The sequence below is a fragment of the Lissotriton vulgaris genome, unplaced genomic scaffold (genome assembly GCF_964263255.1).
Source record: "Lissotriton vulgaris unplaced genomic scaffold, aLisVul1.2 SCAFFOLD_1743, whole genome shotgun sequence".
Lineage (NCBI taxonomy): Eukaryota > Metazoa > Chordata > Amphibia > Caudata > Salamandridae > Lissotriton > Lissotriton vulgaris.
Window position 1 is genome coordinate 246,563 of NW_028245918.1, and position 288,358 is coordinate 534,920.

At 48.5% G+C, this 288,358-nt stretch overlaps 1 protein-coding gene and 1 long non-coding RNA gene across 4 annotated transcripts; one reads left to right on the top strand and one right to left on the bottom strand.

Moving 5' to 3' along the window:
* Positions 1–104,595: 104,595 nt before the first annotated feature.
* Positions 104,596–236,336, top strand: FAM221B (family with sequence similarity 221 member B). 3 transcript variants are annotated; one of them, XM_086949191.1, is made up of 6 exons: positions 104,596–105,091; positions 129,044–129,184; positions 135,861–135,971; positions 177,290–177,493; positions 208,122–208,241; positions 236,020–236,336. In XM_086949191.1, the coding sequence occupies exons 1-6, from the start codon at positions 104,755–104,757 to the stop codon at positions 236,145–236,147; spliced, it is 1,041 nt and encodes a 346-aa protein (XP_086805317.1). In that variant the 5' UTR covers positions 104,596–104,754; the 3' UTR covers positions 236,148–236,336. The 3 variants fall into 3 exon arrangements, with proteins under 3 accessions (XP_086805317.1, XP_086805318.1, XP_086805319.1); XM_086949192.1 differs by having other exon boundaries at positions 104,619–105,091; positions 177,290–177,510; positions 236,020–236,155; XM_086949193.1 differs by lacking the exon at positions 177,290–177,493 and having other exon boundaries at positions 104,619–105,091; positions 236,020–236,328.
* Positions 152,432–155,790, bottom strand: LOC147666254 (uncharacterized). Its single transcript, XR_015304856.1, has 3 exons — positions 155,732–155,790; positions 154,515–154,649; positions 152,432–152,733 (listed from the first exon to the last, which is right to left on the bottom strand). It is a non-coding gene; the product is annotated as an uncharacterized LOC147666254 (long non-coding RNA).
* Positions 236,337–288,358: the final 52,022 nt, after the last annotated feature.

A 288,358-nucleotide genomic window follows, 5' to 3' on the forward strand; every position in this document is an offset into this window, starting at 1 on the left:
CCGAGTGCCAGATCGGGTGTGCACCTGCATCCAGGACGAAGTCTTTAAAATGCTGGCCCTATGAGTGATCGAGCCATCCGACCGCCCCTGGGCCAGCCCAGTCGTACTGGTCCCCAAGGCTGCCGCCCCGGGCGTCGCCCCCGAGCTCCGGTTCTGTGTAGACTATCGGGGCCTGAACGCTGTTACCCGCACCGACGCTCACCCCATCACCCGGGCGGATGAGCTGGTTGACCGCATGGGGGCTGCCCGCTATCTGAGCATCTTCGATCTAACAGCAGGCTACTGGCAGATCGGCCTCACCCCCAGGGCCCAAGAACGATCCGCCTTTTCCACCCCGGATGGCCACTACCACTTCAAAGTGATGCCATTCGGCATGAAAAACGCTCCAGCGACCTTCCAACGCCTCGTGAACCAGGTACTGGCGGGCCTCGAAGAATTCAGCGCCGCCTACCTGGACGATATCGCTGTGTACAGTCGTCACTGGGCAGACCACCTTCACCACCTCCGAGAAGTCCTGCACGCCCTCCAGCAGGCCGGCCTCACCATCAAAGCCAGCAAATGTCAGGTTGGCCAGGGGTCCGTGACCTACCTCGGACACCAAGTGGGGAGCGTTCTGGTGGCACCCCTTCAGCTCAAGATTGCTGCCATCCAGTCCTGGCAACCTCTTGTCACCCAAACCGAGGTCCGAGCCTTCCTAGGGCTCACCGGATACTACCGGCGGTTTGTAAAGGACTATGGCAGCATTGTGGGGCCCCTCACAGAGCTCACATCCAAGAAAAACCCCAAAACCGTCAACTGGACTCCGGACTGTCAAGCGGCCTTCGAGAAGTTGAAGGCCGCCATGTGCACCGCCCCCGTGCTCCAGGCCCCCGACTACAGCCGAGAATTCATCGTCCAGACGGACGCCTCGGATCATGGCGTTGGGGCAGTACTCTCTCAACTCAACGCCGAGGGAGTCGATCAACCAGTGGCCTTCATCAGCCGACGCCTTATGGCCCGAGAGCAGTGCTGGAGCACCATCGAACGGGAGGCCTTCGCAGTGGTATGGGCCCACAAGAAACTCCGGCCCTTCCTCTTCGGTACCCATTTCAGGGTACAAACGGACCATAGACCCCTGCAATGGCTGATGCAGATGCGGGGGGAGAACCCAAAACTGTTGTGATGGTCCATCTCCTTGCAGGGGATGGACTTCACTGTGGAGCATCGCCCTGGCCAGGACCACGCCAACGCGGACGGCCTGTCACGCTTTTTCCGCCTCGGCGAAGAGAGTACCCAAGAAGATGGGTGACTCTCCCTGCCTTCAGCTGGGGAGGACGCATGTTGGACAGGCCTTGTGAAGGGGCCGCTCCCTCCCTGCATAATAAAGACCGAACACCGGCTCTCCCGGTGTCACCAGAAGAACCACCCCGGCAACCCACAGAAGCAACCCGCAACCCGTCCCCAACGGGACGCCTGCTCCCGAACACCCCGACATCGGCCGACCCGGGCCACCATCAGCAGCATTGCCCCGGCCCAGCCGCCATCTTGGACCCTGCACCACGAGGCCGCATGGCCTCAGCTCGACCCCAACCCTGGGCCTGGCCAGGTCCCGACATCGAGGCACCACCATCTACCTAGGAGGTGAAGAGACCACTTGGCAGGTCAATGGGAGAACGGAGTGTCGATGGCTCTCTCCCGCCAGGTGCCGATCGCCCCCAGCCTCGCAGGGCGCTGGCTCCACCCCCCTGCTGGGTGTCTGGACTCCCTCATCCCGGACCTCCCGACCTCCAAGCGTGAGGGTCCGGACATCAAAGGAGGCCAGACCTATAACTGGGGCAGCTCCAGAGCAGGAAGGCAGTTGTATCCTGGAGTCGAGAGACACCTTGAAGAACTCATCCTTGACGGACTGCTGGCGCTGCCGCAGCCCTGCCTTGTGAAATCATCGTTCCTGCCTGCTGGCGCTGCCGCGGCCCATCTTTGAGTGAACCATCACCTTGCCTGCTGGCGCTGCCGCGGCCCTTCTCAAACGAGACTTATCATCCTAGCCTGCCGGCGCTGCCGCGGCCCGAACTTCCAGAACTCCGAGCTCGAGGATTGTGAGCTACCCATCTTGCCACCCCCGTACCAGATCGGTACCAAGACTGTCCCGCTACCTTTTCCCCCTCAGAGACTAGAATTGAGAGGACCCTTGTGTCCCGACCTCACTGTACCGTTGATAACCTTGCTTCAAGAATCGTATATAAAGAGTGTTGACCTCATCCTTGTGTGGTGTCCATCTGTGGGGGGGAAGTTACTTGTCTGTACGATCGCTGGAGACGGCCCTCTCCGGAGGCCTCTCCCCCTGTCCTCGGCCGACCCTCCGGGTCCCCGTCTAACAGTCTGTATCTGGGGGCACCCCAGGCCACTCTAAATAAGCTGCAAATAATTCAGAACAGTTGAGCTAGAACCCTCCTCCAAATTCCCCGTCAAGTTTCAATCAAACCCAGACTGAATGACCTTCACTGGCTCCCTGTGAGGGCAAGGATCGAATTCAAGGCAATGTGCATTGCACATCGATCCTTCTGGAAAACAGGCACCATCGTTAATCGGCCCCTGATAACCGCCTACCATCCAACAAGACAGCTCTGATCTGGGTCCTCCTTCCTGGCTGTAATACCTAGGATCAAGAAAGCTAGGTGTGGAGGCCGCTCATTTTCCCATAATCTCGCCAGGCTCTGGAATTCCCTCCCTCTTCTACTCAGATGGGAGCCCATATTACCTACCTTCCATAAACTCCTAAAGACCCTGCTTTTTAATGAACCGGAGTAGCTTTCAACTGTTTTACAATAAGCGTGACTTCTGCAGCGCTGGGACGCCTAAGGGTAGCTATCGCGCTTTATAAATGGTCTTTTCATTTAATTTCATTTCAGACACTCCCAGTTCACCAGACACTAGAGGATCCCTCTCAACGGGCGGCCCATCAGGACAGCCTAGGTTCCCCACCTGGTGTTCCCTTAAAGAACCATCCAGACTCTGAGACTGGGTTTCGGGCACCTTGGGACACGCAGCCCCACACTCACTCCTTCTCCACTGAGATAGGATGTGAACCCCTACACCCCTCCCACTACAACAGGACTAGTCTGGGCTACTCTGCACAATGGATATATTAAACGGTCACAGGAGGCAAAACCACCACTTTTTTCTCAGTGGAGCGGGCTTATCCAGTGTCGGCCCAGACCCCCGCGCCCCCTATGGGGTGCCTCCGCCCCATAAGGCGGACGGGGTCCGGGCCGGCACTGGATAAGCAGGGAGCCTCTTTTTGTTCAGTGAAGCACAAACTCATGCAAACAGGGCTTAAGCATTCTTTGCTATTTCCAACCAAACTCAGGAGACAGGGCGTTCATTTTCAAGTCAGCACAGGAGGCCCAGGAGTGGCTAAAGTCCAATGGAGAAGATCCACCCTCAGAACAAACTGAGACTGATGGGAGAATGGAAGACAGTTAGAAATAGACACCAATCGGCCCGTAGAATCTGGACCCGTCCTTCCAAGAAACAAGTGGCCCACGAACTAACACAGGTTTTGGCTGAACTTGAAAGAGCGGGGTCCCCCAGTTCTGGCTCTGGTGGCCTGGAGGGATCTGGGGCACAGTCACTGTATGGCTCCCTCCTGGATGAGATCCCAGAAGCATTACTGAGCAGGCCCCCAGGTCATCACAATGACGGATGATCTGTGAAGACTCCGCTATCACTATATCATTTATGCTTATTCCAAGGGATGGTGGCACTGGCTGCTCTGCTGCTCTGAACTGCAACACTGAAGACTTATTATGGTGAGGTATCGGGGTGGGAAGGACCCCATATGGAAAGAGGCACCAGAGGGAACATGGCTCTCTTCAGTAGGCTCAACAGTCGCTGTGCACTAATCTCATACACAGGGTATTTATTTTCATTCATTATGTTTTGTAAGGTTTGTGGGCGGTTGCAGCACCATTGTGTGATGGCCTGGGGAAGAGATTTTAGGGAAATGTTTATATTTGCTCACATGTGTGTGTTATTTAGTGAGATGGTCATTCCACTTCTCCCCCCATCCTGGAGTGCAATGGGAGCTCAGGCAAATGGATTCTACATGATCCCACAAAACTATATCCTACTCATGTGGAATGTGAGAGGCATGAGTTCATATGTCAAGCGATACAGAGTTTATGTATTTGCGGAGACGTCAGGTACACTTAGCATGTCTACAGGAGACACAGCGGCAGAACTCACCAATTATCTAGGTCCTGGTAGGGCAGAGTTATTGGCACGACGCATGAAGGCACCATCATCCCATTTAGGGAGCTAGGTGGAACAAAGGAGGCACTTGGCCCACACAGCCTCTTGCTACTTAGGGGGATATGAGAATTGTTAGACATATGGACCGGGGATTGCCCATGGAGCACCGTCTGAATCACTGGACAAGTGAATATCCTGGTTCCAGATCGAGAAACTAGAGAGACATTGAAGGACATGAGGGGAGAGGAGGAGAAGGGCTGGATATACACATAGATGGTTCAGGTTGATGATTTCTTCTCTCTGTTGCATTGCATATAATGGAACATAATGGACGTCACAGGAGAATTTCCCCATTTTGTTTCTCTCAGCCCATAATTATCTACTAGTTGACTACAAAAAGGTGCCTTTCCTGTAGACCTGAGGGGAAGACCAACCTGGCATCATCACCCGTATACCAAAACTCTGACCTAGGCCTCGACATTGAAATAGGTCTCGGTCTGTGGATTGTGCACTAAAACTAAAAAAAGGACTACTATGAATAGAGGAGCAAGCCTCAACATACTTGGTGGCCATCTTGGAAAGGCTTTTTCCATTCATTCTGCCCACTGAAAGACATGATGCCTGTGATGTTTATAGGAAACTATTTAGTGATCATTCGCCCTTGACAAAGCTGGAGTGACCAGATTCCTCCCTTGCCATCACTGTTCTCCTCGGTTTATGCCCACCATGGATGCCAACACCAGCAGCCCGACTGAAGGATCACTCTCTAAAGAGGGCCTCAGTGCCTTTAAGATCACTTATCCACCTAACCTCACTAAGAATGCATCAAAAAAATTCAAACACAGCTTAATAAAAAAAAAGAAACACTTATATCAGATACATATTTCAGTATGTACAATGGCAACATCATGTCTGACCTAATCTTCTTCACGAACAAGAAAACCCAATGGAGAAAAAATCTCATATCATTTTTCCAGTGCAAACAGATAAGGAAAATACCCCATGGATTTAGTCTTTCTATCACTTCCTCTCCTATCCACAAAATAGATCTCACCATTACTGTCTATAACAATGGGATCGTTCTCATTCAAGCTTCTAATTGAAACCTAGAGCAGTTCGACAAACTCTTTTTGAAGATCAAAAGCTTTGTAGCTAACAATTCAACCCCAGTGCGACAAGATCCAACACTAACCACCTCAAGGTAACTTCAAATCGATGCTCCCATGTCCTCCTCAGATTTACCTCCCTCCTCACTCACCACTCTTCCCTTGCCCCCGCCGGTTCCAGAACTGTTCGAATTACATATTTTGCGCCCATTAACCCTTTCACCACTTCCAACCTCCTTATCAATGCTTCCTGGAACACCTCTAATACTCAGTGACTATCCCCCTCCTCTGGAATCTCCCATTACCACCTCTGACCCTTCTAACACACATCAGCACCCTACCCCCTCTCCAGTTCTCCACACTCAATCAACCTCCTGGTCAATGCATCCTGGAACACCGCTTATATTCAGGGACCTACCCTCTCCCAGGGTATCCCCCATTACTGCCTCTGACCCCTCTAACACACTTAGACACCCTCCCTCTCTCCAGATCTCCACACTCAATTTCCTCCCCTTTCCTAACACCCAGACTTGTTGGCATGCTTGGATGATATCTCCCTCCAGCTGCACATTCTCTCCCTCGAACTCCACGGTTTGAAAGCCCTCTCACTTGAATATCTCCCCTTGTTAAGCCCCCTCCTCTCTAGTTCGAACTGGCCCAGAGCCCCCACCAGCGCCATTGACACAGCTCCCGGGGACCATCCCTCTTCCCTTACCATCTCCAATTCCGTTCCCCTACCTAACGCAAGCCTCTTGCCCAAGAAGCATGTCCTGTCTCACGCCCAATGAAATTGACAGCCTTCTCAAGTCTTATTCGTCCAACACGGACATCAACATGAGTCCAAGGTGAATAGTTCAAACCATTCATTCTAACCCTAACAGAGAACCCTACCACAACCTCAGAGTCATAAACAACGATAACCTCAAAGGAGTGAACATCATTCAGACTACTCCCCCCCATACTCCGGCTCCACTCAAATGCATACTACTCAACTGTAGGTCTGCCAACAACCACGCCTCCAAGATCTTCGACCTCATACAACAGAATGAGATAGATATCATTATCGTCATCAGAAACTTGGCTCAACCCCTCGTCCACTCCAATTCTTGACCTCTTGGCGCCCCCCACCCACAACATAATTCGTCTTGACAGAGTAAAGAAGCTGGGAAGTGGGCTAGCTTGTATACATCGGAGCACACTTGCGGTCTCCCTCTGAGTCCTCTTCACCAGTTACTTGCGAATACCTTTGTCTCAACATCTCTAGTAACAATCATCTGGTTTGCAAACTACACACATTCTATCACCCCCCCAGGCGACAATCTCCCCTTCATTGAACAATTAATGGAAATCATCTCTGGCAATGAGGATTCAGTCCAGTCCTACATCTACCTTGGGGACTTTACCCTTCACTGGTCAAACACTAATGGCCAAGCAGTTTCATGCCTCAATTCCTTCTTGAATGATCACAAATTGATTCAAAATTGTGATCAGCCTACTCACATTAAAGGAGAAACTCTAGACCTCATCATCTTCAAAGGTCATACCATCTCATTGGACTCCATCATACCATGTGATTGGTCAGACCATCACATAATTTCCTTCCATATCAACTTGGAGGTTTATCAGAGTGAGGCACAAACAACCAAACCAAAGGTTTGGAAAAGGGACCTCAGAGATATCAATACAGCTGACCTAGCAACCCGCTGTAATCGTGCCCTCTCTCCCCAATTGGACATACATGAAGTCCATGCTCTCACAGACTTCTACAACTCTTCTATTTCCAGCATCATGGATTCTATGGCCCCACTGCAACAAAAAAATGCACCTACAAAAATATCTAAAACTTGGTTCAATGGCAACCTAAACTCGGAATGTCGCAATCTAAGGGCCATAGAACGTTCCCAGAGATCCACTCCAATAGGACCATCAGAAAAACGACTAGAGCAGCAAGAAGTTCTTATAACAAACAAATCAAGACAGCTAAGATAAAATATTTCAGAATCCAACTTAACCAAGCAGCTAATCGACCCAAGAAACTGTTTGAACTGGTTAAACAACAATCAGGGGTAGCCCCCAGCTGATCAGCCTCAGAAGTCACACCTCCCTCATTTTTTTTTTTTTTTTTTAAATATATTTTTATTGCAGGAATTAGTAGATCAGTACAATATCGACCAGCATTGTATCACAAGCAATATCAACAGAATAAGGCCCTCTGACCCCCCACCGTGAGTTTCGTACACAGCCATCCGGCCCACAACCCTGGGGTCGGGCGGCGAAATGCAATGGGGGATCAGTAGGATGCTGGAGCTGGTCCGGATGATTCACTGTCCGTCATCTGCTTTTCCAAATAATCCTATAAACCCAAAAGAAAACCCCCACCCTCAAAGGACTACTAACTAAAAGAAACCCCACCCACCCCCACCACCAGCGCCAGGGAGCTGCCAACACAGGATCTGCCATGGGACCCACGGGGAAAGCAATAAGACTGTCAGTACAAACGTTCACCGGGACTCGGGGCGAGTCGCTTCTTCACCTTCAGAGTCGCTGGGGGCACAATAATCCCTGAGGGCCTGCACCAACATTTCCCACTCCAACGCGGCCTCCTGCGCCTTCTCATTACGCTGCCTCCAAGCTAGTTGATACCTCAGCGCGCTCTCTCCCGCCGCCCACTTCAAAAGCTCACTGTGCCATCTGCTGCCTGTCGGACCAACTCGTGCCTTCCAGTTCCTGGTCACCTCTCGTTTAGCAAGGAGGAGCCCTAGGTCGATAAATTTACTAGAAATGTTATTCCTGGGGGTATGGGGGAACCAGTGTAGGAGCCCCACCGCCGCATCCAGCGATAAGGATCTCCCTGTCACCTCCTCCAGAGTCGTCGCTACCTCCTGCCAGTAGGACGACAGTCCTGGACAGGCCCATAACATATGTAGGAGGTCCGCTTCCTGAGCCGGGCACCTAGGGCATTCCGCCGAAGTCGTGGCAAAATATTGCCTGATTTTCACCGGGGTCAGGTACGCTCTACGGAGAACATAATAGTGGACTAGCTGGAAACGGGCGTTACGTGTGCCCTTCCAGGCTCGTCTCACCAACTGGGACCAGGTCGTCTCCGGGATCTCCCTACCAATGTCCTCCTCCCAGCGGTTTCTCAGAGTGGTGAGAGGAGCCAACCCTTCGTTAATCAACCTGCCGTAGAGGCAAGTGACCGCCTTCACCGTGCCCGCCGACATCATCACGTACTGGCACACCTGAGATAAGTGGGGTTCCTCCTGCCCGTTCCTCCAGTGTGCCTGGATTGCTCGCACAATGGCCGAGTGCAGCAGAAAGTCACCACGGGGGATCTCGAAGCGGTCAATAAGATCCTGGAAGGACAAGAGCGCTCCGTTCTCGTACAGATCCCCAACTAGCTGTAAACCGGTATCCTCCCAGGCCGCCAATCGTGACCAATCCCCTCCGTGGGGGAGGGCCGTCAGCATCCCCAACGGTATTTCAGGCGCATATGGTATTCTCAGTTGGCCTCGGGCGTGGGCCCGATTCCAACACAGGCGGACAGTCCGCTCCTCCATCGACAAATCCCGCAGGGCTAAACGTTGTTGCAGCGCTATAAAGGCGAGAACATGTCTGGCCATGCCCGTCCCCCTTCCGTCTTCCGGGCCCCGGAATTCCCTGGCGATCTCCTGGGTGAAGGTCTGGAGCTGCGCCGCCAGATAGTACTTTTCAAAGTCCGGCACCGCGAGCCCCCCCTCGTCTTTCGGCCTCATCAGGGTTTTGAGGGACACCCGCCGTCGGCCCGACCCCAGAGGAATCCTACCACCATAGAGCGTAACAGACGAAACGTGGCCGGTGGGACCCAGATCGGTAGAGTCCGGAAGTAATATAATAGCCGGGGAAGCGCCACCATTTTAAGCAGGGCGATCCGTCCAGCCACCGAAAGCGGCAGCGTGGCTCAAAAGTCCATGCAGCCTCGGAGTGCTCGAATGCAGCGGGCAATGTTCCCATCTAGGAGGTCGTGTTGGTCGTGATAAACAAATACCCCAAGGTACTTAAAGCAGTCGGGCTCCCACCTAATCTCCCTATGTAGGGCAGGGGCGGGAGTACCCCTGCGCACCGGAAATAGACAGGTCTTAGACCAATTCACTCGGAGGCCCGAGACCTCCCCGAACTCTGTGAGCGCCACCTCCGCTCCACGTAAAGCGTTGAGCGGATCCTCTAGGAAGAGCAAGAGGTCGTCCGCATATAGCGAAACATAATGCGGGCCCGCAGGCGTCCACAAGCCTGATAGTGGGTTCCCGATCGAAGGTGCAGCGCCAGTGGCTCCACCGCCAGCGCAAAAAGAAGTGGGGACAATGAACACCCTTGCCGCGTGCCTCGTTCTACCGGATACCGCGAGGAGATCAATGGGCCCGCCCGGACCCTAGCCGAAGCAGAGGCATAGAGAATTGCGGTCCACCTGACAAAGCCCTCCCCGAGGCCGAATCTCCGTAACACCGTGCAGAGGTAGTCCCACTCCAGGCTATCAAAAGCCTTCTCTAGGTCCACCGACAAGACGACCGGGGACGGGGCATCCACAAATGGTTCCCCTAGCAAACGGAACAACCTGCGAATATTCATAGTCGTGTTCCGCCGTGGGATGAAACCGGCTTGGTCCTCATGCACCAGGGAACTCATGTGTCCCAGCAGCCTCGAGGCTAAGATGCTGCTCAGTATTTTATAGTCCACCGTCAACATCGATAGGGGACGGTAAGATCCCGGGTCAGATGAGTCTCGGCCCGGTTTGAGGAGGGGAACCACCAATGCCTCACACATCGAGCTCGGGAGTCGCCCCAGCCTCCTCGCCTCCCTGTAGACCACCAATAATCGAGGGGCTAGGAGGTCGGCGTAAGCTGCATAAAACTCCACAGGTAGGCCATCCAGGCCCGGGGTCTTGTTTCTCGCCATCCGTTTAATGGCCCCGCGGATCTCCCCTAATTCAATGTCGGATCCCAGGGCTTTCGCCACTTCCTGCTCCACTGTGCGGAGTTCCAGTGGGCGAAGATAATTATCAAGTCGGTCAGGGTCTTGTGCGGAGCGACTGCGGTATAAACCTTCATAATAATGCCGGAAGCAACTAAGAATCTCCGGTTGAGTGTATACCTCGGTTCCGTCTGCCCCACGCATACTTGTCATCGAGTGGGACTGGCGCGTAGGGTTGGCCAACCACGCCAACAACGCGCTCGATCTGTCTCCCTCCGCGATGGACCGGACCGTATAGGCCTTATAATCAAAACAGCAGAGCCGTTCGACCTCTGCCGCTACCCTTTCCCTCGCCTCTGCCGTTTGTGTTTGCAATTCCGGGTGTCCGGGGCGGCGAATTTCAAGCTCGCGGAGTTCCCGGTCCGCTGTATCTAGGTCAGCCAGGATGACGCGCCTCATGCCCACCTTCTTAGAGATACAGTAACCCCTCACCACTACCTTAAAAGCGTCCCATTCTAACGCCCTAGTACTCGCGGAGCCGCCGTTGGACGCAAAATATTCCGATATCTTATCCCCCAGGTCCGCCCTGAAGACACTGTCCTCAAGAATCTCGGGTCGCAGTTTCTAGGTGGGCACCGCCGGCGTCCCGGGGAACCAGCGAAGGTCCAGCAGGAGGGGGTTATGGTCCGAAATGGTCCTGGACAAGTACTCAGATCGGACCGCTGCCGAAACCAGTTCGGGCGACCCAAGAAAGCCATCTAGTCTGACATGCAACTCATGAAGTCTCGAGAAATATGAATAATCCCTAGCCGCTGGGTGATGCGCCCTCCAAATGTCCGTCAAACCCCAGCGGGTCTGCCAATCCTGACGACCCTTAGCCGTACGCCGAACTGGGGAATCGGGAAGCGGCGGATGCGAGCGGTCTATGTCCACGTCCACTACGGAATTAAAGTCTCCCCCAAGCAGGAGGGGCCCGGAGAAGAAGTGGGCTAACAAGCCCGATAACCTGGAAAGGAAGGCAGTCTGGTCCACATTAGGAGCGTACACACAGCAAACGTTTAGGTCCCTCCCTCCTAGAGTGCCCGAGATGGCCACGTAACGCCCCTCTGGATCTAACACTGTCCTCGTGACTTGGAAGGGGACCCCTGCTCTGATCCATATTAGCGCCCCTCTGGCATAAGCGGAGTACGACGTGGAAAAGACCTGCCCCCGCCATCTACGCTGTAGCGCCGCCCCTTCCGCCTTGTTCAGATGAGTTTCCTGCAGCAGCGCCATTTGCACTCCCCTACGCACTAAATAAGCGTGGACCTTGTGGCGCCTGGACATAGTGTGAAGCCCCCTTACGTTCCAAGTGACACATTTCAAGTTAGCAACATCAGCCATTGTCCCATATTGTTCTCGCACAGTCTCCCCATCCGGGTCCCCACATAGAAAAGACATCATTCCTCCCAGCACTGATGGCGGCCATTTTCCCCAACCAAAACCAAACAACCCAGGAATGAACCAAACCCTCACCCACCCACCCCAGAACAGGACCCAAACTATACCATCTAGATCCCATCCAAACCTCGTCTTCCATCAACCCAAGAACCCCCACTAATCCTACGGTCGCCACCGTAGGAGGGCCTTAAGGGCCAGGTGCGGGCTGGGCGGAGGCAGTGGGCCCTCGTCGCTCAGGCCACCAGGACTATAACAAGCCCTAAACAGTGCCAAAAACCTCTCGGGGCAAAAACAGGGGCACCCCACCCCTCCCTCCCTCTTTGTCAGCAATAAAGGACGGCAACCGCCTCCCCCCTGCCGGGCCCCCTCCCAAAATAAGGCAGCATACCCCGTTACCCTTGTCCATCCAAAAGGTCCTCCACCGATTTCGGTGTGATCACCGGTGTATGGGCACTATCGGCCACCGAGTCCTCCGAGTCCGAGGGTGCCTCCTCTTCACCCGGGTTTTCTTCCTCCTCAATGGCTTCGTCCCGTGCACCCGACAACTCCGACAACACTTCCAACACTCCCCTCCGCTCCGACGACGTCTCTGCAGTTGAGGGCCCTCCCGTGCGGCCGCGGCGATTCCTGACTCTCTTGGATCGCCGCCTCTGTTCCGGCTCATCTGCCTGTTGGGACGAGGAGCCAAAGCCATCTTTCCCTGTCCTGTAAAGCTCGAGCCAGGCACAGACATCCTCCGGGGTGTCGAAGAACTGAGTTTTGTCATCGACAATGATGCGGAGCCTTGCAGGGTAGAGGAGCGAATACTGTATGCCCTCGCTCCTAAGCTCACGCTTAACCGCTAGGAAGGAGAACCGCTTGCGTTGCGTCTCGTAGGTGTAATCCGGAAAGATGTTCACCTGACTGTTCGCTACTTTGAATGGACCATTATGTCTGGCGGCATTAAGGATTAAGTCCCTGTCTCGAAAGTGCAACAACCGCGCCACCACCGGCCTCGGGGTGCGTCCCTGTTGCGGTGGCCGTGCTGGGACTCTGTGGGCACGCTCCAGAGTGTAGAAGGAGGACAGTCCCTCCGGGGCCACCGTGTCTCGGAGCCAGGTCTCCAAGTATGTCACCATGTCGCCATCCTCGATCTTTTCCGGCAGACCCACTACACGGATGTTGTTCCTCCTGTTGCGGCCTTCCGCGTCCTCCGCCCTCTGTTCCAGGGTCGCAATTCGGGATAGGGCGTCCTTCATCGTCGCAGCCAAGGTTCGCTGCGCCGGTTCCAAGGTTTTCACCGTGCTCTCCACCTCCTTGACCCGGTCCGAAAGTTTGCCGTGGTCCGCTCTAAGGAGACCCAGGCTCGTCGCTACCTGAGCAATGTCCTGTTGGAGGGCCGATCTCGTGGTCGCTATCGCCTCTAGGACGCGGTCGAACTGTTGCTGCATCGACGCGCCCCAGAACTCTTTGGGTCCCCATGCTCCTCTTTGTCCTGGGCTTCCGAGTCCGAGGCGGTCTGGGTAGTCCCCTTGGCTCCTCTAGGTTTCCCCATGCCTCCGGGGGCACTCCGTGAAGGTCCCGGAGTAGGCGCCTCCGCGCACAGGCGTCGACCACGACCCTCCCGGTTACTGGTCCTCAAATCGATTATGGGCGACCTCCTTCTCCAGGGCCTGTGGAGACTCCTCCGCTGCGGCTCACGCCACCGCCACGGCGACCGAGGGCACCGATGAGGGGGCGGAGACAACCGTCGCCGAGTCGGGCAGGCCCGCTCACCCGCTAGAGCCCCGGGGTGAGGGTCACCAACTCCATCGGATGATCTGTGGCGCCAGAGTGTCGCGCCTCCCATGGAAATGGACTGGCCAGGAAGACGTAGCTAGTTGCGGAGTCGTGAGGCGGGCCACCGCCTGGATCACAGGGCGCCCACTCCCGGGTCCTCCACGATGTGGGCATCCGCCCGGTCACCCAACCGAGTGCAAACTCGTTGTAAAAGTCCAATCCAATAGATATCCAATGCACAGAGCAGCCGGGGATGGCAAAACCGGGCATAAGTCGCTGCTCGCGGCACTTCTCCAAGTCAGTGGGTCCGACCAGGGGGACAAAGAAGTCCGGGCGCCATGTTGGGTCGCACTCCGCAACTCCGCAAACTTCGGTTTGACTCCGGAGCAACCCTCGTCCGAGCTCCACCAGGGGCCCCGGCAGGTCTTTGTCGGTATGCTCAGCAGAATGCGGGGTCTGGGGTGCCCCGCAGCCTCCGATTTACAGGATAATCCCGGGCTCAGTCCCGGAGCCGAGCTCTCAGGCGACCATCGCCATCGGCGCCCAAGCCACGCCCCCCTGTCACACCTCCCTCATGTGATGATCTGGCTGCATTTTTTACTGAGAAAACTAGACCGATTAACATTGATCTGGAAACCAGGAGGGCTCTATTGCTACCTAATGAACCTGCACCCCCCCTGGCCTTACTAGACACGGCAGCACCATGTAGCTGGGGTGTCAAGAACAACGCTTCCTGGGACACCTTTACCCCCTCAATGAAAATTATATCAAAAAGGTTCTTTGGAGTATCAACCCATCTAATCACTTCAGTGGCCCGTTACCACCTACCATCTTCAAAGTAATTAAGGATGAAATCTCCCCCTTCTGGACAAAGATCGTCAATGCACCTCTGTCACAAGGCACAATCCCAGAATGCCTAAAAGAGGCTCAGGTAACACCTATTTGAAAAAAAAACATAGCTGACAGTACAGATCTTAACAACTTCCGACCTATCTCCAGCATTCCCACTCTAGCCAAACTCCTTGAAAAATGCGTCAAGTCACAACTATGTGCGCACATCGAAAATGTCCATCTCCTGGACCAACACCAATCTGGCTTTCGTAGTGGGCACATCACTGAATCGGCTCTCACTCACGTGATGGATGACATCTTAATAATGCTTGATCTAAATGAATCCTGCCTTCTTATCCTACTTGACCTTTCTTCCGCATTTGACACTGTCAATCATGACAACCTCCTATTCATTTTGGAGCAAAGGATGGGCCTTTCTGGTCAGGTGCTGCATTGGTTCTCGTCCTTCCTGCAGCACAGGTCCCAAAGAGTTAAAGCGAACCACTCACTCTCCCAGCCAGCCCCAGTCAGCATGGGGGTTCCCCAAGGGTCCTCCTTATCTCCCATTCTCTTCAATTTGTTCCTGGAACCATTAGCTAATGTTCTCAAATCCTTGGACAATTGCTTCCATATGTATGCCGACGACACCCAACTCTACTTGAAAATTTCCTCCCCGGATGACATCACGTCACTCAACTCCACCCTACTGACTACCCAAAACTGGTTAACTGAGAACCACCTCCTGCTAAACACCTCCAAAACAGAATTCCTCCTCATTTCTCCCCCGAAAAATACTCCTAAAATCAACCTCTGGATGAACCAACTCAACGCCTTCAACTGCTCTCCCCGCATTATCGACTCAGCTAAAGCGCTAGGAATCACCCTGGACAAGTATCTGAATATGAAGTCTCATATTAACAATGTGTGCAAGGGAGCTAACCACCTTCTGAGAACTCTCAGGAATCTCAAACCTTTCCAACCTCAAGCAGATTTCATGCAAGTGGTCCAAGCGCTTGTTTTGCCGAGGTTTGACTATGGCAGTGCTACGCTATGTGGCCTCCCCAAATACAGGTTGTCCTCCCTAAAGGCTTCACTGAACGCGGCGGCCAGGCACCAAGCGAAATACCCACATCTCCCCGGTTTTAAAATCTCTAAACTGGCTGCCCTACGAAGCTAGAATTCAACTGAAGATTGCCTGCCAATCGCACAAAGCCTTCCACTTCAAAACCCCCATCTACCTCACACAAAAGGTAGAACTATCCGGAGGGGGTAGACCGTCAAGGAGTGCTAATTCCCTCGTCCTGAAACCTCAGATCTTCCGTAAAAAGAGAACATGCCAACGAACCTTCTCTGGCTCTGCTCCAAAAAAGTGGAACTCTCTTCCACCGGAAATTCGTAGAATACCTTCCAAGGTTGCTTTCAAACTGGAACTAAAAAGATTCCTCACGAATAAGTTCTTACCTTAACATGAGGGGCAATTGTTAGGTCTAATGGCATCAGACATACTATAGTATTGGTTATTATTCCTGTATATGATTATTGTATTTGCTGCCCTTATGTCATTATGCTCCATCGTCAAGCCCATTCTTCGTTCACCCAGGTTTATAAATGATCTGTTATGTGTGCACTATTTCATTCAATGCCTATTAGATTCCCCATTTGACTAATGTTTTTATCTGTTACCTTCCTTTCACTCAAAATGTAAAGCCGTCTGATATCCTTCCGGATCAAGTTCGCGCAATATACATCTTCATAAATAAATAAACATGAAAATTGTACCTGACTTTCCTTCTCCAACCAAGAGTATTGTCATTATATGTGATATGTAGATTTGCTATTCATACAAAACTCAATAAACACATTTTTTTTTTGAAAAGCAAAGGTTGGAGACACTGGACGTGAGATGTAGTAACTGACACATTCATTAATTTTTTTTTGCAGTAACCAGAAGCACATTGTTTAATGCCTCTGCTGTCAGCCAAACCTCTGTGAGCACATACAAAAATGAAACTGAGTGTCCAGTGAAGGCACAGTATCCTTCACAATCAGCTACTACCTCTCAAGCACCCGCCACCTGCAGAGCATTGTGTCCTACACCTTCAAATGATTTGTCCTGTCCGTCAGTGTCCACAGCGTCAACAGCTTTAAACATCCGAGTAGAATCTTCACCAAATCCTACATCAACAACCAGACTCCCAGCAAAGCCCTCTTCATCTATCCCCTCATCATCAACAACCAGACTCCAAGCAGAGTCCTCTGCGGTTATACCCTCAACATCATCAACAACCAGACTCCAAGCAGAGTCCTCTGCGGTTATACCCTCAACATCATCAACAACCAGACTCCAAGCAGAGTCCTCTGCGGTTATACCCTCAACATCATCAACAACCAGACTCCAAGCATCGTCCTCTCCGGTTATACCCTCAACAACAACTAGCTTCCAAGCGTCATCCTCTCCAACAAGCGTCAGCAGTGAGACAATCACAAGGATCAGCACTAAGTGGAAATTTACAGCTGACAGCACCAACATGAGATCAACTCGGAGTCAGACGTCATCCTCAACAGGTAAGCACATGCACTCACCCTAGGCATATCTCCAGTTGAACTGTTTGCTAAGAGTATTGGCAAATTACAAATCCTGGACATAGCCTTTGATAAAGTTGACAGGTTCTGGAAGAAACTGTGAACTTTAGGCATCCCTCTGAATTTACGGAGACTACTTATAGTGCTGCATTCCATTATGTGGTGTAGAGTAATATTAGGAGTAAGTAAGGCTTAACTCCAAAAATACAAACAGAGAATAGTCTAAAACAGGGTTGCCCGTTGGCCACGTCACTCTTCTCCCTATATATGAATATTAATGAGCCACTCGCAATTTACGACTCTATTGGGAATGGCTGGCCCTTCCAGGGATGGTGGCATGCTGCGCTCAGCAGACCTCCATGTCTGGGACGGCTTTTCAATAAAGCAGGTTTTTTAAAAATGCAGCCCATTTTTGTTAAAGGAAAACAGGATGCATTTAACAAAATAAAAGTTTTTGTTTCATTTTTTAAGGGCAGGTAGTGGTCCCTGGGACGACTGCCTGTCCTTAAAAAATACTTTTGGAGCCAGTCACAAAGGGGAAGGGGTCCCGTGGAGACCCCTTCCCATTTGAGACTTCATTACCAGCCTCTAGAAGAGGGTAGTAATTTGTGAGTGTTTTGTGCCTGCAATTGCGGTCGCAAAATATTGGTAAATGGCTTTGCGGTCGCTATTAGGAAGGGAATGCCCCTTCGTAATAGCGAGGTGTTAAACACTATTTTGTGAGTCCCAATTTAGTGCTGACTCCCAAAATACTGTTTGTACATTGCTCACAGGTTTGTAGCATGAACAAACAGGCCGCTAACCCGTTTGCGCATGCTGACCCTATATCTCTGTGATTTGCCAGTCCAAATTGTACATGTATGTAATTTTACCCCACAAGTTGCATCTGATGATTTATATATTTTAATGTATGCAGATGATGTGGTTTTATTTGATCTCACTCCTTTAGGTCTATAGCGTAATTTGGAGGTTCTGAATGAGTATGCAGGAAAAAAGCACTTAAAAATTATTATCTCAAAGACACAAATAATAGCTTTTTTGAATTTTTTTTTTTTTTAATTTATTTTTTTATTGTAGAAAAATATATATTTACATGGAGCATACAGTATACATGGATAAGAAAAGAGGAAGATTAGAAAGGGAGAGAGAGAAGAGAAAGGAAAAAGAAAAAACGCCCTGGGGGAGGGAGGGGGGAACATAACTGTTCGCTGCCAGTCTTATTTGACGTAAGTCCGATTTGCGGTCTTCCAGTTCCTGTTTCAGATGTCGTTCTCCACCCCTTCGTTATGCTTGGATTGCCTCTTTGGACCCTCACCCCAGGAGAGAGGAGATAGGGAAAGATCAAGGAGCAGCTGTAGAAAAATAATTGGGCAACCCTCAGATTTTTTCACAATTATTCTATTACAATGACAATGTTTAGACGTATTTGAACATTACAGTGAAGATCTGTTACCGTTTTAAAAATGCATTTTAATACATGATTGTCAAACATACTGTTCTGGTCAGGAAGGCCTTACTAATTTTTAAAAGTATCCACGGTGTGATTGATAGAAATGGGGGTGGAGGTTTTGAAGGATATTTGGAGTCCCTTCCCTTTTGACACCTTCTCCCAGCCAGGATATAAATGACAAGAGATGTCACTGATGGCCCATGACAGAGCAACTTTCTGCCCCTCATTTTTTTCTGCTTAAAACAAAGCACTGTTATCAGCATAATGCTTCTTTTAGCCAGAGCCTTGCGCCCTCTGCCCCCGGGACACTTGAGGCGCCCTTAGCGCCCCCCCCCCTAATTTGAAGACCCCTGCTCTAGAAGGAGCATGGCCAAAGAAGTGTGCCCAGAAAATCTACCAATGGGCATGGACAATTCAATTAAGGGCGGAGCTTTAAATAAGTAAACTAAAATCCTGTGCATCACACAGCTACAGCAGTTGGCTTTGCCAATGCTTGTTAGCTGTATTAGATACATAAACAATGATTTTGTTGTGAAGGATTAGAATTCGAATTGTTTCAATTCTGAAAATACAAGTCCCAGACTTAAAAATGTACTAAGCTGTATGGAAACAGGCGTGACTTACAGAGTGTTTCAATCTCTCAAGTTGTCACCACTTTGTTCAACAGTCTTTCACTCTGCTATGCTTAGGCCCTTTATCTCCCCACATTTTCTCAAATACTTCATCTGCGTATCTCACACTTTCCCAGCATTACAACTAGCACTTGTTGGACCATGGCTTTGTGCGATATGCAGAGAGGCCGAGCACTGGATTTGCATGGAGTTGAAACACTTTTATGAGCCCCTTATAGGAAGTGCAAGAAACTCACACTACAACGTCTATCTCAGCTGAAACTCTGCTTTACTGACATCCTGTTTGCTGAGCAGTTCAATGAAATCCAGTCAAGCAAAGGAAAGGCAGAGACAAGCTGACTCGCATGTTTTGGGAGAGGGAAACAACCTTTACAACGCAACTGTTACAACGCACTACCATTACAACGAAACTTTTACAACGCAACATAATTACAACACATGCCATTACAACGCAACCATTACAACGCATGACACTACAACGAATACCACTACAACGCATGTCATTACAACGCTGTCATTACAATGCATACCATTACAACGCATACCATTACATCGCATAGTACCCTTACACTATCCAACACTTACCCTACTGTTGCACCCCCTGGAGTTAGAATAGTAATTTTTACCCCTACACTATCCAACACTTACCCTACTGTTGCACCCCCCTGGAGTTAGAATAGTAATTTTTACCCCTACACTATCCAATACTAACCATACATGCAATGTAATGGTATGCGTTGTAATGGTATGCGTTGTAAAGGTAGTATGCGTTGTAATGGAATGCGTTGTAAAGGTAGTTTTAAAAAATTTGTTGTAATGGCATGCGTAGTAATGGAATGCGTTGTAATGGATGTTGCGTTGTAAAAAATGTGTTGTAAAGGTATGCGTTGTAAAAGTATGCGTTGTAACGTCATACATCCTTTAGGAGATACTGCCTGCCTCGTCAGAGAGTATTACAATTGAGTGTGCACAGTTAATGATGCAACCTGCTTCCCAAGGTGATCCAGAAAGTAATGGCAGATTAGGTTTAGATTCTGTTAGTGATTCCCTTTTCGGCCAGGAAAAATTGGTGCCCTTATTTGTTTCAATTGTCAGTAGCAGGCACACCATTTGCGGCATCCTCTGAAACCAATACCTCTGTTAGCACCGAACCCCGACAGAACGTCTCTGAAGAAGTTGTTCGAAGAATGTGTCTGTTGCGATTTAAGATTCTAGGCACCTGGCAACCTTAAAGGTTTATGCGAGGTATTGGATAACATTCTCTATAGCTATTTCTTATCACCTAGGATTTATGACCCGATAAAGGCTCTTAAATTCATAATAGATGGGCTTGCAATTTCAAAACTGCATAGCCAATGGGCGGCCATGAGAGCCTTTAGTAAGCCAGAAGCTGAGAAATTAGATCATTGGGTTTCAAGGCTAATCAGAGGGTATTTTCTTGAGCGCCCGGGGATTGATTGTCCTCTCCCTACTTTGAAACTTCCAAAGAGTTTAAGAGCTTTCAAATTGGCTCCTTTTGAGTGATTAAAGTCAGTGGAACTCCAGTTTCTCTCTTTTAAGGTTCTTTCCTGTGGCTATTTGTTCAGGGTGAAGAGGTGGCGAGTTAGAAGCTTTGTTTTGGTTTGTCTCTTCTCTTCGTCTCTTTACAGGCAAGGTTTCCTTGAAACCGAAGCGTTCCTTTGTGCCTTAGGTTTCAATGGACTTTTATGTATCTCAAGACCTGGTTCTTCCAGTTTATTCTCCTAACCCATCCACACCTGAAAAAGTGACCTTAAATACTCTTGATTTGCAGAGAGCATTATCAGTTTATGTAACAAGGACAGCATCTTTTAAAAAAGCGCTGTCTCATTTTGGCACCTTTGCTTTGTCTTGACACGGGTTGCAAGCTTCTATAGCTATGCTTGGTAGATGGCTGAAACAAATGATTAGCCTTGCATTTAAAATCTCTGACATGGCACTGCCAGGCCCAGTTCAAGAAAGGTTTTCAAGAGGCATGGAGGGTTCTTGGGCTATGGTAAACTGAGCTTCCATAAAAGATATTTGCAAGACAGCTCCTTTTTAGGTCGAGCATTCGAGACCTCTTATATATACTTTTTTAGAACATTGGAATGTTGGGAGCTCCATTCAAGACACCTCAGGCCTTTTAACGCGGGAGCAGGCCTCTAATAGCAGGTCTAGCCCACTATGCTGGGCTATAAGGCTATAGTATATACTTATATGTGTATCTACTTTTAGGGCTGTGGAGATCAGCCTTAGGACTTGTCTGCTATCACATAGGGACTTGTTTTTCTGTTAAACTGCCTCTATTTAACTTTCTTGATCGAAAATGACCAACAGAGATCAGTAAAATACCAGAATCACTATTGCATGCTCTAGATTCCAGTCCATAGAAATTGTCTTCCACGAGCACCCTTAGACAATAATCTTGTATTGTCTTGTATTGTCAGTGATATGACCAAGGAAGGTCCTGAATTTAATTAACAAAAGAGCTTTGGACTATACCATTTCCAGCTGAAAGACAATATTTCTTTCCATGTGTTCTAATACTAGTAGATATAGTTTGGTGCTTACTTTCCCTCCATGTTAAAGAACAGTAGATGTTTCAGCACCCAGGCTAATGTGCTGCATAGCTAAATACATATAAGGTCCCAGAGACTAGACCAATTGCATTGCAAATGTTTGTTAGTAGTAGTCTCCAGCTGAACACAAAAATGTAAACATGAGGAAGTCAGCTTAGCTTTTGATAGACTAAATTTATGAATGGGACATGTCTGCCTGAATCAGCAGTTTCAACTATTCATGATAATACTTTGCATTTACAGATTAAATATATGGGTGAAAATAATTTCATCAAAAAATATTTTGTTATTGCGAGAATGACTTGAACAAGGCCACTCCTATGTATATGTTGTTTTGGTTGGTTGGAAAACAAGTTTAAAGTTGGTTGACAAATTACACTATCCCCCCCCCCCAAATGCTATCAACAATCAGGAGGGTTTATATAGTGTGCTACTCACCCATGAGGGGTCTCAAGGTGCTGGGGGATGGGGGGAGCGGCTCCGGATCAGTCAGAGAGCCAGGTCTTGAGGTACTTCCTGAACGTGTGCAGGGTCGGGGATCATCTAATGTTCACGGGGAGCTCGTTCCAGGTCTTGGCTGTGATGTAGGAGAAGTCTCTCCCACCAGTTCTGTTTCTGCGGATGCGGGGTACCTCTGCCAGGGCGAAGTCGGCAGAGCCGAGTGTCCTCTTGGGTCCGTGGAAGAATACTCTCTCGTTGAGATATTTGGGTCTGAGGTTGTTGACGGATTTGTAGGCGTGGGTGTGGAATTTGAAAGTGACCCTCTTCTCAACGGGCAGCCAGTGGAGGGGTCATAGGTGTTGGGTAATGTGTTCATGACGCGGTATCCCAAGGATGAGTCTGGCTGCGGCGTTCTGGATGGTTTGGAGTTTGTGTAGAAGAATTCTGTTGATTCTGGCATAGAGGGCATTGATGTAGTCCAGCCTGCTGGTTACAAGCGCGTGGGTGACGGTCCTTCTGCAGTCGGGGGGGGATCCATTTGAAGGTCTTACGGATGAAGCACAGGCAGTTGAAACTAGTGGAGGTGATGGTGTTGATCTGGCGGTTCATGGAGAGAGAGGGGTTGTTGGACCCGGCCTAATGGCGTGGTCCCGCTCCTCCCACATGGTAGGCCCTGGACGACATCAACCCCTGTCCTCCGGCCTGAAGCTACCCCCTCCAACCTTCACGAGAGCCGCCGCTCCCGGCAACCCCCGGCTCTCCCGCTCCGGAACACGGCGACCCCTACTCGCCCCTCACTGCTGGTCCGACCCCTATCCCGGGCCACCAGCTCAGGCCCCGACTCCATCTTGGACCCTCCACGTCCGGCCCCGTGGCCTCGGCCCGACCCCGGCCGCGGCCCCAACGAAGCCCCGACATCGAGGCACCAAGACCTGACCAGGTGGTAAAACGGCCACTTGACAGATCAAGGAGGAGGAGAGTTTCGATGGCCCTCCAGCCGTCCTCGGACACCTGGTTTCGATCGCCCTCCGGCCTCCCTGGGCGCTGGCTCCACCCCCGCGGGGTGTCTGGACTCTATCATCCCGGCCCCTCTGACCCCAAGGCGCTAGGGTCCGGACATCAAAGGACTCCAGACGTATATCTCGGGCAGCTCTGGACTGGGTCAGCAGTTGTATTACAGAGTCGAGAGCCCTGCCGGTGGAATCGCGGCCGACCCTGAGAAGAACTCGCTACTTTTAACCCTGAAACCTCGGAGCCCTGCTGGCGCTGCCGCGGCCCGACCTCACTTAACCCATCTTTGGAGCCCTGCTGGCGCTGCCGCGGCCCGACCTCGCTAAACCATCTTCGGAGCCCTGCTGGCGCTGCCGCGGCCCGACCTCGCTAAACCATCTTCGGAGCCCTGCTGGCGCTGCCGCGGCCCGACCTCGCTAAACCTTCTTCGGAGCCCTGTTGGCGCTGCAGAGGCCCGACCTCACTAAACCATCTTCAAAACCCTGCTGGCACTGCCGCGGCCCGACCTCGCTGGACCACCTGCGGAGCCTGCTGGCGCTGCCGCGGCCCAACCCAGCTGAACCATCTCGGAGCCCTGCTGACGATGTCGCGGCTCGACCTTGCGGAACCCCCCAGCTCGAGGACCAAGAGCTGAGAGTAGGGTACCCCTGTGCCAGGCTGGTACTAAGACTGGCCCGCTACCCTATTCCCACAGTTACCGAGACATTAAGGATCCCTCGATCCGTTTGTACATATTGCTAAAAGAGCCTGCCTTGATTGCTGATAAAAACTCTAAGAATCTATCCTTGTGTGGTGTCCATTTGTAGTGGTGTGATTGCTTGGCTGTATGATTCTAGGAGAGGGACCTCGCCAGGAGGCCTCTCGACGGCGCTCCGCCAACTCCAGAAGGAGAGGTGGGTCTTGGGGTAGTCGGTCAGACAACTTCTGCCTCCCCCCTAGGATCGCCTTTCTAACAGGGGTCAAGGATGATCCTGAGGTTTCATGCGTGGTCTGTAGGGGCGGGTGGATTTCCGAGGGCGGAGGGCCACTAAGTGTTGTCCTAGGCAGAGGTGCAGGGTCCGAGGATGAGGACCTCAGTCTTCTCTGAGTTGAGCTTCAAGCAGCTGTCTTTCATCCATGTTGTCAGGTTCTTCATTTCTTTCTGGAAGTTGGGTCTGGTGTCTTCGGGATTCTCCATGAGTGAGAGGAGGAGCAGGGTGTTGTCGGCGTCGGATAAAATACTGAGCACATGCTATCTGATGATGGTGATGAGGGGGGCCATCTATATGTTGAAGAGCATAGGGCTGAGTGATGATCCTTGGAATACTGCGCAGTTGATATTGTTGGGTTTAGAGAGGAAGGGAGGGAATCTGATCCTCTGGGTTCTGCCGGAGAGGAAGGATTGGATTCAGTTGAGGGCAGTTCCTTGTGTCCCAACGTTGTGAAGGCTGGCTCCGAGACTGTTTTGTTAAACGGTGTCAAAGGCTGCGGAGAGGTCTAGAAGGATGAGGGCCGCAGTGTGTCCCTCGTCGAGTTGCCTGTAGATGTCGTCCGTGGCTGCAAGGAGGGCGGTCTTGGTTCTGTGGTTGCTGCGGAATCCAGACTGGGAGGTGACTAGGATGGAGTTCTCTTGCCACGAAGGGGAGGAGAGAGATGGGTCGTAGGTTTCTTGAGGAGGGGTTTGACCTCCGCCCACATCCAGTCATCTGGCCAGATGCCAGAAATGAAGTAGGAGTTGATGGTCTGTCTTAGTTTGGGTGCGATGGCGGCTCCGTGGAATATGTGTGGTGGGCAGAGGTCTGTTAGGGCTCCTGAGTGGGTTTTCTTCATGGTTGCGGTGATGTGTTCGACGGTGGCGGGATCCCAGGTCATGATGGGCGGCTTATCGGCGGCAGTGGGGGTGGTGGTGTCCGGCGTCGGTTCGCTGAAATTGTCATAGAGGGCCTTGATCTTGAGATAGAAGTAGGAGCTGAGCTTGTAACAGAGTTCCTGGGAAGGTGTGACATCCATCACTTCGCTGGTGGGTTTTGCAAACTGCTGTATTACGTTGAACAGTTCCTTGGCGTTGGTCGTGTTGGACTGGATTTTGTCTCTTATGAAGGTCCGTTTGGTGTCTCTTATGCACTGGTGGTATTCCTTGAGGGCGATCCTATAGTTGTGCTTCTGTGGCTTTCTGGCATCTCCAGGTTTTCTCTAGGTGTCTGCAGGAGCGTCTGGCTTCCTGTAGTTCTGTGGTGAACCTGGCGACATTTAGAGGTCGTTGTTTGGTGGGGTTGCGGATTGGTGCGAGCTTGTTGGCGCAGCACGAGATCTGGATGTTGTAGCTGTCGGGGATGGCAGTGGCAATGTCGGGGCCGGATGAGACATTGGTCCAGGTTTCCATGAAAAAGGTGACGTCGGGTTGGAAGATGTCGAGCAGGTCCAAAATCTCTATGGTGTGTCGGTGCAGGGAGCGCACGTTGAGGAGGATGATTGTCAGGGTTACGGTGGTGCGAGCATCAGGCGGGCCTTCAGCGGTAGTGGAAGCTTTGTTGATGGTAAAGGATCTGCGGCAGGGTCTGTAGGAGAACTGTCCATGGGAGGTGTAAGGCGAGGATCTTGCGCAGTCAGTGTGTCTTCCGGGATTGAGTGCCTGGAGGGTGGTTTAGTCGTAGCAGTGGGGCCTGCGAGAACCAGGGTCACTGGTGCTGGTTGCTGTCAGGTCATGGACGGGCGCAGGCTGGCTTGCCTTAGGCACACCTTTGGCACACCAGCGACCACCATTAAGTAGGGGAGGCGGGCAGGACTAGAAGTAGAGAGGCGAGAACGGGGGCTGTGATGGGGGGCAGCAGGGACAGCAGCGGCAGGAGGAAAAGCCAACACCTAAGATGGGAAAGATACACAAGAATCACAATGCACACAAGTATAAGGGCACAGCTATTAAATAACGCTTAGGAGACCAAGCGGGGCGCTCGATTGAAAAATATACCGCAGCGAGAGAGTGGAGAGCTGCAGTCGCGAGCACTGGTCGTAAGAGAGCTCTGGACGCGGTGCTAACATGCGGAGCTGCTGGGGAGAGTGCTGGCCTGGACCGGCGGTCTAGGTAGTCACATCATAATATCCTTCATATCTAAACTATAATATTCACAATATGTGGTAGGGGTTTATAGTGGGAAAACATCCTATTTTTTTAGGGTGTGCAAATTCGACCCGAAGGTATTGGAGCGCTTTACATGAGCACCTTTTGCAAAACAGACGGACATTCATTTTTAGGCTCCAAGAGATTAAGCGATCATACCCTATGCTTTAAAGTCAGCCGTTCTAACCTTTACAGCACAAAGAATGCTAGTGTCCAGAGCAGAAGCTAACATAACGAATAATACCCTGGAACCAAACTTGCCTATAGGCAAGCAAAATAGGCCCAGAGACTGAATTCCTGTCAAGCGGCACTTTGATGGCCGGCAGTGTAAAAATGCAATAAATTAAAGCTACCACATTTAGGTCTCATCTTAAGAACCTCTCGGGTCGGGCATTGGCTATCTTAAGGCTCTTTAGGCTATTTTGCAGAGCATTTTCATTCAGCTGCACTGCCATCCTTCATAAACAGACACTCACGTGTGAAGTGCTAAGGCTCTTGAGTGGAGTTGAGAATATCCGGTCCAAGGGGAAACACAAAGCTTATAAAATAGTTTCCGGCTTGAACAGAAGTTGGTGGTAGATCGATAGGACATCACTTTAAAATAAGGGACTGGAGGTACCCCAAATTGCTGTACTAATGATACAAGCATTCGCAAAGCCACCTAAGGGTACATCAAAACAAAGCTCTATGGCATGGCCAGCGTTGAATGCGCCATAGGGCTTTCTTTGGATTTACCTGTAAGCAATGTTGTATAGCGCACTGCTTTGCAATAGGACTTAAGACAGCGTGGGGGAAGGGGGGTTGGTAGTGGCAACAATAAGAGAGAGAAGCTTGGGAAACAAGTAATGTGGTGCGAGTGGTTCTAAGCCAACAACGACAGGTGGGCGTTGTTTTAAGAAGAATAGACAGCGGGAGGAGGGAGGGGTAAAAAGATCGGACAGCAAGGATGGGTGTGAGAGATTAACACCACGGAGAGCGGGATGAGGACAGACCCGCTTACAGGTGGGGCTGCACCATGCAGTGCAGTGGGCAATAGATGTCCGGCAGCCTGTCCCGGAGATGGGGCTGGGCGAGGTGGCGGACGGGTCTCAGGCTCTCCTTGCAAGGGTGCAGAGCTTACTGGGCGGCTGTCAGCGTACAATGCAAATGGGCAGGCTGTGGCGGGGTGGGTGGTGGCCAGGTGCACAGTGCCCATAGGACTTAAAGGGCTTGGCTAAAGCAGCATGAGGGAGCCAGAGGAGGGGCAGGGAGAGTGCATTAAACAGGCATTTGCAATGCACTAGGACTCGCAATTACGTGAAACCTATTGCATTGGAAACGGGATTGCAGGCAGTCAATAAGGCACAAACTGGAGTGGGGGAACAGGAGGGGGTCACGAGAAGTCACGGACTGCGGGAGGGGAGGGGACAAAATGGTGTTGAAGGTAAAGGGGCCAGTAGCCATAGAAGGATACAAATGACAGCATGCTCGTCATACGGAGGGACTAGCAAGCCTAGAACCAATTGGAAGGCAGCATTTAGGACATAAGCCAATAAAAAACATGGGCGGAGAGTGGGCGGAGCTTCCACGAAGCTCCCATGCTATATTGAATACTGCAAGCCTCGCAAACAGTCAGTGCATGCGCTGCAACGCTAGGCTCGACCTAAAAAGGAAGAGCTGGTTCCAACGAGGGAAATAATTGGAGCTGACATCTGCCAATAGATACCTGGTTGTATTATTCGATGATAGGGCGACATTACAATAGCACAAATAAAAATCTGAAAAGAAAAGCTACTACTTTGACCTTGGCTTCCAGTCTTTACGAAGAACTTAAGCAGGTCCAACCTGCACCCTTTTACTTAAAGTCATCTCAGCTAAATTGATGCCCAGTGTTACATATGGAAGTGAAGTTCTTCAAGGGAGAGATGCTGTCCTGATTACTACTGTACCTGCAAGAGTGTTCAGATCATTGTTTCGTCTTCCTCAAAATGCATCTCCAGCTCAAATAAGATTGGAATTCGGGCTAGTTAATCAAGGACTTGCAAGAAAAGGAGGACTACACAAAAACTTGGTACAGCACAAAGTAATCCTCGAAAAATCAACTATGCCAAGCGCTTGTGGCAGGAAATACAACAGAATGCGGATGCTCCCGCCTGTACTATCTTATTCAATCAATTGGAGACTTAGGAACTCGATCCCTATGGGAAAACTCGCATTCACAAGCAATCTTCCAAAAAGTGTTAAAGAAGTTATTGCTCATTAAAGATGGCTTCCAGATCCCATGCCTGGTCTTTGATCAATGGATATAAGACACAAACGTTTATAGAGACAGGTTAGTCACAGTCCATTAAAAAGATACACCCAGAGCAGATCTGCAGACTGTGTAAAGCAGGAGCAAACAATAATGTACATGTTGTGTGCCTGTGTCCGGCTATAGCAGAAGAACGACAACCAATGTTGAAAGTTCTGTTTAATTAACAGGGTGTACGAACTTGCAGCCAGTCAATGATATTGAGTCTAAATCCAGAGGACCCGACCCTGACCTGCCTCTGTACAATAACCAGACAGTTCATAGTCCGCCTATTTGTGCACATCCAGGTCTTACAAGAGCATGTAAACACAGCCGCGGACCGTGCAGGCAAACGCGGAGCACCAGGTGGGGAGGGGACTTCGGCAGACGACGACGAGAGAAAATGAATTATTTATTTAATTTTCCCTCGTGGTCGTCTATCGAATCCCCCCCCTCCCCAGCCCCAACGTTCATGCCTGCACTGGCCGTGGCTGTGTGAACCCAGGGAAGCACCAAAACCTTATGCCTCCTGAAGTGAGGCGTAAAAAGGAGAAATATCTTTATTCCTCCTCATTTTTTCCTCCTTCTCTTCAGAATGCAGCACATATAGAAGAGGAAACCACCTCATTGGATTTTTTCTGTGCAGGAAGATACCCGTTCTTGCACAAAAACAAATCTGCGGACAACACAGGCAGCCTTGACCCATGGTGCAAAGGTGCATGCGTTGGCGCTAGGTTGCCGAAATGACGCCAGCTCAGGGGGAAAGGACTGGAATGCACCTAATTGCACAAATACGGTGCATTCCTGCCCAGTTACTTTAGCGTAGGGCAGCTCAGCAAGGTGACTTGCTGCGCTGCCATATGCTGGGCTTCAGCACCATACGGCAATACCCCATAAATGAGGCCCCCGTTGTGTAAGCAATATGGGAAGAGGAGATTCTCTGTGTACTAACACAAAAGTAACATGTCTGTTGATGAAGAGATGTTAGGCATGACACAGATTTAAAGCAAGTTCCTCTTTCTTTTCCCAGGGTTGAAAGCACAGTTCTACCTAGTAGACAAGAACAAGACGTGGTGGGAGGCTTTGCACTACTGCAGAAATAACCACAGCGACCTCGTCAGCATTGCCGGTGCTGAAGACCAGAAGATGGCTGTGGAGCTTGCAAGCACGGCTCATGGAGAGGGAGTGTGGATCGGACTGCGCAGGCACCAGGTGTTTGGTAACTTTTACTGGACTGATGACAAGCCACAGATCTATTCCAATTGGGGGGATGGTGAGCCCAGCAACGCCTTGTCAGAGCTGTGTGTGCAAATATCTCTGGACTCAGGGAAGAACTTTAAGTGGAGAGACCACTGCTGCTCCTCAAGGCACAATTTTATATGTTCCACTGCTGCATAGCACCTGGTTTTGATACCACATAACCTGTATATTGATCCAGCATTTTACCTGGGCCCAATATTTGTGCTGTATTTTACAATCCTCTCTATTTGGTCCTCCGATGAATCTTGCTCATCGCATTGCTGGTAAAGGAAACTAGGTTGTCAACCATTGCCTACTCAACGAGGACCGGAAATTGGTAACCAACCTACAGGTTTGTGATCAGGTTCAGATACACCACCCGTATGACCATACTGTAAAGATATTGGGTGATAACTGGAAGTCTGAACGATGAAACATGTGTTGGCTGGAGCCTGAACAAGAGAAAGATATTAACTTATATGCTGTGACCGTATCTGTCGTAAAATTTGAAGTCATTCACTTGTTAAAATCTGTATATTGGTGTGCTAGGACTTGAGACAGAGTTATAGGGATCGGCTGATCTTAATGTGGGGGTGTTGGATGATTGCCTCCACCCTAATCACCCACAATTGAAAGATATCAGGATATTCAATACTAACCATACATAATTGGTGAGCGCCATCTAGGTCCAGGGTATAATCATCCCAATTCATTTACTTTATGAAGTCATTTGTGTTTAACAGTTTTTTACTTGTTCTTCTGACTGCAGATAATGTAGTGCGGGAGTGTTTGTTGTAGCACTTCTTTTCTTCTTTATCTAAAAATAACTGATGCCCTCTTATATTATCAAGAATGTGGGACAACACTTTTACAAACTATAGCAGAAAAAAGGAGAGGGTGGCCACGCTTAAGTGCTATTTTATGAAATTCAATTTTTATTTGTCACCCCTTTGATATATACAGCGTCAGTTTCTGAAGAAAGTTTATTTGTAATTGCTAAATAAAAACTGTTTGAAACCTAGACTGAAATTTTTGCTGCGCAACCACACCTCCCCATCAGAAAAGTAAGCACCGCATTATAAGTAAATAGTGCTCCTGGGATGTATCCCACCTACAAACTTGATAAAAAGAAGACCGCAAGACACTTATTTTTCTGCCACGATTTGCACACCCCACGGCAATTATATAAATGGTCCTTAAAATATATAAAAAACAATTTTTACCTTCACAATCCCTGTCCCCCACCTTGTGGCCACTGTACAGAGTTAATGGTGTTCCTACACTCCCCTCTACTACTTTGTTTTCCCGTACTCCTTTGGAAGTGTGTCACAAAATGGCTGACAACATTGAACCGTTCCTACCCAATAAGGAGCAAACTTGTACTCGGAACACTTTAGCCAATAAAATGTCCATGTTGTTCCGCAGAGGAGGAGGGAATGGCTGCCAACACTTCTACCTTTAATGCTTCACTGTCAATGAACATTAAGCTTGGGAAGGTCCCGCTTGGAACATGTTACCCAATGAGATGTCTCTAATACTCCACAGACGGGAAAGGAATCGCTGACAACACTTCTATTATCAATGGTTTACAGTCAATCAACATTAAGCTTGGGAAAGTCCTCATTGGAACACGTCAGTCAATTAGATGTCCCTCCTACTCCGCAGAGGAGAAGTGAATGGCTGGCAACACTTCTACTTTCAATAGTTCCCAACCAATCAACATTAAGCTCTGGAAGCTCCTCCTTAGAACACGTCAGCCAATCAGAAGTACCTCATACTCTGCGGAGGAGAAGGGAATACCTAGCAACACTTCTACTTTCAATAGTTTGCAACCAATCAACATTAAGCTCTGGAAGGTCCTCTGTACAACATGTGAGCCAATCAGATGTCCTTGCTACTCTACGTGGGGGAAGTGAATGGCAGGAAACACTTCTACTTTATATGGTTCGCAGCCAATGAACATTAAGTTTGTTGTTGGAACACCTCAGCCAATTAAACATTAATTTTGTTCTGCGCACAGATGCAGAACACGCCATCCCACATATTAATACATTTCCTGTAACAAAGTGACTCTATCCGTGATAAAAGTGAACACTGTATAATAAGTAAACATTATTCTGCATTATATGAAAGCAAGGCCGCAATATGGCACATTGTTGTTTTCCCGATATAATTTCCACAGCCTACTGCACCCCCCTCCCACCATGAGTGAAAGCAGGACTGCGGGGGCCCCAGCGGGCCCCCGCTAATATTTTTTAAGAAATGACCTCCAGAAAGAGAGCACGCCCTACCACATATTAATAAATTTCCTGTAACAAAGTGACTCAATCCGTGTTAAAAGTGATCACTGCATAATAAGTAAACATTATTCCGAATGATATTACAGAAGGCCGCAATACGGCACATTGTTGTGTTCCCAATATAATTCCCACAGCCTACTGAACCCCCCTCCCAACATAAGCGAAGCCCCAGGACTGCGGGGGCCCCAGCGAGCCCCCGCTATTGTTTTTTAAGAAATACCCCCGTGACCTAGCCCACCCAGGGGCCTCATTAAAATAAAACACGGGAACCCGCGACCTCAAAGCAAATTGCGTGAAAATTGTTTTTTTTTTTTAATGCTTTTTTTGGCCCTGGGGGTCCTTTTGGAACCCCCTAGGCAGGCCTAGTGGTCAGGGTGTTTCTACCCTGCCCTCTTCTCTTGCTTTATATTTTTGTTTCTCAGTTGTCTGGTGACTCGCTTCTCCCGAGTCATAAGATGGCTGCCAACTCTTCCTGGTTTGGAGTGTTGGCAGCCAATCACAGTGAAGCTCGTGCTCGGGACTTAGGCTCCGCCCAGATATTGAAACTTTTATTTTTCAATTTTCTCAGCAAATACTGAACGGATTTACACCATTTAAAAAAAGGTCGCTTTCTGACCCAGGCACTACCTTTGGGGTCCGTTCAGTAGTTTCGGCTGTAGCCTTGCACAAAGTTTCCTATGGGAAATTGATTTTTTGACTCTTATTTTTTGATTTTCTCAGAAACTACTGAACCGATTTACACAATGTTAAAAAAAGTTTGCTTTCTGAACCAAACTCTACCTTTTTGCTAAATTTGAGGTAATTCCGTTCAGCAGTTCGGGCTGGAGCTTATCGCAAAATTTCCTATGGAAATTAACATGGAGAAAACACGTTTTGGGACCCCCTTCTTTCTCAGTCCCTGATTGAAACAAACTATAACATCCCCCTGAAACCTATGTGTTTTTTCAGTGGATATATATATATATATATATTCACTGAAGAAACCTATGTTTTTTCCAGTGAATATATATATATATATATATATATATATATATATATATATATATATATATATATATATATATTCACTGAAAAAACCATAGGTTATAGACCATATATAGTTAGGAATTCACATTTACAAAACCTTATTTTACTCACACAAAACCATTGAAATTCCATATATAGTTAGTTGCACTAACTATATATCGCGCACCCGCAATCCACTGCTGATGATGTCCCATATTACATCATTCATGACATGGTCAGTGACATCACTGATGACATCACTGATGACATCTCAAATGACATCACTGATGACATCTCAAATGACATCACTGATGACATCACTGATGACATCTCATTTGACATTACTGATCACATCACTGATGATATCATTCATGTGATAATACGATGAACCTCTTCAGACTCTAATATAACCTTAGATACAATCAGTGTAAACAGACACTCACAGACTGTCACTCATCCATGGAGTTACTCACACACCTAGTCAGTCATGCAAAGAATCAATCACACCTCCATTTCCTCAACTATACAGTTATACAAACTTTACTTATTCAAACATATACTAACACATATTTACTCTCTTATACAATCCCTGATACAAGTTCACAATGATCCATACAGCCACTCACACATTCACTGGCTCTTATGCACAGTTATTTATATATGTCAACTCTCACATGTACTGTGTTTTACATATGTACTTACTTTGACATGTAGCACTGAGATATCCATTCACTCACCAATACACTCATGCACACAGTCAACCGCCCATACAGCTGTTTCCACATGCACTTTTGAAACCATACATCTAGTGAATCAACTGCTCACACATCTATGCACAGAGTCATACACCTCCCAGCCACCCACACACACACTCAGTCTCCCATACAAATACTTGGGCAACCAATCAATAACCCATATAGTTACTCATATAGCTACTTATCAACACATGCAACAGTTTACAGAACAACAGACATAATGATGCACAAATTAAGACAGTTTAGTCACTAACCCATGCACTCAGTGAGACACATTTAATCACTCACTCACGCAGTCAGTCATGCACCTACTAAATCCTTCATCCAGACACTTATACATCCACTCATTCTTCAATATGTAAGACATATTTTAACTTTACAGAAACATACAGTCTCTGGATGTTGTCATCAGTGATGTCATCAGTGATGTCATTTGCGATGTCATCAGTGATGTCATCAGTGATGTCACTGACCATGTCATGAATGATGTAATATGTGACATCATCAGCAGTGGATTGCGGGTGCGCGATATATAGTTAGTGCAATTAACTATATATGGAATTTCAATGGTTTTGTGTGAGTAAAATAAGGTTTTGTAAATGCGAATTCCTAACTATATATGGTCTATAACCTATGGTTTTTTCAGTGAATTTTCAAGGTTTTGTAAATGCTAATTCCTAACTATATATGGTCTATAACCTATGGTTTTTTCAGTGAATTTTCAAGGTTTTGTAAATGCTAATTCCTAACTATATATGGTCTATAGCCTATGGTTCTTTCAGTGAATATATATATATACATACATATATAAACATATGTCATCTGTATATCTATATAAATACAAACATAAATGCATGCATACATATACTTATATGCATACAGATGCATGTTATTTACATGAAAGTTGAAAAAACACTAATAAAAGCAAAGCTAAAAAGCCACCTCATTACAAACAGAATGGCTTTAACTTAAACGAGGGCGAGATCTATTGCATTTTCAATGCTTGTTTACTTTGGTTCCATCAAGAAGGCATTCAGATGTGTCACACATTTGCCATAAATTCTGAATGTTAGCACTCTAGTTGCACATTAGATCACTGTAGTAAAGCTACTGCTCACCAGGGACGTCTGCTGCTGGTATTCAAAGTGCATGTTTCAGTCTGCATGTCAGAATTTTTTTAATGAAATAGAAGAGGATTTGAGAAGTCACTCAAAATGATCCCTAATTTTTCTTTCTGAAGCACTAATCATACTTTCTATGGCAAAATTAACCCCCTCATGTTGTTCCTTTTTAAATTGAGTGTTTTTAGACTTACCACTTCATTCCAATCAAGATGGCTTCTGGTCTGCCATACTTTTGTCATAAGTAAGACTGTTAGCGCTCTAGTTGTTCTTTAGAACACTCTGGGACATTCTGTCATTGGGCTATACTTGGGGTACATCTGGGTGATATTTGGGCTACATTTAGGCTCTTTTGTCTCTGGTGGCCATCTTGGGAGACTGTATGTCAGAATGTTTTAATGAAATTGAAGAGGGTTTGAGAAGTCACTCAAAATGTGCCCTAATTTTTCATTCTGCAGCACTAATCATAATTCATATGGCAAAATATACCCCCTCATTTTGTTCTTTTTTAAATTAAATGTTTTAAGAGTTACCACTTTATTCCAATCAAGATGGCTTCAGGTGTGCCATACCTTTGTAATAAGTAGGACTGTTAGCGCTCTAGTTGTTCTTTAGAACACTCTGGGACATTCTGTCATTGGGGTATACTTGGGCTACATCTGGGTGATATTTGGGCTACATTTGGGCTCTTTTGTCTCTGGTGGCCATTTTGGGAGACTGCATGTCAGAATTTTTTAATGAAATAGAAGAGGATTTGAAAAGTCACTCAAAATGTGGCCTAATTTTTCTTTCTGCAGCACAAATAATACCTTCTATTGCATAATATACCCCCTCATTTTGTTCCTTTTTAAATTAAATGTTTTAAGAGTTACCACTTTATTCCCATCACGATGGCTCCAGGTGTGCTATACCTTTGTAATAAGTAGGACTGTTAGCGCTCTAGTTGTTCTTTAGAACACTCTGGGACATTCTGTCATTGGGCTATACTTGGGCTACATCTGGGTGATATTTGGGCTACATTTGGGCTCTTTTGTCTCTGGTGGCCATTTTGGGAGACTACATGTCAGAATGTTTTAATGAAATAGAAAAGGATTTGAGAAGTCACTCAAAATGTGCCCTAATTTTTCATTCTGCAGCACTAATCATACTTTCTATGGCAAAATATACCCCCTCATGTTGTTTCTTTTTAAATTAAATGTTTTAAGAGTTACCACTTTATTCCAATCAAGATAGCTTCAGGTGTGCCATACCTTTGTAATAAGTAGGACTGTTAGCGCTCTAGTTGTTCTTTAGAACACTCTGGGACATTCTGTCATTGGGCTATACTTGGGCTACATCTGGGTGATATTTGGGCTACATTTGGGCTCTTTTGTCTCTGGTGGCCATTTTGGGAGACTGCATGTCAGAATGTTTTAATGAAATAGAAAAGGATTTGAGAAGTCACTCAAAATGTGCCCTAATTTTTCATTCTGCAGCACTAATCATACTTTCTATGGCAAAATATACCCCCTCATGTTGTTTCTTTTTAAATTAAATGTTTTAAGAGTTACCACTTTATTCCAATCAAGATGGCTTCAGGTGTGCCATACCTTTGTAATAAGTAGGACTGTTAGCGCTCTAGTTGTTCTTTAGAACACTCTAGGAGGCTGCAGTAGAACACAAAGGAATCAACTGACAGTCTCTGTCCTTGTTGGATGTACATGTTTTACTGAGAATGTCAGACTTCATTTTCACATGACTGAGAAAGATAATGTGAATTTACAGAAAATATGCTTTCAGTTTAGCTTATAGATCCCCTTCCAAACCACTGTGGGAAAATCATGAGATATTAGTTTTCTTTCAAACAATATTCATGATATCACAGCAGAAGGTTTTTTCACATGGTAAAATCACCTTAGAACCCACCACAATTCCTAAAACGAGTATGGTACCATCAACAAATGATTTATAATGTAACTAAAGTCCTAAAACCCTCTATTAACTACAATGCTTTTTAATGAGGTGCTATCATGTATATTGGTCCCAAGATGGCTGCCAACACTTCTTGGATGAAGTGCTGACAGCCAATCAGATCAGATGTGTGGTTAGGCTCCGCCCAGATATATATCTTTTTTTGAACCTAAATTACTCAAAATCCACTGGAGCACATATATTGAGACCTAGCAAAGGCACATCGGGCTAACAGTCCCTACAATTTTGCCAAGTTTCGTGCAAATCCATTCAGCCGTTCGAGCTAAAAGTGAGGCCAACCGCCCTATGGAAATTAACATGGGAAAAACGTGTTTTGGGATCCCCCTTTTTTCTCGGCCCCCCCTTGATGAAACCCCCCCAAATTGTCAGGGGCTGCTCAGAAACAAAATGTTCCATTTTCCTGAAAATTTCAGCCGATTCCGTCCACAAACGCCAAAGTTATTAGACATAGAATTTTCAAAAATCCCATAGAGAAAAAATCCTAACTATATATACCTACTGGCGACCGCCAGTAGGTAATATATATATATATATATATATATATATATATATATATATATATATATATATATATACCTATATATATATAACTATATATATATATTTATTCACTGAAAAAAACATAGGTTTCACACCAGTTATAGTTAGCTGGAGATTTTACTGACATAAAACCACAGTGATGTCATGAGTGAAGTCACTGACCATGTCATGAGTGATGTAATATGTGACGTCATCAGCAGTGCATTGCAGGCGCGCAAATTATAGTGAGTCCAACTAACTATAACGTGGGAATTTCAATGGTTTTATGTCAGTAAAATTTCCAGCTAACTATAACTGGTGTGAAACCTATGGTTTTTTCAGTGAATTTAATAGGTTTTTTAAATGCTAATTCCTAACTATAACTGGTGTGAAACCTATGTTTCTTAAGTGAATTTCATAGGTTTTTTAAAAACTAATTCCTAACTAAAACTGGTGTGAAACCTTCGGTTTTTTCAGTGAAGTTTTTAATAGCAAATTTCTACAGCTATAAAATGTAATTTTTTTTATAATGAATCCTATATTGTATATTTATGTAATACTATTTTTTTATGTATATTGTTCATGGTTTTTTTTGTTGATTTTTTTTGCCCTGGAGCGCTCCCGGTGCGCGTCCCGGTGAGCGCACCGGTAAGCGCAGTCTTGCGGCACGCCCCAGGGTGAGTACCGGTGAGCGTCCCGTTAGCGCTTTTGCCGGGAACGAAAACATAATCGTGACGTATCGCGTAGCCGCGTCCGCGTGATACGCACGGCGTAAACATACCCGGAAGCACTCGAGCGCATACGATCGCGCAACGTAAGCATCCGACGCGCTTACGCGACGCGCCCAGGGGGCGCGTAGCGTAAACGCGTCGGGTCATGTGACCTAAAAATAACACTTTTTATTGGTTGAGGACAGTTTTGGTTTCCAAATGATGAAAGCCCTGGTCATGTGACCTGAAAATAACACGTTTCATTGGTTCAGGACGGATTCTTTTTTTCCTAATGATGAAAGCCCCCACCTTTTTTCCTCATTCTCACTTTGTACTTTGAGCGAAGAAGACCTGTTCAAAGACCTCTCTGTACCTTTTTGGACTGAAAAATGGCTTCAGTAGCAGCAGCAGGAGCATCTCAGCCACCACCACCAGCAAGAGGACCACCACAACACCACAGTGGTGGAGATGTTATGTTATGTTATGTAAGTGCTATTTGTATTGCGCACGGCTGCTCCAGCGAAGGAGCGTCCCGGCGCACCGACAAGGTGGCGAACACAACACAACAGGGAAACAGAAAATATTACTAAAAAATGGGGGAGTGAAGGATTTAACAAAGCTCAGAAAATAAATGGGTTTTAGCGGCCTTGCGGAAGGAAAGCAGGTCACCAAGGGTCCGGAGTTTCAAAGGGAGAGCGTTCCAGAGTGCGGCTGCCCGCACCTTAAAAGAGCGACCCCCCACCCGACTGAGTTTGAACCGAGGGGCTACCGCTAATTCTTGGTACAGCGAGCGCAAAGTGCGGCCCGGGATATAAGGGCACAAAAGTTGGCGCAGTAAGGGAGGCGATAGGCCCTTCAGAATCTTGAAGGAAAGGCACAAAACTTTAAAGTGGATCCGCTGCCTAACGGGTAACCAATGCAAGGCTCGCAAAGATGGACCGGCCAAGCAAAACCTAGGAAGACCTACGATTGCTCTGGCCGCAGCGTTCTGCACTCTTTGAAGTCGGGTTAACTCGGCCTGGTTTAATCCTATAAAAAAGGAGCTGGCATAGTCCAGCCGAGCCAAAACCGTTGCTTGCACCAACAATTGACGAGTTGCGGCATCAAAGTATTTAAGGGCAGGGCGCAGATTGCGCAAGATGCCGAAGCAGCACGCCGCCGTCCTTTTGGTGTGGCCAACGAAGTTGAGGGAAGGGTCCAGCCAAACACCAAGATTTTTGATCTCCGCAACCGGAGTGAGGGTCGGCCCCAGCTCAGAAGGCCACCAAGTATCTCCCCATAGGTCCGTCCACTTCCCAAAGATCATCACCTCCGTTTTTTTGGCGTTTAGTTGGAGACAGTTGGATGTCATCCAACCAGCCACCGCCCTGAGTCCTTCTCTGAATCTTGGGGCATCCACCCCAGAGTCCCCGCTGATCGTGACCGCTAGCTGGGTGTCATCTGCGTACGACACCATGGTCATACCACAGAGCTTCACAACCTCAGCCAGCGGCCTCACGTAGATGTTAAACAACGTGGGGCTCTGCGAGGAACCCTGTGGGACCCCAAGAGACAGAGGATGACATTTGGACTGGTAGGGCGGGGACGCCACACAGAAGGAACGAAGAAGAGGAGGAGGAGGAGGAGGAGGAGGAGGGGAGGAGGACATTCCTGCCAGAAGATAATAACACATATAGGCCAAAGCAGCACATTATATGGGAGTTTTTTCCATCCCAAAGGACCAAAAAAAAGTGAATGAGCCAAAGGTTACTCGCCAAATCTGTGGCACTCAACTTTCGAGGGGGAACCCTAACAAGAAATACTCATTTGGCAATAACACCATGATTCGCCACATGCAGTGCCTGCATCCTAACAACTATGCTGTGGCAGAGGTCCAAGAACTGGCCAGAAGCCCTCCCCAATCTTCACCCAGCACCTCCAAAACAAAGCAACCCACTCCATCGGGACCAGAAACAAGGGAGATGGACCCAAACATACAACCCCAGTTTGGGCAATACAAGATCACTTGTATTTTTTGTAGTAAAACAATCACCTAGGCATAAAGTTCATCAACCGTGCTGGTGACAACCACAATTACCCCCAAAAAACATATTTTTTTCCTGATTTTTTTTTGCTCCAGTTGAGCCATTTACAATTCCCTGTTTTTTATTTCTCCCCATAAAAATAAGAAAAAAAATATTAAATTGTTCATAAAAGCCAAAAAAAGTACAAAATGTTCAAAAAAACATAAAAAAAATATAAAACATCAAAAAGAAGAAAAAAAACAGTTCTTTTTAGAACTACCACCAATTTATAAAAAAAGGCAAAATTTTTAAAAAACTCTGTCATTCTTTTTCCCCCATGGTACGCTCCCCGGCGCGCGTACCGGGCGCTCCCCTCGCGCAAATCGAAAAAAAAAAAAAAATTTGCCCCGCGGGGCCCTTTTATGGCCCCCACATCAAACCTAGGAGGTCAGGGGGGGGTCTACACTGCCCCCTTTTGGTCATTTCCCCCTTCGTTTTTGCCACCTCTTGTGTCTCGATCCTACCGAGACACAAGATGGCGGCCGCTCCGGACTGTTTGGAATGTTGACAGACACCCGAGAGCCAATCAGCTTTCCGCGCGCAAACTCGCGTAGCGCGCTGGTTCGCACCCCGGTGCGCGTACCGGGGCGCGCTTATAGATATATATATTTTTTTTAACCTAAATTACTCAAAATCCTCTGGAGCACATATCTTGAGACATAGCAAAGGCACATCGGGCTACCAGTTCCTACAATTTTGGTCATTTCCTCCTTCGTTTTTGCCACCTCTTGTGTCTCGATCCTACCGAGACACAACATGGCGGCCGCTCCGGACTGTTTGGAATGTTGACAGACACCCGAGAGCCAATCAGCTTTCCGTGCGCGAACTCAAGTAGCGCTCTGGATCGCGCCCCGGTGCGCGTACCAGGGCGCGCTTATAGATATATATATTTTTTTGAACCTAAATTACTCAAAATCCACTGGAGCACATATCTTGAGACATAGCAAAGGCACATCGGGCTACCAATTCCTACAATTTTGCCAAGTTTGGTGGAAATCCATTCAGCCGTTCGGGCTAAAAGTGAGTTTGACCGCCCTATGGAAATTAACATGGGGAAAACACGTTTTGGGACCCCCCTTTTATCTCGGCCCCGCTTGACGAATCCCCCCCAAACTTTCAGGGAAGTAGAGGAGCGCCGCGAGGCAAATTTGAGGAAAATTTCAGGCAGATTCCTCAACCGGCGCCAAAGTTATTCCCAATAGAATGTTGCAAATTCTCTATACAAAATAATCCTAACTATAACTACCTACTGGCGACCGCCAGTAGGTAATATATATATATTAATACTGTTGCGTTCTAATCTAGGACCCTGATCAATATTGTGACCTTATGCCCCTATACGGCTATAATCCCTTTGTACCCCTATATTGGCATAAACGATCAAGAGTAATATTTCAGAAACTCGTCTCTGGCCTAACACGAACAGAGCCACATTTCAGAATCACTTCCTCTGCAGCTTCCTTTGCAGCTCATTAGTGCAAATGGCACAGCAGAAGCCACTATCTAAGATTCCTAGATTACACTCCGAGTTCTTCAACAAGATAAAACTCAGCAACATGGGAAATCCCCGCTTGCTATGTTTTGATTAGTAATAGAACTTTAATGAGCACTGAGAGGCGATCACGTCCTAGTGACATCTTTATTGACGTCTTATGTCCAAAAACTTACGTCAAACCAGGCACCTTACAGGTATAAATATTACCAACGTTGCCTTAAGCAAACGCTGCCTCGATACTATCACTGTCTCGCTGATACTGATGCTATTGCTGCCTCAACGACATCAGCGAACGATGGTGTGGTGCACATAGGAGCAGAACAGCTGTCCCCTTCAGAGCCCAGCAGATGCAAGCTGCCCACGGATGCTGCCCCTCCTCTTCCTTGACGTGCTGAGAGAGACGCTGTCTTTTCTCCTGCCGAGAAATCCAGGTCCGGCGTTTCCAGCCTACTCTTGCGAGTGACTGGGATATCGAGTCCCTGGAAGGAGATACCAGACCTCCAACATTCTATTTCAGAGGTATGGTGTTGACTAAACCCTTAGAGAGAATTCTTGAAGCAAACCTTGGCAAAACCAACTTAACTAAAACTGCTACTTACTTACTCCCTCCCAAGTATTAGGCTTAGGTCAGGTACACTGGGGTAGGCGTAGTTAGAGTACCAGTTGAGTACGTTAGCTAAATGTATATATGAATGTATATATGTTTTATTCATGTTAAACCATTGTATGGCTAAGAAACCATATCAATGCTTTTACAGTATTATTTTGCAATACTCATTTTACTGTACGCACTTTTTATAATAACTAGTCTTGCAATTGTGGCAATTCATTTCTCTTGCATGAGAAGAAAGACTGTTCAATAAATAATACCTTTTTATTGAAAACGCCCGTCTCTCTATTCTCTGCACTTTGGTGAAAGTAATCTGCACAAAACTGACTGAGTAAAATAACTGTCTATTGTTTCACACGACTCTAGAGATTGACTCTTATTCTAAGGAGCAAAGTTGTCATGTTTATGCGGTTGTTGGAAAACTGAATCCCTTCTTGTCTGTACCAGGGAAGCTGATCACTTCCTATTTAGTCAAGAAAGTTTCCAGTGACCTCTGAGCTAGTTGGTAACACACCCAATTAAGTTTAGCATAGTCAGTGGAGACCTGGAAGATCCGCACTTCTACGTCCATACTACTGTTTATGTTATTCCAATGCGCAGGGCCTATTGGGAAAATAGGAACTACACTACAATCCCTTGGCTAGCCTGCGTAGTGCGACTAACACTGACGAAGGCTTGATGCTGAAACGCATGTTGTCTCTGAAAATAAACAAACGATGGTGTGAGCATCCACTTGGTTTACGAGTGCGGTTCTTCTGAGCAGATTCTTGGGAGCTGAGCGTTGTGTTATTGCGCGAACCCACTACCGCAGACCGCACCCACCCGCGAGTGCCTCAGACCTTCATTGGGACCAGGAGCATTTATATATATATATATATATATATAAATGCTCCTGGTCCCACATTTGCCGCAGGGATAAAAAAACCCTATATCAGCAATTTTGCCTGTCCTGTGAGTTACTTTATCAAAATGACTCCTCACTAATGAATCTTTTAAAGATCTTGCCTTCCGGAACGTTACTAAAGGTTTAGATGGAATATCTTCTTTTAGTACCGGATCAGTTCTAAGGATATGCCAGTTTTTGTGCAGTATTCTCTTGAGAGTGTGGGATTCGGTAGTGTATGGTGTAATCATCCGAAATTTACCCTCATTGGTTAGTTGAGTATTTGCAGATTTCTGTTTAAGTATGTGGGCCCTTGGGATCTTTCTCACCTTTGCCAATGTTTTGGATAAAGAGGCAGAGTCATATCCTCTTTTACAAACTCTCTCTATGCAACCTTGGGCTGCTAGGTCGAAATCCTCATCCCTACTGCTGTTCCTTTTAAGTCTGAGGAGTTCCCCATAGGGGATGCCCTGTATCAATCTGGTGGGGTGGTTGCTATCAGCTCTCAGGATGGAGTTCCCTGCCGTCGGTTTGGGGTATAGTGAGGTATGTAGCCTGACTTGCTCCACAAATACCCTCAGGTCCAGATAGTCCGCTGCCACCGGACTAACTGTGCCCGAGAAGTGCAGGTTGCAGTTGTTATTGTTCAGGACCTCGATATACTGATGTGCCGTCTCCACCGTCCCCTGCCACACGATGAAGAGGTCATTTATGTATCAGTACCACCTCACTACCCTTCCTGCCTCACGCCCTCCGTTCTGGAGCGCCATGGGCACCCGCTCCTCCCACCAGCCCACGAACAAGTTCGCGTAGCTGGGGGCAAAGCATGTGCCCATCGCGGTCCCAGGCACCTGTGCATAGAGTTGCTCATCAAATAGGAAGATGTTGCTCGTAAGACAAAATTCGATAAATTAAAGCAACATACAGTTCTGTAAGGCAAACCTAGCAGGCCTTTTGTTCAAGAAATGCTCTATGGCAGTTATTCCCAATTCGTGCCTGATGTTGGTGTATAGGCTTGTTATATCCAACACCATTATTAAATACGTTGGATCCCATGCAATGTCTTCAATTTTTTCCAAGAAGTCTTTAGTGTCTCTCATGTGGGATTTAAGCTGGACAGCCAGAGGGAATAAGAAATTGTCTATGAACCTAGACATACACTTAGTCAACCCATTAATCGAAGAGACAATGGGCCTTCCAGGCGGTTCAGTAGCGTTTTTGTGTAGCTTGGGCAGATGATAGAAAGTGGGTATTACTGGATTGTTGCTGAGCAGATTCTTGGGAGCTGAGCGTTGTGTATATATATATACATATATATATATTCACTGAAAAAAACCATAGGTTTCAGGCACATTATAGTTAGAAATTAGCATTTAAAAAACCTTTGAAATTCACTGGAAAACCCATAGGCTTCAGGCACGTTATAGTTAGAAATTAGCATTTAAAAAAACCTTAGAAATTCACTGAAAAAAACATAGTTTCAGGGGTGTTATAGTTAGCTGGACATTTCACTCATACAAAACCATAGAAATTCCTCCTAACTCGCGCCCTTGCAATGCACTGCTGATGACGTCACATATTACATCACTCATGACATGGTCAGTGACATCACTGATGACATCTCAAATGACATCACTGATGACATCATCCACGTGACAATCAGATACACCTCATCATACACTACTATAATCTTTCATAACTCACTGTAAAATATAGAGTACCATATTTGAATCCATTGACACACTAATACAAGTATCTAAACCCCACTCAGTCATTCTTTGATCTACACAACCATGTAATTAATTATCTATAGATTCACTCATACATGCTGTCAATGATCAATAGAAAACTATGAAACATACGTATACACCTATATTGATATTACACACCAGCACACATCCTATTTACTTATGCAGTCATCCTGCTCACTTATGCAAACAATGGATCATACTTATATTTACTGAGCTACACACTTATACAAACACCACATCATTTAATCATATAGATAGTCACTCATACTTAGTGTGTTATAAAATCACTATTACAAGAATACAGTTATCCATACAGTCACTCATGCAATCACTGAGTCTTATGTATACTTATTTATATACAACAAATGTCACATACACTGCCTTTTAATATTCTAGCTTGTTGGACTGATAGATATATTTGCTCATCAGCACATCCATATACATATTCACTCACCCAAACAAGTATTATAACATGTAGTCTTAACATCATATACCTACTGAATCAACTATTGACACATCTTTGGGCAGTCACAAACCCCCCACCGAACCACATACAAAAACTGGAGTGCACTATGAACCAGCACATACTTGGACACACAACCAAGGCAAAAGGTGAGCTACGAGTATTTTCTCCACTATTAACTGCTCCATCTATAACTTTCACTCTCTCACAGTTTTAATGTTGTTTTCTCTCTCTTTCTCTCTCTCCCTCTCACATAATTTCTCTTTCTCTTTTAAAGTTATGGACGCTGTTGTCCACTCTGCCGTGACCAATCAAAGCTGAGTTCAATTTGTTTATTATACTGTTTTGTAAAAGTTATGTTTCTAGTTATTTATTGTATTGTTATCTTTAAGTTACGTTTCCAGTTATTGATTGTTTTAATAAAAGTTAATTAAAAAAAAGTATATTCGTCTTTTTTGGGGGGGGGGTAAGCGGTCCCCAATAGAAACGATATTTAGAATTTGAAGTATAATTCTGAGGCTAACTCTTTACCAGATCTTTACCAGAGTCTATACCTACGACCTTAGACATCTTAGATAAACTATGTTGTAAGGAAATGGAAATTATGATCTTCAGAACTACCCTCCCCAACAGAAAGACCAGCAAAGGCGCTCTTGTTTATAGACCACCTTTTCCATGTCCCAGCTTCTCTACATCTCTTTCAGAGATTTTAAGCCCTCATATACGGGCTAATGAAGATTTTCTTCTCCTCGGAGATTTTAATATTCATACTGACCAACCTGACTCCATTGGGACCAACGGTCTGTTTACTGATATGACAACCATTGGTCTCACACAAAGGAATCAGGACCCCACCCATGAAGGTGGACACTGTATCGATTTGATATACACCAATTTCGATAATATATTGTGTCATAAACCCACTAAAGTCAATTGGTCAGATCACTTTTTATTAAACTTTACTATTTTTAAAGTTAACAATGGTCCCCAGAAGAAATCTCTACCCTCTACTGTACGTAGACAGTGGCAGAAACTCACGCTAGAGGCGCTAGAAAAGGTGTGGGAAAAACCTGAGATTAGAGATACTGAGGATGTAGAACACAAGCTAACTACGCTTCAGCACTCTCTAACTGTGGCCATTGATAAAATTGCCCCCCTGAAAACTTTTAGACAACTACCTGTGGCCAAACAAGAAAAATGGTATACTGAGGCTCTCAGAAAAGAGAAACAGGAGTGTAGGAGGATAGAAAAGAGATGGCGGCGATCACACACGGAGGAGAACAACAAGGCACATCGAGCAGCTCAAACCAACTACTATAAACATATTAAAGCTGCCCGTAAAAATAACATTGCCCAACAGCTCATTGAAGCCGGAAATTCTCCCAAAGAACTGTATAAGATTTTGGAAACATTCGTAAAACCTATGGCTTGTATAAGTCCTGATGACTTCTCACAAAGCCTATGCGATGAAGTATCATTATACTTTGAAAACAAAATAGAGACCATCCATGAAGAAATTTTAGTATCCCAACTAAATAGCGACACTCTGAATGTCTCCTCTCCCAGCAGAAATACCAGCTTCACATTAATCACATTTCCTCCTATTAACACTGATGAGCTCCACACCATAATGACCCAAATAAAATCTGGATCGCCGGATGATCTCATTCCTGTTAAAATCTTAAACTCCCTCCCTACTCTGTTAGTTCCCTACATTCAGGATATAACTAATCAGTCTCTTAAAGAGGGAAAAGTACCAACTGATTGGAAAACTGCAGTGGTGAACCCTATTCGCAAGAATGCGGCCCTCCCGTGGACGGAACTTTCCAACCTCCGTCCCATCTCCCTTCTGCCATATTACAGCAAGCTGGTCGAGAAGCATGTAAATGCACACCTGTCGAATTACATCGAGGCAGCGGGCGGCCTGGACCACTCGCAATCTGGTTTTAGGCCCAACCATAGCACCGAATCGGCCCTCCTGTCAGTGACAGATAACATCAGAATGTCACTGGACAGGGGGAGCTCAGCGATTCTGGTGCTATTGGATTTGTCCGCTGCCTTCGACACGGTGTCACACAAAATTCCTCTCGACCGTATGAAGGGAGTGGGAGTAAGGGGGACCGCCCTTGCATGGCTTGAAAGCTTTCTTGAAGGCAGACAACAAGTTGTTAAATTAGGCTCCCACAAATCTGTCTGCAGGAAGCTTACCAAAGGTGTGCCACAGGGCTCATGTTTGAGCCCCACGTTATTTAACGTATATGTGGCCCCTCTGGCTGAGATCATTAGATCTTATGGGTTCTCACCAATTTCCTACGCTGACGATACCCAGCTGTTGTTTCCCTTTCAAACCATCACACCTGCAGTCATGCAATCTTTTCAAAACGGCATGAGAGCGGTGGCTGGTTGGATGGCCCAGAATTTCCTCCAGTGCAATGTGACCAAAACAGAGGTCATGTTGTTTGGAGGGGCCACCCTGCTGTGGTCGCCGGATTGGTGGCCATCTGAGTTAGGACCTGTCCCATCACCCAAACAGACCATCAAAAATTTGGGGGTACGCCTGGACCAAAATCTGATCATGAAAGATCATGTCAGCCAGGTCGCGGGAACGTGTTTCCGCACTATTGGTCTCCTACGGCGTATCTTCCCCTTCCTACCGAACATTCATAGGAAAACATTGGTTCAGGCCCTAATCCTTGGACGGATAGACTACTGCAATAGTCTACTGAGTTCCGCCAACCAAGAACAAATACGCAGACTGCAGGTGGTGCAGAACACCGCGGCAAGACTCATCCTGAATGTCCCTCCCCGTACCCCTTCTCGTCCCCTCCTTTGCCACCTTCACTGGCTCCCAGTGCAACAGAGGGTGAGTTTTAAACTTTGCTGCATCATGCATAAATGCATATATGGGTCTGGTCCCAAATATCTAAAAGATATTTTTTTCCTCTACTGCCCCGGACGCGCTCTGCGATCTAGCAACACTATGCTGCTACACATACCGAAAGTTACCAGAGCAAGGCAGGGTGGCCGAGCACCCTCCCTAAAAGGCCCCTTGCTGTGGAACTCTCTACCACCGCAGCTGAGACAAATCTCCAATCTTCTTTCCTTTAGGAAGCAACTAAAAACTTTCCTATTCATATCCGGTTAACCTGACTGTAGGAAGGTACATCCTGACTATGGTTGCCCCCAACTTTTTGCCCTGTGTTTTAGCTGGTTTTTGGACATAGTCGACCTGGGACCCTGCCAATCAGGACCCCAGGCCTACTGCTCTCTCTTTAAAATGGATTCTATGTACCCTAGGTGCATTTACCAATTGGTACTGGGCCACCTTATCAGACCCTGTAACTCAGGGCATAGGTGTACCCAGGGCCGCCAGGGGCTGCAGCATGTATTATGCCACCCCTGGCTGGCCTCTTAAATTTGACACAACTGGCTGCATGACAGCTGGGGCGAAGTCGTGTAATCACCCTTTGCTTTGGATATAGTAGCCTATATCTAACCATACAATGGACACCCGAGTTCCTATCAGTCACTCCTATGGCAGGCCTTGACAATCCTGAAGGCAGAGTGCATGGGGTCGTGTGAACTGTGTTCTGGCCCGAGCCGAGCCGGTTGCAGCTTGCGGTGAAAAGACCCAATGGCTGTTCCATGATAACGCGTACCACATCGGTAACTTCGGTGTCGCGTTATCAAGACATGTCGAGTAAGGTGTCATACGAATCGGGGTGCTGCCCTCTCACCAACCCTGGCGACGAGGTTAGCATCCCGCCCTTCTAGAGGGACACGACATGTACGTAACTGTGAACCCCGGTTAAAGTTAACGAAAGCCTCAGCTCCACAAAATGGAGGCTGCCACCACAGACACGAGTCTGACCTCCTGCTGCTGGGAGTCCTTCCAGCGAGGAGCACTTGGACAAAGGGTTTCCTGTCGAGGGCGGTGTTCGCACCGTCCCAGACAGGGTTTGTGTATTCTGGGTAGGTAGGGCTTTTGCGAGAAGGTGACTGCGGAGTGGCACCCCGGTGCTCACTACGCATCTGCCGGTTAGAACCAGTTCCAGGGGCGACAGCCCTGGCCTGGGGAAAGTCCGGCAGGGGAGAGGGGTGTAACTACCCCCCTTCCTGGTCCCACCCTTAGGGCAGGACCTAGTCATGTACCCACCCCTTTCTTTAGAATAAAGGCCGGAGCGGGACCCTTCCAAATTAGATCATCTTTGAATCAAGAATACTTTCTACGAAAGGACTTCAAGACTCTTCTCAAGATTTCTCCCTTGTGGCTAAGGAGTAGTCACCCTGCATCAGCGGGCACCATCTAAGAACTCTGCGGTTTGCTGTAAGTCCTTCCTCAAGGAATCCGACGGCCCAGCTCGACGAGAACCGGCTTCCCTGGCACCTCTGACCTCTACCCACGTCATCAGCTCAGCTGTGATCTGTGGGTGCGACGAGACCTCGAGGGACCGGCCATCATCAGAACCTGCACGCTCTTAAAACCAGCACGACCATCGAGGTAACTCTCTGGTGAGTGCTCTGGGGTCCGAGAAGCCCCGACCCTGAGCCGCTCCAGCACCGAAGTGCAGTCTCCCAGCATCTCCACGATCTGCGTGGGGCCCTTCTGCTCGCTGCTCAGCACGTTGTCTGGTCACTAGCCGCTGGCTCGTGCCCTTCTGTGACGACATCCGAGAATCATCACTGCTGGTCTGGTTGCTCCAGACTGGCCCTTGCTTCCATCTTTGCGAGAAGCACCCCGGACCCTCCTGGTCCACTCAAGACGCCATCTTAGGCCCACCACGTGGCCCTGAGACCTGCCAAGGCTTGTTGCCCCATCCTGGGCCCAGCGACGCCGACAGCATCATCCTTCGTGGGACAGCTCGCACCTCCGCCGTGGTCGCCGACAACGCCTCCTGGTCCGTGAGACTGCAGAGCCTAGCGTCGCCCACTCACCTGGTCGAGGTGACGGCCAACCGGTGCCTTCCTGGTACACTCTGACTACTGGCTAGTAGTACGAACTTGGTCCCCTCTGCTTTCAGGTTTCTTCAATCTCCGATCCAGGCTTGGATCTCTACGAACTATTCAGCACTGGTCGCCGGCCAGCAACTCCTTTTCTTCCGGCTCCTGGCTCGTCAGCGAAGACCCCGACGCCTGTAAGACTTGTGCAGCCGCAGCCCTCGTGGCTAGGTAACTCGGCATTTCGGTGCCTGCATAGCCTCCTTACTCTAGGGTCCCGAGTCCCTCGCTTCCGACTTGCCTTATCGGGTCCGCCCGAGACCTTAATCTTTCCGTGTCCCCGGACACTTGTTTTTAAACTGTGCACTTGAAGTATTTGCTAAAGAAATTTGGTTTGTGCTTAGTACCCTGTCCTCATAAAGAGTCCAGGGCTGTTGTGATTCTTAATAAATATACTGTTTATTTTCATAACACTTGTGTGGTGTCCTTTCACTGGGTGTTCAAGGGGTACATGTGTGGTAAACAGCTGGCTTAACGCGCCCTCTCGAGTCTTTAGCCTTAGACTGCTCGTATCCACGCTACTAGGATAGCTGGTCTATAGGTTGACTTACAACCAAACACCATAAGGGTCGTTGGTACGATACATAGCGGTCGCTAGAATAGCGAACGTTGCATATCGGGCCAACTTCTCACATTGGTGGCAGCGGTTGGGATTTGAGCTTGCTGTTGTTTTACCACACGTATCCTAAGAATATCTTGCTGAAAGATCGCACAAGTACTTTTAGTACATATAACTAAAAGCTTAGAATACTCTGAGTTCTACTGAACCAGCTGTTGTAGCTCCTCAAGGCTTAGCACACCTTGGCTACAACTCTTAGCAAGGGAACAATAGGAAAACACATAGTGTAGGTAGGTGCATCACTTACACCACACTAGAAACAGTATGTCGGGCCAGGGAGGAAACTCTGAGTCTCCCCTTGTGTCAGTTGACCCTCCACAGGTCATCCTCTCAGGATATACTGTGCTGAGCTTCAAGGAGTTAAGACGATTGTGTCACTCCCGGAAGATTCAGCAGGGGTCTAACCCCACAACGTCCTTTCTGATTGGTCTCTTGGAGACTTATGATGCCAGGAGAGCTGAGAAACTTCGTAGCTCTTCTAATCCAGAAGGAGATATGCCTCCCCTCGAGGGAACCCGGGACGATCCTGACCTCATACACCTCGCAACTGAGAACGAAGATGGCGAGGAGGATGAGGATGAGGATCTCTCTGGGGATGAGGCAGATAAGGGACAGGTAGAAGTCGTCAGACTAAGCAGGTCCAACTTAAGCAAACATGATAGCGGTACTGGGGAACCCCTGGGGCCACTATCAGGTCAGCTTAACATTGGGAATGGACGAGCCCGATCTCTGTCAAGAGACTCTGGCGGATCCCTTCGAACCAATGGCTCTCACAACTCTTCTCAAAGAGGGATGACATCCCCTCAGAGGAGAGTGTACGAAGCTAAGGAAAGGGCAGCCAATCTGAGGATCGAAAGGGAAGAACTTGCCCTGGCCAAAGAAAGGCTTGCCTTTGCTAGAGAGCAACAGTTAAGTGGGGTAGTCCCCACTGGTGGCAGCAATGTACCTAGTAACAGGGAAAAGAGTTTCGATACGAAACACCTTGGGAAGATAGTGCCCCCCTTTAAACAAGGGGACGACATCCACAAATGGATTACTGCTTTGGAGAGGGCCTGCACGGTGCAAGGCGTTCCCCAGAGTCAGTGGGCAGCTATCTTGTGGCTCTCCTTTGAAGGAAAAGGAAGAGACAAGCTCCTCACCACAAGGGTGGAGGATGCTAACGATTACCAAATCTTGAAAAATACACTCGTTGAAGGGTTCGGCCTAACCACTGAGCAGTACAGGGTGCTGTTCAGGGATACCCAGAAAACGCAGTCTCAAGATTGGTCTGACTTTGTTGATTGTGCCACTAAGGCTTTTGAAGGCTGGCTACTGGGTAGTAAGGTTACTGATTTTAAAGGATTGTATAATCTAATTATAAGGGAGCAAATCTTAAATAATTGTCAGAACCAGTTATTACACCAGCACCTGGTAGACTCTGATCTGACCTCTCCACAGGAATTGGGTAAGAGGGCAGACAAATGGGTCAGAACCAGGGTTAGGCCTAAAAACCAGGGTGGTGACCAGAAAAAGGAATCGACCAAGCCTCAAGAGAAGGGTGGGGATAAATCCACAGAGAAGACTTCCCAAGGGCCCCAAAACTCCAACAAGGGTGGTGGGTCCCAGAACACTCCTTCAGAACAGAAGAAAACTTATTGCCATACCTGTAAACAGGTGGGCCATTACAAAAGTGATGCCAAGTGCCCTAAAAATAGCAATAAGGAAAACATACCCCCAAGTAACACTCCCAGACCTCCTGTTACCACTAGTGGTAATCCCCCAGGTGGTGGGAGTGCCCCCAAGAATGTGGTGGGCATTACTTTGGGCAATCAGGAGGACTATGGCCTAGCCAGGTTCCCTGACCACACTCTTGTCTGTGAGACTGGCATGGGGTTTGCCAACTTCACTACTGGACCCCACATTCTGGGGAAGTATAGACAAGAAGTTTTAGTGAATGGTCAGAAAGTTGAGGCATTCAGAGACACAGGGGCCAGCCTCACCATGGTGAGTGACCATCTGGTCCCCTCTGCTCAACTGACCCCTGGTTTTACTTATCAGGTGACGGACATTCATGGAGTGAAGAGAAGGCATCCCATGGCAGTGGTCAAGCTCAGCTGGGGTAATGTCACAGGGCCCATGAGAGTGGCAGTGACAGATAACCTACCTGTAGATTGCTTACTGGGGAATGACCTGGAACTCTCAGCATGGGCTGAGGTGGAGCAAGAAACTCACTCCCGAATGATAGGCCTATCCAGACAGGTTAGTGGGGCAGTAATCGCTACAGCCCCAGTCCAAGCACCATTCCTCCCTGAAAAGGTTGGAAGGGCAGTGGTAGCCACTGCCCAGGCTCAGACAGACTTTCCAGAACAGGATAGGAGGGCTGTGCCAGTCACAGCCCAAACACAGACTGAGTGCCCTCCTGAAAAGGTTGGCAAGGTTGAAATGGTCTCAGCCTCTACTCAGACAGTTAGTGAGGTTGTGAAGCCTGAAACAATGGATCACTCCACTCAAACAGAGAGCATTGAGGAGGAAGAAGAGTCTTCCCCCTCCCAGACACTAGGTGAGAGCCAGCCTCCTCAGGGAACTGACTCTACCCCTGTTGAAGGAACTGTCCCAGAGGTAGTCAGGCCTAGCCTGGCAGAGCCCCTGATGGCTGTGGACCCTTCCCAGGTGGGACCCAGTCTGGAGCAGGTAACCTGCACCTCTCTACCCTGCCTCAGTCAGCCCAGGGCTGAAGAGATCAGGGAGGCCAGTGGTGGACCCAAAAGGGCCCCCTGTCCAAAAGAACCCCTTAATCAGCAGATTAGGATCACTGAAGCTGGTAAACCTAGCCAAGTGAAAATAGAACAGACTCCTGAGGGATCCCCCTTAAAAGTAGTTAGGGACCTCCCACAGCTGGACACTGTTGGGCACAGCCAAACATGGGGCCTAAAAACCCCAGACCTGACCTGTCCCTCCAGTAAGCCAAACAGAGGGACTCAGCCTCCAGCTTTAGGTAACCAGAAGCTGACCCTGAGAGCTCAGTGCATCTCAGCTAAAGAAAGAAAGGCACACATGATGAATGGTGATTGGAGGAAGTTGAGCCCAAAGGTAGAGGAGCCTCACTTCAGCACTCCATCCCAGCATCAGCCTTCTTCTTTCCCAAGACACACCAGAGACAGAGATTCCCTATGGTGGAGACCCTCAGATACCCTTAGGGTGAGGGGTTGCCTAGTGGACCATGACACAGGGGGAAACCAAGCCAGAGCTGGTCCTTCCTTATATGGCCACTTAGGTAATAGAGGCTTACCTGGACAAGGATAGCCTTATCTCCTTTCGTTTGGGGGGGGGTTGTGTAGGAAGGTACATCCTGACTATGGTTGCCCCCAACTTTTTGCCCTGTGTTTTAGCTGGTTTTTGGACATAGTCGACCTGGGACCCTGCCAATCAGGACCCCAGGCCTACTGCTCTCTCTTTAAAATGGATTCTATGTACCCTAGGTGCATTTACCAATTGGTACTGGGCCACCTTATCAGACCCTGTAACTCAGGGCATAGGTGTACCCAGGGCCGCCAGGGGCTGCAGCATGTATTATGCCACCCCTGGCTGGCCTCTTAAATTTGACACAACTGGCTGCATGACAGCTGGGGCGAAGTCGTGTAATCACCCTTTGCTTTGGATATAGTAGCCTATATCTAACCATACAATGGACACCCGAGTTCCTATCAGTCACTCCTATGGCAGGCCTTGACAATCCTGAAGGCAGAGTGCATGGGCTCGTGTGAACTGTGTTCTGGCCCGAGCCGAGCCGGTTGCAGCTTGCGGTGAAAAGACCCAATGGCTGTTCCATGATAACGCGTACCACATCGGTAACTTCGGTGTCGCGTTATCAAGACATGTCGAGTAAGGTGTCATACGAATCGGGGTGCTGCCCTCTCACCAACCCTGGCGACGAGGTTAGCATCCCACCCTTCTAGAGGGACACGACATGTACGTAACTGTGAACCCCGGTTAAAGTTAACGAAAGCCTCAGCTCCACAAAATGGAGGCTGCCACCACAGACACGAGTCTGACCTCCTGCTGCTGGGAGTCCTTCCAGCGAGGAGCACTTGGACAAAGGGTTTCCTGTCGAGGGCGGTGTTCGCACCGTCCCAGACAGGGTTTGTGTATTCTGGGTAGGTAGGGCTTTTGCGAGAAGGTGACTGCGGAGTGGCACCCCGGTGCTCACTACGCATCTGCCGGTTAGAACCAGTTCCAGGGGCGACAGCCCTGGCCTGGGGAAAGTCCGGCAGGGGAGAGGGGTGTAACTACCCCCCTTCCTGGTCCCACCCTTAGGGCAGGACCTAGTCATGTACCCACCCCTTTCTTTAGAATAAAGGCCGGAGCGGGGACCCTTCCAAATTAGATCATCTTTGAATCAAGAATACTTTCTACGAAAGGACTTCAAGACTCTTCTCAAGATTTCTCCCTTGTGGCTAAGGAGTAGTCACCCTGCATCAGCGGGCACCATCTAAGAACTCTGCGGTTTGCTGTAAGTCCTTCCTCAAGGAATCCGACGGCCCAGCTCGACGAGAACCGGCTTCCCTGGCACCTCTGACCTCTACCCACGTCATCAGCTCAGCTGTGATCTGTGGGTGCGACGAGACCTCGAGGGACCGGCCATCATCAGAACCTGCACGCTCTTAAAACCAGCACGACCATCGAGGTAACTCTCTGGTGAGTGCTCTGGGGTCCGAGAAGCCCCGACCCTGAGCCGCTCCAGCACCGAAGTGCAGTCTCCCAGCATCTCCACGATCTGCGTGGGGCCCTTCTGCTCGCTGCTCAGCACGTTGTCTGGTCACTAGCCGCTGGCTCGTGCCCTTCTGTGACGACATCCGAGAATCATCACTGCTGGTCTGGTTGCTCCAGACTGGCCCTTGCTTCCATCTTTGCGAGAAGCACCCCGGACCCTCCTGGTCCACTCAAGACGCCATCTTAGGCCCACCACGTGGCCCTGAGACCTGCCAAGGCTTGTTGCCCCATCCTGGGCCCAGCGACGCCGACAGCATCATCCTTCGTGGGACAGCTCGCACCTCCGCCGTGGTCGCCGACAACGCCTCCTGGTCCGTGAGACTGCAGAGCCTAGCGTCGCCCACTCACCTGGTCGAGGTGACGGCCAACCGGTGCCTTCCTGGTACACTCTGACTACTGGCTAGTAGTACGAACTTGGTCCCCTCTGCTTTCAGGTTTCTTCAATCTCCGATCCAGGCTTGGATCTCTACGAACTATTCAGCACTGGTCGCCGGCCAGCAACTCCTTTTCTTCCGGCTCCTGGCTCGTCAGCGAAGACCCCGACGCCTGTAAGACTTGTGCAGCCGCAGCCCTCGTGGCTAGGTAACTCGGCATTTCGGTGCCTGCATAGCCTCCTTACTCTAGGGTCCCGAGTCCCTCGCTTCCGACTTGCCTTATCGGGTCCGCCCGAGACCTTAATCTTTCCGTGTCCCCGGACACTTGTTTTTAAACTGTGCACTTGAAGTATTTGCTAAAGAAATTTGGTTTGTGCTTAGTACCCTGTCCTCATAAAGAGTCCAGGGCTGTTGTGATTCTTAATAAATATACTGTTTATTTTCATAACACTTGTGTGGTGTCCTTTCACTGGGTGTTCAAGGGGTACATGTGTGGTAAACAGCTGGCTTAACGCGCCCTCTCGAGTCTTTAGCCTTAGACTGCTCGTATCCACGCTACTAGGATAGCTGGTCTATAGGTTGACTTACAACCAAACACCATAAGGGTCGTTGGTACGATACATAGCGGTCGCTAGAATAGCGAACGTTGCATATCGGGCCAACTTCTCACATTGGTGGCAGCGGTTGGGATTTGAGCTTGCTGTTGTTTTACCACACGTATCCTAAGAATATCTTGCTGAAAGATCGCACAAGTACTGTTAGTACATATAACTAAAAGCTTAGAATACTCTGAGTTCTACTGAACCAGCTGTTGTAGCTCCTCAAGGCTTAGCACACCTTGGCTACAACTCTTAGCAAGGGAACAATAGGAAAACACATAGTGTAGGTAGGTGCATCACTTACACCACACTAGAAACAGTATGTCGGGCCAGGGAGGAAACTCTGAGTCTCCCCTTGTGTCAGTTGACCCTCCACAGGTCATCCCCTCAGGATATACTGTGCTGAGCTTCAAGGAGTTAAGACGATTGTGTCACTCCCGGAAGATTCAGCAGGGGTCTAACCCCACAACGTCCTTTCTGATTGGTCTCTTGGAGACTTATGATGCCAGGAGAGCTGAGAAACTTCGTAGCTCTTCTAATCCAGAAGGAGATATGCCTCCCCTCGAGGGAACCCGGGACGATCCTGACCTCATACACCTCGCAACTGAGAACGAAGATGGCGAGGAGGATGAGGATGAGGATCTCTCTGGGGATGAGGCAGATAAGGGACAGGTAGAAGTCGTCAGACTAAGCAGGTCCAACTTAAGCAAACATGATAGCGGTACTGGGGAACCCCTGGGGCCACTATCAGGTCAGCTTAACATTGGGAATGGACGAGCCCGATCTCTGTCAAGAGACTCTGGCGGATCCCTTCGAACCAATGGCTCTCACAACTCTTCTCAAAGAGGGATGACATCCCCTCAGAGGAGAGTGTACGAAGCTAAGGAAAGGGCAGCCAATCTGAGGATCGAAAGGGAAGAACTTGCCCTGGCCAAAGAAAGGCTTGCCTTTGCTAGAGAGCAACAGTTAAGTGGGGTAGTCCCCACTGGTGGCAGCAATGTACCTAGTAACAGGGAAAAGAGTTTCGATACGAAACACCTTGGGAAGATAGTGCCCCCCTTTAAACAAGGGGACGACATCCACAAATGGATTACTGCTTTGGAGAGGGCCTGCACGGTGCAAGGCGTTCCCCAGAGTCAGTGGGCAGCTATCTTGTGGCTCTCCTTTGAAGGAAAAGGAAGAGACAAGCTCCTCACCACAAGGGTGGAGGATGCTAACGATTACCAAATCTTGAAAAATACACTCGTTGAAGGGTTCGGCCTAACCACTGAGCAGTACAGGGTGCTGTTCAGGGATACCCAGAAAACGCAGTCTCAAGATTGGTCTGACTTTGTTGATTGTGCCACTAAGGCTTTTGAAGGCTGGCTACTGGGTAGTAAGGTTACTGATTTTAAAGGATTGTATAATCTAATTATAAGGGAGCAAATCTTAAATAATTGTCAGAACCAGTTATTACACCAGCACCTGGTAGACTCTGATCTGACCTCTCCACAGGAATTGGGTAAGAGGGCAGACAAATGGGTCAGAACCAGGGTTAGGCCTAAAAACCAGGGTGGTGACCAGAAAAAGGAATCGACCAAGCCTCAAGAGAAGGGTGGGGATAAATCCACAGAGAAGACTTCCCAAGGGCCCCAAAACTCCAACAAGGGTGGTGGGTCCCAGAACACTCCTTCAGAACAGAAGAAAACTTATTGCCATACCTGTAAACAGGTGGGCCATTACAAAAGTGATGCCAAGTGCCCTAAAAATAGCAATAAGGAAAACATACCCCCAAGTAACACTCCCAGACCTCCTGTTACCACTAGTGGTAATCCCCCAGGTGGTTGGAGTGCCCCCAAGAATGTGGTGGGCATTACTTTGGGCAATCAGGAGGACTATGGCCTAGCCAGGTTCCCTGACCACACTCTTGTCTGTGAGACTGGCATGGGGTTTGCCAACTTCACTACTGGACCCCACATTCTGGGGAAGTATAGACAAGAAGTTTTAGTGAATGGTCAGAAAGTTGAGGCATTCAGAGACACAGGGGCCAGCCTCACCATGGTGAGTGACCATCTGGTCCCCTCTGCTCAACTGACCCCTGGTTTTACTTATCAGGTGACGGACATTCATGGAGTGAAGAGAAGGCATCCCATGGCAGTGGTCAAGCTCAGCTGGGGTAATGTCACAGGGCCCATGAGAGTGGCAGTGACAGATAACCTACCTGTAGATTGCTTACTGGGGAATGACCTGGAACTCTCAGCATGGGCTGAGGTGGAGCAAGAAACTCACTCCCGAATGATAGGCCTATCCAGACAGGTTAGTGGGGCAGTAATCGCTACAGCCCCAGTCCAAGCACCATTCCTCCCTGAAAAGGTTGGAAGGGCAGTGGTAGCCACTGCCCAGGCTCAGACAGACTTTCCAGAACAGGATAGGAGGGCTGTGACAGTCACAGCCCAAACACAGACTGAGTGCCCTCCTGAAAAGGTTGGCAAGGTTGAAATGGTCTCAGCCTCTACTCAGACAGTTAGTGAGGTTGTGAAGCCTGAAACAATGGATCACTCCACTCAAACAGAGAGCATTGAGGAGGAAGAAGAGTCTTCCCCCTCCCAGACACTAGGTGAGAGCCAGCCTCCTCAGGGAACTGACTCTACCCCTGTTGAAGGAACTGTCCCAGAGGTAGTCAGGCCTAGCCTGGCAGAGCCCCTGATGGCTGTGGACCCTTCCCAGGTGGGACCCAGTCTGGAGCAGGTAACCTGCACCTCTCTACCCTGCCTCAGTCAGCCCAGGGCTGAAGAGATCAGGGAGGCCAGTGGTGGACCCAAAAGGGCCCCCTGTCCAAAAGAACCCCTTAATCAGCAGATTAGGATCACTGAAGCTGGTAAACCTAGCCAAGTGAAAATAGAACAGACTCCTGAGGGATCCCCCTTAAAAGTAGTTAGGGACCTCCCACAGCTGGACACTGTTGGGCACAGCCAAACATAGGGCCTAAAAACCCCAGACCTGACCTGTCCCTCCAGTAAGCCAAACAGAGGGACTCAGCCTCCAGCTTTAGGTAACCAGAAGCTGACCCTGAGAGCTCAGTGCATCTCAGCTAAAGAAAGAAAGGCACACATGATGAATGGTGATTGGAGGAAGTTGAGCCCAAAGGTAGAGGAGCCTCACTTCAGCACTCCATCCCAGCATCAGCCTTCTTCTTTCCCAAGACACACCAGAGACAGAGATTCCCTATGGTGGAGACCCTCAGATACCCTTAGGGTGAGGGGTTGCCTAGTGGACCATGACACAGGGGGAAACCAAGCCAGAGCTGGTCCTTCCTTATATGGCCACTTAGGTAATAGAGGCTTACCTGGACAAGGATAGCCTTATCTCCTTTCATTTGGGGGGGGGTTGTGTAGGAAGGTACATCCTGACTATGGTTGCCCCCAACTTTTTGCCCTGTGTTTTAGCTGGTTTTTGGACATAGTCGACCTGGGACCCTGCCAATCAGGACCCCAGGCCTACTGCTCTCTCTTTAAAATGGATTCTATGTACCCTAGGTGCATTTACCAATTGGTACTGGGCCACCTTATCAGACCCTGTAACTCAGGGCATAGGTGTACCCAGGGCCGCCAGGGGCTGCAGCATGTATTATGCCACCCCTGGCTGGCCTCTTAAATTTGACACAACTGGCTGCATGACAGCTGGGGCGAAGTCGTGTAATCACCCTTTGCTTTGGATATAGTAGCCTATATCTAACCATACAATGGACACCCGAGTTCCTATCAGTCACTCCTATGGCAGGCCTTGACAATCCTGAAGGCAGAGTGCATGGGCTCGTGTGAACTGTGTTCTGGCCCGAGCCGAGCCGGTTGCAGCTTGCGGTGAAAATGCCCAATGGCTGTTCCATGATAACGCGTACCACATCGGTAACTTCGGTGTCGCGTTATCAAGACATGTCGAGTAAGGTGTCATACGAATCGGGGTGCTGCCCTCTCACCAACCCTGGCGACGAGGTTAGCATCCCGCCCTTCTAGAGGGACACGACATGTACGTAACTGTGAACCCCGGTTAAAGTTAACGAAAGCCTCAGCTCCACAAAATGGAGGCTGCCACCACAGACACGAGTCTGACCTCCTGCTGCTGGGAGTCCTTCCAGCGAGGAGCACTTGGACAAAGGGTTTCCTGTCGAGGGCGGTGTTCGCACCGTCCCAGACAGGGTTTGTGTATTCTGGGTAGGTAGGGCTTTTGCGAGAAGGTGACTGCGGAGTGGCACCCCGGTGCTCACTACGCATCTGCCGGTTAGAACCAGTTCCAGGGGCGACAGCCCTGGCCTGGGGAAAGTCCGGCAGGGGAGAGGGGTGTAACTACCCCCCTTCCTGGTCCCACCCTTAGGGCAGGACCTAGTCATGTACCCACCCCTTTCTTTAGAATAAAGGCCGGAGCGGGGACCCTTCCAAATTAGATCATCTTTGAATCAAGAATACTTTCTACGAAAGGACTTCAAGACTCTTCTCAAGATTTCTCCCTTGTGGCTAAGGAGTAGTCACCCTGCATCAGCGGGCACCATCTAAGAACTCTGCGGTTTGCTGTAAGTCCTTCCTCAAGGAATCCGACGGCCCAGCTCGACGAGAACCGGCTTCCCTGGCACCTCTGACCTCTACCCACGTCATCAGCTCAGCTGTGATCTGTGGGTGCGACGAGACCTCGAGGGACCGGCCATCATCAGAACCTGCACGCTCTTAAAACCAGCACGACCATCGAGGTAACTCTCTGGTGAGTGCTCTGGGGTCCGAGAAGCCCCGACTCTGAGCCGCTCCAGCACCGAAGTGCAGTCTCCCAGCATCTCCACGATCTGCGTGGGGCCCTTCTGCTCGCTGCTCAGCACGTTGTCTGGTCACTAGCCGCTGGCTCGTGCCCTTCTGTGACGACATCCGAGAATCATCACTGCTGGTCTGGTTGCTCCAGACTGGCCCTTGCTTCCATCTTTGCGAGAAGCACCCCGGACCCTCCTGGTCCACTCAAGACGCCATCTTAGGCCCACCACGTGGCCCTGAGACCTGCCAAGGCTTGTTGCCCCATCCTGGGCCCAGCGACGCCGACAGCATCATCCTTCGTGGGACAGCTCGCACCTCCGTCGTGGTCGCCGACAACGCCTCCTGGTCCGTGAGACTGCAGAGCCTAGCGTCGCCCACTCACCTGGTCGAGGTGACGGCCAACCGGTGCCTTCCTGGTACACTCTGACTACTGGCTAGTAGTACGAACTTGGTCCCCTCTGCTTTCAGGTTTCTTCAATCTCCGATCCAGGCTTGGATCTCTACGAACTATTCAGCACTGGTCGCCGGCCAGCAACTCCTTTTCTTCCGGCTCCTGGCTCGTCAGCGAAGACCCCGACGCCTGTAAGACTTGTGCAGCCGCAGCCCTCGTGGCTAGGTAACTCGGCATTTCGGTGCCTGCATAGCCTCCTTACTCTAGGGTCCCGAGTCCCTCGCTTCCGACTTGCCTTATCGGGTCCGCCCGAGACCTTAATCTTTCCGTGTCCCCGGACACTTGTTTTTAAACTGTGCACTTGAAGTATTTGCTAAAGAAATTTGGTTTGTGCTTAGTACCCTGTCCTCATAAAGAGTCCAGGGCTGTTGTGATTCTTAATAAATATACTGTTTATTTTCATAACACTTGTGTGGTGTCCTTTCACTGGGTGTTCAAGGGGTACATGTGTGGTAAACAGCTGGCTTAACGCGCCCTCTCGAGTCTTTAGCCTTAGACTGCTCGTATCCACGCTACTAGGATAGCTGGTCTATAGGTTGACTTACAACCAAACACCATAAGGGTCGTTGGTACGATACATAGCGGTCGCTAGAATAGCGAACGTTGCATATCGGGCCAACTTCTCACATTGGTGGCAGCGGTTGGGATTTGAGCTTGCTGTTGTTTTACCACACGTATCCTAAGAATATCTTGCTGAAAGATCGCACAAGTACTGTTAGTACATATAACTAAAAGCTTAGAATACTCTGAGTTCTACTGAACCAGCTGTTGTAGCTCCTCAAGGCTTAGCACACCTTGGCTACAACTCTTAGCAAGGGAACAATAGGAAAACACATAGTGTAGGTAGGTGCATCACTTACACCACACTAGAAACAGTATGTCGGGCCAGGGAGGAAACTCTGAGTCTCCCCTTGTGTCAGTTGACCCTCCACAGGTCATCCCCTCAGGATATACTGTGCTGAGCTTCAAGGAGTTAAGACGATTGTGTCACTCCCGGAAGATTCAGCAGGGGTCTAACCCCACAACGTCCTTTCTGATTGGTCTCTTGGAGACTTATGATGCCAGGAGAGCTGAGAAACTTCGTAGCTCTTCTAATCCAGAAGGAGATATGCCTCCCCTCGAGGGAACCCGGGACGATCCTGACCTCATACACCTCGCAACTGAGAACGAAGATGGCGAGGAGGATGAGGATGAGGATCTCTCTGGGGATGAGGCAGATAAGGGACAGGTAGAAGTCGTCAGACTAAGCAGGTCCAACTTAAGCAAACATGATAGCGGTACTGGGGAACCCCTGGGGCCACTATCAGGTCAGCTTAACATTGGGAATGGACGAGCCCGATCTCTGTCAAGAGACTCTGGCGGATCCCTTCGAACCAATGGCTCTCACAACTCTTCTCAAAGAGGGATGACATCCCCTCAGAGGAGAGTGTACGAAGCTAAGGAAAGGGCAGCCAATCTGAGGATCGAAAGGGAAGAACTTGCCCTGGCCAAAGAAAGGCTTGCCTTTGCTAGAGAGCAACAGTTAAGTGGGGTAGTCCCCACTGGTGGCAGCAATGTACCTAGTAACAGGGAAAAGAGTTTCGATACGAAACACCTTGGGAAGATAGTGCCCCCCTTTAAACAAGGGGACGACATCCACAAATGGATTACTGCTTTGGAGAGGGCCTGCACGGTGCAAGGCGTTCCCCAGAGTCAGTGGGCAGCTATCTTGTGGCTCTCCTTTGAAGGAAAAGGAAGAGACAAGCTCCTCACCACAAGGGTGGAGGATGCTAACGATTACCAAATCTTGAAAAATACACTCGTTGAAGGGCCTAACCACTGAGCAGTACAGGGTGCTGTTCAGGGATACCCAGAAAACGCAGTCTCAAGATTGGTCTGACTTTGTTGATTGTGCCACTAAGGCTTTTGAAGGCTGGCTACTGGGTAGTAAGGTTACTGATTTTAAAGGATTGTATAATCTAATTATAAGGGAGCAAATCTTAAATAATTGTCAGAACCAGTTATTACACCAGCACCTGGTAGACTCTGATCTGACCTCTCCACAGGAATTGGGTAAGAGGGCAGACAAATGGGTCAGAACCAGGGTTAGGCCTAAAAACCAGGGTGGTGACCAGAAAAAGGAATCGACCAAGCCTCAAGAGAAGGGTGGGGATAAATCCACAGAGAAGACTTCCCAAGGGCCCCAAAACTCCAACAAGGGTGGTGGGTCCCAGAACACTCCTTCAGAACAGAAGAAACCTTATTGCCATACCTGTAAACAGGTGGGCCATTACAAAAGTGATGCCAAGTGCCCTAAAAATAGCAATAAGGAAAACATACCCCCAAGTAACACTCCCAGACCTCCTGTTACCACTAGTGGTAATCCCCCAGGTGGTGGGAGTGCCCCCAAGAATGTGGTGGGCATTACTTTGGGCAATCAGGAGGACTATGGCCTAGCCAGGTTCCCTGACCACACTCTTGTCTGTGAGACTGGCATGGGGTTTGCCAACTTCACTACTGGACCCCACATTCTGGGGAAGTATAGACAAGAAGTTTTAGTGAATGGTCAGAAAGTTGAGGCATTCAGAGACACAGGGGCCAGCCTCACCATGGTGAGTGACCATCTGGTCCCCTCTGCTCAACTGACCCCTGGTTTTACTTATCAGGTGACGGACATTCATGGAGTGAAGAGAAGGCATCCCATGGCAGTGGTCAAGCTCAGCTGGGGTAATGTCACAGGGCCCATGAGAGTGGCAGTGACAGATAACCTACCTGTAGATTGCTTACTGGGGAATGACCTGGAACTCTCAGCATGGGCTGAGGTGGAGCAAGAAACTCACTCCCGAATGATAGGCCTATCCAGACAGGTTAGTGGGGCAGTAATCGCTACAGCCCCAGTCCAAGCACCATTCCTCCCTGAAAAGGTTGGAAGGGCAGTGGTAGCCACTGCCCAGGCTCAGACAGACTTTCCAGAACAGGATAGGAGGGCTGTGACAGTCACAGCCCAAACACAGACTGAGTGCCCTCCTGAAAAGGTTGGCAAGGTTGAAATGGTCTCAGCCTCTACTCAGACAGTTAGTGAGGTTGTGAAGCCTGAAACAATGGATCACTCCACTCAAACAGAGAGCATTGAGGAGGAAGAAGAGTCTTCCCCCTCCCAGACACTAGGTGAGAGCCAGCCTCCTCAGGGAACTGACTCTACCCCTGTTGAAGGAACTGTCCCAGAGGTAGTCAGGCCTAGCCTGGCAGAGCCCCTGATGGCTGTGGACCCTTCCCAGGTGGGACCCAGTCTGGAGCAGGTAACCTGCACCTCTCTACCCTGCCTCAGTCAGCCCAGGGCTGAAGAGATCAGGGAGGCCAGTGGTGGACCCAAAAGGGCCCCCTGTCCAAAAGAACCCCTTAATCAGCAGATTAGGATCACTGAAGCTGGTAAACCTAGCCAAGTGAAAATAGAACAGACTCGTGAGGGATCCCCCTTAAAAGTAGTTAGGGACCTCCCACAGCTGGACACTGTTGGGCACAGCCAAACATGGGGCCTAAAAACCCCAGACTTGACCTGTCCCTCCAGTAAGCCAAACAGAGGGACTCAGCCTCCAGCTTTAGGTAACCAGAAGCTGACCCTGAGAGCTCAGTGCATCTCAGCTAAAGAAAGAAAGGCACACATGATGAATGGTGATTGGAGGAAGTTGAGCCCAAAGGTAGAGGAGCCTCACTTCAGCACTCCATCCCAGCATCAGCCTTCTTCTTTCCCAAGACACACCAGAGACAGAGATTCCCTATGGTGGAGACCCTCATATACCCTTAGGGTGAGGGGTTGCCTAGTGGACCATGACACAGGGGGAAACCAAGCCAGAGCTGGTCCTTCCTTATATGGCCACTTAGGTAATAGAGGCTTACCTGGACAAGGATAGCCTTATCTCCTTTCGTTTGGGGGGGGGGGGTTGTGTAGGAAGGTACATCCTGACTATGGTTGCCCCCAACTTTTTGCCCTGTGTTTTAGCTGGTTTTTGGACATAGTCGACCTGGGACCCTGCCAATCAGGACCCCAGGCCTACTGCTCTCTCTTTAAAATGGATTCTATGTACCCTAGGTGCATTTACCAATTGGTACTGGGCCACCTTATCAGACCCTGTAACTCAGGGCATAGGTGTACCCAGGGCCGCCAGGGGCTGCAGCATGTATTATGCCACCCCTGGCTGGCCTCTTAAATTTGACACAACTGGCTGCATGACAGCTGGGGCGAAGTCGTGTAATCACCCTTTGCTTTGGATATAGTAGCCTATATCTAACCATACAATGGACACCCGAGTTCCTATCAGTCACTCCTATGGCAGGCCTTGACAATCCTGAAGGCAGAGTGCATGGGCTCGTGTGAACTGTGTTCTGGCCCGAGCCGAGCCGGTTGCAGCTTGCGGTGAAAAGACCCAATGGCTGTTCCATGATAACGCGTACCACATCGGTAACTTCGGTGTCGCGTTATCAAGACATGTCGAGTAAGGTGTCATACGAATCGGGGTGCTGCCCTCTCACCAACCCTGGCGACGAGGTTAGCATCCCGCCCTTCTAGAGGGACACGACATGTACGTAACTGTGAACCCCGGTTAAAGTTAACGAAAGCCTCAGCTCCACAAAATGGAGGCTGCCACCACAGACACGAGTCTGACCTCCTGCTGCTGGGAGTCCTTCCAGCGAGGAGCACTTGGACAAAGGGTTTCCTGTCGAGGGCGGTGTTCGCACCGTCCCAGACAGGGTTTGTGTATTCTGGGTAGGTAGGGCTTTTGCGAGAAGGTGACTGCGGAGTGGCACCCCGGTGCTCACTACGCATCTGCCGGTTAGAACCAGTTCCAGGGGCGACAGCCCTGGCCTGGGGAAAGTCCGGCAGGGGAGAGGGGTGTAACTACCCCCCTTCCTGGTCCCACCCTTAGGGCAGGACCTAGTCATGTACCCACCCCTTTCTTTAGAATAAAGGCCGGAGCGGGGACCCTTCCAAATTAGATCATCTTTGAATCAAGAATACTTTCTACGAAAGGACTTCAAGACTCTTCTCAAGATTTCTCCCTTGTGGCTAAGGAGTAGTCACCCTGCATCAGCGGGCACCATCTAAGAACTCTGCGGTTTGCTGTAAGTCCTTCCTCAAGGAATCCGACGGCCCAGCTCGACGAGAACCGGCTTCCCTGGCACCTCTGACCTCTACCCACGTCATCAGCTCAGCTGTGATCTGTGGGTGCGACGAGACCTCGAGGGACCGGCCATCATCAGAACCTGCACGCTCTTAAAACCAGCACGACCATCGAGGTAACTCTCTGGTGAGTGCTCTGGGGTCCGAGAAGCCCCGACCCTGAGCCGCTCCAGCACCGAAGTGCAGTCTCCCAGCATCTCCACGATCTGCGTGGGGCCCTTCTGCTCGCTGCTCAGCACGTTGTCTGGTCACTAGCCGCTGGCTTGTGCCCTTCTGTGACGACATCCGAGAATCATCACTGCTGGTCTGGTTGCTCCAGACTGGCCCTTGCTTCCATCTTTGCGAGAAGCACCCCGGACCCTCCTGGTCCACTCAAGACGCCATCTTAGGCCCACCACGTGGCCCTGAGACCTGCCAAGGCTTGTTGCCCCATCCTGGGCCCAGCGACGCCGACAGCATCATCCTTCGTGGGACAGCTCGCACCTCCGCCGTGGTCGCCGACAACGCCTCCTGGTCCGTGAGACTGCAGAGCCTAGCGTCGCCCACTCACCTGGTCGAGGTGACGGCCAACCGGTGCCTTCCTGGTACACTCTGACTACTGGCTAGTAGTACGAACTTGGTCCCCTCTGCTTTCAGGTTTCTTCAATCTCCGATCCAGGCTTGGATCTCTACGAACTATTCAGCACTGGTCGCCGGCCAGCAACTCCTTTTCTTCCGGCTCCTGGCTCGTCAGCGAAGACCCCGACGCCTGTAAGACTTGTGCAGCCGCAGCCCTCGTGGCTAGGTAACTCGGCATTTCGGTGCCTGCATAGCCTCCTTACTCTAGGGTCCCGAGTCCCTCGCTTCCGACTTGCCTTATCGGGTCCGCCCGAGACCTTAATCTTTCCGTGTCCCCGGACACTTGTTTTTAAACTGTGCACTTGAAGTATTTGCTAAAGAAATTTGGTTTGTGCTTAGTACCCTGTCCTCATAAAGAGTCCAGGGCTGTTGTGATTCTTAATAAATATACTGTTTATTTTCATAACACTTGTGTGGTGTCCTTTCACTGGGTGTTCAAGGGGTACATGTGTGGTAAACAGCTGGCTTAACGCGCCCTCTCGAGTCTTTAGCCTTAGACTGCTCGTATCCACGCTACTAGGATAGCTGGTCTATAGGTTGACTTACAACCAAACACCATAAGGGTCGTTGGTACGATACATAGCGGTCGCTAGAATAGCGAACGTTGCATATCGGGCCAACTTCTCACACTGACCCTTTCTCTGTCATCCCCCTAATATGATTTACCCCTCTTTTTCAGGAGCCACGCGCGGAGATATCCCTTCGGGGCTGATTCAGGCGCGTTATAAGAATATAAATATATAAATAAATAAAATAAAGGTTCCTTGGAAAAGTTTAAAAACTTAAGAACACAGTAACTTTTTTCCATTACCAACATAGTGTGGTGAAATTCTAACCTCTGTGCTCATTTAGGTTTTCCATGAACTGTTAACTATGGTAACAGGCAGAAAGCAGTTTGGGGGTTGATTTGAAAGGTACCGGCTGTACACAACCGTTATATTAACCTTGGATCCTCTACAAGACCAAAAAGGAAAGCAAACTAAAACAAAACACTGTGTACCAGATTTACAATCCCCTTGCACCACTTTCGCGTCCAAGGCCCCCCCCCCTACAAAATTAGAAGTGTGTGGGCCTCAACGACCCCCCTCAAGCCCCGGGAACCACCACCCCCGGAAATTTGTGTTTTGTGCGAGACAGATTGCGTGACCCTATGCCTACAGCCCTCGAGAGCCCTGGAGACCGCAACGCCCGACGGCCGGCTCATGCAGTGTCCCAGGGTGCCTACACCGGGGACACTGATGTTTGCTTTGAGAGGGAGGGAGTCTCGTGGCTCCCGCCCTCCCATAGCAGACTTAGTTTGCATTTTGAAAGACAGAGCAGAGAAATCTGTTCTCACTTTCAAAAGAAAAAGCAGATTGCATTTCCACATACAAGTTAGAATCACCCGTTGCATCTTAGTCTCTTGTTGCATCCTCCTCAGGATGGACAATATCTTGGCCATGAGATATATCAACAAGTTGGGAGGTACGAGGTTGCCTCTGCTAGTGGAGATAGCAAAGGACTTTTGGCACTATTGACTGAGCCAACAGATATCGGTAATAGCGGAATACATTCCTGGACAAGCCAACACGGTGGCGGACTGGAATTCCAGGTATCTAAAAGACTACAGCGATTGGCAACTCCAACCTCAATTGTTCCTGTGGTTGCAGACAATATGAGGGCTATGTCAGATAGACCTTTTTGAGTCCAGACGAACCGTCAAAGATGTTTCTCAGCTGAAGACCGGACCCATTAGCAAAGGCGATGGACACTTTTCTTCAGGATTGGTCCGAGGGTCTGAATTCTGCCTTTCCCCCCTTCATACTGATTCCCAGGGTCCTAGACGTCCCAGATGGCCCGACAACAGGCAGAAGTGATTCTGGTAACCACCCCCTGGGGAAGTGGCAGCCATGGTTCCCGATATTATTGGAGATGAGCTGCTACTTCCCCAGGATGCCTCCTTGGTCTCAGACTCTACTCAATGGCCCTCAAGGAGAACGGCATCCGAAGGTGACATCGGGGCAGTTGTCCCTAATGGCATGGAGGCTTTACAGCAACAATGGGAAATGCCTGGACATTTGGACAAGGCTTCAGCCTTCATTAAATGGGGCTGGGCTCTTTCAACAAGGAAATATATATTCTTCAGCCTGCAAAGGATGGGTATGGTGGTGCCTGGAACAGCAGGTGAATCCGGTGGGGGCAGAGTTAGCCCATAATGTGAACTTCTTGTCGGAGAAGGCCTCTGAAAGTATAGCATACCGTTCAGTTAAACGCTTCAGATCGGCTATTTCAGCAGGCCACACACAGGTTGATGGTAAGCCTGTTGGAATGCATCCAAAAGTGTGCAAGTTGCTTAAAGGAATTAGAGTGGACAATCCCCCTAAACCTAAGTATTCCTGTTTATGGGATGTGACATTAGTCATCTCTCTTTTTGATGAATGACCAACCAATTACTTATTAACCAGGAAGCAGTTATCAGCTAAACTAGCTATGCTTTTGTGTTTATCGGCATGCAGATGGTCTTCTGATGTTCGTACCCTGGATCTTACAGGTAGAGTATTTACTCCTGAAGGAGTTTCATTTAACATTACTGGTAGGACAAAGACGTTGTCACGCAGTATCGAGTATAATGCTTTTCCAGGTAATGCTAAATTATGTGTGGTGCAGTGTCTGACGAAGACTGCACTTGGTCCTTATGGCCAGAAGGTTCTACTCAATTATTGATTGCTTTGCAAAAACAATTTAAGCCTGTGTCATGTGCTACTATAGCCAGATGGGTAAAGTTTGTCATGCAAGAAGCTGGCATTGATACTCAGATTTTTTGGGCACATTCTGTAAGTGGTGCCATGGCGTCAAAAACACTTATGTTGGGATCAACTATTCAAGACATTATGAGGTCAGCTGATTGATCACCTGAGTCGCCTTTTAAATAATTTTACTATAAACCGGTGGGTGGTATAACTTCATTGGTATTTGATAAGCGTTAAACGAGCAATAATCCGAAGCCTCCGGTCCTGTAACAGAATAAAAAATTTGCTAGTATTCGCGCCAAGAATTTGCAATTCTATTAAGGACACAGAGGCGAGGATTATCCTACAAGGTTGTATTTCAATATGTATTGTAATAAATACCCTATGTTATGTAATATGATTTTTGAACAACGGAAATTACGAGTTGATTTTATTTAATTTATTTCAGGTTCTGAAAAGAAACCCGAATAAGAAATTGTTTGAGTTGAAGAAGTTGGACTCCATTCTGGTTCTTGGTTCATTCTTCCACGTTACGGGATAATGTTTATGGATTTATTAGTTAAAATGTTTGCACTTGGACTTAAAGATCGAGCAAAGAAAGAGGCTCATGGGAAGGAGATGATAGTTCTTGTAGGGTCTGATGGGACATGATTTGTGCAAGAGCATCATGGAAAACGTAGTTTTATGTGATATAAAGAAAGAGAAAGCAATAATCCTCGCCTCTGTGTCCTTCATAGATTTGAAAATTCTTGCTGTGAATGCTAGCAAGTGTTTTACTCCGTCTCCTCTGAACACTTCTCAGCAGACAGTATCCTTTCCAGGTGCACCACACAGCATCCTAGACCATTCCACACAGTGGGAGTCAGCCAGTGACACTCACTGTGACTCCCGTCCGGGAAGAAGGGCTCAAGGAAGACGATGAACCCTGGCCTGGTCCCTCTCAACTTAGGGTCCATTCCTGAAGCATCACTGCGGAGCTTCCAGCTGCCACGCTCCTGAACTAGGCACTCACTATCCCGGGAGGACACTGACAGGGACCAACTCCCACTCTGGAGGGGATGGATCCTGACCTCATCTCACTGCCCCTCCACTGTCCCTCATGGCTTTGAAGTATGTCACATGAAATAGCACTCTCTGACAGGAGAGCTTCAGACTGCTGCACCTGAGCTGGACAGTCCTTGTCTCATGGGACAGTAAACACAGGCAGGGACAGTGACTCCAACCCTGAGGCTAACAGGGCAGTGACTCTAACTCTGAGGCTAGCATAGTAACTTCAGCCCTGAGGCTAGCAGGGACAGTGACTCCTGAACTAAGGCCAGCAGGGACAGTAAATGTAAAGGTTGTATTATTTGCATAGCGCCCAAATCACCCCACATGGGGTCTCTCGAGCGCTTGTACGTCACAAGGACGCTAGACCGGTACTTAAGACGAGCAAATTAGGCGGCCTGCTGCTTGGAAACACGCTTGGTCACATTTTAAGATAGAGCTCAGCACAGAGCGCATTGCGCTCATTAGGAGCCTTCGCAGCCTGAAATTTTAAAATTTTCGTTTTGTGTTCATGAATGCTCGATTTTGTGTACATTATTTTTAAAATTGATCCGCTTACTTGCACGCAATAACACACGCAATACCGCGTTGGGGCGGCTGCTCCTGATAATCGAGAAGCCTACAGCTTCATTTTACCTGTTCCTTCACTGAGTGCCATAGCGGCAGACATCTTGGGTGGGGGCTGAGGCTCGGCACGGTCTAGTCGTCACAAGGACGCTAGACCGGTACTTAAGACGACCATGCTCACGCGCAGCGGGTACGCGCTGCGGGATCGCCAGAACATCGCCGGAGTCACGCCAGAGTCCAGCCCGTCTGCGCCCGTCCGCGCACGGGCGGGCTCGGGGGCTCGATTTCCTGACCGTCGTTATATATATACGGTGGAAGAGCTTCGTTGTATAGATAACGGTCAGTTGCTACTCGATTTAGGTGCTATTGCTAGGCTAAAAAGTCATGCCATACTGCGGCCGTACAACAGAAGCTCTAGAACCCAATACCCGGTACTAAAGATAGCTAGTCTGAATACTAGGTCCCTTCACAGTCATCATGTAGAGATTTATAACCTACTCCAGGATAGAGAACTCGATGTCCTGACACTCTCAGAAACCTGGATGGGTGAAAACTCCATGCCGGATATTATTGCTGCCCTCCCTAATGGCTATGACGCAATTTGGCAGAACCGCGCAGGGTCGGCTCGGGGGGGGTGGGGTAGCGATTCTATTTAAAAAATCCTTATCTGTGGAAGAGATAATTTCTGAAACAGTGGACCTAGCTGATCTAGTAGGAATAAAGATTTCTTTCAACAATTCCTGCTGGGTGATTCTGTCAATCTACCGCCCACCCAACTCATCTCCACTTTTTAATGATTTATTTACACCTATTATATCAGATCTATGTACAAGGTACAAAAAAATTGTGATATTAGGAGATTTTAACTTGCATTGGGACAGCCCCCAATGGGACCTACCAACACGCCAATTGGACACTACCATGTCCGCTTTGAGTTTCAGTCAACTTGTGAAAGTACCCACACATATTAAGGGTCATACCCTTGACTTAGTATGGTCCACAGACCCAAATGTCCTTCTTAAGGATGTGGTTCCCTGCATCTGGACTGACCATTACCTAGTGATCTGTGAGGCAAACATAAAAGATCATTTAAAGCACCTACCCCGAGGTATTAGAAGGACCCGCAAATGGGCCGAGGTTGATTTAAAAAACCTGACCCCTGTGCTTCCGGAAATGACTTCTCTGACGAATTCTGATAGAAGCCTGGACGTAGAATATACAGTTCTAACTCAGAGCCTGAACACAGCTTTTGATCACATAGCACCGGAAAAAACTCAGTCAATTAAGGGTCCTGGTAAAGAGGCTCCATGGTTTACCCCATCACTAAGGGAACAAAAAAGGAAGCTCCGAGCTCGGGAGAGAATCTGGAGGAAAACCAAGCAGGATACTGCAAGGAACCAATATAAAGACTCACTCCACCTGTATAAAAAACTTATTTCACAAGCTAAGGCGGAGTACTATGAGTCTCGCCTACAGAAGGCTAGGAATATCCAGAAGGAGACTTTCCAAATCCTGTCGGAGCTGAGTAAAAAACAGGAGAACTCTGAGTCTCCCATAAACTCTAACACCTTTCAGGAATATTTTTTAGAAAAGGTAAAGACCATTATCCAGGACATCAAGAGTAGTGTGGTGAATGATGACACTATACAGCCTGAGGTTCAAAATCCTACTCACTGCTCTTTAGTACAGTTCCCTGAGTTGGACGAGCTGAGTCTAGAGCAGCTAATGGGGAAAACTAAATCTGGCTCCCCAGCGGACCCATGTCCTCCGAGTATCTTCCGTGTGGCACGCCCGCTACTGGAGGCTCGGATCATCTCTCTCCTAAATAGGTCCCTAGAAACAGGGTATTTACCCGGTGACCTTAAGGAGGCGAGAGTTAGACCTCTACTGAAGAAACCAGGCGCAGATCCGGCTGTCTTGAAGAACTATAGGCCGATCTCCCAGCTGCCTTTCCTTGCTAAGGTCCTAGAGCAACACGTGCTGAAGTCTCTATCACTGTACCTCGAATCCCATGGCTTACTGCATGAGCGACAGGCAGGGTTTCGAGCGCACCACAGCACCGAGCTAGTGATGCTCTCGTTGTTGGACGAACTGAGAGGCATGGCTGACGGCAAAAGGCCGAGCGCCCTGATTTTACTAGATCTGTCAGCGGCGTTCGATACCGTCAGTCATGACCTGCTCCTGGGAAGGCTGGAGGCCTTTGGGATCAAAGGCTTGGCCCTCAAGTGGCTGCGATCCTTCCTTCTGGGAAGGACTCAGAGGATACAACTTGGGGAGTCAATATCTGAAGTGGGCCTCTTAGAGTGCGGAGTCCCACAGGGCTCCGCACTGTCCCCACTTCTGTTCAATCTTTACCTGCAGCCTTTGATTGCATCCCTGGCTGAGTTGGGCTGCAGAGTCTACAACTATGCTGACGATACTCAGCTAGTGCTGAGTATCGATAACACAGGGACAGCACAAACCCAAGCCCAAAATATCCTGAGGTACACCGTAGGCTGGATGACGAAAAACCTACTAAAGATCAACCCGGATAAGACCGAGGTATTGGTAATTCCATCTACCACCTCACCGTGGAGTGATCTGTACTGGCCTGCTGAGCTTGGATCAGCCCCAAAGCCTAGTGCCAACGTAAAGAGTCTGGGGATTAAATTAGACTGCGACCTGTCAATGTGCAGTCAAGTTTCCGCTGTTGTTGGAACTTGCACGAACATCATCAGACAATTGAGAAAGATAGCCCCCTTCCTTTCTCATTCGATGATGCGTTCAATTGTAGCAGCAACTGTCATCTCCCGGATCGACTATGGGAATGCCCTGTACCTTGGCCTCCCAAAAATGTCGATAAACAGACTCCAGGTCGTAATGAACGACGCCGCACGGCTAATTTTCAGAGTGCCCAGACGAACAAAGGCCTCCCCTCTTCTTCAAAACCTTCACTGGCTCCCTGTTAAGGAGAGGGTTGAATTCAAGAGCCTCTGTATAGCGCATAAGGCAATTTACGGCCATGCGCCGGCCTATATCAAAGCCCGCCTGGAAGTGTACAACCCGACAAGAGCACTCAGATCATCAGACGCTCAGTTACTGGTCTGCCCCCGCTACAAATTAGTGACTAAGGGAGGGAGAGCCTTCTCTGTCCTGGCCCCCCAATTATGGAACAAGCTGCCTGAGGGGCTACGCAGGGAGATGAATCTCCTGCGGTTCAGGAAATCTCTGAAAACCTTGCTGTTTAGAAGAGCCTTGACCACAGTGTAGTCCTGTAGCTGCATCTCTCTCAGGAGTGAACCAAGTTATTGTATGACATCGATTTCCAAGCGCCTAGAGGCCTGCAGGTGATTGGGCGCGCTATAAATCGAAATTAACAATAACAATACCGCTGTGGAACCCATACTGGCTTTCCCTGTAAGGCGTCCACTCCTGGGCACCCCCAAGGTGCAGCCAGGCATCCTAGCGCTGTGGGGGCCGTTGTGGAGCTTAAGCAAGCTATTGCCCAGAGTTGCAGAGTGGGGCCCATGATTAGAATAGGCACCGAGGCGAGAATTATCAGGTCCGAGGAAATTGAGCCCAAGACCCGCCGAGGCGGAAATTGAACCCTGGTCCCGGGCCAGACCTCTGCGTCAGGGTATGCCACTCTAACCATTTAGCCACACTTCTCCACAGTGACTCCTGCCCTGATGCTAGCAGGGATAGTGACTCCTTCTCTCCTATGCGCACTCCTCCTCCGCTGTCGCCCTTGGCTCTGAAGTGTGTCACAGTACAGAGAACACTCTGACGGCAAATGTTCCGGCTGATGTTTACCTGGGCAGACATGGTCTCCGGGGACAGGAAACACTGGCAGGGACAGTGACTCCTACCCTGAGGTTAGCAGGGACAGTGATTCCTATTCTTAGACCAGCAGGAACAGTAACTCCTAGCCTGAGACTAGCAGGTACAGTGACTCCTAGCCTGAAGCTAGCAAGGATAGTGACTCCTACCTTGAGGCTAGCAGGGACAGTGACTCCTGCCCTGAGGCTAGCAGGGTCAGTGACTCCTACCCTGAGACAAGCAGGGAAAGTGACACCTACTCTGAAGCTAGCAGGAACAGTGACACCTACCCTAAGTTTAGCAGAGAGTGTGACTCCTGTCCTGAGGCTAGGAAGGACAATGACTCCTACCCTGAGGCTATCAGGGACAGTGACTCCTACCCTAGGGTTAGCAGGGACAGTGACTCCTGCCCTGAGGCTGGCAGGGACAGTGACTCCTACCATGAGGTTAGCAGGGACAGTGATTCCTATCCTTAGACCAGCAGGAACAGTAACTCCTAGCCTGAGACTAGCAGGTACAGTGACTCCTAGCCTGAAGCTAGCAAGGATAGTGACTCCTACCTTGAGGCTAGCAGGGACAGTGACTCCTGCCCTGAGGCTAGCAGGGACAGTCACTCCTACCCTGAGACAAGCAGGGAAAGTGACACCTACTCTGAAGCTAGCAGGAACAGTGACACCTACCCTGAGTTTAGCAGGGAGTGTGACTCCTGTCCTGAGGCTAGGAAGGACAATGACTCCTACCCTGAGGCTAGCAGGGACAGTGACTCCTACCCTAGGGCTAGCAGGGACAGTGACTCCTGCCCTGAGGCTAGCAGGGACTGTGACTCCTACCCTGAGTCTAGTAAGGACAGTGACTCCTACTCTGAAGCTAGCAGAACAGTGTTTCCCTTCTGAGGCTAGCAAGGACAGTAATGCCTGCCCTGTGGCTAACAGAGACTGTGACTCCTGCCCTGAGGCTAGCAGGGAAAATGACACCAACCTTGAGGCTAGCAAGGACATTTGACACCTACACCGAGGCTAGCAGGGACTGTGACTCCGGTCCAGAGGCTAACAGGGACAGTGACTACTACACTGAGGCTAGCAGGAACAGTGCTTCCTACCCTGGGGCTAGCATGGAGAGTGACTCCTGCCCTGAGGCTAGCAGGGACTGTGACTCCTTCCCTGAGGCTAGCAAGGACAGAGACTCCTGCCCTGAGGCTAGCAGGGACAGTGACTCCTACCCTGAGGCTAGCAAGGACAGTGACTCCTACCCTGAGGCTAGCAGGGACAGTGTTCCCTTCTGAGGCTAGCAGGGACAGTTACACCTACTCTGAGGCTAGCAGGGACTGCGACTCCTGTCCTGAGGCTATGAAGGACAGTGACTCATACCCTGAGGCTAGTAAGGACAGTGACTCCTACTATGAAGCTAGCAGGACAGTGTTTCCCTTCTAAGGCTAGAAAGGACAGTGATGCCTGCCCTGCAGCTAGCAGGGACTATGACTCCTGCCCTGAGGCTAACAAGGACAGTGCCTCCTACCCTGAGGCTAACAGGGAAAGTGACACCTACCTTGAGGCTAGCAAGGACATTTGACACCTACACCGAGGCTAGCAGGGACTGTGACTCCGGTCCAGAGGCTAACAGGGACAGTGACTACTACAGTGAGGCTAACAGGGACAGTGCTTCCTACCCTGGGGCTAGCATGGAGAGTGACTCCTGCCCTGAGGCTAGCAGGGACTTTGACTCCTTCCCTGAGGCTAGCAAGGACAGAGACTCCTGCCCTGAGGCTAGCAGGGACAGTGACTCCTACCCTGAGGCTAGAAAGGACAGTGACTCCTACTCTGTAGCAGGGACAGTGTTCCCTTCTGAGGCTAGCAGGGACAGTGACACCTACTCTGAGGCGAGCAGGGACTGTGACTCCTGTCCTGAGGCTAGGATGGACAGTGACTCATACCCTGAGGCTAGCAGGGGCAGTGACTCCTACCCTGGGGCTAACAGGGACAGTGAATACATCCCTGAGGCTAGCAGGGACAGTGACTCCTACCCTGAGGCTAGCAAGGACAGTGACGCCTACTCTGAGGCTAGCAGGGACAGTGATTCCATTCTGAGGCTAGCAGGGACTGTGACTCCCATCCTGAGGCTAGCAGGGACAGTGACTCATACCCTGAGGCTAGCAGGGAGAGTGACTCCTACCCTTAGACTAGCAGGGACAGTGATTCCCTTCTGAGGCTAGGAAGGACAGTAACTCTCGCCATGAGGCTAGCGGGATAGTGATTCCCTTCTGAGGCTAGAAAGGACAGTGACTCCTACCCTGAGGCTAGCAGGGACTGTGACTCCTACCCTGAGGCTAGCAGAGATAGAGACTCCTGCCCTGGGAATAGCAGGGACTATGACTCCTAACCAGAGGCTAGCAGGGACAGTGACTCCTGCCCTGAGGCTAGCAGGGACAGTGTCTCCTACCCTGAGACTAGCAAGGACAGTGACTCCTGCCCTGAGCCTAGCAGTTACAGTGACTCCTACCCTCAGACTAGCAGGAGCTGTGACTCCTACCCTGAGGCTAGCAGGGACAGTGACTCATGCCCTGAGGTAAGCAGGGATTGTGACTCCTGCCCTGAGGCTAGCAGGACAGTGACTCCGGCCCTGAGGCTAACAGGGACAGTGACTCCTACCCTGAGGCTAGCAAGGACAGTGACTCCTACCCTGAGACTAGCAGGGACAGTGACTCCCACCCTGAGGCTATCAGGGACAGCGAGTCCTACCCTCCTACCCTGAGACTAGCAGGGACAGTGATCCCCTTCTGAGGCTAGGAAGGACAGTAACTCCCGCCATGAGGCTAGCGGGATAGTGATTCCCTTCTGATGCTTGCAAGGACAGTGACTCCTACCCTGAGGCTAGCAGGGACTGTGACTCCTACCCTGAGGCTAGCAGGGACAGTGACACCTGCCCTGAGGCTAGCAGGGACTGTGACTCCTACCCAAGTTCAAGTCCAAGTTCCAAAATTTGTATAGCGCACTACTCACCCAGAGGGTCTCAAGGCGCTTGAGGGAGGGAGGTGATTTACTCATCGAATATCCAGGTTTTTAGTTGCTTTCTGAAAGAGAGGTGGTTCTGTGTGAGGCGGAGGTGGGTGGGGAGAGAATTCCAGGTTTTGGCCGCTAAGTAGGAGAAGGATCTTCCCCCCATGGTGGATCTGTGGATGCGCGGAATTGCGGTGAGGGCTTGATTGGACGATTGTAGTTGGAGGGAGGGGATGTAGAAGGATAGACGCGTGTTGAGGCATTCGGGTCCTTGGTCGTAGAGGGCTTTGTGTGCGTGGGTGAGGAAACGAAACATTATTCTCTTGTTGACAGGGAGCCAATGGAGGTCTTTCAGGTGGCCGGTAATGTGAGCATGCCGAGGGATGTCCAATATGAGTCTGGCTGAGGCGTTTTGGATGCGTTGGAGTTTTTTCTGTAGTTTGGCTGTGGTTCCGGCGTAAAGGGTGTTGCCGTAATCCAGTCGGCTTGTGACCAGTGCGTGGGTGACCGTCTTTCTTGTTTCGGTGGGGATCCAACAGAAGATTTTTTTGAGCATTCGTAGGATGTTGAAGCAAGATGATGAGACGGCGTTGACTTGTCTGGTCATCGAGAGGGAGGAGTCCAGGATGAAGCCCAGCTTACGTGCGTGGTCCGTAGGTATGGGTGCGGTTCCGAGGGCTGGTGGCCACCATGAGTCATCCCAGGCAGAGGGGGATGGCCCTAAGATGAGGACTTCTGTTTTGTCCGAGTTTAGTTTTAAACGGCTGTTCTTCATCCACTCGGCTACTTCTTTCATTCCTTCGTGTAAGTTGGTTTTGGCGGTGTTTGGGTCTTTGGTTAGGGAGAGGATCAGCTGGGTGCCGTCTGCGTAGGAGATGATGTTGAGGTTGTGTTGGTGTGCGATGGAAGCGAGGGGACTCATGTATACGTTGAAGAGGGTGGGACTGAGTGATGATCCTTGTGGTATGCCACAGATGACTTCGGTGGCCTCTGATTTGAAAGGGGGGAGGCGGACTCTCTGGGTTCTTCCGGTGAGGAACGATATGATCCAGTCCAATGCTTTTCCTTGTACTCTGATGTTGCTGAGGCGTTGTATGAGGGTGCTATGACAGACTGTGTCGAAGGCTAAGTAAGATGAGAGCAACTGTTTCTCCGTTGTCCAGTAGTGTTCGGATGTCGTCTGTTGCTGCGATGAGGGCGGTTTTGGTGCTGTGTTTGGCTCGGAAGCCGGATTGAGAAGAGTCAAGGGATTTGTTGGATTCGAGGAAGGCGGCGAGCTGACTGTTGACGGCTTTCTCGATGACTTTGGTAGGGAATGGGGGGAGCGAGATGGGGCGGTAGTTCTTAAGTTCGTTTGGGTCGGCCGTGGGTTTCTTCAGAAGGGCGCTGAGTTTGGCATGTTTCCAGTTTTTCGGGAAGGTAGCGGAGTTGAGGGAGCAGTTAATGACATCGCGGAGATGGGGTGCGATGATGGAGTCTGCTTTGTTGAAAATGTGGTGGGGACATGGGTCGGTTGGTGATCCTGAGTGGATGGAGTTCATCAGGCGGATTGTATCTTCGGTGGTGATTGGGTTCCAGGCGCAAAGGTTGTTAGAGGGTGGTTTTGGTTCGGAGGTGGGTGGAGTGGGCTGGTCTTCGGACTGGTTTTGAAAGCTGTTATGTATTTTGGCGATTTTGTTGTGGAAGAATGATGATAGAGAGTCGCAGAGGTCTTGGGAGGGGGTGATGTCGTTAGTGCCTGCGGAGGGGTTGGTGAATTCTTTGACGATGTTGAATAGTTCCTTGCTGTTTTGGGCATTGTTGTCAAGTCGATCCTTGAATACTGATTTCTTGGTGGATCGGATCAGTTGGTGGTGTTTGCGGGTGGCGTTCTTTGTAGGTGGCTAGGTTGTCAGTGGTAGGGTTTTTTCTCCAGGTTTTCTCAAGAGTCCAACAGAACTTCTTGGATTTCTTAAGGTCATCGTTGAACCAGGGGGCTTTTTTGTTACCTTGCTTGATTAGATGGTTTTTCAAGGGTGCTAGTTCGTCTGCGCTGTGGGTGATCCATTGTGTGAGGTTGGTGGCTGCTTGGTTTGGGTCCGATGAATTGGCAGGGGGGTTTTGTTGAAGCGACGTGAAGAGTTGGTCAGTGGTGATTTTGTTCCAGTTTCTTCGGGGAATAGGTTGTGGGGGGTTATGGGTCGTGGATTTTTAGTAGTAGAAGTGAACGCAGCTGTGGTCCGTCCAATGGAGAGCTGTGGTGTGATCGAAGGAGATGTGCTTGCTGGAGGTGAAGATAGGGTCAAGCGTGTGTCCGGCAGAGTGGGTGGAGGTGTCAACGAGTTGTTTGAGTCCGAGATTGGCCAGGTTGTCCAGAAGGGTGGTGGTGTTGTTGTTGTTTTTGTTATCCAGGTGGAAGTTGAGGTCTCCCAGTAGAATGTAGTTCTTGGATGGGAGGGCATGTGGGCTGATGAAGTCAGCGATGTCTTCACTGAATTGTGAGCGGGGTCCTGGGGGTTCGTGATGAGGGTGCCTTTGAGTGTGGTTTTGGGGTCGGTGTGGATCTGGAAGTGAAGGTGTTCGGCGGTAGCGAGGTTATCGTCAGAGCTGGTTGTGATGCGGCTGGTGTTCTTATGGACGATGGCAATGCCTCCTTCTGTTTGGTTGATGCGGTCCTTTCGGATGATCTTGTAGGTGTCCGGGATGGCTATGGCGATGTCGGGGGCTGATGAGGCGTTCATCCATGTTTCTGTAAGGAAGGCGACGTCCGGTGATGTAGTGTCAAGTAGGTTCCAGAGTTCGATGGAGTGTCTGTGGATTGAGCGGGTGTTGAGCAGGAGGCACTTTAGGTGGTTAGTGTTGGAGCTCTGTTTGGAGTTAGTGGATTTGGTGTGGGTTCTGATGCAGTCGAACTTGCAGGAGTGGCAGGTGAAGGGTCCATGGGTGTGGCCTGGGACGGCTTGGATGCAGTTAGGGAGCCGGCCGGGATTAAGCACAGAGAGGGTATGAACGTCGTATATTATTAGCCAGAGGCTAGCAGGGACAGTAACTCCTGCCCTGAGGCTAGCAGGGACAGTGACTTCTACCCAGAGACTAGCAAGGACAGTGACTCCTGCCCTGAGGCTAGCAGGGTCAGTGACACCTACCCTCAGACTAGCAGGAACTGTGACTCCTACCCTGAGGCTAACAGGGACAGTGACTCATGCCCTGAGTTAAGCAAGTATTGTGACTCCTGCCCTGAGGCTAGCAGGGACAGTGACTCCTGCCCTGGGGCTAGGAAGGACAGTAACGCCTACCCTGAGACTAGCAGGGACAGTGACTCCTGGCCTGAGGCTAGCAGGGACAGTGACTCCTGCCCTGAGGCTAGCAGGGACAGTGACTCCTACTCTGAGGCTAGCAAGGACAGTGACTCCTACCTTGAGGCTAGCAGGGATAGTGACTCCTGCCCTTAGGCTAGCGGGGACAGTGACTCCTAACCTGAGACTAGCAGGGAAAGTGACACCTACCCTGAGGCTAGCAGGGACAATGACACCTACCCTGAGTCTAGCAGGGACTGTGACTCCTGTCCTGAGGCTAGGAAGGACAATGACTCCTACCCTGAGGCTTGCTGAGACAGTGACTCCTACCCTGGGGCTTGCGGGGACAGTGACTCCTGCCCTGAGGCTAGCAGGGACTGTGACTCCTACCCTGAGGCTAGCAAGGACAGTGACTCCTACTCTGAGGCTAGCAGAACAGTGATTAGCGTCTTAGGCTAGCAAGGACAGTGATGCCTTCCCTGAGGCTAGCAGGGACTGTGACTCCTGCCCTGAGGCTAACAAGGACAGTGACTCCTACCCTGAGACTAGCAGGGACAGTGACTCCTACCATGAGGCTAGCAGGGACAGTGACTCCTGCCCTGAGGCTAGCAGGGACTGTGACTCCTACCCAGAGGCTAGCAGGGACAGTGATTACGACCCTGAGGCTAGCAGGGACAATGGCTCCTAGCCTGAGGCTAGCAGGGACAGTGACTCCTGCCCTGAGGCTAGGAAGGACCGTGACTCCTACCCTGAGGCTAGCAGGGACAGTGATCCTGCCCTGAGGCTAGCAAGGACAGTGACTCCTACTCTGAGGCTAGCAGAACAGTGATTAGCGTCTTAGGCTAGCAAGGACAGTGATGCCTGCCCTGAGGCTAGCAGGGACTGTGACTCCTGCCCTGAGGCTAACAAGGACAGTGACTCCTACCCTGAGACTAGCAGGGACAGTGACTCATACCATGAGGATAGCAGGGACAGTGACTCCTGCCCTGAGGCTAGCAGGGACTGTGACTCCTACCCAGAGGCTAGCAGGGACAGTGATTACGACCCTGAGGCTAGCAGGGACAATGGCTCCTAGCCTGAGGCTAGCAGGGACAGTGACTCCTGCCCTGAGGCTAGGAAGGACAGTGACTCCTACCCTGAGGCTAGCAGGGACAGTGATCCTGCCCTGAGGCTAGCAGGGACAGTGACTCCTACCCTGAGACTAGCAGGGAAAGTGACACCTACTCTGAGGCTAGCAGGAACAGTGACACCTACCCTGAGTCTAGCAGGGACTATGACTCCTGTCCTGAGGTTAGCAGGGACAGTGACTACTACCCTAGGGCTAGCAGGGACAGTGACTCCTGCCCTGAGGCTAGCAGGGACTGTGACTCCTACCCTGAGGCTAGTGAGGACAGTGACTCCTACTCTGAAGCTAGCAGGACAGTGTTTCCCTTCTGAGGCTAGGAAGGACAGTGATGCCTGCCCTGCGGCTAGCAGGGACTGTGACTCCTGCCCTGAGGCTAACAAGGACAGTGCCTCCTACCCTGAGGCTAGCAGGGAAAGTGACACCTGCCTTGAGGCTAGCAAGGACATTTGACACCTACACCGGGGCAGCAGGGACTGTGACTCCGGTCCAGAGGCTAACAGGGACAGTGAATACTACTCTGAGGCTAGCAGGGAATGTGCTTCCTACCCTGGGGCTAGCATGGAGAGTGACTCCTGCCCTGAGGCTAGGAGGGACTGTGACTCTTACCCTGAGGCTAGTAAGTACAGTGACTCCTACTCTGAGGCTAGCAAGGACAGTGTTCCCTTCTGAGGCTAGCAGGGACAGTGACACCTACTCTGAGGCTAGCAGGGAATGTGACCCTGGTCCAGAGGCTAACAGGGACAGTGACTACTACACTGAGGCTAGCAGGGACAGTGCTTCCTACCCTTGGGATAGCATGGAGAGTGACTCCTGCCCTGGGGCTAGCAGGGACTGTGGCTCCTTCCCCGAGGCTAGCAAGGACAGAGACTCCTGCCCTGAGGCTAGCAGGGAAGGTGACACCTACCCTGAGGCTAGCAAGGACAGTGACTCCTACTCTGAGGCTAGCAGGGACAGTGTTCCCTTCTGAGGCTAGCAGGGACAGTGACACCTACTCTGAGGCTAGCAGGGACTGTGACTCCTGTCCTGAGGCTAGGAAGGACATTGACTAATACCCTGAGGCTAGCAGGGGCAGTGACTCCTACCCTTGGGCTAGCAGGGACTGTGACTCCTACCCTGAGGCTAGCAAGGACAGTGACTCCTACTCTGAGGCTAGCAGGACAGTGATTAGCTAGTGAGTCTAGCAAGGACGAGGACGCCTGCCCTGAGGCTAGCAGGGACTGTGACTCCTAACCTGAGGCTAGCAAGGACAGTGACGCCTACTCTGAGGCTAGCAGGGACAGTGATTCCATTCTGAGGCTAGCAGGGACTGTGACTCCCGTCCGGAGGCTAGCAGGGACAGTGACTCATACCCTGAGGTTAGCAGGGACAGTGACTCCTACCCTGAGACTAGCAGGGACAGTGATTCCCTTCTGAGGCTAGGAAGGACAGTAACTCTCGCCATGAGGCTAGCGGGATAGTGATTACCTTCTGAGGCTAGCAAAGACAGTGACTCCTACCCTGAGGCTAGCAGGGACTGTGACTCCTACCCTGAGGCTAGCAGAGATAGAGACTCCTGCCCTGGGAATAGCAGGGACATGGACTCCTGCCCTGAGGCTAGCAGGGACAGTGACTCCTGCCCTGAGGCTAGCAGGGACAGTGACTCCTACCCTGAGGCTAGCAAGGACAGTGACTCCTACCCTGAGACTAGCAGGGTCAGTGACTCCGGCCCTGAGGCTAGCAGGGACAGTGACTCCTACCCTGAGACTAGCAGGGACAGTGATCCCCTTCTGAGGCTAGGAAGGACAGTAACTCCCGCCATGAGGCTAGCAGGGACAGTGTTCCCTTCTGAGGCTAGCAGGGACAGTGACACCTACTCTGAGGCTAGCAGGGACTGTGACTCCTGCCCTGAGGCTAGGAGGGACATTGACTAATACCCTGAGGCTAGCAGGGGCAGTGACTCCTACCCTGGGGCTAGCAGGGACTGTGACTCCTACCCTGAGGCTAGCAAGGACAGTGACTCCTACTCTGAGGCTAGCAGGACAGTGATTAGCTTGTGAGGCTAGCAAGGACGAGGAAGCCTGCCCTGAGGCTAGCAGGGACTGTGACTCCTAACCTGAGGCTAGCAAGGACAGTGACGCCTACTCTGAGGCTAGCAGCGACAGTGATTCCATTCTGAGGCTAGCAGGGACTGTGACTCCCGTCCTGGGGCTAGCAGGGACAGTGGCTCACACCCTGAGGCTAGCAGGGACAGTGACTCCTACCCTGAGACTAGCAGGGACAGTGATTCCCTTCTGAGGCTAGGAAGGACAGTAACTCTCGCTATGAGGCTAGCGGGATAGTGAATCCCTTCCGAGGCTAGCAAAGACAGTGACTCCTACCCTGAGGCTAGCAGGGACTGTGACTCCTACCCTGAGGCTGGCGGAGATAGAGACTCCTGCCCTGGGAATAGCAGGGACAGTGACTCCTGCCCTGAGGCTGGCAGGGACAGTGACTCCTACCCTGAGGCTAGCAAAGGCAGCGACTCCTACCCTGAGACTAGCAGGGACAGTGACTCCAGCCCTGAGGCTAGCAGGGACAGTGACTCCTACCCTGAGACTAGCAGGGACAGTGATCCCCTTCTGAGGCTAGGAAGGACAGTAACTCCCGCCATGAGGCTAGCGGGATAGAGTTTCCCTTTTGAGGCTAGCAAGGACAGTGACTCCTACCCTGAAATGAAATGAAATGAAATGAAATGAAATACATTTATACAGCGCGATTGCTGCCCTGGGGCGTCCAAGCGCTAGGGAACCAGAAGAGGGGGTGTAATGAGGCTGACAGAAACTGGGAGGAAGATGGGGGGCTGAATTGATTACGGGGATTTGAATAGATGGGTTTTAAGTTGCTTACGGAAGGAGGCAAGGTTAGGGTTAGATCTCAGGTGAGGGGGAAGGGTGTTCCAGGTTCTTGAGGCGTTGAGGGTGAACATTCTTCCACCTGCTCTAGACCTCTTGATTCTGGGGACTGTTGCCATAAAAGCCTGGCTAGAACGTAGTTCACGGCCTGGGTGGTATTGGCTGACTAGGCTGCGCAAGAGTTTTGGGCCCGAGTCCCAGAAGGCCTGATGGGCAATGCACATTGCCTTGAAGGTGACTCTTTTCCGTACTGGCAGCCAGTGAAGGCTGGTTAGTGCCTCTCTGACTGGAGTTCTTCGTGGAATTTGCAGTAGGGTGCGGGCCGCACAGTTCTGCACCAGTTGCAACCTATTTAATGTGTACTCTGGGGCTCCCAAGTAAAGGACGTTATTTGAGTCCAGGCGTGATTGTATTATACCCTGAATAGCTGTTTGTTTAGCCTCAATTGGGAGCAGGGGTAGGACCTTCTTCAATGTCCGAAGGAGTCCAAAGCAGGTGGCGGAGAGCTTTGTGGCCTGGGTGTTAAAAGTGAGGTTCTTGTCCAGCCATACCCCTAAGCTTTTGATGTTATCTTTCGGGGCCGGGGGGGGCCTAGACAGGTGGGCCATAGTGACTTGAAGAAGGTCGGGTCGGCCGGGCCTAGCAGCATGAGCTCCGTTTTGTCCCCATTCAGCTTCAGTGAGGACAGCGTCATCCAGGACTTCACCTCCTCCAGACATTTGGTTAGACCCCCCGATGGAGAATGTTGGGCTTCCTGCGCTAAGGAGACCACCAGCTGTGTGTCGTCCGCATAGGAAATGATATTAACTCCATACGGACGAACTACATTAGCCAGCGGCCTCATATAGATATTAAAAAGCGCAGGGCTTAAAGAGGAGCCCTGGGGGACTCCACACTTCATCGGTATGCTGGAGGAGACGGCTTGTCCGTCAAATACCTGGAACGACCTGTCACTCAGGAAGGATTTTATCCAGAGCCAGGCCTTGTCCACAATGCCGACGTTTGCTATACGGTTCAGTAAGGTGTTATGGCTGACCGTGTCAAACGCCGCACTGAGATCAAGGAGGACCACTGCCACTGATCCTCCTTGATCGATGATTTTTCTGGACTCGACGACCATAAGGAGGGCGGACTCTGTTCCATGCTTAGGCCTGAATCCTGTCTGTGTAGGGTCTAACAGCAGATTGCTTTCCAGGTAGTTGACCAATTGGAGATTGATGTATTTCTCCGCGATTTTACTTACCCAGGGGAGTAGTGAAATCGGGCGGTAATTGGCAAAGTCCGAGGGATCCAGATGAGGCTTTTTTATTAGTGCTCGAACCATTGCCTTTTTCCAGGCAGGAGGAACCGTGGCAGAGTCAATGGACGCATTCACTAGATTCTTGATGATGGGTAGAACCGTCTGGGATGCGAGTAACATTGTCTCTGGGGGGGCCGGGTCTGTTGGTGAGCCGGATTTCACTTTCCGAGCTATGTATTCGGCTGCTTCTAGGTCCATACAGGTGAAGTGGTCGAGTGTGGGGGGGGGGGGGGCAAGCTCTGGGTCTGACCCTCCGTTGTTGTTATGAGATGACGTGGACACAGTGCTGGTAGGGAAGGAAGAATATACCCTGAGGCTAGCAGGGACAGTGACACCTGCCCTGGGGCTAGCAGGGACTGTGACTCCTACCCAGAGGCTAGCAGGGACAGTGACTCCTGCCCTGAGGCTAGCAGGGACAGTGACTCCTACCCTGAGACTAGCAAGGACATTGACTCCTGCCCTGAGGCTAGCAGGGACAGTGACTCGTGCCCTGAAGTAAGCAGGGATTGTGACTCCTGCCCTGAGGCTAGCAGGGACAGTGACTCCTGCCCTGGGGCTAGGAAGGACAGTAACTCCTACCCTGAGACTAGCAGGGACAGTGACTCCTACCCTGTTGCTAGCAGGGACAGTGACTCCTGCCCTGAGGCTAGCAGGGACAGTGACTCCTAACCTGAGGCTAGCAAGGACAGTGACTCCTACCTTGAGGCTAGCAGGGACAGTGACCCCTGCCCTTAGGCTAGCAGGGACAGTGACTCCTACCCTGAGACTAGCAGGGAAAGTAACACCTACCCTGAGGCTAGCAGGGACAATGACACCTACCCTGAGTCTAGCAGGGACTGTGACTCCTGTCCTGAGCCTAGGAAGGACAATGACTCCTACCCTGAGGCTTGCTGAGACAGTGACTCCTACCCTGGGGCTTGCATGGACAGTGACTCCTGCCCTGAGGCTAGCAAGGACTGTGACTCCTACCCTGAGGCTAGCAAGGACAGTGACTCCTACTCTGAGGCTAGCAGGACAGTGATTAGCTTGTGAGGCTAGCAAGGACAAGGACCCCTGCCCTGAGGATAGCAGGAACTGTGACTCCTACCCTGAGGCTTACAAGGACAGTGACTCCTACCCTGAGACTAGCAGGGACAGTGACTCCTGCACTGAGGCTAGCAGGGACTGTGACTCCTACCCAGAGGCTAGCAGGGACAGTGACTCCGGCCCTGAGGCTAGCAGGGACAATGACTCCTACCCTGAGGCTAGCAGGGACAGTGACTCCTGCCCTGAGACTAGGAAGGGCAGTGACTCCTACCCTGAGGCTAGCAGGGACAGTGACTCCTACCCTCAGACTAGCATGGGCTGTAACTCCTACCCTGAGGCTAGCAGGGACAGTGACTCCTGCCCTGAGGCAAGCAGGGATTGTGACTCCTGCCCTGAGGCTAGCAGGGACAGTGACTCCTGCCCTGAGGCTAAGAAGGACAGTGACTCCTACCCTGAGGCTAGCAGGGACAGTGACTCCTACCCTGAGGCTAGCAGAGACAGTGACTCCTGTCCTGAGGCTAGCAGGGACAGTGACTCCTACCCTGAGGCTGGCAAGGACAGTGACACCTACCCTGAGGCTAGCAGGGACCTTGACACCTACCCTGAGTCTAGCAGAGACTGTGACTTCTATCTTGAAGCTAGGAAGGGCAATGACTCCTACCCTGAGGCTAGCGGGATAGTGATTCCCTTTTGAAGCTAGCAAGGACAGTGACTCTTACCCTGAGGCTAGCAGGGTCTGTGACTCCTACCCTGAGGCTAGCAGGGACAGTGACACCTGCCCTGGGGCTAGCAGGGACTGTGACTCCTACCCAGAGGCTAGCAGGGACAGTGACTCCTGCCCTGAGGCTAACAGGGACAGTGGCTCCTACCCTGAGACTAGCAAGGACAGTGACTCCTGCCCTGAGGCTAGCAGGGACAGTGACTCCTACCCTCGACTAACAGGAGCTGTGACTCCTACCCTGAGGCTAGCAGGGACAGTGACTCATGCCCTGAGGTAAGCAGGGATTGTGACTCCTGCCCTGAGGCTAGCAGGGACAGTGACTCCTGCCCTGGGGCTAGGAAGGACAGTAACTCCTACAATGAGGCTAGCAGGGACAGTGACTCCTACCCTGAGGCTAGCAGAGACAGTGACTCCTGTCCTGAGGCTAGCAGTGACAGTGACTCCTACCCTGAGGTTAGCAAGGACAGTGACTCCTACCTTGAGGCTAGCAGGGACAGTAACTCCTGCCCTGAGGCTAGCATGGACTGTGACTCCTACTTGAGGCTAGCAAGGACAGTGACTCCTACTCTGAGGTTAGCAGGACAGTGATTAGCTTCTTAGGCTAGCAAGGACAGTGCTGCCTGCCCTGAGGCTAGCAGGGACGGTGAGTCCAGCCCTGAGGCTAGCAGGGACTGTGACTCCTACCCTGAGACTAGCAAGGACAGTGACTCCTGCCCTGAGGCTAGCAGGGACAATGACTCCTACCCTCATATTAGCAGGGGCTGTGACTCCTACCCTGAGACTAGCAGGGACAGTGACCCCTGCCCTGAGGTAAGCAGGGATTGTGACTCTTGCCCTGAGGCTAGCAGGGACAGTGACTCCTGCCCTGGGGCTAAGAAGGACAGTGACTCCTACCCTGAGGCTATCAGGGACAGTGACTCCTGCCCTGAGGCTAACAAGGACAGTGACTCCTACCCTGAGACTAGCAGGGACAGTGACTCCTACCATGAGGCTAGCAGGGACAGTGACTCCTGCCCTGAGGCTAGCAGGGACTGTGACTCCTACCCAGAGGCTAGCAGGTACAGTGATTACGGCCCTGAGGCTAGCAGGGACAATGGCTCCTAGCCTGAGGCTAGCAGGGACAGTGACTCCTGCCCTGAGGCTAGGAAGGACAGTGACTCCTACCCTGAGGCTAGCAGGGACAGTGATCCTGCCCTGAGGCTAGCAGGGACAGTGGCTCCTATCCTGAGACTAGCAGGGAAAGTGACACCTACTCTGAGGCTAGCAGGAACAGTGACATCTAACCTGAGTCTAGCAGGGACTGTGACTCCTGCCCTGAGGCTAGCAGGGACTGTGACTCCTACCCTGAGGCTAGTGAGGACAGTGACTCCTACTCTGAAGCTAGCAGGACAGTGTTTCCCTTCTGAGGCTAGGAATGATGCCTGCCCTGCGGCTAGCAGGGACTGTGACTCCTGCCCTGAGGCTAACAAGGACAGTGCCTCCTACCCTGAGGCTAGCAGGGAAAGTGACACCTGCCTTGAGGCTAGCAAGGACATTTGACACCTACACCGAGGCTAGCAGGGACTGTGACTCCGGTCCAGAGGCTAACAGGGACAGTGAATACTACTCTGAGGCTAGCAGGGACAGTGCTTCCTACCCTGGGGATAGCATGGAGAGTGACTCCTGCCCTGAGGCTAGCAGGGACTGTGACTCCTTCCCTGAGCCCAGCAATGACAGTGACTCCTACTCTGAGGATAGCAGGGACAGTGTTCCCTTCTGAGGCTAGTAGGGACAGTGACACCTACTCTGAGGCTAGCAGGGACTGTGACTCCTGTCCTGAGGCTATAAAGGACAGTGACTCATACCCTGAGGCTAGCAGGGACTGTGACTCCTACCCTGAGGCTAGTAAGTACAGTGACTCCTACTCTGAGGCTAGCAGGGACAGTGTTCCCTTCTGAGGCTAGCAGGGACAGTGACACCTACTCCGAGGCTAGCAGGGAATGTGACTCCGGTCCAGAGGCTAACAGGGACAGTGACTACTACACTGAGGCTAGCAGGGACAGTGCTTCCTACCCTGGGGATAGCATGGAGAGTGACTCCTGCCCTGGGGCTAGCAGGGACTGTGGCTCCTTCCCCGAGGCTAGCAAGGACAGAGACTCCTGCCCTGGGGCTAGCAGGGAAGGTGACACCTACCCTGAGGCTAGCAAGGACAGTGACTCCTACTCTGAGGCTAGGAGGGACAGTGTTCCCTTCTGAGGCTAGCAGGGACAGTGACGCCTACTCTGAGGCTAGCAGGGACTGTGACTCCTGTCCTGAGGCTAGGAAGGACATTGACTAATACCCTGAGGCTAGCAGGGGCAGTGACTCCTACCCTGGGGCAAGCAGGGACTGTGATTCCTACCCTGAGGCTAGGAAGGACAGTGACACCTACTCTGAGGCTAGCAGGACAGTGATTAGCTTGTGAGTCTAGCAAGGACAAGGACGCCTGCCCTGAGGCTAGCAGGGACTGTGACTCCTAACCTGAGGCTAGCAAGGACAGTGACGCCTACTCTGAGGCTAGCAGGGACAGTGATTCCATTCTGAGGCTAGCAGGGACTGTGACTCCGGTCCTGAGGCTAGCAGGGACAGTGACTCATACCCTGAGGTTAGCAGGGACAGTGACTCCTACCCTGAGACTAGCAGGGACAGTGATTCCCTTCTGAGGCTAGGAAGGACAGTAACTCTCGCCATGAGGCTAGCGGGATAGTGATTCCCTTCTGAGGCTAGCAAAGACAGTGACTCCTACCCTGAGGCTAGCAGGGACTGTGACTCCTACCTTGAGGCTAGCATTGATAGAGACTCCTGCCCTGGGAATAGCAGGGACATGGACTCCTGCCCTGAGGCTAGCAGGGACAGTGACTCCTGCCCTGAGGCTAGAAGGGACAGTGACTCCTACCCTGAGGCTAGCAAGGACAGTGACTCCTACCCTGAGACTAGCAGGGACAGTGACTCCGGCCCTGAGGCTAGCAGGGACAGTGACTCCTACCCTGAGACTAGCAGGGACAGTGATCCCCTTCTGGGGCTAGGAAGGACAGTCCCTCCCACCATGAGGCTAGCAGGGACAGTGTTCCCTTCTGAGGCTAGCAGGGACAGTGACACCTACTCTGAGGCTAGCAGGGACTGTGACTCCTGTCCTGAGGCTAGGAAGGACATTGACTAATACTCTGAGGCTAGCAGGGGCAGTGACTCCTACCCTGGGGCTAGCAGGGACTGTGACGCCTACCCTGAGGCTAGCAAGGACAGTGACTCCTACTCTGAGGCTAGCAGGACAGTGATTAGCTTGTGAGGCTAGCAAGGACGAGGACGCCTGCCCTGAGGCTAGCAGGGACTGTGACTCCTAACCTGAGGCTAGCAAGGACAGTGACACCTACTCTGAGGCTAGCATGGACAGTGATTCCATTCTGAGGCTAGCAGGGACTGTGACTCCCGTCCTGAGGCTAGCAGGGACAGTGACTCATACCCTGAGGCTAGCAGGGACAGTGACTCCTACCCTGAGACTAGCAGGGACAGTGATTCCCTTCTGAGGCTAGGAAGAACAGTAACTCTTGCCATGAGGCTAGCGGGATAATGATTCCCTTCTGAGGCTAGCAAAGACAGTGACTCCTACCCTGAGGCTAGCAGGGACTGTGACTCCTACCCTGAGGGTAGCAGAGATAGAGACTCCTGCCCTGGGAATAGCAGGGACATGGACTCCTGCCCTTAGGCTAGCAGGGACTGTGACGCCTACCCTGAGGCTAGCAAGGACAGTGACTCCTACTCTGAGGCTAGCAGGACAGTGATTAGCTTGTGAGGCTAGCAAGGACGAGGACGCCTGCCCTGAGGCTAGCAGGGACTGTGACTCCTAACCTGAGGCTAGCAAGGACAGTGACACCTACTCTGAGGCTAGCATGGACAGTGATTCCATTCTGAGGCTAGCAGGGACTGTGACTCCCGTCCTGAGGCTAGCAGGGACAGTGACTCATACCCTGAGGCTAGCAGGGACAGTGACTCCTACCCTGAGACTAGCAGGGACAGTGATTCCCTTCTGAGGCTAGGAAGAACAGTAACTCTTGCCATGAGGCTAGCGGGATAATGATTCCCTTCTGAGGCTAGCAAAGACAGTGACTCCTACCCTGAGGCTAGCAGGGACTGTGACTCCTACCCTGAGGGTAGCAGAGATAGAGACTCCTGCCCTGGGAATAGCAGGGACATGGACTCCTGCCCTTAGGCTAGCAGGGACAGTGACTCCTGCCCTGAGGCTAGCAGGGACAGTGACTCCCACCCTGAGGCTAGCAAGGACAGTGACTCCTACCCCGAGACTAGCAGGGACAGTGGCTCTGGCCCTGAGGCTAGCAGGGATAGTGACTCCTACCCTGAGACTAGCAGGGACAGTGATCCCCTTCTGAGGCTAGGAAGGACAGTAACTCCTGCCATGAGGCTAGCGGGATAGAGATTCCCTTTTGAGGCTAGCAAGGACAGTGACTCCTACCCTGAGGCTAGCCGGGACATTGACACCTGCCCTGGGGCTAGCAGGGACTGTGACTCCTACCCAGAGGCTAGCAGGGACAGTGACTCCTGCCCTGAGGCTAGCAGGGACATTGACTCCTGCCCTGAGGCTAGCAGGGACAGTGACTCATGCCCTGAGATAAGCAGGGATTGTGACTCCTGCCCTGAGGCTAGCAGGGACAGTGACTCCTGCCCTGGGGCTAGGAAGGACAGTAACTCCTACCCTGAGACTAGCAGGGACAGTGACTCCTACCCTGTTGCTAGCAGGGACAGTGACTCCTGCCCTGAGGCTAGCAGGGACAGTGACTCCTAACCTGAGGCTAGCAAGGACAGTGACTCCTACCTTGAGGCTAGCAGGGACAGTGACTCATGCCCTGAGGTAAGCAGGGATTGTGACTCCTGCCCTGAGGCTAGCAGGGACAGTGACTCCTGCCCTGGGACTAGGAAGGACAGTAACTCCTACCCTGAGACTAGCAGGGACAGTGACTCCTACCCTGATGCTAGCAGGGACAGTGACTCCTGCCCTGAGGCTAGCAGGGACAGTGACTCCTACCCTGAGGCTAGCAAGGACAGTGACTCCTACCTTGAGGCTAGCAGGGACAGTGACCCCTGCCCTTAGGCTAGCAGGGACAGTGACTCCTACCCTGAGACTAGCAGGGAAAGTGACACCTACCCTGAGGCTAGCAGGGACAATGACACCTACCCTGAGTCTAGCAGGGACTGTGACTCCTGTCCTGAGCCTAGGAAGGACAATGACTCCTACCCTGAGGCTTGCTGAGACAGTGACTCCTACCCTGGGGCTTGCAGGGACAGTGACTCCTGCCCTGAGGCTAGCAGGGACTGTGACTCCTACCCTGAGGCTAGCAAGGACAGTGACTCCTACTCTGAGGCTAGCAGGACAGTGATTAGCTTGTGAGGCTAGCAAGGACGAGGATGCCTGCCCTGAGGCTAGCAGGGACTGTGACTCCTGCCCTGAGGCTTACAAGGACAGTGACTCCTACCCTGAGACTAGCAGGGACAGTGACTCCTACCATGAGGCTAGCAGGGACAGTGACTCCTGCACTGAGGCTAGCAGGGACTGTGACTCCTACCCAGAGGCTAGCAGGGACAGTGAATCCGGCCCTGAGGCTAGCAGGAACAATGACTCCTACCCTGAGGCTAGCAGGGACAGTGACTCCTGCCCTGAGACTAGGAAGGACAGTGACTCCTACCCTGAGGCTAGCAGGGACAGTGACTCCTACCCTCAGACTAGCATGGGCTGTGACTCCTACCCTGAGGCTAGCAGGGACAGTGACTCCTGCCCTGAGGCAAGCAGGGATTGTGACTCCTGCCCTGAGGCTAGCAGGGACAGTGACTCCTGCCCTGAGGCTAAGAAGGACAGTGACTCCTACCCTGAGGCTAGCAGGGACAGTGACTCCTACCCTGAGGCTAGCAGAGACAGTGACTCCTGTCCTGAGGCTAGCAGGGACAGTGACTCCTACCCTGAGGCTGGCAAGGACAGTGACTCCTACCTTGAGGCTAGCAGGGACAGTGACTCCTGCCCTGAGGCTAGCAGTGAAAGTGACACCTACCCTGAGGCTAGCAGGGACCTTGACTCCTACCCTGAGTCTAGCAGAGACTGTGACTTCTGTCCTGACGATAGCAAGGGCAATGACTCCTACCCTGAGGCTAGCGGGATAGTGATTCCCTTTTGAAGCTAGCAAGGACAGTGACTCTTACCCTGAGGCTAGCAGGGTCTGTGACACCTACCCTGAGGCTAGCAGGGACAGTGACAACTGCCCTGGGGCTAGCAGGGACTGTGACTCCTACCCAGGGGCTAGCAGGGACAGTGACTCCTGCCCTGAGGATAACAGGGACAGTGGCTCCTACCCTGAGACTAGCAAGGACAGTGACTCCTGCCCTGAGGCTAGCAGGGACAGTGACTCCCACCCTCAGACTAGCAGGATCTGTGACTCCTACCCTGAGGCTAGCAGGGACAGTGACTCATGCCCTGAGGTAAGCAGGGATTGTGACTCCTGCCCTGAGGCTAGCAGGGACAGTGACTCCTGCCCTGGGGCTAGGAAGGACAGTAACTCCTACAATGAGACTAGCAGGGACAGTGATTCCTACCCTGAGGCTAGCAGGGACAGTGACTCCTGCCCTGAGTCTAGCAGGGACTTTGACTCCTACCCTGAGGCTAGCAAGGACAGGGACTCCTACCTTGAGGCTAGCAGGGACAGTGACTCCTGCCCTTAGGCTAGCAGGGACAGTGACTCCTACCCTGAGACTAGCAGGGAAAGTGACACCTACCCTGAGGCTAGCAGGGACAATGACACCTACCCTGAGGCTTAGCAGGGACTGTGACTCCTGTCCTGAGGCTAGGAAGGACAATGACTCCTACCCTGAGGCTTGCTGAGACAGTGACTCCTACCATGGGGCTTGCAGGGACAGTGACTCCTGCCCCGAGGCTTACAAGGACAGTGACTCCTACCCTGAGACTATCAGGGACAGTGACTCCTACCATGAGGCTAGCAGGGACAGTGACTCCTGCCCTGAGGCTAGCAGGGACTGTGACTCCTACCCAGAGGCTAGCAGGGACAGTGAATCCGGCCCTGAGGCTAGCAGGGACAATGACTCCGGCCCTGAGGCTAGCAGGGACAATGACTCCTACCCTGAGGCTAGCAGGGACAGTGACTCCTGCCCTGAGGCTAGGAAGTACAGTGACTCCTACCCTGAGGCTAGCAGGGACAGTGATCCTGCCCTGGGGCTAGCAGGGACTGTGACTCCTACCCTGAGACTAGCAAGGAAAATGACTCCTGCCCTGAGGCTAGCAGGGACAGTGACTCCTACCCTCAGACTAGCATGGGCTGTGACTCCTACCCTTAGGCTAGCAGGGACAGTGACTCCTGCCCTGAGGCAAACAGGGATTGTGACTCCTGCCCTGAGGCTAGCAGGGACCGTGACTCCTGCTCTGAGGCTAAGAAGGACAGTAACTCCTACCCTGAGGCTAGCAGGGACAGTGACTCCTACCCTGAGGCTAGCAGAGACAGTGACTCCTGTCCCGAGGCTAGCAGGGACAGTGACTCCTACCCTGAGGTTAGCAAGGACAGTGACTCCTACCTTGAGGCTAGCAGGGACAGTAACTCCTGCCCTGAGGCTAGCAGTGAAAGTGACACCTACCCTGAGGCTAGCAGGGACCTTGACACCTACCCTGAGTCTAGCAGAGACTGTGACTTCTGTCCTGAGGCTAGGAAGGACAATGACTCCTACCCTGAGGCTAGCAGGGACAGTGACTCCTACCCTGAGGCTAGCAGGGACAGTGACTCCTGCCATGAGGCTAGCAGGGACAGTGACTCCTGCCCTGAGGCTAGCAAGGACAGTAGCTCCTGCCTTGAGGCTAGCAGGGAAAATGACTCCTACCCAGAGGCTAGCAGGGACAGTGACTCCTGTCCTGAGTCTAGCAGGGACAGTGACTCCTGCCCTGAAGCTAGCAGGGACAGTGACTCTTGCCCTTAGGCTAGGAAGGACAGTGACTCCCACCCTGAGGCTAGCAGGGACGGTGAGTCCAGCCCTGAGGCTAGCAGGGACTGTGACTCCTACCCTGAGACTAGCAAGGACAGTGACTCCTGCCCTGAGGCTAGCAGGGACAATGACTCCTACCCTCATATTAGCAGGGGCTGTGACTCCTACCCTGAGGCTAGCAGGGACAGTGACCCCTGTCCTGAGGTAAGTAGGGATTGTGACTCTTGCCCTGAGGCTAGCAGGGACAGTGACTCCTGCCCTGGGGCTAAGAAGGACAGTGACTCCTACCCTGAGGCTATCAGGGACAGTGACTCCTACCCTGAGGCTTACAAGGACAGTGACTCCTACCCTGAGACTATCAGGGACAGTGACTCCTACCATGAGGCTAGCAGGGACAGTGACTCCTGCCCTGAGGCTAGCAGGGACTGTGACTCCTACCCAGAGGCTAGCAGGGACAGTGAATCCGGCCCTGAGGCTAGCAGGGACAATGACTCCGGCCCTGAGGCTAGCAGGGACAATGACTCCTACCCTGAGGCTAGCAGGAACAGTGATCCTGCCCTGGGGCTAGCAGGGACTGTGACTCCTACCCTGAGACTAGCAAGGAAAATGACTCCTGCCCTGAGGCTAGCAGGGACAGTGACTCCTACCCTCAGACTAGCATGGGCTGTGACTCCTACCCTTAGGCTAGCAGGGACAGTGACTCCTGCCCTGAGGCAAGCAGGGATTGTGACTCCTGCCCTGAGGCTAGCAGGGACTGTGACTCCTGCTCTGAGGCTAAGAAGGACAGTAACTCCTACCCTGAGGCTAGCAGGGACAGTGGTCTCCTACCCTGAGGCTAGCAGAGACAGTGACTCCTGTCCTGAGGCTAGCAGGGACAGTGACTCCTACCCTGAGGTTAGCAAGGACAGTGACTCCTACCTTGAGGCTAGCAGGGACAGTAACTCCTGCCCTGAGGCTAGCAGTGAAAGTGACACCTACCCTGAGGCTAGCAGGGACCTTGACACCTAACTGAGTCTAGCAGAGACTGTGACTTCTGTCCTGAGGCTAGGAAGGACAATGACTCCTACCCTGAGGCTAGCAGGGACAGTGACTCCTACCCTGAGGCTAGCAGGGACAGTGACTTCTGCCATGAGGCTAGCAGGGACAGTGACTCCTGCCCTGAGGCTAGCAAGGACAGTAGCTCCTGCCCTGAGGCTAGCAGGGAAAATGACTCCTACCCAGAGGCTAGCAGGGACAGTGGCTCCTGTCCTGAGTCTAGCAGGGACAGTGACTCCTGCCCTGAGGCTAGCAGGGACAGTGACTCCTGCCCTTAGGCTAGGAAGGACAGTGACTCCCACCCTGAGGCTAGCAGGGACAGTGAGTCCAGCCCTGAGGCTAGCAGGGACTGTGACTCCTACCCTGAGACTAGCAAGGACAGTGACTCCTGCCCTGAGGCTAGCAGGGACAATGACTCCTACCCTCATATTAGCAGGGGCTGTGACTCCTACCCTGAGGCTAGCAGGGACAGTGACCCCTGCCCTGAGGTAAGCAGGGATTGTGACTCTTGCCCTGAGGCTAGCAGGGACAGTGACTCCTGCCCTGGGGCGAAGAAGGACAGTGACTCCTACCCTGAGGCTATCAGGGACAGTGAATCCTACCCTGAGGCTAGCAGGAATAGTGACTCCTGCCCTGAGGCTAGCAGGGACAGTGACTCCTACCCTGAGGCTAGGAAGGACAGTGACTCCTACCTTGAGGCTAGCAGTGACAGTGACTCCTGCCCTGACGCTAGCAGGGACAGTGATTCCTAACCTGAGACGAGCTGGGAAAGTGACACCTACCCTGAGGCTAGCAGGCACAATGACACCTACCTTGAGTCTAGCAGGGACTGTCACTCCTGTCCTAAGGCTAGGAAGGACAATGACTCCTACCCTGAGGCTTGCAGAGACAGTGACCCCTACCCTGGGGCTTGCAGGGACAGTGACTCCTGCCCTGAGGCTAACATGGACTGTGACTCCTACTCTGGGGCTAGCAAGGACAGTGACTCCTACTCTGAGGCTAGCAGGACAGTGATTCCCTTCTGAGGCTAGCAAGGACAGTGACGCCTGTCCTGAGGCTAGCAGGGACTGTGACTCCTGCCTTGAGGCTAACAAGGACAGTGACTCCTACCCCGAGACTAGCAAGGACAGTGACTCCTGCCCTGAGGCTAGCAGGAACTGTGACTCCTACCCAGAGGCTAGCAGGGACAGAGACTTCGGCCCTGAGGCTAGGAATGACAGTGACTCTCGCCCTGAGGCTAGCAGGGACAGTGATCCGGCCCTGAGGCTAGCAGGGACTGTGACTCCTTCCCCGAGACTAGCAAGGACAGTGACTCCTGCCCTGAGGCTAGCAGGGACAATGACTCCTACCCTCAGACTAGCAGGGGCTGTGACTCCTACCCTAAGGCTAGCAGGGACAGTGACTCCTGCCCTGAGGCAAGCAGGGATTGTGACTCCTGCCCTGAGGCTAAGAAGGACAGTGACTCCTACCCTGAGGCTAGCAGGAACAGTGACTCCTGTCCTGTGATGTGATGTGATTGGATACTTTTATAGTGCACCACCACTCCAAGGAGCATCTTGGCGCAGTGACTCCCTATGTCAAGCAGGTGTCCATAGCTAGACTTTCCTGGATGTAGAAAAGGATCAAATTAACACCTTGGGTGCTACAGGTAATTCCCGCTGGGTGCTGCTGTTTACAAAATCCCATTGTTCATGACAAGGTCAACTCGTCATAAGCACAGCACAGGTAAAACCCATGACGAGTTGACCTTGTCATGATCACTGAAGGGGTTAAAGTTTTGCATCCTGTGTCTGACAGTGAGTAGATCCATGTTTTCAGCATTTTTCCGAAAGTTTGCTCCGTAGTGGCTTCACGAAGATGTTGAGGTAGTTTATTCCATGCTTTTGCGCCGATTACAGCTAGGGATTTGCCTCCCTTAGTCGCCAGCCTAAATTTGGGCTCAATAAGCAGATTTGCTGTGGATGACCTGAGTTCACGTGTCGGGTGGTATTGCGTGAAATATCTCCGTAAATACACTGGGCCTTGGTGATGGAAGGCCCTGTAGGAGATTGTCAAAACCTTAAACAGAATGCGCTTTCGTACCGGAAGCCAATTCAGGGCGTCCAAAGCAGCAGAGGCCGAGGATGCTCTTCCATCTAAGAACTAGTCTGGCCGCTGCGTGCTGGACCATCTGGAGTCTATGCAGGGAAGATTTGTTAAGCCCTGCATACAGGCTATTGCAGTAGTCTAATCTTTATGTTATCAGTGCTACTACAACCGTCCGTCTGGCGCTCAGGGGAAGCAGGTCAAAGAATTTTCTGAGACCTCTAATGATATAAAAGCAATTTCCGGCCACTTCCCTTGCTTGCTGTTTGAAGGACAGTGTGTTATCAAATTTAATCCCCAGATTCCTTACTGCATTGATGGTATTCGGTGGGGCCTCTGCCTCCTTTGGCCACCAAGACTGAGGTGAGAAGCCGTTATTGGTTCCGAACGGCACAATTTCTGTTTTTGCGGAATTACATTTTAGGTGGTTGTTAGTCATCCATGAAAATGTTGCCGAAAGGCATTCTTTCAGGGTCAATTTACCATTGGTTATGTTTTTGTCAAGTATTAGTACCAGCTGGGAATCGTCGGCATATGCAATCGTACTAATACCGAAGGAAGAGATCAGTTTGATCAGGGGAACGATATAAAGGTTGAACAATGTGGGGCTCAGACTTGAGCCCTGCGGGACCCCTGTTTTCAACACTTTCTCCTCGGAGCAGAATTGGCCCAACACAGTGACCTGACACCTGTGTGCCAGGAAACTTCTGAACCATTCGAGAACGGTTCCCAATATGCCCGCATTAGCTAGGCGGTGTAAAAGGATAGCATGGGACACTGTATCGAATGCTGCAGAAAGATCTAACAGGATCAGGACCGCCTTCTTGCCCTGATCCAATGCAGCTCGAATGGTCTCAGTTGTGGACAGTAATGCAGATTTGGTTGAATGATGTGCCATAAAGCCAGCTTGACATGAATGGAGGATTTCATTCTCCTCCAAGAAAGCCATCAACTGTTTGTTGACACAGGATTCAGTCAGTTTACATAGGGCAGGTAGAAGCGAAATTGGGCGCAGATTTGTAAGTGTGGCCGGATCCTTCACGGCCTTCTTTTGCAGGGGCCTGACTGCTGCCACTTTCCATCGCAGGGGAATCTCACCTGATCGGAGGGATGAATTAATGATAGAATTTATTTCAGGATTGACCTCTCCTACTATTGCTTTCAGCAGAGTTGGGAGGGCAGGGGTCAAATGGACATCCTGACTTAATAGTGGATATCGCCTTATATGTGTCTTCCAAACTGATTGGGTTGAAAGTTTCCCAGCAGGGTTTGTGTCTGTTCATATTCGACTTGGCCTCTGACTCCTCTCTCTCAAACAGAGGAAAATCTTTCGTAATAGTATCTATTTTCTGTGTGAAATAATTGGCTATCTTATCACATAAGGTCTGTGAAGGTGGGATCTCTTGTGTCAGTACTTTAGGGTTTCTTGAACTATTTACAATTTTAAATATTTCTTTCTGTTTATTGCCTGTAGCTTCAATTTGGGACGTGTAATACTTGGCTTTTGCGCTTTTGATCGTGGCATGGTAGTGTCTCCTCCCCGTCTTGTATGCCCCTTTTTCTTTCTGCCCATAATAGCGTCGACACTTTCGCTCTAGGACTTTAACATTGCCCAACATTTCTTTCAGTACACTTGAGAACCAAGGTGCAGAATTCTTTTCTTTCCTAGGTTTGGATCTCGTCCCTGCAGTTGTTATCTTGTTACCTATCTCAGTCATCCAACCCTCAAATCTCTGATTATCAGTATGGATGTTCCCCGAAAGAGTGGGTTTACTCTCCTTTATCCAGTTGTGAAGGTCCGGTTGTTCTACAATTTCACCCCAGCAAGGTACGGGTTTGCCCTCTTGGTATTTCTCCTTTCTCTTTATCTCATTTCCCTCAGTCCTGAGGCTAAACTCAATGAATTTGTGGTCCATCCAGGTTTGTAAAACCGGCGATTCTATTTTCATCGCCTCTATATTGGAGCTGATGCAGTCGAGGATATGTCCTGCCGAGTGGGTAGGCTTTGAGATTTGCATCGTCAGCCCCAGAACCTGCAAGATTTCTTTAAAACTATAGACGTGTTGGTCATTTAGATCGTCCAAGTGCAGGTTTAGGTCTCCTAATATGGTGGAATTGGCGAACCCGAGAATCAGGTTGCCAAATACCTCCCCTATGCTTTCCAAGACTCCTGCCCTGAGGCTAGCAAGGACAGTGACTCCTGCCCTGAGGCTAGCAAGGACAGTGACTCCTGCCCTGAGGCTAGCAAGGACAGTGACTCCTGTCCTGAGGCTAACAAGGACAGTGACTCCTACCCTGAGGCTAGCAGGGACAGTGACTCCTACCCTGAGGCTAGCAGGGACAGTGACTCCGGCCCTAAGGCTAGCAAAGACAGTGAATTATACTCGGAGGCTAGCAGGGAATGTGACTCCTGCCCTGAGGCTAGCAAGGACAGTGACTCCTACTCTGTGACTAACAGGGACAGTGACTCCTGCCCTGAGGCTAGCAGGGACAGTGACTTCCGCCCTGAGGCTAGCAAGGACAGTGACTCCTGCCCTGAGGCTAGCAGGAACAGTGACTCCTGCCCTGAGCTGAGGCTAGCAAGGACAGTGGCTCCTGCCCTGAGGCTAGCAGGAACAGTGACTCCTGTCCTGAAGCTAGCAGGGACAGTGACTCCTACCCCGAGGCTAGCAGGGACAGTGCCTCCTGCCCTGAGGCTAGCAGGGGCAGTGGCAGGAACAGTGACTCCTGCCGCTAGCAAGGACAGTGACTCCTACTCTGAGGCTAGCAGGGAATGTAACTCCTGCCCTGGGGCTAGCTAGGACAGTGACTCCTGCCCTGAGGCTAGCAGGGAATGTGACTCCTGCCCTGAGGCTAGCAAGGACAGTGACTTCTGCCCTGAGGCTAGCAAGGACAGTGACTCCTGCCCTGAGGCTAGCAGGAACAGTAACTCCTGTCCTGAGGCTAACAGGGACAGTGACTTCGGCCCCGAGGCTAGCAGGGACAGTGACTCCTACCCTGAGGCTAACAGGGGCAGTGACACCTGCCCTGAGGCTAGCAGGGACAGTGACTTCTGCCCTGAGGCTAGCAAGGACAGTGACTCCTGCCCTGAGGCTAGCAGGAACAGTGACTCCTGTCCTGAGGCTAACATGGACAGTGACTTCTGCCCCGAGGCTAGCAGGGACAGTGACTCCTACCCTGAGGCTAGCAGGGACAGTGACTCCTGCCCCGAGGCTAGCAGGGACATTGACTCCTACCCTGAGGCTAGCAGGGACAGTGACTCTTGCCCTGAGGCTAGCAGGGACAGTGACTCCTAACTTGAGGCTAGCAGGGACAGTGACTCCTGCCCCGAGGCTAGCAGGGACAGTGACTCCTGTCCTGAGGCTAGCAGGGACAGTGACTCCTGCCCTGAGGCTAGCAGGGACAGTGACTCCTACCCTGAGGCTTGCAGGGACAGTGACTCCTGCCCCGAGGCTAGCAGGGACAGTAACTCCTGTCCTGAGGCTAGCAGGGACAGTGACTCCTACCCTGAGGCTAGCAGGGACAGTGACTCCTACCCCGAGGCTAGCAGGGACAGTGACTCCTGCCCTGAGGCTAGCAGGGGCAGTGGCCGGAACAGTGACTCCTGCCCCAAGGCTAGCAGGGACAGTGACTCCTGTCCTGACGCTAGCAGGGACAGTGAGTCCTTCCCTGAGGCTAGCAGGGACAGTGACTCCTGCCCTGGTGCTAGCAGGGACAGTGACTCCTGCTCTGAGGCTAGCAGGGACAGTAACTCCTGTCCTGAGGCTAGCAGGGTCAGTGACCCCTACCCTGAGGCTAGCAGGGACAGTGACTCCTGCCCCGAGGCTAGCAGGGACAGTGACTCCTGTCCTGAGGCTAACAGGGACAGTGACTCCTGCCCCGAGGCTAGCAGGGACAGTGACTCCTACCCTGAGGCTAGCAGGGATAGTGACTCCTGCCTTGAGGCTAGCAGGAACAGTGACTCCTGCCCTGAGGCTAGCAGGGAAAGTGACTCCTGCCCTGAGGCTAGCAGGGACAGTGACTCCTGCCCTGAGGCTAGCAGGGACTGTGACTCCTACCCTAAGGCTAGCAGGGACAGTGACTCCTGCCCCGAGGCTAGCAGAGACAGTGACTCCTGCCCTGAGGCTAACAGGGACAGTGACTCCTGCCCTGAGGCTAGCAGGGACAGTGACTCCTGGCTCGAGGCTAGCAGGGACTGTGATTCCTACCCTGAGGCTAGCAAAGAACAGTGACTCCTACCCTGAGGCTAGCAAGGACAGTGACTCTCGCCCTGAGGCTAGCAGGGACAGTGACTCCTGCCCTTCTCAGCTCACTGCTCTCCACTGTCCTTCCTGGCTCTGAATTGTGTCACAATACACAGAATCCTCTGACCTCAGCGCTTCCGGTTGCTGCTGCTCACCTGGGCAGGCCCGGTCTCCAGGTAACAACAAACATTGGCTCAGGATCAGCCTGCTGCAGCAGACCTCTCTCACACCAGGCTCTGTGCATGAGGCGCCTACCCCGGGATGCCGAGGAGACTCACCGCGCGCCTTGAGGCAGAGGTGAGGGGCGCTATACCTGGACCAGATCCGGGCAGGAAGGATGGACGCCCCAGAGGCCAAGGAGGCCTCGCCCCCTAAAACACAGGGATCCCAACAGCCACAGCCACAGCCAGAGCCGGCCTCCCACCCTCAGAAGCCCCCAAAGACCAAAATCAGCACCGAGCCCCCCACAGACTCCGAGGCTGGTGAGGACGAGACAGCATCCGAGGATACCGGAGAAGAGACAGGCGAGGAGACAGGAACGGAGACAGGAACGGAGACAGGAGGAGAGACAGGAACGGATACAGGAGCGGATACAGCAGGGGAGACAACACAGCAGTCAGCAGAGAAGCAGGCGGTAGAGGGAAAGAAAGATAGCTCAAAGAAACAAGTGGCAAGTAAGTATCCTGTACGTGTGTACTCACACGCGTGTGCAAATATACGTGTGTATGTGACGTGTCCACGACGTGTGCACAGTAGAAGACATATGTAATCTAAAGCCTTGAAACATCATAGTACATGTTACTGCCATGCACCGTTTACAGACCTAAGAAGTCACAAAGCTGAGGACACTAGTGGGAGCTATAAACAAGCACCGACAAAGCCAAATGTACACGATTGTTTTTAAAAAAATGAAAAAATATTTGTTGGTAATTGCAATATGTTTATCTGTGCGGCTTGGTGAGTTGGTGAATGTAAGAATGAGTAAAAGATTGAATGGACGGATAGATGGGTGGGTGTGGAGATGAATGAATGATTGGAGTGATGGATGAATGAGTGAACACATGGGTAAATGAATAGACGAACAAGCTCATGAATAAAAACTTAAGTGTGGGCATGATAAACATTTCATTCAGGCCTCAAGTCCTAAAAAAAAAGAAGTGGGGGGGACTCTCTAAGTGAGGCAGAAAGGGTGCGACATCACTGCGTGTGACATGACCGAAAGTGAAATTACAGCGTGTAATATCACAGGAAGTGACATCACGGCATGCAGGGGCGGATTGGCAAGGCGGGCATTCGGGCATGGGCCGAAGGGCCGGTGCCTCAGTGCACTCTGTGGGCCGGTTTTTTTCTCCCCTGTCCCAGTCCACAGAGAGTGGACTAGGAAAGGGGAGAAAAAAAACCGGCCCACAGAGTGCACGGAGACAGAGACAGAAAATGAAAGCAGCCTCGCTGTGCGGCCAGACAGCAATTGTCAGCTGTGGCCTCTCCTTCACCCCTACCCTGCCAAGCAATCAAGCTGAGGCTGGGCAGGGGTGATTGTTTGCAATAATCGGCCTCCCTGGGGGCCAGGTGTTTCTCAGGCCTTTGAGCCATTTGCACCTCGGCCCCCTGGCGCCCATGCAGCCCAGAAACGGTGTTAGTCTTAACACCTCGCCCACAGCCCTTCACATTCAGGGCAAAGTGGGCGAGGAAGAATGGGTCTTGCTGTGGGGGCCTGGTGATGTTTGGAATTTTTTTGTTTTATTTATTTATTTAGTTATGCGATTTTATATAGGGCGGACTTTACCCGAAGGTGTCAGAGCGCCTCACACAGCAATAATACATGAGGAGAAAATTATAAGTGGACAAATTACAAATGCAAACGTTAAGTTACATGAATCAAAAGTGACAATAGTGAGCAACCAAAATACAAGAGGAGCTAACGATGCATTACAGGAGGAAAAAGTGATATGTGTGCAGGTTACAAAAGCGTACAAAGTACAAGTAGAGGTATAATACTGCAATTAATGGCAGACACTCCAGCACAAGAACAAACGTTACATAGGCAATGGTGGCACGTGTGCAAGTATCTAAAGCAAACAAAAAGTGAGAGGTAGCGTACAGTGTGATGCCAGAGAAAAATGATGTGTGCAAGTTACAAAAGGGTACCATACACAGGTACAAGGGTAATACTACAGTAAATGGTAAATACTCAAACTGCCAGAACACACTGGGAAGGCACTTCCCATGCACCAGCTTCACCTCAGCCTCCCCCTTGGCTACCTGGCTACCGGGCTACCTTGGATGACCCAGAAAGCTGTGTTTTGTGCTCCCCTGCCAGGACATTTTCCCCAAGGCCTGAAGGGTTGATTAATTTACTAATTGCAGGGGCCTTACCTCGGTTCATGTGCTCCTGAGCTGAAGGTCTGGGGAGGGCTAAGTAGGTTGGTAATAGCAGGGGCTTTGCTGCTTTTCAGGTGCTCCTGTGCTGGAGGGCTGGAATAATTTTGTGACAAAAAGGGGCCTTGCTATTTTTTTTAGTTGCCCAGCATGTAGGCCATTGTCACCTGGCCCTGTGTCCTGTGCAAGAACAGTATCCTCCCACTTTCATTCCTTGTCTGTGCAAATGGTGTTTCCTGAAAGGACACGCCCCTTGAATGTGGGCCACGCCACTTAAATATGGGCCACGCCTCTTGAATGTGGGCCACTTTTTTCGTCAGTGCCCGGGCCGAATTGTGATCCCAATCCGACCCTGACGGCATGTGACATCGCATGTGGTGTCATAGGAAGTGACATTACAACCCATGACCTCATAGGAAGTGGCATCAGATCTTAAGACCTCACATTTGTTTAGCAGGTGTTAAGTAGGAGGAGTCGCACCACCAGTTACACGTCTTCTTGCTCCGGTCACCTCCCCACATCTGCTCCTTCAATCAAGGCACCGACCAAATGTTCTAGAATGGAAGATCATGATCGAGCCGTGAAGCAATGCATTTAAATATATAAAAAAAAAATAGCAAGAAAATGCATTTAAACATAAATACATAACACATCTTTCCCCTGGAATAAAAAAAAGATTTAAAAAAAACACAACAAAAAAAATCACTCTGCAAACTTGTCTATGGCAAAAGCAACCGAATCAGACAACCATCGGGGTTTTTAGGAGGACGCTCACTCGCTGACTCATTAGACTGACATTCAATAGGTTGATTGCGAACTTCGGGATCAAGTCCCTGTTTCTCCTTCCTCTAGGAAACCCTGCGAGGATCCATTTTTAGAATTCACTCCTCCGCGTTCATCACAGTCTCAACCACCACCACACTTCGCTTCATAAACGTTGTCTGCTTTAAGAACTGCTATTCTGGTTCGGTTCCACGCCCTGCCACCTGCAAGTCTTACTGCATTATTTAATACTTCTTTGACTTCAAAAGGACCCATATATTGGCTTTTCCCCATTCTTACCCCCCATTGTTTTTTCACCTTTACAAACATTCCAATATTGATCCTGTGTCACTTTTTGACCCCCTTTTTTGATCAAAATTCTGTTTGTTGATGATGTGTGTTCTAGCAATCCAATCCTTAACCACTTCTAAAACTATGGTAGAAGGCAGACTGGATTAGCCTAGCAGGATTACATTCATTCATGGGTAACCTACTTCTCATTCATTATTTCACAAGGGGAGCCCCCCTCATGTCATTTACTGTTATCCTGCACATCCAGACCGTTTGAGTGTGTGTGTCTCCCATCCGTTGCTGTCAACACCTGCAATTTGTATTGCACTTTTGAGCACCCTATTAAGTCTCTCGATAACACCATTGCCACTGGGATTATATGGAGAAGTGGTGCAATGAGTAACACCCACTCTTTTGAAATAACTCTTAGTTTTCCCAGAAAGGAACGGCGCCCCATTGTCTGTAATGAGACGCTCAGATCAACCTTCTTCTGTGAAAATGTCATCAAGACACATTAACACTGCATCAGTGTCCACCTCCTCTATCACTTGTATAGCAGCCACTGCCAAAAAAAGCATCAATGGCCGCAATGATGAACTTAGAATTGTGACCAACAGGGCCCATGATATCCATGGCAGTGGTGTCCCCAAGGATTCTCTGGAATGACATGGGGGATAGCACAACAATATATACTCAAACAAAATGCAATAAGAAAGAATGAGACAAAGATAACGACGGCCAATATTTTACAGATTGAGAAACAATTAGCTGATAATCTCAGAGCCGAGGTACTGAGTAGGTCAGACATTGCTCAACTGGAAAATAAACTTTTGACTTTGCGCTCAACTATTAAAAGTTCACTTAGGGAAAAAAATAGCTTTTAAGATACTTAAATATAAACTCTCTCAATATGAATGTGGAGATAGAGTAGGGAAGCTTTTGGCCTACAAAGCCGCTGACGATCGAGCATCAACGTTAATTAAATCTATAAAAGGCCCTAATGATATTTTATATTCGCAGCCTATACAAATTATGGAACAATTTGCTTCCTATTATGAAAAATTATACACTCCAGAGAGCAGGAATACAGAAGATCAGATCCAATCTTATATAAATGATAAACTTCCAGTAAAACAATATTTAGATCAGGAAAACCTTGATAAACTGGAAGAGAACTACCCTCTGGAAGAACTACGCTTAGCAGTGTTTTCTCTTCCTTCTAACAAGGCGGCGGGAGAAGATACACTCCCAGTTGAACTTTATAAAATTTGTGCAGACGAAATCTTACCCCTCTTTTGTTTAGTAGCCAATTCTATTAATGTTACAGGCAAGGGCCCGGAATCCTGGAAAACTGGTAAAATCATGTTCTTTCTGGAAGAAAAAAAAAACACCTACAGAATGCGGGTCGTACAGACCAATATCTTTAATAAATACCAATGCTAAGACTTACTCAAAGTTGCTATCAATACGACTGGCACCTCTTATGCCATATTTAGTAAATGAGAAACAACATGGTTTTGTAGTAGGGAGGGATACTACTACCCATGTTAACATGGCCATTACGGCTTTTGATGTGGCAGCAACTAATCTCACCCCACTCGGTATGATACTTCTAGACGCAGAAAAAGCGTTCGATCGAGTGGGGTGGGATTACTTGTGGAAGGTTTTGAAACAGTTCGGTATTAAAGAGCGGTTTCTTAGAAGCATACAGGCTTTATATAGGGATCCCAATGCTAAAATTAGTTATGCCGGGTCACTTTCACCAATATTTGCGATCTTAAGGGGGACTAGGCAGGGGTGTCCGCTTTCACCCCTGCTTTTCGCTCTCTCTATGGAACCCTTTATCAATGCCTTGCAAACCCAAGATAAGATAATACCAATACAACATGAACACAACATTCTTAAAATAACTGCATATGCAGATGATCTAGCTATTTATACTACAAATGTGGCAGATGCATCAATTGGAAATACAGAAGAAGAAAAAAACTTTGGAGTCATTTCAGGATACAAACTAAACCTTAATAAAACACAAATTATTATGAATTATCAAGCTAACTATGCAGTACCAGGACTTTGCAAATCAGCAGTGTATTTGGGGGTTAAAATTTCTTCTGACCAATGAAATAAATAGGTTAAATTATGACCCCTTACTAAAGGAAGTGACTACATTGCTCAAAAAATGGCATAAAATTCCACTTAATCTATTGGGCCGAATTAATCTGATTAAAATGAATATATTGCCTAAATTTTTATACCTTTTTCGTTCTATTCCATTGCGAGTTAACAATTTATTCTTTAGAAAACTAGACGGAATTTGTAGCAGTTTAATTTGGAGTTATAAAAAGGCTAGAAGGTCCATGGCTATACTAAAATTACCACCTGAAAGAGGAGGTTTGGACTTCCCGGACTTTAAAGCTTACTTTTTTGCATCATTTTTAGGCCGGCTTAGGAGTTTGCTAGACAAAAACCAACATTTCTTTTTCTATCAGTTTATGCTTGGCACTTATTCAAATCAATTCTTAGCAAGAGTGCAAGATCCTAACTATTTTAAGCGGGTAAAATGTAAGACCGCAAGAGATGCTGTACGTATTTGGAATTTGATTTTGACTTACTGTGACACTTCTTTTTTTCATACTGAACTACCACTTTGGGACAATCCTGGGCTTCCCGATATTTTTAGCGATAAGATGGGGAGGGACTGTGCTAATTACGGAATTAAGAAGCTAGGAGATCTGTATGGTTCAGAGGGCTTCTTACAGTTTTCAACTTTACAAATTTTGAATAACCTGCCCGTAGTAATGACATACAAATATATGCAAATTAAGGACTATTTGATACGGAAAATGAAGTTGAAAAAAATAAACAGTTCGGACATCTGGAGCTGTTTATACAGTACGAAAAAGAAGTCTCTAATTAGTGTGGGTTATAACTGTCTTAGTCAATACAAAGCGGATGACTGCCCAAGATTGTCGCTAAAATGGACTGCTGACTTAGGAATCAATGTGACATCACAGAATATTTCAAATGCTTTCGTTAATATTAATAAATTAGTCCATTCCTCTAGCTTGAAGCTACAACTATATAGGATGGTTAGCCAAATATACCATACTCCATTAAAAATATCTTAATGGTCACAAAATATTTTAAGCAGTGATCGTACAAAATGCCCTAAATGTGATCTGGGGCAGCAGATCTCACACATATGATCTATTCATGTCCCATACTTACTAAATACTGGCAAGAAATTGAAAATGTCTTACTTCAACAACAACTGATCAATACTCCAATCACTGCACCTATGGTATTATTATCTTTAAACCCTATGGGTATTAACAATAGGAGTTGGCTAAACATAGCTTTGTCCTGTGCGAGACTGGTTGTAGCCAGAGCCTGGATATCGCAGAATCCCCCTCATACGATCGAGTGGTGGAATCTGCTACATGAAATATACACTATGGAAAAGGCTCTTGCAAAGGGTAGAAGCTTAAAAGCTGTAGCTAAAATCGAAAAGATCTGGGTTAATTTTGTCTAATTTATAAAAGACCTAAGTTGTATTTTTTGCTTCATACTATACTATAGACTTATGTGGTTTTCTTCCTGATTTTTTAGAGAATGGCTTGCTTTTTATTTTTGATGTATACGCTGAATAATGATCTGTCCCTGTAATGATTGAAAACATTATTTCTTTACTTGTATGTTTAAGAATATTTATTGTATATTTGGACTTGCTTGTCAAATAAAAAATTTTAAAAGCAAAAAAAAAAAGGAATGACATGATCTCCCACGTTAGGCTTTAAGGTTTTAGGAGACATCAGAGTTTGCACAAACAACACAATTCCTGACTTGGCGTTCCACAAAAATGTCAACACCGGGCCACCAGAACCCTCTGTTTACAGATTGCTTAGTTCTGATAATACCACTGTGTCCTTCGTGACCACGTTGGACCCCACTTCGTCTTAAACCATTGGGAGGTATAACACTGTCGCTTCTTCTGACAACACCCTCAGTACAAGACAACGCATCACGTACTTCCCAGAAACACCTGAGTTCCAATCCGGTTCAATTCTTCTTGGGCCACCCACACATGATACATCTTTCTACATCCTGTAGTACTTTGTCCTTAGCGAATTCCTCACTCCAAACCTTTTTCTCAATAGGCATGGTCCCTTCATCATGCTCTAACGCTCATCCCATTCCTTACAAATGTCTTCTTTGATAGCTAAGGGCACCCTGGCCAAAAAATCAGCTGTGACATTGTCTTTTCCTGGCTACACTATGTTGTGGATAAAACCCTGTAATCTCATGAGCGAGCCTTCTAGCAATGCGTGAGACGCCTTGAATATACCTCCTGTGGTGGGCACGCGTACTAAGGGTTTATGGTCACTCCTTCTACTACATTCCTTGCCCCAAATGAAGACTCTGAAATGTTCTCGCGCCCACACCCACGCAGGGGTTTCCCTTTCAATAGTAGAGTTGTTCCCCCCGCAGCTGTGCGTTCCCTGGACGCTGGAGCTATAATGTCCTCTTTCACACATTCAGACCTTTGCGCCAATACAGCAACCACACCTTGGACCCCGCATCAGTGGTAGTGATGCGTGAGAGTAGAGGATCAGAACCACAGAGAGTTGTCGCTTCACAGATCGTTTTTCTCACATCTTGAAACTCTTTCTCACACTCATCACACCAAACAAACGTGTTCTTGTTCTTTGCCAATTGTCTAACGCTAAATGTTCTGCATGAGAAATGCTGCACATACCTGGAATAGAATTCACTTAGAACTCTATAAAGTGTGAATACTGCTTCCTCCTGATGGAGCAGTGGAGTATACTTATCAATACTTGGCGAGCTTGGTGGAGCTGTGGAAGAATGGTGGAAGGGAAAAGGGTGACACGAAGTAACAATGAGGGGGGCGGCATAAAGAACACCTCAAGGGTTGATCTTTCTGTAGGTGGAAAAGAAAGCTCATGACAAGGCAGGGGAAGAAATGACAGCTGGACCTGAAGAAGGAAGGAGAGCCATCATGGCACCCCGAGAGCCTGGCCACCGGGGCCAGTGCAAGCAGGCGGGAACAAGAAGGACTTGCAATATTGGAAAATTAACCTGATATTGTTAGTAAATCATTTTAAGGTGATAATATCATTTTGCAAAAGGGAGGAGGGACAGAGTGAGAGATGGGCATTGATAATGGGTGATGGAGAGGGGTCTGCAAGTTATTCTAAGAATAGATGTTAGAATGCATAGAGGGTGCAGCTGAGCCCAGGTTATAACAATAAGATCTCTGCTTGCTTCCAACAAGGCAGCCTTTCCCCCCCAAGCACAGGAGTGTAGCTTGTGGTCCGTCCAGCACAGGGGGCAGAGCTCACTCACAGGGAAGGGAGGAGCCATCAGCCTGAGGCACAGGGGGAGGGGCGGGTATATTAGTGCAAAACACTAAGGGCCTCATTTATGAAGGCCTTCCGCCACTGGTACGTCTCTTTTTCCCATTTTAAAAGTGACGCACCGGCAGCGCAAGACCTTCATAAATAAGGCCCTAAGTGGCAGCAGATGGTCTGTGGATGACAAAGGTATGACAATGATCTGGAAAGGTGGTGTTTGTTCTGATGTGGATGAAATGTTCTGAAGGCGCTCGGCACACAAGCACCCCTCAGATGCATCCCTTCGCAGAGGCCCAAAAATAATATCGGGAAGAGCAATGCGGTAGCTGTGTCTGGGGAGGAGCCGGGTCATCACAAAAGAAGAAAGAGGACTACTTTGTGGCAGATGTGGACATTGTGCACTGATCAATGCTGTCACTCATCGTTCAGTGGAACCAATGCCTGAAGTGGGCGGGCCTTCTATCCGAAGCTGTAGACTGGTGTCAGCAGAAGCAAAATGTGAGTGACACTGCAACTGGCCAATGGATGAAGAGGGCTGAGAGAAAGCCCCTAAATTAATGTATGTATATATATCATTATTACAAATATTTTTCCAAGAGCAAAAGAGCTTGGATAATGTGTAATAAACGGAGACCTAATAAAAAGAAGCACTTTCATACTTGAACCAAATCTATGCCTTAGACTATGTTTTTAGGTCTCGTCTGAGACAGTGCATGCGCTGTCTCTTCGAGACATTTAGTAAGTGGCTTTTAAAAGTGCCCCCAGAGGCTTTTACTGGACTCCAGCTTGCATTCACGAGCGTGTGCACGTGCACAGCTACCATCTGTCTTTTTATTGCTGTAATCATGCTCCTCTGCTCGCACTCCCCCATCCCTTCTCCCCCTCCCTCTTCCTCAGTTTCATTTGGTGTCTTCTATTGCTGTGAATGCTCCCCTGCTCGAACTCCCCCCTCCCTTCTCCCCCTCCCTCTTTGTCAGTTTCATTTGTGTCTTCTAAGCTGTGAATACTCCTGCTTCGACCAGGCACACACACCATCAGTCATCAGTGCACGCTTTTATCAGGCACACACATCACCAGCCGTCAGTGCACGCTTTCATCAGGCACACACACCCCCAGCCGTCAGTGCAAGCTTCCACCTGGCACACACACCACCAGCCGTCAGTGCACGCTTCCACCAGGCACACACACCACCAGCCATCGGTGCACGCTTCCACCAGGCACACACACCACGAGCCGTCATTGCACGCTTCCACCAGGCACACACACCACCAGCCGTCAGTGCACGCTTCCACCAGGCACACACACCATCAGCCGTCAGTGCAAGCTTCCACCAGGCACACACACCACCAGCCATCGGTGCACGCTTCCACCAGGTACACACACCACCAGCCGTCAGTGCACGCTTCTACCAGGCACACACACCACCAGCCATCGGTGCATGCTTCCACCAGGTACACACACCACCAGCCGTCGGTGCACGCTTCCACCAGGCACACACACCACCAGTCATCGGTGCAAGCTTCCACCAGGCACACACACCACCAGCCGTCAGTGCATGCTTCCACCAGGCACACACACCACCAGCCGTCAATGCACGCTTCCACCAGGCACACACACCACCAACCATCGGTGCACGCTTCCACCAGGTACACACACCACCAGCCGTCGGTGCACGCTTCCACCAGGCACACACACCACCAGTCATCGGTGCAAGCTTCCACCAGGCACACACACCACCAGCCGTCAGTGCACGCTTCCACCAGGCACACACACCACCAGTCATCGGTGCAAGCTTCCACCAGGCACACACCACCAGCCGTCAGTGCACGCTTCCACCAGGCACACACACCACCAGCCATCGGTGCACGCTTCCACCAGGCACACACACCACCAGCCATCGGTGCACGCTTCCACCAGGCACACACACCACCAGCCATCATTGCACGCTTCCACCAGGCACACACACCACCAGCCGTCATAGCACGCTTCCACTAGGCACATACACCACCAGCCATCGGTGCATGCTTCCACCAGGCACACACACCATTAGCCATCGGTGCACGCTTTCACCAGGAACACACACGACCAGCCGTCGGTGCATGCTTCCACCAGGCACACACCACCAGCCGTCGGTGCATGCTTCCACCAGGCACACACCACCAGCCGTCTGTGCACGCTTCCACCAGGCACACACACCACCAGTCATCGGTGCAAGCTTCCACCAGGCACACACCACCAGCCGTCAGTGCACGCTTCCACCAGGCACACACACCACCAGCCATCGGTGCATGCTTCTACCAGGTACACACACCACCAGCCGTCGGTGCACGCTTCCACCAGGCACACACACCACCAGTCATCGGTGCAAGCTTCCACCAGGCACACACATCACCAGCCGTCAGTGCATGCTTCCACCAGGCACACACACCACCAGCCGTCAATGCACGCTTCCACCAGGCACACACACCACCAGCCATCGATGCACGCTTCCACCAGGTACACACACCACCAGCCGTCGGTGCACGCTTCCACCAGGCACACACACCACCAGTCATCGGTGCAAGCTTCCACCAGGCACACACCACCAGCCGTCAGTGCACGCTTCCACCAGGCACACACACCACCAGCCATCGGTGCACGCTTCTACCAGGCACACACACCACCAGCCATCGGTGCACGCTTCCACCAGGCACACACACCACCAGCCATCATTGCACGCTTCCACCAGGCACACACACCACCAGCCGTCATAGCACGCTTCCACTAGGCACATACACCACCAGCCATCGGTGCATGCTTCCACCAGGCACACACACCATTAGCCATCGGTGCATGCTTCCACCAGGCACACACCACCAGCCGTCTGTGCACGCTTCCACCAGGCACACACACCACCAGCCATCAGTGCAGCAGGCAGGCTCTTCTCAGAGTTTCTTTGTAAATATGTGTTCGAGGCCTGGGAGGGAGTGGGACGAGTTTCCTTAAACCATGCTGAGTATGCAGGTGCAGTGCATGAACTCCTGTGTGAGTCATGCTGCCTGGGGCTCACTCACTCCACACTTGTAAATTGCGCCTGCACCAGGCTTTCTCTCATTTGCAAAGTGCGGCGCATGCACACAGCTAGGCAGCCCCCACACCCCCAGGAATGACTGCTTCCTACAACCAAAACGGAAACAACATTCAGAGCAATGAAAACAAGTTCATTTGATGCAAAGAACTGTTAACAAAAAAAATGTGCAGCTATTTTAGATCTGGCAACTTAAACAAAACAGCAACAAAAAAACAAACAAGCATTGTCATAGCCAATAGGTCTCGCTTTCTGGACCCTATAAGTATTTAGTTATGCAGCAGAATATCCTTGGTGCAACAACACCAACTGTTGCATGGCTAAACACTTATAAGGTCCCAAATGCAAGACCTATTGGCTATGCCAAAGCTTGTTTCCAGGTGCAATTGTAAATTCTGTACGGATTGGACTGTTGAGTAAAATAAACATTAATAGAATGCATGAATTTGCCAGTGTTTAGGAGTGCAGGGCACAGGAATTGGCTCAAACTGCTTTTATTGCTCTCCCTGTCTCTTGGCTGGAGTAGCTTAGGCAGAGACGAGCGTATCTGGCATTCCAATAATTTGGTAGAGTTGGTCTTTTTTAAAGGCCATAAGTCTGTCTGCTGAGCAGTGATGATGCATGGTTTGCTGCTGGTGCCAGAAACGCTGTATCTTACAGCCTGATTCATCATAGACCCGTTTTGCGAGTCTATAATAGCGATTCATAAGGAATCGCTATTACAGACTCGCAAAACGGGATTCATGTAGGAATCGCAAAAAGATTTGCGATTCCTACACAATCCTTATTTGCGACTAGCAAATTGCTTATCGCAAATAAGGAATACTCCGCATTCATTCCTATGGGCAAAAGGCCCATAGGAATGAATGGGGAGTATTCCTTATTTGCGATTAGCAATTTGCTAATCGCAAAATAAGATAGTGATTTAAAGGGTGCCAGGGGTGTCCAAAGGACACCCTGTAGCACCCCTTAAATGCAAATTGAAACAGGTGTTGCGCACACACATGACCAAAGGACATGTGTGTGTGCAACATGCAACTTTGAAAAATGCTTTTAAAAGCATTTTTCTAAGTTTTCGCTATTTACCACGAGGTTTGACCGCGCGGTAAATAGCGGGCCGAAATTGCGAATTCGCAATTTTTTAATGGATGATGAATTGCATTTAAGGAATCTCAAATAGAGATTCTTTAAATGTCATTCCTCGCAAAATTGCGACATCGCTATTACCGATTTTTGCATTTGGGATGATGAATCCCAAATGCAAAAATAGAGCTTTGCGAGCCGATTTCGGCTTGATGAATCAGGCTGTTAGTAACACCTCTTCATGGCTCCTCCCATTGCCTAGCTCCAACTCTTAGTGTGCGCTAGCTGAAAAGCAGTGCCCGCCAACCGGAAAGCGACGCCTACCACGTCACCACCATCACCTCACTTCATTATTATTAAAGTGCAACGAAAACAAGAGCGACCCTAATGTCCATGTGAACAAGAGTAGCAAGTTAATTTGGAACAAGTATTCAAATGGAACTCATTTAAATATTTTCTTTTTAGTGACACAGAGTTCTCTGTGTGGACGTAATCTTTATCAGCATTTAAATTCAAATGTTTGTGACAGAATTTTCCTGTCAATACGAACAGCCAGTAACTTGTGGTATAATCCAATTCAGCCTAACCAAATTATATTTTGTAAGAAAAATACATTATGCAGCCGTAACATTCATAATGATGTGAGTGATCGAAGGGTTTTGAAAAAGAAGAGCAAACCCCAAGTGAGAATGACCTGAGCAGACTTTACATCTGCTCCCCACGTCTGCCTTTACTCTGCCCCCAGGCCATTTGGGGCTGGTTTAGGGTTTGATGGACAGAGTAGCAGTAGACAGGGTGGGGTAGGACTTTCTGTCCCCACCCGGTCTCTACTCTGCCCACCCGATTTAGAGATGCCCACCAGCCCGCGGACATGTCTGTACATTTAGCAGACACCACCATGCACAATTCACAGCATTTCAAGGTACGGTTACATATGTAGGAAAAGTAATTCAATGCATACAACGTCTAGAGGCGTGGGTTAATGTACAGATGGGGGGGTTAGGACGGATGCTGGAGGATGACTACATTTACTCCACAGACATAGTTGAGGTAACAGATTTGTATGAAGAAGTGGTGAGTTAGGACAATTCTTGAAAAATGAGGCATTCTTGGATGGGGAAGCAGATGGGGTGAGCGAGACGCCAGAAGAGTTGACTTATTCAACCTGCCATCATCCCTGGTAGAGAACAAGGCCTCAGGGGAGAGGTGGCCTGTGTAAATGAAAAGAGAAGGACCTGAATGGTGCAAGTGGGGGGTTGGGCTGTAGCTAGGAGGTTTTCACTGGCTGAGCATCGGTAGTGATGTGGCACGTAATGAGGGAGATTAAAGAGATTTTAGTTTGGAGATGTGCTGTTTTTGGCTCTGAAAACTAGGACCAGAAGCTTGCATAAAGCTGTTTTTAGACAACAACTATCATGGGTGGTATTGTGAGATAGAAGAATGTCTGCAATATAAATAATTCTTGTTGCAAAGTTGGGAACTTTATCCAGTGGTGTCAAGAAATTTCGTGGATATCTACAGGCACCAGCTTACACAGGCTGCATTGGCAGGCTTGTAGTTCCATTTTGCATGCCCTCTCATGGGTGGCATCATACATGTTGCAGCCCATGGGAGGCCTCTGGGGTACCTATGCCCTAGGTACATGTGTACCATACACTAGGGACTGACAAAGGTACCCCAGTATCCAATCTGGAGTGTACCTAAGTATATGCATAACATTTTAAGGAGAAAACAGATAGACTGGAGTCCTGATTAGCAAGATCCCAGTCAGACCAGTCAAAAACAGTATAACATCAAGCAAAAAGTGGGGGTAACCTTAAGAAGCAGATCCTACTTTCCTACAGTCCTACACTGACTCAACTCCTTGTTACCTAGCACCTCCCTTCCAGTGACCTCATCGGGGATCTATCACATACCAATGCACTGCATCTCCTACTATCTCCTGATGAAATTGTATCTTCACCAAATATAACCTAAAACACCTCAGCAAACAAACTGCTCAAATCAAACACTGAAACACTGTTCCTAGATTCCTACTTCTGCTGCAGTAATCTATACTACTATTATAAAGAGAGAACTTGCACCTTTGGGCAAGGTAAACTCGAAAACTACACCACCAATCTGAACACCCAAGACATCTTAGAAAACCTCAGGGCAAGCAGAAGGACATAGGCTACATAAAAATAAAAAAAAACGTTCTTTAAAATATTTACAAATAAAAATAAAGTAGTCCCTTGCAAGTAGCGCCTGCCGCGACGTATGCGTGAGGGGAGTAGCGTCACAGCAACAGGAAGAGCGAGGACATGAGTAGCGTCTGCGTGAGGGGAGGAGCGGAGTGCAACAGCAATACAGAGCGGTGAAAGCGGAGGAGCAGTGGCAGCGTGGGGAGGTAAGTCGGGACCTGGGGGGTAGGGTTTACAATGCCGAGGCGGGAGACTCGAGGCGCGAGGCGGAAGGCGCTATGCTCATTGCAAAATGCAAAATGCTCAATGTCGGGTCCGGTCGGGCGGGGGGCGGCAGGCGGCGGGCTCAAAGCGGGAGGCGGGAGGCGGTATAGCGGGTCAGCATTTCATCTTTCCGACATCGATGCATTAATTTTGAGCATCATTAAATTTTGTGGAATGTAAGTCAAAACACAACATATTCAATACCAAACATCCTTCCTAGCAAGACGGCTCTGTGACGACTCCGAATCCCGATGTGGCCAACTCAGCCTTAAATCTTTTCAGGGTCGATATATTTCAGGACCGTTGAATTTGTGACATTAACACCTGTTATTTGCGGTGTTGAAACCCAACGATTACGCTATTAAATGCGATCAAAATGCAGTTATTGTTATTGCAAACACAGCCTCCTGCCTGGGAATGGCTGCCCCGCTCAGCCAGGGCCTGCGGGACCTGCCCCTGGAAGGGGATATTTAGAGCTGTCTGGTGCCCTCTGACTCCGAGGCGGTGTAAATCGTCTGCACTGTGTTGTGCACACAATGGGCCCCGCGCTCTGATTAATCGCCCCTTCCTCTTCATGTGGAAGCTAGGAAAGCAGGGACTCGCATCCTCACACAGGCTGCTAATGATATGGGGCCCCACCCAGGGAACCAGGGCATCCGAGGCCCTGCCACCTCATCCTCCGCCCATGGCATTAACCCTTCGCTCGCCATGTCAGTGCCCCGAACACCTAAGGGCACGGGAGGGGGCCAGGAAAGGGAGAGGCGGGCATTCTTGGAAAGCTGCGAAGGGACTTGCATTCTCAACATGATGCCCGCTGTCTGTCTGTCTGTATGCCCCTGGACAGAAAAGTTCGTAATGGGATGCTCCTGGTAGTGCTCTGCGTAAAGTGGGAGCAATGTGTAGAGAAACTCCACATCGGAGGTTCAACCTTCTGCGAGAGAACTAAGATTTCTGCCCCAGGCAACGCTGGGGCGGGCTGCTAGTGGTTAGATAATCAACAATGTAATATTTTTACCAACCGTTGCGCTCAATGGAGGAAAGCCTTACCCGCCGTACTTAAAGTCACCTCTACCAAGAAGATTCCCAATGGCTTCAAACTTACTGTGATAGTGATGCCGGTCACAACCTCTACTATTCACGATTCCCCCACCTCCTTAGATGTGACAAGTCCCCTCCATAACAGTGCCCTCCCCACAGAGCATTTAGACAAGATTTACCAACCATCTTCCGATCCCCAAACCCTCCTCCCACCTAACGCACAAACAATATAGCGCCACACAGTAACTGCCCAAAAGCCCATCTCCAAGTCCCAGAGCTTCCCCAAACCTCTAGTATTCCCCCTCACCCCTCTCACTTATCCCCCTAATCAACTCAACAATACCTCCACTCTCCAATCAACACTCAATGACATAAAAAACATAATTACACCTCATGAGGGCTGACATACAGAACCAACATCATATTACTTCTAAGTTAGAAAATAAGGTTTTGTACCACAAAAGCAGAACAGGACCGAGAACAGCCAACAGTCTACTACCCGATCAGTCGACTCCATTGCACATACCAGGTTCGCTCCACTTAAATCGAGCTGTAAACCGCAGTGTATTGGTTAAATGAAAGAAGAACCACACAATAGTTATAAAAATATGTATTTATTATTATAACACACCTTAAATACCTTACTGTATCTGCTACACACAGATAAACACAAAGCACACAATACTGTAGCACAGAAACAAACGCAAGTAGCACTAGTACACAGTGTGCTTCAGGGGGAGACCAAACCATATACTAAATTAGTGGTATAAAAACCAAGACTAGAGTCAAGACAGTGTGTAGAGGTTGTACAATCGCTGGGACACCATGGAACCACCCAAGGTGAGTAAGGAGGGACTCCGCAGAGGATGAGTGATGGTGAGAACATGACTGCATGCTACATACAAACTAAAAGATGCCACATAACTATGAGTGAAAGTAGCGGCAAGAATAAGGCACATCCACATCAAAAGAACAGTCAAGTTCAAGTTCCCGAATTTATATAGCGCACTACTCACCCAGAGGGTCTCAAGGCGCTTGGGGATGGGGTTCATTATTTATCGAATAGCCAGGTTTTAAGTTCTTTTCTGAAGGAGATGTGGTTCTGTGTAAGGCGGAGGTGGGTGGGGAGTGAGTTCCAGGTCTTGGCCGCCAAGTAGGAGAAGGATCTACCTCCCATGGTGGATCTTTGGATGTGCGGGATTGCGGCGAGGCCTTGATCGGAGGATCTTTATTGGCGGGTGGGTGTGTAGAGGGCTAGTCGAGTGTTGAGGCATTCGGGCCCTAGCTTGTAGAGGGCCTTGTGTGCGTGGGTGAGGAGAGGGAATGTTATTCTCTTGTTGACGGGGAGCCAGTGGAGGTCTTTCAGGTGGCCGGTAATGTGATTTTGGCGAGGGATGTCCAAAATGAGTCTCGCTGATGCGTTTTGGATACGTTGGAGTTTTTTCAGTAATTTGGCTGTAATTCCGGCGTAGAGGGTGTTTCCGTAGTCCAGTCAACTCGTGACTAGTGCGTGGGTGACAGTTTTTCTTGTCTGGGAGGGGATCCAACGGAAGATTTTTTTGAGCATACGAAGTACGTTGAAGCAGGAGGATGAGACGGCGTTGACTTGTCTGGTCATCGAGAGTGAGGAATCTAGGATGAAGCCCAGGTTGCATGCGTGATCTGTGGGTGTGGGTGCTGTGCCCAGAGCCGAAGGCCACCATGAGTCGTCCCAGGCAGAGGGGGATGATCCTAGGATGAGCACCTCCGTTTTGTCTGAGTTGAGTTTTACGCGGCTGGTTTTCATCCATTCGGCAAATTCTTTCATACCTTCGTGAAGATTGGTTTTGGCGGAGTTAGGGTCTTTGGTGAGGGAAAGGATCAGCTGGGTATCGTCAGCGTAGGGGATGATGTTAAGGTTGTGTTGACGCACGATGGATGCGAGTGGACTCATGTAAACGTTGAAGAGGGTGGGACTGAGTGATGATCCTTGTGGTACACCGCAAATGACTTCGGTAGCCTCTGATTTGAATGGGGGAAGTCGTACTCTCTGGGTTCTTCCGGCGAGGAAGGAGACGATCCAGTCCAACGCTTTTCCTTGTATTCCGATATTGTTGAGGCGTTGTATGAGGGTGCTATGACAGACTGTGTCGAAGGCGGAGGAGAGCTCGAGTAGAATGAGGGCCACTGTTTCTCCGTTGTCCAGTAGTGTTCGGATGTCGTCTGTGGCTGCGATGAGGGCGGTTTCGGTGCTGTGTTTGGCTCGAAAGCCGTTCTGTGAGGGATCGAGGGAGTTGTTGGCTTCGAGGAAGGCCGCGAGTTGGCTATTGACGGCTTTCTCGATGACTTTTGCCGGGAAAGGGAGGAGGGATATTGGGCGGTAGTTTTTGAGTTCAAAGGGGTCTGTTGTGGGTTTCTTCAGGAGGGCGCTGACTTCGGCATGTTTCCAGCTTTCTGGGAAGGCAGCAGAGTTGAAGGAACAGTTGATAACATCACGGAGGTGGGGTGCGATGATGGAGTCTGCTTTGTTGAAGATGTAGTGGGTACATGGGTCGGTTGGCGAGCCAGAGTGGATGGAATTCATAAGGCGGATGGTGTCTTCGGTGGTGATTGGGTTCCAGGCGTTGAGATTGTTGGAGGGCGGTATAGGTTCTGAGGGGGGTGGGTAGGATTGTTCGTTGGTATTGTTTTCGAAGCTGTTATGTATGTCGGCAATTTTGTTGTAGAAGAAGGAGGATAACGAGTCGCATAGGTCTTGGGAGGGGGTGATGTCGTTTGAGGCTGCGGTGGGGTTGGTAAATTCTTTGACGATATTGAATAGTTCCTTGCTGTTATGGGCATTGTTGTCGAGTCGATTCTTGAAAGCTGATTTCTTGGTGGATCGAATCAGCTGGTGGTGTTTGCGGGTGGCTGCCTTGAAGGTGGTCATGTTGTCGGTGGTTGGGTTTTTTCTCCATGTTTTCTCGAGAGTACGGCAAAGTTTCTTGGATTTTTTAAGGTCATCGTTGAACCAGGGGGCCTTTTTGCTGTCTTGTTTGGTGTGATGGTTTTTCAAGGGTGCTAATTCGTCAGCGCTGTGAGTGATCCATTGTTTGAATTTGATGGCAGCTTGGTTAGGGTCAGATGAGAGGGCGGGTGGGTTTTGGTTGAGCGATGTGAGGAGTTGGTCGGTGGTGATTTTGTTCCATTTTCTTCGGGGAATAGGTTGTGGGGGGTTGTGGGTCGAGGTGGTTTTGTAGCTGAAGTGAACACAACTGTGGTCCGTCCAATGGAGAGCTGTGGTGCGATCGAAGGAGATGTGTTTGCTGGAAGTGAAGATTGGGTCTAGCGTATGTCCGGCTATGTGGGTGGTGGTGTCAACAAGTTGTTTGAGTCCGAGATTGGCTAGGTTATCCAGTAGGGTGGTGGTGTTGCTGTCGTTATTCTTTTCCATGTGGAAGTTGAGGTCTCCTAGTAGGATGTAGTTCACGGAGGCGAGGGCATGTGGACTGATGAAGTCAGTGATTTCCTCGCTGAATTGTTTACGTGTTCCTGGAGACCTGTAGATGAGGGTGCCTCTGAGTGTGGTTCTGGGGTCAGTGTGGACCTGGAAGTGGAGGTGTTCGGCGGTGGAAAGGTTAGCGTCGGAGCTGGTCGTGATTTTGACGGTGTTTTTATGGACGATGGCGATGCCTCCTCCTGTTTGGTTGGTACGGTCTTTTCGGATGATCTTGTAAGCGTCCGGGATGGCTATGGCGATGTCGGGTGTTGATGATGCATTCATCCATGTTTCAGTGAGGAATGCGACGTCTGGTGATATAACGTCAAGCAGATCCCAGAGTTCGGTGGCGTGTCTGTGGACCGAGCAGGTGTTCAGCAGGATGCACTTCAGGTGGTTAGGGTCGGACCTGTGTTTGGGGTTAGTGGTTGTGGTAAGGGTCTTGACGCTGGTGAATTTGCAGGAGTGGCATGCGAAGGGCCCATGAGTACGTCCTGGGGCAGCTTCGAAGTATTGGGGAGTACGTCCGGGGTTAAGGACTAGGAGGGTGGCTGCATTATACTTGATGCGGCCAGAGTGCGGTTTGCGGGGGCCAGGGGGTCTGGCGCTAGGCGCGGTCCAGGCGTGGACGGGCGTAGACGGGCTTACCTTTGGCGCACCTTCAGCGCGATTGGGGCGCGACCGCTGCGCGTGAAGGCTGCGCGCAGATGCATCTGTCATATGTGGATGGTGGAAGGGGAGGGGCGAGGGGGGGTCAGCTGTGAGGCGGGAGCGTGGTGGGGGACGGGCTGGGATACACAACAACAAAATGGCCGCAAGCCAAAAGGTAAACAGGACGCACTGAGTAACTAGCCACAAAGCGCTATGGCAAACAATGCTGGCAGCAGAGCGCTATAACAATTACTGCAATTCTGATGTAAGAAATTACTTCAGGCACCAAAACGCTGCTTGGCAACAAAGCGCTATGATCATATAGAGTCAAATTACTTCAGGCACCAAAACGCTGCTTGTCAACAAAGCGCTATGATCATATAGAGTCAAATTACTTCAGGCACCAAAACGCTGCTTGTCAACAAAGCGCTATGTCTAATAAATGCAAGGCACGCTCAGCAGATCGCTACGATACCAGTCGGTAGGGCGGGAGGGGAGCGACCGTCTCCGATGGAGTTAGGAATGGTCACAGCGTAGGGGCGGTCAGGTCAGCTCCTATCTTCCAGTGGGAGGGGGGGTCAGCTGGGAGGCGGGAGCGTGGTGGGGGGATGGGCTGGGATACACAACAACAAAATGGCCGCGAGCCAAAAGGTAAACAGGACGCACTGAGTAACTAGCGACAAAGCGTTATGGCATACAATGCTGGCAGCAGAGCGCTATAACAATTACTGCAATTCTGATGTAAGAAATTACTTCAGGCACCAAAACGCTGCTTGGCAACAAAGCGCTATGATCATATAGAGTCAAATTACTTCAGGCACCAAAACGCTGCTTGTCAACAAAGCGCTATGATCATATAAAGTCAAATTACCTCAGGCACCAAAACGCTGCTTGTCAACAAAGCGCTATGTCTAATAAATGCAAGGCACGCTCAGCAGATCGCTACGATACCAGTCGGTAGGGCGGGAGGGGAGCGACCATCTCCGATGGAGTTAGGAATGGTCACAACGTAGGGGCGGTCAGGTCAGCTCCTATCTTCCAGTGGGAGGGGGGGTCAGTTGGGAGGCGGGAGCGTGGTGGGGGGACGGGCTGGGATACACAACAACAAAATGGCCGCGAGCCAAAAGGTAAACAGGACGCACTGAGTAACTAGCCACAAAGCGCTATGGCAAACAATGCTGGCAGCAGAGCGCTATAACAATTACTGCAATTCTGATGTAAGAAATTACTTCAGGCACCAAAACGCTGCTTGGCAACAAAGCGCTATGATCATATAGAGTCAAATTACTTCAGGCACCAAAATGCTGCTTGTCAACAAAGCGCTATGATCATATAGAGTCAAATTACTTCAGGCACCAAAACGCTGCTTGTCAACAAAGCGCTATGTCTAATAAATGCAAGGCACGCTCAGCAGATCGCTACGATACCAGTCGGTAGGGCGGGAGGGGAGCGACCGTCTCCGATGGAGTTAGGAATGGTCACAGCTTAGGGGTGGTCAGGTCAGCTCCTATCTTCCAGTGGGAGGGGGGGTCAGCTGGGAGGCGGGAGCATGGTGGGGGGACGGGCTGGGATACACAACAACAAAATGGCCACGAGCCAAAAGGTAAACAGGACGCACTGAGTAACTAGCCACAAAGCGCTATGGCAAACAATGCTGGCAGCAGAGCGCTATAACAATTACTGCAATTCTGATGTAAGAAATTACTTCAGGCACCAAAACGCTGCTTGGCAACAAAGCGCTATGATCATATAGAGTCAAATTACTTCAGGCACCAAAACGCTGCTTGTCAACAAAGCGCTATGATCATATAGAGTCAAATTACTTCAGGCACCAAAACACTGCTTGTCAACAAAGCGCTATGTCTAATAAATGCAAGGCACGCTCAGCAGATCGCTACGATACCAGTCGGTAGGGCGGGAGGGGAGCGACCCTCTCCGATCGTCTCCGATCACCCAGCGCCCTGTCCATACCCTCCCTCCAAGTACTTACTCCAAGGGAAGGCTCCAAGTATGAGGGTGGTATGTAGAACTGTAGAGTGCACTGATACCCAGGAGAAATGGAAAAGAGGCTGTTGGGGGGAACACTTGAGTCAGGGGGGGTTCTGTATAGTGTCCCACAATTAATTCAAATTGAAAGCAGTGGAACAGGCTGTGATGAGTCAAGAAAAAATAAGAAAAGATGATTGGAAGTGCTTTAGGTGGACAGGTATTGCCCAGTACTGAGTATTTTCAATTCTTTGGAAGGACGGGTACTTGCACTTCCCAGCACTACTGCTAAACATTTAAAAGTAAACTAAAACAAATGAAAGGGTCCTAATGCGACAGGAGTGCTGTGTTCCCAACATATCACACACATTGTTGTGACGAATGTTACATTTTGCTCCAGATAAAGCAGTATTTTGAGCCATATTTATCAAGGGGTTGTGTGACTTTTCCTCCACACAACGGATGCAAAAGCAAAGCCGCCCTCAAGATCTGATTTATCAAAGCCCCCGTGCATGGCCCTGGGGGTCTTGATGAATCCAGAGTAAAGCAATGCAGCACACATTGCGGCATTACGTTACTCTGTCCCGGGGAGGCATTTCGGGGGGGGAAGTGTGGGTGTTCCCATGCAGCTCCCATGGATTTTGATGTGTCCCAGATTTACCATTACAGGTAGACCTGGGAATTTTCCAAAATGCTGCGCCTTCCCAGAGGAAGCGTAACAGCGAGAAATATCTTTATTTCTCCTTGTTTTTCCTTCATTCGGTGTGTGCTGTCTTGTGCAGCACACGAAACGGCTCATTTACAAGCCCTTTGCGCCGTTGTAATGTCACCTTTTATGATGTTCCAGTGGTGCACAGGGCTTAGGCATGTCTACAAGTCCACGTAAAGCCACATTGATGGCTTTTCATGAAATTGCAGATATGGAGTGAGGCAAAGCAGCGCAAGACGCTGCGTTGCCTCGCATTACGATGGGGAGGCGCGCCATGGGCATTACGGTGGGTGTTCCTATGTAACATCAATGGCATTGGACACATTCCCAGATTTACAAAAAGCTGTAAAACTAGGAATGTACCAAAAGCCTAGGCCTCCCCAGGGGAGACATAAGGAAGGCGCAACGAGGAGAAATAACATAATTTCTCCTACTGTTTTCCTCTTTCTATGTTTGCTGCATTCTGCAGCACACATAGAGAGAGGAAATTGCCTCCTTCGATTGTTTTTGTGCAGAAAAGTGTCCATTCCTGCTCAAAAACAATCATCCCTCCAACGCAGGCACCCTTGCACCATGGGTGCCTGCATTGGAGCATGGCAGACAATTGAGTGCCTACGCAGAGAAAGAGAGCGGGAATGCACTGTATCTGATACTGTCCTTTTCATTTGCCATAGAGCAGTGCTGCAGCAGGAAGGCTTGCAGTGCGGCCCTATTGCAAATAGTGTAAATGAGGCCATAGGGAAGAGGAAACTGCCTCAGGGGATTGTTTGTATGCAGGAAGGTGTCCCTTCCTCTATGAAAACTATCCAGGGTGCAAGAATGCCTTCATTGACACTTGGCAGCACAGACGAGGTTCCAATCTGGCCCTGATGCTCATTTCACAGAAGTTAAACCTCAACAGGAAGCACTGACAAATATAAACATAACTGGTGCCCCAATTTATGGACAAATCCTCCTAAATTCTTGTGCTTGTCCAAATCAAAGCAAGTGTATTTCCTCTACGAACACATATTGAATAACAACCTGAAATCCTTGAGAGAGGTGAATGCATTGTTAATTTATGTGTCTATCTGTAACGGAACTGGTGCTCATGTAAGGCGCTCTGATGTCTTGGGCCTAGTTCGCGCTATATAAAACACTAAAAATAAGTAAAGAAATAAGTTGTGCGCCAGGCCTGGAAAAGGCAGGAGAGCGCCATATTGTGTTACGTACAGCGCATTGCTGCCCTTTCCCATTCACACAGTGCAGCAGGTTGGCTTGGTGTGCTGCGTGACATATTGATAAATATGCCCCTGTATGTCTTAATCAACCTGACTCATGTTTTTGACAACTTACAAACACCACTGACCTTTTTTCCTCTTCTCTCCACCTCTGCCAGAAACCAAGACTACCCACACCCCAGCAGCCACCCCAAAACCTGTGCCCAGTGCGATGTCCAGGATGGGTCCCAACTTACGGATCAAAGTGAAAGAGATATTCCAAGCAGAAGCATATGCAGCAGCCAAGGCTGTTAAGAAAGGTAAAGGGTCACTGTGCTTAATTTGAGCCAGCGGTTTACGGTGCTCAGCGCTAGCACTTAATTGTCAATAGCAGCACTTATGACAGTCTGCTACATGGTGCTCTCTGTCTAATTTACAGTGGAGCACAATGACAGTTGTTTAATGGCTAATACTTGCCGACCAAGCCATTTTTTATAGCTTTGGGGGCCTGGAAAAGTTTGATTTGTCACACCTGATGGAACGTGATGCTTAGTAGTTGTGTTGGTAGTGTCACTGGCAGAAATGACTGTTGCAGTTGGTAGTGCAAGTTGCAGAGAGCTCCTGAGGAGAGCCCTGGAACTTATGTTTTTACAAATTAAGCACTGGGGTCACCTGTCTACTGTGGGGAGAAACGATTATGAAAAGAGGGGTCTAGGTAATGGTGGGGTGACTGCGCCCCAAAAAGAAACATCTCATTGTGCTTCACTGTAAACATCTGTGTACACTAGCAACACCATCTCCACATACAGAGGCTACCCTCAGAAACATTCATGTGGGTCTGGATGAGAAGTGAGCGCCTCTGCTTCTTCGCCCATGAAGGTGAGTACTGCCTTTCAGCTTCCCGCCATGTTTTCCATGTTTTTGTATGTTCAGTCCAACTCTCCTGTCTCCATCCCTCCTTGTCTTACTCACCCAGTTCTGTGTCTCCTCTCGTCCTCCTGGTTCTGCACCCAGAACTATGAGAGATGTGTTTCAGGGCATGTTTTACTACTAACTTGATGGCACCTTAACTAGTGCTTCAACTGCAGCCTTCAGGAGGAGTAGATGAAGGAGGCCCACCTGGGTTCTGGCTAGAAGGGATTGATGAGGTACACACCTCCTGGAGAAAATTCTTTTTGGGTGTTGTCCTGAAGGACATGGTGTAGAGGGCGCCTGAGAACCTAAAATTCACCTAACCACTGAAGGGCAAATCCTGATCCAAGGCAAGGTTTCTACTTCTAAGCACTCTGGGTTGCAGCCTGGTGCTTCTGGATCTTCATATTGTTTTGACACATTCAGGAAGTCATAAGAGTGCAAAGGGGATAAGACTCACTTCCTGCACAGAAGAAGCACTTGCAATCCTGGCTGCAGACCAAAATTCCAAAAGAGCCACTAAAGTTCAGGACTTTATTGCACTCACCCTTTCTCCACATGAGTGTTCCCTGTGATGCCCAGATGTTACAGAAAATTCATCTGTCTTAAAAATAATGTCCTAAATATTGTTCCCAAAAAGGATGTTCCATTTGATTTAAAAAGATGGTCAACTATTAATGTCAAAGGGACAACATTTTTCAAGGCAGATCATCTGTGCATTTGATTCAACTATCGACTCTGGACATATACGGCACGAAGTGGGTCATGGTGGTACTCCCCTTCTTCTCCAGATATCAGAATCCAGTGGCAGAAGGAGTGGACACATTTATGACTACATCATCACTACTACCTCTGTATGCTCCCTGCAAATCCACCTGATTCTTAGGGTCCTTCTCAGAATGTGTCAGGAGCAGGCATTGATTCTACAATCCTTCCTTACTGGCCACACAGGGGTTGGTTGTGTCTACTTTCATCAATAGTTGTAGTTCTGGCTTGGGACTTTTTTGTGGTTCCTAGTTCTGGATAGCAGTGGGGATGTCTCCTCTCTTCTTGTCCAGCATGAGGTTGGAAGTTTTAAATCTGAAAGGCCACAAATATCACAACTGGCCTTTCTGCTGAGGCTGTGGTTGCGGTTCAACAGTCCAAACATCTTTGCAAAATGAGAGTGCAAACACAGTCTTACATTTCGTCCCCTTGAGGTGTTAGTCTAAGGGAATTCAGCCTTTACCTTGTCCTACTGTGAGCATCGTCGGTTTCCTCTAGGAGTGTTTCCGCTTGGGTTCAGATGTAGCTACAACCATCCTTCTGAATTATTTAGTCTCAAGACTCCTGAACGTAATAGCAGCAGTATGTGTCTGCTTACTGTTGAACAGTAATGGTTTTTCTGGTTGGGAAAAAATAGTGTGTGGTACGGCTCTTCAGTATAAAAAACACAAAAGGAGACTACCGGTCAATGCTACGTGAACTATTCTGGAAAGAAGAGAACACCCAACAATCACAAGTTAAGTCGCACCTTGCTGAGAAGAAAATCCCATCAGCCCACCCCACTGACGAAGCATCATCATCTGGGAGGTAGTGGTAACAAATCTGTGCAGTTGACCCAAGAGTCGGGAGACTATACTACACTGAATTTGTAACCAATGTTTAACTCAGCCGAGTGTAATCTCAAACAAGAGGTACTGGGAATGTGCAGTGCAAAGTGAAATGTGAAAATTAAAAATGGCTACAAGGACAAAAGTTATGTTTAATTGGGATTGTCCTGGTGTCAAGATTAAAAACAAAACCTAATAGTTTGAAAATATAACTATATTTATGGCAATAGAAAGGTCAACATGTTTCAGCCGTGTTGGTAATAGTACCCGGCCTTTGTCAGGACCAAATGTGTGTTATGCTACTGCAATAGTAATACAATAAATGTGAAAAAATTCCCCAAAAACATTCTAGGAATAAGAAATTTGTACAGTAGTGGTTATAAACCACCCTACCAGAACCTGGTCTACACCAAAGTGAGATCCATTCCAAGTGGGTACAAGTACAGTCTTTTTTCCTGAAATGATAAAATCAATTATTACATGTTGCTCAATGGTGAACCTTAATCTTCTGTTAGACCGTATAGTTTACTTCCGAACATGATTGATGTATAGCAACGCATGACGTGGGCATTTGTCCACATCTAAAGGAAGGTGGTTGGTCTAATGAGCAATAACAGACAGGGGGGTATTGCACTTCAGTGCCATTGTGTGTGGTACTGCACTTCAGTGTCATGGTGTGTGGTACTGCACTCCAGTGCCATGGTGTGTGGTACTGCACTTCAGTAATTGTAACAGAAGGGGGGAGAGAGAGAGTCAGTGGATTCAGTCTCCCTATACGTATAAATAAACAAAGTGGAATCCACTCAAGGTGGTGGTGATCCCTAAAGTGATGGGGAGACACACAGTGTTGTTTAAATGCCCCTCACACACCAACAGGCCCCTTGGTGTCATGCTTCATCATCGGGGCCTTCGCACCCCTCTACAGGATGCGGCGTGCTACGACTCGCGGGTACGCAGGAGCACTTTGAAGTGAACTATGTGTGGGGGTGTGTGTGTATATAACCAAGGTGTGAGTGAGGTGAGGTGAAAAAAGTGAAAAGTTAAAAAATACCTGGCACGTGGGAGAAAACAGGATTTTATTAATCCCCGGCTGGTATTGTTAAAAAGAAGTGCAGAGCGTGGTTAAGTAGATACGAGTTAAGGTATCGAAAACCACTGTGAAAGTGTCAACATGTTTCGGAGGTCACAGCCTCCTTCTTCAGGACAAGGGTTATGCACTTACCCTCCCCTTACTCACATGCAGAATGTAAAAGTGTTTCATTAAAAAAATGCTAAATTACCACAATGTGTAATATTCCTAACAATGTTATTTAGTGTTAGTGAATGTCGTTGCGCCCAGTTGGCGAGAGAACTTAGAGTTCTAAAATGTAAAACCTCATGAGCCTAAGCGTATATTGGGGATCCCTCCTTCATGCTCAGAAAGACGGTTACTGCACTGGCCATTCGCCTGCCTTCCCTCAACGCGGCTCCGACGTGCCAGGTATTTTTTAACTTTTCACTTTTTTCACCTCACCTCACTCACACCTTGGTTATATACACACACACCCCCACACATAGTTCACTTCAAAGTGCTCCTGCGTACCCGCGAGTCGTAGCACGCCGCATCCCGTAGAGGGGTGCGAAGGCCCCGATGATGAAGCATGACACCAAGGGGCCTGTTGGTGTGTGAGGGGCATTTAAACAACACTGTGTGTCTCCCCATCACTTTAGGGATCACCACCACCTTGAGTGGATTCCACTTTGTTTATTTGTACTGCACTTCAGTGCCATGGTGTGTCATACTGCACATCAGTGCCATGGTGTGTAGTACTGCACTTCATTGTCATGTTTTGTGGTATTGCACTTCAGTGCCATGGTGTGTGATACTGCACTTCAGTTCCATGGTATATGGGACTGCACTTCAGTGCCAGGTTGTGTGGTACTGCACTTCAGAGCCATATTGTGTGGCACTGCACTTCAGAGCATGGTATATGGTACTGCGCTTCAGTGTCATGTTGTGTGGTACTACACTCCTGAGCCATGTTGTGTGTTACTGCATTACAGAGTCACTTTGTGTGGTATTGCACTTCTGAGCCAGGTTGTGTGGTACTGCACTTCAGTGCCATGTTTTGTGGGACTGCACTTCAGTACAATGTTGTCTGGTACTGCACTTTAGTGCCATGTTGTGTGGTACCGCACTTCACTGCCATGTTGTGTGGTACTGCTCTTCAGTAACCTTGCTGTGTGGTACGGCTCTTCATAGCCATTTTGTGTGCTACCGCTCTTCAGTAACCTTTTTGTGTGGTACCGCGCTACTGTGTCCTGTTGTCTGGTAACACAATTCAGAGCCATGGTATGTGGTATGCATTTCAGTGCCATGTTGTGCGCTTCTGTACTTCGGAGCAATGCTATGTGGTATTGCACTCCAGAGCTATGTTGTGTGGTATTGCACTCAGTGCCATGTTGTGTGGTACTTCACTGCAGTGCCATGTTATGTGGTACTGCTCCTCAGTAACCTTGTTGTGTGGTACTTCACTACATTGCCATGCTCTGTGGTACTACACTTCAGAGCCATCGTATGTGGTATTGCACATCAGAGCCATGTTGTGCACTACTGCCCTTCAGTGCCATTTTGTGTGGTACTACTCTTTAGTGCCATGTTGTGTAGTACTACACTACAGTGCCATGTTGTGTGGTACCCCACTTCAGTGCCATGTTGTGTGGTACTGCACTTCTGAGCCATGTTGTGTGGTACTGCACTTTAGAGCATGGTATGTGGTATTGCATTTCAGTGCCATGTTGTGTGATACTGTACTTCTGATGCGTGTTGTGTGGTAAAGCACTCCAGTGTCATGTTGTGTTGCACTGCACTTCAGAGTCATGTTGTATGGTACAGAGACTACTATTGATCCCCTCACCATTTCCATTTTCAATGTGTCCATACATGCCCTAACCAACCCCCAACTATCACTCTTGAGTAAGTACTTCTCATATGTCCCTAAAACCCACTCCAACTCCCTGGAGCTACAAACAGAACTTCTCCAGTTTTTCCGTGGAAAACAGGGGACGTTCACACCTACTTCCTACTCAACCCCTATCCTACTAGCATAACTAACACTCCCCTTCGCCTTTCCACTACCTTCTCTCCTGTTGCCAATATGATCCCTGGAGAGGTACTTACCTTTGAAAAAATGGTGATGAAGGAGGTCTCTATTCTTGAAACTACCAGGCGCTACATTCTGTAAAATATATCACTCGAGGAAAAGAGGGCGAGGAAAAGTCCCTTATGGACTTTAAAAATACTGTAATGAATTCTTGTTCATAAAACCTGCCGATAATGGTGGGGGAATTGTCCTACAGGAGAAAGATCTATAAAAATCAGAAATCCTAAGACAACTAATCAATATGGACATTTATTGTAGACTACCTACTGACCCTATCAAAGATCTACAGAAACTCATTCTTCAAATCACCAATGATGGCAAAACCCAAGTTTTCCTTAGCCAAAATGTGTTTCTCTTCCTCAATACCAAATCACCTTGCACTCCTATTATATAAACACGCCCCAAAATTCACAAACATCTCACAAATCCACCTAGATGCCCCTGCGGGTCAATTCTCAAACCACTTGGACAATACGTGGATTTCTTCATCAAAGAATTTGCCCCGCAGACAGAGTGCTATATAAGAGATAGTATGGCGATGATTAACCTTGTGGAACACTACCTATTCAACTGTGACTCAGAGATCCTATGTACCATGGACGTCAAGTCCCTTTACCAATATTCCTGAAATAGATGCATTACTTGCCATCGAATGCGTTCTTAACACCAGACCACTTCCTCATGTACTTCCTACTCTTTTCATTCTACAATTACTCAAAATATGTCCCACTAGGAACATCTTCAACTTCAATGACCAATCCTACCAACAGGTTAAGGGTAATGCCATGGGGGCTGTCTTCGCCCCCAACCTGGCCAAACTGTTCATGGATTCCTTTGAAACAACCTGTATCCTCTCCACAAGGAATCCTTTCTACGCAGGCATAGGCTTGTGGAGACGATACATTGGCGATATCTTTGTTAACTGGCATGACACAGGAGAGACCCTCAAACAATTTCTGCATTGACTTAACAACAATTGCCAGGGCCTGAATTTCACGCTATCCTGTGACAAAAATACAATTTCTTTCCTTGATCTAACCATTCAGCAACTCAATGGTGAACTCATTACTACCCTCTACAGGAAACCTACTGAACGGAATACACTTCTCAGGTATGAGAGTAACCATCCTTGAACTCCTTGTACTTCAGAGTCATGCTGTGTGGTACTGCACTTCAGAGCCATGTTGTGTGGTACTGAGCTTCAGAACTATGTTGTGCGGTACTGCTCTTCATTCTGCGGGGGTTATACTTTTGCGTTATGCCACAGGGTGCTGGAATAACCTAGCTATGCTCTCCTCTGACTTTTCCTCATCATGACCCCACCATGTTCTCCTCTTCTGACCCGGCAGGGATCTATGTGGGATGGAGATGTCCAGACTACAACTGGGACTGCTTCCGGCTTGGGGATGAGTCCAAGTGCTTTTGTGGCCACCTTTTGAAAGAGCATCAGAGCTATACAGGTATAGTATGACATTTGAAAACCCTCCTCTGACTCCCTCGCTCTCTGTGAACCACAGGTACACGTGTATGGTATGACATGTGTACACCTTCCACTTCCTCTCTCACCCTCTGATGGAGCGCCAGAGCTACACGTGAGTGGTATGACGTGTAAGCCCTTCTCTCATTCTCTCACTCTCTGTGACTCACAAGTACAATTGTTGTATGACGTGTAAACCTTTCTCTTACTCTCTCACGCTCTGCATATCACAGGTACACTTGTGTGGTATGACATGTGTAAACCCTTCTCTTACTCTCTCACTCCCTGCGAATCACAGGTACACTTATGTGGTATGACATGGCATGGCGTGTATGCACCCTCCCTCTCATCACTTTCTCTATCCTCCTTCTGAATGGGCATCAGAGTTACATGTTATGTGTGGTATGACAAATGTGGAACCTCCTTTTCTTTTCCCACACTCTGATGGAGTATCACAGATGCACACATGTGGTATGATGTGTCCCTCTTCCTTTCACACTCTGTGGCCAACTTTTGAAGCAACATCAGAGAAGTATGTGTTGTATATCAAGTGTCGACCCTTGTATCCCTCTCTCTCTGTGATGAAGCATCACATCTATATGTGTGTGGTATGGCATGTTTGTGCCCTCCTCATCCACCTTCTGAAGTGGGCATAGATACGCAGGTATAATATAACACACCTGGAGAAAGTAGTTTTGCAAGAGATTACATTGACAATTCTAATCCCCCAGAATTGTGTGCTCACATCCCCAGCATTGCCAACAGCAGTTAAAGCGCTGCAGACACAAACCAATTCATCTTAGACATGTGTGTCTTGACATGCCAGACATCAAATCATCCACAGTCAGCGCCATAGGAGTAATGCGGCAGCAGGGGTCCAAATTATGCGGCAGGGTTGAGTAAATTATGTGACAAGAGCAGCCAAAGTATAAGTCATAATGCATCCCTTTCTTGGTAGTATTACTACATTATTTTGTACTTTATACACTTCTTTACACTACCTGGGCATTGGGTGCACCTCATTAGTACCAGTTTAACACCCAAATATAGCAATAAACAACAGAAAGGTGGACAGTGAATCTTTCCAAAGGGCCCTCCACTGCGCAGTAACACATTGTTGCACTTTTAGTAACTTTTGCACCGTCTTTTTGTTAAAATCTGTAGATTATGCAGCAGATGATGAATTATGTGGCAAATGTGACAAATGTATAATTATGCCAAAATCGCCTCACATTCACATAATTCCAGTGGCCCTGCCCATAGTCAAAGACATTGTTAGTGTTAGATTGTTCTAACTGTATAACCTCACTGCATTTGGTGTTAACCTTCAGTATGCGCGTGACCCAAGTATGAGGGTGTCATGTCTTGTCAGAAGGTCACTCAAGTTGGAAAGAGAGCTCTCTGTTGTTTGTTACAGAAATGTTGGTTCTAGACAACACCTTATAACACAGCTCACCTATGCAAACCATTCTACTCACAACAGAAGCCAGAGGTTCGTTCAACATAAAGAACGGACAAGTCTCAGGCGTGAATGGTAAAGGTCATGGAGAGAATCTATTACAATTGCTTTTTTTATTTTACATGGTTGATATGGAAAGGTGGGACAGAAAGATAACATTTATTAACGATCTCCGAACATAACTTTCTGATCCAAAAGTTATCCATTGATCTCAGCTTACCCTGGACAATGAACTCCGCTCCGCTCCCAGAGTTTGCGGGGATTTGTTAACTACTCATTCCATTAAAACCATGGAATCAGCTACTAAACTGCACCAACAAATGCTCTGATAAAGCAACTTTACATGCTAAAACGCATATAACCAATTCACAAAAGTGAAATGAAAAGTATCAGGCAATGAGAGGTGATCATTTTGGGGTCCCCCCTAACCACCCCTCCAGCCCATAGCTGAGCGCCGTGTCCAACCGCAACGCTGCATTGCTGTATTGTGATTGGTCAGAGGAACCTGGGTGCTTCCTGCTTCCAGCCCTAGCAGAGGGAAGTCAAGGAGGAAAGACACAGCAATCAGGTTAGTTTATCTTTCTATTTGTAACACCCCTCACCCCATTAACCTCACTCAACCCCCACCCAGCCACCAACCATCCGTGCCATCCGTTACTGGGCCATGGTGGAATCATGTGTTTGTGTGTGTATGTGTGATGCTTCAATTCTTTACTGAGATTTTCCATTACTGTAACAAGAGTGGTACATTAAAAAGAATACAGTCAAATCGCGCCAACCACAGCTTAGTATAAAAGTGCAAGAGCAGAGACTGGAAGTGGGCAATTATGCAACAAATACTACTTCACAAAGTAAAGGGGTGAAAAAGAAGAGGGGAGAGGGAGAAAGGAAAAATGCTGGATGGGGCAGGAGGGGAGGTGGTGTTAATAGATGGCTCTCCACTGCCCAAGGTGGGCTTAAGGGGAAATTCTGCGACTCTGGAAATCGACTCTTACTTCCGCGTTACAGACCTGGTTGGAAAACATGTGACATGGCAAGGTTTGAGTGCCTTATATATCAGCTAAATGACAAACTGCAAACATTTGAAGAGTTTGGGGCTCTTTTCTTGAAGATCGAACAGTCAAACACACCCATACACTTGAGGTGTCCACTATGTCCCTCACCCTGCGTCATGCTCCATGCAGACCACTGGGTTCCATCGCCGGGTCCCTTCCTCGTGCATGTGTTTGTTTATGAGTAGGTTTGTTCCTGTATGCATAGGCATGTACACATAAGATAGGTGTAAGTCTGACGGGAGATGCCAGCATGGTTTAGAACAGAGATCTTCAAACTTTTGTAGGTTGAGCCCCCCCAGCTGAATTTTTTTAGACGTTGGCCCCGACCCTCCCTCACTCCCCCCACCACCTGACAGAAATTTCTGAACTCGACCGCCATGCGCACATTCCGGGCTTACTCAGGGAATAACATTCAATCCAATAAGAGTGTTTAGTAAACTTCAGGTGGTTTGTGAGTGGGTGGGTGAAATGACAGAGGCTTATTACATAACTCAAAACACCACTTTCCAAGATAAAATGTGTGCAAATTGTTTTTACTAGGATGCTTTGTTTTACACATGACATGGATTGATAATAACACCACCAACATAAATGTGACAGGTGTGCCTGTTTCTCAGAGACGGTCAATCTGTAGAAGCTGGAGGGTGGCTGTGCAAGAGCTTCAAGGCTCTATTGCCAGAGGAACAGCGTGGCTGAGAGGAACAACTTTGCCAGATTCAGTGAGGACAGAAAATGGCATAGATGTAATTGGGGAAACCCACCTGCTGAGAATTTCCTTGCACTCCACCCTTTGTTCCCCAGGAAATAGAAGGGAACCATAAGCTTTGCCTCTGCCTTGGGGGCCCCGAGCCATCAATCTTCAAAATGGGTGAGAACTTGAAGCAGGACTTGAACTATCAGGATTTTAGGGGAATCCTAAATTCTCTGTACCTCCAGAGGGCAAGTAAAGGATTGAGAGACAAATAGAAAATTTAGAACTGACGTAAGCGAAGTAGTGAATGCACCTTTTCGGAGAAGTTGAGGCAAGTGGCTGTGAGTCTAACCCCATGGCCGGCTTTTACTTTAAGTCGGTTTCCCCAGGAGGGCTTCGGGTGCTCCATAGATGCCTTCCCTTGGTTCACTGTGTCTGCAGGTGACTTCCGGGGTTTTCACTGTTTACACGACTCACTCTATGGAGGTGTTAAGGATGCTAGAGAAGTTGGGGTTTTTAGGATGAGGATGTGTAAGGTGATGGCGTTTGAGGAGTGAGCCTGACAGTAAAGAGATTAATCTAACAAAGGACACGCATGGACAATCCAAGGGAGACAAGAGAGGTATACCAGACCACAGATACATGGCCATGCTTGCAATCTGGGCAGGACTTGTTCACATTTTCAGAGAGTACAGGGGACATATTGAACCTCAAAGATGAGGAACACAGTGGTACCTTTGTATTGCATTAAAATGGAAGGTAAATACATTTCCGTCAGAATATTTAAATGAGGTGTTCAGCATTAATATATGTATGTATGCATGTATGTATGTATGGATGGATGTATGTATGGATGGGTGGATGGAATTACATAGCACAAACCTAGCTGAAAGGCAGTGGAGCAGGGTACAGTATCAGACAAATGCACGTGTGAAAGAAGATGAACCGGTTTGTGAAGCGTTACTGGTCCATAATGTAGTGCCCTTTAAAGAGGTGTTACAAAAGGGGGTGGTGATGGACGGAGCATCTGAACCAATCAAACACTCACACCCAGTCAACAGATCTGGGTTTAATCCATCACTGTTATTTAGCCCACTCTGCCACTCCAGTTCAGACATGGCCATATGCAAATCAATCTGACTCTGCGCCACATGGGTGTGAGTGTTTGATTGGTTCAGATGCTCCGTCCATCACCACCCCCTTTTGTACCGCTTTGTTTGCCATAAGTTGGCAAGGTATGCTCAGACGTGAGTCCCTTGCTCACTTTGCCACTGGATTCAAGCAAGCCGGGCTGAAGATGGCTGAAATGCCAGAAACCGGTCCTCAGAAGCTTGTTTCCGGTCCAGGGAAGGCATGGCTTTGCAGTTCGGGCTTGACTGTTCTTATGAGGCACAGGGTCAAACTGATTTGCATATGGCCATGTCTGAACTGGGGTGGCAGAGTGGGCTAAAGAACGGTGATGGATTAAACCCAGATCTGTTGACTGGGTGTGAGTGTTTGATTGGTTCAGATGCTCCGTCCACCACCACCCCCTTTTGTACTGCTTTAAAGAGGTGTGTCTTCATCTCTTTCCTTATTTGTAGCAATGTTGGGGCAGTCCTGATGGATTTGCGGATATTGTTCTAGGTCCAAGGTGCATAGATGGAGAAGGTCTATAGCCTTGCTTTTTAATTTTTCGCACCTCTTCGCCTCCACTCTCATGATGGCCTGGCTGTAGATGTGCCATCTTCAGATAAAACCTCTTCCATGTTCCACTGTGTTGCTTACACCCAGCATGGGATGAAGAGTTGATGAACCAATCTAATGCCTGAAAAGGTCTGCTGTGCTGTAAAGCACCTGGTGAAGTTTCTTACAAGAGGAACCCGTGGGTCTTGTGCACTCTGTGCCACTGGAGACAAGCTAAACCAGGCTGATGAGCCCTATAAAGAGCGAAACCAGTCCTGGGTTGCTTGTGTTCTGGTTCAGGGAGTAGCTGACCTTGCCGTTTGGTCTGGACTGTTCCCATTGGAGCAAGGCCTAGACTGATTAGCATATGGCTGGGTTCATAAAGAGGTGTTATTGTGTGCAAAAAAAAGATGGACTTGGATGCAGCCTGAATAATTATCAGTAGCTGAGAATAATTCAAGTAGTTCATCCATTATTTTTTTTATACTTCAATGTGACACCCTAAGTGGTACTGGTATGCCCAGACATGGGACCCATGCATAAGTATGGGCGTAAAATCCGTTCCGCTTGCGGGTTTTTGCGGATTTTCGGTAAATTCGCAATCCGCGAGATTTGCGGATTTCCCGCAAAATCCGCAAATTCGCACGCAGCGGATTTTTTTTTTCTTGGTGATACAATTTTGCGGTACGCGGCGTTTACTTCCGGTATTCATCGTTTGCCGAGTTATTTTTCTTGATGTTTTGCGAGTGCTGCGCCATTTTGGATCTTGCTGCGGGATCCCGCGGGAATTTGGCAAGCGCGATTACGTAATCGCGGCTTGCCAACTTTTACAGCGAGAGTTTGTCAACGTGAGTACGCCGTGATCACGTATCGCGGTACTTCGCAATTGCGAGCTTTGAGATGCGGCGAGCAGCAACAATCTCGCACTCGTGAAAATATAAAATTTGCAATTCTGCACAAGAAATCCACCAGCAAGCAGCATAAACCTTCTGGAAATGATGATTTTTATCTGAATAACTCCTCAGGTTGACATTTGCCTGCACTTTTTTTGCGAGGAGTCCATTTTGGGGAGGGGGGGTGGGTGGGAGGAAGGAAGTGCCCCACAGTCTTCAACTTCCTGTTCCTGTCCAGAAGGCTCCTCCCAGTGCTTTGTCCATCTCCTGGTCACTTTTCATTTGGATCTGGAGCTGGAAGGATTACTTTTTGTGGATGCTGCTGGATATTTGGATTTGAGGCCTTTTTGACTTTCTTTGGATCACTTTTGTATTAGAAATTTCACAAGTAAGTTTGTTTGGGGCATTACAGTTGCTGCAACTACAATTTTGGAATTTTCGATTTTTGGGCTGTTTTGGGGGCTTTTGCCCAGGGGTACTCAGTGGTGGGTGCACTGAGTCTTTCTGTGGGGTGTTTTGAATTTAAACATCATGGAGGGGCTGGATGGCTTGGGATTGTGCTGATTTTTCTGTGATTTTCGTTTTTTTGGCCTGCTGTGGCCTTTTCACCCGGGGTAGTGAGTGGTGCATGTGCCTAGTCTTTCTGTGGGTTGTCTTGAATTTAAACATCATGGAGGGGCTGGATGGCATGGGATTGTGCTGATTTTTCTCTGATTTTCGTTTTTTTGGCCTGTTGTGGACAGGCCATGTGGTTGGGGGCCATTTTGAGTGCTGCTACGGGCCCTGGGCAGGTGCTGTGATGGAGGGGGCCATTTTGAATGCAGGCAGTGTTCTCAGGCCTGCACCCATTTTGCCTAGCTTTCATCCATTATGCCCAGGGGTAGTGAGTGGTGCATGGGCCTAGTCTTTCTGTGGGTTGTCTTGAATTTAAACATCATGGAGGGGCTGGATGGCATGGGATTGTGCTGATTTTTCTGTGATTTTCGTTTTTTGGGCCTGTTGTGGACAGGCCATGTGGTTGGGGGCCATTTTGAGTGCTGCTACAGGCCCTGGCCATGTGCTTTGATGGAGGGGGCCATTTTGAATGCAGGCAGTGTTCTCAGGCCTGCACCCATTTTGCCTAGCTTTCATCCATTATGCCCAGGCGTTTTTTTGGCCTGTTGTGGCCTTTTCACCAGGGGGTAGTGAGTGGTGCATGTGCCTAGTCTTTCTGTGGGTTGTCTTGAATTTAAACATCATGGAGGGGCTGGATGGCTTGGGATTGCGCTGATTTTTCTGTGATTTTCGTTTTTTTGGCCTGTTGTTGTGGCCTTTTCACCAGGGGTAGTGACTAGTGAGTGTTGCATGTGCCTAGTCTTTCTGTGGGGTGTCTTGAATTTAAGCATCATGCAGGGCATGGGATTGTGCTGATTTTTCTGGGTTTTTTCGATTTTTTTGGGGTGTATAACTGAACTGATGTTCCTCTGTCTTCCATTGCTTCTAGGTGCACAAAACTCAAGAGAACCACCAGTGCCAGGAAGAAGTCCTGCAGCGGTGTGTGTGTGCAGCATAACGTCACACGACGTCACGTCTGGCCTCAGACAACTCTACAATTCGTGCAACTGCGGCCTGCTGTCTGACCTGCTCTGAAGAAGATGGCCCCAAAAAAAGGTCTCCGTAGCTCCTCTAGCAAGAAAGTTGCTAGTAAGGAGCAGAAGAAGCAAGTTACCAAGGAGGCTGGTGTGCCGGCCGCCGCGTTTTTTGGGAGCAAAAAAAAAAGTACGCCTGCAGCAGCAGCAGGATCTGCTGGGGACCAAGCTGGGAGCAGCACCCCCGCTCCATTGGGTTCAGTGCCTCCACCACCACGCCAACTTAAGTCAAAGCCCTTGAGTGCTTCAGAGGCAGTCAGTGTACTTCTCCAATCACCATCGACCAGTGATGTTGGCTCATCGCAAGAAAGTAGCAGCAATGTCCCTGAATCAACACAGGTTGTTGTAACTCATCTGACAAGTGTTGAACAACCACAGCCGCAACAACAACACCATGTGCAAGTACAAGCCCAAGTACATGTGGAAGGAGAGGCAGCGCAAGGAGATGCGCAAGCAGAGGTGCATGGAGGGTCACAAGTGCCCACAATAGTTGTTCCTCCCGAAGTAGGTGCACATCAGGAAATCGACAATCAAGCCGAGGTATCATTGGAAGCCACTCCTCCTGATGATCATTCATTGTCTTCCACATCCCTAGCAAGGAAAAGATCAAGGTTGGTGTCTACATCTTCTTCAAGCCCACCTCCTTAAGTTTAAGTTTAAAATATTTGTTAAGCGCAACGTACACCTGGGCGGTTTCTTGGCGCTAAAGTAGCAGGCAGCCAACTGGGCAAGAGCAGTTGCTAAGGCGTCAACTGGAAAGGCAAGCAGGGCTTACGGTAGAAAGGCCTGAGAAAATAAAAAGGTCTTCAGGGCTTTGCGGAAACTAGAATACTGGGTAAGGGACCTAAGATGAAAAGGGAGAGAGTTCCAAAACATGGGGGCAAGAGTGGAAAATTTCGAGCCGCCCTGTTTTTTTTTCCGGTAGCGAGGGACTGATAAAAGAAGGAGTGCCGAGGAGCGGAGGTCTCTGCCAGGGACATAGGCCTTAATGGCAGAGGATATAAAGAGGGGGGCCAGGCCAGTCCTGGCCTGAAACGCCATGCAGCCTAATTTGAACAGGGCGCGTTCCCGCACAGGGAGCCAGTGGAGGGTTTTCAAGAGGGGGGAGGTATGGTGGAATTTGGGAAGACCGAAGGCAAGGCGAGCAGCCTGGTTCTGCACTAGTTGCAGTTTACGCAGGCTGTACTGAGGGATGCCATTGAACAAGATGTTCCCGTAGTCCAGGCGAGACAGGACCAGTGCGGACATAATTAGTTTAAGTGCAGAGAAAGAAAAAAAACGTGAAATAGAGCGGATAGTGCGGAGAGTAAGAAAGCAAGAAGAAACCACCGAACCAATCTGGGAGTGCATAGTGAGTTTATCGTTTAGCTTGATGCCAAGGGTCTTAACAGAGGGAACAGGGGTAGGAGGAGAACCAAAGGAGGGGGGCCAAAAGAGAGAATTCCAGGGACTGGAGCAACCACCCGTCACCACAAGTTCCGTTTTATCGGGATTGAGTTTAAGGTGGTTGAAATTCATCCAGTCCCTGATGAAAGATAGGATAGATTGGAAGTTAGAGATAGAGTCAGGGGTAGAAGACAGATTGAAGATGAGCTGGAGGTGGTCGGCATAATTATATACCGTGACCTCCAGCTGCTGTAAGGCAAAGATAAGAGGAGCGATGTAAAGATTAAATAGTAAAGGAGAGAGAGAAGAGCCCTGAGGAACACCGCACTGGACCTGACAGGGGGTAGCAGAGAACTCCCCAAGGTGAACCGCCTGGGTCCGGTCCCTCAAAAAGGATGAGAGCCAGATGAGGGCTGAGCCTCCTATGCCCGCCGCCTTGACACGGGAAAGCAAGATGGAGTGATCCACCGTGTCAAAAGCGGCGGACAAGTCAAGGAGGACCAGCGCCTGAGAACTGCCCATGTCCAAGCCCTCTCTGAGGGTGTCTGATACTGACACCACCACTGACTCTGTCGAGTGCTTGGGCCGAAACCCAGCCTGGCACGGAGCCAGCCTCCCATTCTCCTCGGCAAAGGAGCTGAGCGCAGATGTAACATGTCGCTCAAGCACCTTCGCCAGAAACGGGAGAAGGGAGATGGGGCGATAGTTGGCCATCCTTCTGATGATATGGATCCCAATTGGGAACCAGCACCACTGCCGTCTGAGAGTGAGGCACACCATGATCTGACAAAGGTACCTAAGCGTAAAAGGAAGGTCGTCGAAAAACTCATAGCTATGGAGTGTGATGAGGCTCAACAAGAAGTGACGGATACTGCTGCTGATGAAGCCTCTCACGATGACGACGAGCCAGTCATCATAAAGGTCACTGCAGCCCCAGCGGGCATGCAGCAAAGAGACATTTTGACCCTATCCCGAGAAGCTGCTGAGCGTGATGATGATGTCGACGAGGAGGCAATGGAAATACAACAATCATTCGATTTGGAGTTAACTAGTACACCAACACCTACCGCTTCCATATTTCTTCCTCGCAAGAAGGGACATCCATCCACCTCACCCTCAATTAGTGGTGGTGAAAGTGCAAAACGTACTGAAGTTCGGCAATCCACATCCTCCACTTCATCTGGCATTAGCAGCAGGACCACCACCACCAGTATCGCCGCCTCCTCCGGCCCCCAAAGACATTTCAAGTCTCCAGTTTGGGACTTCTTTAGTGTTTGCCCAAAAAAGGAAAACGTAGCCATTTGTAGCATTTGTAAGCTTCGAGTTAGTCGTGGTAAGTTTGGTACCAACTATGGTACCGGAGGCCAGAGAGGTCATCTTAGGAGAACGCACACTGTCCAATGGTTTGCGCACCTAGAGGCGATCAAGGAAGCCCGAATTGCACGTAATGAAAACGTTGATTTTTCATCTGATGATGACGAGGAGGAAGAAGACGATTCAAACACTTCACTTACACCCAGTACCCCTGTCAGCAGCACACCCCATGTGAGCCACACTAAGAGTGTGGGAGAGAGTGAGACACCAATGCGAAAAAGTTCATCAGCGAGCGTAACTGGGTCAAAGATATCATCATCATCATTCCGTAAATCCTTGGTCCAGGGCAACATTAAAAAGATGTTGTTTACAGAAGCGCAATATGAACGCAACCACCCACTGACGCGTCTGTATAACACTAAGCTGGCTAAAATGCTAGCTCTGGACCTTCTCCCTTTTTCTTTTGTAGAAGGGGTTGGTTTTCTAGAATTAGTGGCAGCGCTCTGCCCTAAATGGAAGGTTCCTATCCGGTTCTATTTTGCCCGAGTTGCGGTTCCAGCACTACATGAAGATGTTCTGGAGGTGATTGGGGCAGCTTTGCAGAAGAGTGCTGTTCACACTATACATCTGACAACAGACATGTGGACCAGTGGCGCAGGCGCTGATTACATGTGCATCACTGCACACTGGGTCTCTTTTTCAGGGGCTAAAGCAAAGCTAAACGCAGGTGTTGTCCCGGACATTGTTTTTAAAGCTGCTCGGAAACATGCAACACTAGCCATGTTTGGTTTGGAGAAACGTCACACAGCACAAAACATTTTGGATGTCTTTAACACAAAGGTCCTTGACTGGCTGTCCCCAAAAAAACGCCAGGTTGGTTATGTTTCCACGGACAATGGCGCCAATCTAGTTAAGGCCATGCAGCTGGGTGACTATTTCAGAGTGCCGTGTTTGGCGCACTGTATAAACCTGGTTGTCAAAAAATTCTTGGGTGATAAAGACAGTGCAGCGTACAGAGTAGTGGACACCTGTCGAAAAATGTGCAACCATTTCAGCCATTCTTTTAAGGCCCGGAAGCATCTGAGGAGCCTGCTATATGAACGTCAAATGCCAGTGAAAGCACTCATCCAGGAGGTGATAACACGTTGGAACTCAACCTTCTACATGCTTGAGCGTCTGTATGAGCAGTATACGGTACTCGATCACTATTTCTTAACACAGGGTACAGCTCAGAAGGAGGGCCTGAGGATGGGTGCGGCGCAATGGAACATAGTTAAAAGCCTGACACGCATGCTTCGTCCTTTTGAGTTCTTCATGCGTGCAGTCAGCAAGGAGGACTGTAATTTGGGAAAAGCTATCCCATTGTTGTACATGCTGGAGCACCAACTGAAGGAGGTGTGTTCTGTGTTTGAAAAAGATGAAAAAAACCAAGACCCTTTTGTTCTGGCTGAGAAATTATTAGAGCACCTACAAGGTGATGAACGTCTTAAAATGATCCACTCAAACCAGCATTACATTTGTGCTACTATTCTGGATCCACGCTACAAAAAGGCGCTGGCAGGCCAAGCATTCTTTCCTTTTGCTGATGGAGATGTTACAAAGTACAAACAGTGGATAGCCTCCTCAGCCAAGAGGTTTGAAAGAGAACTGCAGCAAATTGAAGGAAAAGGCAGTACATCAGCATCAGCAGGCCATCCCCAGTCACAACAATCCACTTCTGCACCTGTGGCTGCGGCACAAGCGACCTCTCAGCCGTTAAAGAGACCGGCAACCGGATCATCTGCACCACCAGACACAACAGTAACATTGGAGGCTGAAGAGGATTGGCTAGCTCGGCTTGGGTTTGGTTCTCAAAAGGTCACAGCAACAGCTAAGCAAAGTGGAGGAACCTTGGAGGAGAACCTTGATTCGATGGTGAAGGACTATCTGAATGACTCAACAGAGGTCTATGTTAATGCTGACCAATTGGCGTATTGGCATGGGAAAAAAGAATTGTGGCCACAGCTCTCCAACCTGGCTTTAAACTACTTGTCTTGCCCACTCGCAAGCGTGTCTTCTGAACGTGTTTTCAGTGCTGCTGGTGGCGTTGTAACTCCCAAACGGAGCCGCCTCTCGCCCAAAAATGTGGAGAGGTTAACAATGATCAAGATGAATCAGCACCTCATACCACCAGATTACAGAGTATGAGAAAGCGAGCCGGATGAAGACGAGGTGGACAGCAACATAGATGAGGGAATTTCTTCTCTGTCAGGTGACACTGAGCTCACCCTGCCTGAATTCGCAGAGTATGATGACGAAGCCTTATTCTTATTCATGGACCGTGATACCGAGCCCTGAAAATGAGACAATGAATCAATAACTTTCTTGTTCGTCCTTATTCACTTTTATTCCTGTGTGTCTGTCTTTCTTTGTTGTGCACAGTTAATATAATTCAAACTTTAATCACCTAATCACAAAAACAAGCCCATCAGCAGAACTGTCTTCACTTGTTTGCTTATTAATTTGAAGGTGCCGCAGTCTGCATTCCTCAGGTTCACAAGTTCAGAAGAACATGCTCCTCTACCCTCCTCCTCCAGACTCCTATTTCCATCAAAGCAGAGGGCTGGTTTACGCCCAATGAAGAAAGACTCAGCACTTATGGGGGTGTTGTTCTACCTCTTTGCGGGTGAGTTGACGGCTCTGGGGCCATTGCTGGAAAGTTCTAATACCGGATAAAAGTGGTTTGGACCAAATCCGAGGCGGGAATTTTTTGGTGTTTTTGCTGACTTGCTTGCCTTTGAGGTGCTCTTTGGGGGGGGGTTCCGTCTGTTTGTGGGTGAGTTTCGGGGTCTGTGAGCACTGCTGGGACACTCTAATCTTGATTGCATTTGCTTTTCAGGAAATCCGTGGTGGCAAACCGGACTTATGGCCTAGCTACACACAGCGCGTTTGGACCGAAGGCCGAGAAATATTGTAAGTAGGAGATGTTGCTTTTGGCCTGTTTGGGGGTGTTATGCTTTTTGGCGGGTGGGTTGGCGGGTCTTGGGGCATTCCTGGGAAGGTCTAATACCGGGTAGAAGTGGTTGGGACAAAATCCACGCCAATTTTTTTTTTGCTATTTCTGACATTTTGCTCAATGTAGCGTTTTCGGGGGCCTGTTTGGGGGGCTTCCTGGCGTTTGTGGGTGGGTTTCGGGGTCTGGGAGCACTGCTGGCTATGGATACTTTACTTTGCAAGAGGTTTGAAGCAAATCCATGGTGGCAGAGGGGAGTTAGGGCCTAGCTGCAGAGCGCGCGCTGAGTGATTTGGGAAATTTGGAAAAAAATGACTAAGTCCCCATTTTTGTACTTTTGCGCTTTGGCTGTTTGGGGGTCTTCTACTTGTTTTCTCCTGGGTTGACGGCTCTGGGGCCATTGCTGGGAAGCTCTAATACTGGATAAAAGTGGTTTGGACCAAATCCGAGGCGGAATTTTTTTTGTGTTTTTGCTGACTTGCTTGCCTTTGAGGTGCTTTTAGGGGGGGTTCCGTCTGTTTGTGGGTGAGTTTCGGGGTCTGTGAGCACTGCTGGGACACTCCAATCTTGATTGCATTTGCTTTTCAGGAAATCCGTGGTGGCAAACCGGACTTATGGCCTAGCTACACAGCGCGTTTGGACCGAAGGCCGAGAAATATTGTAAGTAGGAGATGTTGCTTTTGGCCTGTTTGGGGGTGTTATGCTTTTTGGCGGGTGGGTTGGCGGGTCTTGGGGCATTCCTGGGAAGGTCTAATACCGGGTAGAAGTGGTTGGGACAAAATCCACGCCGAAAAGCCTTATGGCACTTTTTGTAACTCAGGGTTCGTTAGGGTTAGCCCTAGCAGCAGGATTGCATGTGTTTCGGGGTGTTCTAGATTTTTGCAACTGAGTTCTGGGGTCTTAGAGCACTCGTGAGAATGTGTAATTTTGGTTGCAAGTCATTTGAAGAAAATCCATGGTGGGAAAGGGGGGATTTGGCATAGTTAAAGACAGCCTTTGCCACTATTCTTAACTTAGGGTTCGTTAGGGTTAGCAGTATTTCTATCGCATGTGTTTGGGTGGGGGGGTTTTCGAGTCTTGGAGCGATGCTGGCTATGGATACTTTTGCTTGGTTGCTTGCAAGTGGTTTGAATGCAATCCACGGTGGGTAAGAGGGTATTTGGGCCTACTTTTACTTTCAAAGTACGTTTTGTCACCAGTTTTCTGCTAGGCCTCGTTTTTTGCGATTTGATTGGGGGTCTTCTACATTTTTGCGACTGGCTTTAGTAAGGGTCTGGGTGGGAGCACTGCTGGGAAGATCTAATTTTGTTCTAAAACACAGTTTACAGTACACCTAGCTTGAGGGGAAAGATCCGCTACATTAATTTGCCCATACTTATTTATCCTTCAAAAGGTGGCTCAGACAGAGTACGCACTGTCAAAAATATTGTACTGTCTACTAGGAAAATCAAAGTGTGACTTTTTGCACTCCACAGCCTACATACCTTATATTTATTTATCAGTGGTGTTGTAATATTATATCACTTCCTGTTTTTCGTTGAATAATTACAGGCCGGGTTTCAGTCTGTGCAATGGGGAAAAAAGGATGGAGTCAGGCTTCACATTAGCGAGCCGCAATTCAGCATCCGCCAGGCAGACAGTGGACAGGGTGTCTTCTGGTCACCAACATTGATGGACGAAGCGTCAGATGGAATGGAGGAGTGCCGCTAATAAGAGGAATTTTTTTCTGCATGCAACTTACTTACCAAATTCAACAGGACAACTACAACAACATACAGATACAGTATCCATTGTGTTTTTCTATGACTGTGACTGCATTTCTTGGATCTCTCTCTGCTTCTAAATTGATCCCTTAACACATCACTTAGTCCACTCCACTATCACATCTGCACCACACATAGTCATTTGTAAGTGCTCCTACGTAATTCGCAAGTCGCAGCACGCCCCAGCCCGTAGAGGACTGGGATGGCCCCAATGATGAAGCATGTCACCAAGGGGCAACCCTGGTGAGTGAGGGGACACCTAGAAAAAGAGCAATTTCTCCTTTTCTATCTACTAGACCAACCCCATTGAGTGTTGTGAATGGATTTATAGTGACCAGCAAGGCTCTCAGGTATCTGGCAACAGAGACCTTATGTTGAATATAGTTATCAATATTTCCACACACGCCCTGTACTGTCGCATTCTTTCTTCCACAGTTGTCGAAAGTACTACTTACTTTTCACTGACATGCATGCAGTAGTGCATGCACTTTCAAAGATTGATGGATAGGTTTGTACCCAAAGATTTGTTTATGTTCACATTTGTTTGTCCATGCTGTGCTATTTTTTCTTGTCTCCCAAAACCTTTCCCAAAAACCCCTGTACCCATCCATTTTTCAAACCCTAACCCTCTTCCCCCGGGCTGTGTGGTTTTGATTGATGTGTGACTAAATTACAGCAATAAATCCACACACTTGCTGGGGAGGATAAGGTGATAGCAACAGGCTGGTGAAGAAATCCAAGGATATATTCTTACTCTGCTTGACAAAGACCCATGGCTAATGTCAAAGAACTTCAACCGAATTAGTAGTTATACTTTCCCATTTGTTAGGCTACAATGTGGCACTGTTCTAGTGTACTGTCACCTGCTATATTCTCTATTGTACCGTTGTATTGCTCAGGAGGACAAACCAGATTTCATTTTCTTTTTTTTCATAGGCATGCAACTGCCACTCTGTCACACCACTAGTACCACCGCTGTGAGGAAATTTTATCCGCCCAGGATCGCCAACCTTATTCGCTGTTTCCCGTGGAGCCAGCCCTGGGTCTAGCCCTACTTTCAAACACAAATTACAGGTAAGATAAGCGTTTGGTGGGAGGGAGTATAATGGAGTATTAGGAGAGACGAGAGACTGACGGTAGTACTACTAAAGTCCTAGGACTCTTGAATTCACTTCACTTACTCTGTGAGAGGCACTTAGTGTTGAAAACATTTGGGCATTTACACTTAAAGGAAGAAAATGGAACTAAACTTTCAGGAAAACAAAGTTACTGTTAAACCCCCACCCACCAGGCAAGCAGTAAAAAACAGGTATGCTCAGATAAAGTTTGAAAAAGTATATTTATATCCCTTACAAAATAATCTCCCGCAAGACCCTCCCTAACCCCAACGGTTGTCCTTTAAAAGTCCCAAACCCAACTCCCGATTCCCACCCCCCAAAAGTCTCTAAAAAAGGGGCAAGGGACACTATGGGTGGATGCTGTTTACTTTTTGGGCCAGGGCATCATACTCCTGGCGGAGCAAGGCGCGCTCTACGCGGAGCCCCTCCAACACGTTTGTAAAGTGGTGGAGCTCCTGCTGAAGGCGGGACACCCTCAGGGTACTGCGGCGCAGGCGTGCCTTGCAGTTACAATGGCTGTGAGAGGCAGCTGTTGTCCTTGCTGCTCGGCGGTGGCGTTTGGCTTTGGCAGCCCGGCTCAGTCTGGCTGGAGCACTGTGCTGGGTGGCAGCCCGTGGGGGCACGGAGGCCGATGCAGACGACGTTGTTGTTGTGGTCGACTGCACACTTTTGTCGTCCTCCAGGGCCACCAGCCGCCGATATTCTGCAACAGTGGCAGCGATCCTCCGTTGCCGGGCCGCTCTAGCCAGCTCCTTCCTCCTTGTTTGTTTGGAAGGAGCATCTATATGAAGAAAGAAAGACATAGTCTGTAACCAATTCTCTTTAAGATTAACTCATCATTCAGCAGAAATTTGTGTTGCAGTACAACTAGCAACTTGCAAGCGCATTACATAACTATTGAGGCCAGTATCTATCTAACCTCCCACTTCTTCATCCTTGCTCTAACATTAGTGGGAGTTTAAGGAACAAATTCTACGAGCACTATGGACTTCCATTGGAGTCGACTATGAAAGTACACCAGTCTTATTCTTCTTCTTGTCTCTTGTTTAGGAAAATTGGTACGTTATCTTCTGCAAGCCGGCATAATGCCAGCGCAGTGAACTTGCACCCGAGAAAAAAAGACGCACGCCATGATGAGTGACCTAGACTTGCGTTACTGTACCGGTCCAGTACATGCAGGTGGTGAAGTTCTTACTTTTCTATTACGGGTGGCACTGAGAATACTCTGTTACAAGGGCTACTGCTTAATTAATTTAACTTTCACCCTACAGTGCAAATGAGTACTAGAAATGGAAAAATGAAGAAGATAAATAATCTGATTATCTATCACTTCACATGGGATGTTTTTGCTTACATATGGGATGACTTTAGGTGCTTTGCTTTTTATTGAGTGACCAGTGATACATCCACACATGAATGACTGAGTACTACTAAACTTATTAAGAGAGGTAGGGAGTGGCCACCGTAATAACCGGATCTATGCTGTGCTTGCAATACAAACTACTGCTACTATTGATGGTAGTATTTGGACAAAATTACAACTTCTTTTCCTTGCCTTTCCTACACTGGAACGGACGTGCGGGTGCTGTGTTACATGCTCTTCAAAGTTACACTTAGTTCATCCACTGACCGTCTACTCTCTCTAGATCATGGGTACTCACAAACTTTCTCTCAGGGGCTAAATTTACAGTGTAGTTTGTGGCCGAGGGCCGCACTGGTGGGGGCGGAGTCAGAGGGGGCGGGGCTAAAGCAAAACGAAAACTTGTGACCATGAGGTTGCACACAGGTCCCTGCAGCAGATGCCTTCATCCACTGAGCCACCAGACCCAGCATTTACATACATCTCTCTCCCTCCTGCTCTCCCTCCTGCCCTCCCTCTCCATCTCTCTCTCCCTCCTGCCCTCCCTCTCCCTCCCCCTCTGTCATCTCACTGTGTGTGTGTCTGTCTGTGTCAGCCTTCAGCCCGGGCTGAGACAGCTTCCTCAACGCGCACAGACAGACATCCACACCAAAGTACTTAACAGGTCTTTAAAAGACCATTAACATATTATTGAGGCTTTGTTTGTTGTAGCGCCCCTGCATCTCCACCCTGACAATCACTGCTTGCCCGGCCCCACAGAGCAGAGGCTTTGTTCTATTTCACCTCTTTGTGGCCCTGCATCTCCACTCTGCTCTGTGGGGGCCAGGGGAGCAGTGATTGTCAGAGTGGAGATGCAGGGGCGCTAACAGGTGAAATACAACAAAGCCTCTGCTCTGTGGGGGCCGGGGGAGCAGTGATTGTCTGCAAGGTCTGCGCACCGCCAAGGAAGGCTTGCCGGGCCGCCACCGGCCCGCGGGCCGTACTATGAGTACCCCTGCTCTAGATACACATATGCTATCTAAGAGTCAGATAGTAGCATGATCCAGGTATATTATGGACACATACAGTTTCTGTGTCACCCACCCAGGCTGTTGTCCTTCCACCAATCATTGCTTCATCATTCACCCAGCCATGCATCTCATATTCTTTCCTTCCCAGCCACGTCTTCAATCTCAATAAGTAAGGAATATATAAGGGCTTACCTCTGCCCGCCACCACCACCGTCTGAACTCTCACAGCCGGCACTGGAACCGCCGCCTCCTCCCCTGAGGAATTGCCCTCCGCCTCCGTGTCGAGCACCACCACCTCCGCGTTGGCCCCGCCACCAGATGTTCCACCTACAAAGTACATTTAAGAATGTTAGAATAAACCACTCACTAGTATTTGGTCTAGGAATGAAGACATGTGAAAACAATGTAATTTGTGACTGTGTACTCTAAAGTAAAAAAAAAAATGTCCCTTTTTCCAGGGAAGGGTGTTGTCTTGCTGCACTTTTTGGCACAACTGATGAAGGCTGGCTTTTTAACACGCACCATTTTTCTCCACACAGACAGAAGATGGACTTCTAACAACAAGATCAAGTTGAAACAAGGTGAGAGCTCGGCTCGACCACAAGAAATGTCTTCAATTAATCGTCAGCACTAACCACTTTTCCATTCTCAGTTAAACGTTTAGTTTTTTTATTATGACTTTTAATAAAGCTTTTAAACTTAAATAGACTCTGTGTTTTTTGGTCCAGACTAGAGTGACTGAGCGAAAGGTTTTGCAATTTTTGCAAGCATGAGTCCGTGCCTCTGACACTTCTTGACTCTGACTCAGTACTCTTGAGCTACGTTGGATAATCATCATTGGGGATCAATCATCGATGAATTCAGGAGGTAAATGACTGTGCCACACTATGTAGTCAGTCAGTAAGGACATTGGGGGTTCAAAGTCTGTTATCACAGAGGTATGTGGAAACTCTAACAGCGCCTATTATAATTGATAAGCAATGCACTATTTATTGCCCATAGTTGTTTCTGCAGAAGAATTGTCCCCTCAACAGTAGTGGTATGGATTGTCCTCCTATCCAAACCAAAAGGTAGTATCTTATTCTTTCTTGGTGGTCATTCACATTTTATAGTTGGGAATTTTCAAAGCAGATAGAACACTTCAAAAGACATTATGGACAATCCCAGAGGACTGCACTGCACTAAGTTGATAGAGCTATTGCTGACTAGAATGGGAGTTTCGCCAACCGTGCAATCTTAGTTAGCTACACAGACAGACTAATAAGAATAATCTAGTAATACCACAGGGAGTCATAGTAGAGGCAGGATAAGAATTTAGATACAGTCTACAAGAAGATCAAAGACGATTTTGAAAAAATCAAATGAGGAACGCTAGGAAAAATAGGTACTAGTCTAAAATGAAAACTTACTGGGGCCAGCAAAGGAGCCCTCGCCTGCCCGATCCTGGCCCTGTTCAACAGCATCCGCCGCCTGCTGCTCCTGTGTCCCCTCGCCCCTGGGGGGAGCTGACGTACAACATGAAAGAAAGAACAGAAAACATGGATGATTGTTGCTTGTCAATGTCAACCAAATCAAACATTTCAAAACAACAATAACAAAATATTTCCGCGAAATTATATTGATTAGGGTTAGTTTTCATTGATTTGCGGACCTGCGACTTCGAAAGTCACGTAACTCACTAAACAAAGTACTGAAAGGTTCACCTAGGACTGGCAGGCAGCAGTCCGCAGGCAAGACGCAAAGTGACAGACAAACTCCATTGTGATTTCAGTCAGATCAGTGACAACACTAACAGTTGCCTGCTACATAACCAGTCATTTAAATAGTCAAACTATCAATCCACCGCCACTATTTTTCTTATTGTCAGGGGTACAAAGGAAGGGGCAGATTTAAGCCACTTGCGGCTCTTTTGCTCCGTTCTTGCATGACTTTTGTGACGCAGCAGCTAAACAAAAGAGGCGCCATGGTGCGGCGTATAATATTATAACAACGTGACGCATTTGGGAGATGCATCCCGTTATAAAGCCCTGCGCCATCAGGGGGCGTTCCGGCGCAAGGGAGGGCATTCCTGCGCTGAAACACATCCTAAAAGTGGCTGAGGGAAATCTACAAAATTTCAATCAGTCACCTTTAGGACAATGATGCGTCACACAAACCCTGCACCTGCTTGGAGCAGACGTACGGCTTGACCCAGCATTGGGGAGATAGGGTACCCCAGAGCATTGCTGGAGCTGCGCCATCGTTGCGACGCAACTCCAGCAGTAAAGCTTCGGTGACGTTTTAGGCCCATGGTGCGCCGCATTGCAAATACGGCGCACCATGTTTGGTGGTGGTAGCGGGCCGCACAATTACTGGTGCATCCCTGTTACTTTGCAGGGATGCAACGGTAATTGCAATTCTGCCCCTTAGGGGCATACTTACTTACGCGTTCTGGCGCATCTCCAGAGATGCGCCAGATCAAATGCGTCACGCAAAACTACCCTTGCGACACGGCAGATGCGCCTCATTTACAATGCGGCACGCCCTGGCACAAGGGTAGGCCCTTGCGTGACGCATCTCGTCACGTAAGAGCGGCGCATCGCTGGAGTCACGTCGACAACGCAATGCAACTCCAGTAATGCTCAGGGCCACCCAATACTTAACATGCTGTGTCAGTCCTTACGCCTGCTTCAAGCAGGCATAAGGAATTGAATTGACCTAGCAGCGTCGCAGAAGTGCCTGCGTTAAATCTTGTAGATTTCACGCAGGCACTTTTGCGAGGCGCACAGCCGCAGGACTGCCCACCCTGCATACTAGGAACGCACCCATTGTGGCGCAGGCCCATGGCTTTATAACGTGACGCATCTCCCTAGATGCGTCACGCTGTAAATGACTCGCAGGGATGCGCCACGTTTACGCCGCTGTTGCGTCACGCAAGGCAACGTAAACGTGGCGCAAGGGGCTTGTAAATGTAATCTGCCCCCTAGTGTCTAGCATTACGCAGTTCTGTAAAGTACACTCATACATAGTTGTTAGTCAGGCCAATGAGACCACAAAATAGAAAACAAATAAGCATAGTAGCAACGCCACTGAGAAGGAGAGCAGTGCACCTGAAATGCATAGAAGATTTTGAAATATAATTTAACTACAATGTAATCGTCAGCAGCATTATTGGCTTGCTCCATGTAAAAAACAAATATTTGCAATACAACCACACAGAGCAGGAGAAAACATAGTAGTGAGTGATGAAATAGCTACTACTACTCACCAAGCCCGGGGATCTCCAAGCCGAGCTGGTCCAGCAGGTCGCGCTCCCTGTCCAGGACGTCTGTCCAGCAGTGGGTGACCTGGCTGTAGGTGCGCTGGACCCCGGAGAGTTGGGACATGGCCCAGCACACCTTCTGCCACCGCTTCCGGCGCTCCCGGATGTTGTAGCCGGCCGCGATCCTGCCGCCTCCCGCGATGGTCCTGGGCAGGCGGCGCTGGACGAAGTAGACCAGCGCGCCCACTTCCTCCGGGCTGAAGATCTCCCATCGGGTCACCTGCTCCCCCCTCAATCGCCCGCATGCTGTCCTGGCACGGGGTCCAGGACTCCTCCTCCCCGCCGCCGCTGCGTCCCTCAAGTGCCTGGGCAGCTTCACGGCGCCTGGCTTCACCATGGTCTGGGCAGGTAAGGTAGGAAGTAGAAAATTAAGAAGGAATAGGATAGGGAAGAAGAAAAGAAAAGAGTTTAAAAAGTAGTTTAAAAGTAAACAAAAATAGCAGAAAAGACAAAATATACAGCTAGGAAAAGAGAGGGATAGATAAGAAGCAAAATCGTTGGAAAAAAAACTGAAAACAAGCAAAGGATGGCAAAGATAGCAAGAGGATAAACACCATGCCCAGACACAGGAAATGAATGAAAAACAAGATGGCCGCCCGTTCACGAGCGCGAAAGTAAGTTCGCACGCAATTTTCCTCGCGATCTCGTGCGAACTTGTACTCGCAATGCGCTTACCTCGCGAGATTATACATAGCGGGCGGAAACGGAAATACGTCACGCAAACAAAATGGTTGCGCCCGTACTCGACCTTGGGGTAAATTCGTGTGTTGCGCTGCAAGCGGCTCGCGAATACTGCAAAAAAACTCGCGAAATAACACGCTGCAAAAAAATATAAAGCTCATTCGCACGAATTGGCGTCTTCCGCGGTCGGTTTCGCACGACGCCGAGCCTCGCAAATAGCGCGAAATTACCGAAAAATGATTTTTGCAAAAGCAAAACAAATGAGCAGGTGCAAAAGGTCAATCTCATGATTTGTAACGATTCCCTGTTGTGCTTCCTGAGGGGGCCCTCCAGAATTCGGTTGCCTGCTTGCAACAATTGTGTGACCCTGCTATGACCTTAACTGTATGCCACAAAGGACCTGATTTACAGCTAAGGGAGCAGACAAGCAGGTGCCAGGCTGGAACTTCAAATTCAGTGACACATTAATTAGCCCCTAATTCATTATTGTCAGTTGGGGCAGGGCAGGTGTTGTTAATAAACTAACCCCAAATTAATTCATGTCAGTTGAAGCAGGGCAGGTGTGCTTGCTTTTCCCCCCCATCTTCTACAGTGATGATGAACCAGAGGGTAGCATTGATGTAACAGAGGGTGGCATGGGTCAAAGAGAGGGTGGCAGTGGTGAAACAGAGGGTGCTGGGAGGCTGTGATGATGAACCAGACGTAGAAACAACATAGTCACGACCGTTGCGAGCCGATAAGTAAGTTCGCAATTGCAAACTACTACCAAATCCTCGCGAACTGGCAGAAACACTTGCGAACACAAAAAAAAACCCGCAAATTTGCGGGAATTCGCGGATTTTGCGGATTGCGAGTTCGCAAATTCGCTAAATTCGCGAATGCCAGATTCGCAAAATTCGCCCATGCTTACCCATGCACTCTGTCACTGGAACCAAGCTATACTTGGCTGATGAGCCCTCATAAGGGCAACTCTGGTCCTAGGTTGCTGAGATCAATTCACACATTCCATCAATCACTTTTTTTGTATACTGCAGCACTTTCAAAAGAAGCACGTCCACACGCAATCTAGTTCTCTTCAGTGCAAGGTGCTACTTTGGTAAGTGTACTTTTTTTATAGACCAAATAATATTTTTGTCTTCAGCCAAATTTGTTTTTAAATAAATTTGTTAGAAATGGCGATTTCTGGTTGCAAAAGGCTTGTGCCAAAGCCAGGCAGAAGCCACCACTCTAGTCAGGGCAAGGAAGTCACCGGCCAAAGATAACCCCTGCTCACCCCCTTGGTAGCTTGGCACGAGCAGTCAGGCTTATCCCGGAGTGATGTGTAAAGCGTTTGCGCGCACACCCAGCAACAACACCCAAGGCCCACATTAGATAATAAACACACCATTTACACTGTGCCACTGGCACGGGCAGAATTTACAGGGGATTATATACATGGGACAGGGCCACATGGACCACTGTCAGGAATTAGCACTTTTAGAACTAGCACTTGGTAGAATTAGCACTTTGTAGGAATAATGCATAGCACATAGCACATATAATAACTGTAGCACCAAATAGCAAATGTAGCATACAACCAGTAATCACTGGTAAACTGTAAGTACACACTACGCAACCTGTTGGACTTGGCCCTTCTGGCAGGTTCACCCCTGAACTTTTTGCATTGAACTCTGAGATAAGTATAGTGATTTCTGGTCTTTTCACACTTTAGCGCTGTGGCGCAGTGTAAAGTGCGTGTGCTCTCTGAGTGCGTGTGTGAGATTGGCCTGCCCTCCCATAGGAATGCATAGGGGATATGTGTATCCATGGTAATTCCTGATGCGTGAGGAGTGCAAGGTTGAGTTTGGTATGTGCGAACTCGTGAGGTTGAATGCTGCGCGATGATGTGTGCGGCGTTAATGTGTCTAGTGTGGAAGTGCCACTTCTAGAAGTTGGCATGTCTGTGTAATAATGGTGAAATGACTGTCTGGCTTGTGATTGGCTGGAGCTGGCCGGTGTGCCTGGCTCCAAGAGTCAGGATGGATCTGCCCTGGTGGTGAGTGGAGAGATCTGCATATTGATGTGAGGGAGGGGTCTACCTGGGACCTGAATAGGGCTGGGCTTTCCCTCCACAATGCTGGCTCCACCCCTTGTGGTGTGTCTGATGTCCCTGACCCACCCTGTGAATAGGCAGAGGGGCTGAGCAAAACAAAGTGCTCAGGAACCAGTTACGTCTGGTTCGCCCCTTGCCTGCACCTTTGACAACAAAGGATTTTTGTGTATAAAAAGAGGCTGTGACCTCATGTTAAATGTTCTTGTGTCCTGTTACTTGAATCTACCAGGGACGTGCTGCTGCTGGGACCCAGGGGAAGGCTTGCCTCCCTGGGCCCTGCCCAGCCCCAAGATGCCCTGGATGACAGGGGGACTTTTTCCTTGCCCTGGACACCTTTTTGGACTTTTGCCCTTAATAACTTTCCAGGACCTTTGACAACACAGGAGCACTGTACTTTACGTTTAATGCTGGCCTGGGAGTGCTTTTATCTTGGTTTGCTCCTTATCTGGGGGGGGGGCCTGCCCCTCACGGCTGCATTCCTTAGCGGCAGCGTGGGTGCCTGCCCCGCTTATTTTGTTGTTTCCAGGCAGGAGCCCATCCTGCCTTATGCCCGCATTTATTTATTTTTATTTATGGGTGCCACCCCGTTTATATGCACCGTAGCAGGTGCCCACCCCGCCTCTACGTTTATTTTAGGCACCGAGGGTGCCCACCCCTCATCTGTACCCCTAGTTCACTGCCGCGGCCTTGGAGAAGCACCGGAAGCTAGAGTCCGGCCAGCCGCCTGGTTGTGGGCGGGGCCGGGAGGATGTTGTTTCCGCTTCCCCCTGCTTGGGGGAAGCCGTGCCGTGCCGTGCCGCGTTGGGCCCTGGGGAAGGGCCGATGACACCACAGGGCTCCGGGAGGTAAAGGGAAGCCCCGCACCACAGGAGTAGCAGCCGCTACTAGTGGGCCTCTCAGAAGGGAGAGAGAGCCCCGCCCGCCGCCTCAATGAAGCCGCTAGGGCTCCCGTGAGTGAGGGAAAGCCCCGGCAGACCATAAAGAAGAGACTGCGTCCCCCCTGCCGCATGGTGAGAGGAGCCACGGTGAAGGAGGAGCCCCCCGCGAAAAGCCCGGTAAGTCAGAACAGGGCTGGGGGACTCCATGGGCGTTTCTGTGCGTGCCGACTGAGGCACTTAGGGGGCATACCTCATTTCTAAAGCCCGTGACGAGGGGGGTAGGTATTGGTGGAGCCCCGTGGCTCCAATGAAGCCCCCATTATTCTTCAGAGCCTAGGTGGCTCCAACGGGGGTCATGTCTATTTTAGAGGCCCATGTCCTCCCCCCACAGTTCTAGGGGACACACGTGTTGGTTCTAGAGCCTAGAGGGCTCCCACATATTGTGCATTCTTTATCTCAGAGCCAGATGGCTCCCACAGTTGGTGCAGTCTTTGTCCTAGGGCCAGTGAGAGCCCATGTTGCAGTTTTAACCTTCAGCTGCCCGTCAAGTAGTGGGCAGCTGCACCGTTTAGGTTTTCCTTCTTAGGGACATGTCTCTGGACTCAGGAGTGAGTTGCACTCTGTAAGAACTGGGGGCACCAGCTCTCAAGGGGGTAGCATGGCTCGAGCAGGAAGGCAGCCAGGGGCTTGCGTGTAAAGCAGCTACTTAACACACTCATCCAATGAAACACACAGTGGCGCAATAATGGAGACCACACCAGTAGTTGTATTTGAAAAATCAAGATCTTTTATATAGGCTTTCAAATAGAGCGATGCATTATTAATTCATTGGCATTTCAGGTAAGCATTTCATTAAGACATTTCATGAATCACGTTCAGGTTGCATTTCCTAGGAATGGGTGAACATTTCATTAAAACAATACACCGCTCATCTAGCAGTGAAACACTAACTAACCCCGCCTGTCGCATCAGACTCTCTGACAGGCAAAGGGGTATTTGTATTAACCTGGAGGATCCTACAAGAAGCAACTATAGTAATGCGTTTAAGTAACACATCAAACCTCTCATGGACGCTTTTCCTTAAAGGTAATACAACATATCGGCAAGTACTTATCAGTCTAACAAGGAACTCCAAAGAACACACCCTTTAGTCATTTGTGACAAGCCTTTCTTCTTGTGAATACCAGTCGGCTTGCGACCTAGATCAGATCATCAGAATACTATGGAAGCCCACCTCTGCAAGAAAATTCAGTACAGTGAAGTGAAGCTCCCTCTCATTTCAGGCTTGTAAATATGGTGCACTATGAACATTTCAGGCTTGTAAATATCGTGCACTATGAACATTTCAGGCTTATAAATATGGTGTACTATGAACATTTCAGGCTTGTAAATATGGTGCACTATGAACATTTCAGGCTTGTAAATATGGTGCACTATGAACATTTCAGGCTTGTAAATATGGTGCACTATGAACAGTGTTTAATCCTCCAACTTCCAAACTCTTAAGGCACATTAGAAGGGGCCAACAGGGCCCAGTCTCAGTTAACCCCGGGGGAGGGGTGACGTTGGGCCTCTCCCGGCCTACCGCCTTCCTCCCCAGGGGGGTTACCTCACTTCTTCGGCCCTACGGGGCCCTTGCGGTGGCTTGAGGTGGAGGGAGGAGCTTTCTTCCAACCGGGCTCGCACGCTGCCCGGCGCAGTGCAGGGACTGTCGCACAGCACCGGCCCGGGGCAAGGTGACACAATGCGGGGCAGAGCGGAGGGGGCACCAAGGCTTCTCCACCACCCCTCCGCGGCGAATCCAGCTCTTCTCCGGGTGCTGGCGCTGATGAGGGGCTCGTTTGCAGCCTCCAATAGCTGCGCGGCTCTGGTGGGGGCGTGGCCGGTGGCGCAGTCGCGCTCCCCGTCACGTGAGAGGGAACAGCTTGCCTTCAGGCCTATGCGGCCTGGTCCACGCGATGCGGCGGCCCTCTCCTGGCACACGGGGGACGCCGAGGGGGGAAGCAAATGACGGAGACCCGGCGCAAGGGCAGGCAGCAGCGCTGGTGGCCGGAAGCCCCCCCGGGCATCGAAGGAGCAGCGCCAATGCCGCGCTCGTCACAGGATTCCCTCAGGCGCCTCAGAGGAGCGCAAGGTACAGCGCTTCGGAGATGCTTCACAGCGCTAGGCGTGGCCGGGCAAGGAAGGCCATTTCAATAGTTTCCGATGAACAGGCAGTCTCTGGCCATAGCGCTTGAGGACGGGACCATTTATAGCGCTTTTCAAGTGAGACAGTGAGCAATGCAGGGGGAATGGAGGGCAGAGAGTCAGTCAGGGGGGAGACAGGTGGGGCGGTTAGACCCCAATGCAGGCAGGGGTTGCGCAGGGCCGCACAAGTCCAGTACCTGGTCGATCCCCCAACGATCTCTGGTCAGAGGAAAGTAGACTTCTTGGCGCTTGGAGGGTTCTGCGCCCTTAGTTGCTGGTTACTTGAAGTTGCTGAGAGGGGGGGGGGTTCTGAGTTGAAGGCTTGATGAGTTTTTCCTCAGTCACTGAAGATGGACCCTGGGGTTCCCTACCACTTGGCCAGATCAGGGGGCTAGCTTAGGACACCTCACCCAGCTTAAGAGGCAGCACCTAAATCCTGTCACTCCCAGTAGCATAGGTTCCTCACTAGGCCCTCCCGCCTAAAAGTCCTGCGTGGGTTCCCCAGGTCAGTGATGCCCCAACTGACTAGAAGGTTTCCCTCCCTTTCCTTATATAGTGTCAGTTGGCAGTTGGCAGTGGCAGTTGGTGCCTCCTCTATTCTGGAAGGTTCCAGGAGCTTCCCTCATTCTAGCTATGGGCAGGCTGGCAGGCTGGTATGGCAACATTGTTTAAGGGTTCCAGCCAGCTCCTGGCTACTAGAGTGTGCCTATACAGACCACGCTGCAGTAGCAGGGGTCAGTGGCAGCCATGTTGGGGGAAGAGAGCACCTGCACCCTGGCATTGATTAGCAATGGGAGGGTGCCCAGAGTCCTAAAGCCAACAAAAAGTAGGTGGGAAAAATGAGGCAAGGGCAAAAAATCACAGGGAAAGATCACCCTAGGGCTGACAGGTCTAACACACTCCTTCACCCCTACCTTGACCTTCCACAGATGCGCAGCACTTAGTGCCAGCTGCAGCTATTAGGCCCTGTTCTTGTCCTCAGCTGCCCAGCAAGTAGTGGGCAGCTGCTACTTTTAGGTTCGGGCGCAGTGGCGCAACCTGGACCCTAATGTGATTTATGTGATATTATGATTTATGTGCTGTTCTGATTCATGTGCTATTGCTTTTTGGGTGTTAGGAATTGTACTGTGTGTAGTATGTTTTGAGCACCCTGTGTTCTGATACCTCTAGACATATGTTTCTGCTTAGGAGGTTGTTTTATCTAGTATGGGTTATACTAGTGAGTTCATGGTTCCCTGCGTGATATATGCCTAAGGTGGTTAGGATTGCGTAGGAGGTACTTACCTTTTACTAGTGGTTACTGGTTGTGTGCTACATTTGCTATTTGGTGCTACAAGTATTGTATGTTCTAAAAGTGCTACTTCTAAAAGTGCTTATTCCTGACAGTGGTCCAGGTGGCCCTGTCCTGTGTATATAATCCCCTGTAAATTCTGCCCGTGCCAGTTGGGACAGTGTAAATTGTGTGTTTATTATCTAATGTGTTTGGTATAATACAAAGGCTTTTTTAATATATAACCTTGTGTGGAGTTTTTTTTGTGGTGGGCCTTGGGTGTTGTTGATCGGTGCGCGCGCAAACGCTTTACACATTGCCTCCGGGATAAGCCTGACTGCTCGTGCCAAGCTGCCAAGGGGCTGAGCAGGGGTTATCTTTGGAGGGTAACTTCCTTGCCCTGACGTAGAATGGTGGTTTCTGCCTGGCTTTGGTGCAAGCCTCAGCCAACCAGAAATCGCCATTTCTAACACAACCCTAGGATCACTGACTAAATATCGAGGGACAAAATATAGACTACCCAAAATATAGATTCCAAAATATCGACAGACAAAATATCGGATTCCTATCTACAAACAGGTAAGTACCAAAATATCGACCCCAAAATATCGTTTATATATATATTTATTTATATATACATTATAAAAATATCGAATTTCTTAACATTTATGTAAAATTAAAAAAATATTAAAAATAAATAGCTAAAATATACTTAAACATACTTAAATTTCCTTAAAATTATTAAATAACTAATTTAACTTATAAAAAAATACAATCATATCTGTTAAAACATATATATATATTAACATAATATTAATAAAAAATACACAATATTATTACCGTAGGATAGTGGAGGTGTAAAAATTACTATTCCCACTCCTAGAAGTGCAACAGTAGGGAAAGCATTGGATAGAGTAGGGGTAAAAATTACTATTTCCACTCCAAAGAGTGCAACAGTAGGGAAAGCATTGGATAGCGTAGGGGTAAAATTACTATTCCCACTCCAGGGAGTGCAACAGTAGGGAAAGCGTTGGATAGCGTAGGGGTAAAAATTACTATTCTCACTACAAAGAGTACAACAGTAGGGAAAGCGTTGGATAGCGTAGGGGTAAAAATTACTATTACCACTCCAGAGAGTGCAACAGTAGGGAAAGCGTTGGATAGCGTAGGGGTAAAAATTACTGTTCCCACTCCAGAGTGTGCAACAGTAGGGAAAGCGTTGGATAGCGTAGAAGTAAAAATTACTATTCCCACTCCAGAGAATGCAACAGTAGGGAAAGCGCTGGATAGCGGAGGGGTAAAAATTACTATTCCCACTCCAGAGAGGGCAACAGTAGGGAAAGCGTTGGATAGCGTAGGGGTAAAATGTACTATTCCCACTCCAGAGAGTGCAACAGTAGGGAAAGCGTTGGATAGCGTAGAGGTAAAAATTACTATTCCCACAACAGAGAGTGTAACAGTAGGGAAAGCGTTGGATAGCGTAGGGGTAAAAATGACTAATCCCACTCCAGAGAGTGCAACAGTAGGGAAAGCGTTGGATAGCGTAGGGGTAAAAATTACTATTCCCACTCCAGAAAGTGCAACAGTAGGGAAAGCGTTGGATAGCGTAGGGGTAAAAATTACTATTCCCACTCCAGAGAGTGCAACAGTAGGGAAAGCGTTGGATAGCGTAGGGGTAACATTTACTAGTCCCACTCCAGAGAGTGCAACAGTAGGGAAAGCGTTGGATAGGGTAGGGGTAAAAATTAATATTTCCACTCCAGAGAGTGCAACAGTAGGGAAAGTGTTGGATAGCGTAGGGGTAAAAATTCCTATTCCTACTCCAGAGAGTGCAACAGTAGGGAAAGCGTTGGACAGCATAGGGATACATTTTACTATTCTCACTCTAGTGAAAATAATTTATTATAATTCACATAATTATCAATTAATCAATTAATAAAAAATTAATTATCAATTAAGAAATAATTAATTATCAATTAAAAAGTAGTTAACAATTTGTTCAAAATAAATACCAATAAATTAATTGACATATTTAATTGATTATAATTAAATTCCTTCCCACCCTATTCCCTTATAAACCTACAACCCGTTACAGAAAATAAACTAATATTATTCACATAATCATCAATTAATCAATTAATAAAAAATAATCATTTAAGAATTAATTAATCACCAATTAGAAATGAATTAACAATTTAATCATAAAGAATACCAATTAATTTATTAACATATGTAATTAATTATAATTAAATTACTTCCCACCCTATTCCCCTATAAACCCACAACCCGCAACAGAAAATAAAATAATATTATTCACATAATTATCAATTAATCAATTAATAAACAATTATCATTTAAGAATTAATTAATTACCAATTAAAAATTAATTAACAATTTAATCAAAATAAATACCAATTAATTATTTAACATATTTAATTAATTATAATTAAATTGCTTCCCACCCTATTCCCTTATAAACCCACAAAGCGCTACAGAAAATAAATTAATTTATTTCACATAATTATCAATTAATCAATTAATAAAAAATAATTATCAATTAAGAATTAATTAATTACCAATTAAAAGTTAATTAACAATTTATTCTAAATAAATACCAATTAATTAATTAACATATTTAATTAATTATAATTAAATTACTTCCCACCCTATTCCCCTATAAACCCACAACCCACTACAGAATTAAATTACACAATAATTAAATAACATAAAATTAATTACTTAAAATAAATTATAAAAATATATACACTTTTCACACATATACTAACATAAAAAACACTTTAAAAAAATTGATATTATTAAAAATTCGATATTTTTAATAAACTATATTATGTACTTCGATATTTTGACTGTCTATATATTTAAAATCTATATTACATCACTTACCTTCAAAACGATATTTTTGATGTCTATATTCTGTCCATTCGATATTTTGTCCATTCTATATTTTGGACTCGATATTTTGATTTGTCTATATTTTGCCCATTTACTACAACCCTAGCCACCTTAGGCATGTATCCCGCAGGGAACCATGAAATCACTAGCAGAACCTATATTAGGGAAAACAACCTCCTAAGCATACAAATACATTTAGAGGTATGGCATAAAGTATTGCATGAATCACATGAGGCAAAAACATGCACCCCACGCAAGGGCACAACACATGAACTGTCCCCAGGCCAACTTGGCCTCTCAGGGGCTTACAGGCCCAATGTCCAGAATGTCTGGGCTGGCTGCGCGGGCAGCCAAAGAAGAATGCGCAAGGGTTCTCAGCCTAAATGTAGCAGCTACCCATTAAGTGCTGGACAGCTGTAGGACCTGAGCCTGGCACCAGCGTGCGTCCTGGTTCTTCTTCTGCGCTCTAATTAACAACTGTGCCTGTGGTTGGACCCATGTGGGCTCTTAATGAAACTGTGCCCCAAATTACGCTAGAGCCTCGTGGGCTCTGGAGGAAAAATGCTGCCACACTGGGGGGAGCGGCCTGATGCCAGCTGGGGCCGCTCTACCACCCGAAATGCCCCTTCCGCTCTGGACAACTATGGCCAAACCACGCGTTGGAGCCACGGGGCTCGGAATGCCTAATGCCGCCTGGACCCTCGTGGGCCCGAAACAAATGCTCCCGGGACTCTTGGGCCCTGAAAAAGTAATGCTGCACAACAACGTTGGAGTCCCACTCTGGGGGACTCAGAGACAATGGCCCCCCTCCTTACCGGTCCGCTCCTGGGCGGGGTTCTCATCGGGATTCCTTCTCTGCTGGTCACCACGGGCCTCTCCCTCACTCTCGGGAGCCCCGTGGGAGGCACGGGCTGCTGACTTCTTCTCTGGGCAGCGCGGGGCTCTCTTCCAACGCCGGAGCCCCGCCTGCACCTTCTGCGGCCCTATTTTCCTCGCGCCGCGCTGCAGGGGTGGGACTTCTGGCCTCTTCTCCTCGGGACAGGAGCAAGGGTGGGCTCCCATCCACTTCCTGTCAGCGCGGAAGCACTTCTGGGTCGTCGCAGGCAGTGCGGCGGCCCGGAGGGTGAAGCGGCTCACGGCAGTAATCCCGGGTAGGCTCCCTGTACAACACAAACCCTGGCGGGGTGGGCACCTGCTAGGGTTTACAGTGGCACAAGGTTCCTAGCGGGGTGGGCACCCGCTAGGAATTGTTAGGAAAATAGCAAGTATGCGGGGTGGGGTCCCGCTCGATAAGGGCACAATCCCCGGGGGGATCCCCACGCCGGGGAATCCTTCGGGGTAGGGATTGCTACTCTGACGGCACAACAGCGCTAGTTAGCAAGATGGGAATCAGAAGTGTGGTCCCTCAAGACAGCACACTCATCTTCAGACACCATAAAATAAAGCGCCCCCCTGGAAATGAGGATTCAGCGCTTCCCAGGCGCTGGGAGACCAAAAAGTCCCAGAAAGTCTCAAGTCCAGGAAAAAAAGTCTTTTAGAAAGGTAGGCGGGGGCAAAGGCTGGGCCCGGGGTCCAGCTCACAGGGCCCTCCAGGCAGGGAGGCAGTCCCTACTGGTGGTATCCTCCTGGTGCCCAGCAGCAGCAGGCCCCCCTCTTCAGGTCAGGAACAAGAGAACATTTTGTATGGTGTCACAGCCCCTTTTTATATACACATTTCCTTTTTCTGTGGGTGCAGGGTGGGGGAAAAATCAGACGCAGCTGGTTTTGGAGCACTCTGTTGTGCTCAGCCCCTCTCCCCATTCACTGGCCAGGCTAGGGACATCAGACGCACCACAGGGGGCGGATCCAGTATTGTGTAGGGAAGGCCCAGACCTATTCAGGGCCCAGGTGCACTCCACCGACCCATCTAGCTGTCAATCTCTCTATTCACCACCGGGGCAGACCCATGCTGACTCCTGGAGCCAGGCTCACCAGCTAGCTCCAGCCAATCACAAGCCAGACAGTCACTGCACCTTTATTACACAGACATGCCAACTTCTAGAAGTGGCACTTCCACACCAGACACATTAACGCCGCACACATCATCGCACAGCATTTAATCACACGAGTCCGCACATACCAAACTCGAGCCTGCACTCCCCACACATCAGGAACTACCATGGACACATACATTCCCCAAGCATTCCTATGGGAGGGTAGGTCAATCTCACCACACGCACGCACTTTGCACTGGGACACAGTGTTAAAGTGCACAGAAGCCAGAAATAACTAACACCAGGTCACATATCAAAGCAAAAAGTTCAGGGTTGAACCTGCCAGAAGGGCCAAGTCCAACAAGATTGATAAGGGCTTGGCCCCTTCCCAAAATAACATTTTTACAAAAACCATGATAGAACAAAATAAGAATTATCAAAAGGCTGGCGGACAAAGACAGACCTATTAGATTTGAAAGTGCTTGTTTTCTTAGACTACTGGGACTTCATAAACGAAGTATAAAACCTGTTTTTTTTAATTCTTGGAACTTTGTTAACCCAGTGTAAAACTAGTTTTTTCTTAGAATTCTCAGACCTGTAGGCGTAGTTAACCCAGTATAAAAAACCAGGACCACAAGTCCCAGAATTCTGAGAAAGAACTGGGATTGGACTAATAAGTCCGAATGACCAACCTAGCAGCTATAGCTGTGGGAAGCACATGAATTTTGCTTGCTTACTTGTTTTAAGCTACACCCTTAACTACATAGGTCTCCCCATCTTTGTCATCCTACTTGAAGCACTGATTGTCACTATGTACACATCATCCCCTGTGGTTGCGTAATCATTAAAACAATCTGTTCAATGCCTTAAGCAGATCCCACCTCAGCTTGGATGCATGCTTCCTCCTGCCCGACCTTGCACTTCCAGTCCGTGCTTGGGCAAACGGTCTACAGGAAGCGAAGTGTATGCTCAAGCACGACTTTGACACCAATGAAAACATAATTTTTATTCCAAGACTATGGCCACCAGAGGGAAGAACTAGTCTACTCCATGGAGTTGACATTGTTCCTTCATATTTGCTTCTATTCTTTCAGATGTGAACAAAGAACTGGGTGGCTTCGGAGCAGTCCCGCCATTAGGATGGTGCGACCGGTGCTGTCACACTGGGTGCAAAGGTCAAGGTGGCACCCTCTGCATGACAGGCTGAACCAAGATTAGAGAAACCTGCAGAAATCTTTGTGTGCCTGGAAATTTCAGGAGATAATTACAATGGCATGGTTAATGCACTTGAGAGAGAGATCTGCCATTTGTCTAGTCGCTGTGTTGACTCATTATGTAGTAGCATAGCGCTTTAATGTTTCTGCTGCAAAACATATGTGATATGCAGGTCACACATTATTTTATGAAAAAAGCTCAGTGGATTCTTGCTCTTGTCACAGACATCCTTTTTAGGTCCAGCATTCGAGACCTCTTGTATATACTTTAGTATATAATGTTTCGTGGGCTTACAGTCCGTCCACTGCTTTTCATTTGTTTTGTTTAAGTGTCATTTAAAAATCCTTGCTTGCTAGTGGTCAGTCCTTCTCATTGTTCCCCCTTTTTGTCTGTTTCCTTCCACCGAGCAGGGACCAAGTACTGTATTATAACGCTTTGGTTTTTTATCTGGTCTTTGGGGGCTTTGTTTTTGTTAGTTTCCTGCTCATTTTTGGCAACACTTCTCTTTCCATTAGAAGAGCATTCTTGCTCTGAGCTTACCTTTACTCCAATGCTGTTTCTGTAAACAGGGCTGTAAATCGTGCTGTTATTTCAGTCACATTTGCTAAGCATTCAAAGACTGAGATCAAATACCATATGGCGCCTCTTCACGCCCCAACACCCTCATTGCTGCTTGCCCCTCCGACAGATCAAACTCTTCGTCCATTTTTATTTTTTTCATAACAATCACACTATGTCGAGCATCCCCTGAGTTTTTAACCTGGTCCCCCAGTTTAAAAGTAGGCCGCTCTAGCCAAAATTCCATATCCACATTATTGGGACTGATCTAGAAGCCATCTAAATGGTTTGACGCTATCTCCATGCTGTGACATCAGAGCGTCCACCAAGACACCGTGTCCATAGAAATGCAGCATGAAAACCAGAGAGCAAAGAGCCTGGCACCCCCGTAGACAATGAAGATGGCTTAGCAGTTCCAACACTACTGCTTCAAGTGGTGATTGCATCTGAAGACAGTAGGTACTCGCACCTTTTGAAGGCTTGCAGGCCCTAGCTTGACGAGGCCTCCGCTTCTTCAAGACAATAATTAGTTTTGGCGAAAAACTGATTCTAATGATTTCTCTTAAGTCACTAAGCGCTATGAGCGGTCTGTAGTGCTTTCACAGTGTTGCATGTTACAGTGCTAATTTATGATTTATCTATGAATGGGAGGCTGTAGCATTTAAACTCCAGCTTCCCTGTCCTTGCCTTGATTTGATTAAAAAGTTAAAAAGTGCTTTTGAATATTGTGCAGTCTGGAATAACACCGAGGACCACAGTGGAAACCGGAATAGGTGCCACGGGCGGGTGTTCTATCTGGACGAAAGTGTGACTATAGATGGGGGCTTCTCCCAGGTCATGATAAAGCTACCAGCAGCATGTAGTCAGAGTTTTTATCAGTGGGTCGGTAAGTATTCAGACACCACCCACACCCCATGTCACATTGACATCCTGTTTCACCCCTGAATAGTGCATAGGTGCACATGTGGCACACATACATGCCCTAAGGGCATGTATGTCTGCCACATGGCACTGCATAAAAAGCAAACAATTGCTTTTTAAAAGGGATTCGTTATTTACCACCAACTAATAGTTGGTGGTGAATAACGAATCCTTAAATGTAAGAAGCACTCACTTGAGTGCTCCCTACATTACAGATTCGGTAATTTACCAAATCGGTACTTTAAGAATTCGGTAATTTACCGATTTCATAAATTACGGATTCGGTAAATTACCGAATCCTGAAATGTGGCCTCCTACATCTGAAAAGCCTAATATCGGTCGGTAGCAGCCGAAAATCAGTAATTTCGGCTGTTACTGACCAGTATTAGGCTTCCTACATCTGGCCCATAGTCCCTTAGTGAGCGTCTCACTAGGGAGCTCACACCAATCACGACACTGCTCTCATGCTGGGTGATCCCAGCATGAGACCAGCATCTGGATTGGCATAGGAGAGCCTGTGGCCTGCCAGGAGTCGAGAAGCAGAGGACAGAAGAGCACCAACCCTGGAGATGGCATGTAAGCATGTTTTACATTCTTTTCCCCGCACTGGCCATGCATGCTTCTCCACCACGGCACTGCCTCTCCCACTGCGCTGCATCCCTCTGCTGCCCCACCCCTTTAATGCCCCAGCAGCCACCACTGATAATATGAACATTGCATTTCTGATGCGGTGAAATTAAAGAGGCATTTTATTTGTTAAAGCAGAGTTACAAAATGTTGCTATGCAGGCAGTGATTCAATGGGGTTATTTATTTTAGTTTGTCACTCATTCTTCCACAGGAGCGGCTGGTATGCTGGACGAGTGGTGAGGCAGGCGGGTGGATGGTCAGGCAGGCAGGAGGAAAAGGCAAACGGGTTGCGAGAGGGAGATTAAAAAAAAAACCTTACCATCAGCTGTCCCGTCACGCTCTTCTGCTCCTATTCACTACGGGAAGGCAAAGACTCCCAGTATGCCCTGCGGCCAAGACTGAAACTGCTCTCATGCATGAGAGCAGCATCAGGATAGGCCTGAGCGCCCTTGATTTGCGCTACAGGACAGACTGTGGTTGAAGAGAGCTTTTCAGTGCGCATGACGGTTTGGCCGGCTTGAGACTGCTAGCCAAGTCGTCATGCGCATTGATCGGAGTGCACTACCACTCTCGTGATGGGAGTGCACTACCACTCTCCTCAGTGCCTGTCACTACTAGGCCCCGCCCCCAAGACTCGGCAGGAAAGGAAAAATTAAACTAGTGATGTTATATTTTTCCTTTTTTGCTGTTTCTTTGGAGGCGACGCTCTTCCGCCATAGCAGAGGAGCCGCGGCTGTTCTTCTAGCCATGAAGTGTTTACCGTTGTTTTGTCAGTAGTTTTTAGGGGTTAGATATGGAATTCCGTTTTTGCAGTTTAATCGCTCACCAGACCCATTTCTTCTGGTTTGATACCCTGCTTCTGGGGTGATTAAATGCAGTGTCGGGAGCTGCTGGGTGTCCACTGGGCTCCGCTCTTGTCCTGGATCAACGATTCTACGTGAGCTTGTGTTCTGGGTGACCGGAAGTGCTCTGAAAAAGGCCTGTCAGCTAGGGGTGCTAATTCCCCCACCCAGGAGTCTGGCTGCTTCTTGTGTCTTTGCCAGTACATATTACTTACACCTGCAACACACACTAGTGCACTGCTACAAGAGCTTGCAGGCATACAGTAGTTTGTCAGCACTGCAGCAAGAGTGTGTTATGTACACAGTCTAAGGCAGGGGTCACCAAACCGGTCCTGGAGGGCCGGATCCATGCCAGATTTTTGGGATATCCCCATTGAGATACATGTAGTAATTTTAAAAATCACTTGACGCTACATTTTCACGTTCATCTGGGAGAGTGGAATTTGTCAAGAGAGATTTCAAAGTTGGCAGTGAATTAATCTAGAAATGGAGAAGCTGTCTAAATTAATTTGAATTGTTGTTTTTAGTGCTGAGATGAATCCGGGGTTGAAGTGGTTAACTTGAAGCCCCTATGCCTTAATCAAGTTAGTAAAAGCAGTAGATAAAGTACACTTTGAAAATGTCAGTTTTCCCGAAGGGCATAAATAAATATTCAATATTGTTTAATGTCCTAAAACAAAGATACATTAGCTTCTTTATTACTGCATGGGGGCAATAACATGTTTGTGATGGCTTTCTGTAAGTATGAGCATTTCTCGGATCGTTTTCTGTGTGTACTACTGCCTTGTATATGAGTTAAAACAGAGCCAGGAAGATGTCTCCAGTAAATCACTCTCTTAGCAGCTACACTACCAACCTTCAGAATCCCACACTTCCTCGAAAATACTCAAGACGCCCTTTTGCTGTTTTTCAAAAGCACTCACCCGCACTGTTTTTATACACAAAAAAACTATTCACTCTTTCTTTCACACCCAGTGTGTAGTAACTGTATAGCTCTTCAATCCCTGGTACAGCACCAATGATAACCTGCTGCCCAGCTACACACTTACAAGGTCCTAAAGACAAGACCTATTGACTATGCCAATGCTTCTTTTACATGTTGATTATTAGTAATAGCACATTGATCTGTGAAATGGAATCAAAGCGCTGCACGGAAATTGAAAAGCATTGGTTCAGAACCTTATTGTTTTTTTCTGCTCAACCTTTTGCTACTCTAAGGTTAATAAAAGAGGTTTCTTTGGGTAGCAATACAATTTTATTACTGAAACACCCCAATCATTGTGTTTCATTTATGGGGTGGATTTACAAACTCTTTGCACCTTGTTTGCGATACAAAAGCTAACTAAACCTTGTGCAAAGTGCGGTTTTGATGCTTACTTTCTAGCACACATTCTGAAGTAGTCCTAAAGTAACACAAAGGGGCCGATTCTGATCTGGGTCGGAAAGCTCTCTGACCGAGCCGGATCCGGAGTGTTTTCCGACCGAGCCAGAGTCCTGCAGTTGACTGAGCGAGTATCATGCGGCCACATGCTATCGGACTCGGTTCGGTCGGACTCTCATAGAAGTCAATGGGAGCCGGTCATACGACGCGTACATGGGCTCCCATTGACTGAATTGGTACATCTCTCACAAGGACGCCCCCTACAGTGGGTACGAGTCGTTGCCATCCGCACTGTATATGCCTGTGTTGGGGAGACCCTTAGGTCTCCCACTGTGTCCAAGTCGTAAGGCTGCGGGTGACAGGGGGTCCCAAGCGGACCCCCAAAGACAACTTCCCAGATGTTTTGCGAGCAGGAAACTTTGGCTCTCACTGGCTGTCCGACGCATGCATCGTACTGGCTCCTTCGTAAATCGCATCCTCTTACGGAGCGGTTCGGACACGGAAACAACTTGGTCGGTGAATTTCACATTGCTCGCATCGTACTTGCTCACTCGTACAGCTGTACGAGTCGGGCAGAAAACACGCGTACAGCTCGTACTTTTTCCGGTCGGATCGCGTTTGGTGCCCTTCCGAGCGAGATCGGAATCGGACCCAAAGCGTTTCTACACACCAAGTGACAGTCCAATGCACTAACCCATGGTCTTTTTATGCTAATTCCTCCTGACTTTGGTAGTAAGGGGTTGGCATAAAAAATCTCACCTTCTATTTTCTCTGAACCTTTCCAACTTTGCTTGCTAGCTGCAATATGTAGCACACATGCAAGAAGGTAAAGTGTTACACTTTGTCAAAGCTTAGAATTTTGTGCCGGAAGTGGACCATTCCAGTGTAAAACCTATCATTGACCTCATGCAAACAGCCTTGCACTATAGTGCAACGATGTGTACATTGGTGCATGGCAGGCTGAGGTACGCCAGCACTAGAGGAGAGAGCAACAGCATGATAGCGAGGTGTAGGGCTGTCGGGCTCTCTCCTTTTCAGAAAACGAGGTGCAGCAACTTTGGTTACAGCACATCATAAAAACGTTATCTGCCCTTTTGTTTCTCCAGACCAAGCACTCTTAATGCATAATGCCTACCAGTATGGATGACATGTGACTCTTACAATGTATAGTTCTCACTGTGTTAAGTAACATTTCCTATATACATTGATGTACATATTGGTATGACTCATTGTCTCCTTATAATATGTTTGTGATGGGAAGCGCTCTTGCACAGTCCACTGGACTAGGTGGCGCTATAAAATAAATAAAATTGAGAGAGGCATTTTGAAAGAAGAGGGGCACCACTGCAAGGTGGTAGTGAGGAAATTCGTGAGGGAGGTCATTGCAGGGCGCCAAGAAAGACTTTCGGACTAGAGCCCGCTAGCGCTTAAGCTGTGCCTGTGTCGATGCTGCATTAATGCAGGGCCGGCGCTAGGCATGGGCAGCGTGGGCGGCTGCACAGGGCCTCGCACTCAGCCCACCAGCATGGGGCCACGCACTGGTGATGTGTCCTGTTGTTTCCCTGGCGATCTATTACAAAGAAAGGTGTCGCCTGCAATTAAGGTCCATTGGCGGGGGCCCCCTCCCTGGGCCTCTCATGGATGGTGTCCGGAGGCATAGGGGAGGGAGACGGAGACGCTCCCTCAATTGTAAGGAGAACATTCACAGACACTGTGGGGGGCCCATTGTCCAGCATTTTGGCTCCCCCACAGTTTTAACTTTTAGACCACAATCAATTCTCACACCTATCGGACTGAAGGTGTGAGAAATGCTTGTGGAGTAAAAGTTAAAACTGTGGGGGCGCCAAAATGCTGGACAATGGGCCCCCCACAGTGTCTGTGAATGGTCTCCTTGCAAGGTGCCACTTATCTAAATCAGAGGGGGCCTCGCACGGTCCCTTTCAGCCCAGGGCCTCACAAATCCTAGAACCGGCCCTGCATTAATGTATATGTATCTCTGCAATACAACATAGCCTGATATGGAGACGCAGCCCGTGACTGAAAATGAAGTCTACTTACCTGCTTAAATGTGTACACCTGGAGTTCCCTAGCTCTAACTCTCATGCCACCCTCTTCCTATGCCCCAGGAACCAGTGTCAAGGTGCCCTGTGCCTTCAAAGGGTGCCGCTGCCCGGCCTACAGCTTCATCCCTTCGCGCCCTGAGGAGGTTGGGGAGTACTGGCTGAGGAGGAGGAAGAACTTTGATGCCAGCGCCTGGAGGGCGAAGTGCCGCTGCAGCCACACCCACGAGGAGCACCGGCCCATGGGCGGCCACGCCTGTCGTGCCAAAGGTGGGTCACTCCTAGCGGTGAGTGGGCAGAGTGCATACATTCCAACATTTTAGAAGAGGAAAGTAGGAGAGTTACAAAAATACATTGGGTGAAAATATTTCTCCCATTGACTTTTATTGAGGCAGAGGCAATTTCAAGCGAGAGAAAGCCTGAGTGGGGTCTATTGGTATGCATGAGTGTCATGTGGTGCCCCGCCCCATCCACGCGGCTGAGGAAAGATGGCACGCGGCTGAGCACTGTGACACATACCCTTGGGGCTGAAGGGGCTGTGGGCCAACACACGGTGGCGCCAGTCAGTCAGAGGAGAACATCTGTGGGAGATACCGGAGGCCCAGTTCACCAGGGGGGGCCTCACACCTGGTTTCGCCCCTATGTTTCTGTGCACAGATTCCTCCTGCTGACCCCGTAAGTATGAGAACACGACCTTGAGACACAGTAATGTGGCAAAATAAGGGTGTAAAATGATACTCAAGGAAAGTAGTTTAAATAAATATACTGCATTAATAAAAAAAAATGTGTGGTACAGGCACAGGGACAAAACATAGCGAGTAGGCATGCATGAACTTGTGGGAGGAATCATGTCTTCGTGTTGAGGGTTGGCATCGAATGCAGAGAGCCTATGGACCCACCAGACTTCACAGCCTTCAGATTCTTTGTATGGATCTGATACAGTGGAAACAATACTATGCATTTAATGGACACAGAAACCGAATTCACACTCTTGAGTGAAAGATATGGTGAACGTGCACCAAATACACATTTGAGATAAGTGAGATGAAGCTCAAGAAAACTTAGGGGGTAATTACGATGCCGCCATCGATGTGGGGGCTGGGACCGCCCACACATCGGATTACAATGCGACCACCACTGTGGCGGTCGCATCATGCATTTTTAATGGCTGCAGCACCTGTCGCAATGCTAACAAGGTATGTTATGCGTTTCCCTGCACTACATTGCAGGCAACACGTGCTGCCTGCCACCTGGTGCAGGGAAATGTAGGGGGGTACCATAGGTACCTCCCCAATGCACACCCATCTCCCCCAACAAAAGGAGGGCCCACAAAGGGCCCCCAAATGCAATCGCCGCCAGACTTTCCATGGCGGTTTCACTGATATGTAAAGGCTGGTGGTGCTCCAGAATCGTAATTTGGCGGACGGTGCCTGCTAGGCACAGCCTCCATTCGACAGATGCATGGTGGGTCTGCCAGGCAATGGCGGGCGGACTTTGCGTCCGCCAGCACACTGCCCGCCATCGTAATATGAAGGCCGGAGAAGTACTTTGCAATGGAAACAGCCGCTGGCAAGCTGCCAGTGGCAGTTTCTCCACCATTGTAATCAGCCCCATAGTTACTACATCGTAAAAGCATACATAAGAGTGTAGAGTAGAAAAAATAAGTCATTGAATAACATAGGTTCGTGTTTTACTAAATTGCATTGGTGAATTCTTTAACGTGTAATAGAAAATGGGAACGTGATGACTCATTTATTATAGCAATTTCATTAACCATCCTTACAGGTACATGCATCATTGTACTCATTCGCGATTTCTTAATTGCAATTTTTAAGGAATCGCAATTAAGAAATCGCAAATGCCTATGTAGAAATCGCAGAAAAATTTGCGATTTCTAAACATTCCTTAATTGCGACTCGCAAATTGTGAGTCGCAATTAAGGAATCCCTCCCCATTCATTCCTTTGGGCCTGGAGGCCCATAGGAATGAATGGGAAGACATTCTCATTTTGCGAATCGCAATTAGCGATTCGCAAATGGAGAATGCGATTTCAAGGGTGCAGGGGTGTCCAAAGGACACCCTGTTGCACCCCTGAAATTGATATGTGCACCCATGTTACGCACACACATGCACTTTTTCAAGAAAATCGCATTTTACCATCACCTTAGATGTGATGGTAAATTGCGATTCTTAATTGCAAAATCGCAAATCTTTTTACTTTCTTGCATTGCATTTAAGGAATCGCAAATTGCGATTCCTTAAATGCAATTGCAATTTAAGAAATCGCAAATTTTGCGATTTCTCAATTTCCAAGGGGCTTCTTGTTTCATGCATTCCAAAAGCAATTTTTGCGATCGCAAACGGCCGATTTTTGCGATTCGCACCGTTTGCAATCGCAAAATGCTTTGATGCATGTTCCTGTAAGTAAATAATCATATATGCAAAGGATTGATCAAGACTAAGGCAGTCTAGATAATGTTTATATTAAATGGAGAGTTTTTTTTTGAACCCCATCTTTGCATGTGAAAAAGTGTATTAAGTGAAGAAAGAGAAAACAAGTTCAAGTTTGGCATTTATATAGCGCACTGCTCACCCATAGGGTCTCAAGGCGCTTGGGAAGGTGGGAAGATTACTTATCAAATATCCAGGTTTTTAGTTGTTTTCTGAAAGAGAGGTGGTTTTGAGTAAGGCGTAGGTGGGTGGGGAGGGAGTTCCAGGTTTTGGCCGCTAGGTAAGAGAAGGATCTTCCCCCCATGGTGGACTTGTGGATGCGTGGTATTGTGGCGAGGGCTTGATTAGACGATCGAAGTTTGCGGGTGGGGGTGTAAAAGGAAAGACGCGTGTTGAGGCATTCCGGTCCTAGATCGTAAAGGGCTTTGTGTGCGTGGGTGAGGAGACGGAACGTTATTCTCTTGTTGACGGGAAGCCAGTGGAGGTCTTTCAGGTGATTTGAAATGTGAGCTCTGCGGGGGACGTCTAGAATGAGTCTGGCTGAGGCGTTTTGGATACGTTGGAGTTTTTTCTGTAGTTTGGCTGTGGTACCGGCATACAGGGTATTTCCGTAGTCTACTCGGCTTGTGACCAGTGCGTGGGTGGCCGTCTTTCTAGTTTTGGTAGGGATCCAACGGAAGATTTTTTGAGCATACGTAGGATGTTGAAGCATGAGGAAGAGACGGCGTTGACTTGTTTGGTCATTGATAGGGAGGAGTCTAGGATGAAGCCCAGATTACGTGCGTGGTCCGTAGGTGTGGGGGCGTTTCCCAGGGCCGGAGGCAACCATGAGTTATCCCAAGCGGAGGGGGATGATCCTAATATGAGGACTTCCATTATATCCAAGTTGAGTTTTAGGCGGCTGTTCCTCATCCATTCGGCCACTTCTTTCATACCTTTGTATAGATTTGTTTTGGCGGTGTTTGGGTCTTTGGTGAGGGAGAGGATCAGCTGGGTGTCGTCTGCGTAGGAGATGATGTTGAGGTTGTGTTGTCGAGCGATGGATGCGAGGGGACTCATATAGACGTTGAAGAGGGTGGGACTGAGTGAAGAACCTTGTGGTACGCCGCAGATGACTTTGGTGGCCACTGATCTGAAAGGGGGGAGGCGGACTCTTTGGGTTCTTCCGGTGAGGAACGAGATGATCCAGTCCAGTGCTTTTCCTTGTATTCCAATGTTGCTGAGACGATGTATAAGGGTGCTATGACAGACTGTCGAAAGCTGAGGAGAGGTCAAGAAGGATGAGGGCAACTGTTTCTCCATTGTCTAGTAGTTTTCGGATGTCGTCTGTAGCTGCGATGAGGGCGGTCTCGGTGCTGTTTTTGTCTCGGAATCCGGATTGAGATGGGTCGAGAGATTTGTTGGATTCGAGGAAGGCGGATAGTTGACTGTTGACAGCTTTCTCAATGACTTTGGCAGGGAAAGGGAGGAGCGAGATAGGGCGGTAATTTTTAAGTTCTGTGGGGTCTGCTGTGGGTTTTTTCAAGAGGGCGCTGAGTTCGGCGTGTTTCCAGCTTTCTGGGAAGGTTGCGGAGTTGAAGGAGCAGTTGATGACGTCTCGGAGGTGGGGAGCGATGATGGAGTCCGCTTTGTTGAAGATGTGGTGGGGACAAGGATCGGTTGGCGATCCTGAGTGGATGGAGTTCATCAGGCGGGTGGTGTCTTCCGTAGTGACTGGGTTCCAGTTGCATAGGATGTTAGGAGGGGTATTTAGTTCGGGGGTGAGTGGGGTGGGCTGGTCACTGGACTGGTTTACGAAGCTGTTGTGTATGTCGGCGATTTTGTTGTGGAAGAATGAGGCTAGGGAGTCGCAGAGGTCTTGGGAAGGGGTGATGTCGTTGGTGCCCGCTGAGGGGTTGGTGAATTCTTTAACGATGTTGAATAGTTCTTTGCTGCTGTGGGCGTTATTGTCGAGTCGGTCCTTGAATGCTGATTTTTTAGTGGAACAGATTAGTTGATGGTGTTTGCGGGTGGCGTTTTTGAACGAGGCTAGGTTTTCGGTTGTAGGGTTTCTTTTCCAGGCTTTCTCGAGGGATCGGCATGTCTTCTTGATTTCTTAAGTTCATCATTGAACCAGGGGGCTTTTTTTGTGATTTTGCTTGGTAGGGTTGTTTTTCAGGGGTGCTAATTCGTCAGCGCTGCGGGTAATCCATTGTGCAAGGATGGTGGCTGCTTGGTTTGGGTCTGATGAATGGGCAGGGGGGTGTAGGTGGAGCGATGTGAAGAGTTGGTCGGTGGTGATTTTGTTCCAGTTTCTGTGGGGAATTTGTTGTGGGTCGTAGTCTTATTGTAGTTGAAGTGCACACAGCTGTGGTCTGTCCAATGGAGAGCTGTAGTGTGATTGAAGGAGATGTATTTGCTAGATGTGAAGATAGGGTCGAGTGTGTGTCCTGCACTATGTGTGGGGGTGTCCACAAGTTGTTTGAATCCGAGATTGGCGAGGTTGTCCAGAAGGGTGGTAGTGTTGTTGTCGTTGTTCTTTTCCAGGTGGAAGTTGAGGTCGCCTAGTAGAATGTAGTCCTCAGAGGGGAGGGCGTGTGGGCTAATGAAGTCAGTGATGTCTTCGTTAAATTGTGTGCGTGGTCCTGGTGGTCTGTAGATGAGTGTGCCTCTGAGTGTGGTTTTGGGGTCGATGTGAATTTGGAAGTGGAGATGTTCGGCGGTTGCGAGGGTGTCGTCGGAGCTGGTAGTGATGTTGATGGTGTTCTTATGAACAATGGCGATGCCTCCTCCTATTTGGTTGGTGCGGTCCTTACGGATAATCTTGTAGTCGTCAGGGATGGCTATGGCGATGTCAGGCGTAGATGAGGCGTTCATCCAGGTTTCAGTGAGAAAGGCGACGTCCGGTGATGTGGTGTCGAGTAGATTCCAAAGTTGAATGGCGTGACTGTGGACTGATCGGGTGTTCAGAAGGATGCATTTCAGGTGGTTGTTGTCGGGATTCTGTTTAGTATTTGTAGATTTGATGGTGGTCTTGAAGCAGCTATACTTGCAGGAATTGCAGGTGAATGGCCCATGGGTGTGTCCTGGGGCGGCTAGGACGCAGTTAGGGAGTCGGCCGGAGTTAAGTGCTGAGAGGGTAGCAGAGTCGTATGTTATGCGGGTGGAGTGGTGTTTGCAGGGGCCAGGGGGTATGGCACTGGGCGCGGGCCAGGCGCGGATGGGCGTAGACGGGCTTACCTTTGGCGCACCTTCGGCGCGACCGCTGCACGTGGACGCTGCACGTTGGTTCATCTGTCTTAAATGGAGAGTGGAGGGGGGAGGAGCGTGGGAGGGTCAGCTGGGAGGCGGTAGCGGGGAGGAGAGGCGGGCCAGGGGAAGGCACAACAACAAGATGGTGGGCAGAATAGAAAGCGAAACAGGGCACAGGTAACAACAGTGCAGTAAACACAGACAATGCACCAACAGTATCAGCAGGCGATTTCTATAATTATGACCGGGTGAAAGCGCAAATGAATGATGCTACGATACCAGTGGCTTTTTAAACAACAAAACAATGACCGGACAGTATTCATTTAGTGACAAAGTACACAACCCTAATGTAATGAATCACTAGGTTGAACAACCATTTGTATTGATTGACTTATTTTTTTATAAAATGTTTTTGCAGAAATATTTTTGGCATCAAAAGTTACATCACAACATTACATTAATTTACAAACAACACATTCTGTGAACTAAACACAAGATCAAGACATTACAAGAAACAAAGAAAATTGTCATCATTAATAACAAAGACAACTGTGAAAAGGCCTCAAATTAATCGCTTTACAGAGGCTTCCAATCCTGAATTTCTAATGGACAAGGGGAAGAAAATCTTAGAAATAAACCTCCTTGTTGCAACCCTCACGAGACAGATAGAAAAAATACCACATTTGGTGCTCAAGCTAGGAGAAACATAGGAACAGTAAAACAATTCCAAAGTAAGTTTTTTAGTTAAATCCTAGCAAGCCCTGATAGTTTTGTGTCTCGGAGGTGAAAACGTCGACGCGTTTCGAACCCAATATCATTCACGGGTTCTCCTCAGGACAGGGACTGGGGGGTCGTTGTCACTTATTTGTGAAACGGGGAACCTTTCCCTTGATAGTGGACGAATTCGCCGCTATGCAAGAACGTGGTGCCGGCCTTGAGTTGATTATCTCCGTGTTAATCTTAGAGTGTAGCAGATAGATCGAATTAGGCGCGTGAGATGCGGCGGCCCCCACACGGGCTGGTGTGTTGACAGCGCTGGCTGCTGGCTGTGACGGTCCGGCACACAGTAACTTCCAAAAGACTGTTTGTTTGCCAGTGGCAGCAGCTTAATGAGAACGCTTCAGCTGTGGGAGCAGGCAACAACAGAGTAGTAAACACAAACAAAGCACCAAAAGTATCAGCAGGCGATTTCTATAATTATGACCGGGTGAAAGCGCAAATGAATGACGCTACGATACCAGTGGCAGCAGGTTAATGAGAACGCTTCAGCTGTGGGCGCTAGAGTGAGGAGCACGATCTGGAGTCAGGGAGTGTGGGGGAGCGACCGCTTTGGTGCTGCATATCCATAATTAATCCGATTTGATTGAAACTTTCATAGAATGATCTTCATATATGTACTGATGTAAAGCACCCGAATCAATATTAGATATTTAGAATTTGAAATAAATGTACACGTTGGTACTTGGAGAACGCAGTAATACATCATAGTTACACATGCTATTTACAATGTATTTAACTTGCTTCCTAAGTGTGACTGTGCAGAATGCGATATTTGAATGTTATATTCCTCAAGGAAAGCGTTTATCTGAATATTTTATATTTTACTTTAATGAGCCTGAATCCAATGAAGGCCTGCCTGCTTTCACATATTTTTCCTTGCTTTACTCGCGTTCGTTCTCATGAGAAAGTTTTCTACTGCTGCAAGTGAATTGAAACTATGAGAAAGTGGTATTCTGCTAAACTCCGGACTGAAAAAAGCCATTGCAAAAAACTAGAATGCCTCTGGCCCTCCTCCCATGACCTTCAAGGGAGGAGCTAGCAAAAAGGGAGTGGGAAGATGCCTACTGGTCAACTCTCAAAGAAGCTAGCTCTAAAAAAGACTTGAAATGGTTCTGGGATACCATAAGAGCCCGTAATAGACCAGATAGTGATCTGATAACCTGTAATATCCCAAGCCAGGCGTGGGTCGATCATTTTTCAAAACTTTATACCTGTCATGGCGATCTTGATGAGGGTGGGGTGGTTCTACCATTGTTCACTCCAAATTATGTAATCCGGCCTACTGACTTTGATTTTACGATCAAGGAATTGGAATATGCAATAAGCACTATTATTCCACAAAAAGCGGCTGGTCCCGATGGCATTCCTGGTGACCTCCTAAAGTCTGACAGCGCAAAATGGGGTAAATTGATCCACTCCCTCCTTGCTGCCATTTGTAAAGGTGCCCCTATTCCCTCATCGTGGAAAGGGGCCGAGGTGGTCCCTATTTACAAAAAAGGATCGAGGGATGATCCATCCAACTATAGGCCGATCAGCTTGTTAGACATTGGCCAAAAAGTAGTCGGCAAAGTCCTGTTAGTCAGAATTTTAAACTGGGTAGAAGAAAACAAAATTCTTTCTGACTATCAGGCAGGCTTCAGAGTGGGCACTGGGACGATCGAGCAAGCCTTCAGACTCATGATGGTGTACTGGAAGGTGGTGGTCATAGGCAAAGGCAGTCTTTATCTCGCGTTTATCGATTTAAAGACTGCCTTTGACCTTGTACCTAGGGAATCACTGTGGAAAGTACTCGCTGACATGGGGCTGCCCCATTATTTGCTGTCCCTATTAGTTAGGTTGCACCAAGATAGCTTTGCCCAAGTCAGGTGGGGCCCTGGAGGGGAGAAAACGGGTAGTATCCCGGTTGAGAGAGGTGTCCGCCAGGGATGTGTCCTAGCTCCCACCCTTTTCTCTCTTTACATCAATGGGGTGGTCGAGCATCTCCAGAAACATCCTTCTGACGAACCATCCCTGGCAGGCGAACGCATACCGACCCTCCTCTTCGCGGATGATACGCTTTTAATCTCTAAATCCCCAATGGGTCTCCAGAGACTTTTGGACAATTTTCAATCCTTTTGCACCAAACGAGGTCTGGTAATAAATACAAATAAAACTAAGTACCTTGTGCTGAATCCTCCTAAACAACAAGTTCGCTCTCCCACTCTGAATGCCGAGCTTCTGGAAAGGGTAGAGGTCTTTGACTATCTTGGGATACGCCTATCGCACAAAATGGATTGGACCCCACACTTGGATAAAATGTTGATGAGCCACAAGAGGATTACAGGAGCCCTTTTGAAAGAGCAACGATCCTGCACAACAAGGCCTATAGCTACAGTCCTCGAGATTTATTCAGCTAAAGGTGTTAGCTCTGCCCTCTACGGGGCCGAACTTTGGGGTTCATCCATCACTGGTGCTCTGCAGAGATCCGAAAACAAATTTTGTAGAGCAATTATGTCCCTCCCGCAAGTCACCCCTACACTTCCTCTTATGCTGGACTTAGGCTGTTCCCAGATTGATGATGTTGCAAAATTTCGCCCATTACTGTTATGGGCACGCATCTGGCGGGTGGAAGAATTAAGTGGATATGCCAGAGGTCTAGCAGAAATCATGTCATCGCCAAGCTGGCATAAAATCAAATGGCTGAGAGACATGAAGATCTTGCTATCAAAGTTGGGCCAAATTGAATTATGGTCGAATAGAACTTCACCCCCGAAGCTAGTCCTTAAAAAGCTCTACTGGGACTGGATCCGCTCACAAAGGAATACTAGTACCACCTTGGGCAGGCTGACAGAGGACTTCCTGAGGTTTAAAGATCGTCCTAGACGGGAATTGTACCTTGATGTAATTGGAAAACCTTTTGATAGGGCCTTGTATTTCAGATTCAGAGCAGGAACCCTTCCTCTTAACTCTCTCATCGCAAGGTGGAAATCCCATGTGGAAGTGTCTGAGTTATGCCCAGTTTGTCTCGCCAAACCGGAGTCATTGGCACATTTTATGTTCGAGTGCAGCGAGTACGCAACTCCAAGGAGGGTCTGGCTTAAAAACTTATGTCGCCAGTTGGGCACTAGGAGCCACGAGGCGGCAATTAGGATACTTATATCTGATAGTAGTGTGTCCTATGCTTGTGCCTTGGCCAAGTTTTTATCATGGGCTTGGTCCATTCGAGCCAAAAGGCTAAAATTAACTGTTTAATTCTATTTTAAAAATGTCTTAACTCAATGAATTGCCACTTTTTCTTGATTTACCAATCTGAAAAAAACTCAATCAATTAATTGGCTAGCTTTACTTGTGCAAACAACAATCACTGAAACTATTGTCCTTTTTATTGTTAAGCACACAGACAAAAGAGTCTTTTTTAAACCTATTACTGTTCTTAATTGTACCATATGATTTATTGAGTTGCTTTTATGATAATTGTTTTATCGAAATAAAGCTTTTTGACTTGACTTGACATGACCTTCAAGATGAAGAAAGATTTAAACTAGCACAGACCCAATATCACAAACATCTAAAATCCGCCCATAAAATGTTTATTGCGTCGTAACTTGAGCAGGCAGGAAACACCCCTAGAACACTTTTCCAGATTTTAAAAACCTTTACCAACCCCAAGGCCTGCTATACCGAAGAAGCCCCAACCCAAGCTCTATGCGATAATATAGCTATTTATTTCATGCAAAAAGTCGAAACAATATACAGCAAAATAACCTCAGCTAGGAATTTTCAGGAAAGTACTAATAGAGATTACCCTCATTCTATTCCAAAATTCACAACACCGGAGAATTTTCCGACACTCACGCCGGAAAAGGTTGAATCTCTTTTAAAAATAGTTAAATCAGGGTACCCTTTGGACCTCATACCTGCAAAAATCACCTCCCAGCTATCTAAGCAGCTTGCGGTTCCCAACTTCTCAATTCTGAGCAGTTCCATGAAGGATAGCAGTCTCCCCCTAGAGTGGAAAGCGGCACAGATTATCCCCATCAGAAAAAATCCTAAAGCTCCATTGGACGATTCAGCTAAATCTCGTCCTATCTCTCTCCTCCCTTTGCAGAGCAAACTTCTAGAAAAACATATCAATAACATCTATCTGAATTTGCAGAATCTTCTTACTGCCTAGATCCTTCTCAGTCGGGGTTCCTTCCCAGCCATAGTACAGAGTCTGCACTTGTGGCGGTCACCGACCACATCAGAATGTCCCTAGATAATGGTCAAGCAGTGCTCCTGGTGTTGCTTGACCTATCCACTGCCTTCGATACCATTTCTCACCAGATCCTTCTGAAAGACTGAGGGATAGTGGTATCCAAGTAAATGCCCAAAAATGGCTGTCCAATTTACTAACAGACAGAAACCAGACCATCAATTTGGGCCCTTTTCTCTCCCAGACCACTAAAGTAACCAAGGGCGTACCACAGGGCTCCTGTTTGAGCCCCACTTTATTTAGCATATATGTGGCTCCCTTAGCAAGTTTACTGAGGAAACTAGGATTCTGTCCTATCTCCTACGCCAATGACACCCAGCTTCTACTATCCTTTGACAAAACCAACCGTAACACTCAGGCCAACTTCATGGAGGGTATGAAGGTCATCGCTGACTGGATGAGAGACATCTATCTACAGCTTAACACTGAAAAATCAGAGATAATGTTGTTCGGAGACGAGGCAACAAGATGGTCCCCTGAATGGTGGCCCGAGGAACTAGGCTCTGCCCCAACCCTCAAACTAGTGGCAAATAATCTGGGCATTCGATGGATCAAAAACGTACCCTAGAGGAGCACGCCACTTCTACGGCCGGGGCTTGCTTTCACACACTGAGCCTTCTACGAAGAGTGTTTCCCTTTTTGCCATCTTACACGCGAAAGACTCTAATCCAGGCATTGGTGCTTAGCCGCCTGGACTACTGCAAAACTTTGCTTATTTCAGCTAAGGAGAGTTCCATGAACAAATTGCAGGTGGTCCAGAACACTGCGGCCTGCCTGGTTGCCAATGCCCCGCCCAGAACAGCTTCTCTTCCCTTACTTCAAAAACTACATTGGCTCCTAATTCAAAAAAAGGATACAATTTAAAATCTGATGCATGGCCTACAAATCCTTACGTGACCTAGGTCCCAGCTATCTAGCTGGTAAATTTGTCAGATAACAACCATCCAAGTAATTCCGGTCAGAGTCCAATGCATTGCTGCACTTCCCACACTTCAAAAAAAGCTTGCATGGGAGGCAAAGCTTTTTCCCATCTAGCTCCCCTATACTGGAACCAACTCCCTATCCAACTACGCCAATGCACTGATTTCCTGGTATTCAGAAAGTTGCTGAAAACCCTACTGCTCCCTGGTTGGCTATTGCAGTCTTAGCGCGGAGATACCCCGGTTGGGGTGATTCGGGCGCTTTATAAATCAAAACAAATCAAATGTACTTATCTTTAAAGCCATATCAAACTAATTTAAACACTCTCGGTCTAATCATGGTTAATTTCCATTTGATTGTGCATTTCAATTGATTATTGATGACTGAAAGTGAGCAAACTAAAGAGATCTCTAAATATTGAGTACTAATGTTGTTTATTTGCACAGCTTTAACAGAAGTATTATTCTGTATGATATTAGCCTGACTAAGGGCCCGATCCCAATCTGGGGTAAAAGGACAGTGAATCGGATTCGGCTTTACCTAAACTGATCTGGATTCCTTGTTCCTGCCCAAATCGTTCCCCAGTTCCGAACGACCATGTACGATGCCTGGAAACCCTTAGCGCTGACTGAATCCCCTCCAAAAGGCATTAAACAGGTTGATCCTTTCTGGAGCCGATGCGTACGGCTCTATGGATTTGAATTTGAATTTGAATTTAAAAACATTTGTATAGCGCACTTCTACCACGCGGTTTCTTGGCGCTTTTGGATTTGCGAGGAGACAGCAGGAGCGGAGGGAGTCTAGACATTGTAGGCACAGGAGAAGAGCAGAGTTTTAAGGCCTTTACGGAACTCGATGTAAGAGGATGTCATGCGGAGTTCCGTCGGAAGGGAGTTCCAGAACGCAGGAGCGAGAACTGCAAATTTTGTTCCGCCCGCCTTTTTCTTTCTAAAACGGGGGGTAGTTAGCAGGGCCTGATGGGTGGATCGAAGCTCTCTACCCGGCGTGTAGGGCCTGATGGCGGAGCAAATGAACTCCGGGGCGGTGCCCATTTTGGCCTGAAAGGTGGTACAGCCCAGCTTGAACAAGGCTCGCTCTTTCACCTGCAGCCAGTGTAGGGCCTGCAGTAAGGGAGCGGCTCGGTGGAATTTGGGCAGGCCGTGAATCAGGCGGGCGGCCTGGTTCTGCACGAGCTGCAGACGGTGAATGGCGTAGGCTGGGGCGCCATTGTAAATGATGTTGCCATAGTCAAGGCGCGAGAGCACCATAGCCATCACTATGATCTTGAGGGCAGGTAGAGAGAAAAAGCGAGAGATCTTCCTGATGGTTCTAAGGGGAAAAAAGCAGGAGGAAACAACCGAATTGACCTGTGAGTGAACAGAGAGTGAAGGGTTAAGAAAAATGCCAAGGGTTTTGACCTTGGGTACAGGGAGCGGGGGGACACCAAGTGAGAGGGGCCAGTGGGAAGGGGACCAGGGACTGCAACCACCTCCGGTCAAGACTAACTCCGTCTTGTCCGGGTTGAGTTTGAGGTGGTTGCAGTTCATCCAATCCTGGATGAACAACATGACGGATTGGACATTCAGGGAAGATGAGGAAGAGTGGGAAAGGTTAAAGATTAGCTGGAGGTCATCGGCGTAATTGAACACTATGGACTTGGTTTCCGAGCAAGCAAGTACGATTCGGACAGTCTTTCCAATTTGGTTTGCTTGGAGCAAAAAGGCTGCCGGAATCAGTCTTTGGGGGGCCCATAGCAGGCCCCCCTTCAGCCATGGTCCTCCGGATCGGGGACGTGAGTGTGCCCACAGGACCCCCCCTTGCCAACCATGCATAATGTGGCAGGCACCATGGTGTCCCCTCCACAGTGTGCAGGGTTTTCCCCAGCCACCCCTTTCTGCAATGGGAGCCTGTGTTCTCATCCGGACCACAGGTTCCCATTGAAGCCAACGGGAGCCCGACTAAATCATATCCAGCTGCATACAAATGCATTGTACTCGTTCGGTCGGACTCCCCCGATCTGAGTCGTACGGAAACCATTCCGGAACTGAGTCGTTCGGTATGCTTTCTGAACATGATCGGAATAGGGCCCTAAATTTCTTAAGGGCATTTGGCTTGCCGTCCTAATAATATATTTGTGTAGTGTTGTTTTAAGGATCATATGTATGAATTTGATTATCAGTCTGTAGAGCAGCTTTCTAATTCCTGGCCCTCATTGGAGGCTGAGTGAACTCCCTCTTGCCCGACCCTTCTCGGCACGAAGCAAGGTCGGTCGGAGGACCAACAGATTGTTTAATAACCAGAAGATAGGAAAGGGCCTGTAACACTGCAATAGATCTAAAAAAAGATGGGATGGCTCTGTCCTAGTGCCCACATGTCGTCCGGCTCCTCAACTCAATATTCCGAACTGATACGGAAATATATTCTGGTGCAAAAATGCAATAAGTACATAATATAAACACTGCTTTAAGCGCTGATCTATATAGTGCAGTTTAAATAGCAACATTTTCCAAATCTTTAATTTCATCAAAACAGATCTTACCGATCACTAGCTTTCAATCTATTAGTCCAACAATGCACCTGTTCACAGAGATCTCATTTAGACAGGCCTAGAAAAGAAGAAGATGGTATGGTATTTCCCTTCTGTCAGAGGCTATTCAGGGGACCACAAGACAGAATGGGCTACCGTACCCCAACTGTGGTGGTAGAGGTCACTTGCCATAGGTGTCCTGGGGAAAATCCTCATATTGCTCTGCAAAGTGGGCAGGGACCACCCTTCCCATAATAAACTATCAGGATAACAAGGATGAGCAGTGAACAGCTTCTCAGGGAGGTAGTGCAGGGACAAGAGCTCAGAACTCAACAGTGAACAAATAGACACAGTAACCTATTGTCCAGCCCAGTACTTATTGTTTAGTTAAAAGAAAGTACTTACATCACAGAGCAAAATAAAATACTACACAACGCAATTATGATTCTTATTTACCAGGTTGTTTTTCTGCATGTTATATTCTGTGGCATGCTACACCCCTTTCAAATCATCAATCATTTCTACAATCCTTGTATGCAGTGGCAATCGTTACGCCATCTTAATGAGCCCCTAAGTTTGGAGTTGGAATAGTAATTTTTTATGTTTTACTATCCAACACTCTACCTGAATTTACGCAGTTTGGAGTTGGAATAGTTTTTTTGATGGGATATTGTGATATATTATTTGTTATTGGTTTATTTGGGTTTTTGATTACTCAATGTTTTAGGGTATGCAATTTCTAATACTTTCGTAGTTTAATATTTGGAATGTGTAATATTGTTTGCAGGTTTTTATATTTGATTGGGGTTAATTATTTGTTGTTAGTTACGTATATTTATTACAATGTTATATAATAATGATTTTACGGATTTTGTTATATAAATTTAATATAAAACATAGGACATGAATAATTTTGTCATATAATTATTTTGGCTCACGTTTTACCATCCATTTATTGTAAATAGCGAAAATCATTGTTTGCAATTTGGATGCAAATAATACATTATTAATTAACACATATGTTCTGTATACATATTTAAATTATTACAATTCTAATGTGTAATACATTTATGCATTTTCAAAACATTCAGGTAACAGAAATATAAATATATTGTTGACAGTTTTATAAATTAATATACTTTTTTTGCTTAATCTTTTCAATTTTATTTACAAAAAGTAATATATTTGAGTACATTCATTTTTACATATATTTATAATACATTTTAAATAATTGTATTGTTGTCAAAAAATTATTTTAAATATATGTAACAATGTTATGTTTTTTTCACATTTTTGGGTTAGTTATATGATATATTAAATATTATTTATTACTAATATTTAATAAAATAATTAATTTACATATATGTTGGAATGTAATATATTTTTTCATAAACCACATTTACATGTTTAAACATTGTCACATTGTTTGCATGTTAATAATATTTATTTTGGTAATTTTATATGTTGTAAATTATATATATCACAAAACATATATTTTTTAATATATATTACATTTTACATATTAAATGTTGTGTTCCTGTAATATTAAATATATATTTACAGTTTTATTCTGTATATATTTTCTATATTATATTTGTAAAATATAAAAATATATATTAAGGTATTTGAATTACTTTTTGTAAATCTCCATTCTTGTCTATGGGTAAACAGTCTTTTTTTTTCTTTTTATTGCGTGGCCTTTTATTTCTGATTTTCTCGCTTTTCTTTCTATTTTGTTTTTAGGTCATTTTGGAAGGCGAATCCTCACGGTTGGGAGCTGCGTTTAGTCTCTTAGTTTGTTTTATATAATTTTAAGGTAATTGTAGGGTAAGGGGAGCTAGTAGGCATATAGTTAGAGTAAGTAGAGTGTTAAATGTAGCTTTGTTGTGTAGGATGTTGTAGTTTTAGTAGTTTAGTGTTTAGTTTGTTTGTCGTTGTTTTTAAGAGTAGTGTAGTGTTATAGAGTGTTAGTTATGTGGTTTTTAAGTGTGGTATGTTATACTGCATGTTATAATTAATGTATGTGGGGTTGTGGAAGGGTGTTGTTTTTCTAGTTTTGCAGGTGTCCGGTTTCCATGTACCGTGGAGTTGAAGAGATGTTTTTTATGAAAAATGAAATTGTATTTAGTATTATTGAAACAATCTATTTTTTTACATTTCCTTTTATTTTTCAGGTTTGTTGAAGCTTTTGTTTTTTAACTATTGATTGTTTTTTTTTAGGGCTTCGCTATTGAGAGGATTGTGTTGCTGGATATTTTCTACAGCTGTATTTTTACATTTTCTGGGGGCTTTCCTATTTTGTCGGATTGATTTTTGGTTGGAGATCAGATGGATTTCGACGTTTTTGAGGATGATCTACTGCTGCAAAACTGTACGTAATTTTGAATTATTATGGGTAGGAGATGTTTTTGGTTTCAATTTGTTTGCTGGTTTATTTTTTATTTTAATAATGATGTCATATTTTGGTGTAAATCTCTAAGGTAAAATGACATAGTAATAATTATAAATGTAAAAAGGAGTAGTAATATATTTTCTTTCCGCTTTGGTTACTTTTTTTATAGTTTATGGTGCTTGGATTTTTGAGATCTTTAAAGTATAGATTTGGCTATTGTTTCTAGATATTCTAATCCTTTGGTGTTTTGGTAGAGTCTAGGTCCGCATGCAGGTCTCTCCCCACGCTGCTGCACAACTCTGCCTGCATTGTTTTTGCCTAATCTTGTATTTTTCCCCTGTGCCTGCCTTGCTTTCTTGCCCAGACTTGTTTTTATTCCCCTGTGCCTGTACTTGCTTTCTTAACCATACTTGTTTGTATTCCCCTGTGCCTGTACTTACTTTCTTGCCCAGACTTGTTTTTATTCCTCTGTGCCTGTACTTGTTTTCTTGCCTAAACTTGTTTTTCCTTCCTGTGCCCAGTTCTCCCGCGGTCTGCACCCATTTTTTCCGCTGCTGCATCCCTGCGGCCCTGCCCCCCTGCAATCAAATTCCCCGTCTCGCTCCCACCTCCCAGCTGCTACTCCCTCCCACATCCCCTCATATGGAGGCTGCGCAAATGTGCGCCTAAGGCAAGCCCATCTGCGCCCATCCATGCCTGGACCGCGCCCAGCGCCAGGAACCCTGGACCCCGCAAAAGCCATAACGCCTGACACCGCTACGATGCCAGAACCCTCCATGCACTCAACACCGGACGATCACACACCTGCATCCTGGTCGCCCTGAAAAGCACCCAAGGAGCTTTCACCTGCCATAACTGCAGCTTCACAAGCATCCGCTCCACCATGCTGCAATCCAGGAAAGAACCCAACCACCTCAGATGCATCCTTCTCAACACCCGCTCCCCCCACAAACACGCCGTTGAACTCTGGGACCTACTCAACTCAACCTCCCCACACGTTGTCTTCCTGACGGAGACCTGGCTGAACTCCGCCTCGGCACCTGACAAAGCCATAGCCGTCCCGGAAGGCTACAAGGTCACCCGCAGGGACTGCACCAACGGAGCAGGAGGAGGAATCGCCATTGTCCACAGGAACACTCTCAGAGTCTCAACCAACACCGATGACACCCTCAACACCGCCAACCACCTGCACTTCCAGATCCACACCTATCCCAACACCACCCTTAGAGGATCCCTCATCTACTGACCCCCCCAGACCCTGACCACAGTTCATAGACTCCATCGCCAACTTCATCAGCACACATGCCCTCGCCTCCACGGACTACATACATCCTGCTCGGGGATCTGAACTTCCAACTTGAGAACAACAACGACACCAACTCCACCACCCTGATCAACAACCTAACCAACCTCGGACTTAGACAACTCATTACAACACCCACCCACTCTGCGGGTCACACGCTTGACCCCATCTTCTCCGCAAGCCCCCACGTCTCCTTCAACCACACCACCAAACTCCACTGGACAGACCATCGCTGCATCCACTTCACCTGCAAGAAACCCACCACGCACTACCGCACCCAACAGATGCCTCACTGCTGCTGGAGCAAAGTCACCAAAGACCAGCTAACCACTAGCCTCGCCCAGAGCCCACCTGCCGACCCCACTGACCCCGACACCGCCCCCGCAACCTCAGACAGTGGATCAACGACTGCGCCACCACCCTCGCCCCGATCAGGAAACCCTCCAACAGTCACACCAACAAGAAAGCCAGATTGTTCCGTGAAGACCTCCGGGCCTCCAAGCAAACCTGCCAAAAGCTGGAGAAGATCTTGCTCCGTGAACTAACACTGAACAGCCACGCAGCCCACAAGAACGCCACCCGCAGACACTATGACCTCATCAGATCTGCCAAAAGAGCCTCCTTCAAAAACTGCCTAGACAACAACTCGCACAACAGCAAAGAGCTCTTCAACATAGTTAAGGAACTCTCCAACCCCAGCTCCAACACCAACGACGTTCCACCCTCGCAAGACCTGTGCGACTCGCTGGCCATCTTCTTCCACCGCAAGATAGCAGACATCCACGACAGCTTCAACGCCATAACCGCCCGACAACCACTGAGACCTCCGCCCCATGACCACCATCCGCACCAACCTTCTGCTCTCCTGGACCAACATCAACGACTACAACACCATCAAGATCATGAACACCATCCACTCCGGATCTCCGTCAGACCCATGCCCACACCACATCTTCAACAAAGCCAGCACATCCATCGCACCCCATCTCCGTAAGGTCATAAGCACCTCCTTCGAGACAGCAACCTTCTCGGAGAGCTGGAAGCACGTTGAGATCAGCGCCTTACTCAAGAAACCCAAGCCATAACCCAAGGACTTCAAGAACTTCTGGCCCATCCCCCTGCTCCGGTTCCCGCCAAAGGTCAGCGAGAAGACTGTCAAGAAACAACTGACCCAATACCTCGAGGAGAACAACATTCTGGACCCTTCCCAGACCGGGTTCCACAGCAACCACAGCACAGAGACTGCCCTCATTGCTGCCACTGATGACATCAAGTCCCTGCTGGACAACTGAGAAACACATCCTATACCTGTCAGCCGCCTTCGACACGGTCTGCGACCACACACTATGAACACCTCCACAACGCTGGGATCCAAGAGAAGGCCCTGGACTGGACCACCTCCTTCCTCTCCGGCAGAACACAGAGCGTCTGCCTTCCCCCCTTCCGCTCCGAAGCCACCGAGATCATCTGCGGGGTACCCCAGGGCTCATCCCTCAGCCCAACTCTTTTTAACATCTACATGGCACCGCTCACCCACGTCGCTCGTCGGCACGACCTCAACATCATCATTTCCTACGCCGGTGACACCCAGCTGATCCTCTCCCTCACCAAGGACCCCCCACACTGCCAAAACCAACCTTCACGAAGGAATGAAGGCCGTCGCTGAATGGATGAGGAACAGCCGACTGAAGCTGAACTCGGACAAGACGGAGGTCTTAAACCTTGGATCCACCTCTTCGGCTTGAGGCGACTCCTGGTGGCCGACTGCACTGGGAACCGCTCCAACACCCACCGACCACGCACGCAACCCAGGGGTCATCCTCAATTCCACCCTCTCCATGACTAAACAGATCAACACCTTCTCCTCCTTCTGCCTCAACACCCTTCACAGGATCTACAAGTGGATCCCCACTGAAACGAGAAGAACGGTCACCCAGGCCCTCGTCGGCAGCAGGTTGGACTACGGAAATGCCCTCTATGCAGGAGCCTCGGCCAAACTCCAGGCTCCAATGCATCCAGAACGCCTCTGAACACTTGATCCTCGACATCCCTTGCTGCAGCCACATCACACCCCACCTGAGAGCCCAGCACTGGCTCCTGGTCAACAAGAGGATAACGTTCAAGCTCCTCAGCCAAGCACACAAGGCACTCCACAACACAGGACCAATGTACCTCAACAGATGACTCAGCTTCTACACCACTACACACCAGCTCTGCTTCGCAAACCTAGACCTCGCCACAGTCCCCTGCTTCCGAAGAGCGACCTCCGGCATCAGTTCGTTCTCCGACCTCGCCGCCAAGACCTGGAGCACCCTCCCCATCCACCTACGGCAGACCCAAGAACTGCTGACCTTCAGAAAACTCCTCAAGACCTGGTTTTTCGAGCAATAGCAGCATTCCTCACCCCAGCGCCTTGAGACCCTCACGGGTGAGTAGTGTGCTTTACAAATGATATGATTGATTGATTGATTGACTGTAGGTATTTGTACATTGTTTTTGTTTGCTTACTAATTTTAGGACCTATTTTAGTTAGGGATTGTTCTAGCCTTAGTTCTTGGTAACTTTGAGGCTTATTATTATGGCGGGAAGACATCAGTCCACCCGCCATCATCACAGTGATGGGACTGACTGCCAGATGTGCAGTGGTCCCACCGGCCCAATTAGGATGCACCCGCCATACTGGCAGGCGCATCCTGGCCTTTTACCATTGCGGACAGTGCTGCTGGCTGTAGCACCGTACGCAATGGTAAACGGGCATGACAGCATTTCCCTTCACCCCGTGGCAGGCACTACACTGTGCCTGCCACTTGGTGCAGGGAACTGCCATGGTACCCCACCAGTTCACCCCCCCCACCAAGGGGCCAGCAATGGGCCCCCAAAACCAATCCCCGCCAGCCTTTCCATGGCAGCACCGCCGACATGGAAAGGCCCATCAATCACCCACATCCTAATATGGTGGGCGGTCCCTGCTGGGCACCGGCCGGCAATGTAACGATTGCCTACTGGCGGAAAAGCGGAGGACTGACTTTGCGTCCGCCGCGATACCCACCGCCATCGTAATATGGTGGGGTATTTCTCATTATGATGGCGTAACTATTGCATCCTTTGTTCTTTTTTTATGTAATGTAATGTGAAAAGCACTTGTAAAGCGCACGTTCAACAGGCAGTTTCATGGCGCTTTCATAGACATTCAACCAGGGGATGTGGAATTCGGGTTGTCTTTGGTGTCCTGATCCTACCCATGTATCCATAAAATAGTCAAGTAAGGGTGTTAGTTTAGCTTCATTAGCTTGGTAAATGGGACTTTCTATCAGTAAACTATAGTGGTTTGCTACTTCTGCTCTGTGTACATAGGCAAGGGCTATTAGCTTTTTTATTTGGTATACAAAGTTGCTGTTCGTTGCATATTCTATGTTAAGGGCCGATTATGATCTCACTAGGAAAGCCCTCCGTTCGGCTCGGATCCGGAGGGCTTTCAGAGAGAAACGTGCTCCGGGAGTCCGAACAAGCAAGTATGATGCATCCATATGCTTACGGACTCGGTTTGCTCGGACTCCCATTGAACTCTATGGGAGCCTGTGTACCAATGCATACACAGGCTCCCATAGTAAAAAGGGGTGGGTGGGGAAAAGCGTACACCTGTGGCAGGCACCCAATGGTGCCCGCCACACTGTGTATGATTGTGGGCACCCCGACAATGACCGATTAAAGGGTCCCGGGTAAAGGGGGGCCTGCTACGGCCCCCGAAGTACAATTTCGACAGCCATTTTGTCTTGCTGAGACACGAGTCAATGCGGCTGTCCAAATCGTGCATCCTACTTGCTCGGTTAGATTCTGGCTCCCTTGTGCAGCACGATTCGGCTACGAAGAAGTTGTACATACAGGATCGGGTTCCAGAAACTATTCGGTTGACGCATATGCGATCTTCGTATCGTGCTTGGTTGTTCAGACCTGTGCATGATTCTGTTCGAAACAACAACTACGAATCAGATCCGGTAAAGCCAAATCCTATTCAGAGGCCTTCCGAACGACATCGTAATCACGTCCTTAGTGTTGAATTTTAGAGATGTTTCCACATACTTTCCTTTAAATGGTAATAGCATCCTTGTATTGCAGAATGTGAATATATTATAAAAACTGCTTGGATCATTGCATGCTCAAAATCTATTATTATTTTTTGAGAAAAGACATTTTCTGTTCCTTGTTTAATTACTGTTAGTAAGTCTATATAGGTTGTACTTTGTTTGTTGGGAAGTAGGGTGCATATGAAAGGGATTTTGTAAAGTTGATGGAATGGTTTAGGACAAACATTAAATGTGCCATCCATCATCCGTGTTTCACATTGCTTTAATTTTGCATGTTGGTGGCAAAGATGATAATTCTTTTTTCATGACTGTTGTTGTCAAAAAAGAATAAATTTTTCGTCTTTGTGTGTGACTGTGTATTCTGATAGTATTTCTATATCTGAGAAAGTTTTGGGAGGGGTGGTGTTTGATTAATTAATCTTTTTGTTCTAGTTTGGGATGGAAGGTAACTGCCCAGGAACATGCCCCGGAACACGTGTGAGAACATGTTTTAAAATGTCTGTGCTTTGATGTTTTCTAGAGCGTCCCTAACCTCTATTTCTGTGACAATGGGTCAGTGGTTGTGTTCTTTAACATTAATTATGGTTGTTTCCCTGGTGATTGCTCTCCCATAGCAAGAATTGGAGTTAATTGTTAATAAGTGAAAAGTAAACATTTTGGTATACATTTTCAATTTTTAATCATACTTACATATGTGTTGTTTTTTTTCTTTATGATGCTTTCTCAAAGTTTGTTGGTGGTCTACTGCTTGAATTTTTTTCTGTTGGTTGAAAAAAGTGTTAGCTTTATTAAAGTGTAACATTTTCTTTGTTAGTTTTGTTTCGTTAGTGTCCATTTTTATTTCGTCATTTTTATGTTCTAAAAAATACTTACTCTTTTTCGCTTATGTACTTTATTTCTTAGATCTTGTTTTTGAATTTGTCATTCTATAGCCTGTTAAAGGGAAATGAGATAAAGGTTTTTATTAATTATATTTTGTTTGTTAAGATTGTCTTTAGGTCTATTATTTTAAGTTTTACAAATTGTTAGGACATATACTTACTTGATTGTATGTATTTTGTTAGTGTTGATTGTGTTCCTTCTTTTTGTAGGAAATGGTGGAGTAGAAATGTGTATGTACTGTAGAGTTTTGGTGAAGTTTAGTCTATAAAACATGACCAGGAAAAAACAATGGTTTTGTTTAGTAGGTTTATATGTTTCATTTTTTTTAGTTAAGGTTATTTATTTATTTTAAATGTTTTATGCTTACCTTTAACAATACTTTTTGATTGTAGTAGTATATGTAGATCTTTTTCGTTGTGTTGTCTATCTGGCAAAGATGTGTCCTTCACCAATGTTTGTCAGTTTTGAGGTAATTTTAATGTTAATTAATTGGTTACTTTTATAGTGTTAGTTTAATTAGTTGAAGCTTACTATTGGGTTCTGAGGTTGTAGTTGAATTTGATTGGTTGGAATAGCATCTTTGGGATAATTTTGGCAGTAATAATTTAATTTGTTTAATGTGTTTGGTATTTATTTAAAAGCTCTTTTTTATTTTATGTTATAATATAATTAGAATATATGTTTTAATATAAGTTATATTTTATTATATGTTGTATATTTGCTTATTAATATGTAATAGTGGTAATTATTAATTTGAGCTTTTGTGTTGGTGGATTTATTTTAATTGGATTTTTTACGTTTATTAGTTTGTTTTTTGTAGATGTTTGATAATTTTTTTGATGTACATTTAAATGTTAGAAAAGTGTGTTTTTTAAAAACGTTAAAATTAGTTTTTACTATGTTTAAATGTTATTTTTATGTTAAGATGTATTTTAGCAATGTTTGTGTTGTCGGTATTATATATGTCAATATTTTTTGGGATTATTTGTTAATTAGAATTTTCCAATATTTTTGTGTACGATTATTTTGTAGTCAATATTTGTTTCTCGATATTTTTGTAATTTCAATTGTGTGTATTGCTAGTCGATATGTGTGAGTATTCCACTTCCATTAAGGATAACTTTCCAAATAAAAGGGTTGATTCTTTAGTGCTATCAAAAATTTGGAGTCCTGTTTTGTAAAAAAAGTGGGGATCAACACACAGTTTGCTGTGCTCCAATAGTCACAGTATCCTTTTTTGTGATTGGTCTGTTTTTGACACAGCTTTGCTCTCCTACCTGTTAATAAATATTACCAGAGCTTCCTACCAGATTTTCTTTTTCAGCCCATGTTGAGTTAAACTGGATGCAGATGGGCAGGGCATGAGAAGGTCTAAGGCAAATAACTCTATTGCCCCCATTATGATGGTGGGCAGAAGGCCCCCGCTGGGCCGGCGGTGACGATCCGTCCGCCATATGTCCCTGGATTCCCCCGCCATATTAGTATGGCAGGGCACCGCAGCGGATGAAAAGACCGTCTGGCGCTTTTCCGCCGGTTGAATTCTAGACCGGGCTGAAAAAAGGGACACAATATGGTGGCGGTGTCTGCAAGACAATGCCATTCATATTACGATGTAGTCGGAACATTAACTTTTCATGGCTGCGATGCCGCCATGGAAAGCCAGGCGGTTCTTGCTGTTGGGAGCCTGTTGCGGGCCCCCAGGGTGCTGGTGGGGTGTGGGGTGCACATGGGGAGTATCTATGGCACCCCCGCAACATTTGCATGTACAAGGTGGCAGGCACCTCGCGGTGCCTGTCACGTTGTGCATGCAAATGCACAACATGCATTTTTTATATTGCGGCAGGTGCTGCTTACAGTACAGCCCGCCGCAATGTAAAAAATGTGGGATGTGACCGCCATGGTGTCGGTCACATACTGATTGACATGGCGGGATCGCTGCACCCATGGCGGGCAGTCCGTTTGCCGTTGCGTTGGCGGGCGGACATCGTAATGAACACCTTTGTGTCCTGCATCAATCCTGACAAGCCATTTCTGTGCAGCCCTTGTTCATGAAACTTTCAACATGAACAATATTCCAAAGAGCGATAATTCCAACCTGAATAATGAGTTACACAGTGAAACATTTTTCCTCAAGAATGTTTATTTGAAGGAACATAGACATCTCTTCCACTGTGTTGTTTTTTTCCATCAGAGTATCTCCCCATATAGCAATTCTTTTGGGTCCAGTTCATAAAACGGCCCTTTTGAAAGGTCACACCTATATTTTGTGTACATCCTTACTGTCAAAAACTGCACAAAGAATTCCAGGCCCACTCTTATGAATCTAGAACTGTCACAGAAACCTAATGGAATGTACACATGCAGTAATGTACAGATGTATACTTTTACATCCAGAAATGGACAAGTGGAGTTGCTCAATTTTTTCCCAATAGAGCAAATATTTTTCCTTTAATAGAGACCAGTTATCCTACTTTTCTGTCAGTTTTTGACGTGCTAGCTTCCAATTCCAGCTTGGAAACTCATGAACTCCTGCATTGAGATCAACAAATCTACAATCCTTTCCAGGATGGGGAACTGCCTGCAAAAGAGCCCCAAACTTGGTGGACCCTTCAAGGAACACCCACAAGCCACCTCTGCAAGCAGATTTCAACACACAATTCCACAGTTCTGCTCTGTAATCAGTGAATCAGGATTGATGTTTGTCTTCTTAAAAGCTCTTCTTCTGCACCTAAGTTTGAACAAATAGTTTGTGATTCAGTGCCTTTGTGTCTACACCTTCTGCCCCAGGGGGGGACATTCCAGAGCCTCTCATCCTTCCACCGTGGGCCTCTCCCCACTCTTGTTCTTCCTCCAACAACTCAGTTTGCTTTAACTCCTAATTAGTTTTCACTCATTTTTATTGATTTAAAAGATAATTTCATTTTTTTTAAAGGACACATTAATGGTTTTTCCCCAGTTTCATGAGTTAACATAAGATAACCTGGTCTGTTGGCTTAGTGATCTAACAAATGCGTCCACTGTAGGGGCCTGTGTTTGACCTCATGATCACAGGTCCAAATCTCAGGCGGTCCACTCAGCCTTTCATCCTTCCAAGGTTGATAAAATGAGTTCCAATGAGTTGTGTAAAAGTAATCATCTGTTATTCAGCGCCAAAATACTTGCATTGGTGAACGTGCGCTTTACAAATACACATGCTATATTATAACCAGAAGTGTGGAACAAAAACAAGTTAACAAGTACCCCCTCAACCCCCTTACCTCCCACATTCTTCCCCCATTCCCTCACCATCCACCATTTTACAACAACCTGCTCAAAGCACTTTGGGGGTGATTAAGATGGCAGAAGGCCCGCCACTGCCAGTCATGCGGTGGCTTGCCCTCCGCCATCTGACAGCAATTCCGTCCCCATATTACGATGGCGTGGGGAATCGCTGTCGGACCACAGCAGTTGTAAAGACTGCCCGCCATGCTTCCACCTCAGGCAATTGTCAGCATCTGTAAAAAGGTGGCGGTGCCTAGCCGCCACGGTCTGCCAAATTACAATGCTGCCTGTAGCCAGCCTTTCCAGAAAGGCTGGTGTGGATTAGTTTCTGTGGCCCGTTGCGGTCCCCTTGTGTTGGGGGAGGTGGTGCTGCACTGGGGGAGTACCCTCCTACATTTCCCTGCACTACATGGCAGACACCGCTTGGTGCCTGCCATGTAGCGCAGGGAAACGCACAACATGCTCTTTTAGCATTACAACGGGTGATGCAGCCAGTGGTAAGAATACTGCTAGCTACACGTGATATTCTTTTAACTCACTGAATTTGCTATTTTAAAAATACATCACTTGTTTAGAACTTTTAATTATTGAATAGAGGAAGCTTGACTTACTTGTAGGCTTGCCCCCTGCACCCTGGTCCGCCGCGACAAGTGACGTTTGAACGGAGGGTGGACCTAGGGCAGTTTTCAGTTCCCTCCCTTCTGGCCCCCGTGGTTCCGGCGGGTTGAGCAGTCTAGTCGGTTTGTACCACAGGGTACTTAAACCCATGACAGACCGAGCGCGCAGCGGACGCTGTAAGAATACTGCTAGCTACGCGTGATATTCTTTTAACTCACTGAATTTGCTATTTTAAAAATACATCACTTGTTCAGAACTTTTAATTATTGAATAGAGGAAGCTTGACTTGTAGGCTTGCCCAGCTGCGGTCAGTAGTAGGAGTTCCTGCAGGGCGGTGACGTGGGGAGGGGGAGGGGCAGGGTGGGGGGGTAGTAATGTATGGATTACGGAGTTTAACAGGTAAGTAAACATATAAATGAATAAAACGAATTTCGTTGCGCGCACTGCATCGCTTTTGGTGATGCAGTGCACGAAACAAAAGAGGGCTGATTTATCCCCAATATTTAAGGTCAATGGGCTTCTGGACCCCCTGATGAAATCAATGGAACAAAACTATGCGGCCTTCTGCGAACATATCACCGAAACTCTTGACCAGATTGCCCCGGCTAAGAAAATCAGGAAGTTGGGGAGACCCTCCACCCCCTGGTACAATGATACATTAAGGACAAAAAAAGGGAATCCAAATTGGCAGAGCGGCAATGGAGGAAAGCATATGCAGAGATAGACAAAGCCCTCTGGAAGGAAGAGTTAGCCATTTATAAAAAGGAAATTGGGAATACTGAGGCAGACTACTATGCCAAAACTATCCTGAAGGCGCCTAACAGCACTAGGGCTATTTTTAAAATCATGAAGGACATTGCTAGTCACGAATTCACTAGTAGCAGCATCCCACCTAGTCAAGAGCTATGTAATAGCTTAGCTACATTCTTTGACGACAAAATATGAAAAATGATAGAAGGGCTGGAAATTGAAGAAGTGGGTATATCCGGCGAGGTAGATGGACAACCGTCTACGGGTAAGCAAAAGAGCTGGGAAAGAGGGGTTGAGCCGGAGGACCAGGCAATCTATTCGGATCCCTTTGAGCTTCCCTCTAAGGAGTTTCTTCAGGCCCCCCTTTGGACCTCCACCCTCCTGAAATTTGGAAGGAGCTGGGAAGTGAGTTGCTTCCTATACTCCGACAGCTGTGCAATCTATCACTAAGCAGTGGACACAAGTAATCATTACACCATTGCTGAACAATCCGACACTTGATCCAGCATGCCCAAAAAACTACAGGCCGATATCCCTCCTCCTATATCCAGTAAAGATCATAGAACGTTTGGTCAGTGGGGCACTCTCCCAGTTTTTGGAGCGTAACAACTAGCTGGAGGATGTGCAGTTTGGGTTTCGCCCAGATCATGGGACTGAGACAGCTTTAGTTACCTTTTTGGAAGACCTTCGAAAGCAAGCAGACAGAGGACAACCAGCAATTTCGATCTTACTAGACCCGTCTGCCGCGTTCGATACGGTTAACCACACAGCTCTTATGACCAGGCTGTAAACTGTAGGGGTGTAGCACTAGATTTGTTTCGATCATACCTGACAAACAGACGTCAGGCGGTCACCCTTCCCCCTTATCGTTCGTACTTTACGGAGATTAGGCATGGGATCCCCCAGGGCTCTGCAATCAGCCCATTACTATTTAACACCTATATGAGCCCCTGATCTCGATAATTAAGTCCAATGGGGTTAGGTTGGTAAACTACGCTGATGATACACAGCTTATTGTCTCATTGAGAGAAACCTGCAGTCTCACTGGAACAATTCCACGCCTTTATGCTAGAAATGATGCACTGGCTAAAAAACAACTCTTTACAATTCAACTGTGAAAAAACTGAGATAATCTGCTGTGCAGCAGGTAAAGTCTCCTGTTCTCTCCCTTTGGGTTTTTGGCCCATTTCCAAGGAGAGACCTTTGCTACCCGTCACAACAGTACGCAATCTTGGGGTCAGTTTTAACGATAAATTGAACCTTGAAACCCACATCAATAAAATTGTGGGAAGCTGTTTTTCGCTTATAAGAGCTCTCCCGAAGAACTTGCCGTTACTCCCATACGAGGTGCGAGCACATATAGTAAGGAGCGTTATTCTGAGTCGACTTGACTATGGAAATGCGCTACTGCTGGAAACACCTGGGTACCTAATTGGGAGACTCCAGAAAGTACAGACGGTGGCGGCTAAACCGGCCCTGTCTAGTCCACGACGGTCATCCACTTCCTTGGCATTGTCGAATCTGCATTGGCTTCAGATACTCCAGAGGATTCAATTCAAGTCATTGTGCATTGTCTTTAAGGCACTGCACGGGATGGGACCAATACCGCTACAGTTTAAGTTTAATTGGTATAATCCCACACGGAGCCTTGTTCTTCCGCCACTAATCTGGTGAATATACCCAAGATCAAGAAAGTTAAATCCAGCGGAAGAGCTTTTAGCTATGCAGCAGCACGCCTCTGGAATAGCCAGTTGAGTTAAGACAGATGCAGGATCTGGTGAAGTTCAGGGGCAAAGTCAAAACTTGGCTTTTCCCTAGAGTACAGGCCGAGATTAGCAACCAGTGAGACTGGAATCGTGGGGATGGAGTATTTTTACCGCAGCGCCAGGATGCCCGTTGAGTTACAGTGCGCTTTATAAATCCAAAATACAACACAATACAATACAACCTAGCATGATGGAACCGCTTTGGTGGCGGTTGCATCATAATACGTGGTGCGGGACTGACGCTGTACAGGCAGGCGGTCCCAGGCACCGCTACCATGGCGAGTGGACTTGAGTCCGCCCACCATCGTAATCACCCCCCTTGTCTTTTATCTTTCCATTGAGGTACTTAACCATCACCTAACACCAGTTACGTCTCTTCTACCTTCTGAAATCCATAAACCTCTTAATCTTGTCGGGCGACTGAGAGCCCCATGATCTTTGTCCACACAAGTCAGGTTCCTACACTCACTGTTGTTTTTGTTCTATTTAAATGCTCTTGTCTCACCCAGCGGCCACATAACCCCACTCATATTTCTCCATTTATTTTCCCCTCCAGTGCACGCCATCCACTTCATGTTATTGTTTAGATTTCTAAAGATATCCCCTTCCTCTTCCTTTCTCTAATTCCCTTTCTTTCCAGTCCTCTACACCAATTTTCATCATTGTCTTTCTTCTGTTATCTGACCTTCCTGTTCACATATGCTCCTTCCACTTTTAGTCTTCTTTTCAAGTTTGGAAAAGTTTAACAAACCTAGCTTTTTTGCAGCTCGAGTTCCATTTCCCACTTTAAAAAAAAATAATTTAAGAATAAAATTTCGCTTTTCAGGAATTTTTTTTTTGTTGCTTGACAAACAATTTTGTTTCCGTTTGGAATTCAAGTGGCAGTTTTGTCTGTCTAGCTGTCAGATGGCAAGCATCCAATGTGTATTGTCACATAATGATTCAGATACCTTCAACCCCTTTTGAAAAGAGCCAGGTCCGGTGGCTTTGAAGACTAATGGATCCACTCCAGAAATCTGCGTTTGCCCTCATAGCAACCGGTTCTGATCACAATTAGTCCACTCATCCATTCACTCTTTCATGGTCAATTAAAATGAGTACTGTGAGCTGGGTAACTATAAACATCTGTGTAGAGTTACACAGCAAAGGCTGCACCAGGAAGGGTGAAAAATGAAAGACTACTACTGAAATAAGTGTTATCATGCACTGCATTTACCATGATGCATTGGGGGCAAATTGAGTGCTATGATGAGAGGCAGTGTGCTTCCAACCTCCCTCTGTTTGTGTTGAGTGGTACAGAGACCAGAGAAGACTTTGGGCACTATCTCTTGAACCCAATGTTTGTGAGGCCAGCATTGTATTTTGTGTCCGCTGTAGGGATGAAAAGTCATGAGACAGCCTTAGGAATAGGTCAGTTGAGAGTGTGAGTCATACCTTCAAAGATTATGCTACACCAGAAACACACTCATTTTACTCACTTATCTGCTCTCATCTCTCAGGTTCCTCAACAACTTCCCCAATGTCTGAATTGCCCTTCTGCGTCAATGCTACTGAAGGTCTTCTGTATTTAGCATGCATCCACAAATCCTATGTTCTACAATCTTTTCCATCCATGACTGGCGTAAGCCGGCTTCGAAGCATCTTAGCTTTTAAAGAACTATTCAAGTGTAGACAATTTTGCTTTCTTTTTTTTGCAGATTGCCGCTGTCAGTTCTTTGAATCAGCCTTTCTCTGTGCAGCTTGTGACAGGAAGTGGGAGAAACACCAAACCTACTTTGAGACAACCGAGATGAGAAGGAAGTCAAATCTTCCATTTGGTAAGGTTCCACTGGGAGTGTTGACTCAATCTTTAACCACATGAAGTTAGGAATTCCGCTAATCAGGTGTTTTGACATAGTCGGAGTGACTCGATCCAGGTACTCTGGAGTAAACTCAAGACTCAAAGAACTTCAGCAGTATCTTTACCCATGTGTGCCTCCACAAAAGTACACCTTTTCAGTCAACTCCATGAACTACAAAATGTCTAGGAATATATTCGCGATGGTAAACTTACACATGAGTAAATCTACATGTTTACATTTATTCCTACACTTTGTAGTAAATATTCTTCAAAGAACAGATGTGAAAAATAGTGCAAATTGGCTATTCATCATTGACAAGTGTAAATTTACAATAACGTTCAGGCTTACCTGTCTTCACCCGCTGAATTGAAAAGGTGGAGCCTCAGTGAGTGTAAAGTTACTATTTGTAACTTGTCACGTATAGCAGATCTCTGCCACCAGGGAGGAGATCTCTCTTTGATAAACTATAGGGAATTGGTAAAACATTTATGACACTTTAAAAAAAAGTTTTAAATGTTTTAGAATAAACATTAGTGTAAATTAATTGCATACATTTATTTTATATATAAAACAAAAACAACAGGTTGCATCCTATTAATTTAATTTAAAATTAAATATTAATTAATTTAAATCAATTAAAATAAATTAAAAAATTGTGTAAAGTTTTTTTTTAATCCCACCTAAAGTAAAATGTTTATATTAATTTGGTGTTGAAAAGAATTATAAGTTCTGTATAGAATTAATTTAAAATAACTTCATACGCTTTTTTTAAATATACCATTTACTTTTGAATTTAAAAAAGGATATTAAAGTATTTTAAAATGAAATAGTAATTATTTGGTACTATATATACTTCTTTAAACATTTAATTAAATGTATATATTTTTAAGAAGTTGAAATGAATAAATGTCTTTTAACAGTAATTCTAATGTGGTGCTATGATAAGCCCTTGCCTCCTTTACTTTCCAAGTAGTAATTTAGTTAGTGAATAGCAATGTGCTTACTGTTTTGCAGGTGGTGTCCCTCTCTTAACCCCCCTTTCCTCCTCCCAAAACCTCTCCTAATTTGTAGTAAGTATTCAAATTTTCCAGCCACTCTCCCAGTCCCTCCCACATTTACTACAAAGGGGTCGATTCTGAGCTCAGTCGGAAAGACTCTGAATCGAATTTAGAATTGGCTAAACCTATCCAGAGTCCTTGTTTCCGACCGAATCATTCACTGTTCCGAACTACCAAGTACGATGCCTAGAAAACTTTAGCGCTGACCGAATCGGTTCCTGAAGTCATTCGGAGTGATAAAGCTTTCTGGAGCTGATTAGTACAGTTCTATGGATTAGGTTTTCCAAGCGAACAAGTACGGTGAACGATTCTGTCAGCCTTTCGATCTGGTTTGCCCAGATCTAAAAGGCTTCTGGAATCGTTCTTTAGGGGCCCAAAGTAGGCCTCATTCACACAGGCCCTTCTATTCTGGCCAATGGGGGGACCAATGGGTCCCCCTTTTAGACCATCCATGGAGTGGCAGGCACAAAGGGGTGCCCACCACAGGATGCATGCTTATCCCCAACCACCCCTTTTATCAATGCGAGCCTGGGTATGCGTTCAGTACACAGGCTCCCATTGAAGTCAATAGGAGACCAATCAAATCGTATCCGGATGCATTCAAATGCATCATACTCGTTCAGTCGGAATCCCACAATTGGGAGAGGAGTTGGCCTAACGGCTAGGGTGCTCAACTTCGGACCTTGGGATCTTGGTTCGAGTCTCGGTAACAACACCAAACATCCTGTGATTCTGGGTGTAGGAAGGGGGAGGCTCTAGTTGGCGCAGTGTAGCACTAGCGACAAGCAGGGACTCTCTCTTCCTCGTCAGGGCTGAGGGCTACCTTCCAGACAACCTCTGCTTACCCTCTAGGTAGTGTGGCTTAAGCAGTCTTAGGCTAATCTTTGGGGCACATAGGGTTAAACATTTGCAATCTCACACCGTCACAACCAACCCACCACACAATGACACCAAACTGTATTCGTAAAAATATATATCTTTATATAAATTTCAAGCAGGCTTGTAAATACAGTTGTCAAACTTTCAATAGCGGTTCCAGTTTACTGAAGTTCAGGTTGCCACAGTTCTCTTTTAGCAATAAGCAGTCTTTTGGGCCTTCTGCCCAGGTTTGACAAGGTTCAGTGTCTCGTAGCGCCTCAATGCGCTCTCTGCGTGGGCCTCGAGGGCCAGGAGCTGTGCGAGCCTCGGTTTCAGAGGCGGCTCGCGTTGGGAGCAGATAGCGCGGTGCGAGCTCGAGTTGCAGGACACTCGCACCGTGATGATACAACACAGTACCTTTCAAATTCTTGTGGAGCGGGCGGCTTCCAGGGGAGCTGTCCCACGTCGCGTTGCTTCTCCGGGGTCGCTGTTCGCTGCGGCTCTCAGCCGGGCAGGTCACGGGTCATCCGGGGCGGCGGTGCTCTGTGGCGGCAGGGTCCTTTCCTCGTCGTACGCTCCGACCCTGGAGGCGGCGGCTGTGTGGTGACGGCCAGTGGCAGTACGGTCCCCAAGTGCAGGACGTACCCAGCCAAAGTACCGGTTGCAGCTGTGCGCTCACAGCTGGGCTGTCGGGCAGGCTACCGACCAGAGGGGGTTATCACAGGGCAGCTGTCCGTCTTCGCAGGTGGATTGACGGCTCGAAGCGCAGTCAATTCGGGAGCTTGGACCGGACGGGTCCTCCTTCACTTTGCTCTCGGGCTCCCGGTGCAGTTGCGGTCGCGGTGCTCGGGCCAGCGGCGGCTGGACCTCACGTTGTTCTCGCTGTTGCTTTGGGCCCCGGTCACGGTGCTCAGGGGGGATGTCGATGCCTTGGTTACGGGGAGCGTGGCAGGCTTGCCCAGCGCTCCCAGACCCCTCTGTCAGTACTGCAGCGATAAGCAGCACACACAGTCGCTTTCTTCAGGATGTAGCGCCCACTGGTCCTGGGGCGCTGGTCAGGGGGCAAGTTCAACAGCAAGCCCTTGGAGATCTCTCAGCAGAGTTTGGCACAAAGTTTCTCAAAGCAAAAGTCTTCTTGTAGTCTTTCCTTTTCCTCTCCTTCTGCAGCAAGGCACCAGACACAGGCAAGAGCCAGCACTCTTCCTTGTCCTTCCCGGTCCTTCTCGTCGGGTAGAGTTCCTTCTGTAGCCCAAACAGGATCTAATTTACAAGGAGCAAGGCTCCTTCTTTTATACTGCATTTCTTTTGTTCTCGCAGGCCAGGGGGGCCTTTGCATAGCCACTTTCAGTCCTTGAGTACTCTGGTGGGTGTACTCCGGCTTCTGCTTTCAGTGTGAGGGGCAGGCGCATCAGACGCCCCACAGGAGGTGGAGCCAGCATTGTGCGGACAGGGGCAGCTAGAGTACCTTGTTGATGGGGCTTCGCCCTTCCTGGGCCAGGTGTCGGCTGAGTCATCAGTCGCTCCCCAGGAGGGTGGAGCCAGCATTGTGGTGGCAGAGCACAGCAAGATTCTGAGTCAAGAGCCACTCCTACCTCCCACTAAGGTGTAATCTGCGCATTCACCACCTGTCATTCCCCCAGCCCTGTCACTCACACGTCCGAGACAGTCGGATACACATACCAGCAGAGGCGGGCTGAAATGGTTAGGCAAGCAAATGCTAACTTTCTAAAAGTAGCATTTGCAAACACAGGATATTAAAATAAACTTTACTAAAAGAAATATTTTATCATCCTGAGTTCAAGCATACTAAACATGACTCTCTACCATGCTCCTTGGGCCTGCTGGGATTATAGGGTGTAATAATTCCAGCAGCCCATCCTGGCCTAAAGGAAGCAGGTAGCCTTCAATAGTGAAATACGAATTTAGTTGTAAGTCACTACTAGGGCAGGCCACACACATCAGGGCTTGTCCTACCTTACACCTACAATGCACCCTGCCCGCAGGCCTACCATAGGGGTGACTAATATGCAGTCAAGGGAAGGTTCAGGGGCTGGCGAGTGGGTGCACTCGCCCAGCCGGCATGACAGTACGAGACTGCACGCGGGTTCTGCGGTGGCAGTCCCCAGACACATCTTACGGCTGCTTCTGTGGGTGGCGCAACCAGCGCTGCAGGCCCACTAGCAGTATTGGCATCTACAAGCCCTGGCACTCCTAGTGCACTTTACTAGGGACTAACAGTAAATCCAATGAACCAATCATGGATACCAATCACATGTACAATTTACAGTAGGGAGCACTTGCACTGCGGCACGGGTCGGCCGTGGCGCAGTGCCCTGAGTATCGGAAAACCAGCAAAACATCGGAGGCACATCAGCAAAAAGTGGAAGGGAAACTCACGCCAAGGTGCCAGGTCTAACATGTGTCCCCTCCAGCTGAAATGTGGGAGGAACTACCCTTCCCTAGGGAGTTCCACATCACTAAGGCGGAAAAATCTGGACAGACCATCAGCGTTGGCGTGATCTGTGCCAGGGCAGTGTTCCACCGTAAAGTCCATACTCTGTAGAGAAATGGACCACCTCAACAGTTTCGGGTTCTCACCCCTCATTTGCATCAACCATCTGAGGGGCCTGTGGTCCGTCTGAACTCGGAAGTGAGACCCAAACAAGTAGGGTCTTAGCTTCTTCAGCGCCCAGACCACTGCGAATGCTTCACGCTCTATTGCACTCCACCTACTTTCCCGTGGAAGTAACCTCCTACTTATGAAGGCTACGGGTTGGTCAAAGCCCTCCTCAGTCATCTGTGAAAGAACAGCCCCTACACCATGCTCTGAAGCGTCTGTTTGCACTATGAATTCCTTGGAGAAATCAGGAGCCAGGAGCACGGGCGCCGTGCACATGGCAGTCTTCAGGGTGTCAAAAGCCTTCTGACAGGTGTCAGTCCAAATCACATTCCTGGGCTGCTTCTTCGAAGTCAGCTCTGTCAAGGGGGTCACAATCGTGCCATAGCCCTTGACAAACCTCCTGTAATACCCAGTGAGCCCCAGGAAGGCTCTCACTGCAGTCTGGGTCTTGGGGGGTTCCCAAGCCAGGATGGTCTCGATTTTGGGTTGCAAGGGTGCTACCTTGCCACTCCCCACTTGGTGTCCCAAGTACACCAAGGAAACCTTCCTAATCTGGCACTTGCTTGCCTTGATTGTGAGGCCTGCTCTGCGCAGGGCCATCAATACTTCCCAGAGGTGTCGCAGGTGTTCTGGCCAGGTGCCACTGAACACCGCGATGTCATCCAGGTAGGCGGCACTGAACTCATCCAGTCCAGCCAACACCTGGTTGACCAATCTCTGAAAGGTGGCAGGGGCATTCTTCATTCCAAATGGCATAACCCGGAACTGGAAATGCCCATCTGGTGTAGAGAATGCTGACCTCTCCTTTGCCCCATCGGTCAAGGCGATCTGCCAGTACCCAGACGTTAAATCAAACGTGCTGAGGAACCGGGCAGCCCCTAGCCGATCAATGAGCTCATCAGCTCTGGGGATGGGGTGCACGTCAGTCTTCGTGACTGAATTGAGTCCTCTGTAGTCCACACAGAACCGGAGTTCGGGTGCGGCTCCCGGCGCAGCAGCCTTCGGGACCAAGACCACGGGGCTGGACCAAGGACTGCTGGAAGACTCAACCACCCCAAGGGCAAGCATCTTGGAGACCTCCTCCTTGATGCAGGCCCGGACCCTGTCAGTCACTCTGTAAGCCTTATGCTTCACAGGCAAGCTGTCTACAGTGTCCACATCATGGACGCACCAATCTGTGACACTCGGAACCAGGGAGAACAGATCTGGAAACTGCCCCAGCAACTGGCGGCAGTCTTCCTGTTGTTCGGGGGTCAGGGTGGGTGAGAGGTTAACTCCATCCACTGACCCGTCTTTCTCACAGGCCACTAAGAGGTCAGGAAGAGGCTCCGACTCCTCCTCCATTCCATCATCAGTTGCCAACAACATGCCCACTTCGGACCTTCTTAAGTGGGGCTTGAGGCGGTTGACATGTAGGACCCTCAAAGGGTTCCTGGGCGTCTTCATGTCCACCAAGTATGTCACTGGGCTCTTGCGCTCCACAACCTCAAATAGACCTGTCCACTTATCCTGAAGGGCACAGGGTTCCACTGGGGCCAGGACATACACCTCTTGTCCAGGCTGAAGCTCGACCAGAGTGGCATTCTGGTCGTACCACCGCTTCATCTCCTCCTGGCTTGCTTCCAGATTTGCCTCGGCAAGTTGTCTGAAGCGCCTGGTTTGGTTTCTGAAGGCCAGCATGTAGCTATATACATTCTGGGGAGGTTTCCTGGGAGATTGCTCCCAGCCTTCCTTTACCAAACTCAGTGGTCCTCTCACGGGGTGACCGTACAGCAGTTCAAAGGGGCTGAACCCTAGGGACTTCTGTGGTACCTCGCGATACGCAAAGAGCAGGCATGGTAAGAGGACGTCCCACTTACGCCTCATCGGACCTTCTAGGCCCATGATCATGCCTTTCAGGGTTCGGTTGAATCTCTCAACCAACCCGTTACCTTGGGGATGGTAAGGCGTGGTGAACTTATACGTTACACCACACTCTTGCCAAAGGGACTTCATATACTTGGATATGAAGTTGGTCCCCCTATCGCTCACCACCTCTAGAGGGAATCCTACTCGTGAGAAAATTCCCATCAGTGCACGTCCCACCACGGGGGCCGTCACTGTCCTCAGAGGGATGGCTTCAGGGTACCGGGTGGCATGGTCCACCAAGACCAGGATGAACCTGTTGCCCATGGCTGTCTTGGGGTCCAGAGGCCCAACAATATCAATACCCACTCGCTGGAATGGCGTACCGACCACAGGGAAGGGTTGGAGAGGAGCCTTGTTCCTTCCTCCGCTCTTCCCACTTGCCTGGCAAGTCGGACAGGTCCTACAATGAGTGTCTGAGCTCTTGTGCATTTGGGGCCAGTAAAAGTGGGTGACAAGCCTGTCATAGGTCTTGTCCATCCCCAAATGTCCTGCTAAAGGCACATCGTGAGCCAGACCCAGTAGGAAGGCTCTGAACTTCTGGGGTACCACCAGCACACGGGCTGACCCAGGTTCAGCAGCCTTAGGCTCTGAATACAGGAGGTCGTTCTCCCAGTACACATAATGTGTTTTGGCCTGAACACCATTGGCCTGGTCTGCAGCCTGCTGCCGCATACCCACGAGAGAAGGGCATTCTTTCTGCTCCTTGCAGAATTCCTCCCTGGAGGGTCCTCCTTCTTGCAGCCAATGGGTCAGCTCAGGCAGGTCCCCCAGTTCGGCAATCTGTTCCCCTGTAGGCTCCAGGGCATCCCCCTCAAGGTCTGCTTCCTCCTGGACCGTGGGAACTTCAGGGGCCGGTTTCCCGCGCCCCCGGCGTCTTCTCCCTAAGGCCGGTTCCTGGGCCTCTCCTTCAGGCCCCAGGACCTCTTGATCACCCCTACTGGCTGCCATTGACCGGGTGGTCACGCACGCCCAGTCAGGCAGACCCACCATCCGCAGGTGAGTCGTCTTCTCCACCTTTTCCCAAGGGGAGTGCTCCAAGTCATTCCCTAGCAAACAGTCAACAGGCATGGTTTTCCTCACACAGACCTGCAGAGTACCAGAGACCCCCCCCCACTCGAAGGGAACTTGAGCCATCGGACACTGACTCTCTGAATTATCAACATTGATAACCCTACAGTAGGCATGGGGTACAACCTGCTCTTGAGACACCAGGTGCTGCCTCACTGCAGTCACACTGGCTCCTGTGTCCCTAAGAGCTTCAGCTTCCTTACCATTGATGATCACCACCTGCCCATATTTCTTAGTGTTAGAGGGCAGGTAGTTTGTAGGGATCATCTCACTGTCTCCTAGTGAGACTAGGGTCATGTGAACGGGATCTCCACCCCCCGGGACCATCACTTCTTCTCCTAAGTGAACACTAGTCACTTGACGGAGCGGAGCACCAGTGGGTGCGGGTTTTCCAAACAGGCGACACTTGGGGTCACTGGATATGTGCCCAGGCTCGCCACATTTGAAACAATTGAAGGGCCCCTTTGGAACAGGTTTACCTGTCGGGGCCCCATTCTGCTTTGGGGGTGGGGGAGGCTGAGAACCTTTCTGCTGGTCCCCTTGGGGATTACTTTGGGGGCCTTTTTGGAGCCCTTTCTGTTTTCCCTTGTCCCCCCCACTCTTCTGCTGGGGACCCTGCCCACTCTTGGCGGAGTCTACCACTGGACCCTTGTGGACCCTGGTGCTGAGCCAGCGGTCCGCCTCCTCAGCAAGCTTCCTCGGGTTGGACAGCTTGCTATCGATCAGGTGTTGGCATAACTCAGGAAAACAGTGATCAGACAAGTGCTCCCATGCAATTAAATCAAAGAGACCTTGAAAATCATTCACTTTGCTACCCTTCACCCAACCATCCAGTGCTCTGCAAAAATAAGCCACATACTCCACATACGTATTCCCAGGCCGCTTAGTACATCCCCTAAACTTCTGTCTATACATTTCAGGGGTAAGCCCGTACCTGTTCATTAAAGCTTCTTTCATGTGGGAATAGGATCTCTGATTTTCTACGGGCAAATCTAGCAAGGTATCTCGCCCTTCGCTAAGGAACCTTCCCCACAACCCCGCTCCCCAATCCTTGTCAGGGACCCGGTGGGAGGACATGGCTACCTCGTATGCCCTAAACCACTGTCCTATGTCATCCCCCTTAAAGAACTCTTTAACTACGTCTTTAGGAATGTGCACTCTTGCCTCTACCTGCACCGGCGTTGTGCTGCCACCAGAGGGAGGATGATCCAAGTTTCTCTCCTTTAGACTCATCTCCCTCATTTTCAATTCGTAATCCATTTGGTGCTTTCGCTCTTCCAGCGCCATTCTTTTGGTTTCAAGCTCCAGTTGGATTTTTAATTCCGCCAGTTTCCTTTCATGATCCCTCGTTTCCTTACTGTCCGCCAGCTCCTCTGGCGACAGGCCTTTACCAAAGCTGTGCACGCTGTCTTGCCTTTCGAGATCCACCAGATCCATAGGTGCATTCTGCTCCTCAGTTGCATCTTGCTCCGCGAGGGCATCTTGATCCTCCGGGGCCTTTCTGGACTCTATCCAGGCTTTCAGGGCCTTGTAGAGCTCTGGCTTGTTCTTGCAACCGGCGTGCGGAACCTTGAGTTTCTTACAGAAAAACTTCAGTTCACTCTTTGAGTATTTGTCCAGCTTTGCGGCGTCCCACTCCACCTCCAACATCTCAGAGGTCGTGGACTCTGCTCCATCCAGGCTCTTCGTGCCCGGCATGGTTTCTTCGCTAGGGATCTTCTCTCGGCAAAATTACAACAAAACCTGTGGCCAAGTAACTGGACTGAAATCACTGTGCAATGGTCAGAAGTTAAGGTATAGACACTGCAAATGTAAATTCGAAAATCCCACCGCTGCCACCAATGTAGGAAGGGGGAGGCTCTAGTTGGCGCAGTGTAGCACTAGCGACAAGCAGGGACTCTCTCTTCCTCGTCAGGGCTGAGGGCTACCTTCCAGACAACCTCTGCTTACCCTCTAGGTAGTGTGGCTTAAGCAGTCTTAGGCTAATCTTTGGGGCACATAGGGTTAAACATTTGCAATCTCACACCGTCACAGCCAAACCCACCACACAATGACACCAAACTGTATTCGTAAAAATATATATCTTTATATAAATTTCAAGCAGGCTTGTAAATACAGTTGTCAAACTTTCAATAGCGGTTCCAGTTTACTTAAGTTCAGGTTGCCACAGTTCTCTTTTAGCAATAAGCAGTCTTTTGGGCCTTCTGCCCAGGTTTGACAAGGTTCAGTGTCTCGTAGCGCCTCAATGCGCTCTCTGCGTGGGCCTCGAGGGCCAGGAGCTGTGCGAGCCTCGGTTTCAGAGGCGGCTCGCGTTGGGAGCAGATAGCGCGGTGCGAGCTCGAGTTGCAGGACGCTCGCACCGTGAGGATACAACACAGTACCTTTCAAATTCTTGTGGAGCGGGCGGCTTCCAGGGGAGCTGTCCCACGTCGCGTTGCTTCTCCGGGGTCGCTGTTCGCTGCGGCTCTCAGCCGGGCAGGTCACGGGTCATCCGGGGCGGCGGTGCTCTGTGGCGGCAGGGTCCTTTCCTCGTCGTACGCTCCGACCCTGGAGGCGGCGGCTGTGTGGTGACGGCCAGTGGCAGTACGGTCCCCAAGTGCAGGACGTACCCAGCCAAAGTACCGGTTGCAGCTGTGCGCTCACAGCTGGGCTGTCGGGCAGGCTACCGACCAGAGGGGGTTATCACAGGGCAGCTGTCCGTCTTCGCAGGTGGATTGACGGCTCGAAGCGCAGTCAATTCGGGAGCTTGGACCGGACGGGTCCTCCTTCACTTTGCTCTCGGGCTCCCGATGCAGTTGCGGTCGCGGTGCTCGGGCCAGCGGCGGCTGGACCTCACGTTGTTCTCGCTGTTGCTTTGGGCCCCGGTCACGGTGCTCAGGGGGATGTTGATGCCTTGGTTACGGGGAGCGTGGCAGGATTGCCCAGCGCTCCCAAACCCCTCTGTCAGTACTGCAGCGATAAGCAGCACACACAGTCGCTTTCTTCAGGATGTAGCGCCCACTGGTCCTGGGGCGCTGGTCAGGGGGCAAGTTCAACAGCAAGCCCTTGGAGATCTCTCAGCAGAGTTTGGCACAAAGTTTCTCAAAGCAAAAGTCTTCTTGTAGTCTTTCCTTTTCCTCTCCTTCTGCAGCAAGGCACCAGACACAGGCAAGAGCCAGCACTCTTCCTTGTCCTTCCCGGTCCTTCTCGTCGGGTAGAGTTCCTTCTGTAGCCCAAACAGGATCTAATTTACAAGGAGCAAGGCTCCTTCTTTTATACTGCATTTCTTTTGTTCTCGCAGGCCAGGGGGGCCTTTGCATAGCCACTTTCAGTCCTTGAGTACTCTGGTGGGTGTACTCCGGCTTCTGCTTTCAGTGTGAGGGGCAGGCGCATCAGACGCCCCACAGGAGGTGGAGCCAGCATTGTGCGGACAGGGGCAGCCAGAGTACCTTGTTGATGGGGCTTCGCCCTTCCTGGGCCAGGTGTCGGCTGAGTCATCAGTCGCTCCCCAGGAGGGTGGAGCCAGCATTGTGGTGGCAGAGCACAGCAAGATTCTGAGTCAAGAGCCACTCCTACCTCCCACTAAGGTGTAATCTGCGCATTCACCACCTGTCATTCCCCCAGCCCTGTCACTCACACGTCCCAGACAGTCAGATACACATACCAGCAGAGGCGGGCTGAAATGGTTAGGCAAGCAAATGCTAACTTTCTAAAAGTAGCATTTGCAAACACAGGATATTAAAATAAACTTTACTAAAAGAAATATTTTATCATCCTGAGTTCAAGCATACTAAACATGACTCTCTACCATGCTCCTTGGGCCTGCTGGGATTATAGGGTGTAATAATTCCAGCAGCCCATCCTGGCCTAAAGGAAGCAGGTAGCCTTCAATAGTGAAATACGAATTTAGTTGTAAGTCACTACTAGGGCAGGCCACACACATCAGGGCTTGTCCTACCTTACACCTACAATGCACCCTGCCCGCAGGCCTACCATAGGGGTGACTAATATGCAGTCAAGGGAAGGTTCAGGGGCTGGCGAGTGGGTGCACTCGCCCAGCCGGCATGACAGTACGAGACTGCACGCGGGTTCTGCGGTGGCAGTCCCCAGACACATCTTACGGCTGCTTCTGTGGGTGGCGCAACCAGCGCTGCAGGCCCACTAGCAGTATTGGCATCTACAAGCCCTGGCACTCCTAGTGCACTTTACTAGGGACTAACAGTAAATCCAATGAACCAATCATGGATACCAATCACATGTACAATTTACAGTAGGGAGCACTTGCACTGCGGCACGGGTCGGCCGTGGCGCAGTGCCCTGAGTATCGGAAAACCAGCAAAACATCGGAGGCACATCAGCAAAAAGTGGAAGGGAAACTCACGCCAAGGTGCCAGGTCTAACACTGGGCAAATCACTTAATCTCCCCGTGCCTAACAAAAATGAATGTGTGTCCTCATGTAACGTAACTGGTGCTATGTAAAGCGCTCTGATACCCGATTCGGGTCAATTTTGCGCTATATAAAACTCTGCAAAAAAAAAATCGGAGTTGTATGGAAAGCATTCCGAATCCAAGTCGTTCAGTATGCTTTCCGAGCGAGATCGGAATCGGTCCCTAAAACTTTGGCATACATGTATAGAGGTACTCACACAGAAAAGACTGGTGAGGCAGAGACCTTTGCACGTAGTTTAGTGAATAACATTTGTTGTATGTGAGTGGTACTATGGAAGTACTACATAAGGCAGGTTGTGATTAGGCCCCATAGTATGTAATCATGTAACCAGAAGAGTGAAATGTCACCTTCTGTAACATAGACTTCAACCCCATGACCACATGAATCTTTATAAATCGGTAGTAAACATGGACTTTAACACCATACCCTGAAGTATCACTCCTACCAGGTATTGTATTTTAGCCATTAACGGTTCAGAAATCTTACAAACAGGTACTTTGACAGAGTAATTATCTAGCATGAAAGAGCCCTTGAACCAATTCCCTGTTATATATATATATATATACTTTACCCTGCTAACATTAAGGAATCCGCTGTGAATGGACTTAGATCTAGCCCATAACAACAACATGACGAAAACATCTTTCTAACCAAATTATTTCACACAGCCTTTAAACCAGGACCTGATGAATCCTTCCGATCAAATATTTTATAAAGCATTTATACCTGTGCCCTTCAGAATCCTTGAACATTTCTTTTAATTTATGCAGCCTTTAACCCCATAACATTACATGCCTGAGATCTAGGTACCCTGATACATCCATTAATCTGCACACCACAAGAATTTTTCCAGTTAGGGACTTTAACATAGACATTTACTCGAAGTCCTGATAAGTCTTTCCAGGCAAGCCATTCTACAAATGAGTCATCTCAGAATCCTTCTATATGGGTAGTTTGATGTACGTAGCCTTCAACTTCATCACATCAGAAACCCATTCATCCATTCATCCAGGCCTAGATTTTTATCCTGGGAAATTATAAATCCTTCAGACAAGAAGTCTTGAAAGAGCTTCAGACCCTTTGACCAGAGACTTTTGTTGTGGTGCGTCCCATGACATTATAGATGACTTACAACCAGCTCTGTTGTAGACTTTGACGTTTTTGTAGACTTTTCAGTTTAAAGCACCCTCCAGTGTACAAAGCAATATGAACATCCTTGGCTGGTCCATATTGGCAGACGGGAGCGTTAGCAAACCTGCCTTAGACATGTTAGCCCATCTGAGGAGATAACGAGCCGTACTGCCCTCTGATAGCGTGTGACTGGAAAGTCAAGCTAGTTATTTCACTGACATGTTCTCATTCATGCCTGCAGGCTGCAACACTCTTAGAGTCTGCTTTCCAGAGCAGTGCAGCCTGCTGGTGCTTTTAACCTCTCAATATCAAGTTTGGAGTATGAGAGAAATTGGTGGTGTGAATTTTGGAGCTCAACGATCTCAATCAATTCATCTCCCTGCAGGTGTTTGCGATGCCACCTGTCGTCCAAATCATTGAGGTGGCAGTGGTCCAAGGAACCAGTGGCTCTGCTTTGTGAATCTACATGATTCTATTTCCATGTGCCTGTTGTGCAGAAACACAGGAAATTAGTGTTAAATTAGCACTTCTAGGACAGGGGCACTGCCTTTTGGTCTCAGTGCTGCTGCACACGGCTTTACCAAGGTCTTGGCCCTTTAAACAGCCATTCTAAGGAATCACCAGATCCACTCTATCCCTACCTGTACAACTATCTATACAAGCAGCATCAAGGGAGGAGGCATATTCCAGCCTAGCCCTGACTCTGAACCCTACACAAACTTGTGTTAAAGATAAGCTACCCCGGTCCTTCTTGGTTCCCTTCAAGAGGATCCAGCTCATCAGACAATTCTTGACTCTAGCCCCACAAAGCCCTTTTCCCCTCCAGAGAAGGTAATGGCCCTTGTGCAGATAGTAGGTCACTTCTTCTGTGCGAGTCCATGGCAGACTGATGAAACATGAGCTCTGGGACTGCATGTGTCTCTACTTAGGGGTATCACAAGCCAAGCTCCACCTGCATTCCTTGCCACCCATTTAATTGAACACTGGTACCAGCTGCTGCACAATCGTCTAGACCTTTCCCAGTTCTTCTATCCCTGTATCAGTCATGCATAGATGCTACTTCTGCTTGAAGTGTTGCACTGGGATGCTGCCCCCAGTAATTACCAGCACTGAGACTAATTCAAGAATTCCATCCATCAACGCTTTGTATTCATCTTCTGTCTGAACTATCACAAGTTCAAAGTGACCGCTTACTTATTAGCATTTGTCTTGGGGATCATTGAAGAGTGCTCTTCATCAGGGCTTTGTGGCACACATCATGTTACACAAACATGGTAGAACTATAACAATACTTTCTATTGTTGACATTCTATCTTTCACTGGTGCATCTTGAGTGGTGATGAATCTGATGAGTTACAACAATACTAAATCCCTCTTCCATGCAAGAAATTCAATGGGCACCCACTCCCCGATGCCGTGCCAGCTGATAGCAGATATGTGGGATAGGATTTTACAGCACAGCATGCTCCTAATATTCTCTCACAGATTACTGAGATCAGAAAATCCAAAGGGAAGAGTCTAAGCAAATGGCTTCACTTCCCCATTTGAGTAGGAAATTCTCCATGAAGCCTTGACCCCAACTTCAAGCCCAGATGCAAGCAGTTTGCCTCCTGTATTGGGAGAGCGTGCGGGTACCTACGGGGTGGCCTAGTGCTAGACTGAGCCTGAGCTTTCTGCAGGCATTCGAATCAACTCATGTGTTCCCAAAGGCGCTACAGAGCATTAAGGGCAGCCCAGGATATTCCCTCATGCTACGGCTCCTGCTCGGCCTCACTAAAATTGTTTTTTGGCCATGGTAATGGTACAGCTATTACAGAAGGACCATACATACTGTCCACTGAAGGAGGACGTTTCCCACCATCGATCAACTTGAGTGCTTAGTTCCTGAGCAGCTAACTTTTGTACACCTAGACCTCTCTTCAGAATACCTGGAAATGCTCAACCAGATCTGGTTACAAGAATTAATAGATGCTATTCTGCATTAAGAACACAAATCAATTCTCTGGCTCAGTGGACAATGTCATGTTCTTTTCTCATCACTTGGCTGGAACAGTTGGGTGTGGAATTCCTGCAAGCTTTACTCAGCAGCCATTGGAACCTACAGAACAGGTTTGTTTGTTAAATATCCAGAGCTACTGGGTCCAACAAGCCATATGTAACAGGCCTAATGCATCTCTTCCCTCCAGTTAGGTTCCTCACTGTCTCTTGGGTCTAAAACATGGTCCTGACCAATCTGATGCATGAACCTGGCTTTATGTCGCAGATCACTCTTTCAAAGAAGAATTACTAGCAGCCAGCTCCATACATAAGCTGCCAGCCTGTTATTCCTAAAAACCATTCACCATATTTGATTGGAACACAATAGGCCAACTTGGTTTCAAAAGTACTGTTGGCATTCAATCTGTGTTAGACCCGGCCTCGTGGCGGGGTCCTCCCTGACCCGTAGCAACACCCTTCCGAGCTTTTCACCACAACAGACCCCTGAGTCCCCCGGCCTAGCCAACCCTTCCCTCCATGTTACCCATGACCATCCCCGGACTTTCCCGTCCGTGCCTCCTTCTTCCCGGCCCATAGGCCCTGTGTGCCCACTTTCCGGCACCTAAGATGGCCGCCAGGACCAGCGCGGCCTAGGCCGAGAGGCGCCACCCTGGCTGGAGGACAGAGCGCTCCCCTTGAGTGAGAGAGGGAGGAGCAGTACCTTTCACACCTCAGACCTCTCCTCGAGAAGTGGGTTTCGATCGCCCCTCCGGCCACCCGGAGGGCTGGCTCCACGCCTGCTGTGTGTCTGGGTCTCCTCCCGATTCTGACATGAATGGATCAAAGGGCCGCGTGGCAGGAAACCCCAACAAGCGACCCCGAGGTGCTAAGACTCCTGCAGACCAGAAGTCCGGAGATCAAAGAGGAGCAGTCCTATAACTGGGGATGCTCCGGGACGATCGGCAGATTCGATTCTGGAACAACAAGAGCCCTGCTGACGTGGTTGCGGCTCGCTTGGCAGAGAAGGACTTCTGCTGGAACCACCTGAGCCCTGCTGAGTGACTCGCGGCTCCCTTGCAACCTTGAAACACTTGAGCCCTGCGGGGTGACTCGCGGCTCCCCTGAAGATCGTAGACCTCCGACCCCGTGCTTGAGCCCTGCTGAGTGACTCGCGGCTCCCTTGCAACTTTGGAACTCCTGAACCCTGCTGAGAGACTCGCGGCTCCCCTGAAATTCGTAAGACCTCCGACATCTTGCATGAGCCCTGCTGAGTGACTCGCGGCTCCCTGACTCTCCTAGTCTGGCTGGACCCCAAAGATCGTATCGTATCCCCCGGCTCGAGGATTGAGAGCTGTGTGCCGGATACGCACCGATATTGACACTGATCCCGAAAGACTGTCCCGCTACCCCTACCCTAACCGAGACTCTTTGAACCTTACTCTATTTTGTAACCACTTGCCGTTGCCGGTCATAAAGATCCCTTGAATCCTGATATAAAGAAACGTTCTTAAGAAACTACGGTGTAGTGTCTCCTTGTCGTGTGGTGCTTGTGCAGTGTGTACGATCCTAGGGTCGAGACTCTCCCCCTGAGAAGTCTCCCGCCAGCGCTCGTCTTGGTGACTAGGGAGGTGGCTCCCAGGGTGGTCAGGTACACCTCCTGCCCTCCCCTGAGGTCACCTTCTAACATTCTGTGTTAAGAGATTGCACTTCTAGGCCTTCTTTTCACATACGGATGTTACCTCTCCTGAGACACTAACATAAGGCGCATCTTGCTTTGCACCCTTGATGCCTCCAGCAAGCGATACTCTAACAACCTACAGCAAGAAAATGTTGGAGGTAGTGAAGGTGCGGGCAACCAGGAAGCCCCCCATTCAGAGTCCATATGATTAATCTCATATTATACTCTGGATGGAGGCCAGTCTCCTCCCTAAGGTTCATCTCTCTTCTCCATTTCTATGGCATTCTGCCTACATAGGCTACTGAATGCTCATTCTGCGGACTCCACCTTTCGTCCCAAAGCGATGCAACATTTGCCACAGTAATTCTGAGCAACCTCATTGTCAAGGCCTAATCCTTCTGGTTCTACCATCTCCCACTTCCTGCTTCCCCTTCTCTGCATTCTGGAACTCACCTCTAAGGTTGAGAGTAGATAAGAGCCAGGGCATAGGAGTGGGATGAAGTTACCTTTGTAGTTAGTTTTAATCCGTAGGCTTTTTCTCATTATCTCAGACCCCCACCTCAATCACCCGCTCTGCCATCAGCCAGAAACACACACTGACCACTGATTGACTCCTGTTTTTCAGGATGGGATCTGGCGAGGGTGTACACAGGGATGGGGAAGACATGCCGTGCATGAAGCTTCTTCCAGAGCAGACCCTCAGTGCCAGGGTACCTACAAAGTTGATAATGCCAACAAACTAAGAGTAACAGAGTCACCATTAAGGTAACTTTCCCATTATGATTATTGTTTCTCCTAAATATTAGATTGTCACATAATATACTGATTAAAATACTATCCACCATTTATAAGTACATATGTATCACAAATAATGCATGTAAATACTGTGTCCATGTTCGAAGGAGGATTATTAGTAGGGAGAAGTGTACATCGAACACTAGCAATAAGGTGACCAATGCAATATATGGTCCAGACATGGTCTTAATAAATTATTCCCTTGCTCAACCCCTGGTAGCTAGCAACAACAGGCAGGCTTAACCTAGGGGAGAGGTGGGTTAAGCATTTAAAAACACCCATACATTTAATGGGCGAGACACAACACACAATAAAAATCCAATACAATCCAACAGGAGAGCGTTGTGCCGAGGGACGAATCGTACCATGTTAAAGTGAGGGAACGTTTTTAAAAATGACGCTATTGTTTGAATGTGAAAGTTCTATAAATGCTGCTGTCTGCATTGTAGCCTAAAATTAAATGCCGACAAAACTGAGTTGGTGATTCGGGGAAATAATCACAGGCCCAGGACTATTATTAACGGGCCAGAAGATTGGGGAAAACCTCCCGTCGCCAAACCATCCATAAAGAATCAGGGAATGTGGCTGGATAACAGACTTTCCATGGAAATCCAAACTAAAACACTTGCCGCAACTTGCTTTGGTATACTCTGAATGAACCGTAAGATCATATGGCTTATCCCAGATCAGGCACGAAGAACGGTGATCCAGGCCCTCATGGATTCATGTCTTCACTATGGCAACTCCCAGTATCTGGGTTCACGGAAATATATTATTAACAGATTGCAGGTGGTGCAGAATGCGGCGGCCAGGCTACTCTTAAAAATGACAAGACAGGAATCAGTAAAGACTTCCCTGAAACAGCTTCACTGGCTGCCCATTGAAGCCAGGATTACATTTAAATCCCTCTTCCTGGCTCATAAAGCAATAAATGGCAGGGTCCAGCCATACTCAGGGAACTCATTTCACCATATGTACCAAAGAGGTACCCCAGGTCCTCCCAAGACCGCCTCATAAAGACGCTGGGGATCAAGAGATCAAGATGGGGAGCTAAGTCTTTTTCTTTCTTGGGCACGAAGTTGGGAAATTCCATGACCAGGGAACTGAGGTTGCTGGAAGAAGAACTCAGCTTCAGGAAAAACTCAACTTCGGAGCTTTCACCGGGACAAACCCGAAATCCAGGCCAGGTCGCAATGCGAGATGGTCAGCTTGACTCTCGAAATCGGGTCTGTTACTTAATGGAGCTTTTTCTAAAAAATTCTCCAAACTTCAGGATGTGCTTCCTGAAGATCCTTATGGGGGCTCAACTTGTTCACAAACAATATCCAAGGTTCCAGAGTGTCTGAGTTGCTCCTTGGAAATTGGGACTACAGTTCCCACAATGCACTTTCAAGTCCAGCTGAAGGCAGCCAGCTGGGTTCTTTTTCTGGAGATGATGCAGGTTGACCTCTTTTAACCTGTTGCCCTCCTGAAGTCCACTACTTTTTATTTTGGAAGCAAGGCAAAAACCTTGGGGCTGTAGTTCCTTAGTGTGCAGTAGGCGTTGTCTTTCCAATTACAGTACTGTTGGTGCAGGCCAGGGCTGCAGCAGGGCACTCCTTGTTGTAGTTTCAGGCAGTAGATCTGAGTTTCTATGCAGCTCTTATATATTTATCCAATGTGCAGAGGCAACAGGTAGGGGTGAGTCCCCGTCCACTAGGGTGCAGGTTGCCCCCCAAAAGCATGATAGCCTCCTCCAAAGTGTGGCATATTCTTGTCCCACAAAGCACTGCACTCTAAAATTCAAAATGGAGAATCTTGCTCTTTGGAGTTAAGACGGGGCTACTGGTGTGGCTCATTTCCCTTGACACTCCCCATTCCAGACCCCTTGCAATTTCAATTGCTGGGGGTTCCATCTGACTGGGGGCACAGGACGTGGGGGTAGACCTGGGTTGCATTCTTACTGTTTGCTCTCTTTAGAGAGGGGTTTGATTTACCCAACCTCCTTCCTATCCTTTTCTCTGCAGCTGTAGATTTCCCCCAAACAGATAACCTCTGTCTCTATACAGACCACTTATCACTTCATCAAAGCAGTTTGACTAAGCCTGTTAACAGCTGACCAAGAAGAGTGGAATGAGAATAATCTCTATGACTTGAGTGATTAGAATTGTTTATTATCAATATTCATTGGGGGCTTGCATTGGACAATTATCTTGGGTTTAGTGTCTGTGTTGACACTAGGCTGCACTCGGTGCGCCAGCATAGTGAGCGAGCAGGAATGCACAATACCTTGATAGATACGGCTCAGCCCTGCCCTCTCCATTTGACGTACAGCAGCACGTTGTCTTGCTTCGTTGCTCTGCATCAATTGATGATAAATCTGCCTCTTGGGGTTGCTAGAGCAGGAATCAGTTTAAATAAACTTGGTTTACCATCACACACAGGGCTGATCCCCACCGTGCTGCACCCATACGGTCAACGGACCTTGGCCGCTGAAGTTGAGAAGATCAGAAGCATATCGGAACACATGTACGACTGTCAGGTTTTGTGACACGCAAATTATGATTTTTAGCAACTCGCAATTTGCGAGTCGCAAAACCTGATGTACAACAGTGTCTCAGACACTGTTTGTGATTCCCAAATGGCGCGCAGGGGCCCTGTCTCCTTAATACTCATATGGCAGGTTGCAATTTGCGACCCATTGGGAATGGCCGACACTTTCAGGGATGGTGGCCTGCTGGGGTCAGCAGACCACCACGTCTGTGACTGTATTTTAATTAAAGCTGTTTTTTTTTAATGCAGCCTATTTTCCTCAAAGGAAAAGGGATGCATTTCAAAAATAAAAATGAAACCTTTTCTTTGCATGTTTTTACAGTGGGCAGTGGTCCCTGGGACCACTGTCAACCCTGACAAAAAGTTGGTGCCCCATTCAGAAAGGGGAAGGGGTATTTGGGGAGCCCTTCCTATTTGCGAACAGCTGACCACCAATTTGAAATTGGTGGTACTCTATGAATGTTTTACGACTGTATTCCCAGTCGCAAAACATTTGTACATACCAGTGCAACTCGCTATTAGGATGTGACACCCTTTACAAGCCCCTTCCTAATAGTGACTCACAAACCCTATTTTGGGAGTAGGTAATAGGTTGCCGGCTCGCAAAATAGGGTTGGTACATAGGAAAATGCATTTTTCTGGTCGCCAAAAGTCCGATGGGCCATTTGTGACCCGTAAAATGCATCCTACATCTGGCCCTCAATTACATAAATAATATTCACAAATTCTATCTAATGTTTAGACTATAGCGAGAGTTATATAAATGTTTTTAAAGGTTTTATTCATCAAGGTTAAGTAAATTATATTAATTCAGAATCATAAGTTTATTCATACTAGTTTAAAAAACAGTCAATCTTTTATAGAATTGATAAAAAATAATGGTTAATTCAATTCAAATACAATGCATTAAGTGTGTTCTGTAAAGGAAGAAAATCCCTATTTTAAGAATGGATGAAAGGTGTCAGTAGGAACAGTAAAAGTTCAAATTCGAAAGCGTGTGAGATCAAGCAGCATAAAGCTCAAAATATCCAAAGGTCAATAATCAATCAAAGCCGAACTTTCCATAAAGAGATGTTCATAAAACTCAGTAGCATCTCAAAGCACTAAGGAACAAGCATTTACAATGCAATGGTCTCGGCATTATCCAAGGTAGAGCTATTGGCATTGCTCATGACATTTTTTTTTTTTAAAACATAAATAAATGGTATTGTCATTTACAATGGCAATAGGTGAGCATTAGAGAGTAGTAGAGAGTATTCGCAGACACAGAACCACACACACACAGAGCTGTGCACACACACACACACAGACAGAGCCGCACACAGAGACAGAGCCGCACACGCACCACACCCACAGACACACACACAGCTACACACACACACAGACAGAGCTACACACACAGACAGAGCCACACACACACACACACACACACACACAGCCACGCACACAGACAGAGCCTCGCGCACACACACAGAGCCACGCGCACACACACAGAGCCACGCGCACACACAGACAGAGCCACGCGCACACACAGAGCCACACACAGAGCCACCCATACAGTCATTCACATAGAGCCCTTTGTCTTACATGCCCTCGTGATGTACTACAATTACCAGATTCATACATCAGATCACGTCTCAAACTGTCTACCACTTTATTAAGTATGTACAGTACTTACAGGTGAAGGAAATAACAGGTTATACATAAAAATACAAAGACAATGTTCCGACCTACAACATCCTGAGCAAGTGCCAGATGTGACAATAGTAAGGTGCTCTTGAATCAAAGACTTCAGCTTATTTCACCTGTTTCACGAGTCACAGGAACACCTTGCACATGGTACATATTGTGTGTGTTTGTACCAAGCACGTTTGTGAATGGGTCACTATTGCAAACCATGAAAGTAAGTTAATTATTCAAGGAATGATTTTGCAGCGTTGGTTCTTGTTGAAACATAACATTTTGGAAGAGAATACAGAATGTGGCACTGAAAATGCAGTTTTGAAACTGAATGTAGAGCAGTGTTGCTCAGCAGAGCATGCAGTATCTACTGGGGGCCAGGCCAGAAAAGAGTGAATCAATGATACACGCAAGTGCGAGTCTGCTGTGGAATATAAATTGGTTTCTACAAAGATCGAAGGCAGAAAAGGCTGCTTTAGTGGCTGAAATCTCATATTTTACATTACTCCAGTCAAAGATAAATGCCCTGGGGCCATTGCTGCCTGTCCCTGGTAACTACAATGATTCCAACTATTAATGCCCCATCAACAGAGCAGAAGAATGGGCGGGGGACTTAAGGAAGCTGCCTCACACCAGGCACAGGGCAGGCGGCATTGAGGGGCAGATATTGAGGGCAGACTGGAGTGCAGTGTGCAGATATTGAGGGCAGGCAAATATAGCTTCTTCGTGGTTTGAGAATCCAGAATTCAAAACATTTTGGGTGCTATACGGTTTTACTGTGCAAATACTGTTAAGATGATAAATGAGTTATGTGAAATGGGAAGATTACATTTTTTAAAAAGTCGTTTTTATGTAGCTTTCAAACAATTTGTTTTGGTTATGAAGTGCAAAAGAACAACAGCAATATGGCCTTTTTTCATTATCATACACTGTTATATTTTGGCAACACCTGCTTATGCAGCTTTTACCACTGCAAGGTGTAGTTCACAAGTGTTTCTTTTGCACAACACAATGATGCTTAATTTGTCCACATCAGAAGGAGGAAGGACACTGCCAGCACATCTGAGCCTCAAATGTGTATGTTGCAGAGGACTCAATATCTTGAGACTAGGCACTATGTTGCTGGTATTTTACCGGTCACATTAAGCATTATAGCACCCAACAACACCCTCTCCCCTCACCCAATTTCATCCCCCAACTTTGTTGGTGCATGAGTGTTCTTTTCGAATCACAGTTTCTTCACCAATCCACCCTATTCTGACTCGGGTTATAAGGTCATATAGTTCTTGCCTGGTTTGCATTGCACCTGGTTTGTCACTCTTTTGTTGTTTAAAAAAGTTTACTTGAGGGGTATATGAGTGACTGTCTGACCCTTTCTCTCTTGTTGTTTGACTATCCCCCAAAAGTAGACAGTATGTCGCGTTAAAGAAAAATATTTAACTGGAAAAAAAAAACAAACACAGATGTTCACTTGTGAGTGATTCGTGGCAGACATTCTGCATTAGACAACCGATTCCTCCAAACATCCAGAGTGGGATCAGCCAAAACTGAAGATAGTGGCACTTTTTTCCAAAGTTGTGCATTTTTAATATATTTTGGGTGAAGGTTGTTTTTTTCATTCAGTTTATAATTTTCCGTAGACTGTAGTCCTTTATATGAAAAGGTTTTTCCTTACAAAGCACGCAGTTGACGTTATTATTGGGACTTTCAGTTACAATACAATTGCCCCTTTTTCACACCACAGACTATGAGAGAGTTACTGGAGTCTGTAAAAAAAATTGGTATCACATTTTTCCTAAAAAATCCAAATAAGGAGTGTATGTTTGTACACTGGTCCACTGGAGGGAAAGTGAAATACTGAGATGTGCAGGGACTGCTGTCAGCTCTGCTGCTGTTTTTGGGTTACAATAAGTCCAGTGTCACAGGGATGCGCCTTATCCAGCCTCAAGCATTCCTACACCATGTCACTGGGTCCAGCATTGTGTGATCTTGGTTGAGCACAACCCCCTGAGCTATCAGACACTAAAGGATGGTTTATAAAAAAGAACATCCAGGGCTGGAAACTTAGTTAGACCTCGTGAGATGGGGTCCTACACTAGCATTACTTTAAGGGGCGCCTACCTCGGGGTGACAGGGTAGCGCGAGGAGCCTGTTAAAGCATGCATCCTACCAGCCTCGTGGGCTCCCGGGGGGGGGGGGGGGGGGGGGGAGGAGGAGGGCAGAGGAAGAACTGATTAATGCTGTATATTATCCCCCTTCCAGGAGTTAGTAGGCTCAGTTTCTTAATTTGCTCTAGGGCCCTTATTTTTGCACACTATGGTAAAGTAATTTAAAGAGGCACAGTACTTGTTAAAACTCGGAACGTATGTCCCATTAAACCAAACCCACCCCACAGTATCCTGTCAGGCATACTGCTTGCTTATGCCCTGCTCCAGCCGGTGGTTGTATCTTATTTGAGAATAAATAATATTCGAAAGCCTAATTTGCGTAGCATACTTCTTAACAATCAGGTTTACCCAAATGTAATGGGAGGCGCCAATCTCACATTCACCGTTTAATTTCTCTAAGACAACGTCCCAGAGGTAAAAGTTAATTGCTGCACCCGATACGCAGACCGCTGGTTGGGAGCAGACAGCGTCCGACTGTAATTGTACATAGTGTTTAGAAAGTATGAAAAGGAATGGTGAGGGAGAGGCGGAAAGAATAAGAAGTTACTTACCTGAAACCGGTCCCCCGTCGGCTGCCTCTCATTGCCCGAAGCTCAAAGTCGAAAGAAGAGAGGGCCACAAACATTACAGAGAATGGATTTTTGTTTTTTAATAAAAGCAGGGTGGAGGAGAGTGAAAAGGCGGATGAGAGTGATTGACCTGACCAAGGAGTCAAAGGATAAATGCAAACTGTAGCGGGGACTCCTCTGCGGCGGCTCCCTTCACTGGCTGTGGGACCTCGTGGTTCTTGTGGCCGGACTCCTCTCTCTGGATGCGGAGTTCACGGGATCACGGAGGCGATGCAGCCTCTCAGTGCGCCTCCAGCGAACTCGGCGTCCTCGAGGCACTTTGGAGACCTGGAGTGCGAGGTGAACTGGGCAGGCGATTGCAAGGGGGAACGTCTCGTAGGGTGTACCGAGGCAAGTGCGGAACTCCTGCCCAATCCTTGACACCATGATACGGGTGTCATATCCAAACTAGAAAAAGCAAGAGCAGACTACCGGAGAGCTGCGGTCGGTCGGAGGGAGGGAGGGGGGAGCGGGACTGAGAGCTGCGGTCGGGCGGAGGGAGGGGGGAGCGGGACTGAGAGATGCGGGCGGGCGGAGGGAGGGAGGGGGGAGCGGGACTGAGAGCTGCGGAGGGAGGGGGGAGCGGGACTGAGAGCTGCGGAGGGAGGGGAGTGAGGGAGGGGGAGCGGGACTGAGAGCTGCGGGCGGGCGGAGGGAGGGGGGAGCGGGACAGAGCTGCGGGCGGGCGGAGGGAGGGGGGAGCGGGACTGAGAGCTGCGGGAGGGGGAGCGGGACTGAGAGCTGCGGGCGGAGGGAGGGGGAGCGGGACTGAGAGCTGCGGAGGGAGCGAGACTGAGAGCTGCGGGCGGGCGGAGGGAGGGGGAGCGGGACTGAGAGCTGCGGGCGGGCGGAGGGAGGGGGAGCGGGACTGAGAGCTGCAGGCGGGCGGAGCGGGACTACACCTCCTGCGCACATCCATGAGAAGATTAATACCAAGCGGAGAGCAAGCTAAATCTGCTGGTGCGTTCCTGCAATTTCTCTGTAGCGGGCTCGCTCTTTACAGAACACCCTACCTCCGCGTTGTGTCCTTTCTTTTTGTCTATGCTCTGCTCCAGACTCAGCAAAGGCGGGCGAAACCATAACAGTCTGCGTGCCTCAAGCCAGCCTATGGTAAACAGAGCGCAAAGTGGGAGTCCAGGAGGGAGAGAGCAACGTGGGAACACGGGTACAAGGCCAGCACAGGCGAGGAGGAAGGGAGTCCTGCAGCTCGTCGAAGGAAGAAAAAAAAATGGCGCCCGCCTGCTTCAGTCTTTCTCGGATTTGGGGCGTGGTTTTGCTGTTCTGAGTGACGGATGACATCACTGTCTAAAGAACAGCAAAAATGACGCCCCCAAATCCGAGAAAGACGGGGCTAAATCGGAGTGACGGCTCTCTCCTCCAATGGCTGGCCTCCTTTTAGGAAGCCAGCCAATCGGAGAGAGCCGAAATTAGAGGCGGGATCAAGAGCCCCTCTAAGAAACATAAGATCTCTCTACTTCCGGTTCTCACGAACCGGATAGTACCGAGACCTAAAAAGGAACAGAAAATGTGCACTAGCGGAAGCAGATGCAATCCATGTTGAGGGTAGTAGGGTGCAGGAGAGTCGGGAAAGGGCATGGAAAAGGCATTCAGACAGATTCATCAAGCGAAATGCGCTCGCAAAAGGGCCAGATTCTGAGAATCTGGCCCTTTGCAAGTGCAATTTTTGCATTTGGGATTCATCATCCCAAATGGAAAAATCGCTAATAAAGAATTTGCAAATTTGCGAGGATTAGCATTTAAGGAATCTCTATTAGAGATTCCTTAAATGCTATTCATGAAACATTTTAAAATTGTGAATTCGCAATTTAGGAGCGCTATTTACCACGAAGTCAAACCTCGTGGTAAATAGCGAAAATTTAGAAAAATGCATTTAAATGCATTTTTCAAAGTTGCATGTTACACACACACACATGTCCTTTGGACATGTGTGTGCGCAACACCAATGTAGATTACATTTCATGGGTGCTACAGGGTGTCCTTTGGACACCCCTGGCACCCTTGAAATTGCATCCTTATTTGCGATTAGCAAATTGCTAATCGCAAATAAGAAATAACTCCCCATTCATTGGCCCATAGGAATGAATGGGGAGTTATTCCTTATTTGCGATTAGCAATTTGCTAATCGCAAATAAGGAATGTGTAGGAATCGCAATTTATTTAGCGATTCCTACATGAATCCCGTTTTGCAAGTCCTTAATAGCGATTCCTTAATAATCGCTATTAAGGACTCGCAAAACGGCACTATGATGAATCTAGCTGATTGAGCGTGGCGTTTACCCACTCTAAGAACCTGCACTATTGTAAACTATCACAAATGGGGCTACATTTCAAATCTTATAATGAAGAGGATGAGATGTTAGCTAACAATGCCCTATGTGAACATTGAAGCATCTTCATCCTTTGGGAATAAAACAAGCATGGTGAAAGAGGTCAGGTTCAGTTTATGCGCTGCATTCTATGTGATTATTATTCATAATTTTACTAAATAATACATTCTGAACAGGCATTGCAACTTCTTTGAATCAGAAGAAGTATCTCACAGAGCTATGTGAAACATTTATTTAATTAAAAACACATGATCATGGAAAGGTCAGAAATATAACATGTGATGGGTGTAGCAGCACATTTTAATCATACTCCTTTCTAAGCACTGCTGCTTTAAACGAGGTTGAGGCCTAGTACGTGTATGTGGGTAGTTACTACATTTATGCATTTATAGCAAGTGTAAACAGTGCACTTGCCCCTGCGTGCACTGATTCAGGTGCAAACAACTTTGCGCTTTATATACAACAATAAACAATACAATTTTAACTGTTTTCATACATTACACTGTACATGGAATCCACCAAATGGGGCAAAGTGCCCTTTTAACACTTGCTATAGATGCATGGTTTGAACCTGAGGCAGGCTCCCTCATTCCTACCCAGCACACTCTGCCACTGAATACAGGTTACAGTGGATCAATTAGTTTATGCACAAATAGGAGTGCGCGACACACCACAATTCAGTAGTAGTACCACAATTCAGTTACTACATTTGGCACATTTTTTAAACACGCTTTATTCATGTAAGTCTGCACGTTAATATCACACAAATATTTGAATCAATATTATTTTGCATTTTGCTAAAAACTCTTCAGGGTGTACACGCTACATTGCTCTCCACTAGGAGACAACAGTACTATTTTGTCTTCTTTCTTCTACATATGATGTTTTCTTTTAGGTCAAGACTACTTCCCCTTTGCTGAGCTCCCCGAGCTGCGAGATATCGTGATGTCAGGCAACGAAGTGGGCGGCAGCGGGTACAAGACTTTGGAGGAGGAAATAGCAGCCACGTCCACCAGCTCATGAGCTTTGCCTTTTCCTTCTTCAGGTGCCTGGAACTCATCTGCACGTTAGGTCAATGGGAAGAGAACAACATAGATACACGACAGCCGGAGAGGTGACGGTGTAGGAGGAGTAGTATAGCAAGACTCTGGCCAAGAACTCACCAATGTAAGCAGAGACCAGATGCAAATAAATAAAACCTTGTTTGTGGTGAACTTGTGGTGGTGTCTTTCTGAAGAATGACAAAAAACAAATGAAGTACTATTTTCCAAAGCCGCAAAGCAATCAAAGCGATGTACGCCTTGCCGGATAAAGGGCACTCGCAAACCAGAAGCCAGACCCCAACAAACAGCAATCCAGAGAAACCAGAAAACTGCAAAAGAAGCTCATGGGTGAGTGCTTCAAAGTGGAGAAAGCTTTCACTGCTCAGAGGTGTGGCGTAGTGATTGCAAGGACAAATTTCCTTCCAGGGCCAGGCAATGAATGACAACAATATGTAGAGACTGATCAGAACCACACTTCTTGCCCAACATAAATCCACAGGTGTAAGTAAGTTTTTCCGCACTTTGGGCCCGATTCACAGAACTAACTTAAGACAAAATCCTAAACTTACTACCATTTACTCATTTTGGTGTTCACAGAAGGCACTTACTCATCGATAAGTAAGTGCCTTCTGTGAATACCAAAATGAGTCAGTGCCTTCTGTGAATACCAAAATGAGTAAGTGCCTTCTGTGAATACCAAAATGAGTAAGTGCCTTCTGTGAATACCAAAATGGTAGTAAGTTTAGGATTTTGTCTTGTTAGTTCTGTGAATCGGGCCCTCTTTGTTCCCCCCCTTGTGTTGAGCCTTACTCCTCAGATATCTCTGACTGTAACTCACTGCCTGTGCACACAAATTCTCTGACATGACAAAGTGGGAACTGCCAGACAAACAATTTCCATGTATAGTTCCAGCCTGCTTCTACCCTGTGCCCTTCCAACCCACCAATGAAACATGCCGGAACTTTCAAAGTGATGCTGGCTGGACTTACATGGGGTGGCTTGGTGACTTTTGACTCCATTGATTATGAGGGAATCTTTAGCTCACTGGGAACCCCCAGAAGCATTTGGAATAAGGTCCTTGACGTGTATCTTCATTAATGAATTGTGCATCAGCTGGTCAGAAAGAGGGACTCAGCTTTGGATCTGTAAGATTCACAGTGGATTTATCCAGGGACATAGCTTAGTCAGAGAGATTGGGTAAGTGAGGAAATATAAATTTTATGGTCAAGTAATGTTCCCTACCGTGTACCCCACCGTCTCCATGTACCAGCCTAAAGTGCATGTAACTTCCCTCCTGTGCCAGCTATGAAGACGCAAATACATTTGCGTCCAACGTTAACATGTCCTCTTTCAGATCCGCCATGAATGGATCGATAATTCAGTTCCTAAGTATGCCATGCCAACGTCTTTATATGGTGCATGTATGGTCAAATTGCACCCGTTTCTAAGGCTCCGCAAGGCCCAGATGCAAGTCCAGGCCCCAAGCCTCCTGAAACGCTCCGAAGTTGCAGCCCCCACCTGCATCTCTGAACTCTGCCTTACTCCCTGCGCGGCTAACGGCGCGTAGCTCAGCCTGCTGCCTGCCAAGACTGTATTCAACCTTCGAATTATCTGTTCCGCTCCTTAACATACATTCCTGCCTACTAGTTCAAGTAAACATCTTTCCAACTGTAGAGCAAAGGGCCCGGCCTCACTGTCTTCATGCAAGTAATTCATAGCCTCTGTTACCATGGTAGGCCCATGCCCCCTCGCATCTCATGCAGACACGTAGACGCCTATACACGCACTCACAGTCAGTATAGAGTAGCCTCTGCCCAAGAGACCTTTCCCTCTAGATAATATGGTTCCCAAACATCAGATATCAGATATGATCTAGGTACGAGTTGATCTGACATGCCAGACTTCTGTCTCTTTCCGCTAGTGTAAATGTCAAGACCCCTGCACCTTCCAGTTCCACGTCAATCACACGTCATGCAGCTGCGTGCGCATCCAGGCCTCCGATTTCTGCTGACATTACAAGTTTCTGCCAAGTACCCACCTACTTGTGACACTTACCTATGACGTTTTCTATGTTCACGCCTAGTTCACGCCTCTGATTACGTATTGCTAACACGTATATGTTCTTATCTTGTTTCTCTCAGCTGTTACGCCCACTGTATTGGTTTCCAGTATATGTTTTAAGTATAAAAGTTATGTCTTGTCAATAAAGTATGCTCTATCCCTTCCTGCACCCCAGTGGTGGCAGGAACAAGATATCCGATCTGGTACCATGACCATTCCTTTTTAAGGAATAAAACCCCTAAGAACTCTAACACCACGGACTCTGCCTCTTTCTTTCCGATTGAGTTATTTTTGTTTAAGTACTTACCTGCATAGAAATTAAGACGGTAAATCAAATATTTACCACATTATTTTGGCGCCCGAACAGGGACCCCTCCCCCACCCCACGCGCCGGTTGGTGCGTTGCAAGCTCTGTCCCCTGCCATCAGTTAGACGGAACTACGCGTACTGGCAGGATTTCCTGTATCTCCCTCTGGCCCACGGAGGTGACGAAGACTGCGATCAGCACCCAGACGAGGCGGTGTGGAGTGCGGAGGATCCCGACCAGAGCCTAGCCGAAAGAAGCAAGGTCCGAGGTGTCAAGAGGCCCACCAGTTTTCCGAAGTATCCACGTGTCGAGTCGAGTCCAGTCCGGTCCAGTCCAGTCGAGTTTCCCGAGGCCTTCCGTTCCGTGCTTCCCGGTGAGTACCATTGCTGGGTCGTATCTAGACGGGTGCATTATTATGTATCCAGTAAAGACGTGTTTGGGTACACAAACGCGGTCTGCACTGTTTTAGACAGTGTATCTGTACTGTTTAGCAGTACATCAGTTATTCAAGTTCCTGCACTGTTTTTAGACAGTGTATCTGTGCTGTTTAGCAGTACATCCGTTATTCCAGTTCTTGCACTGTCTTCGACAGTGTATCTGTGCTGTTTAGCAGTACATCAGTATCTAGGGTAGAGATATATGTTCCAAATGTTTTTTATGTGATTAATGTCGTGGTATGAGTGACTGCTTGATGTACATTATTGTGTTTTTGTGTAACTAGCTGTGTTCCGTATCAAGTATTCAGTACTAAGTAACAAGATGCCGTTCATAAATAAGTTAAGACAGATAGGAACTAGGAAAGGGATACTAGAGGAAGAAATTCCTATCCCCCCTAGGGACACTCCTGGAAATTTTATGTACCATAAGCATGGCTTAGATGCCATATTGTATCTAGATTTATGGGCTGACTATACCAAGCACTTAGACGAGAGACACAGATGGCCAGTTACAGGAACATGGGATGCCGAGTGCATCATGAAGGTAGAAGAAGCGCTATGGAAAAAGAAAGCCAGACAATCTCAGAAGGACGCCATAGAATTTTGGCGTAAAGAATCACATAAACGTGCTGAAAAAGCACTCCGTAGAGAAGACAGACATAGAGAAGAGTCAGATAGAGCCCGAGAGAATGAATTAGTTAATGAAGGAATCCGAGTAAAAGCAGAACAAGTAGACCGCGCGCGAAACAATCTTGTAAATGGCATGTATCTTGTGGCCGAGGGCTCGCCTGAGGCCACTTCAGAAATACCGAAAAACCTGCCGCCACCATTAGTTCCGACTAAAGTAAATCACAAGACCACCAAAGATATATTCCTTGCCGCCTATCTAGACGATGTAGCACCCGCTTACACCAATCCACGTGCCCGCGTCCCGCCTACTGACGGTGACGGAGGTGGCAACCCGCCTCCAAACCATATCCCGCCATTACCACAAAGTTCCCCCGTTCGACTGCCTGTTCCACCTGTTCCTCCACCTCCACCACTTCCCGTACTCAAGATTAATATACCGAATCCGTTTGTGCCCGATCCTAGTAAGAGACAAGTTCAGGCACAGATACAGACTCCACGGAGAAGTAATGCTCAAGCCTCCGCCTCAGGAGGTGCGACAGGGGGTCTCCAGACCCCGCCGACAACACACAGATTACACCTTGGAGACCTGCTGAAGCACCCTACACTGCAATCACCCCGTCTCGACATACTAAAAGAACGTCTCCCAGTTTGCAGATACGATCCCGTACCCGGTAAAGAAGATAGAATGTTGATAGCATCATTACGCTTGCGACAAGCCGCAGATTACCTAGTGTTATTCCCAGGGATGTCTGATCACCTAGACAGTATATATCATTTTGTCCAGACTGGGGAAAATCCCGAAAGTATTACGGAGGCCCTGGCACATCAAAAAGTTGACACTCAAGCATATATATTGCGTTTTTTTATAAATTGCTTAATAAGAGACCGAGACAGGCCTGGGGTAGACCAGGATGAAATGGAAGCACTAAACAAGTGGGGTCAAAATATAGCCGATGGAAAGCATGATAAAATGAATTGTATATCGAGCATGTATAAGAAAATCAGAAAGGCAGTAATAGAAATACACGAAACAGAAAAAGAAAGAGCCCGGAATGATTCTTCCGAGGAAGAAGGACTTGAAGAACCAGAAACGATTACAGATACGATAGCATATGTGGGTAAGGGAAATTACCTTAGGAAAGGCATTCGTCCAGAAAGTAAGAGAGTTTTTCTCTCTGGCATATCAAAACCGAGTTCTCCTGAACATCTGTTTCAAGTTACCGATAAAATGCTTCAAGAACAAATGGGGTACCATGTACTCAATTCTATGGATGAACAAGAACTAGCCCGGTCAGCAGTGCTGTGGGCTGACAATATTAACACATATAATGATGATACAGTAGCACAGACTTTTCTGAACCTTTCCCCAGACGAGCAGAAATTAGCTGGTATATACATGATTCAGCATCTCATCACGTTATACAGACAGCAACATTCTGATCCAGGGCCCTTACCTAATACATTAGAAGCACTACTTATGAATAGATGGAGAGGCCTAAGTACCAAGTTAATTCAAATAATTCTAGAACAACGACACAGATATAACGCTTTCTTAGGCCCACAATATGTTCCCGCTCCGCCCCCAGAAAGGAAAATGTATCATATGGAACGTTTAGAAAGACAGAACCCTTTACGAGAAGTACACCCAGTTATGGGCACTAATAATACCTTGGAACGTGTGTATGTTTACACACCTTTAACGAAGTTAGAATTGTTAGAAATGAAGAAACTAGTACCCTGTCATGATAAAGACCCTACAGGTTTTCACAGAGAACTTAAAGATATGTTACTCATGGGAGATTACACATATACAGATATTATGAAATTGTTAAAGGTACTGCTGCCCACCGGCATCTACGAGAAACTCAAGGAAAAAGAATGGGAGGTGGGAGATAAAAAGATTATATGGACTGAAATAGAAGACGAGGAAAAAGGTCGTACCCCAGGGGTAGGCCTTGGGGAAAAAGCAAAAGCATTACCAGGTCTAATAGTACAGGTCTTACCAAGATTATTAACAACTAAAAAGGAAGACTGGGACGCAATCTCAGCCTGTAAACAGAAACACGATGAAGATACCAGCGACTTCTATTCAAGATTTGAGAAATGTTTTATTATTAATAGTGACCTAAAACCAGGTAGCGAGTCGTACCCGCATCTTTTTGTATCAAAGTTAGTCGAGAATTCCTTGACCGCAGTCAAGAATCGTGTATATAAAGTTGAAAGTACATGGCAAGCAAATACGCCATCACAGATGTTACAAATGTTACAATACCACCAGAACAGAATTAGAGAAGAACAGGATCACGAACAGAGACGTATGAAGGCCACAAAAATGAAAATGTTAGTGGCACAGTCGGTTCCAGCCGACGGCCAGAGAAAGGGTACGACCCAGACAGGAAATTCAGCAGCTCCCGTTAAAGGGACATGCAACTATTGCAAGAAGCCAGGTCACTACGTACATGAATGTCCAGTCCTGCAACACAATATAGCAACAGGTAAAACTAAGGAAAGACCGCATCCGCCTAGACAAGACCAGGTTCAGCAACAGACTTCACAGAACTCCCAACCTATGCATGCTCCACATACAGCACAGACCGCAGCGGTATCACAATCACAGCCACAGCCCATAGCCGCAACGCAGCAAGTTTCACGGCAGATGTGCCAGTATGCCCAATCTGATTATCCCGATTATCAGCGATACACATGAAACAGCCTAGAGAGGGAAGTTGGCTTGCCTCTTATTGAGATTCCTGTAGATCAAGAGGGTCCTTATGTACACAGTCAAGTATTGGGAAAAGACAGAAAGTTTTTAATTGACACAGGGGCAAGTCGCACAACAATTAGCCATAATGAAGTACCAGGGGCACCCCTCTCAGGCTCACAGAACGTTTCCCTTGGTTTTTCAGGACAGCCTATTGTAAATGAGGTATCGAAACCAGTCCCCCTGGCTGTGGGTCCATTATCACGTGTTACAGACTTGTTACTGACGAAATCATGTCCAGAAAATCTGTTAGGTATCAAAACCTTGAAGGCTCTAGGAGCTGTGATATGTTGTTCTCCGGAAGGAGTTAGACTCTTTTTGCGTGACTTTAAGGGTCACTATGTATTACGAGAGTTCGATGTCAGATTGAAAAATGTACCGAAACACTTGTGGGCACAAGGCCCAACAGATGTAGGTTGCATGCACATTACACCATACCGTGTTACACTCAGACCAGGAGTTGTTTTGCCGCGTATCAGACAATACAAGTTACCACCCGATGCTGTAGTGGCTTTACTGGAAATCATTGAAGAGCTCATTGCCCAAGGAGTGGTCGTAGAGACCGACTCCAATATCTGTAATTCCCCTATCATTCCGATTCTTAAACGTACTGACCCCAATGCACCGCCAGTATATCGGCTGGTGATTGATTTACGAGAACTGAATAAATGCATCGTTCCACAGTTCCCTGTGGTTCCCGACATCTCATCCCTATTGACTGCTATCGATTCAGAAGCAACGTTCTTTACTGTAATTGACCTCAAGAACGCCTTCTTCAGTGTCCCTATTGACCCAGAGAGCCAATACCTCTTCGGATTCAGTTTAAATGGACGAAGTTTCAAATTTTCACGCGCACCTCAAGGATTCACAGAAAGCCCTAGCATCTATAGTCAAGCACTGAAAAGACAACTCGATTGTATTCAAATGCCAGTTAACACCGCTTTACTGCAATATGTCGATGATCTGCTGATCACCGCACGAAGTGAACCCGAATGTGAACAAGCATCACTGACAGTTCTACATTTTCTGGCCGACAAGGGGCACAAGGTGTCCCCTTCGAAGCTACAATTCTGTGTTCAGCAAGTTGTGTACTTGGGTCACTTGCTGTCCAAAGTGGGGAGACAGCTCACTCGTGATCGCATTCAGTTAATTGTAAATATGCCACAACCCCAGACACAAAAGGAAGTGCGGGCCTTTATAGGCCTCACCTCGTACTGCAGACAATGGATTCCCCAGTATGCATTTCTAGCTAAACCACTCATTCAGTTGACAACACAGGAGGCAGCGACTTCGACTGCCCTTCCTTGGACTCAGGAACATACACAGGCTTTTGAGGAATTAAAGAAAGCTTTATGTCAAGCACCAGTTTTAGCAACACCATGTTACAGCAAACCTTTTACGCTTTTTGTTACAGAACGTGATGGTACAGCGTTGTCTGTCCTCACTCAAGATCAAGCAGGTTCACATAAGCCTTGCGCTTATTTTTCAAGTACATTGGATTCAGTAGCCCAGGCGCTTCCTGCGTGTTTAAAGTCAGTCGCGGCGACAGCCCTAGCAATCAGACAGAGCGATTCAATTGTTTTAGGACATCAATTAACAGTACAAGTCCCACATTCTGTAGAGGTTCTTTTAAATCGAACCCAGACTCAACACTTGACTATAGCACGACTGACAGGTTATGAACTGACACTATTCCAGCCACACATAGAAATCAGACGCTGTAACATCCTGAATCCTGCAACATTGTTACCTTCGATTATGACTAATTCAGCCCCACATGATTGTATAGAGATCATTAATGCAGTAACAAAGCCCCGACGAGACTTAACCGATGTTCCATTGACAAATCCAGACCTAACACTTTATGTGGATGGTTCATGTATGAGAACAAACACAGGAGAATTAGTGGCCGCCTATGCAGTGACCACTGAAACTGAAGTAAAAGAAACATATCGTATTGATACACTGTCCGCTCAAGCAGCAGAGCTCATCGCTCTGACCCGAGCCTGTATACTAGCCAAGAACAGAAATGTTAACATATACACAGATTCACGTTATGCTTTCGGAGTCGTACACGACTTCGGAGTGTTATGGCAAGAACGAGGTTTCCTGACCTCTCACGGTGCCAAGATCCAACATGGTCCTCTCATTCAAGCACTGTTAGAAGCAATACATTTGCCTTCAGGCATATCCATCATGAAATGTAAAGCACATACTAAAGTTACAGATTCCGTTTCCCAGGGTAACGACCTGGCAGACCAAACAGCAAAACATACAGCATTGACTCACACTCAGACAACTGATGTAACAAAGATCATAGTGCCGACACGTTGTATGACAGTTAAGGATCCCACACTAGATGTAATCGATATTCAGACACATGCTACTCCAGACGAAATCAAGAAATGGACTGAACTAGGAGGGATCCAGACAGATCAAGGTTGGATGACAAAGGGAAAATCTACATGGTTTCTCCCCGACTCTATGGTTCAAGTCATAATAAATACAGCACATAGTCCAGCACATCTAGGAGAAAAAGCTATGTTAGACAGTTTACAGAATCTCTGGTACAACAAACACTTACGAGCAGCAGCAAAACAGAAAGTGCGTACTTGCATGATCTGTTGTCAGTTCAATCCAGGTAAAAGCGTCCCTGTAGAGCAAGGTGGATTCCATCCTCCTGATCACCCTTTTGAAGTCCTCCAGATGGATTATATCCAGATGGACCGTTGTCGAGGTTTTAAGTACGTCCTCGTAGTTGTTTGTGCACTTTCCCGTTGGACCGAAGCATATCCAGTCTCAGATTACACTGCTCCGACCACTGCCAGGCAGCTGGTTCGTGAATTCTTCCCACGGTACGGCTTGCCCCGTGTCGTGTACTCAGATAACGGACAGCCATTCTCATCCGAGCTCATGAAACAGGTTTCCCTTCTGCTGGGATATCAGTGGAAATTCCACTGCGTCCGACATCCCGAAGCCGCTGGCCTTGTAGAGAGGCATAACCAGACACTGAAAACACGCCTTGCTAAAATATGTAAAGAGAAAGGGGTCGACTGGATAGTCGCCCTGCCAGTTGCATTGTTCTACATGAGAATGGTCCCCCATTCGAGATCAGGACTATCCCCGTATGAAGTGGTCTTTGGACGACCACCAAATATGTGGGGGACGCCCATGCCTAAGAAAATAACCGATGTTGATTGTAATATGCTGACAGATTACCTTGCCTCCTTGATGTCTGCACTCCAATCATGTCGTTCACAGGTTGCTGCAGCCTTCCCCGACAACACTGATGTAAAGCCCCACGATGTCCGTCCCGGGGACACAGTCCTAATTCGTAACTTCGACAGGAAAAGCCCGCTGGAGCCCCGCTGGAAAGAGCCGAAGATCGTCCTTCTCACCACGAGGACCGCCATCAAAGTGGAAGGCCGAAAGGGGTGGATCCACACGAGTCATATTAAAAAATGTAATGAACTGCTGCCAGAGACTGACTCGTCCACCCCCTCCAAGGTCTGCCTCGATACTAAAGACTTTAAAGTTCCAAAAAGAGAGAAAACTCCCCAAGAAGAGTATCGATTAAAGCTTTGATCTAGCAAGTCAGACAGTTTAATTGTTTAAGTCCTCCCCTAGGTGAATCGGTTAAATAGTTTCTGACATGTATCCCCTAGATCGAGATAGAGAGAGAGAGAGACAACTCAAGAAACGTACATATTGTAAATCACTCCATAGTCACTGTATAGTGACATTATTGATTATGTTTTTTCTAAGTCTTCTGATTATTGTTGCTAGTATATTACTTCCTATATACTACCCTATCTTCAAGCGTGAACAATCTGCTTACAATGTCACTGCTGAACATTCTTTTAGTGAGTTACCCCCCATGAATTATCTTACAGACTTGCGCTGCGCAACAATACATTCGTTAGTATGTTACATCACTCCCATCAGACTAATAATGCTACAAACTGTTGGATATGTGGCCGACTCCCTCCCTATCAGAAATACAAGGGAGTTCTGCCCCTCTTTCCGTATCCGTTCACTCACAATGGCTCCTGTGGAGCATGGTTTAGAATAATTAATTCCTTAGATTCTGATATTGCTGTTTTCAAAGGAAATTGGGTTTGGGGAAACCTGAACTTAGTTCTGCTTAACGCCTGTTATCCTGACAAGAAGGGACTTCCCATAAGAATAGGAACTGATTTAGAAAATGATGTATATGGATTAGGTAATTATACAATTAACCTTATGATTCTTACTGTTGAGTCTGAAGCTGCACCAGTTCTCCCTGCTATGTCAGTATTACCAGTCACGGGTGATTTATGTGTCAGAAAGAAGGGCTCAGTACACTTAGGTCATAGTAAATGTACTACTGTGGTCGAATTCAGTGATCAAGGCAAATCTTCCTTCAGAGCCACTCGTCATTCCTACTTTGTTTGTGGCTATACCGCATACATACGTTTACCTCCAGATTGGGATGGTACCTGTTACATTGCATTCCTTCTGCCACCTGTTTTTCTAGCCCCTCCTGATTATCACAGAAATACAAATCTAGTAAAGGATAGACTCCGAAGAGATCTCCTGATTGTCGACTATACTGAAACGGCATGGGAACAATACACAGATTTCAATAAAGGATTCTTTTTCTTCACAGGTCCTGTCCAAAATAGTAAGCTAATACGCAGATTAACTAGAACACTCGAAGCAGTAGTGAATGAAATGGCCTCCGCCCTAGGTAACTTAACAGAGGAGCAATCTGCCATGCGGGTTGTTGTTCTTCAGAATCGTCTTGTTATTGACGTCATCCTAGCAGATAGGGGCGGAGCCTGTAAGGTCATCGGGTCAAGCTGCTGTGTTTTCATTCCAGAAAACGCGCCAACAGTATATAAAGCTATTACACGTCTTCATAAAATTGCAAGTTTGATACATCAGAATCCAGGCACCTGGACTTGGTCCGGTTGGTTCTGGACAACGTTGACCGCTTGGGGATGGAAGCTCCTATCCTTCCTGGGCATTGCCCTTGTCATAGTATTCAGTTGCTGCCTGTGCCTACAGTGTGGGCCAGCGATTTGTGGCCTGTGCGTCACTTCATGTATTGAACATTCCAGTTTTCACTTAAAACGCAAAAAGAAGAAAGAAGAGCAAATAATGTTACAAGAACAGACTGATCGGTTTATGAGAATCGATATATCGTGAAGGGTCCGTAGGGAACAAGGAGGGAATGAGGAAATATAAATTTTATGGTCAAGTAATGTTCCCTACCGTGTACCCCACCGTCTCCATGTACCAGCCTAAAGTGCATGTAACTTCCCTCCTGTGCCAGCTATGAAGACGCAAATACATTTGCGTCCAACGTTAACATGTCCTCTTTCAGATCCGCCATGAATGGATCGATAATTCAGTTCCTAAGTATGCCATGCCAACGTCTTTATATGGTGCATGTATGGTCAAATTGCACCCGTTTCTAAGGCTCCGCAAGGCCCAGATGCAAGTCCAGGCCCCAAGCCTCCTGAAACGCTCCGAAGTTGCAGCCCCCACCTGCATCTCTGAACTCTGCCTTACTCCCTGCGCGGCTAACGGCGCGTAGCTCAGCCTGCTGCCTGCCAAGACTGTATTCAACCTTCGAATTATCTGTTCCGCTCCTTAACATACATTCCTGCCTACTAGTTCAAGTAAACATCTTTCCAACTGTAGAGCAAAGGGCCCGGCCTCACTGTCTTCATGCAAGTAATTCATAGCCTCTGTTACCATGGTAGGCCCATGCCCCCTCGCATCTCATGCAGACACGTAGACGCCTATACACGCACTCACAGTCAGTATAGAGTAGCCTCTGCCCAAGAGACCTTTCCCTCTAGATAATATGGTTCCCAAACATCAGATATCAGATATGATCTAGGTACGAGTTGATCTGACATGCCAGACTTCTGTCTCTTTCCGCTAGTGTAAATGTCAAGACCCCTGCACCTTCCAGTTCCACGTCAATCACACGTCATGCAGCTGCGCGCGCATCCAGGCCTCAGATTTCTGCTGACATTACAAGTTTCTGCCAAGTACCCACCTACTTGTGACACTTACCTATGACGTTTTCTATGTTCACGCCTAGTTCACGCCTCTGATTACGTATTGCTAACACGTATATGTTCTTATCTTGTTTCTCTCAGCTGTTACGCCCACTGTATTGGTTTCCAGTATATGTTTTAAGTATAAAAGTTATGTCTTGTCAATAAAGTATGCTCTATCCCTTCCTGCACCCCAGTGGTGGCAGGAACAAGACATCCGATCTGGTACCATGACCATTCCTTTTTAAGGAATAAAACCCCTAAGAACTCTAACACCACGGACTCTGCCTCTTTCTTTCCGATTGAGTTATTTTTGTTTAAGTACTTACCTGCATAGAAATTAAGACGGTAAATCAAATATTTACCACATAAGGGGTAAGTCACAAGTTTCCCAACTAAGAAAGGGTTGGCAGCAGGGTTGAGGGGAAGGACGGCCAAGGTTTGGGATAGGCTGATTCCAGCAAGAACTGGGTTAGTACTGAATGGCATTAGGTGGAACTCTGTGTAGAGTGACAGAGTGGGTGTAAAGCGATGGGTTGAAATGCTACCCCGAGCCATTGCCACTGGTTAGCTCTCTGCAAGCATTTATATCATCACCATTGCATGTTTGATTGCCAGTCATATGTCTGGAAACTGGAGACTGGTGCAGCTTTCCACGCCTACTGCCCTCAAAGTTTGTGAATTCCAAAAAGTTGTACATTTGTACCCACATCTGGGAGTGCAGGTTTGACACTTTCTTGGTAAACCAGTCACGATACATGTTCAACCTCCCAATTCAAAAAATTGATAACACTTCTTAGTGAAATGAGAACGACGTGAAAAACCAACACAGATATTACAGACCTGACTCGTAGCCTGAAGCAAGCCAAGAATGTATCTCTAGGGGTTGGGGGGCACACCCCAAACACCCGGCCTCCTGAACTCCACCCCTGATAAGTGCACCAGTTGCACAGATGTGAGAGTCATAGTTTTGAATGCAGGCAGAATCCTGTAAATTGATGAAACAGAGTTAGTCGAGTTGGCAATTGTGTGGTTTCACGACCGGAATGTTTTTCCATCGGGTTGTGGTGAAGTGAGTTGAATTCAGGCAGGGACAAATGGGGACATTTTAAAGGGGGGTCTGACGTCAAGGCCAGTGAGTTGTTGAGATCCACGTGTTATAGTAGTGACACAATTGATGGAAATGGGTGACATAAACACAGAGGGTCAGCTTCAAACAACAGGACTATACTACTGGTTACACAAATCCACGGGCTCTCTCTACAGACATTAAAGCTCTGACCCAGGAGGCAGAACTCAAAGGCTCAGGTCTCATTAGCTAAGCTATCCGTGAGGTTGCACAGATCTTACAGAAGTTAGCGTCAACACACCAGAACTAGATATCAGGCTTCATACTTGTGAGAAATTGGGTTGTTGGTTGACAATGTTATGAGCCCTGGTCAAGGAGTAACCACAGTCCTTGTCGTGGTGAGGCACAAGCCAATGCGTAAAGTATTTGTGCAACACTTTAAATAACAATACAGTCAAAACACAACACACCAGGTTAGGAAAACAGAATGTTCTTCCTTCATAAATTAAACAAGACCAAAACTACAAAAATCCAATCAGTAGAGCCAGAGATATTCAAATGTAAAGAATACTGTTAAATTAGCGCCAAAAGGCGCCAACTGTGGATAGCTGATCGCACCACACTGGGACTAAGTCTCAAATTAAATCCAACTGTGATAGAGGGTGTGCCAGCAACAGGGACCCAGTTACACAGTTACTCCAAAGCTACACGGACCCAGTTATGCCAAATCCCTGTTTGTGGAGCTTTGCAAGGATTGACGTTAAAGATGCATCGCACAGCCGAAGCAATGCGTCGGTTCTGAGATGCGGTGAGGGTGCGATATGAGCACCTGCGTCTTAGGGCAAGAGCATGAGTCTAGACTTGAACCTTTACCAGAGCTGGAACAACAACAAGCAGCTGGGGCTGATCTCCAAAAGAAGTCTCTCTTCCTTCCCGTCTCTGTCCCCATCCATTTCCTCTAAGACCCAATACCTGTTGGGACTACCCAACATCAACCCACCCCCACTTGGCATTTCCTCCATCCTTTGAGGCCGAGGACACAGGGCAATACCAGACAAATAAACCAATTTCTTCCCAGGTTTCTTGCTGTAACTGTCTGGATTTTCCACCACAGGTTCACTAACTAAGCCCCCGGGGCTACTAGCTTAGGCAAAACCTTAAAGAAAGGTCTTAAAAAGGGATAATCCCTAACTGTTTTGATTGGGTGTAGTCTCTCTGCTTTTCCGGCTCTTAACATGCCCTAGAGAATTAAAGTTTTATTTATCTACCTTTGGTCCTAACATGGAATCACTGACATGGTAAATCGGTGTTATAATAGCTGGCCTTTTCTTAACAGAGTTTTTGGGCTTGTAGACAACAGTGGTTGTTTATCAGTGCTGGGGTAGCCCTCACATACTTCTTTAAAGGCACTCCTCAAGGAGTACCTGTCCCTCTTTCAAGCACCTTTATTAGTGGATTACTCTCAGACCCCCTTTGACTTTTTACAGGCTTAGCTGAAGCCTTTTTAGTCGCAGCCCCCTTGGGGGAACTCTGCCTCTTTAACCCAGCTACTGCCGCCTCGCTCTGTCCTAAAGTCCTGGCCAGGGGGTCTCAAGACACAGAAACTTGATGATCCTCACTTCTCCCCTCTCAAACACCAAAGCACCGTGATCCACGTGTGTACTGCCGCTGCCATCTTTCCTCCAGAGGGGGGTCCTTGCTTTGGCCCTGCAGCCTTACCTCAACTCCAGCACATGTTATGTTATGTTTCCTCAACTCCAGCGCGGCTCTCTACCAGCACTCGGCATTGGCCTCACTGCCCGCTGCACCCACCATGGCTACTCAGGAGAGAAAACAAAAAGGACAGAGGGCGTGAAAAAAAAAACACTACTCCAGGCAAGAGACAATAATGGCCTTGGATTTGGTGAGTGTGACTTCTGTAGCTATCCATATAAAGTAAAGAAGGCCCCCTTATCTTCTTAGTCTGGGACAGGGGAATAATGATAAGAAACAAAGAGGGTCCCACTAGCTGACCACAAAGGTGGTTGTTGTTAATCTGGTAGTGCCCCAAATCTTTTTTTAAACGATACCAATCTCAAAATAAGTCAAAACCTCCAAGGGTACAGAGACATCAAACTAGCTATAGGCCAACACTATAAAGCGACTAATGCACATACATATCACATATAATTCCACTTTTGATCAGATTAAGCAAAACAGGCAAAATGTTTTCAATAATGCATTTGTGCGTTTATTCAAAAGAATTATATTCTTACAGTCATATTACATTTTTTTACACAATTGATTAAAAAGCATATAAAATCAGAAACATACAAAAAAATACAATGTTGGTTAAAATGTTCGCAAGAACAGGGGTCGACGCGGCGTTTCGGTTGGAAGTAACAATTAAAAAACCTTCTTCAGGACCAGTTCTAGGGTTATTTATTTCCTCCAGATTAATCATGGAAGAACAGGGGCCCGATTATGTGATCCGGGTTTAGACGAGCTGCATACTTAATGATTCTGAATGTAATAGAAGAGTTCTGATATCTTCTTCTATTAATGATGGTGCTCACGCTCTGGTAATAGGAGCCACCGATTTTAGTTTGTATATCTGGTTGTTTATTAGCCAGACTTTATTAACTGGCAAATCGCTGTGTTGATAGCCCTTTTAATTGGCTTTTCTGTCTTGTTATCTGTATAGTGTAGGGGATTGTCCTCACACTTTTTGTCTAGATTCGGCCTCCCTGCTCCTATTCCGGCGGCGTTTCGGGGGTTCTGTGTTATTCGGATGTGTTATTCGGATAGATTCTGTAGCTATCCGCCATTTGTCTAACCTGGGCAACTCTCTTGCGTGCATCCCAGGGCACAGGCGCTCAAGCGACTAGCTGGCCGCCATGTTCTCCTCTCCCCATTGCAGTTTATTTGGGCTCATGGCTTTATTCTATGGGACTTCCGGATAAATAAAGCCTTGTGGCGTTATTGATGTGGCTGTCCCAATTGACTTTTTTCCGCTGTAACACTTGTTCCTAGTTGGGGAGCTACGGCTTCCTTTTGTTGCTCTTTCTGTGCTCCTGCTGTACCTCACAGCCTTCTGTTCCGATTGGTTGTGTACCTGAAGTGTGGTGTCCTTATTTTTCTCCTTGGTGGACCTCACAGGCATCAGATAATGTTCACTGCTATGATGCACTGCTTATGGCTAAACATATTAAATCCCGGATGACTTCTAACATCTAAAACAGTGAAGGGTACACTTTTGTCAGTTACCTATAACTGCTGAATTTCCGTAGTTACTTTTGTTTTATAACAGTAGTTTTTAGGTCGAGCTTACAGCGCTTTCGTTGCTGCAAGACTGTTGTATCTCATCTGCGGCCTTTTGGTACGCCTATTACTGCCATTGATCATACGTTGTGGCATTCAGAAATGCAGCCTTTTTATTGGCGCATTCATTGTAATTGTCCCTCCTTTGAGTGTTGGTTTCCTTCCCAGGCGATTTCACTCCTTGGTCTTTTAGGTCGGCCATCACAACGCCGCCTTCTTCCTGGTCGGCCATCCCTTCACAGGTGCGGTTTCATGTTTGCTGCACTCCGGACAGAGGGGGGGGGGCTGCAGACACCCCCGAGAGAGGGCTTTAATTAATAGAGAACACCGCGAGGAAAGTTATGAAAAGTGTGCGCATTGCCTCAGGTTTCGCATTTAATATCAAAAAGGCCTCAGTAGCTACAGGTTGTTGTGCATTTTTTATGTTTTTTTTCACCATGCAGAGTTCTCTCAGCTGCAGTTTTTTTTCTTCGATCTGTGCTGCATCATAGCTCCTTGGTAACGACACAGAGAATAACGGTGTGTTTTTTGACCTAGCACTTTGTTCACTTGACCTAGCACTTTGTTCACCTTTTTTTTGTCACCCCTTCCGCCTCATGTTACTTTTCAGCTCATCCGTGCTCTGTCCAATCAGGGCTCCTCCCAGATGAACAGCGTCAAACGGCTGTGCACACGTCTTACCGCCAAGTTAAATGTGCTTGCTTAACATGGTTTGTGTAACTGGCGGAAGCAGACGAGTTCCATGTGTCTGCTAGTGTAACGGAAGTGGTTTATTCCATCAGAGCGCCTAGCCCAGGGCAGATTCGGATATGTCTTTATTTTGTATTTACTTTGTAATTTCACATCCGCGTCTAGTTGCAATCATTTAGAAACATGATCGGAAAATAGATAATGCAGGAACGATTCCGCCCACCGCCCCCTGTGCTTGGTATGTCAAACGTTCAAAACAACACCTTTATTATATGTATTTGCTCTTTACATCATTGCAGGACTCGATTCGGATCCTGTTTTATTAATGACATGTTTTTGGCGGACTCATGTCACTCTCCCACTGTGAATGAAGTGCCGAAGGTCGGGACCTGCACAACTCGGCCACGGAAGCCTTTTCGCTTCGGTGAGACATTCCCATAGTTCAGCGCGCGCTCGCAGTGACATCAAGAGAGGCGCAGAGCAGCGTCGCCAGCTCTGCAAAGCGCCTCTTGTTATTAATGTTATGTGTAATTATCCGGTTTCTATAGGTCCTGCATGAATCATAGCAGCGTTGCACTGCCATCGTTGTGCAGAGCTCTCCTTATAACCGTACAATCAAACACTTCTACATGCAAGAAACCTGCAGTCACATGGTTATTCGGCCCTTCTCCATGGAGGGGCCGCAGCCTGGGCTTTCATTTCAGTTTAGCAAACCTTGCCTCCACTTCTGCCAAAGTCCCGACATTTCGTCAGCATGCGCATGACTTGCCTTCTAGAGAGTCAACTTCACCCTCTGACGTGTCAGTTTCAAAGCCCTAATGTTCGGTGAGTGATCTACATACAAACCCAAGGTTGGCCCAAGTGATGCGCATGTGGCCACTTAGTGGTTATTTATTAGCCCACCCATTCACACTTGTATCCATCCACGTGTGCTGCCACCCCTACCCACCCGTTCACACTTGCATCCATCCACGTGTGCTGCCACCCCTACCCACCCGTTAACACTTGCATCCATCCAGGTGTACTGCCACCGCTACCCACCCATTCACACTTGCATCCGTCCATGTGTGCTGCCACCCCTACCCACCCATTCACACTTGCATCCTGTTGGACAGGCCTGGTGGAAGGCCCGCTCCCTCCCCGCATGGCGGGGCCCGGACCCCTGCTCCTCCTGTGTCCTAGACAAGAAATGTCCCTGCAACCCACCGGAACAACCCACGGCCCGTCCCCGACGGAACTCCAGCCCCTGAACACCCCGGTATCGGCTGGCCCGGGTCCCTTCCAGGACCAATGCCCCCGGACCAGCCGCCATTTTGGACACTACAGGACAAGGCCGCGTGGCCTCGGATCGACCCCAACCCCGGGCCTGGCCAGGCCCCGACATCGAGGCACCACCATCCACCCAGGAGGTGAAGAGACCACTTGGCAGGTCAATGGGAGAAGGAGTGTCAATGGCTCTCCCCCGCCAGGTGTCGATCGCCCCCAGCCTCCCCGGGCGCTGGCTCCACCCCCCTGCTGGGTGTCTGGACTCCCTCATCCCGGACCTCCCGACCTCCAAGTGCGAGGGTCCGGACATCAAAGGGCGCCAGACCTATAACTGGGGAAGCTCCAGAGCAGGAAGGCAGTTGTATCCTGGAGTCGAGAGACACCGAGACGAACTCATCCTTGGAGGCCTGCTGGCGCTGCCGCGGCTCCTTCACGTGAAACCATCTTCCAGGCCTGCTGGCGCTGCCGCGGCCCTCTTCATCGTGAAACCATCTTCGAAGCCTGCTGGCGCTGCCGCGGCTCTCATCGTGAAACCATCTTCGAAGCCTGCTGGCGCTGCCGCGGCTCTCATCGTGAAACCATCTTCGAAGCCTGCTGGCGCTGCCGCGGCTCTCATCGTGAAACCATCTTCGAAGCCTGCTGGCGCTGCCGCGGCTCTCATCCTCGTAAACCATCTTCGAAGCCTGCTGGCGCTGCCACGGCTCTCATCGTGAAACCATCTTCGAAGCCTGCTGGCGCTGCCGCGGCCCATCCTTGCGAACCCTCGAGCTCGAGGATTGTGAGCTCCATCTCCTGCCGCTCCCGGACTGGACCGGTACTAAGACTGTCCCGCTACCCTTTTCCCCCAAAGAGACTAGAATTGACGGGATCCTCGTATCCTGGTCCCACTGTATCGTTTATCACCTTGCCTCAAGATTTCTATATAAAGTGTGCAGAACTCACCTCTGTGTGGTGTCCATCTGTGGGGGGGGAAGTTACTTGTCTGTACGATCACCGGAGAGGGCCCCCACCTGAGGCCTCTCCCCCTGTACTCGGCCGACCCTCCGGGTCTCCGTCTAACATTGGTGGCCAGCGGCGTGATCCGAGCCGACGCATAATCGTACAGAGAGTAACTCACCCCACGACACACAGCCACCATGACGACAAAGGAGAGTGGAACAACAGAAAAATTCCTGATGGAGAAACTAGAAGAATACAGCCACAAGGAACTAAAACAATTCTGTATAGAACTGGGCATTGCTACCACAGGACTGAGCACGAAAGATGACCTTAAACACGCCTTGGAGTCTTGGGCAGAGACGGAAACGCCCGTACCCCAAAACCAAAGCCTCGAGACCGCCGAAACAAGCACCGCTCCTACAGAGGAAAGAAGACCGGGCCTCTCGTCCGAGGAGGCCCGAGAACGGGAGAAGAGCCGGCTCCACGAATTGGAACTGGCTCGACTTCGCTTGGATGGAGAACTCAAATTGGCGGAACAAAAAATAACACTAGAACACTTACGGCTCCCAGAGGAGCGAGAAGAGAAAAAGAGTCAGAGGGAGCTGGAAGAGAAAAGACTAGCCTACGAGCATGAGCGCAACTTGAAGGAACTAGAAATTCGGAGACAGAACAAAGACTTTGGAGTCTCCGGGCACCAGAGCCCCTCTGTCCCTACGGACCCCAAGGTCCACATCCCCAAGGTTGTCGTCAGGGAATATTACCGGAACGATGATATCCAGCAATGGTTTAAAGCTTACGAAGTAGCAATGACCTCCCACCGCATCCCACGGAGCGACTGGGGAGCCGGGTTATGGGGGAGGTTTGTCAACAAAGGGCGAGACGCCCTGCTGCAACTCCCTGACCATCAGATGACGTCCTACGACCACATGAAGGCCGCCCTCCTCACTCGATACGGGCTCACGCCCGAGATGTACCGCCAGAGGTTCCGCGACTGCAAACGAATCCCGGGTACAACTTGGGTGGAGTACGTGAACTTCTTTAGCCGAGCCTTCGAGGGGTGGATCAAGGGCAGCCAGGTAACCACGTATGAGCAGCTATTCGACCTTATTGTATGGGAGCACCTCTCCAATAACTGCTTCATCGAGCTCAGGCAGCACCTCCTGGACAGTAAACTGACTGAACCTCGGAAACTCGCCATCGAAGCAGACCGATGGGAGAGCACACGAGTTCCTCGAAGCTGGCCCAGCGAACAGAACCGGGCCTCCCAAGGGCGCCACCGCCCCCGAGGGGGAGGAGGAGGCCAGGGTCGGGGCAGAGACACCGTCCCGGTGGCCACCCCCAGCAACACCCCGCCCCCGGCCGGAAGAGGAATCCCTCCAACGCGACCAGGGTTCCGCGCCAACGTTACCTGCCACCGATGCCAACGACCCGGCCACTACGCCAATGATCCCAACTGTCCGAGAAACCAGAGTCCCATGACCCGCCAAGTCGCTGCCGCCGCCCTGGGGGAAGAACGAGCCCAAGAAGACACCGAAGAGTACGAGCCCGACCAGCTTGAGTGGGAATCCGCCGCCATGTCCCTGGTCTGCCTAGGGGAAAGAGACCTGGTTCCGCGGGCACCCCTTCCCGCCAACACACAGAAATACAGCCAGTGGGTCACCATTAATGGACACCGGGCTGAAGCCCTCCGCGACACCGGGGCCAGTGTGACCGCAGTCCGCTGCCATCTGGTGACCCCGGACCAGATCTTACCAAATGTACTTTGCCCAGTACGGTCGGCCGACAACTCCGAAAGCCTGTGTCAGATGGCCTGCGTCCCCTCCGAGTGGGGAGGGGTATCCGGCATGCTGAAAGTAACTGTTGAGGAAATAGAAAATTTTACGTGGCCAGTGTGTCCCCCACTCGCACCCTAACCATGTACCCATGTTCCATGTATGTCCATGTTATCATGAAATCCCCTTCTCATGCCTGTAATAATAATGCCTCTGCATTTCCGTCCTATGTTAGCATGTCAGTTATTAGGCCTTCCATCCTTCCATGAATGGAACGTTAATTCTGCATTGAGGCCTATGTTGCCAACGCATTTACATGATGCACGTTTAAAAGTCGAGATGCACACGTTTTTGTGGAACAGCCGAGCCAGGTCCCGAATTCAGGCTCCGAGCCTCTTCTGACTCTGAAAGCTGCAGTTTAGTTATGCATCCCTGACCTCTCCCTTACTTCCTGCTCAGCCGAGAGGTGCCCAGCCTGGCCTGCCAAGACGGTATTTTGCCTACAGTTATCTGCTCAGCTCCGCAAAAACAAATTCCAGACCAGTGAAAGGGGTAAACATATTCCGCCTGCAGAAAATAGGGCCTAGCCTTTCTGTCTCCATTCAAGTGATTTACAGGACCCGTTTCCATGAAAGACCCATGGCCCCCACGTAATGCACGAAGAAATATATGCACACACTAGCATTTAGTGATGAACATCTTTTGCTCGAGAGACCTTTACTTCAGACAATACATCCTCCAAACACCAGATATCAGATATGCCAAAGGTGCAGGTCGTTCTGACATCCCAGACTCCCCTACTAGTGCTAAAGTCAGCTCCCCCCAGCTCTCCCCAGTTACACGTCAATTTCACGTCATGACTAGTTTTGCGCGCACAAGTAGGGTAAAGGTTCCTGCTGACCCTGCAGACCTCCTCTATGCATCCACCCACCTATAACACACCTATGACTCGTCAAGTGAACACCCACATGTACGCCTTCTTTCACGCCCATGTGTTCTTATCTCTCTCTCTTTTCACTTGCTCCGCCTGGAGCGCTCCGCCTTCTCTATTCAATGAAATTGTATGGTTTCACTATATATAATGTGTAATGTGAATAAAGATTCAGATGACGACCCTTCCTGAACCTTAGTGGTGATGGAACCCGATTCTCCAGTGACTCGAGTCATTGTATTAAAGCCCTTTTGAATCGGACACCACGGACTCTGCCTCTCATTTTTATGAGCAATCCTTATTAATGTATAGAAATTATGATAGGGTAAGATTTTATTTACCACACTGTCCGCGATGATGCACCAGTAGACTGCCTCCTGGGGAACGACTTCGAAAGTTCCCCCTGGTCAGCCGTTGAGCGAAGGGAGCACCTGGGGATGCTGGGCCTCCCTGAATGGGTCTGCGTAACGACCCGGTCCATGGCCGCCCGCGCCATCTCCAGCCCCAAAGAACAAGAATGGCCGGAACCTCCTCCGCCGATCGTCACCGAAGAAGCAACACCGGAGCCCGGTTTCCCAGAGTCCAGTGAAGAGGGACTTGATCGGCTCCCGGACCTTCCAGAACTGGCCCAGTGGCGTCAAGAGGGTGGCCCTACTCGGGAACAATTCCGACAGGAGCAGAGAACGTGTCCCTCCCTCGAGGGACTCCGACAGCAAGCCCTCACCCGGAGCGCAGGAGACACCTTGGGGGCCCACTGGATTTATTGGGACAATGAACTGCTCTACAGTGAGCAAAAGATTGCCGAGTTGGGGGCCAGCCAGGTGCTGGTGGTCCCCCTCCGCTTCAGAGACTTCCTCTTGAACCTGGCACACAATGTGCCTCTTGCCGGACACCTGGGGCAGGACAAAACGTACAGCCGCCTGGTGACCCACTTCTACTGGCCGAAGATGCGGAACGATGTAGCGAACCACTGCCGGGCCTGCCCAACCTGCCAGGCCAGCGGGAAGAGCGGCCGAAAACTCAAAGCACCCCTGCAGCCTTTTCCCATCGTCACCACCCCGTTTGAACGGGTGGGAATAGACATTGTGGGGCCCCTGGAGCCCCGGACAGCACAAGGACACCGGTTCATCCTGGTCCTGGTGGACCACGCCACCCGCTATCCCGAGGCCATTCCTCTTTGGACCGTGACGGCGCCCGTGGTGGGCCGAGCCCTGATGGGAGTCTTCTCGCGGGTGGGCTTCCCCCGGGAAGTCGTCAGTGACAGGGGCACGAACTTTATCTCCAAGTACATGAAGTCCCTATGGCAACAATGCGGGGTCACCTACAAATTCACGACCCCCTATCACCCGCAAGGAAATGGGCTGGTAGAGCGGTTTAACCGCACCCTCAAGGGGATGATCATGGGCCTGGAGGAACCCCTACGTCGCCAATGGGACGTGCTGCTCCCGTGCCTCCTGTTCGCTTACAGGGAAGTCCCCCAGAAATCCCTGGGCTTCAGTCCGTTCGAACTACTGTATGGACACCCCGTCCGGGGCCCCCTCAGCCTGGTCAAAGATAGGTGGGAGATGGCCCCTCAGAAGACTCCTCCGGATGTATACAAATACCTCCTGACCCTCCGTAACCAGACCCGGCAATTTAGGGAACTTGCCAAGGCCAACCTGGAAGCCAGTCAAGAAGACATGAAGCGATGGTATGATCAGCATGCCTCCTCCATCGAGTTCGAGCCGGGACAACAGGTCTGGGTGATGTCCCCGGTTGAACCTTGCGCCCTACAGGACAAATGGATGGGGCCCTTCAAAGTAGTAGAGCGCAAGGGTCCAGTCACCTACCTGATCGACATGGAGTCACCCCGGAACCCCTTACGGGTCCTCCACGCCAATAGGCTCAAACCCCACTTTGTGCGCTCAGAACTTAGCCTCCTGATGGCTACCGACAGTGGGACTGAAGAAGACTCCGAGCCCCTCCCTGACCTGCTGAAAACGCTCGAAAAGGACGGCTCCGTGGAAGGGGTCCGACTCTCCGATTCCCTGTCCCCAGAGCAACGCCAAGACTGTCGAGACCTTCTGCTCCAATTTGCCGACCTGTTTTCCCTCATCCCAGGGGTCACCCCCTGGTGCCTTCACGACGTGGATACCGGGGATAGCCCCCCTATCAGACACAGGGCGTACCGAGTACCGGATCGAGTACGCGCCTGCATCCAGACAGAAGTCTCCAAAATGCTGGCTCTGGGAGTGATCGAACCTTCTGACAGCCCCTGGGCCAGCCCGGTCGTACTGGTCCCCAAGGCCGCCGCCCCGGGCGTCGCCCCCGAGCTCAGGTTCTGCGTGGACTATCGGGGCCTGAACGCCGTCACCAGGACCGACGCTCATCCCATCCCCCGGGCAGATGAGCTTATTGACCGCATGGGGGCCGCCCGCTACCTGAGCATCTTCGACTTAACAGCGGGCTACTGGCAGATCGGCCTCACCCCAGGGGCCCAAGAGCGATCCGCCTTCTCTACCCCGGATGGCCACTACCACTTCAAGGTGATGCCATTCGGCATGAAAAACGCCCCCGCTACCTTCCAGAGACTCGTGAACAAGGTACTGGCGGGCCTCGAGGAATTCAGCGCCGCCTATCTGGACGATATTGCTGTGTACAGTCGCCACTGGGCAGAACACCTCCACCACCTCCGGGAGGTCCTGAACACCCTTCGGCAGGCCGGGCTCACCATCAAAGCCAGCAAGTGCCAGATTGGCCAAGGGTCCGTGATCTACCTGGGACACCAAGTGGGAAGCGGGCTGGTGGCCCCCCTCCAGCTCAAGATCGCTGCCATCCAGGCCTGGGAACCTCCGGTCACCCAAACAGAGGTCCGAGCCTTCTTGGGGCTCACCGGGTACTACCGGCGGTTTGTAAAAGACTATAGCAGCATTGTGGGGCCCCTCACAGAACTCACATCCAAGAAGAACCCCAAAACAGTCAACTGGACTCCGGAATGTCAGGCGGCTTTTGAGAAATTGAAGTCCGCCATGTGCACCGCCCCCGTGCTCCAGGCCCCCGACTACAGCCGGGAGTTCATAGTACAGACGGACGCCTCAGATCACGGCGTAGGGGCCGTCCTCTCCCAACTCAACCCCGAGGGAGTTGGCCAACCAGTGGCCTTCATCAGCCGACGCCTGCTGGCCCGAGAGCAGCGCTGGAGCACCATCGAACGGGAGGCCTTCGCCGTGGTGTGGGCCCTCAAGAAGCTCCGGCCCTATCTCTTCGGTACCCACTTCCGGGTGCAAACAGATCACCGACCCCTGCAATGGCTGATGCAGATGCGGGGAGAGAACCCCAAGCTGTTGCGCTGGTCCATCTCCCTGCAGGGGATGGACTTCACTGTGGAGCATCGTCCAGGCCAAGACCACGCCAACACAGACGGCCTGTCACGCTTCTTCCGCCTCGGCGAGGAGAGTACCCAAGAGGATGGGTGACTCTCCCTGCCTTCAGCTGGGGGGGACGCATGTTGGACAGGCCTGGTGGAAGGCCCGCTCCCTCCCCGCATGGCGGGGCCCGGACCCCTGCTCCTCCTGTGTCCTACACAAGAAATGTCCCTGCAACCCACCGGAACAACCCACGGCCCGTCCCCGACGGAACTCCAGCCCCTGAACACCCTGGTATCGGCTGGCCCGGGTCCCTTCCAGGACCAATGCCCCCGGACCAGCCGCCATTTTGGACACTACACGACAAGGCCGCGTGGCCTCGGATCGACCCCAACCCCGGGCCTGGCCAGGCCCCGACATCGAGGCACCACCATCCACCCAGGAGGTGAAGAGACCACTTGGCAGGTCAATGGGAGAAGGAGTGTCAATGGCTCTCCCCCGCCAGGTGTCGATCGCCCCCAGCCTCCCCGGGCGCTGGCTCCACCCCCCTGCTGGGTGTCTGGACTCCCTCATCCCGGACCTCCCGACCTCCAAGTGCGAGGGTCCGGACATCAAAGGGCGCCAGACCTATAACTGGGGAAGCTCCAGAGCAGGAAGGCAGTTGTATCCTGGAGTCGAGAGACACCGAGACGAACTCATCCTTGGAGGCCTGCTGGCGCTGCCGCGGCTCCTTCACGTGAAACCATCTTCCAGGCCTGCTGGCGCTGCCGCGGCCCTCTTCATCGTGAAACCATCTTCGAAGCCTGCTGGCGCTGCCGCGGCTCTCATCGTGAAACCATCTTCGAAGCCTGCTGGCGCTGCCGCGGCTCTCATCGTGAAACCATCTTCGAAGCCTGCTGGCGCTGCCGCGGCCCATCCTTGCGAACCCTCGAGCTCGAGGATTGTGAGCTCCATCTCCTGCCGCTCCCGGACTGGACCGGTACTAAGACTGTCCCGCTACCCTTTTCCCCCAAAGAGACTAGAATTGACGGGATCCTCGTATCCTGGTCCCACTGTATCGTTTATCACCTTGCCTCAAGATTTCTATATAAAGTGTGCAGAACTCACCTCTGTGTGGTGTCCATCTGTGGGGGGGGAAGTTACTTGTCTGTACGATCACCGGAGAGGGCCCCCACCTGAGGCCTCTCCCCCTGTACTCGGCCGACCCTCCGGGTCTCCGTCTAACACATTCATAACGTGTGCTGCCACCCCTACCCACCCATTCACACTTGCATCCGTCCATGTGTGCTGCCACCCCTACCCACCCATTCACACTTGCTTCCATCCACGTGTGCTGCCACCCGTACCCACCCATTCACACTTGCATCCATCCACGTGTGCTGCCACCCCTACCCACCCATTCACACTTACATCCGTCCATGTGTGCTGCCACCCCTACCCACCCATTCACACTTGCATCCATCCATGTGTGCTGCCACCCCTACCCACCCATTCACACTTGCATCCATCCATGTGTGCTGCCACCGCTACCCACCCATTCACACTTGCATCCGTCCATGTGTGCTGTCACCCCTACCCACCCATTCACACTTGCATCCATCCACGTGTGCTGCCACCCCTACCCACCCATTCACACTTGCATCCATCCATGTGTGCTGCCACCCCTACCCACCCATTCACACTTGCATCCATCCATGTGTGCTGCCACCGCTACCCACCCATTCACACTTGCATCCGTTCATGTGTGCTGCCACCCCTACCCACCCATTCACACTTGCATCCATCCATGTGTGCTGCCACCCCTACCCACCCATTCACACTTGCATCCATAACGTGTGCTGCCACCCCTACCCACCCGTTCATACTTGCATCCGTCGATGTGTGCTGCCACCCCTACCCACCCATTCACACTTGCATCCATCCACGTGTGCTGCCACCCCTACCCACCCATTCATACTTGCATCCGTCCATGTGTGCTGCCACCGCTACCCACCCATTCATACTTGCATCCGTCCATGTTTGCTGCCACCCCTACCCACCCAATCACACTTGCATCCGTCCATGTGTGCTGCCACCCCTACCCAACCATTCACACTTGCGTCCGTCCATGTGTGCTGCCACCACTACCCACCCACTCACCGCTGCACACAGGCACACCCATTCAACCATATAATCATCAAAGTATACACCTATCAACTATAAACTTATCCACCGCATTAATACTATGTGTATGTCCTCATACAACTGACATTTGTCACCATATGTATGAATGTGTGTGTGTGTGCTTGTGTGTGTGCGTGCTATTGCCTTTGACTAAAATAAAATAAAATAAAAATAAGCTCGTCCTATTGGCTTTTCTATGCTTGTTTTATAGAACACATTAGCCTTAAAGCTCTCAGGAGAGCACAGATTCAGTTTAGAATGAGATACAGCCTCCTCGTTCATATTCTTTGCCTTCACGAATTTATAAAATCTTCATGAACAATAGAAAGACATAAGGCCAGATTCATCAAGCTTAACTGCCATTCTGAGAATCTGGCCCTTTGCGAGTGCAATTTTTGCATTTGGGATTCATCATCCCAAATGCAAAATTTGCTAATAAAGAATTCGCACATTTGCGAGGAATTGCATTTAAGGAATCTCTATTTGAGATTCCTTAAATGCAATTCATGAACCATTTTAAAATTGCGAAATCACAATTTTGGGCCGCTATTTACCGCGAGGTCAAACCTCCTGGTAACTAGCAAAAACTAAGAAAAATGCATTTAAATGCATTTTTCTAAGTTGCATGTTACACACACACATGTCCTTTGGACATGTGTGTGCGCAACACCTGTTTAAATTTGCATTTAAGGGGTGCTACAGGGTGTCCATTGGACACCCCTGCACCCTTGAAATCGCATCCTTATTTGCAATTAGCAAATTGCTAATCGCAAATAAGGAATAACTCCCCATTCATTCCTATGGGTCTAGTCCTGTCTCATAGCAGGCCGCATGCAGTGCAGAGTGGGAAAGACCAGTACGGAAGCCCCTCTAGCTCAAACAAGACGAGCGCTTCCAAAGCCCTTTGAAGACATCCAGAAAAATGTGGCAAAACGATATATGTCCACAAGTGAACTGATTAAAATATCTAAATGTAAATTACAGTGTTATTTACATTTTGCCCTTCTGTGTCCTGCATTGCCAGTGGATAATCACATGTCTTGTAATTGTTCATTAGTTTCATTTGTTCACTGTTCGCCAAATCACATCGGCTCAGTTCATGTTGTTTGCATCTTCTGTTGCTTTGTGTGATCTGGTTCAAGTGTTCCTATTGTTTTATTTGTCCATGGCTCGGTTTTTGCATCCATTTGCATTTCATTGTGCTTAGGGCTACTGACAGCTGAGCCCGTCTTGGGGACTGTAATCACCCTGTGTTCATGGTATTCAGTGCAGCTGCATATATAGACCTGCAGATGTGGTTAGCAACCTTTCACTCACATTCAGACAAGCATTTGCAATGCAACTGGTCTCGCATTACTAAAAGTTGGAGCTTTTGGCGTTGCTGATAATAATGCAACGCCAATAGCTCAAACTTTCAGCAATGCGAGACCTATTACATTGCCAATGCTTTTTTTTATTATTACAAGACCAACATGTAAGTCCACTTTAATCTTTGTTTTTTTCCACTGAATATATATATATATATATATATATATATATATATATATATATATTACCTACTGGCGGTCGCCAGTAGGTATATATAGTTAGGATTTTTTTGAATAGGGATTTCTGAAAATTCTATGTTGAATAACTTTGGCTTTGAAGGACGGAATTGGCTGAAATTTTCTGGAAAATGGCACATTTTGTTTCTGAGCTTCCCCTGAAAGTTCGGGGGGGGGTTTCGTGAAGTGGGGGACGAGAAAAAAGGGGGGTCCCAAAACGTGTTTTTAACATTGAGTTTTCCATAGGGCGGTTGGACTCACTTTTAGCTCGAACGGCTGAATGGATTTCTATAGAACTTGGCAAAATTGTAGGGACTGGTAGCCCGATGTGCCTTTGCTAGGTCTCAAGATATGTGCAATAGTGGATTTTGAGTAATTTAGGTTAAAAAAAATATATTATTCTGTAAGCGCGCCCCGGTACGCGCACCGGGGAGCGCTCCGGGCGCGCTACGCAACTTCGCGCGGAAAGCTGATTGGCTCCCCGGTGTCTGTAAACATTCTAAACAGTCCGGAGCGGCCGCCATCTTGTGTCTCGGTAGGATCGAGACACAAGAGGTGGCCAAAACAAAGGGGGAATTGACCATAAGGGGGCAGAGTAGATCCCCCCTGACCCCCTAGGTTTGATGTGGGGGCTTTAAAAGGGCCCCGCGGGGCAAAAAAAAAGAATTTATTTTTTCGTTTTTTTGCGGGGGGAGCGCCCAGTACGCGCACCGGGAAGCGGTCCGGGGAGCGTACTATGGGGAAAAAAGAATGATAGACTTTTCAAATATTGTATGTTTATTGATTGTTCTTTTTGTTGTTTTTTTTTTGTTTTATTTTATTTAAGTAGCAACATGTAGGTACCAATGGAGAGTCTAAAAATTAATATACACCGTCTCCTTATTGCATTGTACTAGGGTCTGACAAGTAAATCAAATAGCTCAATCATGGAGTCACTATTTAGTGCATCAATTTAACATAGGGAGCACTTGCACTGTGGCACTGAATAGCAGTGAAACAGTGCCCAAAGCATCCAGGAAAACAGATCAAAGACAGAGGAGGCAATCAGTAACAAATGGAAAGGAGACTCATGCCAATGATACCAGGTCTAACACGTGTCCCCTCCAGCTGAAATGTGGGGAGAACTACCCTTCCCCTTGGGAGTTCTCTTCACTAAGGCGGAAAAATCTGGATAGACCTTCAGCATTGGCGTGTTCTGTAACAGGGGGGTGTTTCACCATAAAGTCCATCCCTGTAGGGAAATAGACCACCTCAACAACTTTGGGTTTTCACCCCTTATCTGCATCAATCATCTGAGGGCCTGTGGTCAGTCTGAACCAGGAAGTGAGTCCCAAAGAAGTATGGTCTCAACTTCTTCAGTGCCCAAACCACAGCAAATGCCTCACGCTCAATTGCACTCCACCTCTGTTCTCGTGGAAGTAACCTCCTACTGATGAAGGCTACAGGTTGGTCTCAGCCCTCTTCATTAATCTGTGCTAGAACAGCCCCCACACCATGCTCTGAAGAGTGTTTGAGCACTGAATTATTTTGAGAAGTTGGGCGCTTGAACCACAGATGCTGTGCAAATGGCAGTCTTCCGGGCATCAACAGCCTTGTGACAGGTGTCAGTCCAGTTCACTTTCTTGGGCTGCTTCCTGGAAGTCATCTCAGTCAAGGGTGCAACAATGCTGCCATACCCCTTGACAAACCTCTGGTAATACCATGTGAGTCTTAAAAAGGCTCTCACCTGTGTCTGAGTCTTTGGGGGTTCCCATGCCAGGATGGTTTCAATCCTGGGTTGCAGGGGTGCCACCTGGCCGCTTCCTACCTCGTGCCCCAAGTACACCATGGAACCCTGCCTGATCTGGCACTTACTCGCCTTGATTGTGAGGTCTGCCTTTCGCAGTGCCATCAACACTTCCCAGAGGTGGCAGAAATGTTCTTCCAAACTGGCGCTGAACACTGCAATGTCATCCAGGTAGGCAGTGCTGAAATCCTCCAGTCCAGCCAACACCTGGTTGATCAACCTCTGAAAGGTGGCAGGGCATTCTTCATCCCAAAGGGCATAACCCGGAATTGGTAGTGCCCATCTGGTGTGGAGAATGCTGACCTCTCTTTGGCCTCATCAGTTAAGGCGATCTACCAGTACCCAGACGTCAAATCAAAAGTGCTGAGGTACCATGCAGTCCTTTGCTGATCAATGAGCTCATCATCTCTGGGGATGGGGTGCACGTCAGGCCTGGTGACTGAATTGAGCCCTCGGTAGTCCACACAGAACCGGAGTTCGGGTGTGGCACCAGACTCAAAGGTCCTCTTACCGGGTGTCCATACAACAGTTCAAAGGGGCTGAACCCTAGGGATTTTTGTGGCACTTCACAGTAAGCAAAAAGAAGGCATGGCAAGAGGACGTCCCACTTACGCCTAATAGGTTCCTCAAGACCCATGATCATGCCTGTAAGGGTCCGGTTGAATATTTCAACCAGCCCATTACCTTGGGGGTGGTAAGGAGTGGTGAACTTGTATGTAACACCACACTCCTTCCACAGGGACTTCATATAACTGGAAATGAAGTTGGTACCTTGATCATACACCACCTCTCTGGGGAACCCCACACGGGAGAAAATCCCCATCAGTGCACGTCCCACCATGAGGGCCGTCACTGTCCTGAGCGGGATGGCTTCCAGGTACCGGGTAGCATGGTCCACCAAGACCAGGATAAGCCTGTTGCCCATGGCTGTCTTGGGGTCCAGTGGCTCCACAATGTCAATGCCCACCCATTCAAAGGGGGTACTTACTACAGGGAAAGGTTGGAGAGGAGCCTTGTGCTTCCTTCCACTTATCCCACTTGTCTGGCAAGTTTAACAAGTCCTACAATGAGTATATGAACTCTTCCACATCTGGGGCCAATAAAAGCAGGTGACAAGCCTTTCAAAGGTCTTGTCCTGCCCCAGATGTCCAGATAAAGGTAGATCATGAGCCAACCCCAGTAGGAAGGCTCTGAAGCGCTGGGGTACCACCAGCACACGGGCTGACCCAGGCTCAGCAACCTTAGGCTCGCTAAACAGGGGGTTGTTCTCCCAGTAGATCCAATGTGATCCAGACTGATCACCTGCTGCCTGGTTTGTGGCCTGTTGCCGCAAACCCTCAAGAGACGGGCACTTCCTCTGTTCTGCACAAAACTCTTCCCTGGAGGGTCCTCCTTCTTGCTGGCAATGGGTCAGCACAGGCAGGTCCCCCAGTTCAGCAATTTGTTCCCCTGTAAGTTCCAGGGCATCCCCCTCAAGGTTTGCCTCCTCCTGGACGGTGGGAACAATTGTGGCTGGTTTCCCACGCCCCCTACCTCTTCTCTTTAAGGCAGGTTCCTGGGCCGTACTTTCAGGCTCCAGGATCTCTTGAACACACCTACTGGCTGCCATAGACCAAGTGGTCACACATGCCCACTCAGGCAGACCCAACATCTCCAAAAGAGCCTTCTTCTCCAACTTAGGTCAAGGGGTGTTCTCAAAATCATCGCCCAACAGACAATCCACAGTCATGGCTGGCCCCACAGCTACTTGAAAAGTACCAGAGTCCCCCCCCCCACTCAAAGGGAACTTGAGCTACCTCACACTGGCTCTGTGAGTTGTCCGCTGCAACTACAGGGAAGAATGCATGAGGGATGACCTGCTCCTTGGATACAAACCGGCAACTGACAGCTGTCACACTAGCCCGGAGTCCCTCAGAGCCTCCACTCTATGGCCATTGATGGTCAACCACTGCCAGTACTTTTTAGTGTTATCAGGCAGCTGGGTCTTAGGGACCATCTCAAAGTCTCCTAATGAGAGAAGGGACATTTCTGTGGGACCCCAGCCACTTTGGGCACCCATCTCCTCCCCTCCCAGGGCTACACTGGCCATCTGATGGGGTGGTGCACAGGGTGGCACATACTGACCCTTTTGGGGACACTGGAGATCATACCAACGGTGCCCCACTTGTTTACACTGAAAGCATGTAGCGGGCCCCCTATGAACAGTTTACCTGTCGGCAGCACTGACTTTTTTCTCAGGGGGAGGCTGGGAACGCTTCCCTTGGTTCCCTTGGGAATTACTTTTGGGCCCTTTCTGGAACTCCCTATTTTTACCCTTGTTCCCCCCAATCTTCTGCTGGGAACCCTGCCCACCTTAGGCAGAGTCTCCTGTTGTAAATAAAAGATCTTCTGTAGCCAGGTGGTATATAAGTATATTGTCGATTTATTGCTAGGATGACCGCTTCGGATAAGTTACTGGAAGATGTAAAGTCCAGGTGATGCCCTACCAGGAGCAGCGTCTCTCCTGCTCAGCCTGCACACTCCAACTGACACTACCAGCCTCACCAGGCACCTATGCATTCCACGACATCCCCAAGCACACCAACACTCATTCTGGCTGAGCAGTAGGGAGGAGATACATAGGCAAGGGCAAAGGCAAACAATAGATCATAACACATCCCCCTTCCTAAGGAAACCAAAACAAAATAAAAACAATTGAACGTACAAAATGCAATCAAAACAGAGGATAGATTAGATTGTAAAAGATGCATGAAAATACACTGAGAAAATGAATTAAGGACATATCAAACGAATGAAATGCATGACAATTCATTAAGCCAACAAATTCACACACCTAGAATCAAGATGAAAAAGTTTCAAGAAAGCATCAGGCTTAGACAATACTAGAATATTCAAGTCAAACATTTCAAAGGTATAACCAGGGAAGCTTTGTAAGACTCTTATCAAGGCAAAAACAGAGAAGCTTCAAGTCAAACGTTTCAAAAGTAAAACCAGAGAAGCTTCGTAAGAAGGTGTCTTCTCCTACGCAGTGCAAACAGGAAAAACCTTTCACCCACACAATCCAAACAGTGAGGATACACACAGAGAAGCTTCGAAAGAAGGTGTCTTCTCCTATCGCAGTCCAAACTGGAAAAAACATTCACCCACACAATGCAAACAGTGAGGGAAACCGACAAACTCATGTCATCCAATAACCACAATAAGTGGTAAATCAAAGCCTAAGAGAAACACTAAAGGTAAATACTATACCCTTAAACTCAGAGAACAAAACACAACAACGCACACTGGATGACCAGAGTGATCAGGGACACAACACTACACACCTCCTCCCATACCATGCAGAATCAATATGCAGATAGATAGAACCAAAGAATGACCAGGGCTTACCAGAGCGTAATTCTTGTAATCCTTTTTCTTGGGAATTCTTTTTCTTGGGATTCCAGTTCATGATTTCCGGTGGTTAGTCAAATCCTTAGTTCCAGGGTAATCCAGGGTAATCCTTCAGCAACACGCAGGTTCTTTTCAATCGTCGCCAGTGTTGTAAATAAAAGATCTTCTGTAGCCAGGTGATGTGTAGATATATATTGTAGATTTATTGATAGGATGACCGCTTCATATATGTTACTGGAAGATGTAAAGTCCAGGTGATGCCCTACCAGGAGCAACCTCTCTCCTGCTCAGCCTGCACACTCCAACTGACACTCCCAGCCTCACCAGGCACCCATGCATTCCACGGCATCATCTATCATCCAACATTCCAGACATCTCCAAGCATACCAACACTCATATCTAATTGTCACTAATTAGTACAATAATTTAACAAAGGGAGCACTTGCACTGTGGCACTGAATATCAGTGGCACAGTGCCCAAAGAATCTAACCAGCAAAACAGATCAAAAACAGAGGAGGCAATCAGTACAAAATGGAAGGGAGACTCACGCCAATGATAGCAGGTCTAGCATTGGTCATAAGACTGACACAACTACAGCAATGCATCAGAAATCAGAGGTGATGCATCAGTTTAGATGCACACAAATACCCTACTGTGTGGGGACCAATTTAATAGTGTCAAAAAGTGAAAAACTCACCTTGCACTCCATTACATTGGTCCTGTATGTCTTAATGGAGTGTAATGTGTGATTTACTGTGTTACCTACCTTATGTGTGCACTTACCTGTTGAGGGGATGTGACTTGATTGTAAATTATACTGTTCCAAGTCACTTCAGATGGACAAAACCCTCTATAACAGCCAATGCGTCCTTCCAACGCCTGGGTTTTAGAGGTGTAGGAACCTTGACTCATCTCCAGCACCGTGGGCCACTTCCCGACAATACGTGACTTTTGAAAAAAGTCAGAAATTCCACTCCATCACTTTTATGCCGGATTTTATGAAGGAACATCTACCTTGCATGCGTTAATTCTAATGCGACGCAGCCAATTACAAAGAAAGTAAAAAAACAACACATTCCGATGAAAAGTGATGCATCTGCCTCGATGTGGCACTTTGTAAATATGGAGGAAAAAAAGGTCAAGCTAGTGCGTAAAACTAAATGATTCACCAGCGGCGCAAGCTCCTTGCAAATAAGCCCCTGGGTTACCCGTTGAGAGGGCTGGAACACTACTCAAGCAGCGAACACACTCCTTGTCAGTGTGGAGTTGCAAGCAAACCTCAAATGAAGCTGTGCTCAGCCCTCTGGCAGGCGGCCACAGAGCAGTCAGGCTTCACGTATGCAGTGAATAAATATTTGTGCAGCACTTCGTATTTGTGCAGCACTTCGAACAGTAATAAACTGCAAACATAGCACAAGAAGAATCCCACAGCAAATTAGAAAAATTGAGATTTTAATAAATAAATCAAGACCAAGACAACAAAAATCCAATCAGTAGAACTGAAGAGATACCATTTTAAAGAGTTAAGTGAAAGTAATGTCAAAAGGTGTAAAGCGCCAACTCTGGTTATCTAGTCACACAGGAAGAAAACAAAGTCACAAGCTCAGGCAACCGCCGCAGAGTGCAGGCCTGGTACAGTGGGTTGGGCCCCCTGAACAAGAGTACCTTAAATACTGGTTTTGAAGAGATGTGGCGTTATATTTCGAGGATGCGTTGCGCAGCAGAGGCAATGTGACATACAGGCGAGGAGATGGATCGTGCAGCGGCAGTTCCAGTGAGCTGTGAAGTGCAGAGCGATGTCCGTGCGTGGAGATGAGTCGAGCAGCAGTAGTTCCCATGGGCTGCATGGGGTGATACAATGTTGTTATATGGCTATTGAGGTCGTTCTCGACATTGCTAAGTTAGCATGAGCTCTGCTGCCCGATGCTGCTTTTGCGCACATCACTACATGACTTTGTTTTGCAAGACTCTGTTTGTGCCTTTCATATGAGAACTGTCTGCTTTCTGCGTTCTCTGCTTATTCCTGGAGTTTAGTCTGGACACAACGTGCAAGGTCGATAAACATGCCCCTTGTTATTCTGTTCTTTTCAGTCCCTAGCACCTAGACAAAACATGCTAAACACAGCTGCACTGCTGGAAACTCAAGCTTTGATATTACGGGGGCGCATGTTGTTCACACACACTTGGAGAGAGACCTTTCCTTGTCTAAGCGCCTTGAGACCCTCTGGGTATGTAGTGCGCTATACAAATTCTCTGACTTGACTTGACTTGTTCCTGTGATGTAAACCTTCCATTTAGGCTCTAAGGTACGGGGTCTGCTGACAAAGCCCAGTGATCTTCCTTTATATAATAAACCTCAACTTACCAAATGGAGGGTGGTTAGGCCTTACAGTCCCTTTTCCACTGTCTGTATATGATGACATCCCCCTTTATGGTCTATGGTATTGTAACAATGCTAACTGTTTTAGGCTTATGCATTTTGCCGCTGGTAGTGGCTTTTATAATGCATTATAGAGCACAATAGTTAATATAAACATTTTGAGCTATACAGTAACTCTACAATCCTTATTGTGGACAAGTTTGAGTGAGTGAGCAAAAGGGAATGTCTTGCTACCGCGATTCCTGAGTGAGTCGGAAGTGTTGTCTTCTGGGTTGTCTAATCATATTTAGCTTTGTAATTATATAAGAAGGATTGAGGCACTATAGCTTGTCGGTTTTGGAATTTTGGGTACTAAGGTAGTAGGAAGGTACAACCCCTAAGCACCAAGGTCCTGTTTTCCTGCGAATAGTACTGTGTTTGTGCAGAATTCAGCAACAATTTCCTTGTGTGAAGATGCATTGGCTCCGATGGACTTCGATGGGCATGCAAAGTCCTTGTGTCAGTGAAGTCCGCTAAGCAGGCGATGTGTCATTTCTGAATAAAAAAATAAAGAAGTTAAATACATGGTTTTAAATTTATCGCTGTTCTTGGTATTCAAGCAATCAAGCAGTATAGGCGATGCTCCAGTTCAGAGGGAGATGCTTCGAGCAGCAAAGACAATGCGCCGGTTCTGCGGTAGATGCGCCACAGAGGAGATGAATTCGATTTGTTGGATCCACAGATGGGCTGGCAGGTTAACTTCCAAGGGTCCAGGACTGGGGTGGCACCACTTGAGAGGGCAGGAGTCATAGATGTCAGGGTCCAGGTGATGGGCGGAAGGTTGTTGGAAGCCTGGTATGTGCCTGAGGCTTCTGATCAGGAGGCCAGCCAATGAGCCATTGAAGTCATTCTTGGGTCCTAGGTTTAGGGATGCAGGTCCAGTCCTTCTAACCCAGGCAAGAGGGCAACAGGGCAGCAAGTTAGCACTGCAGGGCAAGAGTCCTTCAGAGCAGCAGTCCAGCACAGTCCTTTCAACAGCACAGTAGTCCTTCCTGGCAGAGTTCTCTGGTCCAGAAGTGTATTCAAGAGTTGGTTCTAATAGTCCAATATTTATACCTGGTACCCATTTTGAAGTGGAGAAAGCTTCTAGAGGATTCCATCCCCTGATGTGTCAGACAGTCCCATCCTCCCCGTAACAAAAGACCAGTGATAATCCCTTTGTGAGAGTGCTCAGGCAGAGGCTTTGTGATGTGCAAGTGCAGTGGGTGACAGCTCCTCCCACTCGTTGACTCAGAGTGGCACATCCTGCTAACACCTATCTTCTCTTTGTCTCACTATCTGGGAGTAATACATAAAGACCAACTGCCAGCTACAACTTGTCATGTGACCTAGGATCAGACTGCATTCACCAAAGGGTTAAGAGTCCGACAAGAAAAGGCCAACTTTCTAAAAGTGAAGTGGTAGGACGTGATAAAGTTTATAAAAAAAGGAAACCTGGCCAAGGAGAGTTTGCTCTCCTTGTTGGACTTGGCCCTGCTTGCAGGGTCATCCCGGAACTTTTTGCCTTCCGCCTAGCCTTTTTGCTGTTATGGTATTGGTGGTTTACGGACTCTGAGCACTTTGGCACTGGAGTTTGGTGTAAGTGCCTGTGCTCTCTGCCCTCCATAGAACAGAATTGGGAACTCCCACCCCTATGGATAACTCCTAAATGAAACAAAATAAATATGTTAGGTTTAGTGTGGTTGAACTGAAAATAATAAATGCTGCGCAATGGTGTACGCAGGTTTATTTTCACTGTTTTAGAAAGGTCACTTTTAACAGTCGCCATTTTTGTGTGCTTTGGGCCTACCTGCCTGAGGTGGGTTGCAGGTCTAGTTCTGGAAGTGACCGGGGCTTGGAAGGCTGGCTCCGCCCCCTGGGTGTGTCTGCCTCCCAGACCCCCAGCTCATGAAGGGAGGATCGAAGTCTGGCAGACAGGGTGCTCTACAACTCTCCCAAAACCAGTTGGGACCGGTTTCCCCAGAGACCCTTCCAGAAGCTTCTGGCCCTTTCTGGTAGGTGGGGTGAGGGGTGTATATATAGAGGAGCTGAGGCTCCATGTGTGCGTGCTTGGACTTTGATCTGGATGGGGACACTCTGCCAGGAGATACCACCGCAAGGACCTGCGTGCTGGCCCCTGAGCCCAACTGTACCCCTCTGATGTCCACAGGGTCAAGGAGAAACCTTTGCTGGAGTGAAGACTGCTGTGCCAGGAGGAGTGGTGGAGCAGAAGTAGTTTTATTAGAAGGCGGGAGAAAAACGAGATTAGGGAGATCTATGCAAGAGGAAATCAGAGGGAGTACGGGTTGAGGGAAAGCTTTTATAACAAATGGAGCGCAGGTTTATGCAATGTTGATTATACTTTTAGGTTGTTTGAGGGACGAAGGAATAATGAGTAGAGGGTCACGGGGACTAGCACTTAGTTTTGTTTTGTTTTTATTCTGAATTGATGGTTTAAGCACAAAAGGCTATATATGCAAGATGTAACACTGATTTCTATGATTATTGTTGACATTGGTACATTCTAGTAATGCTGTAAATGTTAACTTGCAGTTACCCCTGACGAAGGGCTGGAGATAAGCCCGAAATGCATTGCGTTCTCAATAAAGACATGCTGCTCTGAATTATCTCGTGTATTTGGATCGTTTGTTATGTTATGTTAAGGGGGGATTTCTATAGCACTCAGCTACTCCGAGGAGTGTCCCGGCGCTTACGATCCTCACAGGCACGGAATGGAGGGCGAGAAAGGCACCTACTGATCAAAAAGAAAAGTTTTGAGATTTTTCCTAAAAGCCAGCAGATTACCGTTCGTTCTGAGGGACAGAGGTAGAGCGTTCCACAGCTGCGGTGCGAGGCGTTTAAAAGTGTGCCCACCGCACCGAGCGCGCCGAATCGCAGGAACAACGGGCCAGGGCCTGAGTGGAAGATCTAAGTGATCTGGAAGGTAGATAGAGCATCATCCGTTTCCGGAGATACCTGGCGCCCACGCCATGCAATGCTTTAAAAGCCATCGTTAGCGTCTTGAACACAATACGCTTTTTGATTGGGAGCCAGTGAAGAGTTTTGAGCAGATCACTGGCACTGGCTCTCCTATTGAGGACGAAAATGGCACGTGCTGCAGAGTTCTGGACGACTTGCAGGCGAGCCAGGAGGAACTCAGGAAGGCCCAGATACAAAACATTAGAGTAATTGAGGTGCGAGCCTATCAGGGCCTGAACCGTTACTCTTCTATGGTCCAGTGACAGTAGGGGCAGAAATTTCCTAATCATCTTTAAGATGGCAAAACATTTGCCAGCCAAGCCCAGGACCTAGGGTTTGAGAGATAGGCTGTTGTCTATCTGTATTCCCAATTTGTTTGCGACCACAGAGTCGCTGGCGGGGGGAAACATGGCTGCAGGCCACCAGTCTTTCCACCTGAGGTCTGAGGGGCATCCAAAAAAGAGCACTTCCGACTTGTCGGAGTTGCACTTGAGGCTGTTCTGTCCAAACCAGTTGAAAACAGCCTCAAGGCAGCCCCTGATGTTCACACCATCAAAGTCGGAGTCTCTGTCGCACGTGAACAGGAGCTGGGTGTCGTCAGTGTACGACACGTTCTGAGCCCCGTGAGCCTCTGCCAGTGCCGCCAAAGGGGTCATATAGATGTTAAAGAGAGTTGGGCTCAGAATAGAGCCCTGAGGAACTCCCACCTCCAGTGGCGGCATTGTGGCAGAGAAAGGAGGAGCCCGGATAGTTTGTTGGCGATTGGCTAGAAAGGACTTGAACCAACTAAACACCGGCCCCCTTAGGCCAATCTCCCAGAGTCTAAAAAGGAGACGGTCATGGGGGACGGTGTCGAAGGCCGCCAAGAGATCAAGCATTAAAAACATGGCTTTACCTCTCCGGTCCAGTGTTTCCTTGATGGCCTCAGTAACTTCCAGCAAAGCGGTTTCAGTGCTCAAGTTAGAGCGAAACCCGGACTGCGACTGGTGAAGAATATCATGTGTCTCAAGAAAGTTGGCGAGAGTGAGGTGGACATGCTTCTCCACGGCTTTCGCAAGTGCTGGAAGGAGGGAAATAGGTCTGTAATTTGCATGGACCTTGGGGTCTAGGTTGGTTTTTTTTAGGAGAGGCAAAATCAGGGCCTGTTTCCACGGCTGAGGGACCACCCCTGTGCTGAGGGAGAGGTTAAGCAGCGGATTAATTAAGGGGTTAAGCACAGGAGCCATCTGGGCGAGGAATTTAGCAGGGCAGGGGTCTAAAGGGGAGCCAGATTTTAATTTAGAAAGAAGTTCCAGGGAAGCTTGAAGGGAAAGCGGTGGAAAGTCCCAAAGAGCGGGACCTTCAGGGTTCGAGAGCGAGAAGGGCATGGGCACTTCCTGTGCTCCGACCACACCGGCTGCATTGAAAGAGGCCTGGATGGTCTTAATTTTATTGGCAAAAAAGTTGGCAAGCTCGGTGATCCAGAGCTCAGAGTGCAGGGTCCTGGGGGTACACCAGGAAGGGGAAATGAAATCCTTTACTACCCTAAAGATTTCTTTGCAGGAGTTGGAGGCTGCTTCGATTCTTTTCGCCAGATAAGACTTTTTACCTGTGGTAATGGCGTGATGGTATTCTCTAATGAGCTCCCTATAGGCTTCCTTAGAACTAGAGTCATAGTGCCTGCGCCATGCTCTTTCGGCTTTTTTGCATTGCCGTCGTTTCTCAGCAAGCGTGGAGGAAAACCAGGGGGTGGAAGCTTTCGCGGAATTGGTCCGATGGGCCCGGGGAGCAGCCAATTCATCAAGTCATTGGGTAAGCCAGATCTGCAGGTCCTCGAGATCCGTCTCCAGCGACCCAGTCAGCTGGCATGGGTGAATACAAAGGGCCTGAGCCAACATGGCAGGCGAAACCCGAAGGAACTCTCTGACATCTTGGGCTTGGCGGACATGCCCAATGGAGGAGCCCTTCTCGACGTGAGTAATCTAAAATTCCGCAAAATAGTGGTCAGACCAAAGAACCAGTACGAGGGAAGACAGATTAACAGGGATCGTGGAGAATACTTGGTCTAAAATGTGACCCTTACTATGCGTGGGGGCCAGGAGATAAGGGACGAGCCCTAGTGAGGAGGTGATGTCATTCAGCTTGATGCTGTCAAGGGCATCCACAGTGTCCATATGAATATTAAAATCTCCTAAGACAAGACAATGTTTTGATCTAAGACAGAGCGTAGATATTACAGAATAGAGCTCGTCGAAAAAGGAGCCCAGCGGGCCCGGAGGACTGTAGACCAAGAGCCCTATGCATGATTGGTGTGGCGACAGGGAGAGCGAGAATCCCAGAGTCTCGCAGCCCTGAATGTTGTCCGTGGGTATAACTGAACAGGTCATGCGCCTGTCGACCACCATGGCGACTCCGCCCCCCCTCCCAGTGGCTCTGTCTTTTCTGAAGATCACGTGGCTGGGGGGGATTGCAGTAGCAATATCTGGTCCCGAGCCCTCTCCCAGCCAGGTTTCAGTCAGAAAAAGACAAGAGGGTTTTATGTCTATCAGTAGATTGTAAACATCCAGCGCATGCTTCCCCAAGGACCTAGTGTTAAGTAGTAGGCAGTTACTCTTGTAGGAAATGGAATAGGGGAAGAAATGGCGCCCTTACCAGGTAGCCAGCTGCAACCAGGGCAGTGCCTGTTACCCTTGGGAGGTTTGGAGAAGACCGTGAGACAGTTGTTACTGTAGTCCCTGAGGGCAAGAAGCTCCTCCTGCGAATATGTAATCATCCCTGCCCGCTAGCCCAGCCCGACCTGCGCCCGTCCGCCTCCGGGACGATGACGGGCGCAGACGGGCTTTCCTTTGGTGCTCGTTAGGCGCTTAGGAGTCGCGTCCGCTGCGCGGAGGGAGCGAACTCAGTTTTAAGGTGCCCCCGGCGAGATGCAGCACAACTAGTCTGCCGCCCCACGGGCCTGCCTACTCCCAAGATGGGATAATCAGCGCAAATACATCCGCTCGCCAGCACCTGGGTCTAAGGGGGCATTTTGATACATTGCCGGTGCCCGCCTCCCCTTTGGTCCCTCCGAAAAGACCCTAGTGGATATACTGGTTTCCCAGCACCCCGCCTGGTAGTGGGCAGCTGCCATGTGCCGCCACATTTGTTTCGAAGCCACCCTGGGGCTCCAACACGGACCGGGCCACAGTGCCCCAGGGGTTACACACACAGTTGCGGGTCGCTGCAACGTGGGACAAACCTTCCTTTTAGAGTCCCAGAGTTGGGGCTTACCGGGCGCAGTGGTGCCGGGAGCTAATTGGCAACGTTGGGGACACTTAACTTGGGTTCCGCTTTTACCTAAGGTCTGCATTGCTGAGTTTGGGACTAATGTATTCACGCTCCCGGAGTTAGGCCCAGTATCGCTTATGCAGCCGTGACATATAAGGTATTTTACGGCCTAATGTATTCATGCTCAGGCTGGGGACTAAGGGGATGCCTAATGGATGAGGCCTACCGCCATGCCATGAAGTATTAGGGTTATGCCACTGATAATAGTTTATGCCTCTATGCTAACATGTTTGTGCCTCATGCTCCGGTGATTAGACCTAAGGCTACGAAGTCTATGCCTAATGTTGCATTTATGCTGGTGGTCATGCCTAATGTAATTCAATGCCTAATGCCGTTATAGAGTGCACACGGGGTTACTGTAATTTTTCCTAAAGGGCATGCTAATGACGGTGCCTTATGCTTTTCCCCAAGGCTCCCAGTGCTGGTTTCCTGCATAATGTGCCTGATCTAATTCTTCTTAGGCCTAATAAGACTACCTAATGTGTTTCCTGCCTGCTGAGGAGGTCTTCATGTTCATACTTTAGGCTCGCTCTAATAGGGGTATGCATAATGCTTTGATGCTTGCATTTTATGCCTGAGCTAATGTGGTTTATGCTTACGGCAATATTGCTGATCTCATTATTTCGCCAGCAGTCACTGGTTGCTTTGTATAGGCCTAACACATGTTTAAGAGGTTCATGCCTGATCTGATGTGTTCCTACCATTTGCTAATATGATGATGCTCAGTTCCTGTTCTTGCCAGTACATACTGGCTGTTGTGCATTTAGTGGTGATATGTCGTGTTGGTTCTGGCAGCGACCTGATTGGTGCTGCCCTGTACATAATCCCCTGTAAATTTCTACCTGGTTCCGGTTGGCACATGCATATGTACCTGTGATGGTTCTACAGTGTGTTTTACCTAATACACAAATTATTTTTATACAACCTGGTGTGGAGTCTCTTCTGTAGTGTTCCTAGTGTGTCGTCGGTGAGTGTGTCTGCGCAGATGCTTTACACATTGCTCCTGAGTTTAGCCTACCCGCTCCGCGCAAAGCTACCCCGTGTCTACCATTCCTCCTCCACGCTATCCTGCGAGCAGGAGCGTGGTTAGTTCAGACATCTCAAAGTGTGGTTAGAAGCGATTGGAATGCAAAACCTGCAAAAAGGGTTCCTGTGGGACTCGAGGTCCACCAGGTAGGTGACCACACTCTTGCATTCTTTTTCCTTATAGTGCCCCGGCCAGTGGTTTTGCAGGCCCTTTAACTCCACAGGCTTCATCACTCACACTTGTTACCCATACTAAAAATTGACCAGAGTGGCCATATGGTTAGACCATTGTTTCATGTGCTTCTGACTGGCTTCTAGATTCTTTTTGACCTTCTTCCAGAATCTCTTCATTTGGATGCAAAATGCCAACATGTAGCTGATCACATCCTGGGCGGCTTTCCTGTGAGCTTCTTCCCAGCCCTCCTTCATAGACTGATAGGTCCTCGCATAGGGTGCTCATAAAGAAGCTCAAATGGGCTGAATCCAACCCCCTTCTGTGGTCCCTCACTGGACGCAAAAGACCGGTATGTCAAGGCAACATCCCACTTCCACTTCAAGGGCTCTGATAGGCTCATGTTGATGCCTATCCGGCTCTTGTTTGGCCTCTCAACAAACCCATTCACTTGAGGAGGATAGGGTGAGGAAAACGTATATGATACCCCACACTTCTTCCACATGGACTCCATGTATACAGACTTGAAGTTAGTAGCCCTGTCAGAAACTATTTCCTTGGGTATCCCAAGCAGATAAACAACCACATCAGATCCCGGGCCACTCCTTGCGCAGTCACCATCCTCAGAGAAATAGGTACTGGGTGGCATGCTCCACCAAGACTAGGATGAACAAGTTACCCAGAGCTGTCTTGGGGTCCAGAGGCCCAACAATGTCAATGCCCACCCTTTCAAAGGGAGTGCCAACAACTGTAAATGGTTGCAGGGGAGCCTTTCACTTCCCTCTAGACTTACCACTGGTCTGGAAGGTAGGGCATGACCTGCAGAACACATCTGAGGCCAATCTCAACCGGGGCCAAAATAATTGTGTGACAAGCTTTTCACAGGTATTGTCCTGTCCGAGACGACCCTCATGGGGAACATTTTGAGCCAGCTCCAGTTGGGAGGTCCTGTAGCACTGGGCAACCACCAACACATAGGTTGCACCTCGCTCAATGGCATTTGGCTCATTTACAGGAGAACCATTCTTTCAATAGATCAGGTGATCACCAGAGTTTCCACCAGTGGCCTGGGCCTCTGCCTGCTGCCGTAGGCCCTCCAGAGTAGGACACTCCTTTGCTCTGCAGAATTCCTCCCTAGTAGGACCTCCATCTTTCTGTCAATTGGTCAGCTCAGGTAGGTTTCCCAGTGTGGCAATATCCTCTACAGTAGGCTTCAGGTGTCGCCCTCAGTCTCAGCCTCCTCCGGGACCGTGGGAGTTTCAGTAGTGGGTTTCCCATGTCCTTGCCCTTCCTCTTTTTGGCAGACACCTGGGCCATTTTTCCATGCTCTACTGCCTCCTGTCTATCCTCTCTGGCGGCCATTGACTGGGTGGTCACACATATCCACTCAGGCAACCCTAACACCTCGAGGTTGGACCTGAGCTCCATCTCCTTTCAGATGGTCCGCTCTAGGTCATTGCCAAGCAGACACTTCCCAGGCATGGATGGACTCACGGGTACCCTTATAGACCCTGAGGCCCCACTCAAAGGGTACCAGAGCCCCTGTATAGTGACTCTCCTGGTTGTCAGCTACTATAACCTGTTGGAATGCATTAGGGAATACCTGCCCTGAGGTCACTAGATGGCATCTGGCTGTTGTCATGCTGGCTCCAGTGTCTCAGAGGTCTAGCCTCGGCCCATTGATGGTCACCCATTGCTTATACTCCTTAGTATTACTAGTCATATGAGTTCTTGGCACCTTCTCTCCATCACCCAGGGACACTAGAGTAACCTCTGCACTACTACCTCACACTATCTGGGGAAATCTTCCTTCAAATAGTTCCACTTGCCAGCCTTGGCATCTGCCCACCAGTGGGGGGATGTGCCCTCTTTGGACTTATCAAGAACCATTTATTTGCCTTCGCTGGTTTTATTTACAACACTTTCTTCTTTTCGGTTCAGGATATTGATTACCTTGAACCTTGGTTTTTACTTTTCCAATTTCTTAATTATTTTATAAACATTTCTTGTATCAAACTTATTGGATCGCATGCAACAAGGTTATTACTGGCCCTTTGTCCTTTGATGAATCAACATTGTATATTAAACATTCTTCATACGTGTTTTTTACATATACATTACATATAACACATTGACAAACACATTTCCCAAACCAAGGACCTGTTTCTAAACACTATATTAGCACATAACACAAAATCCAGTCTAGTAATGTTCATAGAACACCAGAAAGTCAATGTTCAATTGTACTTTTTGAAAGGACTCTTTAGTTTTTGCATGGCTAAGGGGTGGGAACCACCACAAATAATCCAGGGCACCTATGACAATCATTTGGTTTCCCTTCAAGGAACAAATTTGATTTGTCAACTCCCATTTATATAGGGTTTGGAAACAGGTTCTTGGTTTTGGAAACATGTATGTCAAAGTGTAATGTGTAATGTATAAGTAAAAAACACTTGTGAAGAATGTGTAATATATCATTGTTAGACCTGGCACCATTGGTGTGGGTTTTCCCTGTCTTTTTTGCCTTTTGCCTCCTGTGTTTTTGCTGTGTGTTGGACTTTGTTTTGCTAGTCTAGATGCTTTGGGCACTTTGCCACTGCTGTTCAGTGCCAACGTGCAAATGCAGGTGCTCCCTGCGTAAATTGTTGTTATGGATTGGTGATTCCATAATTGGCATATTTGATTTACTAATCAGTCCCTAGTACAGTGCACTATGTGTGCCCAGGGCCTGTGAATCAAATGCTGGTACTGGGCTGCAGCACTGATTGTGCCACCCACAGAAGCAGCCTGTAAATGTAAGTCAGGTCTGCCATTGCAGAGCCTGTGTGCAGTCTGGTACTGCCATGTCGACCTGGCAAGTGTACCCACTTGCAGGCCCTAACCTTCCCTTTACATGTTAGTCACCCCTACGGTAGGCCCAAGGTACCCCTGTGGGCAGGGTGTAATATTTGTGAACGTTATGACATACCCTGATATGTGTGGCATGTTCTGATATTGATTTTCTGCCAATTTAGTTTTTCAATATTGCAAGGCTACCTCTTCCTATAGGATAGAATGGGGAGTTTGCTTTTAACATCTTAGAAACATAACTACCCCTGGAATAAGGTAGGAAAATAAAGTTTAGTATGCCTGAACTCAGAATGTTAAAATGCATCTTTTTGTGAGGGTAAATTTTACATTCTGTCTTTGAAAAAAGCACTTTCAGATAGTAGGTATTTTCTTGCTTAGCCATCCAGTGTGCTTCTGCCAGGATGTGTATTGACTGTCTGGCTTTAGTGTGACCGGGGCTTGGGAGGTGCAGTGGCTCCAGAGAGTATGGGTGAGTCAGGGCTGGGCTGAATAGACCTGGGCTGCATTTAGAATAGGAGTAGGAGATTTCCATTCACCTCAATGGGCCTGGTGTACCTTTCACAATGCTGGCTCCCCCTCCTGCCAGGAAGCTGCACCAGTGAGAAAATACCGTGTTTTAGCTGGGCACAGACACGCTCTGCCTTCAGAGAACAAATGAATTTACTGTATAAAAAGAGGGACCCAGATTTTTAGATCACTTCTGGGAAATCAAGAGGAACCTTTGCCAAGAAAAAGAGGTGGAGAAACTGAGGAGTACTGCCCCTGTGCTGTTTGCTGTCTGGGGTTGGCCTGCAGTGGCTACTTTCTGCCAAGGAAAGGGAAAAGAAATTTGTGTTTGCTGTGTCTCCTGCTTGAGGAAGATCTCCAAGGGCTTGAAGAAGAGCGTGCCTCCTTCTGAAGTCTCAGGGACACAAAGACTTCACCACCAGCTCCCCTGAACTTCCGTGCTGGGAGTTTGGTCCTGCTACGAAGGGCCTGCTATTTGTCTTGGACCTTTGGAGGCTGTTTGCCGCTGGGAACTGGAAAAGTAACACAACTTTGAGAAGGGTGACGCATCCGCACCTGTTTCCGATACATGGCCAAAGAAATCATAGCAGCGCCTGCCCACGGCTTGAGAAATCGCTGCATGCCACGTAGAGTGCACTGGTCTCCGAAGTCCGAGATCACTGTGCCAATTCTGACACAAGATCTGCTGGGCGGCTGCAAGAATCCAAGCATCGTCCTGGATCATCGCATGGCATCAAGGCGCCAAGTTTGTCGCAACTCTGCAGGATGCAGTAAGAAACCGACGCATCACTTCCCTATACAGTAAGAAACTGATGCATCCCCTCATCGCCGGGAAGGAACCGATGCATTTCTTCCCCTGCGAGCAATGAGGAACCGGTGCATCACCTCCCCGGAGCAAAGACCCAACGCATCGCCTTCCCTTGGTGTAAGGAACCGACGCATCACCTTCCCTGCGGCCCTTTTTGTTTTATGGGTGATGCTTCCAAGGTAGTTTGTGTGAAAAGTGTTGCATCTGCAAATTTGCATTGAACTGAACTTTTTCTACCATCTGAAAGTCATATTTTTATTACTGTATTGTGGATTTTGGTCATTTGGTCTTGTTTTGGTTTTAAAAAAGATTACTTATTTTTCTAAACTTGTGTGGTGTCCATTTGTAGTATTTTCACTGTGTTACTGTATGTGTTCACAAATGCTTTACAGACTGCCTCTGAGATAAGCCTGCCTGATCGTGCCAGGCTACCAAGGGAGTGAGTAGGGGTTATTTTAAAAGTATATTCTTCTTACCCTGACTAGGTAGAAGGGTCCCTACTTGGACAAAGGTATCTACCTCTGCCAACTAGAGAACCCAATTTCTAACAACATTGTTGATTGACAAAAGCCCAAAGGGCCTGTGATAACCTTGTTGCTTCTGATCCAATTATTTTGATACAAGAAATGTTTATAAAAGAATTAAGAAATTGGTAAAATAAAAAACAAGGCTTAAGATAATCAATATCCTGAACCTAATTGATTGATTGATTGATTTCTTTTTCTGCTCAGAAGGGGCTGGGATTCCTGACTCACAGAATTATTTCGGGTGCCTTTAGAGAACTCCTTGTTTTTATGTTTGTCTCCCCCTCCTTCTTCTTGTGTGGAACCTTTTCACCCTTCTGGTGACCCCCCACATTCCTTCTTGTGGACCCTGATATTGAACCAAGACTCCAACTCCTTATCAAGCTCCCTGGAGCCAGTGAGCTTGCTATCAATCAGATTTATGGCACAGAATTGCAAACAAAGGCTGAACATGTGCTTTCTAGCACCCAGAGTGTACAGCTCCTGGCAATCCTTTACTACACTGCCCTTTACCCAATCATCCAGTGCCTTGTAAATGGAATCTGCACAATCCACCCAGGACCGATTGGCCAGCTTATGGCTGTCGCAAATAGTTTGCCTTTTCAGTGATGAAACCTTATTTCCTGACAAGGGTTTCCTTCGATCAGGGATACCTCATCCTGTCTCCTTCTCTAGGGCCAGAAGGGTGGCCCTCCCCTAAATCGGTAGATACTCCCAGAAGTCAGCCCCCCTCCATCCTCTCAGGGATCCCATGTTTCTGCAAAGCTACCTCATAAGCTTCAACCCATTTGTCAGTGTTGTTCCCCACAACAAAGCCAGGCAGCTGACCTTTAGGGAAGTGGACCATCTTGTCTCCAGAGGGCACGGCAGGTAGGCTGCCCCCAATAATGTAGGTCTCCACTTGCTTAGCTCGTATATCCATATTTCAGAGACTTAGCTCATGGGCCATTCTCTCCTCTATGACTAGTCTCTTTTCCTCCATGGCTTGCTTTACCTTACCAAGGCCCTCTCAGCCTTCTTCTCCTCTGCCTTCAACTTGAGTTTGGCCATTTGCTGCCTAAATTCCCTTTCTGCATTCCTGTACACTAGCTCCTCTGGGGACAGGCCTTGTGAAGACACAGTGCTCTCCGCTCTTGCAGTAAGCTCCAACACAGGAGAAAAGTCATCCCCATCAGCTGAATACTGCAACCCATGCCTGGTATCGAGGTCCTCTCCTTGCCTTTCCACATCATCACCCCCTTCTGTTGCTGTAACCAGTGAGTGGTGGACCTCCATGGACCTCCTCCCAGGCCCTCAATGTCTTTTGGGGCTCCAGATTTCTGGCGTGCTCTAAGCTGGAAGTCCCCTGTCTTTGCAGAACTCTGTGAGCTCAGCACCGGTGTGGGTATCCATGTTGGCAAGCTCAAACTCCATACTCACCGGTGTGGTTTCAGGAGAATGTAAAGCTTCAATTGGTCTCACATTATCTAGCACTACACAAACACAATTCCTAATCCTCACACACACACTGGAAAAGCTTAAAGAACCTCCCCTCCCCACCCGGCAGTCCCCTGTGCAGATCCCACTGTTCGAACCTACTTATAAATGGCAACACTGCTAACAGCGACATGTGCGCACCAAGTGGGAGTGTAAATGTATTTATTTTTTATTTTTATTTACAACGTTTTGTATAGAGCGTACCAGACCACGAGACGTATCAGAGCGCTTCACAGTAGTAGGAGAGGGGAACAATGTAAAAGGGAACATTGTAAGGCAGTGATACAGGATAACATAACTAGGTAATAAAAATGTGAACGATAATTACTTGGTACAATAAGGTAGACAAACCTGGATAGTACAGTGCTTGAAGAAAATAGATGACCAATGGTTATTTACAGAAGGAACCTTTCCAGTAGGGGTGTTTTTACTTCATGTTTGAAAGCAGCAGTGTAGGGAATTCTGCGGATTTCCAGAGGGAGCGAAGTCCAGAATTTCGGTGCTGAACCTGAGAAGGCTCGATGATTTTGTTATAAATAAATAGCAGTATTCACTCTGTCACCTATCGACTCCAACTACATGCCTACTCATCTATCCGTAGGTATGCCTGCATGTAGTCTTTCTGTCTCCCTGTCCATACATCTGTCTGCCTGATGTCGTTTGCATTATCTACATGTCTCTCTATCTGTCTGGATGGGGGATTCCTGCTGGTCAGTCTCCCATCCATCCATCATGCAGCTGCTGGTGTAATACCTTACACTAATTGGCTCTGCCAATAGGGCTCACCCATGCCAGCTATTAAGTTATAGTGCCTTTTTTTAAATTGTGAGGCGGAAGGCATTTACAGCGTCAGTGTTCGACGCCATCAGTCTGAGATTTCTCCCTGCCCTCCCACCAGCAATTTTAAACATTTTGAAAACCTTCAGCCCCGCTGCACCTCCGTCACGCTGTTGTGCAACATGGGTAAAACATTGACAAAGAAAATAGCTGGCATACGCGAAACCTATTGGCTTTGCCAATGCTTGTTGTGTTGTGTTTCTATTTTATAACTCTTTGAAGTGTTGCACAAATACTTTACACCTTGCCTCTAAGTTAAGCCTGACTGCTCTGTGTCAAGCTACCAGAGGGTGAACACCAGTTAATTTCAGGTTTGCCTACTTCCTACCTTGACTAGGATTGTGTCTGCTGATTGAGTAGGATTTTTCCCCCTCAACCAGTAATCTAGTTTCTTACACCCGACTATTTTTGAGGACTTGTGCCTGATGTGCATGCTGCACTGTATCTTCCGGACAGGTCCTCGGGAAACTGGGCATTTCCGGTTGCTGTCTCCCCATTCTCGTTTATTTTTCTTAGTAGGTAGGATGCCGCCAAAGCGGACACGTGGGGGCAAGGATGCCCTGGCGTCAGCGGAGGATTTTCCGTCTTTGGCAGCATTATGGGAGGTTGCCAAGAAAGGAGGCATTGATTGGGCACTGAAGACTCTGTCGCAGGATGCCGGAACAAGCTTGCAGCAAGAGCCTACCTTGCCAAAACGCATGCGGTGCACGCCTAATGGTTTCGAAGACAACGGTATCGAGGACCACTATGCGGTGTGACTTAGGGCATTTTAATCGTCACAGAAATTGGACGGGAAGAAAGTATCAAACTTGAACTTTCGCAAATATATGGAGGAGCATCACTAAAATATAGTGAGGTGGCTAT

What these genes read in the sequence shown, in the direction of transcription:
- FAM221B (XM_086949191.1), top strand. Translation starts at nt 104,755, where the DNA reads ATGGACGCCCCAGAGGCCAAGGAGGCCTCGCCCCCTAAAACACAGGGA. An exon ending in AGCCAAGGCTGTTAAGAAAG is followed by an intron (nt 129,185 to 135,860) that starts GTAAAGGGTCAC and finishes CTGACCCGGCAG; the next exon opens with GGATCTATGTGGGATGGAGA. An exon ending in GAAGTCAAATCTTCCATTTG is followed by an intron (nt 208,242 to 236,019) that starts GTAAGGTTCCAC and finishes GTTTTCTTTTAG; the next exon opens with GTCAAGACTACTTCCCCTTT.